The following is a 288,358-nucleotide window of genomic DNA, read 5'->3' on the forward strand; positions in this document are numbered from 1 at the left end:
TTGAAATAATGGTTATGGATCTTTCTTTACAGTCTTTTTTCTTGGTTTCGATGACTCTTTCATTTTTGTCAGTTTTTCTTTTTTCTACAATGGTATATTAGAAATATCGAATGGTAGCAAAAATATTTAATAAGTTGTTGACATGTTGTTACATTATTGTCCTTCACTCTTTCCCACACTTTACTCTTCTTTGTAATACTTATGTTCTATTTTTATTTTGTCAAACAGGTTACAAATCAAATTGCTTAGCCAAATTATTAAAGTACGATACACATGTCAATTTGATCTTATCATAGTGTTATAATATGCATAAATAGTAATTAGTTAGAAACTGATTCTTATTCTCCAATTCATTGTTTCAATTTCAATGCTTTCAAGCCTTTAAATCATTTTTTTGTTTTCCATCAAATATACTATTCTGTAACTCACAATATTTTTTGGATAAATATTTTTTTTAATGATTTGTTTATATTTTATTTTCTCCTGAATTAGGAAAGGCTAATATTTCGTATGAAGTATAATAGTATTGTGTTGATTATAATTTTTGATGAATGATCGAATATGAAGAAGCTATGTTTAGAATCGTATATGCATAAATCTCTATTTATTGCGTGATTTTGAGAAATGTGTAATTAGTTTTGCTCATCTTATACTAATAATAATAATTATTAGAGTTCACCTATAAAGTTTTGATCCTTACTTTACTCTCTTACTTTTTGTCCCAAATCTAATCTTATATATATTACGGAGTATATTATTATAACACAAAATGTGATATTTTAAATATATGTAACCTTTCCTTGGAATTATTTGGAATAGTTGTAAAGTTGCTCATATAAAAGTTCATGACCGTTTCTTTGCAAGATAAACATAGGGCCAAGTACTTTAAAATGCATCAAAACGACAATAAAAACAGTATCTTCATTCAAGCAATAAAGAGGCAAAATGCAATGTTTGTTGATGAAAAAAACCATTCATATTCTATAATCTTTAAGCCGGTCAAAGCAATGGTTAAATAATAAAGAGACAATTGAAGAATCACTAATTAAAAAGAGAATTGAAGAACCATTAATTAAACAGGCAATTGAAGAATCATTAGCAACTCAAACGAGAAAATTGAGAGTCATTGATTTTCTTTCTATAAAATCTCATTAAAATACCAATTCATATTGTCTTATTTGATACCAGGTTGTCCAAACCAACATTACCCATCCGTACAAAAGTCAGTTTTTTTGTTCTCTCTGTAATTTAGAGTATTTTATTGGAATTTCGTGTCTCCTTTTTTTTTTTTTTTTTTTTTCTGTTCATGTATTTATATTTAATAGTCTTAATTGGAGGTGCCAAATCAATTAATTAACTTGATAATTTAATTAATGATGTTATTGTAGGAGGTATGTATATGTTGATGCGATCCTAAAATGGATGTGCTTTGAACTTCGCGTAATTATTTTTGCATACCCATCAATAAGCAATATTTTTACGAGACTAGCATAATTATCCATATTGTACGAGTTTTAGGATTTTGACGGGAGTATTTATTTAAATTCTATATCTATATGTGTACTTACTATAAATGAAGTAATAAGAAGGTTATATTTTTGTAGAGAAAGAAAGGATAATGAACGAAAAGTAATCACGCTATATATTTCGAAGTTAGGAGGTTTTTAACTGCGTATGTCGTAGAAAATAAATTTCAATGCAATTTCTTCATATATGGAAGGTGACCATCTTTTAATGTTTTGTTTTATTGGTAGAAACTTGCACTCGTATTTTTAAATCCTTTGAAAACAAGGGACGACAATGAAACGCAAATTCATTTTCCAATACTTCTATAGCGTCAAGATTGTCCATAAGACCAGAAGTACCCGAAAATTCAATTTGACGGATTGTGTCCTCGCTTCAAAACAACCAAGCTATTCACATTTTGGTTTGCGTATCATCCAGAATCAAAAATTTGGAGTGTATTAAACTTTTGTTTTAAAATACCGCTCCCTCCGTAGTGTTCATTTTATTTACCTTTTTTTTAAATTATTTGTAAGTGGTTTTTTAATTAAAATTAAACAAATGATTGAGAGAGTGAGACTACTCCGTATAAGTTATTCACAAATTAAACACTTAAACACAGTCAATTATTAACGATCCCGTGATTTTCACGGGCTCCAAAACTAGTTAACTACATATATGGTGTACAGTGTACACTTCAGTGTTGAGGGTACTGAGGGAGTATGAAATACAGATACAAACTATTGTATTGTGAGAAATTCTTAGATACACCGGATGTACCATGTCATCGTACACCCTACCCAATGAGAATATTAGAATTGAATAAATTCTCCATAAATAATTGAACATAATCTTAATAAAATAAAAACAAAGACATCTCATTCGCTAGGGTATACGAGATTCTTGTACACCCGATGGACCTTAGAATTTTTTATTGTATATATTTGGGTTGGTTTGTTATCTAATAACAAGATTTATAAATGGTGTTCTCTAATAGGGTTGGGCATAAGTCCAAAACCGGACCGGTCTAGGCTGGAACCGGAATCGGCAAAACTCATGGACCGGGACCGGATTACAAAAATTCCGGTTCGGGACAGCAAAAATTTCGGTCCAAGGTCAGACCGGACCAGTTGGACCGAAATTACCCACATTTTCAATTTCCGGTCCAAAAATTTCGGTCTATTGGACCGAAATAAAAATACAATTTTAAGAAAAAAAATGCAAATAACAATAATTCTGGGCATTCCGGTCCGGACCGGAAAATACCTGTCCCGGACCGGAAGAAATCGGAATCTTGGAAATTGGTGGACCGGAAACCGGACCGGAATTTTTAATTTCGGTTCCGGTCCACTAGATTCCGGTCCGGACAGACTAGAATCAATTATTGTCCTTTCTATTTTAAGAATGAACTTAATGAGTCATTTGATCATCACACTAAATTTGGTACACCTGTCATTTATACCAAACCAAATGACAACAATTGATTGTGACGGAGGAGTAGTTACTAGTTAGTAGAGACAATAGAGTACGTTTTAAACGTGTTTCTTTTTAAAACTCGGACCTCTGATATGCGGGGTTTGTCGCACTCCCCCGATCAAACAAATAACTCAACTAATGTAGTAGGGTAGTCGAGGTCGAATCCACAGGGAGCATGGGTGATTACTAATTGTCTATATTCTTATGCTTAGCTAAGTCGGAAATATTTGGATGAGGTTTAAAACTAAACAACTAAACTAAATAAAATAAAATGCAAATTAATAAAAGATGATAAATGAGTAAGAGAGGATTAAAGTTGTAAATCAAATGAATAAAAGGCCTAGAACTCGGTTCTCCCACAACAATTCGTAATTCCACATACTAATTCCCTAAGCTAATCACTCGGGTAGACAAGTAAGGAGGAGATGGCTCTAATTCGCCTAAGACCCCCCTCTCGGGTTCGAAGTAGGACACTAGCACTACCCACCAACCCCCCTCTCGGGTTCGAAGGTCGGAATCCTTAACTCAACACCCAACAACCCCAAAAACGTGCACTTTTCCAAGGAGGTCAAGAAATCGGTCAAGGTCATTAAGCCCCCATTGTATTCCGGGTCATCCCACTCTCTCTCTCGAGGGTCGATTTCAAATGCTAGTCTAGAGGTACCCTCCCTTTAGGGGTGAACAAAAAGTGGTCCGGACCGGCAAACCGGACCGACCCGGACCGGCCGGTCCGGTCCGGTCCAGACCGGATACATACCGGTCCGGTCTCCGGGTCCCAAAAAATATGGTGACCGGTCTCCGGTCCGGTCCGGTCCGGTCCACATAAAAAAATAAAACTAAATTGCCTTATAAATTAGTACCGGTCCGGTCCAAACCCGGAAAAAACCAGACCTAAAGGGTTCCGGTCCGGTCCGGTCCGGGTCCCCTTTTAACCGGTCCGGTCCGCGGTCTTGGGATATATGGTTATCCGGTCCGCGGGTTCATCCGGTCCGGTCCGGTCCGGTCCGGTTTTGGACCGGTGAGCACCCCTACCTCCCTTAGTTCTCCCTTTCGGTCTCAACCAAGGTTAGCGATAAGACCAAATTCCGGGTACCCGATTTACAACCTAACCAACTCTCGTTGGTGGACAAGGGTTACAAGTCGACACTACCCAAAATCGATCCTTAAACCATGTAAATCCTCTAAACTACCCTCACCAATTTCCCCAAATAATTAGCCTTTATGTGAATCAATTAGTGAAATTACTCATGTTGGGTCAAACCGAGTCCTAGTAAAAGACTACTCACAAATCATGGTACCAAGAGAAATAAAGATAACAAAGATGGTTTCTTTATGCATAATCATGATGGAAGTGTAAATTCTATTACTAATCATGCAAATACCCAACTCAAATTACAAGGAAAGACAATTTAATTCAAAAGACAATGAAGATTAAACTTAAAGGCACAAGCTTTAACTCAATAAACATAAAGACTCAATCTTTAACATGAGAAATCAAAGATTCAATCTTGTAAACAACAATGGTGAGAAGAGAAAAGATGAACAAGAGAGAGAATAACAACAATGTAACATAAACAATTAAGATTAAACTTGAAAGAAAAACAAATGTAAACAAATGAAATTAGGAAGAGAAATTATACCCACTCAATAGCAAAGAAAGGAACTTGGATTGAAATATGGAAGGATTCTTCAATTCTCCAAATACAACCCAAAATTACTAATTGTAAACTAATGAAAAGGGAAGAACTTGAATGAACAAAAGAAGAATTAAACTTATAATTAAAGAAAGATAACAACTTTTTATTGAATGAAAATAAGAGAGGAAATATGAGGGTTTTACAATATTGAGAGAGAATAAGATGAACTAGTCTAATTCTAAGGTAGTCTAATGTGTGATATCTTATGAGTAAGTGTTGTGGTCTTTATATACCACTTCTACTAATCTACTAATTACTAGTAATAATAATAATAATAATAATAAAACAATAATCTAATAATAATAATAATATTAATCCTAATAATAATCCACCAAAAGCTAATGAAACGACCTGCCTTCATACACAAAATGCAGCATTCATTTCAATTATAACAAGGGGCAGATTTGTCTTTTCATATTTTCTTGTCTTCATCCGTACCAGTTGTATCAGCAGGGGTCAAGGACCGGGCAGCCGGCTGCCGGTGGACTCACCGGTAGCGAGACCATGGAGCAAAGGAGGAGAATTAAATGCTTGTTGTTGTGTGCCGGTTGACCGGTAGAGAGTGCAATTGGTTAATGCGAGATGAAGGTGTGGGTGCGTTGTGCCGGTAGGCCGGCTGCCGGTCCCTATACCGGCAGCGAGGCCTTCACAAAAAGGAGAACAAATTGGTGTGTTCTGCCGGTTGAGGAGTCGGCTGCCGGGGCACCGGCATGGAGCACAAAGCTTCTAATCAGCTCGGTTTCGAGCTCGAGTAACGAATTTGATGATGGTAAAGGGTAATGTCGCTGCATGCTGCTGGGATTATGATGCGTGGTGGTTAATGGCATGTAGATGAAACGTATGGTGATGTCGTGGTAATTGATGGAGGTTGAAGATGATAGTGATGCAGGGTTGAACTTGTGGTGGCGACGGAGCTTGAATGGTTGCTGGTTGAATTGGTGCGTGACCAAGGTGAGCATCAATGGTGATGACGCGCAGGTGGAGGGAGTTGCAGGTCGTTGATGATGGAGCAGAAGGAGGTCAATGGTGGACGAATGGTGTGAATGGGAAAATGAAGGAATGTTAATGGTGATGGATGAATGGGCATTGGTGTAGATAAATGAATATGATGTTGATGATGAATTTCTGGGTGGTGATGCGTGAATTGGTGTTGCAGGAAGGTCGATGATGAAATGGAGGTGATATGATGAATTTCTGGGTGGTGATGCGTGAATTGGTGTTCTTAATGATGTGGCGTCTATGTGTCAAAGAAAGAACCCATTTTATGTTTCACCATTGCTAATGCTCTAAGGAAAGTTGGTTTTTTTTGGGTAGAACACAAGTCCAACTTTGACTTTTCATTGTATACTTCACATTTTCATTCTTTGACTCGTCTAAATTCCGCCTTGATTTATTCTAAATCGAATCTCCTCTTTATTATTTCACCTTACCTACAAATTATTATAATAAAGTATCATTGATAATAATATATTTAATAAATATCCGACTAATTAATAAATAAAACTAAGACGGCTAATTATTATAAATTAGTAATTAAATGAGCTTATTAGATAATTAAGCACACAAAATCGAGTCAGAATTAGGTATAAATGCGGGGCAAAATGTAACCAAACTACGACTCATCAACCTCGTCACATAGGAACGTCTCTTTTTTTTTCCACCCCAAAAATTACGACAAAATCATCGGAATTGCCGATAAAACTGCTGATTTATTTATCAAATTAGGGTTAGACGAACGAACTCCTTTCCATCTCACTCCTCTTCACTCCTCAACAACTAATCGACCTCTCTAACCCTTAATCTTCCATTTCCTGATTCTTAATATTTTCGGGTGTTCCTGATTTTGTACAAAGTTTGGAACGAAATTCAAGCGAAAGTCATTTCCGATCATCATGAAGCTTCATAAAGAGGTACTCTGTATATTTTTCAATCTGCTTGTTCATCTTGTTCAATTCTCATCCCCTCTTGTTTATCATCTCATCTATCTTGACGCGTGCATTTTATATAGGCATTTTGTACTTCATTTGCACGCATTTCTTTGCATTTTGTGTAGTGTTTAGCTACAAATGTCTCCCGAATAGTCTACTTTGGTTTGCCTTGTATTATTTGCAGTTATGAACCGAAAAGGAGCATAATTAAGCCTAAAATATGGCCCTCTTTATCCATTTAGGAGATGAGTTGAGTCGGAGCTTGGAAACTACTAAATGTGATGTGCAAAGAAGTAAGATAGCTAGGCGAGCAAAGGGAGAACTTCAAATTACTAGTGCCTAATTTGAAGAGACATATCTCGAGTTCTACAACTGTTTTTCAGGTTATTCTAATTGGAGATGAAAGCCTGTCCCCTTAACTTTCCAACGCCACCGGAAACACCCTATTTGCCCAAGTAACGAAGAAATGGCAGCCATTTGAAGTTCAGTGCGCGAATCAGGAATTGTGCGCTGGAAAGTACTCGATCGAGTACAATCTTGTTTGATCGAGTCCTTTTTCAACTCGATCGAATTGATTATTTTTGATAATGTTCGATCGAGTACCTAAAGTCCTCGATCGAGAGGTTTTAGCTTGGTTTTGTTCGATCGAGTGATATAAAGTTGCTCGATCGAGTAGTTTGCTTTAATACACGGGTTAGTTACTCTGTGATTAGGTTTATGTTTGTAAAATATCGCTTCCCTATATAAAGGAAGTCGGGATTAGGTCATAAACACACTTTTTACATCTCATACACTCTTAAACACTGTTTTTCTCTCTTAATTGCTGCTACTTTGTTCTTACCTCTCTTTTTCCGGATCTTAACTTGTAATTCTCTCTCTTTACTCTCTTTAATTTGCAATGGTTATTATTTCTTCATCTCTTGTTCTTGCTTTATTTATATTTATGCGTAGCTAATTCTCCAGTGCTAGGATTAGGGGAGTCATGGTAGTGTAGCAATGATGCGATAGTTGGTTAGTGATTTATTGTAACAACTCGGATGATAAAACAAAAGAAAAATTTATAAAAAATAAATATCAGAGTACGATACTGATGAAAGGGTCAAGGTGGCGGAAACACCCGACCAATCCGGTTCGCTACTAAAATCCAAAACAACTAATACATTATTCAAAGGTTCTCAAAACATAAGGAAAAGTCCTTATTCATTATTCGGCTCGCCCCTCGATGCATCCCCAAAGACATCATCCAAACAGCGACGAGCATTCAACCCGAGAATGGGGGTCGACAATCAGTCGGGAGTAACTAGATGCTCTCCCAGTCATGTTTACAACAAATGAATATAATTAACAATCATTAACAATTGAAATGCAAAACTAGTAAACATGTGAGACCATCTATACTCATGAAGAATCGACACCAACTTATCATTAATCAACGATATACAAAGTTATAATCACAACGTAACAACATTGCTAACCATATAAAATCAATAATGAAAGAACCAAATAACCAACCACGAAGCGTATAACAACTGCCTCCACTTACCCAAGCATAGTGTATAGAACGAACGCCGTTAGAGCGTATAACAATCGCTCTAATCGTCGGAGCGTATAACAAGCGCCTCGAACGGACGGAGCGTATAACAACTGCCTCCATAGGTGTGGATCGTATAACAACTGTATCCACGGTACTATGTATAGCGTATATCAACTGCCTATATGCCTAAGACCTGGCCAGACTCTCGGTGCAATAACTGTACACCGAACGACACACGGGGACCAGAGCGTATAACAACTGCCTCTAGCCAATCCCGAACATAGACCTAAGACAAGTCCCACAAGGGTAGCGTTTTCTCATTCCGATCGGTATATAACTGATACCTCACGTCATCTATACAACTAGCCCATAAACCATGCACAGTATAACTGACCATACATACACGTGAATAACATCACTATCAAATCATAGGATAATATAGCTGACCATCCTACAATTATATGAACAAGAGTAATAAACGACATATACAAACATAGCGTTATATAATGAAACTGAACACCATATAACATGTGAAACAAGTATCAACCATTCAATGTTATGGTACTCTAGCTATAACTTTAACATTAATCATTCAATGTTATAGTAACCCTAACCATAACATGAACTCTGGCTGCGAGGTTATAGTAACCTCGACTATAACTTAAACATATGCGACTTGAAGTTATACTTACCTCAACTATAACCTTGACACGAAACTCAAAGTTATACTAGTTTCAACCATAACCTTGAGCCATAAATCTCAGGGTACGTTAGTTCCAGCTATAACTTTAACTCGTACTTCAATGTTATAGTAGTCTCAGCTATAACCTTAAATCATATTTCCAAGGTTATGCCTCAAACAACCATAACTTGAGTAACAACCCAAAGTTGTACTAACTTCAGCTATAACACTTGAATCATCATCAAGGTTATACTAGGTTTAGCTATAACTTTAGAAAGAACTATTGGCCGCCTATCCTGCCGCCACTAAGGTTTATTCGTAAACCTTAATTGCGCTCATGACACCCATAATTTAATGCATAAACAACATATGACATGTAATTAACGCATAAAAACATATACAAACATGTGAAACATATTTAATCATGATGACAAATAATCAAACATGTACCAATCATGTAAAACAATCATTAAATCATATTAATTACATCAATTGGCATAAACACAATTAAAAGAGAAACACCTAGTTACCTTATTAACGATTATTAATGATGCAAATTAATGAAAACCTCCAAGAAAGATACGACCATCAAATCCTTGTCTCCAACACGTGTCCACGTCCCAAAAAGCGATATAAAATAGAAGCACAGACCGAAACCCTTGAAAACGCCATTGTTCCGGGTGTAATTCCAGAGCAAGTATTGTTACCACCCGTGGCTTGTAGAATGATGTCTCGAGTTGGATTCCTCACGTCTCTATCGTTCCTCTCGGCCTCTCCTGCAACAATGAACGAACTGAGGGCTTGGCTTTGTGCCAAGCGTACTCACTCCGACGCTCAAGTCAGTGAATTTAGTGGGATAAGTTGTAATTACTCGGCTAAGGATATATTGTAGAGAGATAAGGAAGATATTACCAGATGAATAGTGATTCTTAGGTTCATTTATGGATCCTTTCCTCAATGAAGGTTGAGGAGTATTTATAGGCTTTCACCTTTTGTCACGTAGTGGCCAAGTGGCCAAGTGGCTAGCAGGTGGAAAGACCGTTCTACCCTCGGCCGATGGACCCATGTCAGGCCGGCCGAGGGTCTTGGATATGAGTACGCGGATATGTGCCCCGGCTGATCAGTTGCCAGGCCGAGACTTAGGTGACAGGCCGATGGGTTGCATCGGCTAAGCTGTCTGAGTCGTTGACTTGTTGTGGATATCCTTGACCTTGCTCAATATGTTGACTTGGTCAGCGGTGCAGAATATGCCCCATCAATTTGCCCCCAGCGTAGTCTATGCCGTGGTATGGGCTCCGATGTATGCTGAGCGTATATTCTGCGAAAGTAATTTCTGAAACTTTTCTGTATTGGCTTCTTCTATCTCGGCCTGGTTCTTATCAGGCCGTACCATATATATCCCCCCTCCGCATGGATGTGTAGAGGGCATCCGATGTGGAAAAGGAAGTAATTTTGGCCGAGACCGGGGTTGGGAGTGCGGTTGCTTTTGATTGCCCCAGTGCCGGTGCTCCATAGCATGGTTGATCGTGTGGCCGGCGGAGAGCAGATACCTAGGAATTTGTTGAGGAAGATGAATAGGCAGAGATATGAAAGGGCGTGTTGAAGACGCTTGATCACTGTTGCGTTGATTGACGTTTAACTGTTGCGACGATTGACATTCCGTGGTTGCATGTCCGACACGTGTCTACTTGCTGATTGGCTGACGCTTCATGGGCTGTTCTCTGATTGGTCCTTCTTTATGGGCTTTTTTCCTATAAATAGGGCAGTTGTTCCGTGAAATTGGCCACCAATTTCATTCTCCAAAATTTTCTTCTCTCTAAACTTCCAAGGCCTTCTTTGTCTTCTAATTTTCAGGGTTGCTACTCCGGCGAGTGTTTTTCTTCAAGGTAAACAAACAAATTTCCTTTCTTCTCTTGTTAAATAATCATTGCTATCATGTCTTCAGCTGACGCTGGGACTAGCGCTTCGGCGCTGGGGGGTTCCCCGTTGCGTCTTGATGGGGAGGGGATACTAGAGGCCATCCCGATAGGGTTTGGGGGTCCTAGGTCTCCCTCTCCCGTAGTTGATCCACCAATTTTGGAGGAGTGGGAGGATGAGGATGATGATGCTGATGATGATGAGAGGACTCCTTCTGATGGTGAGAGGACTCTTTCTGTTGTTGAGAGGCCGCCTATCCCGGATCATGGCGGGGCCTGCACAACTGGTCTTGATCGCGCCTGGACTAATAAATTCGCCAGCTGTTCCGGCGGGACTCTTTTCGAATGCCATTTCTCCTTCGGTGATGGGTACAAGATCGTTATCCCTGAGGAGGGTCAGGCGGTCTGTTGCCCTCCCCCTGGTCACATCGGCGTGTATATCAGGCATCTGGAGTATGGGCTCCGGTTTCCTCTGAATAAATACGTCATGGCCATCATCAAAGCTATGGACGTCGCTGTGGCCCAACTGCATCCGTTGGCCATGAGGACGATAGTTGGCTTTGTGTGGCTTTGTCTCTTTAGGGGGGAGATCCCAACAGTAAACTTGTTCCGCCGCCTTCACCATCTACGGCCTTCGATCGCCGGTAAAGTGGGGTGGTACAGCGTGCAGACGGAGCCAGGCGTTGTCTCCGTGTCCAAGCTTACTTCTTGTAAGGACTGGAAACGGCGGTGGGTGTACGTCCAAGTGCCTGAGGACTACCCATTGCCTCGGTCCTTCCAGAGCCTTGTTTACTTACGGTGTGAGAAACGGGAAGAATATGAGAAATGTATCTCCCGGGGTAAAGTTAAGATGGACGCTTCGATGGTCCCTCTTACTGCGGAGGAAGAACGAGCGATGCAGCTGTTTGATGCTGAGAAGGGATGGCTGCCCCCGACTCAGATTATCCTGCAGGATGAGCTGCTTTGCCGCGTCGGCCTCATACCGGCCCTCAATCAGGGTGAGTGGGGTCGGTGTGAGGCCCATCTTTGCCTGTTGTATTCCTGTTTTAGAGCTTTGTTTCGCTTCCTTTATGTAACTCTTGCTTGATTTCTTGCAGACCGGTTTGGCTGTGGTCCGTCCGAGAAGACCTTAAAGAGGTCGGGGCTTGATAAGGACGGGAAGGTTGTTCAACGGCATCCTACGGCTAACAAGCTTGATCGCAGATCGGCTCTCAACGAGTGATGGACAGAAGTGAAGGCTTTGGATCCGGAGGCGGCCGAGCACGGGTTCTCGGAGGCGTGCCGAAGAGAACGAAGAAGGCGGCGTCCAAAACGGCGGCGGCGTCGTGCCGGCCCCATCTTTGACTCCGGCGGTCCCGAAGGATCATTTGGATGTCGTCGATATCCTTTGGTGGGGTGGTGACCGTTGCTCAGTCCCCTCTCCTCGAAGAAGAGGAAAGTGCCACCGTCCGATTCCACCGTTCTTTGGGGAGAAGATCGCCCAACCGACCCTCCGACTAAGAGGGTCCAGACGGTACGGACCTAACTTGCGGTTCGAGACCTAGCGGTTCGTTGGACATTCCCGATGACCGACTTTCGATGTGTCGATGCGTGTTGACGTGGATGCTCTGTGTAAATTTTTTGTAGATCCGCCGTCGGCGGTGTCGTTCTCACCGAGCGGCGGCTCGAGAAGCGACCGAGAGGACGGGTGATAGAAATGTCACCGTTGACTCCTCGGTCCAGAAGATTTCTTCCGACGAGCTCGTGGCGGAGGGTGAGAGAATATATAAGAGGCTGGCGAAGTGGACCCGTCTAGCCGGCTCCCACATCATAGAGCAGGAAAAGAGCGTGGCCCAATCTGCGCTGTTGATCGCGAATCTCAAGCTTGATCTCTCCGCTTCAGGGGGGAAGCCGGGAAGGCTAAGCTGGACCTCTTTGCTGCCAAGAGGCGTGTGGAGGAAGTTGAGAAGCTGCTGGTGGCCGAGAGAGCCAAAGTTGAGGATGCTGATGCTGCCACCGCCAAGTTGATGGAGGAGCTAGACCGGTACAAGGGCGCTTATGACGCCGTGGTTGCCAAGAGGGACGAGTGGAAATATTTGTTTCATAACCAGGCGGAGGCGCTTAGGGATACGCGGGCTTCCCTTGCTCAAAAAGAGAAGGATATCGAAATGCTTCAAGATGATCTCCTCCCTAAATTGTGCGCCCAATACCGGGACCAGGCCGAGGAGGCGACCAGGGAGGCGATCAAAAAGCTCGTCCCCGACGGCTCCTTCCCATGGGACAAATTTGATCAGCTTTTGGATGAGATGGCTGAGGCTGCTGAAGCAGCGGCTGCAGAGAAGGCGGAGGCAGCGAAGGCGGCTCAGATAGCTGAGGCCAAGGCGGCCTACGATGCAAAGGTGAAGGAGGGTGAGAGGCTGAAGTCACTTGAAAATGTCGAGCCCTCTTCTGAGCCGGCCGCCGAAGATGCGCCCCGATGGAGGGCAAAGAACAGGCATAGGGAGACGGGCGGTCGTCACCAGACTCACCCGGCATCTCGGATAGCTTTAGCTGTTCGGGGGCCAACTATTGAGCCTTTCCTCCCTGCCACTTTTGGCGCTTCAAATGATATGTTTGTAACCTTTTGCTTTTCTTTCCCTTGTTTTGTTAGTAAAACTCTTGGTAGGTTGTGTTTAGGCTTATCCCTATGGGGACGGCCGTCGTCTGTACTTTCTCTGTAATTGTTTTCAAATAAAGTTCGTCTTATCGGCCTTTGGCTTGGCCAGGGCTTCGATCACAATTCCTCGTTTGTCTTTTTGCGTTATTAATTGAGTGCCTTCGTTTTTACCCTCGGCATGACCGAGGCAGTTTGAATGCATGTCCCAGCTGTGTTTAACGTCTTTAGCGTGTCGACCGGCGTGTTCCCCGTCGCTCTCGGTTTTGACCGAGGTAATCGGGGTTGCGGCGCGACAGCGTTCGTAACTGTGTAGGCATATTGATCGCTAGATTTGCATCTCAATTGCACTGAGTATAGGTCTCTTTTTTAGCGTATCGACCGACGTGTTCCCCGTCGCTCTCGGCTTTGACCGAGGTAATCGGGGTTGCGGCTTCGACAGCATTCGTAACTGTGTAGGCATATTGATCGCTAGATTTGCGTCTCAATTGCACTGAGTATACGTCTCTTTTTTAGCGTATCGACCGACGTGTTCCCCGTCGCTCTCGGCTTTAGCCGAGGTAATCGGGGTTGCGGCTTCGACATCGTTCGTAACTGTGTAGGCATATTGATCGCTAGATTTGCGTCTCAATTGCACTGAGTATACGTTTCTTTTAGCGTATCGACCGACGTGTTCCCCGTCGCTCTCGGCTTTGACCGAGGTAATCGGGGTTGCGGCTTCGACAAAGATTCGTGAATCGTGTAGGCATATTGATCGCTAGATTTGCGTCTCAATTGCACTGAGTATACGTTTCTTCTAGCGTATCGACCGACGTGTTCCCCGTCGCTCTCGGCTTTGACCGAGGTAATCGGGGTTGCGGCTTCGACAGCGTTCGTAACTGTGTAGGCATATTGATCGCTAGATTTGCGTCTCAATTGCACTGAGTATACGTTTCTTCTAGCGTATTGACCACGGAGGAGATAAATACTGACGGAAAATTTGGATGTTTCTTCACTAGATATAAACACGCGCCGGGGTGTCGACAATGGTTTTGGACACCTCCGCCGCTTATACAAAGTATTTCCTTAGGTTGTCAGTGTTCCAGTGGCTCATCAAAGGCACGCCCCCATCGTCACCGGTATGTACCCGGCCTCATCTCTTCAACTACTTTGTAGGGTCCCTCCCAGTTGGCCGTTAATTTTCCATGAATATTTCCTTTGTTGGTGGCGGCCGACTTTCTTAGGACCAGATCTCCTGTTTTTAAGTCCCTTTTGTGGACTCTTCGGTTGTAGGCTCTTTTCATCCGGTTTTGGTATACTGCCAAGTTGAGGCGTGCCGTATCTCGGCTTTCTTCGACCAGGTCTAGGGAGGCTCTTAGGCCTTCCTCGTTTTCAACTGGGTTAAAGGTAGCCGTTCTGAATGTTGGCACCGTCGCTTCGATTAGCGGGGATCGCCGGAGCCGTAGACTAAGTGGAAGGGGGTGTACCCCGTTGCTTCTTTCTCCGTGGTCCGAAGGGACCACAGGACACTGGGTAGTTCATCGGCCCACCTTCCCTTAAGGTCTTCGACTGTCTTTTTCAAACTGTTGAGGATGGTTTTGTTAGCCGCCTCCGCGTGCCCGTTGTTCTGTGGGTGACAGACGGAGGAGTATGCAAACTTGATGCCAAGCTCTTCTAGCCAGTTCATTATCAGGTCACTCCAAAACTCCCGGCCGTGGTCAAATACCATAACTTGGGGTAATCCGAAACGAGTTATAACATTTTCCCAGAATTACCTTTCGACGGCCGCTGTGGTTTTTGCCGGTACTGCTACAGCTTCAACCCATTTGGTGAAGTAGTCAACGGCGACGATCAAGAACTTCCTTCCTCCGGAGGCCGTTGGGAATGGCCCTAGCATATCCATCCCCCACTGTGCGAAAGGGAGGGGATTAAGCACCGGTTGTAGGTCCCGGGAAGGAGCGTGTATCACCGGATCATGCATTTGACAGTTCGTGCACTTCTTGGTTTTAGCCTTGGAATCCGCAAGCATGGTGGGCCAGAAGTAGTCGGCTCGGAGAGCTTTGTGGGCCAGTGTTCTTGCCCCCATGTGGTGACCACAGATGCCTTCGTGAATTTCTGTCAAAATTAGCTCTGCGTCGGCTGGGCCGACGCATTTCAAGAGTGGTCTTATTACGGACCTTCTGTATAATTCTCCTTCAAACAACAAGTACCTGGCGGCGATCCTCTTTATCTTGGCCGAGAGATTGCGGTCCTCCGGCAACTCATTTGCAAGTTTGTATTTCATTATGGGAGTCATCCACGTTGTCACGGCCTCTATGTTGCCCACCGTGCAGAGTGCGTCAGTGATGCTTTTAGCGGTCCTGATATCCACTAGCACGGTTGGTGATATTCTTGATGGTTGAAGCGGCAAGTTTTGAGAGAGCGTCGGCCGGTTGTTCTCAGATCTGGGAACGCATTGGATTTGGAAAGATTTCAATTTCGCTATGTCGGCCTTTACCCTTTCCAGGTACCTTACCATTCCGTCGTCCCGAGCCTCAAACTCCCCTCTGATTTGGTTAGTAACCAACAGTGAGTCTGTCTTCAACACAATGTGTTCGCTCCAGCTGACCCTAGCTAGCTCGACTCCGGTTATCACCGCCTCGTATTCGGATTCGTTGTTCGAGGCCGAGAAGGTGAATTTCAAGGCATACTCAAACTCGTCCCCGTTTGGGCTGATGATAAGGATGCCGGCTCCGAGTGTTCGTCGTGGAGGAGCCGTCGGTGTAAACCTCCCATACACTTGGGTTTGGCTCTTCTTGATATGTGCATTCGGCCGGGGAAATCTGCAAGTGCTTGCCCTTTTATCGAAGGCCTTGGTTTGTATTGAATGCCGAAGCCAGAGAGTTCCACCGCCCATTTGATAAGTCTACCGGATTGTTCGAATTTCTCCAAAGCTTTCTCCAATGGCTGATCGGTTAGGACCGTCACGGGGTGTGCGTCGAAGTAGGGTTTTAACTTCCTCGCGGCAACGACGACGGCGAAGGCTGCTTTTTCAATTAGTGGGTAATTTCTCTCGGCGGGCAACAACGTATGGCTGACAAAGTAGATTGGGTGTTGCTTTTTATCCTCTTCCCTGATGATCGCAGCACTGACCGTGGCCGAGGTAACTGCTATGTATAGGTATAGCGTTTCCCCCAGCACCGGCCTGGATAGAGTTGGGAGAGTCTGAAGATGAGCTTTCAGTTGTTTGAAAGCTGTGCTCTGTTCCTCCCCCCAGCTGAAGTCTTTGTTCCCCTTCAACACTTTGAAGAATGGGGTGCTTTTGTCGGCTGACCGAGAGATGAAACGGGCGAGAGCCGCCATTCTCCCGGTCAGCATCATAACCTCTTTTCGATTCCTTGGTTCCGGCAGGTCTAGGATTGCTCGGACTTTGTCCGGATTGGCATCTATGCCTCTGGCACTGACAAGTACACCTAGGAATTTACCTGCCCGGACACCGAAGTTGCATTTCATTGGGTTGAGCTTCATCTTGTATTTCCTTAGTGAACAAAATGTCTCGTGTAAATCGGCCAAATGCTCGCTGTCGGACTTGCTTTTTACAATAGCATCGTCGACGTAAGCCTCAATGTTTCGTCCTTTTTTATTTTGGAACACTTTGTCCACCAGCCTTGTGTACGTTGCTCCGGCGTTCTTCAAGCCAAACGACATCATTTTGTACATGTATGTGCCGTTAGCAGTGATAAATGCGCATTTAGGCATGTCTTCCTCGGCCATAAATACTTGGTGATACCCCGAGAAGGCGTCCAGCAGGCTCAGCATGGTGTAGCCTGTCGTGGCGCCAATTAAACTATCTATTCGAGGCAAGGGATAACAATCTTTGGGGCATGCTTTATTAAGGTTGGTAAAGTCTACACACATTCTCCATGCCCCCGATGACTTCTTCACCATTACAACATTGGCTAACCACTCAGGATAAGTACAAGGCATGATGAAACCCGTCGCTAGTAATTTATCTACTTCGGCTTTGATGGCCTCATCCTTCTCGGCCGAGGAGTTCCTTATTCTCTGTTTGACTGGGCGAGCGGTGGAGAGTACGTTCAGCTTGTGAACAATCACCTCCCGACTCACGCCTGGCATCTCGGCTGTTGAGTATGCGAAAACATCTTTATTCTTCCTCAGCAGGTCCAGGAGGTCGGCTCTGAATTTTGGTTCCAGGTTGACACCGACAGTTACGGTGCGGCCCGGATCAATCTCTACCTCCTCGGTCTCTGCTCCTTCGACCATGCCGATGGTCCGGTCGTTTCCGGATCTGGGGGTGTACTGTATCTGGAAGGATTTGAGTTCTGAAGCGCCAGCTCTCACCCTCTCTAGATACTTTATCGTCCCGTAGTCCTGGGCTTCGTACTCTCCTCTGATCTGGTTGGTCACTAAGAGTGAATCTGTCTTCACCATGATACGCTCTGCCCCGACGGTTTTAGCTAGCTCAACTCCGGTTATCACCGCCACGTACCTGGATTCATTGTTTGAGGCCAATGAGGTAAGCTTCAAGGCGTGCTCAAACACGTCTCCGTTTGGGCTGATAATAACGATGCCGGCCTTCGAGCTATTCGTCGTGGAGGGGCCGTTAGCGTAAACCTCCCATAAGCCGGGATCCTCCTCGTTCTTCGAGACGAGCTTATGCGCCTCCCCCCGGTCCGAGACATACACTAATGTTAGGGCCCGGATGGACATCACAGCGTCGGCTTCGCTCAAAGTGACCCGGCCTATGAGGGCGTTGTGGGCAGACGAGCCGTCAATAACCACGAACTCGGACATAACATTCCTGGCCGCACTTCCCTCGCCGAACATTACTGGCAGCTTGATTGATCCTAGGGGTACCAGCCGCCCCAGAAAAAGCGTACAACGGTTTGGTGTAGGGGCTCAAGTCTTGACCTTCGGACCGAGGTCGAGGAAACATTCTCGTACATAATGTTCGTGTAGGCGCCCGTGTCAATCAGGCATCTCTTCACCAAGTGGTTGGCTATGTCCAGGTGGACCACAAGTGGGTCCTTTGTGAGGGGCGATGACTCCCTCGTAGTCTTTCTTCCCAATGGTCATATCGGGGATGTTGGAAGCGGGGTTCTTGTTTTGGGCACAAAGTTGACTACCGATATGGTTCATTCAGGTGCCGTTTGTGCCCATGAGCGGACCCACCGTTCTCGTTGTCCCTGATGACGACATTGACTACTCCTACTCGCTCAGAAACGGATTTCTTATTTGTCCTGTCGGTATCTGTTTTTCGGCCCCCGGCTACGTATTTGCCGAGACTTCCCGCTCGGATTAGATCTTCAATGTCGTTTTTTAAATGCCGGCAGTCGTTTGTTAAGTGGCCGGTGTGGCCGTGGTACTCACAGTACTGGCTTGTGTCACCGTCACTTCTCACCCTAGGGGGCCTTTCCCACTTCTGACCTTCGTTTTTGCTCAGGGTGAAGACCTCGGCGGCAGATATGACCAGAGGGGTGTGATTATTGTACTGCTTCCGGTAGTACGGTGCCGAACTCCCCCCGGCGCCCGCCGAGTCCTATTTCCTGGCAGACTGGCCAGACCGTGACCTATTATTGTCACGACGCTCTTCATTCGGGTTGTTCTCCCGGTGGCTCTTGTTCTCTGAGTGGTCGGCCCCGCTGGGGCCTACCCAGATTTTGTGGTAGTCCTCCACTTTAATGGCTTGATCAGCCAATCTTCTGGCGGCATCAAAGGTCAGGCCGCCGCGTTTGATGAGCTCGTCTTTTAGGTCTCCCCTTGGGAGGCCTTTCATTAGCGCGAAGGCTGCCAGTTCGCTGTTCAGCTCGCGAATTTGCTGAACCTTGGCGTCGAACCTTTTCACATAGCTCCGGAGAGACTCGCCTCCCCCTCTGTCGATAGTCGGGAGGTCCGATGTCTCCACGGCTCTCCTCTTGTTGCGGGAATATGGGCTAGGAATGCGTCCTTTAGGTCGGCGTAATAAAGATATACCGACCCGTCGGGTAGCCCCTTGTACCAACTCTGTGCCATCCCATGCAGTGTCGTTGGGAAGATTCGGCACCAAACCTCATCAGGTTGCTCCCATACTGACATGTGAGACTCGTAAGCTTCGACGTGGTCAGTCGGGTCACCTTCCCCTTTGTATGCTATAGGTGGTAACTTCAGCTTAGTCGGCACCGGAGTATCTAGGACGTAGGCGCTGAGGGGTTGCCTGACCATATGTCGGACGACTCGCGGCGATCGGCTCCTCGCATTCCTAGTCCGGCTTCTCTCCTCGTAGCGAGAAGGACTTCTCCTCCGACTCTGGCGAGTCGGGCTTCTTCTCCAACTCTGACGAGTTGGGCTTCTCTCGCTCCTCCGGGGTGTGCCTCGTTCGTGCCGCGGCGACGCAGTCTTCTCACGAGTGCGAGAAGGACTTAGGTCCACCACGACCACTTTGGGCTCCCCCGGTGTCTTGACAGGGTCGGCTCCTCCTAATGCTCCGTTCAAGTTTCTTGGGGTCACATTTTGGGCCCTGGTCTCCTGGACGGTTTCCGCTGCTCTTGTCGGCGTGACAGTGTGAGCCGGCGTACTCCCAATTAGGTCCAGGAGCATCTTCAGTTTTGCTACGTCAACCACATGTCCCATGATGGTGACCTGGTCGGCAGGCAGCGGAGTGTCCGGCATTGTTGGCATCCCGTACTCTGGTTGAACCACTTGACCGGCGGAGGGTTGCACAACTCCAGATTTGTGGACGGTATCATCTTGGTAGAATTCGGTTTCGTCGGTCACGAATGCCTCTTGTTCTTTCGACATCTTCTTGGCTTTGGGGGTGGGTTTTTTGTGTGTATTTTTTTTTTTGTTTGGGAATGAATGTGACTAGCTTCTAGTGTCTTTCCTCACAGACGGCGCCAATTGTTCCGGGTGTAATTCCAGAGCAAGTATTGTTACCACACGTGGCTTGTAGAATGATGTCTCGAGTTGGATTCCTCACGTCTCTATCGTTCCTCTCGGCCTCTCCTGCAACAATGAACGAACTGAGGGCTTGGCTTTGTGCCAAGCGTACTCACTCCGACGCTCAAGTCAGTGAACTTAGTGGGATAAGTTGTAATTACTCGGCTAAGGATATATTGTAGAGAGATAAGGAAGATATTACCAGATGAATAGTGATTCTTAGGTTCATTTATGGATCCTTTCCTCAATGAAGGTTGAGGAGAATTTATAGGCTTTCACCTTTTGTCACGTAGTGGCCAAGTGGCCAAGTGGCTAGCAGGTGGAAAGACCGTTCTACCCTCGGCCGATGGACCCATGTCAGGCCGGCTGAGGGTCTTGGATATGAGTACGCGGATATGTGCCCCGGCTGATCAGTTGCCAGGCCGAGACCTAGGTGACAGGCCGATGGGTTGCATCGGCTAAGCTGTCTGAGTCGTTGACTTGTTGTGGATATCCTTGACCTTGCTCAATATGTTGACTTGGTCAGCGGTGCAGAATATGCCCCATCAGCCATGAAAGGCTATTCTTCTTCTTCACCCATTAAAATAAGAGACTTTAAAGGTAGGTCTAAAGGTCCATACAAATAATCCCAGAAAATTATTTGGAGAAGAATATGTTGTAGAGCAGTAAAGGTAAAAGCAAGGATTGTGGAAATATAATTTGTGTATGAGTTTGGAAGAAGAAAAGATATTGAACAATGAAGTCAAAGGGAGAAAAGAGAACAAAAGAGAGAAAACAATGAAAGAGGGGCCGCAAGCCTTACGTGAAAACAAAGTGAGGAGCTTGCTTGTTAGGTTTAGATTTTGTATTTATATAGGATTATAAGAGGGTTAACAAGTGGGCTTTGGATTCATAAGCTCGTACAATGGATTATCTGATTATAAATTCGATTGGACCATATTAAAACGCAAGGAGAGCTTATTATAGAAAAGAAATTATTAAATTAAAATAGTCAAATCGTGCTCGGACATTTTAACCCTTCCAAAAGTATATAAAAATGAGAAATAATAAAATAGAGAACGAAGACGATAAATATAAATATTTCCAAAATACATCCATACACTTCGAAATAATCAATTTAATAAAATACTTTTATGATAAAATATTATTATAAAATACGGGGTGTTACATTTATTGTGAGAATTGTTGCATTAACAATTTAATTATAATCGTTTGGTTGAATGCATGCAATTGAACTAGTTAATCTGGTTAAGTTCAATCCCAGATCGGAAGATTGGAATGAATAGACCTGTTATGGGCAATAGACTACACTAGTGAGGGCGGAAGCTAAGCTAGTTGTATTTTAGGGCGGATAGCGGACCGGAAGGACCTTTTCTTTACCCTTCTCACATTAGATCGACTGACCTACCTTTAGTTGACTTGTGCATCTATCATGATAACCCGACATCCTGGCATTTTTCTCTCTTTTTACTCTCTCTCGACCCTTACTTATAGTAGTCTAGTTAAAATTACTCAAAACCCCCATCTTGTGACCATAGACAGACTGAATTAACAAGTAGATAGTGACCGCCTCCCTGTGTAGATCGACTCTACTTACCGCTGACTTCTGTTAGTAGTACTTAGGTATTTATTTTTGGTACTTGACGACGGTATCAAATTTTGGCGCCGTTACCGGGGAGGCAACTATTTTATTTACTTGTTTCTTTTTGTCTGACTTTAGCCTCAAGGAATTTATTCCTTGAGGCAGTTGTTATCTTTTTCCTTGAGTGCTGTTTTGATAGGTCCTACCTAGACAATTTTAGGTAAAAGATCGTCAAAGGGAAGGCTTGAGTACCTTTGATCTTCCACCTATATTCCATCCTATGGCGCAACAAGTGGTTTATTGTGAGAGATGTGGTGCTGCGGGGCACAATGCTGTCATCTGTCTAGCGGAAAACGACCGTGTCAAAATTTGGCGCGACGAAGTCTATGCATTTAGGCAGCGTAGACAAGCTAGTCATTCTACTGCAATTGTGCCGCCACATCCACTTTATCAACGAGGCTATCAAAAGCCTCCATTTGTCTGGCCACCGCAACTACAAGCTAATCCTCCTCTTGATAAATAGAAAGAAGGGATTGCTGAATTGAAGGTGATGGGGCATATTCTGCACCGCTGACCAAGTCTGTTGGGGTTGGTGTCCTTAACAGTTAGTGCAAGGACTTATAAACCTCTAAAAGGATCAAAGGGCATACTTTGGTATTATTATCAGTTGATCCACGTTTATCAATAACGGTTGGCTTGCTAGATAAGTTTGACGTTATTGTCATACAGATGGCGGTGATCAACTGGTCCCTAAAAGTCACACCTATAGGATACGTTCGAGAGATGTGACGGTATGAAAATACTGTCATATAGATGCCAAAAATTGACTAACCAGTTAGTCCGAGTTATTTGACTAGTAATTAGTCAAATACGTGATGTTGAGATATTATATTTAATACGGATTAAATATCATGGGCTAAGGCGAATTAACCAGTTAATTCGTAAAATTAAATATACGTGATTTATATTTAATTAAATGTATATTAAAAATAATTATACAATACTGTTTTGTCGGACACGTATTAATATTTCAGCTAACCCGTATAATTAGCTGATGCCTTAATTTCCGATAACCGATAACAGTTTATAATATAAACCGCGTCATATACATTTTAAGCGAGACGGGTCGGATCATCGGATCACTAGTCAAATGAGGAGAAAGTGGAAAGCCCACTCCCTCCTCTCTTGACCCGCGGACCGAGGCAACAAAAGGAGAGGCTCCCTCTCCTTTTGACCTAGCGATTTTCATTTACAGAAAAACTAGGGTTTTGGAGATAGCTTCTCTCTGAAACCTGAGATCTCTCATCTCGACAAAACTCACATCAGTTCTCCCTATATTGCAAGGCAATCGGAGAACACTGTTCTAGCACAAGGGCATATCTCGGACAAAGTCTTGGGTGCAACGATTAGGAGGGAATCTGCTTAGATTTCTGATCTTTACGCCGCAATTAAAAGGACCCGAGGTTGATTTCTATACACTTATCGTTTCTATTGTTTTATCGTTTTATGACTATAAATTGCATGTAAATTTTACGTTATAGTCCTGCAATTTAAGGGGTAGTATACGGATATTAACCCACAAGTGGTATCAGAGCGAGGCCACGTGAATTTTTCATGTGTTTTTCATAAAACGATCTTGAAACGATTTTGTTTTGGCTAAAAATTTTGTCTCGGCAGCCTATTTTTCACTCGGCAGGAATTTTTTTTAGTTGCTGCGTTTTTTTTTTTTGCTGCTTTGGGAACCGTGTCTTGTTTACACGGTTGCTCTTGATGTTGATTTTGTCTCGAAAATCAGTTTTCACGAGGGTTTGGGATTTTTCAGAAATTTTTGTACTTGATCGAATAAAGTTTCAATCGATCGAGTGGTTTTTTCTGCTTGGTTTTGTTCGATCGAGTCCCTGATGTACTCGATCGACCCTGTCTTAAAACCTTTTTGCTCGATCGAGTCCCTGTTGTACTCGATCGACCCTTTTCTAAACCCTGCTGCTCGATCGAGTTGTCCTCGTACTCGATCGAGTAGCTTTGCTGATATAGGTACTCGATCGACCACCAGTTTAGTCGATCGAGCACCTCCTGATTAGCATACCCCTCCATCGACTTGCAGTTCAGTCGATCGAACCCTGTAGTTCCTCGATCGAGCACTTATGTCCCTGGATCGAGGGATTTCGTCTTTAACAGCTTTGAAAATTTGTTTCTTTTGATTTAAATTTTCCTTTGGCTTTAATATGTACTTTATCCGGATATAGTACACTCGCTTAATAGTGAATCGGTTCACTCACGTACCATATAGTTGTTTTAAAGTGTCTTTAAAATGACGGATTATAATAGATTAAAATTAAATGATAGAAGCGGTTTTATCACACGAATTTTAATCATTAAAAGGTGGTTTGGATAAATTTAACATAATTACAGAATTATGTCACGAATGAATTTGTTTTAGTTGATGCATTTTTATTTATCGTTTTGTTGAATGCCGTGAATGCCTTTTAATTACGTATTTAATTTTACAAGCGATTGTAACTTAGTGTGGCCTTAGTAGAACGTGTTACCGTAATGATGGAACACGGTCTTGGTTGTATTTTAAGATCTTGTATCTCCGTTTTGGATTTTTCACTTGTAATTACAGTTTTAATTAGAATGTAAATAGGTTTATATTTGTAATTTTAATTGTAATTTTTGAGAAGACCAAAGATGGAGACCGGATGCTCACTCCCGCTACTTGGATCAAGATGGAACATCAAGACAAGCTTTTCGGGTCCAACGGTGGATTCCAAAGTTGTATTATGTTCTTTTACTAGGATAGGCCACACTAGGACACTTTTTTTTTTTACGTTTTTGCATTCCTTTATTTTTTTTTTTTCGCAACGATAATATGCATCATATTCCGCCTAAAAACCAAACCACCTAATTTATTGCATGAAAACTGACACATATAGAGGTCACGAGTTAGTTTTCATTGACATTCTCATGTCACACGTTTTAAGCCATCATCTAAATTAATTCATTCACGACAGACGCTAGTTATTCGTTCACTTAAAAATGAATTATAATTTAGTTGATGGGATCTTCCTCGTATAAACAAAAATTGAGAACGGTCTTTATAGGTCAAACTCCAATGAGTCCCTTCTTCGTCGGTAGGCATACTATGACCCCTTCTACGTCGGGTAAGTTGGAACCGATTGACCTATTTTATCACAACACTATGGTCACTAAATGCGATCCTGTGACTATGGTGGACTATAGATAGGATTTACGGAAATCTATCGACCAAGAGTTCTTAGGGAAGAATTAGCTAAACAGTTGGCTTATCAATTTACTGAAATTGAGTCTTGGGATCACTTGTATCATTCTTGAGGAGATCAATTATGCAAGTGCGAGAGTCTACATGTTTAAAATGAATCTTAAAATAGACTTAAATCACCTCGATGAGTTGCTTATTTCGTTTTGTTTTTCTTTCTTTTTCGAGTGTAGATCACGTTTTAAAAGCGCTTAACAACAAATGGTGGTTCAAGTGATAACCCAATGCCAAGTGCCACATTGGACCGTGAGTCCCGGCTTCGGATCTTCATGAATCGGATGAATCGGTCTACTCGATCGAAGAATGATGGATCCAACCGCGGATCGGGAGGCAGATTACGGAATCGCCGCCGCCGACGGAAAGCTCAAATATCTACTTGAGCCCATGCCGCCACACCCAGTTCCCACGGCGGGAGCTAACGAGATCGCTACTTATAACGATTTCGTCATGGAAGCGGGTGCGATTAAAAACGTGCTCATTTTTGCAATGGAATCCAATTTGCATAAACGCTTCATAGCCCAAGGTGCAAACAAGATTTTCACCACGCTCACCAAGGAATTCTCGAAAGCACCGAGAATCGTGACCTATGAGCATACCACTCGTTTCTTTGATGCGAGACTCCAGAAGGGCCAACCGGTTAGCCCACACATTCTCAGCATGATTGAGAATGTCGAGAAGCGGAGACCTTTAATCGTAACATCAGCGAGAATATTGTTATCGACCGTATTCTTCACTCACTCCACGATGGTTATTCGCAATTCAGAGCGAATTACTATATGAATGATTTGAAGAAAACTCCCCATGAATCGCACTCCTCCTCGTACAGACCGAGAAGGACATGAAGTGCGGCGGGAGTTCGAAACAGGATGTCCTCGTTGTGTCAAACAAAGGGAAAGGTAAGGGCAAAGCTCCGGCAAACCTAACGAAGAGGTAAGGCGAAGTTCAAGAAGTCGGGTTCGGGGAAGAGTGGTCCTGGTGAGTCGAGTAACTCATCGGCATGACAAAGAGCAAGAGTGAAAACATGGAATGCCATCATTGCCACAAGACTGGGCATTGGAGACGCACATGTCCTGTTTATCATGAGGACTTAAAGGCAGGTTGTGTTAAACCTGTTGGTATGTCTTCTCTCTCTTCTACTTTTATTCATATGATTGAGATTAACCACGCAAGTTACGGAACTTGGGTACTTGATATTGGTTGTGGTTCTCATCTGTGTAATCATGTGCGGGGGCTCCGAAACATCGAACCCCTCGTAAAGGGTGAGGTGGACTGCGTGTCGGGAATGGAGCAAGAGTAGCTGCCATCTCCAAGGGGACATATGTGATCCAGCTTCCAAGCGGATTTGAGTTGTCATTATATGACTGCTATTATGTACCTAGTCTTTCCAAAAACATTATTTCAGTTTCTGCGCTTGATAAACTTGGTTTTTCATTTGTAATAGAGAATAATTCTTGCATTTTCTCATTACACGATATGATTTCTGGCAAGGCGTTTCCATGAACGGAATTTATGTTTTAGATCGACCTCGGAAATATTACACGTAATGAATAAAAGGTTAAAGGTTGGTGACAAAGATCAAACATATCTATGGCATCGCCGCATGGGACACATTAATGAGAAACGCGTAAAACAGCTCATCAAACATGGAGCTATCTCGGCCTTTGATTTTCAATCATTTGGCACGTGTGAATCATGTCTCATCGGTAAGATGACTCGGATTTCCTTCAAAGGTGTTGGAATGCGCGCTGCTGACCTATTAGGGCTCATACACACGAAAGTATGTGGTCCTATGTCAATCACCGCACGAGAAGGCTATAGATATTTCATCACTTTCACGGACGATTTGAGTAGATATGGCTATGTCTACTTAATGAAGCACAAAAGTGAATCCTTTGAGAAATTTAAGGAATACCAAAATAGGGTGCAGAACCTATTGGGTAGAAAGATAATAACACTGCGTTCGGATCGTGGTGGCGAGTATCTTTCTCACGAGTTTGATCAACACCTGAAGGACTGTGGGATTGCCCTACAGTTAACTCCACCTGGAACACCTCAGTTGAATGGTGTGTCCGAACGGAGAAATCGAACACTACTTGATATGGTTCGATCCATGATGAGTCACACGGTTTTACCCGATTCATTATGGGGTTATGCTCTTATGTCGGCCGCTCTAATACTGAATCAAGTCCGTCTAAAGCTGTTGACAAGACTCCATATGAACTATGGAAGGGAACGGTCCCTAACTTGTCCTTTATACGGGTTTGGGGCTGCGAGGCTTATGTCAAGTGGAGACCTGAAGATAAGCTCGGCCCGCGATCGGTCAAGACATACTTTATAGGTTATCCTAAAGGATCACGTGGTCATTACTTTTATTCGCCAACCGAACAACGCGTTTTTTGTTGCGGCTAGTGCGACATTCTTAGAGAAGGAATTTCTCGAGAATGCAAAGAGTGATAGAACCTTCGACGTGTCGGAGATTCCAGAACCAAACACCGAGCAACCATTGGAGGAACCGATTCCTTCAATCCCCCATTTGCGGTGAATATTCCTGAGGAACCTAGGAGGTCGGGTAGAGTCTCTATTCCTCCGGACAGATACATTGGTATGGTCGAGGAACATGACATAGATGACGTTCTACTCTTAACGAGTAGTGAACCCGCAACCTATAAAGGTGCCATGACGAGTTCTGACTCAAAGCTATGGCTTGAGGCCATGCAATCCGAGATGGACTCCATGTATGAGAACAACGTGTGGGATCTTGTTGACTTACCTGCTAAGGTTCGTCCCCTTCAATGCAAATGGCTTTACAAGATAAAGCATTTCGTGGAAGGTCGCAAGATATCTACAAAGCACGACTAGTTGCTAAAGGTTTCACCCAAGTGCCAGGTTTGCACTACGATGAGATTTTTGCACCCGTAGTTATCTTTGCGTTCCATTCGGATTATCTTAGCGATCGCCGCTTTTCATGACTATGAAATTTGGCAAATGGATGTGAAAACCGCCTTCTTAAACGGCTTTTTGGAGGAAGAGTTGTACATGGTACAACCCGAAGGTTTCATCGATCCAGCACATCCTAAGAAAGTGTGCAAGCTTAAGCGTTCCATTTATGGACTTAAGCAAGCATCAAGGAGTTGGAATCATCGCTTCGACCAAGTGATAAAAGAAAATGGATTTACTCGATCGGTCGAGGAACCATGTCTATATATCAAGTCGAGTGGGAGCAAGATTGTCTTCCTAATATTGTATGTTGACGACATACTCCTGATTGGGAATGACATACCTCTCTTAACTTCGGTGAAAGTATGGTTGAAAAACCATTTCCAGATGAAAGATCTGGGAGAGGCACAAAGAATTCTAGGCATCCGTATCTATCGAGATAGATCACGACGGATGTTATCTCTCAGTCAGGAGTCTTACATAGACAAAGTCCTAGAGAGATTCAGTATGACTAACTCCAAGAAGGGGTTCCTTCCTATGGCTCCAGGGGTGCATTTGAGCAAGTCTCAGGCACCAGAGACACCGGAAGAGAAAGAGCGCATGACACGGATTCCTTATGCTTCGGCAATAGGATCAATCATGTATGCCATGATATGCACACGTCCGGACGTGGCATATGCATTGAGTATGACAAGTCGATTCCAACAAAGAACCAGGTGAACCACATTGGTTGTTTGTCAAGAACATTCTTAAGTACCTCCGGAGGACTAAAGATTGGGCATTGACTTATGGAGGCTCTCAAACGCTATGCGCAACCGGTTACGCAGATGCTAGCTTCCAAACGGATCGTGATGACTCGAAATCTCAGTCAGGATTCGTTTTTACTCTTAATGGCGCAGATCAGTGGAAGAGTTCGAAACAAACTCATTACAGCAGATTCTACGACCGAGTCCGAGTACTATGCCGCGTCTGAAGCAACAAAGGAAGCGATATGGATGCGTCAATTCTTACATGGACTATCTGTAGTGCCTAGTTCGAATGACCCGATCACCATCTATTGCGACAATAGTGGTGCCATCTTCCAAGCTAAGGAGCCAAAGTCTAGCAACAAGTCTAGACATGTACAACGGAAAGCTCATCTAATCCGGGATTACGTGGAGCAAAAGATAGTAGTGATAGAAAAGATTGCTACAGATGATAACATAGCAGATCCTCTCACTAAAGCATTACGACAAGATAAGCATGAAGGGCACGTAAATTCCATGGGAATCAAACGTGTTCCTGAGTTGTAGTACTCTTTTATGGATCAGATTCATTCTCTTTTGTACTCTATACGACATCATCGTTTTGATATTTATACATATATTTTGTTTTTCATGTGGAATTGTACGACAATTTTGAACACCACAAAGTGAACTGAACAAACATCATATCTTGTTAGTCCTTAATTGCCCACATGAGTGATAACTCGGCAATTATTCGTGACGTTGGTTGATGGTGGGTTCAACGAGCCATAAGTCAACCGGTTGACCGACCAATCACAGAGGCGATTTATACGGATATTTCGTAGGACACAATTGTGACATCGACGTGGAGTCCTAAATGTTTTATAACATTCGTTGCCCGGTCGTGGATAGGACTTCCATGGTGATCCTAAGAGTCGATTCTTTGACTATCGATTGTCTCTTGAGACTACGGCAGATTTTGGGTGACTTTGGTTTCTTTCTCACGGTCATCCGTAACAGGGGGCCAAGTAGATTTTTTCGGGTCATTTCATGCGTGCTTAGATCGGAAGGAGTCGAGTTGAAGGAAATATTCAGCCTTTATCGGGTACTCGATATTTCTCAGGGCCACTCGAGGAGTCAGAATCGAAATGCATGGCCATGCTCGGATACGGATTCGTTTTATCGGTTAAGTTACTCTCTAGTCGGGGAAACCACTCTAGATACGGATCGATTGTAAAATACGACCTTTGTGGATCCAGATCTGCAAATTGTTTTACATTGAGTGGGAGAGATTTTAAATGAATATGAGAATCGGTTATCGCACCTACACTTGTTCGGACAAGTGGGAGTTTGTTGGAGCTTGTGTCCTCCGGTTAGTGCGGATAACGTCATTGCACATACACTTGTACGGACAAGTGGGAGCTTGTTGGGGTTGGTGTCCTTAACAATTAGTGCAAGGACTTATAAACCTCTAAAAGGATCAAAGGGCATACTTTGGTATTATTATCAGTTGATCCACGTTTATCAATAACGGTTGGCTTGCTAGATAAGTTTGACGTTATTGTCATACAGATGGCGGTGATCAACTGGTCCCTAAAAGTCACACCTATAGGATACGTTCGAGAGATGTGACGGTATGAAAATACTTGTCATATAGATGCCAAAAATTGACTAACCGGTTAGTCCGAGTTATTTGACTAGTAATTAGTCAAATACGTGATGTTGAGATATTATATTTAATACGGATTAAATATCATGGGCTAAGGCGAATTAACAAGTTAATTCGTAAAATTAAATATACGTGATTTATATTTAATTAAATGTATATTAAAAATAATTATACAAATCTTGTTTTGTCGGACACGTATTAATATTTCAGCTAACCCGTATAATTAGCTGATGCCTTAATTTCCGATAACCGATAATGATTTATAATATAAACCGCGTCATATACATTTTAAGCGAGACGGGTCGGATCATCGGATCACTAGTCAAATGAGGAGAAAGTGGAAAGCCCACTCCCTCCTCTCTTGACCCGCGGACCGAGGCAACAAAAGGAGAGGCTCCCTCTCCTTTTGACCTAGCGATTTTCATTTACAGAAAAACTAGGGTTTTGGAGATAGCTTCTCTCTGAAACCTGAGATCTCTCATCTCGACAAAACTCACATCAGTTCTCCCTATATTGCAAGGCAATCGGAGAACACTGTTCTAGCACAAGGGCATATCTCGGACAAAGTCTTGGGTGCAACGATTAGGAGGAGGGAATCGCTTAGATTTCTGATCTTTACGCCGCAATTAAAAGGACCCGAGGTTGATTTCTATACACTTATCGTTTCTATTGTTTTATCGTTTTATGACTATAAATTGCATGTAAATTTTACGTTATAGTCCTGCAATTTAAGGGGTAGTATACGGATATTAACCCACAAAGTCAACACAATGAGCAAGGTCAAAGATATCCACAGCAAAGTCAACGACTCAGACAACCTAGCCGATGCAGCCCATCGGCCGGTCAGCCTGGGTCTCGGCCTGACAATCCGCCAGCCGGGACACATACCCGCGTACTCACATCCAAGACCCGTCGGCCGGCCTGCCATAGGTCCATCGGCCGAGGGTAGAACGGTCTTTCCACCTGATAGCCACTTGGCCACTTGGCCACTACGTGACAAAAGGTGAAAGCCTATAAATACTCCTCAACCTTCTTTGAGGAAAGGATCCCACAACTTAACCTAAACACACTATTCATCTGGTAATATCTCCCTTATCTCTCTACAATACATATCTAGCCAAGTAACACAGCTTAACCCTTTAAGTTTACTGACTTGAGCGTCGGAGTGAGTACGCTTGGCACAAAGCCAAGCCCTCAGTTCGTTCATTGTTGCAGGAGAGGCCGAGAGGGACGATAGAAGCAAGAAGGGTTCAACTCAAGACATTATTCTACAAGCCACGGGTGGTAACGATACTTGCTCTGGAATTACACCCGGAACAATTGGCGCCGTCTGTGGGGATAAGACACTAGAAGCTAGTCACATTCATTCCCAAACAAAAAAAAAAAAAAAAAAAAACAAATCAACAAAAACCCACCCAAAAAGCTAAGAAAATGTCGAAACAACAAGACGCAGTCGTGACCGACGAAACCGCGTTCTACCAAGATGATGCTTTCAACAACTCTGGAGTCGTGCAGCCCTCCACCGGCGGAACAATCCAACCAGAGTTCGGGATGCCAATAATACCCGACACGCCGCTGCCAGCCAACCAGGTCACCATCATGGGACAGGTGGTTGACGTAGCGAAACTGAAAATGCTCCTGGACCTAATCAGTAATACGCCCGCTCACACTGTCACGCCGACAAGAGCGGCGGAAACTGTCCAGGAAACTAGGGCCCTAAACGTGACTCCAAGAAATTTGAACGGAGCACTAGGAGAAGTTGACCGAGCCAAGACGCCGGGGGAGCCCAAAGTGGGCGCGGTAGACCTAAGCCCTTCCCGCACTCGTGGGAGGACAGCGTCCCCGCCACACGAACGAGGCACACCCCGAAGGAGCCAGAGGAGTCCGACTCAGCAGAGTTGGAGAAGAAGTCCGAGTCGAAGAAGGAGCCCCTCCCGCTACGGGGGGAGGAGCCAGGTTAGGGATGCGAGGAGCCGATCGCCGCGCGTCGTTCGACACATGGTTAGGCAGCCCCTCAACGCCTACGTCCTAGAGGTCCCGGTGCCAACTAAGCTCAAGTTGCCACCTATTTCATACAAAGGAGATAGTGACCCATCCGACCACGCTGAGGCTTTCGAGTCTTACATGTCGGTATGGGAACAGCCTGATGAGGTCTGGTGCCGAATTTTCCCAACAACTTTGCATGGGATGGCTCAGAGCTGGTACAAAGGACTTCCCGACGGCTCGGTGTACTATTACGCCGACCTAAAGGGCGCTTTCCTAGCCCAGTACTCCTGCAATAAGAGAAGGGCCGTAGAGACATCTGACCTCCTGACTATCAGACAGGAGGGGGGCGAGTCTCTCCGGAGCTATGTGAAGAGGTTTGATGGAAAGGTCCAGCAGATTCGAGAAATTAATCCCGAGCTGGCGGCCTTCGCGCTAATGAAGGGCCTCCCAAGGGGAGCCTTAAAAAACGAGCTCATCAAGAGCGGAGGCCTGGGCTTGGACGCCGCCAGGAAGTTGGCCGACCAAGCCATCAAGGTGGAAGACTATCACAAGACCTGGGTAGACCCCAGCAAGCCGAGCACTCGAAAAAGAAGAGTCACAGCGGGACGATCGGGGACGAGGACGCCGCGACAACAACGGTTCGCGATCCGATGGAAGACGCCGTGAGAATAATAGATCCCGGTCGGACAGATCCGACCGGAAGCAAGACTCGGCGGGCGCCGGGTGGAATTCAGGAACGTACCACCAGAGGCGGTATAGTGAAAAAACCCCTCTCGTCGTATCAGCCGCCGAGGTCTTCACCCTGAGCAAAAACGAGGGCCAGAAGTGGGAGAGACCCCCCAAGCCAAAAAATGACGGTGACACGAGCCAGTACTGCGAATACCACGGCCACACCGGCCATTTAACCAACGACTGCCGCCATCTGAAGAATGCCATAGAGGAACTGATCCGCAAGGGAAGCCTCGGCAAGTACGTTGCAAAAGGCCAAAAGACTGACTCTGGCAGTTCGGATAGGAAGTCCGTCTTCGAGCGGATAGGAGTGATTCATGTTGTCATCGGGGGCAACGAGAACGGAGGGTCCGCTCATGGGCACAAACAACACCTAAACGAGCTATATCAGGCCATCAACTTTGTGCCCGACTCAGGGATCCCCTCTGCAAACATCCCCGATATGACTATTGGAAGAAAGGACTACGAAGGGGTCATCGCCCCTCACAGCGACCCGCTTGTGGTCAATTTGGACATATCCAACCACCTGGTCAAGAGGTGCCTGATTGACACAGGCGCATACACGAACATCATGTTTAGAGAGTGCTTTCTCGGCCTCGGCCTGAAGATCAAGGACTTAAGCCCCTGCACCAACCCCCTATACAGCTTCTCTGGGGCCGGCCTGGTGCCGCTGGGATCAATCAGACTCCCGGTGACGTTTGGCGAAAAGAACGCGGCTAAAAACGTCCTAGCCGAGTTCGTGGTCATCGACGGCTCGTCCGCCTACAACGTTCTCATAGGCCGAGTCACTCTGAGCGAGGCCGACGCAGTGATGTCCATCCGGGCCCTAACGCTGATGTATGTCTCGGACCGGGGGGAAGCGCATAAGCTCGTCTCCAAAAACGAGAAGGATGAGGTGGTCAACGTCCAGATAGCTGCCCGAGGATGCAACATGCAATCCCTCAAGGAGGCGAGGAAGTCCGAAAAAGGAAAAAGCCCTTCCTTACAGCAGGAGGGCGACCTCATGGATACAACTAGTGGCTAACTGGGGAGGTGTGCCTGTGATGAGCCGTTAGGGCATTGGTAATCTCGTAGAAATTTATGTAGCTGCGGAGGTGTCCAAAATAGCTGTGGACACCCCAACGCATGTTTTTACCTAATGAAAAACCATCCAAGCCTTCCATCAAAGCAAAATTTTCCCATCAGTTATCTATCGAGAAACAGGCGCCGGCTCACACTGTCATACCGACAAGAGCGGCAGTCTCCATCAAGAAATTAGCGCCGTCGCATCACCCCAGTAGTAGACGCCACGGCGATCACCTGAAGTGGTAGACGCCGTCGCATCACTCCAAGTGGTAGACGCCACGTAACACGCTATCGAGAAACAGGCGCCGGCTCACACTGTCATACCGACAAGAGCGGCAGTCTCCATCAAGAAATTAGCGCCGTCGCAGTCACCCCAAGTAGTAGACGCCACGGCAGTCACCTGAAGTGGTAGACGCCGTCGCAGTCACTCCAAGTGGTAGACGCCACGTAACACGCTATCGAGAAACAGGCGCCGGCTCACACTGTCATACCGACAAGAGCGGCAGTCTCCATCAAGAAATTAGCGCCGTCGCAGTCACCCCAAGTAGTAGACGCCACGGCAGCCACCAAGTGGTAGACGCGTCGCATTGATACCCAAGTGGTAGACGCCACGTAACACGCTATCGAGAAACAGGCGCCGGCTCACACTGTCATACCGACAAGAGCGGCAGTCTTCATCAAGAAATTAGCGCCGTCGCAGTCACCCCAAGTAGTAGACGCCACGGCAGTCACCTGAAGTGGTAGACGCCGTCGCAGTCACTCCAAGTGATAGACGCCACGTAACACGCTATCGAGAAACAGACGCCGGCTCACACTGTCATACCGACAAGAGCGGCAATCTCTATCAATAAACCAACGCCGGCTCCCACGGTCAATCCGACAAGAGCGGCGATCACCCTCGTAAGGCGGATACCGCGATAGTAACGGCCATCGCACACTCGCAAAACAATCGGTCTTGGAAGCGTTGAAACACAGTTGAGACACGCACTCTAAAACGGCCCCGGCCAAGCCGAGGCAGAAACAAAAGGGGCGCTCAATTAGGAATACAGGAGGACAACTATGACAAAGATGAGATAAAGACCTCGGCCAGGCCGAAGGCGAAAGAAACGAGCTATTATTAGAAGATAAGTTACAAGTAAGATTACAAGTAAAAAGAATACAGACGACGGCCGTCCCCACAGGGATAAGCCGAAACACAACCTACCAAAGTTGTACAAAAAAAGGGCAAAGCTACAATTATGCTCAATATACCAAGAGATAGCGGGGAGGAAGGGCTGAGTAATTGGCCCCCGAACAGCTGAAGCAGATCTGCTGTAAACTTGTTCTCATCAAGCAGCACATGGTAGTATGTGAGGAGCTGAAACAGATCTGCTGTAAACTTGCTCTCCTAATCCTGTTGCTGCCTGCCATCAGTATCGGTAGCCGCATCTTCTTCAGTAGGCAACCCAGCAGCTTTTCTAGCAGCCTCAGCCTTGGCCTCGGCAGCCTCAGCTGCCCTCATCCTTTCGGCTTCTTCCTTGGCCACCCTGGCCTTCTCAGCAAGGGCTGCTTTCTCCGCGGCCACCTCCCTCTCCATCTTCGCCTTCACCGCCTCCTTGGCCTTCTCCACCGCGGCTTTCTCTTTAGCCTCGAGCTTGTCATCAAGCAGCACGTCGAACCTACCCCACGGGAAAGAACCATCAAGAGGGAAAAGCTCCCCGATGACTTCCCTAGCAGCATCTTCGGCCAAATCCCGGAACTCGGCGCACAGTTTGGGGAGCATGACGGTTTGGAGCATCTCGATGTCCACCTCCTTTTGCTTGATGATGGCCTCTTTGTCCCGAACCACCTCCGCCTGAGCCTTAAACAGGCCCCTGGACTCGTTCCTCTGCTGGAGGTAGAAGTCGGCACGCCCCTGAACAAGGTCACATTTCCTCAGCAGCTTCGCAGCTTCGGCCGCCGCAGCCTCGGCCTTGGCTCTCTCAGCAAGGACCTCCTTTTCAGCGTCCTCCCTAAGTTTTCTCTCAGCCAAGAGTGCCTTCTCAGCCTCTCCCCTGAGCCTCTGCTCATTGAGAAGACCCAGCTTCGCCGACGCAGCCACCTGCTTAGTGGCGTTACGCTCATGAACAGCCCGAGCCACGGCCTTCTCTTGCTCCATGAGACGAGCACCGGTAACCACATTCCACCTCGCCAGCTCCCTAATTAGCTTCGTGCCCTCCTCTATAAGCTCGGAGACGGAAGCCCTCTGGGGTGAAAGGACGGTGGTGACAATTTGACCACTAGCCCGCGGCTGGGAGACGAAAGCCTTCTGGGATGAAGGGTTGACGGTGGCGCCTTGATCACCAACCTGCGCAGAGGACCCCACCGCCCCGCCGCCAACGTGAGCAATAGCCGATCGCGGGCCGGGTCTGCAGAAATTCAATTAAAACATCAGTATCAACATTGACTTATCAGAAACACCTAACGGCACGGCTAAATTTAAGCCACAAGCTAGATAGGTACCATGTTTGGCCTTTTTGACCGAAGGGGGCACTTCCTTGCCAGCGGTAGAAGCCGTCCTTTTCCTCTTACGGATAAGGGGAGATCCCTCTGCGTCAGAGTCCCCCTCATCGGGAATATCAACAATCTCCACCTTCTTAGGGGAGGGGATGGGAGTTGGAACCGGTGTCGACGCCGTTGCCGCGGAAGGCTTTGTTTTCCGCGTCCGACGCACTACGCCGCTAACAACCCTCGCCTGCGCCTCCTCCTTGCTCAAGACCTTCAGCCGTTGTTCCATAAGATCATTCGGCGACGTCCTGCGGTCATGGGCTAGAGCCTTGGGATGCAAGTTAGCAACGGTTTTATCTCTGTGCAGCCCCATTCTCCGAAGAAGATCCTCAGATAGGCCCGGTCCAAAGTGGTATGCAAAAGAAACAAAGCAAGAGTCAAGTAGAGGAAATAAATCGAAGTTCGAAAAGCAGGAACATTGAGAGCGGCGATGGGCCTCACACCGACCCCACTCACCCCGTGCTAGGGCCGGTATGAGGCCGACATAGCAAAGCGGCTCATCCTGAAGAATGATCTGCGTCGGAGGAATCCATCTCTTCGGCATCCCACTCCTGTCCACCTCAAAGAGCCTCATTGCCAGCCTCTCATCCTCCTTGAGATGGACCTTGCTGGCATCCATTTTCAGATGCTTCCGGGTGACCCATCTGTCATGCTCCGCCCTAGTCTCACACCTCAAATTAACTTGGTGCTTTGGAAGGAGGGGCAGCGGGTAGTCATCCGGCACTTTAACGTACACCCACCGACCTTGCCAGTCCTTGCAAGAAGAAAGTTTGTCAACAGAGACATAACCCTGCTCCGTCTGCACACTATACCATCCGACGCGGCCAGAAATTGATGGCTTAAGATGATGAAGTCGGCGGAATAAATTCACCGTCGGAGCCTCTCCCTTAAAGAGACAAAGCCAGACAAAACCGATTATGGTTCTCATAGCCAGCAGGTGCAGTTGGGCAACGGCAACGTTCATAGCTCTAATTATGGCCATAACGTACCCATTCAGCGGAAACCGGAGCCCGTACTCCAAATGCCGCATGTATACGCCGGTGTGGCCCGGTGGAGGACAACAGACGGATCGACCCTCCCGGGGATAACAATTTCGTATCCCCCCGAAGAAAAAATGGCCCTCGAAAAATTTTCTCGCGGAACAATCGGCAAGCTTATGGGACCAAGCACGATCAAGGCGAACCTTACAGGCATCGCCGTGATCCATGACGTACTGTCTCCCCTCATTAGGACGAGGCCTTTCCTCCTCCTCACCGAAATCATCACCAAAATCACCATAAGAATCATCATCCTCCCATTCCTCCAGAATTTGGGGATCGACTTCAGGAGAAGGGGACCTAGGGCCCCCCGACGCAGGTTTACTAGGTCCAGCATCAGCAGAAGACATGGTTCACAACAAATCACTAGCAAGAAAAATAAAAAGTTTGCTTGTTTACCTTAAAGAAAAACACTCGCCGGATCAAATACTCCGAAGATTAAGAAGACGAAGACAACCCTTGAAAGTTTGGAGAGATGAAGATTGTGGAGAAAATTTTCGAAAATAAAATGGAGGCCAAAATCACGGAATAACTGCCCTATTTATAGAGAAAAGCCCATGAAGAGGGACCAATCAGGGCACAGCCCATGAAGCGTCAACCAATCAGCGAACATACACGTGTCAAACATGCAACCGCAGGATGTCAATCGTTGCAACAGTTGAATGTCAATCAATGCAACAGTGACCAAGCGTCTTCAACACGCCTATTCACATCTCTTCGACTGTTCATCTTCCTCAACAAATTCCTAGGTATCTAGTCTCCGCCGGCCACCCGATCAACCAAGCTAGGAAGCACCGGCCGGGGGCAATCAAAATCAACCGGCACTCTCAGCCCTGGTCTCGGCCAGCGTCATATTCTTTTCCACATTGAATACCCTTTACGCATCCATGTGGAGGGGGGATATGATATATGGTACGGCCTAACAAGAGCCACGCCGATACAGAAGAATTTGCGAAATTTACTTAGTGCAGAATATATGCTCAGCATACATCGGAGCCCATACCACGGCATAGACTACGCTGGGGGCAAATTGATGGGGCATATTCTGCACCGCTGACCAAGTCAACACAATGAGCAAGGTCAAAGATATCCACAGCAAAGTCAACGACTCAGACAACCTAGCCGATGCAGCCCATCGGCCGGTCAGCCTGGGTCTCGGCCTGACAATCCGCCAGCCGGGACACATACCCGCGTACTCACATCCAAGACCCGTCGGCCGGCCTGCCATAGGTCCATCGGCCGAGGGTAGAACGGTCTTTCCACCTGATAGCCACTTGGCCACTTGGCCACTACGTGACAAAAGGTGAAAGCCTATAAATACTCCTCAACCTTCTTTGAGGAAAGGATCCCACAATTTAACCTAAACACACTATTCATCTGGTAATATCTCCCTTATCTCTCTACAATACATATCTAGCCAAGTAACACAGCTTAACCCTTTAAGTTTACTGACTTGAGCGTCGGAGTGAGTACGCTTGGCACAAAGCCAAGCCCTCAGTTCGTTCATTGTTGCAGGAGAGGCCGAGAGGGACGATAGAAGCAAGAAGGGTTCAACTCAAGACATTATTCTACAAGCCACGGGTGGTAACGATACTTGCTCTGGAATTACACCCGGAACAGAAGGCTATGGTGAAGGCACTTGTACTTCAAATGCAAGAAACCGAGAAATCTAGGGAAGCTCATCTACAGCTACTTAAATCTCAAGTAGCCCAATTAGCTGCCGAGTTGGATTCTAGAGACTCAGAGAAGGTATATGCTGTTTTTCCCGTCAGTAGTATTTCCCATGGAAGACTTGAGCTGCTTATTGATGATGAAGATTTGTACGACTCGGAAATTAAAGAGCACGAAGCATTTCTCAAGCACTTCACCAGGGTTCAGCATGAAACGCTCGATTGAACAACCCATCGTATTCGATCGAGTAAATTCTACGAGGAAGAATTCGATCGAGTAGAACAAACCACTCGATCGAATAGCTGTTATGAGGAAGACCTCGATCGAGCAGATCATGTTGTTCGATCGAGCAATATTCAAGAGGAAAGATTTCGATCGAGTATTATCTTTACTCGATCGACCACATTGGCCATGGAGCGTAATGATATGTCACTTTGGTCCGCCTTGGATGACAATATGGACGAAGACAATGGTTATGGTGAATCCCCCATCTTCAAAGCCGAGCTGGATGCCTTGAAGGCTGCGATTTACGGGATAGAACCCACGAAGGAGGGGAATGAGAAGACAGCTGAGTCACTGATTGCTCCTAGCACGGAAGAGGTAATACATTCTTTCATCAATGATTCCGACGTTGAGAGCAACCAGACTGAGGTAGTTAACGATAATTTCATTATTGTTGGTATTAATAATACATTATCTCATATGATTCATACAAGTTTAGTCAGTAAGGGTTGATTGGGTTTGTTATTTCCCTTGCCGTTTTTCCTTCATTCCTCGAAACAGCCTCTTGTGCGTACATTTTCACGGGACATTAGGGTGTCATGGGTGAAGGCCCTGTGGTGGAATTCATCTGAGAACTCCTCTTCGCTTATTTTACCTGTCTTTTTAGTTTTCCTTCCAGAATAACGGGCTGTGTTCAGGCCAACTTCTTGCATGTCCAAACACCTCCTGGGTCTGCAATTTATAGTGCTGAACATGGCAGCTTCAATTGCAGCCATCAAGGATTTTCTTTCTTCGCGTCTATCGGGTAGATTTGTTTACGTCCGTTGCCTTGTAGAAACTTCAATCTACTGCTGGTTGATTGTCTTATTATGTTTACGTATGTTTTCCCTGCTTCTTGTCGGTTGATATTTTGACTTGGGCTCTCACCTAGGTTGCACGAAAACGGACACGGACACGCGACACGGCACTTGAAAATTTTTAGGACACGGACACGGCAAAAAAAAAAATCAATATACATATTAAAATAAAGGGAATTTGAAGAACATTATAACCAACATCTAAACTTTGGTCATTTAAAGGCCACAAAATCGTAAAATGACAATCAAGATTCATGTCTGTTCCGGGTGTAATTCCAGAGCAGTTATATGTTACCACCCGTGCTTGTAGAATGACGTCTTTAGTTGAATCCTCCTTGCGGTCTCCTGAAACGATGAACAAACTGAGGGCTCGGATATGGACCGAGCGAACTCACTCCGACGCTCAAGTCAGTAACTTAGAGAGGTAAGTTGTTGTTACTTGGCAAAGTACGTATTGTAGAGAGATAAGGAAGATATTACCAGATGAATAGTGATTCTTAGGTTAAATTGTGGATCTCCTCCTCAATGAGAGTTGAGGAGTATTTATAGACTTTCACCTTTTGTCACGTAGTGGCCAAGTGGCTAGCAGGTGGAAAGACTGATCTACCCCTCGGCCGAGGGACCCATGACAGACCGGCGGGCTCTGTTGACTCACCGCCGAGGGGTCTTGGATATGAGTTCGTGGATGTGTGCCTCGGCTGGCTAGTTGTCCCCGCCGAGGCACAAGAGACAGGCCGACAGGTGGCGTCGGTTAGGCTGTCTAAGCCGTTGACTTGCTGTGGATATCTTTGACCTTGCTCAATATGCTGACTGGTCAGCGGGTGCAGAATATGCCCCATCAATGTCTTATACGTTAAAATTAACATGTCTTAATTAAAACTACAAATTTCCAAATTATAAACCCAAATTTAAATAAGCATTTAAGTCTTACAAAATAAAATAAAAAGTATCAAAGGTTTCAAATTACAAACCCAAATTCGAGTCTTACAATATTATTCGCCATAGTTATCAAACCGAATATTTTCCGCAAAATATATTAATATTAAAAGGCACCAGAAATAAGTTGGACAAACAATGCTCACCAAAAGCTAAAAAAAGGGAGTTCACGTATCATCCTTTGCACCATTATAATTATTCATTAAACTTCTTTCGGTAAGTCGGAATAACAACTCAGTTATTCGCTTATTTGGTGTGTCCATGAGATGTCAGGGGAAAATGGAAAAGTGAGATGTCGTGATAATTGATAAAGTGAGATGTTGATTTCAAAACTGCTTATCTGGTGTGTCCATCGGACACGGGCCGTGTCCAACCATGTTGGACCGTGTCCGACACGTTTTCTTTTAACATAAAAACCGGGGACACGGTTCAAGGTGTGTCCAGAACGTTTTCAGACGTGTCCTACGAGTGTCGGTGTCCGACACGGTGTCCGACACGGGAACGCTCAAAACTAGGCGTGTCCGTGCAACCTAGGCTCTCACAACCTATATTTACAGGTGCTAAGCATAATTTAGTTGTGCTTTTCTTTCCCTATTTAGTTATTTAAAACCTTTTCGCGGTCCTTTTGTCTTTACTCTTCTTTTAGATAGTCAGTTACGAGCGTTGAGAGGGAGGGGTTGAGTGGGAGTGTGGGATGGGAGGAGGGGGCGTCTTTTTATGGAGAAAAAGAGAGGTTGTGTTTGGCTTTGCTTAGTTTGAGAGGGAAAACTGGAGAGAGGGAGGGAGAAAGATTTATGTTCGGTTTTGTTCAGATTGAGAGGAAGGGACGGGGGAGAGAGGGTTGGTGGAAAGGAAGGAGAGGTCTGTGCCTTTTGTCAGTTTGAGAGGGAAAGATGGAGAGCTAGGTAATTTTGGTTGATGGCTTGTCGTATTTTGGGAGTAGTTGTAATGAACCACAATAAAACTACTATCAAGTGTCATTGTCAGCATGCTGTATCACTTTAGATCTGCATTATTATTTCTCTATAATACATGTCTTATATATGCATCATGTTATTTCGGTTACTTCATTGTTGAAATGCACGTTTAAGAGGTTCTTAGAGGCACATAACTAGGAGTTTAGGACATAACCACATGTGCATAGCTTGAAATTCTCTTCTCATGTAAATATAGATCTGAATTGGAAGCAAATAAATAACGCTTTTAGTGATGGAGTTTTGTGCTTTGAGTTTTGTCGCGTCGAAAAGACACAACTACGTCTTGCTTTACCGTTGAACCTTGAAACATTATTTCATGTTCTGTAAATAGAACAACTTCTATAGGTACTTCAATAGCCTTTTAGGTGGAAGCCCGACTTTGTTTTGCTTATTTAATTTTTTTTCCCCTCTAGAAGATGAGTAGTACATGTTTTTGTTATTTATGTTTCATACATACTTCATCGTGTAACTTTGACAAGTTGTGTTTTACCTTGTTGATGGTTTCAAATTATACCTCGCAAGTGCACGATTGTCGTTGTACACTATTGAGGGTCGATGTAATACCTCAAATATTTTAAAACTTATTTTAATACTATATATATATTTAAAAAAAAAAAATTGAAATTGGAACTTAATCGCTGGCCATCTGTTGGAAGCGGTTTCACTTTGGGAAAGGAGAGGAGATGGAAAAAAAAAAAATGAAAAACGCTTGGCTGTCTCCGGAAGGGACGGCGATAGCTCCCCTGCCTCTCTGCCTTATTATCTACCTTGATTCATCTTCTTAATCCGGTGGTCAAGCTGTTCGGTCATGGCTTTGTGTTGCCAATCTTCTTTTCGCCCAATTCCAATTAGTATTTCAAAGTTAAGGTAACACGATTCTACCGATCCTAATACTCTTATTATTGTTCGGGGTTGCTTGTTTATCTATTTGTTTGTATTCATCAACTTTGATGATCAAGGTGATTTTTTGTGGCAATTATTTGTAATAATTGTGATTATTAATTTTATCGCTAATTATAATATTTTATTTTCTATATTACTACAGTATGATATTGTTTGTGAGATGGGGTTTCCTATCGATTTATTTGTCCTTGGTTCGGAGAAGCGTATAAATTTATGGCTAGCTATTAAGTTAAAGTTGTGTGTTAGATGTGCTCCTAGATGTGCTGCACAGGGATAAGAAATCAAGGACTAGTAGAGTGAGCAAGTTGAGTTGATTAGTTAACGGTGTCCACAAACAATTTTGGTTATGTTGCTACGAGACAGAATTACGTTAATTTTGGTTATGTTGCTACGAGACAGAATTACGTTCAATTGTGTTATATGGTGTACTGGGAATGAGATTAGTTTACTCTATTATTTGGATATAAGTTGTGACATCAATCAGAGACCAAAAATCTCGAGTATTGTGTTTAAATTGTCCCTTCCTTTGCCTTTGACATGCGGTGAGTAGCTTAGAGTATTTACTCTAAGTGTTGAGCACGGTTCTTTGAACCTTTGACGATATTGAAATTGAGATTGAGATTGAGATTAGTATTGAGTTATGGAGCCGTTGTGCATATTATGTCTTACGGTCCATGTACAACCTTGGTGATTGAGTTCATTGTTATCAAGTTTTAGATTGATATTGAGAAGGAAGTATTGTCTTGCGGTTTATCCATTACTCCTTGTCCTTGGCTTAGAGTTAACCGATGAGAATACGATACCTGGTTACGTTAGAGTATTATATTATTAGTCGGAGTAGTAATGAGTTGAGCATGATGATATTGTTGACATTCGTTATCAAGTTAAAATGATAGTGGCACCTGTGATTAGTAGTAAATGAGAGCTTGTAAGGAAATAAGGATAACTTTGCTTTGATAATGATCTTTTGGCAAAGTCAGGTTATGATCATGTCAATATATATTTTCTTTGTGGCCTTATTACGACTTTGAGATCGATATCCATTTTCCTGTAGTATTGTATTTTATATTGTCGTTTCCTTTGACATTTACCCGAGGGAGAGTAGCTCGGAGTTTTACTCCGAGTATTGTGGTAATAGTTTATGATATGTATATATTTATATAATATTTTAGCTAAGAGTATATTTTTATTAATAAGTAGTACTCCCTCTGTCCCGGTCATTTGTTGTCCTTTTCCATTTTAGGGTGTCTCAGTCATTTGTTGTCCTTTCTATTTTAAGAATGAACTTGATGAGTAATTTGATCATTCTCATTCAATTTGTTCCACTTGTCATTTAGTTATTGGCTATCTCCTCTTTCCTTGGTCTTTGTGCCAAAACCAAAAGACAACAATTGACCGGGACGGAGGGAGTACTTGGTAATGGTTGGTGAGGATGGTCCCGAGATGGGTTGATTATAAATGAGTTTGATGGTTGGTATTAACTATTAATGAGTATTGTTTATCAGTTTTGTACAATGAATTATCAGTTTGTTGGGGATAGAGCAGCAAGTAGAGTTAAAGCCATTGATTTTAACTCAATGAATTTATATAGTGGAACTTACAGTATACAATGAAACTCTTGATTTCCTTGTCCTAGGGAAGTTTTTATATCAGTAAGAATCTTATTTGGCCTTGTAGCCGAGATGAGATAATAAATGGAGACTTAGATTTTGATTTTGGCATGGTAATATATTTACTTATCGTTTATTTTGACTCGTGGGGGAGTAGCTTGTAGTTTATACTCTGTGTTTATTTTTATTTACACATAGTAAGTACCCGAGTTAGATTAATTTTTGGAATAATTATTCTATTTTCTTTTTAATATGACTAACTCAACTTTATTTCGGAATTTTACATTTTATTTAGCGTATTCGCTAAAATTCTAAGCCATAAGATTAGAGAATTAAAGTTTGGCTCATAACCCGCAGTGGCGAGCCGGCATTTTAAATGCCCAGTGAAGATTATAGATTGGCTTATAACCCACAGTGGCGAGCCGGCATTTTAAATGCCCAGTGAAGATTATAGATTGGCTCATAACCCGCAGTGGCGAGCCGGCATTTTAAATGCCCAGTGAAGATAATCCAGTGAAGATAATGAAGTGAAGATTTTATTTAAAGTTTTTAAAAGTTTGTTTACATTTTGTATTATTTTATATTTAAAAGGATTTGTAATAAGAGATTTTATATATTAAAATTATAACATTTCTGTATTTTCGGCGAGTTTTATATATCAATTTTAGTTCTTAAATTTGCCGAAAAATGCAGGGGTGTTACAGTCGATCCCACAAGGAGTTGGTAGACTACTAATCGTTCTAATTCTTGTGCTTAGCTAAGTCAACAATAAGGGAGATGGGATTTTGACTAAACAACTAAACTAAATAAAATAAAATGCAACTAAACAAGAGAAGGAAAAATTAGCAAGAAAAGATTAAGTTCTAATCAAATGAGAAAAAGGCCTAGAACTCGGTTCTCCCACGACTATTCGTAATTTCACATGTCAATTCCCTTAGGCTAATCTTAAGGGGTAGAAATGTAAGGGGGAAATGGCTCTAATTCGCCTACTAACTCCCTCTCGAGCTCATAATAGGACACTAGCTATCCCAACTAACCCCCCTCTCGGGTTCGAAAGCCGGAATCCCAAGTTTAACACCCAACTACTCGAAAACACATGTAATTCTCAAGGTAGCCTAGTATCGACTAAGGTTATTAAGCCCCCATCATAATCCGGGTTATCCCACTCCTCCTCTCGGAGGTCAATTTCAAACACTAGCCTAGAGGTACCCTCCCTTGGTTCTCGGTAGTGTGCTCTGCATACAGGTAGCGAGGCCAATTGATTATTCTCTTCTTAACCCCAATTCAATTTGTGCTGATGTGCTCTGTCGGTGGACCGGCTGCCGGCCTACCGTTAGAACACAGTCTTCAGCTCCCTTCCTTTCTCTCTTGGCAATGTCTGGGGGTGTTCTGCCGGTGGCAAGACCGGCTGCCGGTGTGCCGGCAGAACATACCTTTCACCCTTTTTCAACCCCTTTACTTCTCATGCTTACACGAGTTAGCTCCTTCACTCGGCTTTCATTCCGTCTTCCCTTTTTCAAGGCTAATCCCCTACAAAAGAGTACAAGGAGTCATAATATCGAGGTACATGGAATAAAGGGCAAAACACGAGCGAGAGTGAGCTAAAAACGCGCTAAAGGAGGCAAAATGCATGAGAAACGGGAGGTGAAATGGCGTAAACTTACCACATATCACTTGTCGTTTTCACAAAATGTTTCTGTGAGGTATGGTTGGATGATTATCGTTCTTAATCTAGGTGTTCCAATAGATATCAAGAAAAGGAAAATTCCGTGTTTCCAATTCATGGTTGATATAAGACGGCAAAGAAAATAAGGTCATGGGATGGAGCTAAGTTTTCTCAAGCCACCAAGTTAATCTTGATTAACGTGGTTTTATTAGCAGCGTTTAATCACATCTTAACTGTTGTTCCAATTCCGAAAAAAATATGTGCGAAAATAGAATCTCTTATCCTTATGTTCTGGTGGCGGAATAACACTAAACAAAGATCTTTCCATTAGCTTCCGAGTTTTGTGCTTTGCTTACCAAGGAACCAAGGATGTGTAGGAATTAAAAGCATGTCGATTCTCAATCAAGCCTTATTGCTCAAATAGTTTTGGAGAATCTATTATAATTCCAAGTCTCTCCTCTCTAGAGTTTGTAAAACTCGATATATGGAGGATCTACCTATTCCGGGATCTCGAGTCATGTTGTCTCTGCCTATTCATCAAATATTAAATATGAGCCATAATAGATGCAGGATTTATTTGAATTCCTCGAATAATGATATCGTTGCGATGCTTCCATATAGCGTAAAATTAAAGAGGAAGTATTGTAGACCTCTCTGCTGATAGCGATCTTTGCGAAATCTTTTGAGTCACTTCACAGTGTCTAAATAAATGGTTTTGTGTTTCTTTCATCACACAACCAAAGGAGCAGGAAGAATTAATATTAAGGGCTCTGTTTGCTATGGATTGGGAAGTAGGAATGATTCCGTGCAAAAGTTTCCAAAAGAAAATTTGATTCAATTGCATCATACTATTACTAATATAAGAGCTTTGCTTAATAGTTCAGCTATTTGGTCTTTATGTATCATAACTTAGAGTATTGTTGTAACACCCCCTCATACCAAGGTATCTTACCAAGGACCTACCCTAGCATGAAAGGCTGTTACCATCTCGGTTGCCCGAGGTTGTATATCAAAATAAGCAATCCAAAACACATTTGTTAAAGTGCAACTCAGTTTAACGATTACAGGATTCAAAAACAAAACAAAGTACAACGGCGAAATGTCTAACAACTACAAAGAAATAAAAACTAAGTCTCTTGACGGCGGAGGCTAGACTCGAGTGATGACTCCCCATAACTGTCCCATAGCTAAAGAACTCCATCACCTGTCACAATCTGCTCACCATCCCCGAATGGATCACCACAGATTTACAAAACAACGGGGTCAGATACTGAATAATCAAAGTAAGATAAGTACACAAAAACCATCCAGCTGATCATCCTCCTCCTCCAGTTTCCCGAACTCACACAGTAACCGACTACACACCAAAGTGTGTAGCCCTGCCAGATTACCCATCGCAAGAGGTAATCCTCACCGCCAGTGGGGGACCGCAGCCAATCCCCACCTAAGCCCCGCTTATCAACAAGTGAAATCCCTGCTCCTTAATGTGCACATCCCCTTCCGTGACGGGTTCCACAGAAGGCGAACTAGGGTGTGAAGCCACTCCCGCAAGTGACTCCACCACAATCATCACCAACACCAACACTCCCACCAAGATCAATAGACAATCAATCGTACATAATACAATACAAATCCCAAATTAATTAAACAACAACTGAGTAGGGAAACCCTACCTTAGCACAACTGCAAAAGATACAACAAGGTAATCTAGAACGACTCCTCTACGAAGTCTCCACCTAACACAATCACATAAACAACAATCACCATATGCAAAAACCCCATTTTCCCAAATCCACAATTCAAGTCAAACCCTAAGATTAACCAAATAATTTAGGGAGAACAAGAACTTACCGACGATGGAACAAAAGATGAAAGACCTTGTCAACGATCACACATACTAGGGAGAGATTTGGAGAGGATTAGAGCGTCGTTGAGTGTAGGTTTTGTAAAAATGTAATTAGAAACTGGTTAAAGCGTGTTATATAATTCTAATCATCTCCAAATCAGACCGCGGAAAAACACTCGTCAGACCGGATACTCGATCGAGTATTCACATACTCGGCCGAGTATTCCTGAGCAGTGAGACACCCAGAATACTCAACAACCCTTACGCGGCCGAGTAGGCCATATTCGGCCGAGTACGGGTTTAGGAAATCCGTAGTATTACAATTGTATCTTGTTTATTTTATTCTATAATATTATATTGTCGTCAAAAAAAAATCTCATCAATTTTGGGCTAACTAGGGATTTTCGGTATAGTGTGGTTGGATGATTTATCAATTGAAGAATGATGAAGTTGGTCTTAAGGAATGTTGAATATAGTAATTTAGTTTGTTAGTATCTTAGGCATCGCTCTTGCTGTAACATTCAAAGCATAATGTCTTAGTTTTGTAGCATGTGATACTGTTTATCTTGTTCTCGAGTACTTGGAAGACAGACTCCTTTCCTGAAGCATAGAAGAAAATAAAGGCGAAGATGATGGTTAAGTTACAATTTGAGATTTCAGTTAGTCTTGTTGAAGACGGGTCGGAGCAAGTGACGGGTAATGCCACTCATAAAACGGATAGGGGGGACAAGGTGGGGGCACCCCTATGTGCTTCCCTTTCTCCTCTATTTGGGTCATTTGTGAGAGGAAATTGTATCCGTCACTTCAAAGTGACGGATACGTGCCGTCTTCAATGAGATTTTGTGTTGAGATTTATACAAAAGAGGCGAAGATGGAGGAAAAAACTGTTGTATTGGCCATGACTTTAGATTTATATTTAACTTGTGTTGTCCAATAAGTATTTTACAATACTATTTATTTATTTTTTTTACGCCCATGTCCTGTATGAGAAGTATAGTACTTACTATGTTTTATACAATTTTTTTGGCAAAATGAAAGACACTATTCAATTCTATTGCGATGTTTTCTAATAAGGTTGCATACACGATAGGGCGCAGAGCAACGACTAGTATTAAAAAACCACAAAAAACATTGCACGACATATCTAGCGACACTCGACACGGCAACAATTTGTGATTTATCAATCAACACTAATGGTCCCAAATCACAGTTTGTATGAATAAGACTTTTGTAACTTGATTATTCTATTTGACTTTGGTGTGCGAGTCACTCGATCATCGAGTTGATATATATATTTCTATCAAGGATAGATGCCCTAGTTCTTAATTTCTTACTACACATCTATTAACACAAAATAAGTTTTGCTGAAAACGGGTCGGAGCAAGTGACGGATAATGCCACTCACAAAACGGATAGGGGGAACAAGGTGGGGCACCCCCATGTGCTTCCCTCTCTCCTCTATTTGGATCATTTGTGAGGGAAAACACTACAAGAAAAAGCGCTCGTTACTTACTGGAAAATAGCGACCGACAAAAAAGCGGTCAGTAATAACCATCACCGACCGATATCAGTCGGTAAAAAAAATTGTGGTGGGTAAATTACCGACCGAACAAAATACAGACGCTAAATTGAAATATTCGGTAGATAAACAAACAATTACCGACCGCTTTATGCAATCAGTCGCTACCCAATCACATATTAAATGAGTATGAGACACAACTCCCTTTCCCCATTATATTCCTTCCAAAAATAATTAACACTCCCTTTCCTCTTCACTCATTCTATCGACACTACACCACACCACACCTTCCTACCGCCGACCCGCCGCCGACTCTAGTACGCCATCTCACTCTCTTCTAGTCATCTAATTCCTAATTTGATATAGGTCTGATTTTTACTTAATTTTTTGTTATAAGTTGTTTTAATAGGGTTTATTATTGTTATTTACATACAATTTTGTGTAGTAATTGATTTGTTAGTATGAATTGATTGAAAATTTAGAGTTGTTTAAGTTAGGGTTAGGGTTGGGTGAAATTGGGGGTTTTCTATTTTGATTGTTGGTTAGGGTGGATTAATTTCTGTTACATTAATGTTGTTTATAATTAACTCGGTAGCTAGTCTTTGATGACATCTTGAATTCAGGAGTTTTCTATTTTAATTGAAGGTAAATAAATGATTAGGATGAAGTAGTAGTATTTTGTTTTGGTTTTAATTTGTTTATTGATCCATGGAGGGTTTGATGTTGTTGCAGCGACTGTAAGTTGGAGATAGAGAAGAAAGTTGAGGAGAGACAAAAGCGAAAAGGCGAGGAGCGACTGGATGTGCTCTACTCAACATGGGCTATGGTAATTACTTGTCGTAAAATTTATGGGTTTAACCTTGACGGTTAATGACTATCCATTGCAGTAGCTTTCTTTGACAAGGGTTTAACCTTGAAAGTTAATTACTATGTTTCTGGGTCTATGATTTAGTTTGGATTATGCTATTAAAGTTTGAATCTTTGGGGTTTCATTTACAATTGTATGATTATTTCTACCCTTTATTTTAATGTTATTTGGTTTTGGGCTAGACTTTCCATCAAAAGATTGTTAGGAGAGTCTATTGTGATTGAAAATTCCGCTTCTTTCAGCTGCAGGGCTGGCCGGTGGTACAATTGATATTCACAGTTACAATGTGCTAACTTATACTCCAATGTTTTAGGTAAGCTAAGTACATCCTACTGAATCACCGCATATGATTTTTTGTTGGTAACCTTGCGACTTGCAGCATATCATGCTCTAGTTATGTTTGATTTGAATGAAACTCCAGTTTATAGTGTAAAACCCTTGAGTTTAATGCTGGAAGAGTTCTATTTTATAGAATATGAAAAGCACAATATTGGTGGATTAATAGTACTTGCAACATACAATTTCTATTATTGTCTTGCTGGGCAATATTGCCTTTGCTTTCTGATAGTCTTTCACTTGGGTTGTCATTTAATATATTCCAATGCTTAAACACTAGAACAGTAGTAAAGTTGTGTTTAAGGTGTGCCTTTTGAAGTTTGGTTTCAATTTAATGCTTGTTAGATTTTGTGAGCTGAGATGCTACTAAATTTTCCCTATTACTTCCCATTGCAGAGAAAGGTTGGGCAAGAGAACAAGAAATCTACAATGAACCAGTGATGAAGTTGAGGCATCGTCAAGTCAAATCAATGCTCGAGTTACATGCCTTAGAGTATATGCGACATATAGTCTAGAGCATTGTATAGGTGTATAATGTTTGATTTACGGATTTTAGAGTATTCTTTTTTAAGCATGTTCAATGGATTGTAAATGTATAGTATTTTGGAGTACTTATATTTAAATCATTTTTTCAGATGACGTTCAATTTAAAGGGTTCGTGATTTCAACCTCATTCTTGTGGGTTATAGATTTTGTGGCCTTGATAAGTGTACAATTGTATTTGCCAGAATAAGCATTAGAAGGGTAGAAAATAGCTTACAATTCTCCTGGTAATTACCGACTAAAAAACCAATTTACCGACCGAAAATTCGGTAGGTAAAATTAGTGACCGAAATATTTAATTACCTACCGAATATTTGGTAGGTAAAATTACCGACCGAAATATTTAATTACCAACCGAAAATTCGGTAGGTAAAATTATAAAATTTCCGACCGGAAAAATCAGTCGGTAATTAATTTTACCGACTATTATTACCGACCGAATTTCTTCGGTCGTTAAGTACCTAAACGCGGTCGGTAATTGATTTTACCGACCGATTTTTCTCCTCACCGACCATTTTTTTCGGACGGTATTTAGCAAATTTCTTGTAGTGAAATTGTATCCGTCACTCCAAAGTCACGGATACGTGCCGTCACAAATGAGATTTTGTGCACATCTATATATATGGTTTGAAACGATGTGAATACGTCACGTGTTTTATATGAACATAATAAATGTTGTATAAATCTCAGTAAAATATTAATTATAAAATTACGATAATTTGATTCTAAATTTAATAAAAAAAATTATTTTGATAAAAATTCTAAAATGTACAGTTACTGAGCAATCTTATATGGAGGTGGTAGAGGCTTTAAACATACTCCCTCCTATTCTACATAACCGTCCCATTGTGAAAATGGACAAGAATTAAGAAAGTGAGTTTAGACCACACAAAACGGACAATGGGACAGTTATGTGAATAGACGGAAATGGAATTGAATTTGGACCACACAACACTTACCAAAAATAGACAATGGGACAGTTACCCGACTAGACGGAAATGGACAATGGGACGATTATCTGGAATAGGAGGGAGTATGAGACAAGTTCTTGCATTGCCATTTTCAACATACAATCAAAACAATTGAATAAGTTGAGTTTGGACGATATATGTTTGATACATAAATATCACACGTTATACATAAAAATTTATAAATTATATTCACATCATTTTGAACAAATATTAACTAATTCGGGACATAATGTATCGTTAAATAATATAATTTGAGAACTCAATGCTAATCTTTGGGTTATTCAAGTATATTTTATTTTAATTAATATGATATTTGTAAAACATTGATCATGCATAATTAACTATCACTTATTAGTTTTAATTAAAATTGTATGTATTTTATTTTAAAACAATGAAAATTAACCTAAAATAAATAAATTTGAGAAAAATTAATTTATTTTTATTTGTATGTATGTAAAAATATTAAAGATCATATATGAATTATATTATTTTTCTTCAATTATAATAATAAAATGTTAAAACAGAATGCGCGAAACGTGAGATATTACCTAGTATTTATAATCCTGGGGTGAATAATTATCAAGTATAGGTAGATTTAGTGGAGTTTTATTGAGATGTCACCTTATCATAAAAGAAGCATAGAAAAAAAAAAAAAACAACATACAAATTTACATGGTTCATTCACATTGCAGAAGTAACACTATATTTAAATTACGGAGATTCTCATGTGAGATATGATCATAGTAACAGTTCGTCTCATTGAAGATGGTCACTATTCATCACAAGTTTCTCAGGTGAGGTTTATTGATAAGCCCCATATTGGAACCATAGCTTGAGCTCGGCTCGTGGTTCAAAATATGCTCAACCCTCAAGCAAGCTAACAATTACAAGTAGTAGACCCAAAATGTTTATAGCACGAGGCTTTCGCCTATCTGAATGTTGCAAATTTTGGAACTTTTACTCAATTAAATTTGAAAATATTTCGAGTTTACTTTATTACATCAAGTCAAGTTATCAGTAGCTTGTTTTCCTTTCAACCAAAAACCGAAACCCTTCTTATCCAATATATATCCTTAAAAAAAAGTCGATAATGAGCACATTATAATGTCATGGGAACTCTATGATGTCGTTAGCTCGTTATTACATGTACGTTGTGTTAAAATTTCTTACAATGTCAGAAACCTCAACTTAAAAATAAAGCACAATAACATGCATGTTCAATTGATTGAATAATATGATACATACCATGGTTTGTGGTGATATTGCAGATTAAACATTTGGAAAATTGGTATTTTATTGAGTAATTATAGGTACACTTCGATCATGGTTTCTACAACTTTCTATCTATTAAAAAACTTAATTACTTGTTTATTATGTCAAGGAGCATTGCACGTACGTGCTTCCTTTAGATGTGATAACCCTTGTCGAGGGTAAAGATTGAATTAGGGTTTTGGTGCAATAATGGCCCTCAATTTATTTGTGATTGTCTCAAAGAGTTAAGATCAAGATGAATAATCATTGCGCTTTGTTTCGAGTTTGTAGGTAGATCAACAAGGACAAAGTTAGGTCTAAACTTTACACATCCCCTACTAAGAGAATAAAAATTCTCTTAGTTTTCCCTCTAAAAAACATCTAACTAAATAAGGTAATAAATAAAATTTTCTTTCATTACATTATTATTTTTTCAATGAATATATTCTTATAAATAAACTCTATTGTTTTAATAAATTCATAATTATGACTTTTTTTATTAAAATAAAATAAAATTGATATTAAACTATAAAGTATAAGTTGCTAAATTTTTCAGTAATGCAATAATTATTACTGTAGAGAATAACTTGACACATGCTTACTATTAGCTTTGTGACAAAAAACACACTAAAAAAATTCACAACTTAAATAATTTTTTTTATTAGTTTTCCATTTCATTTTTTGTTTCATATCAAAATATAATTGAGTGAACTGATAAATATTAATGAGATGCAAATTTAAAAAGTATATAAATTCTCCTATATACTAAGATAATACAACTTCTCTAAAGTTTTCCCTCCAAAGTGTTCAAGTTTATGTATGGAAACAAATTAGATTTTCATTTATTAAACTAATTTTCTATTTAAAATAATCTATACATAAAAACTGTATCTCCTATTATTAACTTTTGTGACGAAAAAAGATTTTTTTTAAAAGATAATTTGATGTAATTAAAATATTTTCATAAAAAACATAATTCATGGAATTATTCAATTCTTTTGATTAATTTTAATATTAGTTATTTTTTATAAAAATTTGTGAGATATAAATTTAAAATCTATAACTAATACACTAAAAATTAAAAGGCCTATATTTACCGCGCATTTACGCGGGCTTTATACTAGTTAATCTTATTTATATTACTAATAATAGTTTTTTTTATAAAATAAAAAGGTAATTATATATTCCCTCTGTCCCGGTCATTTGTTGTCATTTTCTATATTGGGGTGTTTCAGTCAATTGTTATCCTTTCTATTTTAAAACTAGTTAAGATCCCGTGCTAAAGCACGGCATTTGTGAGGTTTAAATTAATTGAACTTGTAAAAATTAAATATTTTTACAATTATACTACGGGTATATTAAACGTGAATTATGGCAGTATTAAGCCTATTTTTAGTTGACATTTGATTTGATTGTAATATTTTATTCAGTGGATGCAATTTTTAATCAATAAATTAAAAGTCGCAATTTTAATGTGGGTACATCATATTTATCAATCAATTGAGCGGGAAAATTATGAGCAACTCTTATCTTTTAGTTTAGTGGGGATGAGTTAAAAATGTGGCAACAACTAAATCTAGTAAGAATATTATTTGGTATATTTTATTTAAGCTGAAAGATTTGTTATGCTACATAATTTGGTACTCCCTCCTATTCACTATATTCTTCCCTATTTCCTTATTCGGATTATTCGGGTTTTCTTCCCTATTTTCTTTTTTGGGTTGATTTGTGTGGTCCAAATTAAATTGCATGTGGGGTAGTGTGTTTTGTGTGTTCCAAATTTACTTTCTTATTTCTTGTGCAAAAAAGAAAGGGAAAGAATATAGTGAATAGAAGAGAGTATATTGCAATCTTATTTCACACATTAGTCTTGAAAGATACTTCTACTAAAAATTATATGTTCACTTGTTAGGCCCAATTTGTTTAGAATATTTCAATAGAATAATATAGCCAAATATAGGAGGTCCAATTCTTTACTAAAACTTTGAGAGGGAAAAATTCTAGAATTTCTTATTCTTTTAGTTAAAGGGAGATAAATTTGATGAGCAATTTGATCATTTACACTCAATTTGTTCCACTTGTCATTTAATAATTGGTCTATTCTTCTTTTCTTAGTGTTTGTACCAAAATCAAAGGATAATAATTGAATGAAACGAATGGAGTATGTATTTCAGCCTCTGTTCATTAGCTTGATCTCTGGGGAAAGGGGGTGGATAGAAAGGACAATATATATATGTAAAATTTCTTGTTTAGAACGCAAATTGGATATGAGGATTTAAAAATGGTAAGGAAAAATGAATTGTTAACAATTCACTCAAAATATCACCATGAGCCATAATAACTTGGGATGTGACTCATTTGTCGATTAAATTGTTATTCTGGGAAGTGGGAAGATGGCTCCAATCCAAGTAAAGAAGTTACATTATGTGAGTTTTTCATGTCAATAAAATAAGGCTATGTTCTTTCTAGCTTAATTTTAAATCACTTTAGGTCAACTTAACCACCTTTAAATACAGTTTAATTTAATTAATCAATCCAGTTTAATTTAATTCGCTAATCTTTACTCAAATTGTCTTTTAGTTGCGTTCAATTCCATCCATTTAAGTCTAACTCCATTTAGTCGAAAAGAGTTGGACATATTCCTTAATTATCTATTGGTTTTAAGACAAAATTTATAGTACACGGTGTGCTTAACGTATGTATTTCAATTTACATTATAGAACGTACATGATCATATTTCTTATTAACTTATGAATGAGACGCTCTCTTCTCTCCATGAGACGGATCAAGTGCAATACATGTGTGTAACTTATTTCAATCAAAACATAACTCGACAATTTTACAACACCTTAAGTAAAAGGAATCTTTTTATCCAACATATAAATGATCTTAAGAAGTAACTTTATGGCTTTGTTCTTAATTTTAGTTCAACGTATTTCATTATAAATTAGCTCTTATTTCCGCTTTATTCAATTAGACTAATCTCCATTTTATTCAGTTTAATTCCGCGAAGCTCTATTCAACTCTGCTCAGCTCAGTTCCTATTCCACTAAGACTCTGTTTGACAAAACTACCTGAAAAGATAGCTGAAACCTGAAAAGCTAACTGAAACCTGAAAATGTAACTGATAAGGTAGCTGAAAATTAGGAGCTGATAAGGTAACTAATTATATAAAAATGTGTTTGGCAAACTAACTGAAAAGTTAGCTGATTTTGGTAAAATGGCGTAAAAGGATATGAAAATTATTTAATATTATAGAATAAAGGGGTACAAAATGGAAAATAAGTCATTTTAGATACCTGATTTCTCTAATGCTACCTAAGGTAGCATTTCATTTCAGGTACCTTATTTAACCAAATAAGCTACTTCCTAAACAATTGCAAAAAAATCAGATAACTGAAATTTTGGTCAAATAAACTACCTGAAATATCGTGTCGAAGCCTAAAAACCATCCCAACATACAAGCAAACGAAGCAATTACTCTGACTTATTATATTCGACTGCCGAAGACCATTTAATCACCTCTTTATACGTGATTTTATTGTTCTCACCTCTTTCAAACTAGGGAATATACCTTTCGTGCAATAAAATACAAGCAAAAAAGGGATAAGGATAAAATTGAGTAGTTGGCTTATATATTGCGTCTTTTGCTAGACTTAATTCGTAAATGTAATCCAGCTGTAGAGCTGTAGTAATTCATGCATGTTTTGACAAGCATTGCTTCCACGAAAACGAAGTTTATTCAATTCAGTCTATCTCATTAAAGACGGTCATATTCCACGAAAACGAAGTTTACACTATCTATTTGCATTTTGTAAAAGAAATATTATCCGTCTTCAACTTGTGACAAATAGTGTCCGTCTTCCATGAGAATAAATCACGTTTTTCATTTTGATAGGTGTAGGTGCTTGAAATTCAATTTGGCTTTACTACACTATGGGAGCTCTATTAATTAAGTTGTCCCTACATGATTGATTATGGGAACTATTATCTTGGCCTTACAAGATTATGGGAGTTAATATATATTTTCCATTTGGTAGATTCAAATTATACCATTTGATCAAGCAGGTTGGATGTTTGCCTTTTTATGAGAGCACCCGTATAAAAAATTTACACTTATATCTAGCAATAATTTTTTAAAATCGATAATTAATATAGTTGTAGGACTCTCAAAACCGCTTAATGGCCATGTAAGGAAATAATTTTACATAACGGCCGTATAACTCTCAGAATCATAACATAGGTAATACATGTAAACATAAAATTACGTATATATAACTTAACAATGAGTTTTATAAAAGTTGAGACTTGAGAAAAAAAATCATCATTTCGCGACCTTCTTGCACACTACTCTTTCGTTTTGTATTACTCAATTTTTCGAGTAAAACAAACTCACGCCATGAAAACGTGGAGATTTAAATTTTATTTTCTAGTAACTTGTTTAAGGGAAGAAGAGTGTGGGATCTTAATTTGACGAATCGAAAACACTTTAATTGCCTTAAGTTTTGGAATTGTAAAATCCTTGAGTAATAATATAATTTCATTTCATATACTTTTGAAGTAGTAGAAAACAACCTATTGAAGACGTTTTGATTGGGTTAGTCGATTCTTATACTTGTTACTTTAACATCAATTTAGTTTCTTTGCTTGACATGACGCTAATCGTCGTCACAGTTTCGCGACCTCTCAAAAAGGAGAGGGACAAGATGGCAAGACCCACGCGCTTCTCACTCACCTCTAAATGAGTATTTTGTGAGAGAAAACGGTATCCGTCACAAGCTTGTGACGGATATCGCCCGTCTTCAATGAGATTTTGTGCTTTAACATAACTTGTTACTCATTAATATCATAATATTATTTTTTTATCTAAAATGTGTTGATTGGGGTTGGTGGATTCTTGGAAGGTTCGGAATTGGGATGATATAAATAAAGGACACTAATTATTGGAATATGGCTCCTAGTAAGTTAAAGAGCCAAATAACATCTCTCTTTTCCTAGTTAAGATTCATAGGACAACAACAATTAGTTAGTTGTATTGTAGACCTAAATACTAATCAAATAGTCTTTCTTCATCAAATATTCAATTTTGTCATAATTGTTCAACGTCTTTGCCCATTGTAAACCAAAATTTGGGTGTATTATACATTTTGGAATAATGTCACCCTTGTAGTCTAAATTCAACTTCAAAATTTAAGCTACCGTCTAAATTATAATAGCGTTTTAATAAATTAAAGAAGAAACATAAAGAGTATATATTTACCATTAATTCATTGTTTTTGTTCTATACGGAGTACGAAATATAGGCAAGTTACACACTTGCACTTTGATCCCAACCTATAAAAATTCTACATTTTGTAAAAATAATTAACAAGACTCGTAAATAATTATGTCACAATTAGTCGTATTGTAGACCTAAATACTAACCAAATAATAGTCTTTCTTCATCGATAATGTTGTGACTTGTGATTGTTCAACGTCCCTTTTGAACCAAAATTAGGGTGTATTACATCTTTCGAGCAATATTAATGTTACCCTTCAATATAAATTTCACTTCAATATAAAACTTGAATTGTTTTCCTGTATAAAACTCGGTCCATATATAACGTCTTGATAAAGAAGAAATATAAAGAGATTATATATATTCATCCAAATTTTATTGTTTTAAGTTTTACGCGGAGTACGAAATATATCAAGTTACACTTTAACCGTCCTATAAAAAGTCGATATTTTGTAAAAACGATTAAAATATAGACTCGTTATTCTATCACATATCTTTTCTTATATTAGGAATCATACACATTATATATTTATAACCTTTTTGCTTTTATCTTTTTTTAATATACCTTTTACTTTTAAAGATACTTTAATTTATATTTAAAAAAAAAACCATATCCATTAAATTTGATGACATCTATTACATCACGAAAAAAAAAGAATATATATCTGAATTGTGACTAATCCATTATATTTCTAAAACATACGAAGTTAAAATTTAAACATAACTGGTTTGAAATCATTTTTCCATTTTTATAACTGTCTCATATTCCATCATCTTTATCCCTTGACATATAATCGCTCGATTAAATACAAATTTTATTTACCTAAAATTAGGGGTGAGCAAAACCGGATTTCCGATACGGTTTTCAAAACCGTATCGGATATACGGTTTTTTAAATCTCCTTTTTTAGTATCCTTATCCGATCCGGTTTTTTCGTATATACGGAAACCGTATATCCGATTTTTCCGTATATCCAGAAACCGTATATCCGGTATCCGGTTTCAGCCTCATTTATGTAATTTAATATATAGTTTTTCTTTTCTATGTGTGTTTGTTGGTGTTTTTAGTAATATAAATGTGTTTTAAAAAGTAATAAGAGTAAATAACTTATAAAGTTTAATACTAATAATGTTTAATCACACTATCGTATTGGATATTTTGTGATTATGTTATATTTTAATATTTTATTCTAGAAAAAAGGCAACCGTAACGGATACCGTATATCCGGTTTCATATTTCGCCGATCCTTATACGATACGGTTTTTAAATAATCGTATCGGATATCCGGAAATTCGTATCAGATATCCGTATATTTAAATTCGTATAACGTATTGGATATGTATAATAAAATCGTATCGTATAATTTTGCTTAACCCTACCTAAAATGGAAAAACTACATTTATCCATGAAAAAAGTATAATTATACATAGTACAAACGAGATTACGAGACAGATGATTCAACCCGATCATATCCGATATCAACTTTTCGGGATAAGAATGAATGTGAAAGCCATATTAGAGCATCCACATTGAAGAGAATAGACCATCCTCTTAGCACCCTTTCTCATCTAAGAGGATGTCCTCTTCAATGTGGAAGCGTGGTTACATGTCCTTTTAGAAGGAGGAAGTGGAACACTTTTTCTATTTTTAGAGGATATGCAATCTTGACCCTTGTGCCCACTAGTCATCCAATATCTAGCATGTGGCATAAATTTATTTCTTTTTTATTTTTTGGGTATAAAAAATTTGGGAGAGTAGAGGTAAGAGGATTCTCTTTGATGGAGTTTTTTTAAGAAGATTAAAATGAAGAGGATGAAGATAGTGGAATATGAGTGAAATTGAGGTGTCAAAATTAGAGGAGGAAAGAGAAAAAATAAGAGGATAATATCATCCTCTTGGATGTGGATGCTCTTAGGAATGAAATAGGAAGTACAAGCGTACTACGATACGATCTCACATTTCACAATTTACAACATAGAATATTCCAATATGTCTATAAAAACGCCCCACCGTACTTTCTTTCTAAGATAATTACAACACAAAAAAGTACATTTTTTTTTTGTGAAAAATATAAAAAGATTCTTAAAAAAGATGCATGCGACGCCCCGACTTTGAGAATAATACTAGTATCAACCTCTCCTATAAACCACTCATTTAAATTCTATAATCTCGGTTTCAAGTTTTTCTGTTTTTTGTTATTTATATAATTTAAATAAATCTTTTATTTCTTATTCTAAATAGATTCCTTTATTATTCCTTTTTTTCATCTTTACAAATACTCCCTCTCATTTTCTTTGTAACAACCACATACTTATAAAAAAAAGTTGCTTTTGTTTTTGAGCACTTTTATAGCAAAAGTTTTGAGTTTTTTTGGTTTTGGAAGGTGTAAAAATGATGGATTTTAGAGAAAATATGCAAAAATGTCAAGAATATGTTCATGGTTTAGAAGAAGAAAAGAAAAAGATTCAAGTTTTTAAGCGTGAGCTTCCTCTTTGCTTGGAACTTGTTACTCAAGGTAATTAACCAATTCACAAATACTTGTTGTAGAACGGTTTTACATAAATATTAGCGTAAAACCGCCTCTTATGTTATATATCAGAAATTATTGGGTAAGGCAGCGTTACACAAGAATTTCTCATTTTTAGCTTGTGTAATGATCTTTTTGGTTTCTGGACCCGTTTTAATCTATATTAATGTAAAACCGCCTCACATGATATCCTTGTAAAAATAGTTATGAATTTGTTTGTCTATTTTGGTAATTAAAAGTCCGTTTTACAATAAGATACGGTAAACAAATTAATTGATTTTTCTTAGTTGATGAAATTCAATTTGGTTGGTATCATTTTTGTGGGTTTTGATTTTATAAAATGGGTAATCATTAATTTTTTTAATTTTGTACAGCAATTGAAGCATGTAGGCGACAATTATCAGGAACAAGTACAACAACAGAGTGTTTAAATGAGTTTTCTGAGCAAACAACTAGTAACGGTCCAATTTTGGAGGAGTTTATTCCTATGATCAAGAGTCATTCCGATGATGATGGTGATGAACATGAATGCGATAAACCTCAAACTGATATCATTAATCTAAATATTAGTACAAATGACAACATGATTGATAATTCCGGGAAGAAATCGGATTGGCTTCGATCTGTTCAATTGTGGAATCAAACCCTAGATACACCCACCAATCAAGAGGTTAGTCACCTAAAGTTTTCAATTTTTTTTTGAATTTTGATTAGTGTAGATTAATGGGTTTTTGATTATATAATGTGGGTTCTGCTTAATTTTGCAAACAGGACGGTTTTACACGGTTAGACGGTTTATTTATATAAAAATCACTTTTATATTGCTAGCAAGAAATGAATGATTTTTTTTAAGAAAAGGACTGTCTAAATCTGGGATTTGGGTTTTGCAAAAAGATTGAACTTTTGTGTTAAATTTGTGTGTATGTAGGATCAAGAGCCAAAGAAAGATGTAGTAGTAGAGGTGAAGAACAATAACGGTGGTGGTGCATTTCATCCCTTTATGAAAGAAAATAGAAATTGTAATGTTATCGGAAATATGAATGATAATAGTAATCTGAATGATAATGGTAATATTAAACCCACATCAATGCCAACTGCCTCGGCTTGCTCCAGTGCCGAGGCAGTTGAGGATATGACTGGGTCTGGGTCTGGATCCGGGTCTGAAAATGGGAAAAAGAAAGAAGAGAAAAATGGGCAATCAGAGAGGAAATCTAGGAGATGTTGGTCTCCTGAGTTGCATAGAAGGTTCTTGCATGCTCTTCAACAACTTGGAGGTGCACATGGTATGCTGATTTTGGTATTGTTATTACTCCCTCCGTCTCAGTCATTTGTTTACCTTTTTAAAGTTAAATAAATGACTGAGACGGAATTAGTATAACTTATCAATATGGAGTTAATTTTAATTGTGATTGTTAATGATTGGTTTTGTAGTTGCTACCCCAAAGCAAATTAGGGAATTAATGAAGGTGGATGGGCTTACCAATGATGAAGTTAAGAGCCATTTGCAGGTAAATAGTCATATGTGAAATACAAATTCTAGAAGTACACGGTTTTACACCGTGAGACGGTCCTTTTCTAGAAATAATCATTTATTTACTGCTGTCAATAAAAAGATACTGTCTTACAGACCGCCTTATTCTAAAATTATTGGCTTAAAATCGTATTCATGTTGCAGAAATATCGTCTACACACGAGAAGGCCAACTTCAACCGTCCAGAACCACGCAAACCCAGCAACTCCACAACCTCAATTTGTTGTTGTTGGAGGTATTTGGGTTCCTCCACAAGAATTTTCAATTCCTCAGACGACTAACAACATTTACACACCTGTAGCATCGACACCAAGACAACAACAGAAGCTATCTAGCCATTTACGTGGTGGCGAAAGGAGTAGGAGTCCGAGTGATGGATTTTGTGGTCGTTCTTCTAATTCTCATACAACTTCATCTTCTACTCATACAACAACAGCATCCCATGCATTCTAATTAGGATGTTTTTGGAACTTTTTGTTTTGTTTTGTTTCGTTTCTTTTATTAGAAACGTGTAGAGGAGATTTTGTAACACAGGTCCTCAGTAAAGGTTAGATAATACTCCATATACAGAACATGTATGCTAGTCTTTTTTGTACTATCTATATACAAAATGTATCGTTGGTTTGGAATAAAAGTTTTAGAACAGTTGATGGTAATGAGTTTCGATATTATTTTGTCACATTGATCATGTAGTCTTGATGGACATGATGGTTACAAAAAGGTGTAAAATGAAATGTTATGGACACAATGGTACTTCAATTGTTTTCAACTTTTCATACCACTAAATGACGTTGTCATTTTCCGTCTTATTAATGATTGAGTATGTGGCAATTTGCCATTGCGTGCTGTCACACTAAATTGAGTTGGGGGTAGGGATGGCAATGGAGCGGATTTGGATAGGATCCAGATCTATATTCGCCACACCAACGTTGGATCCATATCCAACCCATATCCAGTGGATCCAAGTTTTTCAGATCCATATTCAAATCTATTTTCAAATAAGTGGATCCATATCCAACCCATATCCGCGGGTCTGAAAAATTAGGATCCATATCCTACCCATCAGGGTCCGGATCCTCGGATCTGGATAAGGTCCAGGATCCGTTGTCATCTCTAACTTACAACTTGTGTACTATGTTTGTGTAATGTCAGTCAAAAAGTATATAATAATTTACTAGTGCCTAAAGGGTAAGGATAATGGGTGTACATACTTTACGGCCTTACCTAGTTACCTTTATGTTAGTAAAACAAAGAAACTGTTTATTTTATGGAAAAAAAAAAACGCAAGTAATTTCAAGTCACTTTATTTTACTCCATTTTCACACCTTTATACCTAATCAAAAAAAATGTATCCAAATAAAACTGCCAAAAAAAATCCAAATAAAATACTCGGTAAATAAATAAAAAACCAATCTTATCTATACCTCACACATTTTCGCTCTCTTACAAATTTCCTCACCAAAAACACTTTTTTTTTGGTTCTGTAGTAGTTGTTTCGTTTTCTTTGACATTAACAAAACATATATGGGAGTCGTGAATGACGATTTAAAACCAAGACTTCATTAAACATGTTTGGTGGAATAAGTCATTCTTAATTGAATAATTCAAATATCTACTTGAAAAAGAAAGTCATGTAGTTTTTCACTTTATACTCCGTATTAAATATAAACTCGCGCAATTTCTCAATACTTTCCTCACTTGTAGTCTTGTAGATGAGATAGAAATTAGAATATAGGTATTTTATTATGAATTGAGCAATTCAAGATTATTTCAGATAAGGGCGTATAGTGAAAATGTGCATGGGTCAAGCTAACGAAGAAAAGCCGTACTTTGTAGTTTGTACGGAGTAATACATACTCCCTCCATTCAACTCCACTTTGCATGCAGTGGCGGACCTGGGGGTGCGCACAGCACCGCACGTGCGCACCCTCAGTTTTTGATTTTTTTTTTTTTTTAAATAACGCATTTTAAAGTACTTGTAATAATTGCGCCTAATATATTTAAATGTTCTAGGCGTGGCACATTGGATAAAACTAACGGTTATGAATAGAAGGTCGCAGGCTCAAACCCCTGCCCTACCCTTTTTTCTGTCTTCATTTTGAGAATGCCAATTCCCTGCAATTTATACCTAATTTTAATGAATTTTCACTTTTGTATTACATTGCACTATTATAGTATATTTTAAGTTCTCTTCAATGAAATTAAGCTATTAAAAATTATTTAAATTTAATTCTTTATTGCCCATTTTTTTTACTTTAATCTCAACTTATATCCCCAATTACAAATTCCCTAATTGCAAAATTTGAAATTATAGAACCGTAATTCATAAAGTTTTACAAATTTCAAATAAATTGTATATATTGTGTTTCATTTTAGATTAATGATTATATAGGGTCATCTTAAAATCTATTAAGAAAGACACTAAGGTGTCATCATCTCTATTTTGAGAATGCCAATTCCCTGCAATTTATACCTAATTTTAATGAATTTTCACTTTTGTATTACATTGCACTATTATAGTATATTTTAAGTTCTTTTCAATGAAATTAAGCTATTAAAAATTATTTAAATTTAATTCTTTATTGCCCATTTTTTTTACTTTAATCTCAACTTATATCCCCAATTACAAATTCCCTAATTGCAAAATTTGAAATTATAGAACCGTAATTCATAAAGTTTTACAAATTTCAAATAAATTGTATATATTGTGTTTCATTTTAGATTAATGATTATATAGAGTCGTCTTAAAATCTATTAAGACAGACACTAAGGTGTCATCATCTCTATTTTGATGACATATATGATATTTTTTTTATATCCTTAAAGTGATTGTAGTTTAGATAACTAAATCAATATAAATTTTGATCAATTTGTTTTCGTGGTAGTTTGAATTTTTGAGAATGCCAATTCCCTGCAATTTATACCTAATTTTAATGAATTTTCACTTTTGTATTACATTGCACTATTATAGTATATTTTAAGTTCTCTTCAATGAAATTAAGCTATTAAAAATTATTTAAATTTAATTCTTTATTGCCCTTTTTTTTTTTACTTTAATCTCAACTTATATCCCCAATTACAAATTCCCTAATTGCAAAATTTGAAATTATAGAACCGTAATTCATAAAGTTTTACAAATTTCAAATAAATTGTATATATTGTGTTTCATTTTAGATTAATGATTATATAGAGTCGTCTTAAAATCTATTAAGAAAGACACTAAGGTGTCATCATCTCTATTTTGATGACATATATGATATTTTTTTTATATCCTTAAAGTGATTGTAGTTTAGATAACTAAATCAATATAAATTTTGATCAATTTGTTTTCGTGGTAGTTTGAATTTTTAATTTTTACGCATGATTCAATAATATTCATTCAAATTTCGTTAGATGTATTCCAATTTGATTGATCGACTCGCTGTAGTCGTTTTAGTTTTATCGACTATGTCGAAAAGTGCACCCCACATTTGACTGATCAATTCGCTATAGTCGTTTTAGTTTTTATCGACTCTGGCGAAAAGTGCACCCCTTAATTTTATCGACTATGTCGAAAAGTGCACCCCCACCAAATAAGTTCTGGGTCCGCCACTGTTTGCATGTTTCTATTTTGCACACTATTTACAAGCGAACATTCAACTTCAATTTTCTCTCGATACATAAGTTAAAATATATTCATGTGGGATCTTATTTGATTCGTCTTTAAGAGTACATTAAAATTATCTAACTTTTATAATTTTTGCAAATACGTAACTAAAAATATTTACCGCGTAAAAGTCGCGTTGACAAACGTGATAAAGCAAACATGTAAAGTGGAGTTGAATGGAGGGAGTAGCTATCTACTCCGCAGTAGTTCGTTACAAGTCTTACAAACTAGTCTAGATCTCGTGTATAAATGCACGGTATATATATAGTTTTTTTATAAATAAAATGCTTATAAAATACTTTCTTCAATTTTTTTTTTGTTCACCCCATTTCTTTTTACACATATTAAGAAAAATTATTAAAGAATGAAAAAGTAATAAAAGAGTTGTAAGTTGGGTGAAAAGAATTAATGAAAAAGTAATAAAAGAGATGTAAATGGAGGTGAAAAGAATCTCCCTTTACTAGTAAGAGAATAAAACTCTTAGTAGTTTTCCCGCCTAAACATATGCTAGAACTAGATATGGAAACAATAACAAAATTATATTTATTTATCTTTTACCTCCTTTACAAGAAATAATCATTGTCTCTAATTTATTATGCAATTATTTTCATAAATATTATTTCTTCATCAGTAAATTTGCTTCTTATGCAATCTTTACTTTAATTATTGTTCATCACTTACACTCTAAAATTACGTAAATTTGCTTCTTATATTATCTTTCATCAGTTACTCTCTAAATATGGTGTATTTTTTAAAGGATGTAACAATTTTTAAGTATTTTTTATTAGAAATAAAAAAATATTAGTTTAATTATTCGTAAATCATCTCTTTAAATGCGTGGTATACTATTTTCGTTATAAGGTTCATATGCGTTTTAATTAGATATTACATCACTTAATTGTATTTTAATGTCATAAATTAGTTTCATGCAATGATATAGCATTATAGAGTTATTTTTTTTAGGAAAGTAAAAATAGTTTAAAAAAAAATAACTTAACTTAAAGTGTCTCTTGATATCGTAAACTTTCATTTTCTACCTCTTAAAGATTATATTAGTATATTATAACATTAAACTGTAAGTACAGTTAATTTATGCAATTAACTTAATGAGAGAATGTCTCTTTATAAAACAAAACTAAAACAATATCGTGCTGTAGCACGGGATCTACACTAGTGATTAAAGAATGGAAAAAGATAGTCTAAATAAGGAAAGAAAAGAAATGAGGTGAAAATAGATAATTTGCCAAAAGAGGGAAATAGGGTGATAATAGGAAAATGGAGGGAGTAGTAATATTTTATTAATTATTCATATTTATTGTTATTATATTTTGCTTTTGTTGACAATTAAGCAAGATAATTGAATAATGTGCTTAAATGTATTTTAAACAAAATATTTTTTTATTCAAAAAACTAATGATTTCAATTTTTTAATTCTCTCAAATTTTTTACTTTGTCACGAATGTAATAATAGTGATTTACGGTCTTGTTTTATATGTAGTATGTGTCAAGTCATTCTCAAATAATAGTATCAGTTAAAGATTTATGGATCGTTTAGTTGCTACTTAGAAAACATAGGCATTGGAAAATCCCATAATTTAAAAAAAAACATGGAGTTGTTTGGCTCCCATAAATTTTGGAAAATGTAGGACTTAGAACTTCTCAGGAACTCTCAATGCCTACATGATGTGGAAGTTGCTTACCTACTCCCCCTTAGTCAATGGAAGTTCTTGTGGAATTAAGTTCCTGTGGAATTTAATATCTACATGAGCAACCAAACACTTTTCCGAAATTCACCCGAATTGGATGAGGGAACTTAATTCCCATGAATTGTATTTTCCTAGGAAAATTAAGCTCCTTGATCAATCAAACAACCCCTTAGTAATTTATGCTTTTATATAACTTTTATTTATATTTTAATTAAGAGGTTATATCTTAGAGTTAGGTGAAAATATAATTTGATGAAACGATTTATTTTAATTAAAAGATAAAAATTGAATGAAACAAAAATATAATTATTAGTGAATGCACATACCTGTAATTAGCTTCCTAATTTAAAAAGATACTTTTTGAAGAGAACAATGTGAGAATTTCTATTCTTTTAGTAGATAGGGGATTGACAAACTATTTCTTCCATTTCCGTAAAAAATTATCTATCTATTTGATTTTTATGTAAGAGAATTTCAAACAAAGATAACTACAAAAAATAGCGGACTTTGAGGAAAATGTCAAGGGAGGCCGAGAATCAAATTTGATATGTGTTACATATGAAATTGGTCTTTGAACGTGTCATCAGATGAGGTTTTGTGAAAACGGAAAGCTAATTTTTTGTATTTAGTCTATTAACAAGTTTAATATACTGGACGAGTCATATATAATACGTGTCATGTTATATGGGTCAGAGGCAGACCAAAGTTAGAATACGGGTCAAAATAATCTAACACCTTTTTTTAACATCTTTATTACAATAAAAATATATTTTTCGATTAAATCATATTTGATACCACTATTTTTTTTGAGAAAAGATCGTTATCATTAATAATAAGTCATACGACATCTACAACACATGCCAAGCTCAATCGGATACAAATCGATTACAACCATAGGAAATAAATTCTTGTTCAAAGAATGAAACACTGCAACAGAGTCTCTATCATCGATTCGCCGCAAAAGGCTTTCATCCATAAGAGGGTCTCCGAATCTTCCTTAACGAGTATCCATTATTTCTTCTGACATGATTGATTGTAGCCATGAATCGGACAAAATATGTAAAACCATATAACGATCTATAACAACGCTGATCTTCTGCTGATTTATTAAAAAACTGCAAACGAACCAGAAAACGAAAGCTCTCAAACTGAGAAAAGGACACCACCGATAGACGGGGACAGAGCCCTCAGAAAGAGAGACGAAACAAAAACGAAAGCGGAAATTAAACAAAAACATAAAGGAAACAAAGCGGAACACAGGAAAAAAACGGAAGCCACCGCCTCCCTTCCAACCACAACACCGCCAGATCCAAGCACCACCCTGCCACACCACCTCAACAAACTCGTCCGATAAGACCCGAACAGCCCACATACACCACGCAGACCGAGAGGAACGGGCAGACCCGTACGATCCAGAACCGGGTGTGAGTAAGAAAGGGGAGGAGAGTTAATCGGAAGAGAAGAGACGGGTCGCCGAAGAAAGGTCTTGAGAAACCCCATCCCCGGTGACATGGTAGGGGGTTGATGGGTGGCGGTGGGAGGGAGGAGGAGAACGGCGGCAACAAAGGGGGAGGATTTAGGGTTTTATTTTTTAGAGAGAAGGAGGATTTAGAGTAAGTTTGTTTTGAAACATCAATGTATATTATAATAACAAAGTTTCTTTTAAATAATTATTTTTTATATCATGTTTATGATTTAAAAAACCGCAACTTAGTAATAATTATTATTTATTATTCCATTTTTTATACATAGAAATTAACTATTTTCATAACAATATATACCACTAATTATTAATATTTTGGTGATATTTAACATACATTTATCATCATCTTAATTTCAATCCATTAGGTCGAGTATGTCAGGTTTGGCCCTGAAATAACGAGTCATTAAGAGTTATGGATCATTCGGATAATTTACGGAACTTAACTGTAAAATGGATCAAACGTTCGGATTTAAGGGTTGGGCCGGGTTAAATTTTAATAGTTTTAATTGTAATGCATGATTAATGCTTTTCACTATTTTTGTTATCTTAAGAACCTTTATTGGTTTAATTAACCGCCAAAATTAGTGGGTAAAAATATGATAAGCTAGGTTCAAAAGGATTGATAGAAATGCTTAAGATATTTTCTAAAGTATGAAGTTTAAAGTGGATAGAGAAAATATTAATTTTACAATAAATTTATAAGTCAACTTTTTAAATTCTTTTATATATACCGTGCAACTTTGCACGGGTTTAAGCTAGTACTAGTTTTAACCCGTGCAAAATTGCACGGGTATATTTTCAGGAAATTTGTATTAATATAATCAAATATTAATAAAATATACACGTTCATTTTCATACTAAATTTCTTTTATAATGATAATTCTTTCTAGTTTTACACGGTCTCTGATGTGCTATCTTAACGCCCATTATTTGCATTCACATATTAATTATTTTGATTAAAAATTCATTTTATAAATGTTTCTTAATAATAAAATATAAATATTCTAATATCAATCACAATTATTTACTATGATTTTCTAAATATTTTTCGTGGAAGTTTTATAACGTTGAACCTAAAAAGTGAACATAAATTCTTAAGAGAAACAGTTTTTTATTAATATTAGTGAGAGATAGTCTCTCAAAATAAGGAGGATTATTATTTGATCTTATAGAGTTTGGTGTATAACGTAGGTTTCCTCAAATTCAATGAAATCACAACATTTGCTAAATATGTGAAGAAAAGTTTGAAAACTACTGTACTTCTAATGAATAATTTTGGGTATATACATTCAATAAAGAGACAAAGAGTAGGTAGTATACACCAATGTTGTTAGGATTAAGATTCTACTTCGAATCGATAGAGTTGGTTATATCAGATAGGTAGAATCGAATAGCAGGATCTTATGATCCAACATACATATTACATATGGTAGGTTTTTACTTTTTTTATTTAGTAATAAAAGCACATATTCGTAAATCAAAATGCTTATTTGTTCATACTTAAACCATTTAATATTGATAATTAATAAATTTAGTATCATTATGAACGTGCTTCTACAACTTATGCGGAAATATGAGTTTCACTATGTCATTATATATATAAAAAAATTACTACAATAGAAGAATTGTAATTAGTTGAAAACATTCGTTGTTAAATTGATTGCCTTTCTTATTAAAAGAGTGAAAAATAATAGAGAAAGCAAGGTTTTAAAGTCACTGGACAAAGTTGGAAAAATGGGAAAAAATGCCAACAATGCATAATATTTTATCGACGATCTATATATAAGGTTATAACAACTCCCTTAACTTTTGTAGCATTATGGTAGTTCATCAAATTGGCCCCGAAAAATGCTACGTGTTACTCCATTATTCTCCCTCCGACTTAATAGGATGTTTACGTTTTCTTTTTCAAGGTCTTTATGTTCTACTTTTGGTCAATTTTTTCCCTTAACTTATTTTTGCAAATAGACAATTTATTTGTAATAATATAGAATTGTAGATTTGCAATTATACTCTACTATAATTGACCCAAAATAATGAGGAATAAAAGACAATTTTCATTTAAAAAAAAAACAAAATCTACTCAACTATTATAAATTATAGCGGCTTTACACTGTGAGACGGTCCGTTATTATTAAAACATTCATATAATCAATAATGAGTTATCTTTATATATAATAAGACCATCTAACAACGTGAGATCGTCTTATATATTCTATATTAATGATCTACATTAATTAACTCAAATTAACGGTACACACTCGGCTAAATAAATACTCCATCCCACAATCATAATTGTTTCACTCAACCCTAAACACTATGATTATCGTCAGCCTCCTCCATCTTCAACTCATCTTCTATATATCTCCCCACCTCCCTTATATTGGATTATTTTGTCTTCCTTTCTCACTTTCTTCATTTTATTTTTGTTATCATTGTTAATAAAATCTACTTGATGACTTGATGAACATTTTAATTTTTAGTTTTTTTTTTGTTTTCTTGGATATTGTTGATAAATAAATTATTGGATTTTGATAAATTTGGAAATTTAAATTTTTTTTCCTGGTAATAAATGAAGTTCTTGAAATATAATGTAGTCATTTCTAACGTCATTGTCAAACAAAAAATAAAAGTATGAAAGCAGTTGAATTTTAGAGAAAAAAATGCTTTTTGCAAGTGGGGAAGTTGTACATGATGACGTGGATCAATCTCATGGCTTTAAATGATCTTGTAATTATAAAGATAAAATTAAAAATAAAAAGGGGATTAATAATGGAGGTGGTAGGAGTCGAACCTTGGTCTCTCTTGTGAAATTTGATTGCCTTGCAAATCGAACCACTGAACCACATGAATTGCCATGCATGACCAAGTCACTGTACAATAGAATATAAGAAGATAACCCTTTTTTTAATTACCCCGTGAATATGTAATATAAGTTAAATTACATGAGGTATTATAAAATTCTTGTTTACTCTCTAATGAAAGAAAATGTAAGTAAACAAAGTTAATTTCTTTTCAAATGCTTTTTCGCGAACATTTTTTTAACAAACATCGAGTATTTAATAAGAGACTGTCTTTTTTTATTACTTCTCTCAATTCTCCGCCTTCATTATTTATCAATGATTCGTTTAATCGATCAACAAAGAGTTCACAAAGTTATTAAGAACTACATGCCATCTATCTTTTAATAATTAGCTAAGAAGAAATAGAGATTTTGTTGAAGGATCACATCATAAGCATAATGTATGATAGTCAAGGCATCATGATTCGTTGTGCCTCTAAATCTGACCTCCTATATTCCTAAAGGGTAACAATAATTTTCTTCCTAGGTCAAACTTTCTAGGGGCAAATTAAATAGCCAAATTCCAATTTATTCTGATTTTCCATATATAGTCGTAGACTACATTTTCCCAAAAGGGACATAACAAAAAGAAGCATGCCTTGCCGATACTAATATGGCTTTACCCTAATTTTAGATATTTTTAATAAAATAATTTGTCTATGTACAAAAATAGCTACTCTGTATTAGAATATGTCTTACTATATCCATAAAAATATAAAATTAGTGAATTAATTGGTTAGTCTACTACTCCCTCCGTTCCAGTGAGATGTTTACACTTCCTTTATTTTGTGAGGGGAAAATAAAGAAAGTGTAAACATATCACTGGAACGGAGGGAGTACATGGTATTTAGAAACTAATTTCATCCAATATGTTGTTTACCAATTAAACGTATGAATCTACTATTTTGATTGTTTTGTAAACTACGCATCCAATAACATATATAGGGGCTCGATTTGTGTGTGTGTAATTGAGGCAATAGGCCGTACAATTTATAAGGGAAGCAGGAGGATTTGAACTGTGACATATTATCACGATATCTTCATCTTATCCATTAGGCTAAGACCTCTTCGATATATATTACTAAATTTATGGTGTTACCTGTCTTTTCACCTAATAACACCATTTTTACCACTTTAAAATTGTTAATCGTAATATTAGTAAATTTGTCATCGTTTGCTTTTATAATCGATCTATTCCTCACTTTTTCAGAATAATAAGGCATTAATCCAATTTTGATATTTTTCTTAAAGAAAATAAAAACAATTGTTTAATGATATTTGATACAAGTTAAAGAAAAAGTTTTATTTTAACGTTTTCTTAGAAACACATGTTTAAAAAATTTAATGATAAAATAACATAAATTTTTGTTTAAGACGGACATTTGTTTTAGAAAAAAAAGGGGTTAAGGCCTTGTTCTTTTGGACTTAAAGTCACTTAATTTAAGTTCACTTCAGATCCTATAAGTTTAGTTCAGTTCAGATCCTATAAGTTCAGTTCAGTTCAGATCCTATAAGTTTAGTTCAGTTCAGATCCTATAAGTTCGATTCGATTCGAGATCCTATAAGTTGATTCGATTCGAGATCTTATAAGTTCGATTCGAGATCCTATAAGTTGATTGATTGATTCAAATCCTATAAGTTCGATTCGGTTTAGATTCTATAAGTTGATTCGATTCGAGATCCTATAAGTTGATTCGATTCGAGATCGAGATCCTATAAGTTCAGTTCAGTTCAGATCAGATTAGTTTCAGTCCAAAAGAACAGAGCCCAAGTATACTAAATACCAAAAAAAAAAAAAAAAAAGTAGCAAAGTGCTACGAAATGACACGCTCGTATCTCATACTTCGGGGGTGTTTGGTAAACGGCATATTGACCAATTTTTAGCATATTTAAGGATTTTAGCATGTTTGACCAATCAATATGCTAATTTTAATGTTGGTAAACAACATAATTAAAACAGCATATTTGGGGTTAATATGCTGTTTTACAATATGTTGTTCTGTCAGTTATCAAACATTATTTCATATCTGAGTTATGATGTCCTAAAACTGACCGACGATAAAAATAAAAGTGAAATAAAAAAAATAAAAATAAAAAACTCAAATGAAACGAGTACGTACCGTTTCGAAAGGGACCCTGGAACATATATGTCAACATCGATGTGCAGCAGTAGATCCTGCTAATCTGCCATAGGAATATCCATCGAACAAACACAGTAGTACTCCGTATTTGTTTAATTAATGTTAAAAATGTGCATTACGGGTATTATTAAAGTTAAATTAAGAATATTAAAATGATGAGTACGGAGTATATTATAATATTGCATAATTATTTACATTATCTCCTTGATTAGAAAATATAATAAGACTGGTAATAAAATATTACGAGTTTGTGGAATCTGACCGTGGCCGAGATTCCGCTGTTTGCTTAGTCAGCCCTAGCACTTGTAAACATGGAATTACAAGTCGTGTGGTGGGACATTGGACCCGTGATGTTCTGCTGCGTTTTTTTAGTGCGCTGTCCTATTATTAGACTGCTTCCCATGTTAGCTAGCTAAAGCCTAGAGACCGGGTAAAATCACACATTCTCATTCTCATTATATAATTATAGACGAATAGTGTTCTTCTCACGAATAAAAGTGGATAGTGCAAGTGGTTGGGAAATGGATACCCTCACTTGCCCTTCCTCTTTCATTTTGTAAGAGAGTCACTATCCGTCTATATCTATAAACGAATAATGGCCGTCTATAATGAGACAGACTGGGGTAAAATACTACTCCATATCCCAGTTATTTGTTGTCCTATTTCATTTTGAATGTCACAGTCAGTTGTTATTTTTTCTATTTTAAGAATAAATTTGATGACCAATTTAATCATTCACACCTAATTAGGTCCACTTGTCATTTATTTATTGATTATCTTCTCTTCATTGGTCTTTGTGCCAAACAAAGGATAATAATTGACCGGGACAGAAGGAGTATTGTCAATATGCAATTTAATCATTCACACCTAATTAGGTCCACTTGTCATTTATTTATTGATTATCTTCTCTTCATTGGTCTTTGTGCCAAACAAAGGATAATAATTGACCGGGACAGAAGGAGTATTGTCAATATGTAACCAATAATTCGTACCCAAAAAGAAAAAAGTATAGGAACGATCAAATGTAAACTAAGTTACATTTAGTTATGTTCGGCTTAATTCTACCCAAATTAAGTCTAATTTTGACTCGATTTAGTTTAGTTCATCGGCTTAATTCTGCCCAAATTAAGCTATCTTATTCTTGCAAGTCAAGATTGTCAATATAAACTTCAGTTGAATTAAATAATGAAAATATCTATAGACCATACTTGAAAGAAGTAGGATATCCAAAAAATCAATATATATATAAGTGGCCTTTGGAACACCATGAAGGTCATACATTTCTCTCAAGTATATGCGCCTCTTTATAACCCTAAAAGACGAGGTAGTATTCCTAAGTTTAAAGGGTCAAACAAAGCTACAGTAGTGTATATGCTTCGTTGGGGTGTGTGTGTTGTGACTTGTGTTTCAATGAAGAATCTAAGAGAATATCCCCCAACAATCTAACCTACTCCTACTACCCTACTAAACATAAGTACAATCACCCAACTCACCCATAATTAATACTTTGTCTTAATGAAATTAATAGTAATAACTTTATGATATTATACTCTTATTTCTAGGTCAGAAATCACGATTCTTTCCTCATTTGCCCAAGTGTTTTTCCGTATTTGTCTAGTAGAGTACTGTGTCTGAATTGCCCTTTGGGCTAGGATCAATTAAGCTTAAGATCACCACAAGAAAAAAGGCCGACGTCCAGATCACGTACCTTAATTAATTGGTTAAATCATAAGGAGCAGTAGTTATGCTAGAACTAGTTAAGATTTGATCCAATATAACCTAAGTAATTGGAGAATCGAAATCAAACTCGGTCTATCCAATCCATATTTTGGCTTGGATGTAGTTTTTATAAGAGAAGGAGAAACGATATTATGGAATATCAGTTGGTCTTGCTTTAAACGGGCTATTTTGGTCTGAAGTAATGAGATGAGATTTTGTAACCATTTTACAGCCAAATGTGACTGTTATTGAAAAATAAGTTATCATAAGTTTTTATAACATTGGCGGTATCATTGTAATTACATTTAACTATAAAACGGTCACATATGCCCGTCTAAAGTTTCAGACCAAAAGTGGCCGTCTAAAATAAGAATTTGCGATGGAATATACTAAGTATCCTTGATAGTTTTTATTGTACTCCCAAGATAGATGCACATTTAGATTGATAAGTTAATAATGTTGTCATTAAATTAACTATCAACCTGACAATTATGGTAGAGTAATACTCCGTATAATAAGATGACCTTTAGTTGATTAATTAGTTTGATGATCATTTATATGCATGTAATTAAGAAATTGGTTGTTGTCTTGGCATTATTGATCATAAAGTCTGAAATATTGTTAATTTGTTACAGTATCAATGAAAATATGCATGGACACATGCTGGTGGGTCGGGAATAATGATTCATATAATCACTAATAAACATGATCGTGTGAATTTAGTTGTTGTCTTGTTGAGACATGATATGAAATGGCAAAACCTAGAAAATACTGACGTTGAGTTCTAAAGGGGTTTGGAGTAAGATTTGTGAAGGTTAACATATATTTATGTGAAGGTTAACAGTTTTTTTGTTTACTCTAATCATCGAAAGAGGATAAACTACCTTTACATTATTTTTAGACAATAAAATTCATATGATTAAGAAATATGATTGGCAGGTTAAATCGCATATCTATCAAAGATAAATCAATTGGCCTAAACTAATGCAGTAGAGGAAGTCAGGATTGTATCCACGGGGAGACAATTTGTGTTGTATTTGCTAAATCTAAGTCTGTCTAAGTCAAAAATTGGGGGGTTTGATTATTTTGTTAATAACTAAAATAGCAAGCAAAGAGAAACAAAGCATAGAAAACGGAGTTCAAATAATAAGAGAAAAGGCTAGGATGTTGGGTCATGATAGGATGTCGCAACCTAATCAAAGATAAATTCCCTAGACACAAATGAATGTAGTAATAGAGGTCGAACACAAGGAGACGGGAGTTGCTAAACAAGTTGTCATGGAGTGAATTCTATCAAAGTCGGTTATCGATTAATTGTTTGGTTTGCTAATGAAAGAAATCAATAATAAAGAAAGAGCTTAGGGAAGTCGGGTCACACTTGCAAATTATGTAAATGCTCAAGTTAAACATAGGAGGTTATAAAATCGTTAATTGTTTAGGTCTTATGACAACCACCTTTTGGCCTTATTGTCAACCATAGAACGGGTCTTAACGAGCTCTCGCTATGGCTAGGTTGGTCAATTAAAACATGCTTAGTCTAATTCATTTTCGTGACACTCGACTTATAAAAGTGAATTAACAAATTTAATCTAAGATAGTGGCCAACAATCAAAGACTAACAAAACAATGCAAGCATGTTAAAGGAACAATGAATTGATATTAAAACATCCTAATTCAACAATTGCAAATATTACTCATGCATGTTACCCTTAATCCCTAGACTAGTGAATTACTCATGCATAATGAGAACTAATCTAATGACAAATGATATAGTAAAGATGAACATACTAACTAGTAATGTAAATGCCAAATGAAACAAAACAATACTAGAAATAATATTATCTTAACAATTAGAAATGAGCTTGGAAATGAAGAATAAGATAAAACAAATGGAAAGCTTGAAATGCAAATTGTATTATAACTTGAAATGCTTGAATGAAATTGTTTATAACATAAAGGAAATGCTAAAGGGAAATCTAATACAAACTACACCAAGAACTAAAATAAGAGTATGAAAGTGGTGTACAAGGTTTGTTTGAGATCCCAGATCAATACCCTTTATATAGGACCAATGAGAGAAACGTAAACAATTAATGGGGAGGTAACTCCGATCGGGGACACCCTACCCAATCGGGGTCGTGGTGTACTTAGTCGTTTCTCTTAATTTCGTCTTAATTTGCAGAGGGAATCCAATGTAGGCTATTAGCTCGTCTTTAATTCTCCGGTTGAATGCTCATATGGAATCCAAAATGGCATCATAACCTCCTTACTCTCAACTTCTTTATGGGCTTCATTTTATTCATCTTTGTCCATCGACCCATTTGGATATCTTCATGCTCGGGTTTCTTATTTCTTCCCAAAATGCCCCTATGCTTCCTGAAACACCTTTGCATGGTCAAGACTTGCTCTTATTAGCCTCGTGAACTTGGCTGAATGCTAATTTGACGGGAAAAAGCTACCGAGTGCTTTATTTCCTATAAAATGCATTGAATACAAGCAAAACCACCTCGAACACGGAATTAACTCACAAACACATTAATAGAAGTGTAATAATCAAATAAACTGAGCTAAAATAGAGGTTAAACTATATATAACATGGACTTATCAGGTCACCACGGTCAACAACGATCAGGGGTAAGGTCAACCGCTAGTATAAATATGGTCTGTGGGGTAATGAAAAGTTCCTTTCGGCCCACTATTCGCCCTAGAGTACTAATTTAGCGTTCGCTCTAATCAGGATGGTCTATTGTTTGTAGCAGGTCTAACTTCTTCCAATCTCTCGATCTAGGTTGGAATTTCCCAAGTCGTATAAGCAATTGCGTGCACTCAGTTAATTAAACGGTATTTAGATGCTACAATTAACAACACGGATTTATATTAATGTCAAACTTAATAATCTAATTATGATCGCCTTATAACCATGGCTTCCCTAAATCCTAGCATAGGAAAATTAGCTACGCACGCTCAAACTAACGATGATAATCACGATTTTATCAATAACTAGATTAGACATGATGGAAGTATTGGAATAATAATTAAACATAAGATAAAAGAAGAACAAGGAAGAGCAAAAGAAATAAGAAAAATAAATAATTGAAAAACGAAGGTTAATTGAATTACCGAATGAAAAGGGAAGGATTACAAGTTTCAGATCCAAAATTCCGAACAAAAGAAACATCTAAAACGTTTTTTGCAATATGAAAGATGTCTAATATGTTTTACAACTTATTCTTAAATACTAAAAGTCTAAAATTATCCATCAAGAAACAAAGTGGGCCGAAATTATGAAGCAGATTTCGGCCAAACTGGAGATAAGTCGATCGACCAAGCATAACAGTCGATCGACTTTTCTTCGTCGCGCAGTTCCTCCAATGCGCACTGAACTTCAAATGGCCTCCATTTTTTCATTACTTGGATAAATTGGGCGTTTTCGGTGGCGTTGGAAAGCTAAGAGGATAAGTTTTCACCTCTAATTGGAATCACTTGATTATCAGTTGTAGAACTCGAGTTATGACTCTTCAATGTAGGCACTAGTAATGTGAAGCTCATATATCACTCCAAACTAACACCAATTACCAAGGGAGGGTCTAATTCAACCCTTAACCTCTTCAAATGTTCGATAAGTCCTTAGCGGTAGGAAGTCCGATCTATAGCTCTTCCAAATCTTCATGTGCTAGAGAATCGGCTCAAGAAGCGCAACAAAGTGTCATTTCCTGCAAAACCAATACGAATACACCGAAGTAGCAAATGTGGAGAATTTGACACTAAAATAGCTGCGAAGAGCATCTAATGTGCATAGAAATGCATGCAAAAAGATGAAATAAATGCATATAAATTAGTTCAAACTATATTCCATGCATCAGTGATATATAATTCGGGTCCATTTGGCCTGACTTATTATATTCTATGCATATATATATTCTAACCAAACCAAAAACGATACACTAATTGTTAAGTAAGATGATCTCTTAATTAATCTCTTATCAAAGACCTGCTCATTGTGTTTCTCAAAATAGATCAAACTATTTTTATTCCCAAGTTAAACCCAACTTTAAATAATATTTTCTCAAACTAATTAAGCTTGGTAACTGATAACCTGATGAACAAGTTACTGTTTTTTACTTGACATGTCATCTTTGACCATACATCATTAGTTATTTATTTTACGCTCATACGGAGTATAATGCAATTTTAAATGTGAAAATAGATACTTTCTTATTAAACAAATGAAAATTTAATGTAAAAAACTCAAAATTTGCACTGTATAATATTTGAGTTTGCTCTTCACTTTATTTAGAGTAATAAAAAAAGCTGATGGGGCATATTCTGCACCCGCTGACCGAGTCAACACATTGAGCAAGGTCAAAGATATCCACAAGCAAGTCAACGACTTAGACAACCTAACCGACGCAGCCTGTCGGCCTGTCTCTTGGGTCTCGGCTGGGACAACTGGCCAGCCGGGGCACATATCCGCGTACTCATATCCAAGACCCTCGGCGGCGAGTCACAGGCCCCCGGCCTGACACGGGTCCCTCGGCCGAGGGTAGATCAGTCTTTCCACCTGCTAGCCACTTGGCCACTTGGCCACTACGTGACAAAAGGTGAAAGTCTATAAATACTCCTCAACTCTCATTGAGGAAAGGATCCACAATTTAACCTAAGAATCACTATTCATCTGGTAATATCTTCCTTATCTCTCTACAAAATATACTTCGCCAAGTAACAACAACTTATCTCTTTAAGTCCACTGACTTGAGCGTCGGAGTGAGTACGCTCGGCCAAAGCCGAGCCCTCAGTTTGTTCATTGTTTCAGGAGACCGAAAGGAGGATTCAATCAAGGACGTCATTCTACAAGCACGGGTGGTAACAAGTAACTGCTCTGGAATTACACCCGGAACAATTGGCGCCGTCTGTGGGGAGCAAGATACTAGAAGCTAGAAGCTAGACACATTCATTCCCAAACAAAAAAAAACACAAAACAAAAACCCACCCAAAAAGCTAAGAAGATGTCGAAACAACAAGAAGTATTCGTGACCGACGAAACCGGTCTCGCCAAGATGATACCGTCCACAATTGCGGGGTAGCGCAGCCCTCCACCGGCCGATTAATTCAACCGGAGTACGGGATGCCAATAATACCAGTTTCACGCCATTCGCCGACCAAGTCACCATCATGGGACATGTGGTTGATGCGGCTAAAGCGAAGCTACTCCTGGACCTAATAGGTAGCACGCCGGCTCACACTGTCACTCCGACAAGAGCGGCGGCACCGTCCGGGAGACCGGGGCCCGAGAATGTGACTCGAGAGACTTGAACGGTGCTTTGGAAGAAGCGGCCTGTCAAGACGCCGGGGAGCCCAGAGTGCTAGTGGTAGACCTGAGTCCTTCCCGCACTCGCGGGAGGACGGCGTCGCCGCAGCACCGACGAGGCATGCCCCAAAGGAGTGAAAGAAGTCCGACTCACCAGAGTCGGAGAAGAAGCCCGACTCACCAGAGTCGGAGAAGAAGCCCTTCCCGCCACGGGGAGAGGAGCCGGACTAGGGATGCGAGAAGCCGATCGCCGCGTGTCGTTCGACACGTGGTCAGACAGCCCCTCAACCCCTATGTCTTAGAGACCCCGGTGCCGACTAAGCTAAAGTTGCCACCCATATCATACAAAGGAGAAGGCGACCCAACCGACCACACTGAGGCTTTCGAGTCTTACATGTCGGTTTGGGAGCAACCTGATGAGGTTTGGTGCCGAGTGTTCCCGACGACACTGCATGGGATGGCACAAAGCTGGTACAAGGGGCTGCCCAATGGGTCGATATACTGTTATGACGACCTAAGGGACATATTTTTAGCCCAGTATTCTTGCAATAAGAGGAGGGCCGTCGAGACATCGGTTCTCCTGACTATCAAACAGGAGGGAGGCGAGTCTCTCCGAAGTTATGTGAAGAGGTTCGACGCCAAGGTTCAGCAAATTTGTGAGCTGAACAGCGAACTGGCGGCCTTCGCACTGATGAAAGGCCTCCCGAGATGAGACTTAAAAAATGAGCTCATCAAGTGCGGCGGCCTGAACCTAGACTCCGCCAGGAAAATGGCCGACCAGGCCATAAAGGTGGAGGACTACCACAAAACCTGGGTAGGCCCCAGTGAGGCCGGGCACTCAGAGAGAAAGAGCCGCCGGGAGGACAACCCGGACGAAGGACGCCGTGACAATAATAGGTCACGGTCTGACAGATCTGCCAGGAAACAGAACTCGGCGGGCGCCGGGGGGAGTTCAGGACCATACTACCAAAAACGGTTCAATGGCCACACCCCCTTGGTCGTATCTGCCGCCGAGGTCTTCGCCCTGAGCAAGAACGAGGGTCAGAAGTGGGAAAGGCCCCCCAGGCCGAGGAGGGACGGTGACACGAGCCAGTACTGTGAGTACCATGGCCACACCGGCCACTTAACTGACAACTGCCGATATCTGAAGAATGCCATCGAAGAGCTGATCCGGAAGGGGAGCCTCGGCAAATATGTTGCCAAAGGCCAAAAGACTGATGCCGGCGGCTCAAATAAGAAATCCGTCTTTGAACGGATAGGAGTAATCCATGTTGTCATCGGGGGCAACGAGAACGGTGGGTCCGCTCATGGGCACAAACGGCACTCGAACGAGCCGTATCGGGCCATCAACTTTGTGCCCAAAACGGCGATCCCCGCTTCCAACATCCCCGACATGACTATTGGAAAGAAGGACTACGAGGGAGTCATCGCCCCTCACAGCGACCCACTTGTAGTCCACTTGGACATATCCAACCACCAGGTCAAGAGGTGCCTGATTTACACAGGCGCCTACACGAACATCATGTTCAGGGAGTGCTTTGTCAACCTCGGTCTGAAGGTTGAAGACTTGAGCCCCTGCACCAATCCGTTGTACAGTTTTTCCGGGGCCGGCCTGGTACCCCGGGGTCGATCGGGACCGCCGGTGATGTTCGGCGAGGGGGATGCGGCTAAGAATGTCCTAGCTGAGTTCGTGGTCATTGACGGCTCGTCCGCCTACAACGTTCTCATAGTCCGAGTCACTCTGAGCGAGGCCGATGCAGTAATGTCCATCCGAGCCCTGACACGATGTATGTCTCGGACCGGGGGGAAGCGCATAAACTCGTCTCAAAGAACGAGAAGGACGAGGTGGTCAACGTCCAGATATCTGCCAGAGGGTGCAACATGCAATCCCTCAAAGTGGCAAAGAAGTCAGAGAAGGGGAAGAGCCCATCCTTGCGGCGGGAGGGCGACCTCATGGATGCTGTCGGCATGGTCGAAGGAGCCGAGACCGAAGAAGTGAAAATTGACCCGGGGACGCACCGTAATCGTCGGTGTCAACCTGGAGCCAAAATTCGGGGCCGCTCTCCTAGACCTGCTGAGGAAGAACAAAGACGTCTTTGCCTACTCAGCGGCCGAGATGCCAGGCGTGAGCAGGGAGGTAATTGTTCACAAGCTGAACGTACTCCCCACCGCTCGCCCTGTAAAGAAAAGGATGAGGAACTCCTCAGCCGAGAAGGATGAGGCCATCAAAGCCGAGGTAGATAAATTACTAGCGGCGGGCTTTATCATGCCTTGTACTTATCCTGAGTGGTTAGCTAATGTTGTAATGGTGATGAAGTCATCGGGGGCGTGGAGGATGTGTGTAGATTTTACCAATCTTAATAAAGCGTGCCCCAAAGATTGCTATCCCTTGCCTCGAATAGATAGTTTAATCGACGCGACGGCAGGCTACACTATCTTTGAGCCTGCCGGACGCCTTCTCGTGGTATCATCGGTATTCATGGCCGAGGAAGACATGCCTAAATGCGCATTCATCTTGCTAACGGCACATACATGTATAAAATGATGCCGTTTGGTTTGAAGAACGCCGGCGCAACTTACACAAGACTAGTGGACAAAGTGTTCCAAAATCAAAAGGGCGAAACATTGAGGCTTACGTCGACGATGCTATTGTAAAAAGCAAGTCTGACAGCGAGCACTTGGCCGATTTACACGAGACATTTTGTTCACTAAGGAAATACAAGATGAAGCTCAACCCAATGAAATGCAACTTCGGTGTCCGGGCAGGTAAGTTCCTCGGCGTACTTGTCAGCGCCAGGGGAATTGATGCCAATCCGAGGAAAAAGTCCAAGCAATTTGGACTGCCGGAGCCGAGGAATAGAAAAGAGGTTATGATGTTGGACAGGGAGGATGTCGGCTTTAGCCCGTTTTATCTCTCGGTCGGCCGACAAGAGCACCCCATTCTTCAAAGTGTTGAAGGGGAATAAGGACTTGGGGGGGGAGGAGCAGAGACACGACTTTCAAGCAACTAAAAGCTCATCTTCGACTCTCCCAACCCCGTCGGGCCGATCTTTGGGGAGACGCTATACTTGTACATAGCGATTACCTCGGCCACGGTCGTCCGTGATCATCGAGAGAAGAAGACAAACAAGCAACACCCAATCTACTTTGTCACCAAACATTGTTGCCCGCCGAAAGAAATTACCCGCCGATTGAAAAAGCGCCTTTCTTTGTCGTCGTTGCCGCAAGGAAACTGAAACCCTACTTCGACGCACATCCCGTGACGGTCTTAACCGACCAACCATTGGAGAAAGCATTGGAAAAATTTGAACAGTCCGGCAGGCTCATCAAATGGGCAGTAGAGCTATCCGGCTTCGGCATTCAGTACAAGCCGATGCCCTCGATAAAGGGACAGGCACTGGCAGATTTCCTGGCCGAGTGCACATATCAAGAAGAGCAAAACCCCGGAGTATGGGAGGTATACACCGACGGGTCTTCCACGGCGAACAGCTCAGGAGCCGGCATACTTATCATCAGCCCAAACGGAGACGAGTTTGAGTACGCCTTGAAATTTACCTTCTCGGCCTCAAACAACGAATCCGAATACGAGGCGGTGATAACCGGAGTCGAGCTAGCTAGGGCTTCCGGGAATGGTAAGATACCTGGAAAGGGTAAAAGCGGACACCTCAAAGTTGAAATCTTTTCAGATACAATGCATTCCCAGGTCTGAGAACAACCGAGCCGACGCTCTCTCAAAGCTTGCCAGTTCAACCATCAAGAATGTCAGCCGAACCGTGCTGGTGGACATCAGGAATGGTAAGAGCATCACTGAGGCCGTCGGCATGGTGGGTAACATGGGGACCGAGACGACGTGGATGACTCCGATAATGAAATACAAATTGATAAATGAATTACCGGAGGACCGCAGTCTCTCGCAGAAGATAAAGAGGATCGAAGCAAGGTACTTGGTGTTTGAAGGGGAATTGTACAGAAGGTCTGTGATAAGGCCACTCTTGAAATGTGTCGGCCCAGCCGACGCGGAGCTAATACTGACAGAAATTCACGAAGGCATCTGCAGCCATCACATGGGGGCAAGAACACTAGCCCACAAAGCTCTCCGAGCCGGCTACTTCTGGCCCACCACGCTTACGGATTCCAGAGCCAAAACCAAAAAGTGCAACAACTGTCAAATGCATGCTCCGGTGATACATGCTCCATCCCGAGACCTACAGCCGGTACTTAGTCCCTTTCCTTTTGCTCAGTGGGGGATGGATCTACTAGGGCCATTTCCAACGGCATCCGGCGGAAGAAAGTTCTTGATTGTCGCCGTTGACTACTTCACCAAATGGGTTGAAGCTGTAGCAGTACCTGCGAATACGACGGCGGCCCTAAGAAAGGTAATCTGGGAAAATGTCATAACTCGTTTTGGATTACCCCAAGTCATGGTATTCGACCACGGCCGAGAGTTTTGGAGTGATAATAATGAGTCGGTTTGGAGGAGCTTGGTATCAAATTTGCATACTCCTCCGTCCGCCACCCACAGAAGCAACGGACAAAGCGGCGGAGGCGACCAATAAAACAATCCTCAACGGTTTGAAAAAGACAGTTGAAGACCTAAAGGGAAGATGGGCCGATGAACTACCCGGCGTCCTGTGGTCCCTGCGAACCACGGAGAAAGAAGCAACGGGGTACAGTCCATTTCACTTAGTCTACGGGTCCGAAGCAGTCCTGCCAATTGAAGCAACGGTGTCGACATTCAGAACGGCCACCTTTAACCCGGTTGAAAATGAGGAAGGTTTAAGAACCTCCCTAGACCTGGTCGAAGAAAGCCGAGATACAGCACGCCTCAACTTGGCAGTATACCAAAACCGAATGAGAAGAGCTTACAACCGGAGAGTTCACAAAAGGGATTTGAAAGTAGGGGATCTAGTCCTAAGAAAGTCGGCCGCCACCAACAAAGGGAACATTCATGGTAAATTGACGGCCAACTGGGAGGGTCCTTACAAAGTGGTTGAAGAAATGAGGCCGGGTACATACCGGCTGACAGATATGGAGGGCGTGCCTATGATGAGCCATTGGAACACTGACAATCTCAGGAAATACTTTGTGTAGCGGCGGAGGTGTCCAAAACAGTTGTTGGCACCCCAACGCATGTTTATATCTAATGAAGAATCACCCAATTTTTCCATCAAAGTGTTTATCCACACCATAGTCGTATCGAGGTAGACGCCACGGCCCAAGCCGGGCAGTCACCCCAAGAAGTAGACGCCACGGCAGTCACTACCAGCGCAGTTGATACTCGCGAAAGCGACCAACATGCCTTAGGAACGTATAAGTACAGTTGAGACGCAATTCTAGCCGCCTCGGCCAACCGAAGGCCTGGCAGAGGAAGCGATCAATATGTCTACAGATACGAACGCTGTCGAGCCGTAACCTCTAGCCGCCTCGGCCAACCGAAGGCCTGGCAGGGGACACAACGGTCGATACGCTAACATATTTACAACGGCGGTTGGAAACGCAAATCGGACGCCTCGGCCAGACCGAGAGTGAAAGAGGAAGCGACCAACATGCTAACATGTTTAAAGAAAAAGACGTTAAACACAGTTGAGATACGCACTCTAACTGCCTCGGCCAGGCCGAAGGTAAAAACGAAAAAGCGCTCAATTAATAACGCAAGAAGACAAGTGAGGAATTGTGATCAAAGCCCCGGCCAAAGCCGAAGGCCAATAAACAAGCTTTATTAAAAAAGATTACAAGTAAGGAGAATACAGACGACGGCCGTCCCCATAGGGATAAGCCAAAACACAACCTACCAAAGTTTCACAAAATACAAGGAAAAGAAAAGCAAAAGGTTACAGACATGTCAGTTGAAGCGCCAAAAGATGGCAGGGAGGAAAGGCTTAATAATTGGCCCCCGAACAGCTGAAGCTATCCGAGATGCCGGGTGAGCCTGGTGATGACCGCTCGTCTCCCTATGCCTGTTGCTGCTTGCCATCAGCAACGTTAGCAGCATCGTCTTTGGTGGGCGACCCAGAGGCTGTCTTGGCAGTCTCAGCTTTCTTGGCAGCCTCAGCCTCAGCTTTCTTGGCAGCCTCGGCCTCGGCGGCCTCAATTTGCCTTCATCCTCTCAGCTTCCTCCTTGGCCGCCTTAGCCTTCTCAGCAAGGGCCGCCTTCTCCGCGGCCTCCTCCTCCTCCTTCTTCACCCTGAACTCCTCCTTGGCCTTCTCCTCCGCGGCCTTCTCCTTAGCTTCGAGCTTGTCATCAAACAGTTCCTCAAATTTGTCCCACGGAAATGAGCCATCAAGAGGAAAGAGCTCCCCAATCACTTCCCTGGCGGCTTCCTCGGCCAGGTCCCGGTATTGGGCGCACATGTTAGGGAGGATCTCGCGTTGCAGCGTCTCAATGTCCAACTCCCTCTGGTCGATGATAGCATCCTTATTCCGGACCACCTTCCCCCCGGGCACGAAACCGGACCTCCATTCTTCCCTCGCTTAGCATTAAAGTCGCGACCTTCGAAGGTGGTCACGCGCCTCCAGCAGCTTAGCGGCTTCGGCCGCCGCGGCCTCGCCCTCGGCCTTGGCTCTCGGCGCCGAGGATCGCATTTTCGGCGTCCTCCCTAAGTTTCCTCTCAAGACGGACGCCTCTTGACCTCGGCCTTGGCCCTCTCGGCCTCCTTGTTCGCTGCGTCGAGTTCAAGCCTCGAGCCGCTCGAGTGGGGGCGGCTTCAAAGCAATGGCCTTCTCTTGCTCCACAATAAGAGCACCGCCGTATCGGCCCACTTCGACAAAGAACTTTGGCCAAACTTAGGCCCTCCGACTTAATCTGTAAGGGGGTAGGCTTCGGGAGGGAGGTGACGATGGAGTCATTATTACCACCGCCTGCTTGTGATTGCTTCTCGGGACGCCGTTCAACATTGTGTCCAGGTGAGCACGGCGCGGTTGATCTACAAAAAATTCAATCAAAAGCACACGGCACTCACAACCTCGGTCTCGGCCAGCGCTACTTTCTTTTCCACATCGATGTCCATTAAACATCCATGTGGAGGGGGATATGGTACGGCCTAAGCGGAACCAAGCCGAAGAAGAAAGAAGCGGGGCGGGAAAATTTTTCCTTACGCGAGAATACGCTCAACACTCATCGAAGGTCCATACCACGGCATAGACTACGCGGGGGGCAAATTGATGGGGCATATTTCGCACCCGACCGACCGAGTCAACACATTGAGCAAGGTCAAAGATATCCACAAGCAAGTCAACGACTTAAATGACCCTAACAACGCGACTGTCGGCTGTCTCTTGGGTCTCATTTGGGACAAGCGGCGGCCGGGGCACATATCCGCGTACTCATATCCAAGACCCCTCGGCGGCGAGTCAACAGGGCCCGCCGGCCTGACACGGGTCCCTCGGCCGAGGGTAGATCAGTCTTTCCACCTGCTAGCCACTTGGCCACTTGGCCACTACGTGACAAAAGGTGAAAGTCTATAAATACTCCTCAACTCTCATTGAGGAAATGATCCACAATTTAACCTAAGAATCACTATTCATCTGGTAATATCTTCCTTATCTCTCTACAAAATATATTTCGCCAAGTAACAACAACTTATCTCTTTAAGTCCACTGACTTGAGCGTCGGAGTGAGTACGCTCGGCCAAAGCCGAGCCCTCAGTTTGTTCATTGTTTCAGGAGACCGAAAGGAGGATTCAATCAAGGACGTCATTCTACAAGCACGGGTGGTAACAAGTAACTGCTCTGGAATTACACCCGGAACAAAAGCATTGAACTTTAGAAGTTAAATTGGATAGTGAAGGAAAAATTCTAAACTTCAATTGTTTGTGATTTTATTTGTGTCCTTGGAAAAAATATATTGTTAGAAACAAAAAATTACTCAAATAATACAGATTAAATGAATTTATCTTAATTTTGTGTACAAAAAGAGAAAGGAATAATACAAATCACGATTTTATGACATACAAATTACATACATAATTCATATTCTTGTTATACACCAATATTTTAGATAATAGTCTTAGGTATATAAATTTTGTTTAAATGTACAAATGTAATACATTATATTACTTTCAAATCATATTTAATTTCCTTTTATAATAAGAAAATCATTTTCCTTTTTTATAATAAATTGGAGGTAAATTATAGAAATAAACTAAATTTGTATAACTTTACATAATTGTACGAAACATGCAAAAATTTAAAAGTGTTTAATAGAAAAAGGGATAGATGAATCACATAGATAAAAATTAAACAAAGTCACCAAATTAAGTGTAAAACATACAAAAATAAAATATCTGAAATATGATTGCTGATAAACAATTAATCGTTGTTGTTGAGGGAACAATTGAAACAAGTTATTATTGGCCTGCCATTGTTACTAATTACCTTGAGAAGATTATCAAGTAAGTCATATTTTGCTTACAATTTGATTAGGTTCATCATTTTATTATTTAAAAATTCCTATTACAACCATTGTAGATACTAATAATTTACAACGAAAGTTTAAAATCATCCAAACCTACGCATACCTTTTTTTTCTTTTTTTTTTTTTAAGTGATAGTGCAGAATTGCAATGATTGTAAGCAAGATTTACTGATTATTTAGCAATTTTACTTCTTAATGTGAATGAAAGAAATTATTGATTGTTGTTGTCATTTAAATTTCAAATTTTAGACAAAGTGATTTGACAATTGTCACATCATAGTAATCTATAGTGAAAAATCATATACTTTTCATGACTTCTAAACAATTGTACTCGTTTTGTAATTTGATGTCTACAAACGCTTTTGCTCCGGTGTTTGGTGTATAAATGATACTTTCATTGTCCTGGTCATTTACTCATTTTGTACTAGATAACCTTTTTGCACAATTAAGTATCTATGAATTCCCTAAATCAATTCCTTTTTTATATTGTCTATGTCATATTATGTGTAGGGTTGTTCAAAAATCCGGCTGAATTGGTAAACTGGATCGAACAGACCAGTCCAATCTAGTCTCGGCTCTTGAAAACAGAGGATGTTCGATCTCCGGGTTAAACCGGTATGGTCCGATTCCAGACCATTGAACAACTCTAATAATGTGTAATTGAGCTACTTTAAGTATTCCGTATTAGGTGATTAATAATTGTACCTTTATTCATCTAATCCCTTTTAAAATTTTAAACTAAATTACACTTTTTTTAAAGCCACTTATAATTAATAGTAACATACATAGTGTTATTTAAATTTATTTTTTTGTGTGCATTTTATTTTTGTTGATGATTTGTAAGTATTAGTGATTCTAATAATGTTTTATATTTCAGGGGGTTTTGTGGCGAAGAGGTACAACAGGTAATTTTCAAAACAACAATATTAGACAATCATTTGAAAATATTATATACTTTTCAGATTACATGCATATATTTTAGGCCTATCTGCACCTGTTAGCAGTTTAGCACTTTAACTCCATTTTAAGTACAAGAGTGTTAGAATTTCTCCAATTGTGCAAAGTTTGGGCCACCCTCCTTAAGGGTTAGTTGAGTATTAGGTGGGCCAATTGGGATCACCTTTAGCTTGCCCCGACCCTAACCCAACCAGGCTAGTGATTACTCATAATAATCATACTATATTTTTTGTTTCGACTTTTATTGTACTCTGTACGTTGTGGATTACACTGATTATGTTTCTTCCGAAATGTGTAGTCTTGTGATACAAATGAGGACAAATCTAGTTTTGAAGTCGCAATTGTTATATACAACTCACTTGGATCATACGGTACATTCTCTCAATAAGATTTTTATGTATTATTTGTCTTTTTGTATTAACATCACCATTTTATATTACTTGAATACTTAGATCATCTCCCATAACATTTTTGTAATTTGATTGTAAATAATTGCTTTGAAATTGCTTAATTTCTTGTGATTTGGAATGTCAATACCTTTATTTTTACTTGGAATATCAATAACTATTCACTAATCGTGTGTCTACATACAAGAAGAAATGAACTTATATGGACTAATATTGAAGTTGTTTTGTTAACCTATAATGGTTTAGCTTCTTGACACGAGTCTTTTACTTTGATTTTTTTGAAAAGAATATATTAATCTAGTCATCAATTCTTTCACAAAAGAGCTATTATACGAGTTTACATTTCGTAATAATAATCTTTAGTCATGTAATTTGAGAGATATTGAAGAGATTGTACTGAGTTTTGTCTTGAAAAGGGAATATGATATACAAAGGAGAAGTAGAGAAAAAATTATTCAATTATGTTAATTATAATTCACACATAAAATATAGAAATTAGATAAACAGTTGTAGGTATGTAGTCATGTATGCATTTATCATGACAAAGCCATATAATTTTCATATTTTCATCATAGTATAGTAGTTATTTTAACTTTTATTATCATGTATATATTATAATCATGTAACATGAACAGCTCCAGTATTTCAACGAGTTCCTTGGACTCAACATATGGATAAAATTATGAGTTCGTTGTATACATTGAAATTCAACGAAGGTGGACTTGATGATGCTCCTGCAGGAGATGCTCTAGCCGAAGCCTTGAGGGTTTGTATATTTGCCAACTTCTTTATTTAGTCAAATTAATTATGTTCTTCTTTTGTGGATGAAGTACCTCGTTGAATTTTTATTATAGTACGCTATATAACAAATATGGTGATTATATCCCATTGTTTAAAACTTTAATTATACATTTTTGATCCATGCCAATGAGAATAAAGCAAATTTCATCGTTTACTTCTTAAAAGAACACCCAATGACATACTGATTAATCACTATTGTGGATGATAACCAACCTTATTTGCAGCTAATAAAGAATTAAAGATATAGCTGGAGAGGAAATGGAGGGCAAAGAGTAAAGGTTATAACAAAATTCAATTAGAATTGTTAGGTCAACTTAGCTTAATTAAGTCTTAATTTAATTATTTACATGAATATACGACTTTGACACCTGGTAAGTTGTTACCTATAACCTAAAATTCTACTATTCTCAAATCAAGACTAACTCTAGGCACAATAAACTAAAAAATAATACATGCCAAATCACCACACATCTCTATACGCTCCTCGTTGCTCTCCTAGGAAATCCAATTACCCATTTCCCAACTTTTGCTCCGTTTTGAGCTAACTTGTACTTACCTACATAATCGTATCTGTACAACATATTTGGGCAGCTCTAACCTCATTACTCTAAACGCTTTTATTACACTGTTTTGTTTTGAGAGTGCATAATTAAAATAATAGGCGTATCAAGTATACACAATGCTCTCACAAAATTAAGTTATTCTCTTTCTCTCAATTATTTGTTTGTTCTTTTTAGTCATTATATAAGAATATTTTAGTTTAAGGTAATTAAAGACAAAAATTGGGACAAAAAGAGTACAAAATAAAGAGTACCAAATAAATTTATTTTCGAGTGACATTATGATTTAGACCCTGATTTTCTCGTATTCCTTGTGATTTGTTCCTCGATCCTTTGTCTTCACCAAAATGGGTTTCTTTCAAAAGCCTCACCTTCCAAAACCATGGGGTTTAATTCAATTGAACTCTCAAATCAATTTTTTTACTGTTCAGTAATGTAATTTAAAATCAAATTTGTTACTGTTCTATGTTTTAGAGGGCAATTAACATCAATAATCACCCAATGTTTACCGATTCCTCAACTGGGTAATCCTCATTTCCATTATTCAATGCTTTTGTCTTCATACTCCCTCCGTCGCAATCATTTATTTAACTTTTTTTATTCTTTGCGAGGGACCTTTTACTCAAAAGGTAAACAAATGATTAAGACGGGACTGAGGGAGTATTTTTTAAGTATCTTTTATGTGCATGTTTTTATTTTCGCATTTTGCTGATACATGAATTATTATGTTGATCATATACTATTGAATTCATCTGTGTATCCTGATTTATATAAGACCGCCTTATACAACAATTGTGTTAAACGGGTCTCTTAGTTAATACAAATAAAGACTCGTTTACAAACTTATTGTGTAAGACCGCCTTAGAGAAGAATTTGTAGAATGTTGTTAATTAACTGTATAAGGGGTGTTGTTGATCAACAGATAACAGATGCTGCTGTTCAGTTGGTTACTGGGTTTTATTCGAAGTGTTTAATTGTTTTTTTCCCCATAAAGATTGGATCTTTTACTCTGTTCATTCTGAAACTAAATTTGATGATAACTTAAAAGTAAGAGTTGTTATTATGAAATTAGGTTACTTGTCACGGTTGAAGTAACGGTTGTGGAGTATCTGTATCAGGATATTGCAGATGTAATGTAACTGGTTGTGGTGCATGCGGCGATAATTGGTTTAGTTGGATATAATTGGTAGTGTAGAAAGAAGTGTGTTAGTGTCTGTTGAATTAACTCTACCATGTTCTGGTTCATGCTGCAGTTATACGATATTCCTCAAAATGGGTACCACACTGGCGGGAATCTGGATGGCAAACGGCATTGTGTTCTAGTTGCTTCTGGCAACCCCTATCCTTATGATAGATGGTTTATAAAACCTAATATTGATGGTTGTGGAAATACTTACTCGTGTTTTAGTGATGAGACAGTTGCTCGGTGGTTTGCTCAGGTATGAAGTTGCTTTGCTGCCCGTCTTGTTAATAAAAAAAATGAAAAGTGGGTTTTATGTCTATTTGACCTACTTATTTCCTTGTGCAGTGTTCTGTTTCCCTCTCAGTGATCTGTACAAGAAACATACCCAAAATAAGAACACTTTATCAATTGGTAAGCTGGTCTTTGCTTTTCAACCCGTTAAAACTATATTTTGACGTTTATAACTATATGTTTGACAACTACTCATCCGTCATATATTTGTAACCCTGAATTCTGAACTGCCGTGTTGGTTGCACAAAATATTTATGAATTAGCGATCACAGTACAATATTAGTGGGAAAAGATTTATAATATAATCACGAGCTTCTGGAGAGAGAGAGATGTGTTGTGCTTTTATTCTGGTGTGAGCTTCAAACGGAAGAATCGTCAAAATGAACTTAACTTGGCTTTTACCCTCTGGAAGTAAATGGCCTTGTGGAAACTCATAAGGATTGTGAAGAGTTAAGTCTGAACTTATAAGATCCGTTGAAGGTCCAGACCTTTTTGTTGGAGTTGGCTCTTGGGATTGTTAGATACTATTGTCAATCCTCAACTACCTCGACCTGAAAAGGCTGAATCTGCCTTTTGTTGGCAGTTGGAGTGAAACTAGATCACATACAATATGTATTATTTGCTGCAGTACAGCTGATTCCTTTTTCCGTCTGAATTAGGTTGATTAGTAGCCTCGTAGACATGCAGTGTTTCATAGGTCAGTTATGTACATTTTGTCTGGGTTTGTATAGGAGCAAAGAGAAATTATGGCATCCGAGAGGGCAGTGGGGACTATGGAGTGAATAAATCGATGCGCATGATGAAGTTTAATTTTTCTTTTGTCATATAGATTATTTATTTATTTCTTTTACTTCTGAAGTAGCAGACAGCCTCTTATGAGCAGCTTACGGGGCAATGACTTATTGACTGGATTTCTCTTCAAAGTAGTTTATACTCATGTTCTCTTTGATTTAGTGCTTGTTAGTCTGAACTCTGAAGCAATAACTATGTGAATTCAGGCAAAACGCAACCCTAATGCAGAAGATCCACTTGTTCAAGTATATCATTCTGATTTTGTTGTGCTCATATCAGAGGATTTCAAAGAGGCTCTGACTGCTCTCGGCGCAATAATTCTCGCACCATGTCATAATGCTTTAAGTCCAATTAGCTCAGCACCATGTCAGAATTCTCCCAACCCAACAAGCCCAACATGCACAGCTCCACATCAAAATACATTGGATCCATCAAGCCCAAAACAACATCAGAATGATTTGGTTCCAACAATCCCAGCTCTAAATCAGGATTTGGATCCAACTAGCCCAGCACCAAATCAGTACGCTACGATTCAAACAAGTCAAGTACCAAATCAGGCGGATTTTGATCCAACAAACCCGGCACCATCACAGGATGCTCTGAACCCGCCAATCGCGGTGCTATCTCAGGAGGTTTTGTATTCATCAGGCCCAGTACCACCTCAAGAAGCTGTTACACCTTTACACCCAGAAGTGGCATCAACTTCTAACCAACCAGGTGGCGTTTCTTAATCTCATTTGGGAAGTCTCAGTTCTTGTTCAGTTATGACTGTAACTCTTGATGTTGTGTTGTTTAGTTTATAGCCATAGAATTTCCTTGCTTATTTGTTATTTTTCTTAAGAAACCGCTCATGTTTCTTATGCATACATGACATAATACCTTACATGCTAGATTATTTCCATTTAGTACAATAATTGTCTTCTTCTTTGAAAATTTTTTCTGTGATTTTTCATTTTTCCTTATGTATTGTATCTTTTTCGAAATGGAGCTTTGGTTCTTCATTCAATTTTCGAGATAGTTGCAGTGATGGACTACCACTCTTCTGAAATATAGAATATACAGTAATATTTTACAACCTTACAACTAGGATCAGGTAATTAAACTATTAGAGAAATGCAATAGGCTTCGACTTTTAGGAATAGCGATAACCTTGGATTTATCACTAAGTATTTGAATGAACAAGTGTATGCGTTGATTTTGACTGGCTCTGAGATAGTTTTAGTTGGTATTGTTTTAGTAGGCAAGATTTACTTAAATGTTGGAAACATACTCCAATGTGGACAAATGGATAATGCATTTATTCATCATTGTAGACCCTCCCTTGCCAAGTAGAGAAATCGTTACAATATTCTGTTAAACAGCTAATGACATCTACCTCCTCTGACCAAACATATCCGAGCAAGTGAGCAACTAGCCCACTTGAGCACAATAGGCATCTTCCCATTGCCACCAAAAAGAGCTGCTAATGTCCCCAGACCCTCCCCCAGCGGACAAACCTCTCAGTAACCACCATTAGCCTCCAGACCATTGCTTCTATTAAGTATACTCGCAAGAGCTGAGTCTGATATATTCTCTCCCAAAATCTGCCTAACGTCTATGGAGAACTATTACCTTTCAAAAATTCACCTTGCATGGCTCCCATGCCTGTTTTCTCTTGAATCTCGCTATATTTTCCCTGAACATTGGCTGAAAAGCGTAAGGACAGAAGTTTTATCACCCTCTTTTCTTTAATAATTGTAAATTGGAAATATACAGGGAACACTTAACCTGTTAAGCAGACTAAATCTAAGGCGTTAGCCGACCAAATTCATAGGAAACTTAACGAATGAAAAAGATAATACGCGTAATGAATGTAGGTATTAAAAACCATCATTTCCTTTTTCACTCAGACATAAGCTGGTATGATTTTCTGACACACTATTCTTGAAGGAATGTAATGTTAGCTTTTTGTAATGTTTCATGGTAAAGTTGCTGTTTTCTAGCAGGTAAAGTTAAGAAAACCCGAGTATATACATAGTAACTAGGTAGATTGTATGAAGGGACAGATACTTTACAACCCCACTTAAGTAAACTTATGTAGGTTTTAATAGGCTACCATCAGCTAGCTCGCGTTAGCTTAACTATTTGCAACTGCTTTCTTAGCATGGAAAATAGTGTTTTGGTGATAACGTGGTAACTGAAGGAGACAAACATGTCCGGACTCTAAATCTTGTAGTCCCCAGTTAACAGCGTTGTAAACTCATTATCAATTATTGCCTTTTAGGCAATTTAATTAAAGCTCATATTTTTACCATAGTATACACGAATCGCTTTGGAGGTTATCTTTCCATATTTTCTATAATAAATATATTTGTCGAAGAGTCTTGTTTTTGCGCTGTAAAATATTAAGCTCTTGTAATCCATGTGATTCAACTATACGAGTGTCATCATTGTTGATGGATCACAGCTTGGTCTATAAATAAATGTACCGCTTTCCGTGTCAACTTCTTAAGATTATGGTTAAGCTGTGGAAAAGTATTATTCGTGTTCGCCACCAAACGTTTTTATTTATCTGTCATTTCACTATGTAATAGCATGACATGGATTACAAACTTGTAAACTCTGTTATTTATATGGGCCAGTTTAGCTTATAGAAATGGTTTCTTGTGTGATCTGAAGCGTATGTAGGACTATAGGTAAAATTAGCATGCTTCACAAGCTTCAAGCATGTAATGTCCCATAGGTTAAGAAGTCATCTCTTTAATTAGCAAATAGGAATGAGATACAACCACCTGTTTATTTGGTCTTTATAGGCTTGTTCAAGTGGCTTGGTAAAATTTTCTTTTCGAAGTACGCCTTTCCTCTCTAAGGCGAGTATTGAAAGCCATTTGGAAACCGAAACACCTATTAAGGTTTGGGCCTTTTGTTGGACTATGGTGCGTGAGAGAGTTAATATATATGCTACTGCGATGGAGAATTAATGTAGCTTGCCAAGTATTTGTGTTGTGTATTGGAAATGTAGTGAGGTTGGCTCTCATTTGTGCTTAGAATATGATATCGCATACTCCCTTTTGTGGAGATTGATGAGTCACGGTAGGTGTTGTGGACTTCGGAAATCTGTTTCGTGAGGTGAAGTAGAAAGATGGGAAGTTGCTATGGAATTATGCTTTTCTTGTGGTGTTTTGGTGTGTGTGAAAGAGCTAAATTATTTTATGTTTGCCAGGATTGACCATTGTGTTGACACTAGGGTATGATTATATGTCGGGTTTCCTTATGGGCTGAGGTAACGGTGCTTTATAAAAATTTCTAGTTACAAAAATGATAAGAATCTTGTTGGTGGGACGTGTACGGTAACTAGATTTATCGCGGTGTCTAAAACATCGGTGAAGCTATTGCAACCATGCAATTCATTATTCATAATAGGTAAAAAAATAACATGCAATGCCCTAGTGATATCACGCGAACCCCCTCAACAATGATCATCAATGCCATCCTTTTCAGGCCTACCCTTCACCTGCATTTCTTAGTTTTGATGGTGTAGTCAGTAGTGAGAGTTTTAGCAGTGCCGTTTAGTTTTGAGTCTTTAGACTCTGATGCACAACCAAGTTAGGATTTAATTATGCCCTTGGTATATTATGTTCAATCTCGTGGTGGGAAATATCTGAGAACATATAAGGACTCTAGGGCTCCATTTATACTTACAAGAAAAACTAATAGTTAAGGTGGCGTATGGTCGGTCCAAGTTTTGGGTGCCATATTAGGCAGGGTTTCTACTACGTTTAAGAGTAGTAGTGGTTCATCTTCCTGTCCTGGCAACAGACTAGTAGTGGTTGGGCACTTGAAGTTGAGTTATCGGATCAATTTTATGCTGCAATCTGCTAGATGTGTAGTAACTAGTAAGTAGTAACTGTAACTGTAAATGTAAATGAAACATCCGATAAAATATTTCTACTCAAATGATATAACCCCTTGCATTCTAATACTCCGCATATTATTTAAAAATACACACACCGTTTTAAATGTATTTTTTTTTACTTCATGTCAACATTTGATCTCTTTATAGTTTATCTTATCGTCATGTTAACTAGTGTTTTAGGATATTTCTATGCATGTACTCAGTTTGTTCAGTAAAAAAAAAAACTTATTTTAATTGAAGTAGCAGCTACCAAGTGTAGATTTTATTCTGTAGTTTTCCTTATATAATTTACAGAAGTAATGACAAAATGAATAGGTGCTTTATGTGATTAGATATTGTTGAATGCCGTTCATTGGAAGTTGGAAGTTGGACTTTTGGAACTAATTATCACCCCTGTATGTTTTATGGATCCTTGTTTGAATAAAAAATATTTAGATCTTCAGGATTCTGGCATGTCTAGGCTGAGCTAACCCCATCTCAACGATGTATCGTAGGGTTACCCTTGTGGCTGAAAATGTGGTTTTAAATTAATCATATTGCTCTTAAAATTATGTGGTATGCCATTGCGCTATTGAATCGCCGCAACTGAATTGTTCATATAGGTGGTCCTGATTTCAGTAACTACCACGTTCTTCTGCATCATATTGCTTTAGTAAAGTGGTACGCGTTTCTATGATGCACAGGTTTTTGGTTTGTTGTTTTGTGGTCTATGTGCAAGATTTTGTGTCAAGTTTGTAGGCTTGTATACTTTTACTTAAATTGGAAATCCAATATAATACTGTCTGCACTTTGTTATTCTCTGATCTGCAATTTTTTGAGAATTATGAGTCTGTTCTGCACCTTGTGATCCTTATGTGGTTAGGATTGTTTCTCTTATACAAATTTTGGGTTCTGAACGAACATAGTCCTGTGATTTACCATGTAAAAAATTCTTGACGGGGGAGGAGTATTGACTATTTTTTCTTTGCTCATTTATTCAGCTTTCGGTAATGTTAGTCTCGTTATATTCTATCCAAAAATTTAAATCTCTGTTAGAACATCATGTTGAACTTTCTTTCTTTTGGATAAGTGAGCCACGAGAGAGACTATTTCAACCGCTGTTGTCATAAGTCGATTATTTCTTTTTGCGTAGCTTAGTTTCTTTTCTGGTGTCTTACTTGTCTATCAGTTAAGAGACTTCACTAGGGCTGCAATAAAAGTGATGCTGGATATTTTAAGGAGTATTTTATCCAAACGGAATATGGTCCTTGCTTCTAATTTTTTTGCTTCAGTATGTCCTCTTAGTTGCCTTTTTATTCACAGTGGAATATACTGGTTATTTCCAGATTTGAAAGTTTAAACCTAGAGGTGCTTTGTTTCTCGTTTGAGTGACACAACCAATTATTTCGTTCAAGTTGTTTTGAGGCTGGGTTAACCTGTTGCTTGTGGGCGTAGTGATAATGCTTTAGTTTATAGTAGTATTTGAAGTTACGAAAAGAGTAGAAAAGAAAACAAAACGAGTGAAGTTACACTTTATTTGAGATTTGATCACGACACAGTATTTAAATGCTTAATTTTAGAAATCCATTATGTTATGACTGCATGTGCCCTTTATTGTTATGTTAAAATCAATGTTGCACAATGATTCTCATCATATTCACTCTAAATTCTACTTTCCCTTTTATTGTGCTCTTTATATTGAATGTTTTCTGCACCTGTACAGTTGCAGTTAGTTATACTGATTAGTTACTGAGTTATTTTTATCTTTCACGGAGCCATAAACTCGTTATTCTTTCGGTTATGGATTTTGAAAGAATAAACAACTTAAATGGATGAACTCTTTTCTACTGCTAAGTAGCAATATTTGGATGCAGCGTTCAACGCAATGTCCATTCTGGGTCACCAAGAAAAATCTCTTTATTGTTAGCACCAGGGTAGGCCTCGTGCATCTGACCCCTATATTTGTGGGAGTCCTTGCGACACTGGGAAATATTGCTGTTGTAGTTCGTGAATAAGATTATACAAATTTTCTGTCATGATATTTTTTCTCAGCGTGTTGTCCCTGTCAAATTACCCTTCTGTAGGGCATTATCTTATGATTGCATACATTCTATATGTGTTCAAGTTTCATTTTTCAGTTTTTATTTTCATTGTTTGTTCTTAACACTACTAATACTGTTCCCTCAAAAAAAAAAAAACTACTGTTTTGTTACCTTCTCTTTCTTTCTGAATACTTTTTTCATCTCAAAGTAACTATTTTTCTCAGCATTGTCGCCAAATTATTTTGAAACTACGGATTTATTGTTATGTTGCTGTTGTTACGGCTGTATTCTGAATCATCTTGTTCTATTTACAGAATGTATTCCTACAAGCAAAACATTGCATGAATCTGTTGGAGATATATCTATCCAGAGACTTCATAATGTAAGAATTCATCAATGCTTTTTCGCTACCATTTATATCATCCCTATTTGACTTTGATGGCCAACCGATGTTTACTACTACCGTTGTTTCTTTATAATATACAGTTTCACAACCTATAAAAGTAATAATGTTAAAATAGTCTTTTTGATGAATGGATTGCGATATATATTTAAACTGTACTTAACAAATATTTGAAGAAATTAATAGTCAGAGTTGAGGTCATCCACCAATGTCAAACGAGGACTATATATGGGATTCTTTAATGTACCTATTTGCCAACCAAATTTCCACTCTCTATGTTCCTGTTATCCCGAAGTAGTTTCTTCTGTGCCGGTTAAGCTGTCAACAATGTGATTTTGTAATTTTCAGGAGCCGTCATGTCTAAAACCTCATACGTTGTCCTTTCTCAAAGCTGATACTGTGAATAAATTAAGCTTACAGACAATCTCACTGCCTGCGTTATCTGTGAACCTATTTTGCGACATCGAAGATATTCAGTGGTCCGATAACGACGTTGTAGAGTCGATGCTTGAGACCATTTTTAAGTATGATATTTGTTTCTCTGAGTCCCCGGAAATTACTTTAACAGCAGTTCCAGACTTTGCTAGTGGCAGTATGGGTCCTGGATCTGGGACGGTTACAGACACATCTCAATTTGTTAAGAACCAGAACGAATCTTTCATGGTTTCCGCCTTAATTGAAGACCAAATCCCAATAACAAGTGAACTTCAGCCATCTAGTCTTCTCCTTGATACTATATCTAGTATGGAACGAGCACCAGCTTCCCAAATTGAGGATATTTTGGTAGCAAAACTACAAAATACTGTGTTGAATAAATCTCAGGTTGTTAACAACTCAAATGAATGTCCAAAGTCTGGTTTAACTACAGGTACGTGTCGATCTGTCGAGAATTTGAATGTATATTCAAGAAGTGTAGCCTACACCAAAGGCAAATTTCAGGTAGCAGCTCAACATCAGCCTTTTGGGATACCACAATCACCTTATAGCATTTTGGGACAAGAAACGTCTTCTCATAAGGACAATTCGCTAGCCAACCTGGATAAGACTTGGCTGAATATGCCCCCAAAAATCGCAGATGACGTAATCCGCAGCAGTTTGAATCCCAGGTTTGGGACAACCACTAGCGCGTCTAAACTTATCAAGAAGCGGAAACAACGCTCGAAGGTTACAACTTCTATAAAAGGCAATATTCCATCAACAACCCAAAAGCAGTTTTCTAGCCATCTCCCAGAAACCACTCCTAACATTTTAGGACAAGTGACATCTCATGAGGACAATTTGGGAGCAAACCTGCCTAGCTCTCTGCTGAATATACCTCCTAAGTCTCTAGTGCATCTTGCCGGCAGCAGTTTGAGCTTGAACCTGGATGAGACTTTACCGAAAGTGCCTTCTAAGTTTAAAGTAGTGGAGCTGCCCAATGGTTCGAGCTATTTTTCACTTTCAGTTATAATGACACAGTCGCTGAAGGTTTCTTCATCTTTAGCAAACGCAGAATATGTTAAATTGTGGGAGGTATGTGTTTTTTAGGTTTCGATTCTAGTTAAATTTATCTATTTTGTAGGCTATGAGTCTATTACTGTTTTTGGAGTCTTCTTTTAGTGACAAATTGCCCTATGCCAAGAAAGCTGTACTAGGCCACAAGGCCAGTTAATGACCGTGCGCACTATTTCTTGTACAATTAAGGATGACAAAAAAAAAAAAAAAAAAAATCAAGGAAATTAATAAACGTGTAGATGTTTAATTTCTACAACTCAACTGTTAATGCTGCAGGGGGACTTCTGTGGCAAAAAATGTGGGAAGGCAGCTTTAATCTCTAGAGTGGAGGTAAGTTTCAGTCTTCGAGTCTCTTAACAGAGTTTTGACCTATTTATGTGTTAATACTGTTTCTTTCTTTGCTGGATTCTGGTTATAAAAACTTTGAATGCGCTTATACCAAATTCTCTGTAACAGGCATTCAAGATGACGGCATCAGCGTCTGTGATGTAAGTGCTACAAAATATGTTCAGAAACTATCAAGCATTACCAACATTACCCCAGTGTCAAGGGCTCCTATGGTAGGGTTAGACGGGGTCGGATGTATGCGGCCTTACCTTTGTTTTAAGTTTTAGCACACACAGAGGCTGTTCAGGTCCGGATGACCCAAAATGAAATTTGCTTGGGGAATAGCATCCAATGACTACACTTCACTAGTAAAAGAAGCATAACTAGTTTGTGAGTTATTTTGCTTTATCCGATCATAACTGGAGGCAAAGGTTTATGAATCTTTGGCTCCCTCTTGAAACAACAGTTTTCTTTTAAATGAAGTTATGAAAATAATAGAGCATTATTTTCCGGTGTTCTACATATTGCTGTTTTAAGCATCGCTGAGAAGACAAATGGCACTTGGGTCAAACATAGTGTTTTGACGTGCCTTTTATGTGTGGCTGTTTATCTGAGACTGCAATTGTTGATCTTCGAGGTCATATGATGGACAATTATTTAAGTCTAATTTTTTTGGATGAATAGTGTGGTTCTTTATCTTCGAGGTCACATAGAAGACGGTCATATTAGTAATGTTGGACGGAAATGGGGTATTTTCTTAGATTATATTGCTACTAATGTGCCTGAATATGCAATAATGCAACTTTGTTATATCGGATGATTGAAATTTGGGAAAATCCATTAATTCTTTCCTTTTAGATGTGGTGTCAGAAGACTCTTAGGACTTCAATAATAATGCTCTCTCCTTTTCTCTAGACTTTTTCAGAAATTCCTCTGCTTTTTCGTTAAGACTATGCTTTCTGTTACGAAGTGGAATAGAGAAATACTCTCTTCTTCTCTTTCAATTCATTACATTTCCAAATGGAACAAGTCTTAAGAAATGGGAAACTGGGAAGGGTATTTCTGTCAAATGGATGGGAATGTAAGTGAGCAAGTCTATGGACAGTTGACCCCACAGACTCTTGAGAAGGTATGTTTGTCTTCATAGTTGAAATTTTAAAAATGACTGAAAGTGGAAATGCATTGAATTGGTTTGAATGACCTGAAAAGGAAAATGCAGTAAATTCAAATGAATGGACGCCGGACGAAGTATGCAATTTTTAGTATTTGTAGTTTGTTAGTCTGTTCTACTAAATCATTCAATATGCATGGAACTACGACTAGATGTATCTTTCGTAGCTCTAGCTATATTGGATATTTTTATTGAATGCCAACCTGATGAAATGAACAAATAAATATATTTGTAAAATTATCTGCGGCTACTCCAGACACTAAGCTGTTTGACTCTCCGCAGGCTAGCTGAAGATTGGCCAAACTCCATTCGAGTCGCTGGCTTGATGCCTTTGGAGAAAATGAAGCATGAGTAATGTCTTCCTCCATGTACACTTTTATATGTTACCAGACCCTTTTGATCTACTCTCATCTCTGGGTTTTATAACTTGGAATTTATCTGGTTGTCGCCTAACTTCATTTTGAATACGTCAATCCAGATTTGATGTTTCCAGAGCAGTTCTGCTGGTTTTCAGGGTGCTAACATCTCGTTCTTTACTAAAACTGCTAAAAGAGAAAGGAATTGTAAGTCATAATATCGCGTCGGTGTAACCGTATGTGTTCAGACTTCTTTTGAGAAATTTATGACAAATATAGTATTTTCTGTTGGTCTTTGGCTCATAATATTGTCCATGGGTTTCTAAGTTTGCATGTAGCAAAATATGCATATTTTTTTTAATATAAATAGAAGTTTACATCTCCAGCAAAACAATGTCTCTAGGGTAGCCAGTTCTGCTTTGAGCTCGTCTTAACCAAGTAAAAAATGTTTCTACCATTAACGTCTCTTGTGGTTTTTTTGGGGTGTGATTTGACGATTTGGTGTCTTTCCAATGCTCATGTTCTTATTCCTATCCACCCGCTTGTGCAGGGGCTAATTGTTGATCTACCGAGTCAGACGCTTATACTGTCTGTCTCTGACGATGTCACACGCCTGCTAGGTTTGATTTCCCCTAAGGCAAGTCTTCTACATTCTAGCAATGTCACTAGTACATTTTTTTTAGAATGTGAAACCACCTGTTTAGGTCCTTTTACAAGTTTTTATGTTCATATAAACGGCGTTTTCAGTTGGAAACTGGATTGGAGTTAATTAAATTGTTTCTCTGGTGGATTATAATTTATCTTTGATATCCGGTTTAATTCCACAAATAAACTCTCTCTCCCTTACGAGGAGGAGAGAGAATCCATTTCCTTAGCCGAAACGAGATTTCCTTACTCATTAGTTGGAAGGAGGCTAAACTATGTTCAGGTTGCCCTGGATCATTTTTGCTTGTTAACGTCACGTCCGCAAAAGGTGGTGTTATTTCTAACTACTCTGGATCATTTTCCTATTGATGTTCCTGTATGTTCAGGTTGCCCCAAAGGCCCGAACTCAAACGCGACGTCGGATAAAACACTGATTGCAATTTGCAACAGAGCAGAACCAGTTTTGATCCCTCCAGTTGCTGAAGTGAGTTATTCGCTACAATCGGTCTCTTGTCAACTAATTTGGGAATGACACAAGTACTCATTTCACTATTAATTGTAGCTCTGTTGCTGCGACGGAAACTATATATGTCGAGGGTTTTGAGCATACAGGTTCAGGGACTGTTAACCTAGGCCTCATCACTCGGGCTTTTTATGGTTTAGCCGCAACAACCTATATTAGGCTGCGATATAATACCAAAAAACGTCGGTGGCATCTTTATAGTTTGAACATTCAGCCATTCAGGTACTGAATCCTGAAACTCAGAGAGAATATCGGAATGATTGAGATGCGAGATTGAGAGAATTCAAGACAGATGATGCAAAATTTTGTATCAAATGCCGGAATGATTAATAGTAATTGTACAAAGTTATTCATAGTGATCGTGGTCTGTGACAAGTTTAATTGGTAACAAAGTGGATTTTTGTTTCGAAATAAATATATTTATAAAAATAGTGTCGGAGAAGACTAATTTATCGAAATATTAGTTCATCTAGGTTCGGGATTTCAAAAACTTGGTTCAGAACAAATGACATAGAGCAAATCTAAATTATAACCGCTCTAACCATCTCAAAATCAAGCCGCAATATGATCACTCGACAATAACCCAATCCGACTTGTTTAACCCGTTTATCTTTTAGCAGGTCATTTTTAACTCACTTAACTCATTTAACTCAATAAACGGGTTATTTGTGTTGTTTGTTTGGATTATTGATTATTGATTCACCTCTAATATATTATGACACTTTTAAATAAACAGTTTATTCGTGTCGGGTCTGTGTCAACCCAATTATTTAGATGGGTCATAAAGTCTTAACCCTAACCCACTAATTTCATGTCGGGTTCGTATCGTGTTTTCGCATTGTGTCAATAATTGCCACCTCTATAAGACGAAAGTACCCATTTCAATTTATAGTTTCTTTTTGTTTTTTTACAACTTTAACCTCTTTTAACTATAGAACAATAATTAGTCTCATTGTAGACTGATATATCCGTCTTAAAGATGTATACGGGTCAAATATATCACCACTTTCATAATAAGACAACCTCCACCATCCCATTTGTTGTTTGTCTTAGTATGAAAGGTGGTGACATATTTGACCCGTCTACAACTTTGGACGGAAAGTGTTCGTCTAAATTGAAATTTTGAGATAGAACAAACAAGTCGTCTTACTTGTGACAGACATATACATCACAAGTTTGCGATCGGTCAAATACTATCCATGTGGCTAGATAAGACAAAAGAGATTGTTACTCTCTAAACACTTTGCTTTTGTCTTATCTACCATACATGAGTAGTACTTTGACCCATCACAATTTACAAGTTTACGATAGATATACTTGTCACAAATACCTTCGTCTCAAGGAAAAGTGGAAGACTACTCCACTTATATCTCCATCCACAAATGGAAAAAGAAGAAAGACAAAAACATTGACAGTAGGACATCTGACACGTGAGAGGTTTGATGAGTAAAGAGTAAAGAGTGTCACTTCCAAAATAATTTGAAAACAAAAACAAACTGTTACTCCAACTGTCCCACTCAACTCTCCTCTGCAATTTGCCAATTAATAACCACCATTTCTTCTCACTTTTTATTATGTTTTCCCTTTGATCATCATCATTATATTCATTAACAAAATCCAATAAATAAATAAATGCTTATATTTCACCATGAATAATAATACTAATAATACAAATAATACTAATATTAATAATGATATTCAAATTAATTCATCTCCTTCTTCCTATAATTCTGCTTCCATTTCTCCTGCACCCCAGGTTTTTAATTTTAATTTTATTGTTTTGGGCAATTTTAATTTGGGCTGTTTATGTTTATGATTAATTTAGGAGTATGAATGGTTTTGATTTTTGGGTTTTAGAAGTTGGTAACTGTTTTTTGCCTGGTTGACACAAATTCTTGTTTAAAACGGACATATCCGTTTTAAAAGGGTTATCTTGTTACTGTTATTGGGGATTTGGGGTTGCTTATTTGTTGATTATTTATTGGTACTAACTTTATTGTAGTGAAATTTTTAAGGTTTATCTTGTTACTGTTATTGGGGTTGCTTTTTGTGATTCAAAGTGTATATTCCTTTTCATTGTTTGCCTTGTTCTTTTAGTATTGTCATTTTCTCTTGTGAAAATTTCATTTCATTATTTGTTTCATTATTTGGTATACTAAGGCTAAAAAGTCTAGTGGCGGAGTCAGGATTTGCAGTTAGGGTCAAAAATTTTATGGGGCGAGTTATTGATGATTAAGGTACACTAGGAAAAAAAATCGAAAATTTTAACTAAAAATATTAGGTTAAGAGGGGGACTGCTCCTGCTAGTTCCCGTTAGATCCACCACTGGTGGCTATGACCCTTGCCTATTCATGTTATTGAGTTTTTGGTTGTAGTGTGATGGTCAAGGTATGTCAAGTTGGCAATTTTATGTGTTTTTGTTTAGGATAATGGTAATATTTAGATCAAAATTACATGATTTACTTTTGAGTATTTTGTGTGGCTTGGATTTGGAGGGTTTGTAATTATTGATATCTAGGCCAATGGAAACCCTAATAATCCGTGGTTTTGATGATCGATGTTAGTCGACCCCAAATCATATTGGGACTAAGGCCTTGTTGTCGTCGTTGGTTTTGTGGATGGCAATGTGCTCCATTAGATCAAAATGAGAGTTTTTCCATTTCTTTTGGTATCTATGTGTTGTATACTTGCAGTTATGATGTTTGAAAAATTCATTACATTTGATATGAGCTTCTATTTGATGTAGGACGTTGATCCTAGTGGAAGAAACACTAACCGTACCTACGCATTGTCATTTGAGCAATCAAGACATTGGCAAGATGTGTTCTGGTTAGCAGTTTTCATTGTGCATTTGGGAGGATTAGGACTTCTTTTGGTTGTTCTTGGTCTCAATAGGTTTATGAAAAATGACAGACTAAATATTGATAAATTTACATTTATATTTCTGGAAAACAATCATGGACGGACCGAGTACTACTGGCCTTTGTACGCAGTTGCTGGTGGCGCTGGTACATTTCTTGGGTGGATGTGGTTGTTATTGCTTGGTTCTCAGGCTAACCATATGATGAAAATATCAGTCCACATTTTAACCACTTATCTTGCTGTCGTCAGTATCTTTTGTTTTTGGGCGAAGCAGTACTTTTGGGGATCAGCATTTGCTGTTGGCGCATTTATGCAGTTTTTGTATGTCATCTCAGTCATAGACAGGTATTCAGAATGTTCATTCAAAATATTTTGCTCTTTCTGAAATTATATGTGCTCATTAGCTGATCACTAAAGTCAAATGAAGACAATAAATTTGGGATGAAGGTAGCAGTAAACTAGTATATCTGCTTCACTGAGTGGTGTATCGTGTTTACGTCTCCCCTCATTTGCTGTCACACACCTGCCTCCCTTGAGCATTCCTTCGCTTGCTTAAAATTTGACTTCGCTTAAAATTTAGCTTACTTTCATCATAGTATACCCCTTTTGTTGTTATTTTCTTAACCTTAGCTAGTAAATTGACTAAATTACAGTCTTGCTTGGATTCAGTCATCACCTTTACCCACTTTTCTTTTTATTTATGAGGATGTTTGCCATTCATTTCTAAGCATACTAAACAAAGGCGAATTTTTTAGCTATGGTTATTATAGCTTCATATGATCTAGATGATGTGTGACAGTGAGAGGTTGTTCAATGGTAATCGGGATAAGACAAATTCATTTATATGTCAAGATTTGCATGAGTGGATTTCATATGATCTTGTGGAAATACAGTGCATAACTCATTATGAGTAAAATAATTGCTTTCTGGTGAAAGTGGTTATGTTATCCTCTTTCGTCACTATTGAACTAAGTTCTTGATGATAACACGTGAATGACGTGATGCAGCTCTATTTAGGGCTCTAGCAGAATGGGTGGGTTATCTGACTACCATTACATGTGTATAGTCATATACTTGAAAAAGTAGGGTTCTTGACAGAATTATAGGCTGGAAAATATCAAATCTTCCAACTTAAAGAAAATGATAGCTGCGTGGTGCTTCACTTGAAGGGTATCTTTTTTTAAAATTTTCCTGGCCGTTTCTTTGAAAATCATTTTGAAGTTGCCCGAGGTTCCCAAGTGTCCATACCTTTGTTTGATTGTCGAGTATTTGACATGGAGACACCAGGTAGCATGAATGGGAAGTAGAAATGTAGAATAGATCTTAGGTGCCAAACATTATTGAGTGGCTGCACAGTTCATCTTTCACGCTGCATATAATCAGCTTACTATATGTCGAGGCAAAACTTTGATAGTTTGATCATTGCTCACCTTTTTGTGCATACATACTTTCTTCTGAACAATTTATTTTCGTTTCAACCGTGAAATAGTGAGTAGAATATCATGGCCTAGCAATGTTTTCCTGCAGATTACCATTCACGATGCTAGTGCTCCAGAAAGCTGTAAAAATGACATGGAGCCTTCCTAAAGTTATGAGCATAACATGTATATTTATTCTGGTCATGCTTTTATGGATGGCATTGTGGTCTTTTGGAGCTGCTGGCGTTGTGGCTTCCAGCATGGGTGATGGTGGACGGTGGTGGCTTCTTGTGGTGAGCGGGCAAGTTTGCTCTCTGTTTAATTGGCGGTATAATGATAGTGATCAGTCCTGATTACTGTTATTTGTTACCAGCATTTTCAACGGTATGTGATGTTATTCCTCTGCCCGATTGTGCAGGTGCTTTCTGTAAGCTTATTCTGGACAGGTGCTGTTTTTTGTAACACTGTTCATGTAATAGTATCGGGGATTGTTTTTCTTGTTCTTGTCCATGGTGGTCAAGGAACAGCATCCATGCCCCCCAACTCCTTAATGAAGTCTTTACGCTATGCTGTTACGACTTCGTTTGGCAGTATATGCTACGGGTCACTCTTTACAGCCGCTATTCGTACTCTCAGATGGGAGGTATTTCTTCTATTACCACTTGTAACTAACAGTATTTACGAAATTTTTTTGGTTCCTTGGGCTATTTCCACCTTTTTTTGTGCGGGTTGACTAATTTATTTTCACATTGGTGCCATGAGGTTTCACTAATTTCGTTTTGGTGACATGAGCTATTACTCATTTAGATCATCAAAGTTGGTTAATCGGTCATATCCTGTCACAGAAGCGGAATTAGTGAAACCTCAGAAAACCAAAGTGGAATAGCTGAATCTTGGGACATTACAGCTGATACTTTTTAATATTTATTTCATTGGATGCCACATTTGGATTGATTGTATTTTTATAATATGAACAGATACGGGGATGTCGTTCAAAGATTGGCAATAATGAGTGCTTGATTTGCTTTATTGATTTTCTATTTCATCTTGTGGAAACCCTTGTTAGGTTCTTCAACAAGTATGCCTATGTACAGGTTTGTTTATGCTTTACACTTTTGTTTCTCTCATTTTCCCTTCCCAAGAACTTCTAATGATGCTTATGAGTCGTACACGCCCTCCCAAAAAATTCGGCAGCAATAAAACGTTACCAATGCTGAAAAAAGTTGACACTCAGTGTTTTAGGTGTTCGGTGTCATTCGAGCCGAAGGAAAAGTACCGATCTAAACTCGATGTTTAAAAACTAGCTTCTGTTTTAAAAACTCGTTATAAATAAATAGAAACCAAAGCAATTATCAATTTGTTGCAGACCCAAAATCAACTCAATTCAGTTAATTAATTGGTTTTTGTTTTAAGTTTTAACCAGAAAATATAGTTTTAAAGGAAAGACATATGGGTAATGTTGACCTCTCCTTGACTCGCCATATGTGTGAGCTTCCGAGGCATTGGCATAGTATTGTTATTGGTTCAGTTATCATATACCTTAAAGGACTGTTTGGTATATTATCCGTCCAATCATAAAAAAATCTTTTTGTTCTCTAACACAACGGTAAGGCTGATGGGAACATTAAGTCACTTCGACAGCTGTTAGTTTTGGATGCCGTTGATCTACGCATCACTCATCAGAACCCCTTATGTCATTTGCTTATCTATCTCACCACTGTTCGCTTGCTTCCGTAAATGAAGGTTTTTTTTGTGATATCTGCATCGTAAACTTCTACTTAACAGATTGCAGTCTCTGGCAAAAGCTTTAATCATTCTGCGAGAGACGCCTGGGAATTGTTCCAGTCAACCGGGGTAGAAGCTCTTGTTGCATATGATTGTTCCGGAGCTGTCCTGTTGATGGGAACTCTTTTAGGAGGCCTCATTACTGGAACGGGTGTGGGTGTCTGGACATGGATCAGGTCAAGTGACAGAGTTTTAATGGTCGGCTCCACCTCCATGCTGATGGGCATGATTTTGGTAAATAATCTTATCTATATCTGATGTAGGTCCAAGACTCCGGTTATGGGCCCTCATTTTTGTTCTTTTGGGACATGCAATCATGCATCATATTGGTAGGGCACCAAGCATATAACCACCAGACAACCGACAACCTTTATTTTTTTGCTATCATTATTTGCCTCTTTTCTCCTCTTTTTAATGACGTAAATATGTCGTGACTTGATCAGTAGAATAAAAGAGCAATACTGAGTAGTAAACAAAGTTATTGTCTGTCTGTTACGACATAAGATAATTGTGCAGTAAACGTTGCAGATATTGGCTCGATTGCTTGAAAATTTGAAATATAGTCACAAAAGTTTAGAAATTTTTTTTTAAGTTGGTCGAGATTTTGGAACAATGCTAAAACCTTCACGAACATGATGCTTCTAGCGTTTGCAAATGTCACTTAGCTTAGCTTGTGTCATAACCAGGGATCGTCAGCATCAGAGTATTTCTTGTCTGCGTCACTGATGGCTGACGGCTTTGTTTGTCCGTCCATAGGTTGGGTTGGCAATGGTGGTGGTGGAAGGTGCAGTTACAGCATTGTACATATGTTTTGCTTTGGACCCCCTACTCGTTCATCGCTGGGATCCTGATTTCTTTAACCACATGTCGGAAATGCTTCATCAGCGCCTCCAACACAGGAGTGCACGGGGTCGACAAGTTTTGACTCGAACTACTTTAGACTTGCATTTGCCAAATTAGTTGCCTGCCTAACTGTTAGATGTTAATGCCATGTAATTTTAAGTTAACTGTGTATAAAAACAGCTCTAGAAGGAATAAAGAACGATTTGCTTAATTGCTTTTGGACTCAATTGTTTGTACTATCCATATGATATTATATCTTGGAAAGATGTATGAATGGGAAATGAGTCAATGACCTTACTTGAACATCATTTTTTCTATCGGATAGTACCTCTGTATCCCTAAGAATCTTAAGAAGTGATGTATGAAAATGGAATTACATATTGAATTTAATTAAACTTTTATTACTTCATCTGTATAATTTTTCACCCCATTTATCGAATATATACGAGGGATATTTTATTAAAATGAGGTGAAAATATATGTGTGAAGGTAGTGCTTTTTATAGTGCTTACTCCCTCTGCTACAGACGTCACAGTGAATAGCAAACACTTGTTTCATTTCAGGAGGGAAAAGTAAAATAAATGTAAAATATTAATGATTGAGATGGCGGAGAGACTAGTATGATTTTTCACAAATTCTTGTTTAAGATAAAATTATTGGTCTTAATTTTGAGTTGGGTTAAGTATGTTAAATAAAATAAAAGTAAAATTCTTATGGAAAATAATATATTTGTCTTATCTATACAAGTTAGATACTTTATGATCCGTTTAAATCTTATGACAAATATACCAATCTTATGAGACTAATTGATGCTTTTAAGATAATCTACTAATTAAACTTTTTTTTCAAAATAAATAGATTATAAGGAAAAATTATGAATTATCACCTAATATGTTCCATTTTTTACAAATTACCACCTAATATATTCAACTTTACAAATAACCACCTACTTTTCATATATATCCACACCATTTTCATCTATTCTATATTCTTGTGACGGTTTTGCGTAATTATCGACTTGATTTCATTTTAACGACTTCCAATTATTTAAATGACCAAAACACCCTTACTAATTAGATATACTTATTCACTTTCTCACTCAATTCCCAATTACATACACTCATATGACTAGAAATCAATTTAGGGATTCCTTCATTTATCCCCTTTTCTTCATCTTTATCACCCGAACCTAGATTTCCGGGTGAAATACTCTTTCATCACCATTAATCCTCTTTTTGTATTATTCTGGGCTACTGGTAGTTTGCATCGACATTTCTGGATTTTGCAGTCATTATTCGTGCATCCGAAACTGCTTCTTCTACCTCCTCGGCTACCTTACCGCATGGTTCTGCTTGCTCAGATGGTTCAAGATTGTTGTCTCAATGGTGATGAAAGAGTACAATTCAAGCTAGGGTTCATTTAATTTCCTAATTTTCTGGGCAATTGCACCACTATGAAATAAGTCATTAAGCAAGCAGCTTATTAGTTGTCCAAGCATGTAAAAATTGGTTTCACTAATCTAACCTCATTTCAAAGTGAGTGACCATTTCTGTTTTTCTAAAAGCAATCAAAAAATGATTTTGCTTAATTTTTACAGGATACAAGTTAATGCCGTTTTAATCCAACTTTATCCATCAAAATGCCACCAAATGTCCAATAGCACCACAAATCAACGTAATAATCGAGTCAAAAGATAGATTATGATGACGATTCAAGATAACGTTTTTTGGGTAAGTTTGGGGTTTTGTTTCAATTGGGTTAATGTGAGTGAGTGAGTGTGTGACACCCCGCGATAAAGCGGAAAATATAACTAGTAAATTGATGCGGAAATTAGTGAGATTTTAAAAACTTTTAAATTACTAGAAAAGATTAGCACGCGGGTGCCACTAACGAAATGAAACAAATACAACAATAGACAATTTTAGGTTATTACAACCCAAGTCTAGAAAGCGGGGAAAAGATATCCCACGAATAAACATATAAGGGGTTTCTAAACTAGAAACTAAGGTCCAAGGGTTTAGTTCTCGCTAGCCCACACGTCTTCTCCATGTAAGCATCTTCACCACCTGTCATTCATGTAAACATGAACGCCACAGTCAGTGGGGAGTAACTCAAGGTTCTCCCAGCCACAATATGTCGAAATGCAAGTAAACAACCACTAGACCTGGATCGAACCATATCAAGTAGTGTTCGATTTCTCCGTTCGGACACACCATTCAGCTGAGGTGTTCCAGGTGGAGTTAAGTGTAGGGCAATCCCACAGTCCTTTAGGTGTTGATCAAACTCGTGAGAAAGATACTCGCCACCACGATCCGAACGCAGTGTTTTAATCTTTCTACCCAATAGGTTCTGCACCCTATTCTGGTATTCTTTGAATTTCTCAAAGGATTCACTTTTGTGCTTCATTAAGTAGACATATCCATATCTACTTAAATCGTCCGTGAAAGTGATGAAATACCTATAGCCTTCTCGTACGGTGATTGACATAGGTCCACATACATCCGTGTGTATGAGTCCTAATAGGTCAGCAGCGCGCATTCCAACACCTTTGAAGGAAATCCGAGTCATCTTACCGATGAGACATGATTCACACGTGCCAAATGATTGAAAATCAAAGGCCGAGATAGCTCCATTTTTGATGAATTTGTTTTACGCGTTTCTCATTAATGTGTCCCATACGGCGATTGCCATAGATACGTTTGATCTTTGTCACCAACCTTTAACTTTTTATTCATTACGTGTAATATTTATTTGTCCGATCTAAAACATAAATTCCATTCATGGAGACTGCCTTGCCATAAATCATATTGTGTAATGAGAAAATGCAAGAATTATTCTCTATTACAAATGAAAAACCAAGTTTGTCAAGTGCGAAACGAAATAATGTTTTTCGAAAGACTAGGTACATAATAGCAGTCATATAATGACAACTCAAATCCGCTAGGAAGCTGGATCACATATGTCCCCTTCGAGACGGCAGCCACTCGTGCTCCATTCCCGACACGCAGGTCCACCTCACCCTTTACGAGGGGTTCGATGTTTCGGAGCCCCTGCACATGATTACACAGATGAGAACCACAACCAGTATCTAGTACCCAAGTTCCGTAACTTGCGTGGTTAATTTCAATCATATGAATAAAAGTAGAAGAGGAAGAAAACATACCAACAGGTTTAACACGACCTGCCTTTATGTCCTCATGGTATACGGGACATGTACGCCTCCAATGCCCAGTCTTGTGGCAATGGTGACACTCCATGTTACCATCCTTGCTCTTTGTCGCGCCTGATGAGTTACTCGACTCACCAGGACCACTCTTACCTGAACCCGACTTCTTAAACTTCGGTTTACCTACTGCTAGGTTTGCCTGAGCTTTGCCCTTACCCTTTCCTTTGTTTGTCACAACGAGAACATCTTGTTTCATGCTCCCACTGAACTTCATGTCCTTCTCGGTCCGTCGAGAAGGGAGTGCGAGTTCATGGGGAGTTTTCTTCAAATCATTCATATAGTAATTCGCTCTAAAGAGCGCAAAACCATCGTGGAGTGAATGAATCATGCGGTCGATCACAATGTTCTCGCTGATCTTACAATTAAAGGTCTCCAACTTCTCGACATTCTCAATCATCTTTGAGAATGTGTGGGCTAACTGGTTGGCCCTCTTTCGGAGTCTCGCATCAAAGAAGCGAGTGGTATGCTCATAGGTCACGATTCTCGGTGCTTTGGAGAATTCCTTGGTGAGCGTGGTGAAAATCTTGTTCGCACCATGGGCTATGAAGCGTTTCTGCAAATTGGGTTCCATTGCAAAAATGAGCACGTTTTTAATCGCACCCGCTTCCATACATAAATCATTAAACTTGGTGATTTCAGACTCTAGCCGTGGGACTGGGTTTGCCGGGATGGGCTCTAATAGATATTTGAGCTTTCCGTCGCAGCCGCAAGCATTCCGTAATGCCGCCTCCCAATCCGCGAAGTTTGATCCATCATTCTTGATCGAGTGGGTGATTCATCGATTCATGAAGATCCGAAGCCAGGACTCACGGTCCAATGTGGCACTTGGCATTGGGTTATCAGTAGAACCAGCCATTTGTTATTAGCAGTTTAAAAGTTCGTGTTCTACACTGAAAAAGAAAGAAAAACAAAAACGAAATAAGCAACTCATCGAGGTGATTTAGGTCTATTTAAAAATTCATTTTAACGTGTAGACTCTTGCACTTGCATAATTGATCTCCCTTAAGAATGATACAAGTGATCCCAAGACTCAATTTCTGTAAATTGATAAGCCAACTGTTTAGCTAATTCTTCCGTAAGAACTCTTGGTCGATAGATTTCCGTAAATCCTATCTATAGTCCACCATGATCACAGGATCGTACGAGTGACCATAGTGTTGAGATAAAATAGGTCAATCGGTTCCAACTTACCCGACGTAGAAGGGGTCATATTATGCCTACCGACGAAGAAGGGACTCATTGGAGTTTGACCTATAAAGACCGTTCTCAATTTTTGTTTATACGAGGAAGATCCCATCAACTAAATTATAATTCATATTAAGTGAACGAATAACTAGCGTCTGCGTGAATGAATTAATTTGGGTGATGGCTTAAAAAAACGTGTGACATGAGAATGTCAAAGAAAACTAACTCGTGACCTCTATATGTGTCAGTTTTCATGCAATTATTAGGTGGTTTGGTTTTTAGGCGGAATATGATGCATATTATCGTTGCGAAAAATAAATAAAAGAATGCAATACGTAAATAAAAAATTCCTAGTGTGGCCTATCTTAATAAAAAGAACATAAAACAACTTTGGAATCCACCGTTGGACCCGAGAAGCTTGTCTTGATGTTCCATCTTGATCCATGTAGCGGGAGTGAGCATCCGGTCTCCATCTTTGGTCTTCTCAAAAATTACAATTAAAATTACAAAATATAAACCTATTTACATTCTAATTAAAAACTGTAATTACAAGTGAAAAATCCAAAACGGAGATACGAGATCTCAAAATACAACCAAGACCGTGTTCCATCATTACGGTAACACGTTCTACTAAGGCCACACTAAGTTACAACCGTTTGTAAAATAAATAAATACGTAATATAAAGCATTCACGGCATTCAAAACAGCGATAAAAGAAAATGCATCAACTAAAAACAAATTTATTCGTGACATAATTCCGTAATTATGTTAAATTTATCCAAACCACCTTTTAATGATTAAAATTCATGTGATAAAACCGCTTCTATCAATTTAATTTTAATCAAATACAATCCGTTACTTTAAATACGCTTTTAAAATAACTTAATGGTACGTGTGTGAACCGTTTCACAATCATAGCGAGTGTACAATATCCGTATAATGTACATTTTATGGCCAAAAGAGAATTTTTAGACAAAAAGAGTAAAATTCAAAGCTGCCAAAACAAAATCCCTCGATCCAGGGACAAAAGTGCTCGATCGAGGAAAAAAAGGGCTCGATCGATGAATCGCTAGTCGATCGAGAGGTATGCTAATCAGGAAGTACTCGATCGACAGAACTGGTGGTCGATCGAGGACTTTTATCAGCAATACTGCTCGATCGAGTACGATGACTTCTCGATCGAGCATTGGGGTTTTAAAAGTGGTCGATCGAGTACAGCAAGGACTCGATCGAGTAACAACAAGACAGAAAAACCTCTCGATCGATTGAAAACTTGGTCGATCGAGAACAAAAGTTTCTGGAAAACAGAAAACCCTCGTGAAAACAGTTTTGTCGAAACAAAACAATTTCAATTTTGATCAAAAACGCATAAAATCAATTTTATAATTTGACAAAACTTGACATATTATTATAATCTCCGTATAAAATAACAATATGTAAAAGAACAAGACGGAAAAAGTGAATCAACCGTGTAAAACATGTCACGGTTTCAACAAAAACGCAAACATCCGTGTATACAAGGCACGGATTTCGAGACAAAAGCAACTGTTTCAAAACCGTTTTATGAAAAACACATAGAAAAATTTACGTGGCCTCGCTCTGATACCACTTGTAGGGTTATATCCGTATAAGACCCTTTAAATTTAAGGATTATAACGTAAATTTAATATGCGATTATCGTCATAAAACATAAATACAATGAAACGTTAAAGATTAAGTAATCAACCTCGGGTCCTTTGTAGTGCGGCGTAAAGAACAGAAATCAACAGAGATTTCCTCCTAATTGTTGCACCCAAGATTGTCCGAGAAATGCCCTTGTGCTAGAATTAATCCTCTAATTGCCTTGCAATATTGAGAGGATGGTTTTGTGAGTTTTCGTTGGATGAGAGATCCGAATTTCGAGAGGCACTTTTCTCGAAACCCCAAAACTTTTCAAATGAATGATTAGGTTAGGAGGGGGGAGAAGCTCTCCCTTTTGTTCTCCTAATCTCGGCCAAACCGAGAGCCCTAATGGGAAATGGGCTTCCACTTCCTCTTAATTTTAGCTCGTGGTCCGGTTCGTCAAATGCTAAAATGTATATGACGCGGTTTTTATAAATCGTCATCGGTTATCGGCTATTAAAACATCAACTAATAACACGGGTTAGTTGAAGTATTAATACATGTCCGACAAAGACGATATTGTATAATTTATTCAATATACATTAATTAAATATAACCGTTTATATTTAATTTACGAATTAACTGTTTAATTCGCCTTAGCCCATTTTATTTAATCCGTATTAAATATAATATCTCAACATCACATTTTGACTAATTACTAGTCAAATGACTCGGACTAACTGGTTAGTCAAAATTGGCATCTACATGATTGTATTTTCATCTCATCACGTCTCTCAAACGTATCCTATAGGTGTGACTTTTAGGGACCAGTTGATCACCGCCATCTGTATGACAATAACGTCAAACTTATCTAGCAAGCCAACCGTTATTGATGAACGTGGATCAACTGATAATAATACTAAAAGTATGCCCTTTGATCCTTTTAGAGATTTATAAGTCCTTGCACTAACTGTTAAGGACACCAACCCCAACAGCTTGTTCTATGTAAGCATGCTTGTAGAGGTATATATTGAATTTGAGGAGGTAATGGTGAATTTGAGGTGCATGAATGTGGCACAAGGTTTCCTGTAAATATCTTAATTGGTACATGTTTGTGTGGAGAATGACAAATCACAGGAATTCCATGTAAGCATGCTTGTAGAGCTATATATGATAACAGGGAAGAACCGGTCCATTATTTGCATGGTTATTATACTGGTCAATGCTATAGACTGACTTATGTAGATCATATGCATCTATTACCAGATAAGGACCATTGGCCAAAATTTCAATTTCCTGAAATTTTACCACCAATCCAAGAGCGTTAAATAGAAAGACCAACAAGACAAAGGAAAAGAAAGCCTAAAGATCCAAAGAAAAGGAAAGCTAAGACAGCAACTACCATTACTTGTTCCATTTGCAGGACATCTGGTCATAATGCAAGGTCATGTCAAGGAGGTCCCACAGCTGCTAGTGAAGGTAATGAAGGTGTTGCTCCAACAAGTGGTGCTTCATCAAGCCATCCTTACTTTGGTATGTTATAATTAGTGACTATGTTTTAGTTTTAAGTTTATATTTTGAATTTCAGTTCATCTTTTAGGAGGTAAATCAGTCCATATTTTGTTAAGATGATGAATGGATGTATATTTTGGGGGCATATTCTGATGGGTAATTTTTTGCCAAGTCAATTGCTTGTTTGGGCTGAAATAAGTAAGATGTTAGAAAAACATTGAACAATCATGGTGTAAACTCAAGTGCTTATGAAGAAGCAATATTTTGATATATAAATAATCACTTCTAACTAGTACACGTTGTTGCTCCTACATTCTCTTTGTTTGTTATCTTTTAGTACAACAAATAATAAAAACATGTACATGATTAAAGCAACTTTGATACTAAAGTTAAGAAATTTTGACATCTCTTGAATTATCTTATCTTGCTCCTTCATGTTTGTCTTCATATCTTGTACTATCTTCTCCAACGGTTGGTTTAATACTTGTTCAACTTCATCCGTTGCCCTAAAATGGTTTGTTGCTTCGCTTTTAACTTAACACTATTTGAACCATCCACAAGAATCACATTTATGGTATAACTTGAATGAGTTTGCTGCAGTAGGTCCAAAAGTTCTTATTTGAGATCTTATATTGCATCTTGGACAGATTTTGTTTTCCACTTGAATTCCATTATTTGAAGATATGCTTGTATGAGACATAATATAATTGTTTGTTTTGGTGAATTTAGTGTGTTTATTTGGTGATAAGCTTGTATAGAATGCTGCAAACTGCTCTAATTTTATACAAAGATTCCAACTGCTAGTTTAGTAAGATAATTGTTGATTTTTTTAACAAACAGGGCGCCATATGCAATACAATATACTTCAGAGGTACCATATGCAAAACAATTGTCATGTCAGACAGAATTACCAACCAACTTTCACACGTCAATATTATTTAGAGAAAAAGGATTACGCATCTGAGGTAGTACCTCAGACCTTGTAATTTTTGAGCATATACATATTTTTTCTGAGCATATTACCATTTATAAATATAGTTTTTGAGCAATATTATATTTTTTTAGTGTAATGTTTTAGTAAATGTGCTCACAAACTTTATACTAAAGCAGAACTCAAAAACTTTAAAATTAAACTCAGAAAATAAACAATAAGAGGTACTACCTCAGATGTATAGTCTATGAACTGCATTATTTATCATCATTTATACTCCCTCTTATTCAATATAAACTTCCCTGGTATTTTCGCATGTGAATTCATGATAATTACGATTAAAAAACACGATTTGAAGAGATTTGAGCATGTTACCGATGCTGACATTCTCAATTCCATTAGCAGAGAACTCGTAAAATTCGAATAGAGAAATTATTAAATTGGGTGGGAAGAGTCTTGTGGCTTTGAAGAAATCAAAAGTCACTCAAACAAATCTAATTAGGATACTAGCATGCATGTAGATTTATAATTTAGAAGTAGTAAGGGGGTGTTACAGCTATGTTGAGAGGTCGAGCCTTAGAGCTCTTAGTAATTTTATAGCTTATTGATGAGTGGTCATTTGGCCTCATTTTCCTCCTTCTTCCCTATACATTTTGTCCTAAATTTAGACGGTTTTGACCTCTTTAGCTTGCAATTTTGTAGCTTTAGCCCCGCACTACGAGTATATATCTTTTCATGCAGGTTTGGGACCCGAGAGGACTAAAGAAGCTAGCTAAGAACATCATGGGACAAGTATGGGAAAGAAGATTGAAGATAGGCGAAAATGAGCTCCCAGCCGGTCGGCCGGCAGCCGGTCAGCCGGCTGACAGTCGGTCCAGAGCCGGCAGCCGGTTGACCGGCTCATCATACCTGGCAACTCAAATTTTGGCTCAAAGTTACAGTGGGTTTTGTGCCGGTCCAGGACCGGCGGCCGGCCGGCTCAGACTCCCCTCCCCGCATTTCTACTTCCTTGTAATTTTTAACCTAAATGTTTGTAAAACTATAAATACCCTCTCCTAATTCATTTTAGACACATAACCCTAGATCTGAAACTTTCCTTTAATTTATGCAATCTTTCCTTAATCAAAGCACTAATCTTTCCTTAATCAATATTAATTACTTAGTAAAATTAGCTTAGTAGTAGTTATTACCAATTGTTTACATTTGGTTATTGGGTTGTAATTGAGAGATATTCTACTTCTACAAGTCAATTTATGTAACAATTCTTTCGTCTCTGTTTTTTATTTCGTATGGTAAATCAACCTAGTCTTCTTTCATCAATTAGTTGGGTTGCGGCTAATATGCTAGTGTAGTTAATGCTTCTTTGCGTTTGTACAACAATACACTTCATGTTATGAATAAAGGTAAATATATAATAGTAATATGCATAGAGAAAGAGAGTAGAGGGAAAAAATGTTGTATTGATCTTGATGCTTTGTACATGCTATTTATAGTTACACTTTGTTGTAACGTAGGAGTATATAATATTGATAACGTATAGAATATTAAATGCGTAACGGACATCCATAAATAATATATATGTTATAACACTCCCCCTTGGATGTACGTTAATCAAAACTGTATATGGTCTTCTAATACGTATATGATGCTGACTCATTAAAAACCTTACCAGGAAAACCCAGTGAGATAAAACCATGGTTAAGAGAAAAAGAGTGCAGCGCGTATTTTACTCTCCCTCATGATTACATCCTTGAATTTTGCTGACTTGATCAATGTTGTGATAAAAAGATTGTCTTTGAAATCCATATTTGATAAGCTTGGTATCTTCAACCAATAGGAATCACTGATCATTTCAATCGTCACACTTCTTCAAAGCTCTAATGGTGATTTATATCGAGTCTTGAATTTTTACTTCAAATAATATGTTGACTCTTATAGTTGGATATAATTTCGACCATTCTCGTTAATAAGCACAGCTTTAATGGCTTACACTAAATGTCATATCAGCATCAATATAACCATGCATAAAGTGTATTCATGGACTTAATATGCTACCTCGTTAAAAACCTTGCTAGGAAAAACCCAATGGGACAAAAAAACTAGTCGAAGGGAAAAAGAGTGTAACAGTCATCAATTAGTTTGTTCTCTTCTTGAGAATCAACTTGATCATTGAATACATCATCTGAAATTTTCAGTGATTTTCTTTGCTAAATCATCTGATTTTATAGATCGATATTTTGAATATAAATATTTATTATATTATTCTTTCGATCATTATGGTACTTCTGGACCATAGAATTATTTTACATACTTAGCAAAAAGTATATAATCACGTAAATTCTCATAAATTCTCAAACTTCAAGTTGAGATAATATTTACTTAATTCACATAAACTCTTCAAGAGCTTTGATGTTAAATCGCAATTAGTGCGTATAGGTTCATATATTTAATCTTAATTACTGCGGAAACTCAATTGATCAACCACACTATCAATTGATATAATTATAATAGGCTCCTTCACGGAGTTCTTAATTATGTGAGTATATGTCTCCACTTATACATTCATCCTTGTAGGAGAAAAGATATCAACCATGTGCATGCATATGATGTCTACCTAGGTTCTAAATTACTCGTTCTATGATAATGCAATAATGTAAAAATATGAAGATAATATGCAAATGATGAATTTACTTTCTATATGCACATGATGATGACGACTCAATAATGTAAATTGTACAATATTCTTTTCAATATTCATGATATGAATGGACTTCAGGTCCAAGATAGATTTCGAGTCTATGTTCATGTTCATGGATGGACTTCAGCTCCAAGATAGACTTCAGGTCTATGAGCTCATTTCTGATCATCGATTGTGTCGACAATTGTAATGGATTTTCATTTTCAAATACAAGATCCTCATTATATGGTCCATTAAATTTCGCGCGGAAAATGTATCAGTTCATAAATGTATCAATATAATTTCTTTATTTCTCGATACTATTAGTACTGTTCAATGATATCTGAATATCAATGTTTGTGGTACCATTATATTTTCTGTATGGGTCATCTATTATCATTCAGATATCTTTGTCACTTCAGGGACATTCAAGTTTCATTACCCTTCAGGAGTACCAACTGTATATGCTTGTCATTTTTCTTTTGAAACTTTTAATATCTGAACCGAATATGACTGTCACGGTACACTTTATTTGTGATTATGTACAATGTGGCAAGAATCTCAATGTTCATTACATATACTCTCAATGACCAATCTATAATTTGATATGCTTCAGATTGAGTCAAATCTCTTTATAGTCAAATCAAAGATTTCAATGTATAAAACGTATCACCTTAAGATAAGGTAATCAAGCTGGTATGTATGTATCAAAATACATCATCATAACCACATGAATATAAATCATCAATAATTATTTTCTGAACCTCTATTTGATATATTTCATTTTGAAAATGAATCATTGAAGTTCAGCTTCAATTGGGGATCAACGGTATTGTTTGTTTTTACCAGCTTTTCATATCAATCTCCCCCTAAGGTGGTAAAAACTATCCATTCTAGATAGATTTAAGGGGCAATAAACATTCATATCCAATGTAGAACACATTTCATATCATCATTTATATAGTTTAATCAGCTAGTTCTCCTTAGGAGAACAAAACATGGTGAATTTAATGTTAAACACTTGGTTTTTTATGTGCTGAAATTAATATGCCGCAAAGAGACCGCTTCATCCATATGAAAATCAAACGTGCTTCATAAATAGCAGATGTGGACTTCCGGCCACTGAAATTTTATTTTCTTTTGTGGACTTCTGGCCACTTCTACAATATCAATAATAGATGATTTTATCAATAAGATCTCCAATATTAAAATCATACTCAATCTCATTTGTGCGTCTTGCTATTCACTTAATTTAACAACAAAATGAGAGAGTTTTCAGCACGTTATTATCCTTTTTTCAAGATAAACTTCTGGTTTATCAAAACGGGTACATTGAGAACCCAGAGACCTTAATTGTCACATTTTTTAAGAATAGTTTATATCAAATTTACATTTGCCCATAATAAATGGCGTTTTTTCATTTGGCTGTGTATCGATAATTTGACATTTACACGCCACATTGTTAGTTGACTATATTCATCATGCTAATCTTCTGCTTAGCTATATTTGTACCATATAAATTCAAATTAGTTTTATTTTCCATCTGGCCAAATAAACGATGTGACATAAGACACAAAATGATGTCTTATATATATATTTAAGCAAGAATTATCAATAATATTCTTTCAGGGAATTGAACTATATTATTACACTATGTGTAAGTATTTTATAGTAAATATATCATATGACCAATAAGCATAATTGTCTGCATATACATTGTTGACTTCTAAAGTTCTTATCAAATCTTTTCAATGCACTTTATAGTATCATAAATTTGTGCAAACTGGTCATTTTCATTCTCATATGCTTAGATATATAGCATTATCATTTAGATGATCATAATTCATATGTATCAATTTAGAAATCAAATCTTCCCTTCAGGGGTGGTGGATATTTAGTAACTTTCAAATCGGTTGCAGTGTGCCAGTGTCAACCCATTGACTTTATTTAATCCGCTAAATACATATAGTGGACATATTCTCACATTCATTCAAGAACTGTAATATATCTTTACCATCATATTTCTCGTAGATGAGATAATTTTTATTTTAAAATACACATATCAAACCCGATGATATTCATGTTCAAGTGCTCGGCCACAATAGGTGACATTCCATATTCGCTTCAGCGAAAATGTTAAAACAATTAGATGAGATTAATATATTTCTCTTATATTTTGTGATTTGAAAGAGTTTAATACTTCGTTCACTTTCTTGAATTTTCATTATTTTAAAATGTGTGCTCATAGGCAACACTTCATATGCTCTTCTGGAGACTTTCATTATTTGTACCAATCATGTATTTACTCAATCAATGTATCATAATATCACCCGAATAACATTTAGTGTAATACATTATTTCATAATTAGTGGCCAATAATTAATCATAATCTTCATGTATACTGCCAATATAAGTATTTTTATTTCTCATGGTATTATCAAGAACATATCATAAATTTGGTCAAATAATCTTATAAAATCATGTACATGGAAATTATTCATATGTGAAATGTACACAATACTCAGAAAATAATCAAATCACTGAATGTATATTAGATTTGTTCGTTTACTTATTGTGTGATTTTATAGAGTTGTACATATTCAGTTGTGGTATATCACCGCAATAAATCAATGAATTCCTTCAATTTTAAATATCCAAATTCCAATAAGCACAATCTGAATATGTATCTTTATATCATCTCAAATATCATATGGTAAAACAACAACATAAATATCTTTTTCAAGCCAAAGTATTATAATCAACATATCTGATTCATTCAAATATAATCAGATCACATTTCATATTTAAGATGGTCTTATGCATGTATACTTCAAGTATATATTTCATTAGAATAATTATATATCATATTTCACTTGATGCATATAATCCAAGGCATACATTGAATATCATCGCCAAATCATGCAATTAAATTTCTCAATTATGTTATTTAACATAATTGGAATAGTTATAATCTATAATTCATAACAAACGTTCAATTTGTTGATTCTATACGTATGTTTCACTTTTTCATTAAAGAAGAGTAGTCTCAAATCTTTAATTCTTTATTTAAATATTCTCAAAAATACATATTAAAATGTAAGTGTGCATAATTTTTGAAAACTTTAACATCATCATTTAAGTCTCACTACTCAATGTTATAATATTTTGAACATAAGTTACAATTAAAACAATGGTTATATAATTACATGAACTTACACAATAAATATAAGTTTCCTTTTACCATTGAGTGTGATAACGTAATTATTATCCATGTAAAAAGTTGACGATTGTGAAACTTAATATAATTCAATTACATGCCAGATTTAAAGTATTTCATATACCTTTTACATAGAGGTAATAATGCATGTAAAACTCAAATTTATGTACTAAATAGAGTTCAATAATGGTATTTAATCAGACTTAAAGGCATCATATCATAGATATATGTCTAATTACCCAAACAATTATCAAGGAGTATTTTTTTAATTACATCGAGCTATCAACATATAAATGTTATGTGTATGAACAACTTGAATTTTTTTTTCATGACAACAAAATCAAGATGGTTAGCTAATATGTTAAAATATCATATGAATCCATTAATTTTATTCAACATCATGTTCCATTATTTACCAATACTTATCGATTAAAATGATAAACATATTTGTCATGATATATTATTGTAATGCAAAATACTACAGGTAAACAACAATGATACTCTTAAAATAACTAACCTTAAAACATGTCGAAATAGTCATGTATTTATTAAATTAGAACTAAGATGAATTTATTGCATTAAAAGTTACTTATGAACATTATCATACTAGTTTTAATCCCGTGCAAAAATTGCACGGTGTTACTTATTAAACAATTGTTATTATTAAATTATGAATGAAGAAAATGTAGAAATATTGAATTTCAAATATACAAAATTATAAGTAAGAATATCAATCGACAATATTGAATATAGTAAAGACAATAACATTAACACAGTCGTTATTATATGAGATGGTTTTACACGGTGAGACGATTTCGTTGTATATAAAAACAACTTACTTATTAGTATTAGACAGTGGCGGACCCAGGGGTGCGCACCCTTAATTGTGGGTTTTTTTTATAAAAGCAGTGAAAATCAAGTACCTATATTATTTCCGCCTATTATGTACCATTAATGTCAAGTCGCTCAGTTGGTAGTGCAATTGTCACTTAGGCGTGAGGTTGCGTGTTCAATCCCTCTCAGCCTCCATTCCCCCTCCCTTTGTTCCCATGTTTTTTATTTGGTGTAAATCGCTGACTACAACTTTCCTTTGTTTTTTTTTCGAGAAAATTCGATTTCTTTTTTAATTTGGTGTAAATCCTCAATCTTCAAACTCTAACTTCTAAATTCCCTCTACCCATTTTTTTAAAATTAATTTAGATTGTTAGTTTCAAATTCTCTTTTATTGATTTGTATTATGAATTTTTTTTAACTTTTGTTTTGATTGTTTGTGAATTTTCATTGTGAATTATGTATTATATAATATATAATATTACGTTTCATTTTTTAGATTAATAAAAGTAGAAAAATACAATAACTTAAAAGTTTTATTTTTAATCCATAAAAAAAACACACATAAAAACCCTCAATAGGTAGTACTCACAAGCTAGAGATAAAAAATACACCATTTTCATTAATTTAAAAAACTCAATAGTTTAAAAGACGATTTTTAACTTTTAGGATGATTTCAAATCCTTATCATTGGTAAAAAAAAAATTTGGCAAGATGTTTACTATGTAATGACAATGATGCAGTTGAATCATTTTTTGATGTTGTCCGAAGTTTTTCGTTTTTTCAAGTGTGCACTCCCATTCTTAAACTCCTGGGTCCGCCACTGGTATTAGATAAATAGTTTATTTGTAGAAATAAACCGTCTCACAGGGTGATCCGTCTTACTCTATAATTCGTGTCAATCTAAATAGGCTGAATAACAAACTGTTGGCTCAAAATCTAAATATGATTAAAATAGGCTTAAACAACCTAAAACTAACCCATTAAAATCCCATTACATATTGCCAAAGCCCCCACCTTCACCTAATAGTAGTAAATCAGTAATGCTAACCTAACATACTTCACACGCCTCTTTCTCCCTCGCTCTCTCTCATCAAACACACTGTCACCAGTCACCGTCATTATATCACTTCCTCAAACTCATTCTCTCACTTCTGTCTCAACTTTATCTCTCGTAAATCTCATAGATTCATAGTCCCTATAATTTCTCTCTATAATCCTCATTCTTTAAACAATATATCATCTCCTTACTCGATAATGTTTACCTAATTGTCAATCTCTCTCACTATCAGCTATGTTGGTTTCATTTTTTGTTCATGTTTCTGTGATTTGTTTCTATTCAATTTCTCATAGATCTGATGGTTATTTTTCTAAAAGTTGATTTTTTATTTTTTTTTATAAATTATCAAATTATTGGTGAATATCATAGATCTAATGAGTATTATTTTTTTAAATAAAATTACTCAATATAAGTAAGTATGTGTTTTTAAATAATATTCTTTTTACTTTATTTCGTTGCCTATATTATGTTTAAATTATTATTTTTCATTTATTTAAAACTTATTTTCGTTAATTTTAAAAAATCCCATATTTTGAATGTAATCTTCCCCTTTTTTGAAGTTTCTTTATTTTATTTTTTTTGACAAAACAATAGAGTATTTCTAAGAACGGAAATCAAATCTATTAAATTTAAATGACTTGGATATTTTCTGAAGAATATTTATCAATTAAATTCCTAAATCTTATTTTTTATATAAGTTTTTTATGGTTTAATGGCATATTTTTCCTATACTGAATTACAGGATTTTTAAAGAGAATTTTTTGAAATAAATTGTTAAATTTAGTTTTCGGATTTTTTTGAAGATTTTAAAACAATTTTTTCAAAAAAACATAAGTAATTTTTAGATGTTAAATATTTGTTATCACTTTCTTGAGATCATTTAAAAGAATTTGATTATATTAATTCAAATTAGATTAGCTTAGATTATACGGAGTATTAATACATTGATTTTATTATAAAAATAACGTGCAAAATAAACTCAAAATCGTTTTCTTCGGAGTAATTTTTCAGATTTGAATTGGGTGGAGGAGATGAGAGGAGAGAGGGTAATTAAATGGTGTATAGAACATGGTGGGTCCTATATTGGCCAAATTACTAAAAATTTTCAGCCAATGAGAAGCCTTAAAAGAACCTAGCTTTTATACTAGGTAGATTACTTTGTAAAATTATTGAAAAATAAGGAAACAATACGTAATAAAAAAAAAAGTTACGTATGATCACAAGCCTCAATATTAAAAAAAAAAAGAGTTAGCGTGACTTACGAAGATATATAGCATAGTTTATAGGATTAAGAATATCACGGATTTGAAACCAAATTTCTGATTCTGAACATAATATCAACTCAAACCTATCGTGCATCAATTAACTTGTGATATGGTTAGAAGCTCGTGCTGATAACGTGTTATGAATAAAGGTAAATATATAATAGTAATATGCATAGAGAAAGAGAGTAGAGGGAAGAAATGTTGTATTGATCTTGATGCTTTGTACATGCTATTTATAGTTACACTTTGTTGTAACGTAGGAGTATATAATATTGATAATGTATAGAATGTTAAATGCGTAACGGACATCCATAAATAATATATATGTTATAACACTTCAGAAATTATTAGTTTTGTGTTACTCCCTCCACATTTTAATGTTCTTCCCATTTATCCATTATATGTGAGTAGTATTATAATGAAATGGGAAGAACATATAAATGTGGAGGGAGTATTTTTTTTTATTTTTTTTTACGATTTATTCCGACTTTATTAGTTTTGCGTTTTTGATTTTGAGTTTCAACTGAGAAATCCGGCTGTCAAACTTAATTTTCTAGAGGTTATTTGACCGCATTTTAAAGTGATATTGCCGCATTTTAGCTAGAATCCTTTTTATGTTTTCGTCTTGTTGATTTTCAATCTTTTGTGATATATGTTGGTTTATGTAGATTCAAAGTATATATCGACCAATGTGACTATTGAGTGAAACAATGTGTTTATTGAGCAGGGGTGGGGTGGGGTGGGGGTGAGTTTATGTTAACCACTTTGACTCTAGTTTGACCAAAACAATAACATAACCACATTCGTCAAGTGTGGTGGACCTCGTGGAGAGGGTATAACCTTATTATTTTCGTGAAATACTCTAGGTTCCATCACTATATCATGTCCACCTCTCCCTTTATTCTTTTTATACACCGTTTTTAATGAAGGTATGGCTGGCGTAAACCATGAACTGTTTGAAGTGTTGGTTGCCAACAATAAACGTCTTTCTCAAGCGACAAGAAACCTCAATTCTCTTAAGGAAATAAAAGTTATGAAGGCCAGTGAAGCGGGGCAGAAGGCTTACATATCTGATAAGCAAAGTATAGATCTCTCGTTAGGTATGACCCCAGTAGATACTAAAATCTACCGTGAAACTCAGGAACAAGTGACACGTTATCAAGGCCTAGAAACCAGATTGTTGAACACTATGCGGTGATGTCATAATGTGTTTAGGGTTACCTCTCTAGACCATTATTTGATGCTGGACAGGATCGCGCCGTCAGTTTGGTGAATAATAAACATGCTCGCTCTACTTCTTTATTCGTGCTTATTGATGAGCCTGTACCTGTGCTTCATGCTGCCCATGGTGATGTACCTCCGGCAGTCGTCCAACCTCCTGCTGCTGATGTGCCAATTGACCAGGTATTCCTAACATTCCTCGCTTCTGCATGGTTCTCCTGCTGCTCAGCCCACCCCGGCTGTCACTGCACTACAACAAATTGTCACTTGCGCCACGAATTATGCCACGGGAATTTATAATTCTTGGCTAAATTCTGCTTAGCCGCGGGAAAAATTTATTCATTATTTTGGAAAAAAAATTATGCTACGGGATAACTTTTCTTGTGACAAAAAGTCACTTGCGCCACAAATTAGGCTACACCCGTGACAAATAATCATTTTAGCCACGAGCTATGTCACACCCGTGGCGAAGTTTTGTTTAGCCACAAAATGTCTCGTGGCAAAAACAATTTTTAGCCACGAACAAACAAACACCCGTGGCGAGTATCTTTTCCGACTTAAATTAAGATATTTTCATGTTAAGGCAAACCTAAAAATTGCTTAATTATAAAAAATACAAAATCTGGATGAAATTTAATCAAATATAAATAATATGAAAATACATTTAATTATAAACTTTTGGAAACACTTTGGTTAATTTAATTTATATTTTTTATTGTTTTATTTACTTTATAAGAAATTTTAAAATTTAATAAACTTATATGTAAGCAAAGAAAAGTTTATCGTCTAAATTTTTTGATTTTTTTTTTACAAATGACAATTATGTTAGGTTCTTAAAAACATTGATAATTTAAGAAATTTGTTTTAATATATAATTTTGTTTAATAAAGTCGTGAACTTCTTTCAATTTCTTTTACTTTTTAAATTAAAACTTTATAATCTTGAATAACAATCTTAAATGATCGTATCACATTTAAAGACATAGCATATCAAATTAAATAAATAAGTTATTTACCATATATCTTAGAGAAATCTAAAATTAATATATTGTCAAACCGTTCTATTAAAAATTAGATTTTGAACTTTTTTTGTAAGATATTTATAGAAACATTTGAGTTTGATATAAAATTTAACTTGTTGAGAAAAAAAATTTGGGAAATGTTTTTAGGAGTGAAACAGAAACAAAAATTAGATTAAAAAATTGATTAAATAAAATAAGTGCGCTAAAAAATGGAAGTAAAAAAAAATGAGCTCCCACAAATCAATTAAAAAAAATATATTGGAAAAATTATCAATATAAAAATTCAATATGGTGACTTTTTTTCATTCAAAATGAGCGCATAACAGGGAAAATATAGAAATTATAATAATTTAAAGTCACATGAGAAAATAATGTGAAATGTTTGAGAAAAGAAACGATAAATTATAACAAAGAGAAATCAATTTAGGAAAATAAACGATTCTGTTGTACGACAGTCTTTTTCGTGTTTTTTTGGGTAAAAAGTGACTACTTTTTGGTTAATAGTAATCCCTTTGGGGGGAAAAGACCATTAGTTATAAAAAGCGGTCATTATTTTACAAAAAAAATGGTCACATTTTTCATATCGCAAGTACGACGGTTGATAACTACGTTATCGCCCTTTCCTTCGTGTCAAAAATCCTTGCTTTAGTCCTAATTTTGGTGCATTTAATTGATAATTACTCGAGTTTATGATTAATTTGCCTAAATGAGTCTCACCGGATTATTTGCTAAGCTTTTTGTAGTGTTGCACGCTTCCACATGCAAAACCGAACAACATTAGGTAGCCAAGGATCAAGATTAGCCTTGTCGGTGTATCTCCTTCCCCTAGCCAGTGTATTGTGATCAGGCGCGGTGCAACTCAAGGGTAGCCGGTGTATCTCATTTAGCCTTGTTGGTGTATCTCCTTCCCCTAGCCTGTGCATTGTGATCAGGAGCAGTGTAATTTTGGTCACCCGGTGTAACTTTGTGAGCGGGCGGTGTAACTTTCCTTCAGCCGGTGTAACTAAGGGGCGGGCGATGTATCGATACACCGGCTGGGAATAGTAACCGGGCTGTTTTTGAGAATTGTTTGTATTTTGATGTTTTTAAGCCCATGATATATATAGAAAATGGGTAACCTTGTAAGAACAACTTTCATAACACTTGTTTTTGGATCAAAAATTGGGTAGGTAGAGAAAATTGGGAAGAACATTGGATCTCACTTGTTCTTAGATTTTTGAGAAGAAATCAATTCAATCAAGTTATTTCCTTTCTTCTTTGTTGGTATATCTCCCTTTCTCATATTTATTTCCTTGTTTTAGTTGTTAATTTCATGTTTCCTTAGTTTATGCTTCCCTTGTTTTTGAATATTTACCTTACTTGTGGTTAAAGTTACTTTCTTTTTGCTTAATTCCACTTAGTTAAGGCTTAATTGGTTTAATATCATCTTCTTTGTTGTCAATTGCATGCTTAATAGTAGAAATCCTTATCTCATAATGCTTATTGTTAAAGTCACCACCTTTAGTAGTTTCCTTGTTAAAATAACCATGAATAGTGAGTAGTCTTTTACTAGGACTCGGTTTGACCCGACATGAGTAATTTCACTAATTGATTCTCATAAAGGCTAATTGTTGGGGGAAATTGGTGAGGGTAGTTTAGAGGAATGACATGGTTTATGGATTAATTTTGGGTAGTGTCGATTTGTAACCCTTGTTCTCCAACGAGAGTTGGTTAGGTTGTAAATTGGATACCCGGAAATTGGTCTTATCACTAACCTAGGTTGAGACCGAAAGGGAGAACCAAGGGAGGGTACCTCTAGGCTAGCGTTTGAAATCGAACTCCGAGAGGAGGAGTGGGATGACCCGGAATTAGAGGCGGCAAACAATGACACGACACGAAAACACGACACGAACCCGACACGAAGTTAATGGGTTTGGATTGAGCTTTAATGACCCATTTATGTAAGTGGGTCGACACGAACACGACACGAGATTTAATTGGGTCGGGTTTGGGTTGAGCTCTCTATACACGAACCCGACACGAATGACCTATTTATTAAATTAATCATAATTTTTCTTGATTTTCCATCGCATAAATATACTTACACTTTTCAAATATAGACAAAACACGAAAACACGACACGAACCTGACACGAAATTAACGGGTTAGGGTTGAGGCTTGATGACCCATTTATGTAAGTGGGTCGACACAAACACGGCACGAAATTTAATTGGGTCGGGTTTGGGTTGAAGGGTTCGTGACCCGTTTACATGTGACACGAACACGAACACGACACGACCCGATCTGTTTGTCAGGTCTACATTCGAGTCGAGCAATCACTAATCGTTAACTTAGTTAATCTCGTTTCGTCAAACATGTAAGTCTGAGGGTGTAGATCCCATCTTTTATTATTGTATTTTATTTTTGTACTAATCATTGTAAGATTTACGTCGAAAGCATGTTTAAAATCGATTTATAAAACCTTTTGTTCAAACCTTTTTACGGATTAACGGGAGACAGATGTCGAGAAGAAACGCAGCAACTGTTGCGCCTCTTCGATTTACGTCGAAAGCATGTAGTTCCTGCTTTTCTTCTTCTTCCTTCGTCTTCTGTCAATCCGTCTACTTTCTTTCGTCTTTTCTTATTTTCTCCTTTATTCCATTCGTATACTAATTTTAATACATAGTTCATTAATAATTTATCACTTTTCCCGACTTAGATCCCAAATAATCAATATTTGCGGGTTTTCGTCATTAAATCAAACCCGGATTTTAGAGGCTCGATTTATTCATATCAAGTTTCTGGAATTCGACTTTTGGTACATGTTCTTCATCTGTTTATTACACCGTCTCCATCTTTAAATTAACCTAATTCGTTTTAACCAACAATAACTTGCTTGAGTTGTAATTAATTCATAATTAGTTTTGTATTTAGTCTTTAATTTGTTCCAATTAATTCGAGTCCGTCCTTTTTATTGCTTTTATGACAAATTCATATGTAAATAATCCGTTAAACCACTTTCACTTGAGTCGAATATCAATAATCGAACATTAATTCACCAACGAACATTAACGATATGCAGTTCCGGCTTCACAGCCAGAACTCACCTCAGGAACAGACGCAGTGACCATTGCGCCTCTTCCAAGGGACGCAGCTCTGCTGCGCCTGTTCCGGGTTGAGTTCTGTCTCTGAACTTCCGCTGTTGCTTTGACCTAATTAGCTTACGTATTAATCTACTATTACTTGTATTATCACCGCTAATCTGTTCTTTAGTTTATTTTATCTTTTCTTTTCTCAAAACATCCGTTTTAAATGTATTTTCGACGTAGATCAATCAAACCATTGTAATTATTGTAATTTTCAATTATTGTATTTTCTCGTATTCTTTATTTTCGTTTGTTTCTATGTTTTCACATGTAAATCAACCTTAAATCCTTACTTCGACATATTGTATGCTAAATTACATGTTTCACCGACTCAGTTAATTCTCACATGCTAGGATTAATCTATTTGGATGTTGCATTGCATGCATATAACCGATAACATATCAAGTATAGATAACTTCCCTAATCATTAGTAGAGGCCGCTATCGAGGCAGGCGAGATTAGGTGTTCGATCAAAAGAGCTTCCTAATACGTACCCTCACCCCTTACTCCAGATTTCTGTGAACATCCGTGTTCATTGGCATCCACGAGAGTCATTCTAGACATAGAATGCTAAGGGTAACGAGTTCTTGGTGTTTATGTCATTACTTTGTGTCTTGACATGACACGAGGTATTCGAACGGTTCCAATTTCCCATAAAAATTGGTGGCGACTCCACAAATGCAAGCGCTTGTTTTCCCAAGCGACCCCGTGGGCCCGCGTCCACAACTTTACGTAAACAAAATCACAAATATATAACATCAAGTCCCATATTCACATGTTTCTAGAAATTATAAAATCACTTCCATCATAAAACATGTTTAATCATAAATCATATTATCATACAACGATTATTCATCTTTTTCCACCAATTCATCCATCATACCACATATTTATCCACCATATGCGTTCAACATATTCACCCAACACATCCATTCAACTTATTCACCCAACATATTCATCCAATATATTCACCCAACATATGCATAAGAACAATAGTAAACACATAGCGATCCCCATGACACCCCTTAGTGACCGGTTCAAAGTTGTAGGGCGAGTTCGCGACTTTAGGATGTCTCCCAAGTCTTTGCATTAGCTCCTAACAACTCCTACCCGGGTTCATTTTATTTTGACTCTCTAGATTCATTAGTTACAGGTTCCAAAATCGTCGCTCTGATACCACTTTGTAACACCCTCATACTGCAAGTGCCTTACCAGGACCACTTAAAGCATGAGAATGCTACCATCTCGGTTACCCGAAGCAATGATAATCAAATGGACAATAACGAAACGTACTTTAACTGTAATAAAGTTTAAGTGATACAACTCAAATCCAAAACTGATAAAGAAATACAAATGTTCTCAAATCCAAACAACCAAAAGCAACTTGATCAAGACACAACGGAAGACTCTACTACACGTGATGACTCCATCCCAGCTATCCCTCGCATAAGCCATCATACATGCTCAACAACTGCTCACCACCCCCGAATGGATCACCACAATTTTTAAAACAATTAAACGGGGTCAGTACTGATTACATAAAACAACAGCTGCAATGAAACAGTATTACAAACAACTCAAACAGCATAACTCAATCACCACAACTCCACCTCATCTCCACACATCTGACTACACACTCAAGTGTGTAGCCCTGCCAGAGTACCAATCGCAACAAGTACTCCTCGCCGCCAGTGGGGGACCGCAGCCGTTCCCACCTAAGCCCCACTCATCTCCGTCGAGCGATAAACCCATGTTCATTAATGTGCACATCCCTTCTGTGGTGGGTTTCATAGAAGGCGAATGAAGGGCGTGAAGCTACTCCTGCAAGTGACTCCACTCAGCCAGGGACGCACCCCGAAGATCACAGACAGTTATACAACAATCACCTTATACAAACAACAATTACCAAAACCAATGCCAATACGATAAAGGAATCAACAACAACTACAACAATCACCAACAATGCTATGTAACCAATACTGAGTAGAGAAACCCTACTTGGAATGCAAACACCACAGACGATCTAGCAGCTAATCAGAATTTCTCCTCAACGAAACCTCCTCCTATAACACGTATACATACACTTACTACCACATTCATGCAAATCACCAAAAACCCCAACATTACCCAATTAGGGTTTAACCAAACTTAACGAAATATTATGAAAATTATATAAAAAGCTTACCCTCGACACAATGATCACAACGGCGTAACGAACGACGCAATCCGACACTCCTAGCCTTGAGATTTGTTAACAATGCGAATGACACGAACCACGTAACTTCTCTTTTTATCAAAAAGGTTTTTAGAAAGCTTAACAGTGATTAAGAATAGTGACGGCCACCCTTTTATATTAATCTCGCATCATTAACAAAACCCGGCTAATTAACCCGTAAAACACACTTACTCGATCGAGTAAGTGACTTACTCGATCGAGTGCCACACGTACTCGATCGAGTACCCATCAGGCAGACTACTGTTTCGTATAAAAAACATACTTACTCGACAGAGTAAGTCCACTCGATAGAGTACCCATAAACATAGAAAACCGTAGTATTACATCCGGACCCTATTTCAAACTTACAATGCGTATGTGTACACGGGCCAGATTACAAATATCCTGAGCAATCCCGTGCAATTTACACAATAAGTTTAAGTATACGGGCCTTGATTAATAGTCAACACGTGTAAAACAATCCCATGCAATTTGCACAGATTCATTTTGTCATATGCGACATTACTTTTATATTTTACACGGGAGTAATGTCTCCCATTTTAATTTTGTTAATATAATCTAAACTTTAAACGTGTTAAAATGACTAAGGTTTAATATACGAATTTGTCAATCATTTAAATTGAAATTCTTAAACATGACTTTATACAAAACTCAATCAACATTTTAACATTATTTTTGACAGCAAATTTGAAACTATATACGTGCAAATTGCACGGGTTTAAAACTAGTCTACTTCCATTCAACTCCACTCTAACATTTTACCTTTTCACGTTTGTCAATACGTGTTTTACGCGTTAAATATCGTTATCTACGTATTTCCAAAAATTATAAAAGTTAGTTATTTTTAATGTACTCGTAAAGACGAATCAAACAATATAATGTACCAACTTTTATAATTTTTGCAAATACGTAGATAACGATATTTAGCGCGTAAAACACTTGTGAATAGTGTACAAAAATAAAATTGGTAGAGTGGAGTTGAATGGAGGAAGTAGATAACAATTGATTGAGACGGAGTTGTAGGCACTGAAAATTTATTAAAGTGCCGAATAAATATAAGAAATTAATAAACTTGAGTTAATACTAAATTTTAGCTCGATTTAATTAATTTGCCCCAATTAAGGCTCTATTTGGTAAAGCTAACTGATAAGGTAGCTGAAAAGTAAGGGCTGATAAGGTAACTGATGATATAAAAATATGTTTGACAAACTAGCTGAAAAGGTAACTGGTTTTGATAAAATGACGCAAAGGGATATGATAATTATTAAAAATTATATATTAAAGAGGTAAAAATTAGAAGATAGGTCATTTCAGGTACCTGAAATCTCAAATGCATTTCATTTCAGGTAGCTTATTTGGTCAAATAAGCTATTTACCAAACACTTGCAAAAAAAACCAGGTAGCTGAAATTTTGGTCAAATAAACTATTTTGGTCAAATAAGCTACCTGAAATGTCTTACCAAACAGAGCCTAAATGAAATACGGGTCGATTCGGACTACAAAATGGGTTATCCGAATTATTAAACTCAAAAGATGATCAAATTGGGCCAAGTTCACTAATAAACCCATAAATGGGTCTGTGATTATGTGAATGTCAAAGTCCACCAAGGAGAATTGAAACTCTATAAATAGAATCACTCCCATTCATTTCAAAGTAGGAGAAATCATAATCAGAAATTTCATAGAGAAGATGACAGACCCTCTGCAAGCAGTCAACAAGCACACCAAAAACTGTGTCGCCTGCCCAAGAAATTCAAGTTCAAGCTACAACATTCAAGAGAGAACAAGTCGCGGTGACCCTCTCAAGAATACAAATCGACACCTCCTACAGAGTGCATACAACCTCTACATGTGTCATTCAAATACAACGTTCACGCCTCTACTACAGACAGCGTTTATGTAATCTACAAAGACATTTAGAATCAGAGGATACATTAGAGATTGTACACATAAACTTTCTGATATTAATAAAAATTCAGCTATTTCTTATTTTGTATTACATTTATTTTGCGATACAAAATTTAAATAAATATAAATCATTGGTTTTTGCCATGAAATGTTGGGTTTATGTACCGAATATCGATGTCTTATAGAGTCATAGATAGGCCTGTTTCTTTTGGATTTGAAACTTATCCGATCTCGAATCGAATCGAACTTATAGGATCGAATCGAATCGAATCGAACTTATAGGATCGAATCGAACTTATTGGATCTCGAATCGAATCGAACTTATAGGATTCGAATCGAATCGAACTTATAGAATCATCGAATCGAATCGAACTTATAGGATTCGAATCGAACTTAAATTAAGTGAGGTATAGGATCTCGAATCGAACTTATAGGATTCGAATCGAATCAACTTATAGGATTCGAACTAAACTTATAAGATCTCGAATCGAATCGAACTTATAGGATTCGAATCGAATCGAACTTATAGAATCGAATCGAACTTATAGGATCGAATCGAATCGAACTTATAGGATCTGAAGTGAACTTATATTAAGTGACTTTAAGTCCAAAAGAACAGGGCCATAGACTCCTTTTGTCCCTCCATAGTTGCAGCAAGTCTCCCTTATAACGTGTATATCCGTCACAAGCTTGCGACGGGTCAAATACTACTCACATGGGTAGATAAGACAAAAGAGAATATTATTCCCTAGAAAATTTGCTCTTGTCTTATCTCTCCATGTGGGTTGTATTTGACCCGTCGCAAACTTGGACGGATATTCCCGTCACAAATGAAAATTTGTGCCGACGGCCTTTTTCTAATGTGAGAGAGTCCAATTTGCAGTTGTCTTGTGTCAATGACTCCCGACTCCTCCTGACTTTTGATTTGACTTTGCATATAAATTGAGATGATCCAACTTCAATTTAAGCACTTGTTTTCATGTTCTGTTCTTGTCTGCAGTTTTATTTGAAAATTTCTGTATGCAACCTTTTGCGTCCGATAACTTTTTTTTTGTCGAAAGATCAGGCTGCATTGTCCGATAACCTCCTTACATATGTTTAACAAACGTGAAGATGACCTTTAATAAATCAATCTTTTTTTCTATGTTTTCTTGATTAAAATGGTTGTGTCCTTCAATGTAAAACACTCTTTCTTCCCAGTTGCCAAAAAATAAAAAATTTGTTGCGTCCTTCCACTATTTTTTTTTTGCTTTCTCAATGTAGTACAGGCGCAAAAGGCATGTAGGTTGCCGAGGAGGAGGGTGGTGGTGCAGGTGGTAGGGGAGATTGTTGTGGAGTGGGTGGATTTATACAGTACGTTGTCCTCGTGTTTTTTTTCCTCCATGCAATACATAGTACGAGTATATACGACTGTATCATATGAGCATGGGTGGTGTCGACGTCAGTCACATATTGTGGTGGATGACGATTTCGATGGCATATGGCGGTGGCTAGCGGCAGTGGTTAACGGTGGTAGAATAGGGGTAGAATTGTCGTACTGCGAAAATCAGATGTCATACTGCGAAAATCAGCACTCATAAATAACCGCCCGTGAAAATGGAAAATCAAAGCAATGGAACAAGGAACACAACCAATTAACACACTACAGAAATTGCAGTGCCTTGAAATCCAATTGCCAGCAGTAGACTAGTAGTGTTCAGACTGCTGTATCGCCAGCAAGGCGGCAAACATGTCAAAATGACCTACAGTAAAAATGTCAACTACTCGAAAGATTTGCAACAAAAAAAACTCTTTATTAAGAAAACACTTCGTACATAGATCGTGTCTTGGTATCAAAATTCATTTACAACATTAATCTACTCTTCAAAAACTTCCTAGAGAACACTATACATATATACCGTATCACCATATCTAAAAAGGTATACTCACCAAATTGGGACGCAACCCTTAAAAAAGATTGTTACTAAAATAAATCTTTTATGGGGGTTTGAGCAAATATCTCACAGTTTTACAACTTGGTAAATGTTTTATAGACATTTTGGGTTAAAGAGCAATTTTCCTGTTTGCCATCTCTGTTTCAGTCCGAATGGCCGAGAAGTCGTTTGCTTCCCTCTTAGCAACACCGATATATCAATTACTCCACCATTCTTTAATATGTGCACATTTCTTCATAAATAAGATGCTTGTTCAAACACCCATGCTATGCTAATTGAAGAAATAACGGGACTCCAGAACGTCTCTCAAGTCAAAGTCTCCGCGTTCAGGGAGAGGAGGAAACTCTAAATTTGGAAAAGATGTCTGAAAGCTCTCTAACAACTGCACAACACAATGTATTATACAGTAAGGGCTCAGCATAACATTGAATTGAAAAGGCTTCATCTTATAGCAAAGTCGAACCGACTACAATTGCTGACTCTGGCAATCTAGTTCCCAAACAAACTTCATGCACAGTAAGAGAATTGCAAACAAGGTAACAAAACAGCGTAAACAACTCTTCTGTTTAATAAGGCAACACAGACACCTATCACTTACAAAACCATATTTTGGATGGTTTCTCTGTAAGTTCTACACAAATGTTCATGGGAAGGATGGGAGCCTCGTAAACTATGGCTGATTAGACAAAACAATAAAGAATTTAATTAAAGATGCGTTCAAACACAATAGACTTACGTTCTCCAAGATAGGTTGTTCATAGAGCTCTACAAACTTCTCCCTTAATATCCTGTTCATTTCATCCACATCACATGCATGTGTCCAGTATGAATCATGAACCCCTAAAATAGAACAATAACACAAAAGTCAGACAAACATGAATCACCAATATGGGTGAAAGTAGAGACTAAGAACTAACCTGCAAAAGTTAAGCCTAAACGCTTGCAGGCAATAGCAGTCATCATCATGTGTGAACCGTCGAGAGAGTGGACAAAATTTGGAGGGAAAGCAGTTCTTTGCCGTCTTACCATGATCTAAAACCATACAAACCATGTCAGACACTAAAAGACATACGTTACACATACCAAAAAAAAAAAAAATTGCACTACAGCAGGCGCCAAGGCACAATGCAAGCATGGTATTAGATAATCTAAACCATTTAACAAGAACCTGATAATTTTTTAGGCGGTATCGATAACATTTATAGTACAACAGCCGAAATCTGGTCGTGACGACCGAGCTGAGATAAAGTCTCAAAAGCAGATTTAATACCAAGCTTGCAAGTACTAATAGAAGTTTAATTGAAATCGTTCAAATGAAATAATACACTACCTTGTCAGTTTCATGCCGAAGTGTCAAAAATTGTAGAGAAGTCTTGACCTGTATCCACATAACATTTCGTAAAGTCAAAACATCATATTCAACGACAAATTCCCAGAGCTAGCATGAATAATCCACAAAAACCAAGAAGTCATGAGCGTAGATGTTTACACAACGTGTTCCGAAATTACGGTAAGGTTGAACAACAGGAAGCCCAATCGGGGTTGTCCATTGCACAGGCTGGTTTTCTGATGCAATTATCTGTTCGACATTCAAAATGGGATAGTTAGTATCCTTACCTATTGAGTGAATTAAACTAAATATCAGCACAATGTAGCAAGTTGGTTAAGAACTGTCTTTGTAAAAGAAACACACGTACGTCACCCACTCTATAAGTAATTACGAAGGCAACACAAGTTAATTACAAGTTTACAACTAGTAGGGCAAGATCACATACCTTTGCACAGTCACCAAGCCAACTCATGATGCTTCGTGCTGCTTCAAACATTTCACCTAGTGCAGTCATAGTGATCTGTTCACAAGGCAAATTCAAAAAGCGGAAAAACCTTAGAAAAAAAAGACAGGCAATTGATGTGATTTTAGACAGTTAATCCACAAGTTCAATTTTTTACACAAATGATAAGCAGATAACTGCACCACAAATTTCCACTTGAATCTCTTTTATTATCCTTCCAACGTTCAGAATTATTTTTCTTTCAGACTTTTTCTATACACTTACATTTTAGTTTTTTTTTTAAAACAAATTATAATTGACTCTTACATTTTAACTTATTAACACCTTGTTGATTTTTTGATTGTCCACTTTTTAATGTCTTTTCCTCTTCAACAGCTAACACTTCATTTATTTAGACGATCTGCTTTCATCAGTTTCTTAAACTTGTTGTCACTATCACCCCCTACCTCTTTTTTTTTTTTAGGTTAAACCCATGGTAAAAACCAAAAAAAAAAAGTGTTTCAACGGGAGAAAAGCTTTACCTTAACATACGTTTTAAACTCTTGACATTAACAAGGATATGTTTTAAGAGGTGATTGGCAAATCATTGCTCCACATTTCCACCATCTCAAGCCGGTAGAAATTAGGTTCTATCATAGGTTCATAACTAACATTAACAAGTTACACTACGTTCTCCAAAATGCACAAGAATAATTTTGATGAATCAACACCACTAATTCATCACTCTATTTTTGACTTCAAATTCAACAATGGAAGTGCCAGACAAACACTTAACAGTAGCATAAACCACCTCTTATTCACTTACTTTAGCAGCATAACATGCTGCAGCAAACATCTCGCTATCATCTTTAATTACATCACGTTCCTTTAGTCTTTTCTTTATTTGGTCACGAGCACCAGTGTAGGTCACACCATATACTGATGTCATTACAGTTTGCTTCACCAGCTTCCTGTCCACCTAAGTTTATGCATCAAAAGTAAAAAAAAGTTTAGTCCAGATGCTTAGCTATGGAACCAGATAAATTAAAGTGAAAGCAATGTGTTGTACACTCCTATATATAGGATGAACATCAAGAGCAACCAGAACGTGATTAATAACATGAATATTCTTAATTCGTCTGTAAAAAAACACACAGTGAAACAACGCTAGCCCATTGTTTGAATACATATTATGGAAGAAAGGGAAGTGGAGGAGAGGAAAGGGGGGGGAGGGAGGGGGGGGGGGGGGGGGGAAGAATGGCCCAATGTCATTTTCTTTCCAAACTTTCCTATTTTAAAAGGATTATAATCTGCTTAATAGATCCCGATTTCCGTCCCCCTCCATGTCTCTCAGACAACTTGCTATCCAAACAAGAGAATATGGTCCCCTCCTTCACCCAATAATATGTTCCCCTGCTTCACCCTCCAAGTCGAGGGTAGGTCTTATTCATACCTTCTCTTTAATAAACTTATTCAAAATAAATATGGAGTACTTGTCGAGTTTTTTTAATAAAAATAAACAAAGCACTCAATATTCTTCATAGGATTTGAACTTGTGCCTCCCAGGCTAATTATGTAGTTTAATCAATTACACCACCAGGACCAGAAACACCGTTTTGATTTTATCCATTCTATCAACATGCTTGAAAACAAAAAAAGTTTCTGAGACATAATATAGACAGGATACTCTCCCTTCAAATCCAGGTGCTCTATAAATTCAAAACTCCTCCCACAAATATATGAGACTGAGAACTTGGCTTTTGACGGACAAAGTATCTGATATTAAGAAGTAACACAATGTTTACCGTGGCAACACTTATTTTTACGCCTACCATAATTGAAGAGGATACAGGAAACAAACAAAAGGCCCATGCATAGTAAAATTTAACTTCTTGAGGTGAGGTTGGTTGGAGTTTCTACTTGAATAAAGTGATTCATAATCATAGTATACATGGAAATCCGCAAGACGCATCATATTAGCTTGTGGTGTCACTCATGATCGCTAATTGCAGTAGCATTCTATAATGTGGTAGCATGGACAATGGCATAATTTGCTGCAGCTTGTTTTTATTGGACATAGGAGACCAGTGGTTCAAGTATGAACATGGCAGCTATACATCATCAGCCTAGGATCAGCATATTAGCCAATATGCCATGTATCAACCAACTGCCGGCCAACATATGCAAAGGTCCTTTCATGAACAACTAAGTAATATGCAAATGTCCTCTGCACAGCAGAAACATCGGCACAGTACACTGGAAAACCTTTAAATTATAGGCCAATATGTGGCACACCGACCAAACTTTATATCAAGCACGAGTGGTCTGACAAAAGAGCAACTTGCAGCATAATCTACAAGCAAAAACAATAAATGTCATGTACAGGACTACAAATAATTAGCTACCTGATCAAGCAATAGCTTAGCACGAGGTGCATTTGGTTCAATAGAAGGATCTTTTTCTGCATCTCTACTCATAATTTCTAGAACTCTGCATTTAAATATAGTTAACACAATCAGCCAAATGACATTACACTGTATTCTGAAGAGATGCTTGTTTCCTTCAGATTTCATTTACGAGCTAAGCCCAGTGAACTTAACACACATAAACCTATGTGTCTGACAATCGACAAGCAACCATGGGAATGACACTTTTACAGTTGGAAACACTTGGAAACAAATTATGTTTACTGCTGCGTAAAAGAGACGAGTCCTACACTTGGAAACACATCTATTCAAGTCCGAGAAACATAGCACACTGCAAATCACAGAGGATCATTCCTCAAAACGAAGGCGGGGGGGAATCACATGCTATCAAAAAAGGAAAGCAATCGCTCAACCATCAACTTCTGAAAAACAAACAGCATAAAGACTCCCTCCCTACTTTAATGCTTTCTTAACACCACTGAATCGACTCGCCAAACTTTTATGGCCTACAGTGCACGCGGGGCAGGATGCTATTTCTATCACTTTCCTTTATTCGATTAACTGTTTGAAGTAAAAATTTTCACTTTTACATTGAGGAAAGGGTTATTACTTCATAAAAATCTCCGTCAAATTTAGTAAAAGTTGTGGTCTGTGGCTTACCTTTTTGCAATATTAGAATACACATCAGCTGGTTTATCCCCCGCAACAAGATTTACAGCCTTAGCTCCCAGCTGAAAAACCAAACAATCAGCACTAAATCAGGAACATAATATCACTGGAATATGAATGATAAGCATAACCCAATTCCCCATAGGCACAAAAGAAGAAATAAATGAGATTGCATATTTTATTCAAGAGCAGCAAAATTAAATATAATGGATGTCAAAACAAGTCTACTGGGAATACTCAGGCTGTCAGGCATAGCACACAAATTTGTTTGGTCCTCAGATTATTACTCCTGATAATGATGAATTAAACTGAATAAACAGGTTATTTTTGCTACCATCAACATGTAGAGCACTTTATAGAAAACCAGGGGGGAGGCAAAGGTGATTTATTTAATTCTATACAAATTCAAGCATTCGGACTTTGAATATGCTAGATATCACAACTTTTAGGATCCGGATCTCACTAGAAAGTTAAAATAGATTATGTAACCTCTAACAATTAGGACTCCGTACATTAACAAATACTCCCTCCTATTCACCATTTTCTTCCCTATTTCCTTATTCGGATTATTCGGATTTTCTTCCCTATTTCCTTTTTTAGGTTGATTTGTGTGGTCCAAATTAAATTACATGTGGGGTAGTGTGTTTTGTGTGGTCTAAAATTGGTTTCTTATTCCTTGTGCAAAAAGGAAAGGGGAAGAATATAGTGAATAAGAGGGAGTAATTAAAAGTACAGGTAATAGGCAAATACAGACGAAGATTGTTACCTTGTCCCTGCCAAGGGCAGCATAATGTTGTAAACCATTACAAGAACCATCCTGTAGATTTGGAACATAAAAAACAGTCAAGAGACAAACTACCCAAGATGTAATAACAAATACATGATAAAGTACACATGCATCTTAATTGATATTACCAAACATAGGATGTATCTTTATCTTTATGTATACACAGACATTTGCAAAATGGAAAAGTTATTACATTACACTGGACTAAAGGAAACATATACCAAGAAAAACATAGAGCACGTCATCAAAGGACAATGTCTAGGTATGAGCACAAACAAACAAACTAGAATCAAAGGCACTCAAACTCTTGACAAAAAATAAATCAAGGTTGACATAGTGATGGAGAACCGGAGATCATAGTTGCAAAATGCAGACTGATTAAATGAAAATAATAAAAGGCAGAAGACTCTTAAATATCTTTAAAAGAAGCATTTTTCAATAATCTATAGCATGCTTGAATATATAATACACATTTACCCACAAATACAATGATTCAACTGCGAGGCTGATTGTTACTTCACAAATTAAGAAGTGCACACAGTTTAGTGGGTCATTTTGCTTGATTACACATATTCTAACACTTAAGAATAGCAAAAGCAATATAATACACATAAAAACATCTTTTCAAAGTTAATGTAACCAACAGATAGCATGCAACAATCAGAAACCATAAATGATCGAGTGCTTCCCTTTCTACTAGTAAGGACTTTCTTTTAAAGGGACCATCATATTACTCTGACGCGTGTTACATCGCATCACAACACAGGATACTTGTCGAGAGGACACACTAACAAATGACAAGGAGCGATTGAGGTTTTCAGATTGGGTTTCAAAGGTGTCAACTAAGAATATGAAAAAGAAGAATAAAGAATTGTACCCAAAAAAAAAAGAATAAAGAGAAGAGAGAAACGTGAGAGAGGCTAAGTGCCATATAAAATAGAGAGATAAAATTTCTGTTCCCTTTTTGGTTAATTATGAAAAGGACCATTCGACACGGCAAAATCATTGTCACATGCGACTCACGTAGGCAAGTTTGAGTGGCATATGAGCAAGCACAAGCTGGCAGGCTATGTTACTTCGACTTTTATAACTCCCTCGCGTAACCGTGTTCGACACTCGGACACGCTTAAAATATACATCTTTTTCATCAAAATAGCAGAGTCCGACACTTCTAAACAAGTCTGAGCAGCATAGTGGCAGGAGACTGTCAGTTAATACCAAGCGCATCAATTAACCACCACGAAAATTCCACCACCAAATACCATTTACCACTACTGAAACCGATCCACCACCACTTGAAAAACTATCCACCGCCATTAAACACCATACACCACCACTGCAAAGTAGGCAACGCCACCTAGATCCAATATTTTAAAGCAAGTGGGTTGGTACATGTTTCTATGTGCGCATACCGTTACTGTTGCCAGAGGAGAAATGGTCAAAAGGTATACAGCAAGGAAACTTAGCCCCTTTCAGTTATCTTATTTAAATTTCAAACATATACTAAATTCTGTGTTGGATAAGTGGATAACCCTATGATTTCTTTAATCCCATGGTGTCTTTCAATGAATACCAGGTCTTATCAAAATAACCCATAACCTCTTGTTTACAATAATGCAACACAATACTAGTATTTCTATTTCCTGCAAAATGTTATGAAGGCAATACATGACAGAAGATGATTCAATTTGGCATTGGTACCTGGTGCACAGACATATATGAAACATAATCCTCCGGGGATGAGCTTCGTAATGCTTCTGTGAGATTCATACATGCAGCCAAACACTGAAAAGGATCCTCAGCTTGTAGCCACCAGCGCCCTCCTTCCAATGGTCTATCGGCAGAATCAAATATAGCTTCCAGATGATTTTCAGTAAATGCAATGCGGTCCTCATAGGACAGCTTATCAACACCACCACCATACAAATTTGCCATATGAATTTTTAGCCAGCGAAGTCCAGATGCTCGAAGAGGACGTCCCTCTGCGAACTCCAAGATTCCACGGCATAAATCAGAACCAAGATGGTTCAAATGAGGATGCATGGGGTATGCACGACCACGGAAATCCAGGTTGTGTGGATAATAAAATCCTTCCTCATCCTTCAACTTTCTACCCACCTACACCGAAGGATATAAGCATCACCACATGATTAATTTATTCATGAAAAATTCTCACCCACTAAAACTAGCACAGAAGAAAGCGTTCTTACAGCTAACTTGAGCTCCACATCACAACGTTGAGAATGCCTTTCCGCGTTCTCTTTCTTAACATCTTTTACTTTCCACTTCCATTTTCTAATTTCAGAGGCATCATCCGTATCTGGCTCTACAGGTATTGGAATCTGTAACAGAAAAACCGAAACCATAAGATAACTTGAAGCCTTTGTTGTAGAGAAGTGAACTTCTTGTCATATATACCCACATCTTCACGATCAACCAAGTCAGCCAGGCCGCCTCCACTATCCCATATCCTGTCTATGATACTAAGGACCTTTTTGTTGATCCTCCATTTGGTATTGCCAAGTGTATTGAGAGCCTAGTGACATTGCACAGGAACGTAAGAGGCTGAGGAAAGAACCGCTAACCAAAATTTACAATCAAGCAAAGAATTGATAAACTTCAAACCTCAAACACAGCATCTAACTGGCCCTTTGGAACTCTTTTAAGTGCAACTCTCTGCTGTCTCGCACCATGAGTTCGCATAATGTACGAAGGAAGGAACAAATATGCACCTTTGTCATACCTATCAAAACAGAAGGTTTTCCAATGCAAGAATTTCACGAGATGAAGACAAGCAAGATATGGCTTTATCATGCATCAAACCAGTTAACTAAAAAACATATCTTTGAGTGATGTTAGCTTCCCTGTCTTCCAAAGATAAGAAGAAAAAACATAGCCATATGTTCATGCACATGCGACATGATTGACATGTGGTTCATAGTCTCAAAGCAAGTTGGGGGTAACTGCTATATGGATTCTATGTGATCCTGTTGTCACATAGAATCAAAGGAAGTGGCTGAGTAAATGAACACACAACAATGAATTGATCGACCCCCTATATTAATCAGGTTGAACAAAAAACGCTCCATCACCGAGAGCAATGCAGTAAAGGTTAATCCAACTCAAAGAACCAGTGAAGATCATAATTGTAGAAAGTTTAAAAAGACATACCCTCTCCAGTCCAGTGGAGGGACCACCATTGGCATGTATGGAATCACCGTGTGTCTGGCCTGAATATGAACAGCAGAAAAAGTATTAGGTGTTCCTAGAGCTCAATAACAAAAACAAGAAATTGATTTTGTCTATGACAGGACAGAACCTATGGAGACATCATCCAAAGCATAATATAGTAGGAGTATATATTAATGGTATGCCACCAGATAGGTAAAAGAATATACTTACAGATTTTTCTAAACCTTTCCGCACCAGAGGATCACATCGAATAACTCCATATCGCCTGCTTCCTTTTCTGTATAAACGGGTAGGTTTTATGGAGTATATATTTTAACTAGGTAAGAGTAACCTACTACAGGAAATGAGAAACGTGGTCTTACTTGTCATCTTTAGAAAAAGATTTTTGGGTGCGTATGAATGCAGGACGAATATCAGGGGGATCATCAGATGACTGATCTACCGGAGGTTGTATATACGCTGTTTCCATCAATAGTTGAATTAGTCTTGCGCCAACCTACAACATTATAGCACATTGAAGCAGCATCGCCAATTAGAGAATACAACAAGAAGAAGATTACCCCAGTGCTCCCGCAAATTGCAGAGTAGGGAGTTTGGATGTACTGTGCTTAAACTAAAAGAGCTCACACCTTTACTTGATTCTCCTGACCCCAAGGTTTTGAGTCATCATGTCCCTTCACAATACGTTGAATCTGATGAACCTTTTGCTTCTTCATCAGATGTGTCACTTTTACCCCAAGTCGCAGTTGCTCTTTTGTTGGAGCGTCCTCGACATTACTGATTGTTGCGGGTTTTTGTTTTGATTTCTCCAAAAATCTGCAAACTTTAGCCTGAGAGAAAGACACAGTGGTTTAATTGACTTATCTTCCATAAGAAATACACACTAGTTTGTTTGAGTGCTTGACTTAACACCCACTAACATGGCTACGATAACTGAGAAGTCTATTAAAGAAGCAACAAAGAGTGGCACGCATATAGAAGGAACTATGGAGATAAAAGTAATGCCCTCAAAGTTCAATCCATCACATTCAACATAACAGAGAAATCAAGGAATGGCAAAACCACTTTATAAGGAAGTTTCATAAGTCAACACCAAAAAGCATTATTGCCATGGTAAGGACAGGCTAGAATTTAGTAGATAAACTCCATATTTGCATTTCGAGGCAACTAGAAACAACCAGCCAAGATATTCTACCAGCCTTACTCTTCAACCAAAGTTTATGCATTAAAGACAATAACGGGGAATATAAATATCCAGTATTCTCGGGAACATAAATCGTACGAAAAATTATAAAAATACAAGGCAGCAAAAGCATCAAACGCAAAAATACCTCTTGCTCAATCGCTTCACCAATTTGAATTGATGCTTGCACAACAGTGGCACCCCCATGGCCATCACCCATCATCAACAAACCCATCAGCTTATGCATTGTGATAACTGCCATCATATCAGCAGGCAACTCATCAAAATAAGCTGCATAAGCCCCATGATTCTTCCCAATCTTACACAAGTCCTGCTCCGCACTGATTGCATCCCTCAGTGGCTCAAACCACCCTAAAAGCAGTGACTTAATATATGGTAAGTTAGGGGCAAGCTTTTGCTCACACATTTCAGCCAGAAGCTCCTGGTACTCCCGTGCTGCATCAGTCCATGCCTCTGTTTCAACCTTCACCTGCCGCCTCCTAAGGGCATTGTACTTATTACGAGACATCCCAGCAATCAAATTAGTCTTCCTAGGCGGCAAACATTGCCCCTTATTCGTGTGGTGTTTGCCCATTTCAACAACCAATTCACGGACTTCTCCATCTTCCTCAGAAGATGTTGAAACAATTGCTTCAGCAGCAGCACTGCCGTAATGACGCATTAGTTGGTTACAAGCTCTTGAGAGACCTAAAGGGTTCCTATAAATCTTGTAATTATAACTACCCATCTCGACATTTTGTAACGATACCTCACCATTTCTTCCAATACCCGGGCATTTATACCCACGAGCAATCAAGCTCTTACCATAAAGATGCCTAACTTTATTGGAATCTTCTGATAATTCCTTCAAAATTTGAAGGCTTGAAGAGGATTTTATCTCTCTTGAGGTTGTCATTTTCTTCAAGATGTCAAATTTCGCAGCTTTTCTCCACATGGTTTTATTTAAGTGTCTGCAATCCTCACTGCAAATGTGGTGACTGTAAAAGAATGAAGCTTTCAATGAAGACATGGGATCAAAGCAAAACGAAGCAAAGCCATACATTTACTAATTCAACATCACACGCAATGTTACGCGAAAAAGACGAGGATAAACACAATAATTCAACTGAACTGATCACTCAAACTCCTTCGAAGATTTTTCTCTGTACACCAGTGGTGGAGCTAGGGGGGTCGCCCCGGCGGTTGAGTTTTTCAAAGTTTTTAGTTAAACTTTTCGAATTTTTTTCGGGTCCCCCCTAAATTTTTCGCCCCCTAAGCTCAAATCCTGGCTCCGTAACCACTTCAATAAACCCAATCTCACAAACTTGGTAGCAACAATCCTAAATTCAGCGAACCGACTATTCGACTAAATACAACATCAATAAACCCTAGATTATAACCTATTTTCAGCTCACTCGGGCCAAATCATTTGTTTACCTTTAATTAAAACACCGCTCATAAAGAATAAAGAAAATAAACAAATGATCGAGACAAAGCGAGTCATTAATTAAGTTATAGTAATTAAAGCATCATCTCTATTTTAATTCATACACATTGATACTAGAACCAAATCGAAAAAGAGGGGAAATTCATACCTGATTCAAAAACTATTGCGAGCAAAATGAATAGGAATCGTATTAGCCCTAAAATTATAGGGAAGCTACAGATCAATTGTTTACGTATTGATTTATGCAAATTTGAGGAATTAAAATTGATATTTTTGGTAAAAAAAATGGCGTTGATGGAGTGAGCAGGGAGGCTACCGTTGGCCTTAAATCCTAAACCCTGCTTAAACCTAACCTTCTTTTGTTTTGGGTTCGGAAAGCTTAGCTCAAACACATACCCGATCCGCAAACTCGAAACGATCCGGCCCAACTCGTTGAATAAGGAATGTTATACTCCCTTCGCGTAAGGGCGTGTTTGGATGTAGGGATTTGGAGTCTTGGAGGAAAAGAAAAGAGAGGGAGGTTAGGGATTCAAAATCCCGGTGCTTGGATGGTAAATAAGGATAGAGAGAATTGAGGATAAGTGATTTCAAAGAATTTATTTTACCTCCTTTAATGAAAATCAAAATCTCACAAGATTGGAAAACATTAGGAGGAAAATTGTAACCAAACAGCACCGCCCCATCCCGCATCCCCTTCCCTTTCCCTCATTCCCCTTCCCTTCCTTCTCTTCGATGGGTTAGGGCCTAGGGGAGTTGGAGACAGAGGATACTATTGCCTTACTCAAGCAGATTCAGAAATTATTCGTGTCTAAGAATGCCGGGACACGTGCCGCTACTCACATTTTTACTAGACTTAACATTACTATTGCTAAAGGAGTGGGAGTCCAGCTGCCTGCGAATTTTTTGTAAGCTTGTTTAAATCACAATAAAAGTTGCATTTAAAAAAAAAAAAAAAAAAAGTGGATGTGTGGTACAGGTGAGTAGCCAAAAAAATGCTAAATATACACACTAAATGCACACTTCGATAGGTCTCAGGTTCAAATCCCCCCTCCCCTTTATTGTAATGCGACAAAGTGCGCTTCGATTAACAAAAAAAACAATGGTGAAAACTGGAAGGTATTTTAGAGATGGAGTATATATGAGGGCGTGATCCCAAATAACTGGGCGACTCTTAAAATTTTGGTTTCAAAATTGACATGGTTTTAGGTTTGAGTCCTGCAATGGCATTTTAATGCAATATAGTTCACCTGTCGACTGCACTGTTAGGGTAACCGGTGAAATGCTGGAGGGGCACAATGACCAATCTCAAGGTCACGACACAACTAAATAACATTAGATATCAACGACAATTTAAGCACGAAATGGCAGGAAAATGATACAATTGTTACGGCACAGCCAAGTCTGACTAGGGAGTACATTCAAGGATTTTCTACAATGAAATTAGTCTCCATCATACTGGTCAGTTCAAGTTACAGCCCTAAAACAGAACATTACCTAGTTCATCTGAATGCTATATAACACTAAAACACATCCCTGCCGTCATTACTCCAATACATGCATGTAACAAAGGAAAGCAAGGTGAAATATTCCTTTACTTTTGGCATGCCAAGCTAACCATCACAAATTTAGTTACGACACCATTGCGTTATCAATCGATTGGAGAGCTTGAATTGCAAAAAAACGAACATCGACATCAGGGTCCTCACTTAGCTCGGCTAAACAAGGGCGAATAGTTTTCTCTGCCACCTGCATTTCAATATGAGCCCGTTCAATTTGTGAATTCTACATAAAAATAGGTATGGGTCGCGCCCACATGGGTCTTATGAAGCAGACCAACTCTTCTATATATCTTTAACAAATTCAAATGTCTATGAAGGACGTGCAAATAATGGACCAATAATTCTGCTGTAATTTTTGATAAGTAGGAAGTAATATTAATTAAGGGGCACCAAGGGAGTGGCGACTGACAGCCGTGTACAAAAAGATATCATAGAGATTAGAGGTGACGCCCATCTATAAAAAGACACCATGAGAACGAGCCCATATACAAAAAGACACCCTAGAAGTGATGCCCATATACAAAAAGACACCCTCACAATGTGACACCCGGATACAAAATGAGATAGAAAATTATCATCTCAAGCGATTGTGGGTCGATCTGGGTGAAGCATATGGCTCCACATATATAATCCTTCAAAAAATGATATTGAACTCTGGAAATGAAGAGGCCACATTATGAAAAATACGATGGTTTCGTTCAATCCAAGAGCAAAGAATATTTGGTGGTTGCACTTGGATTGAACGCAACCATTGTATTTTTTTATGATGTAACTATACTTACAGACTGATCGACGATAGGTGCAATTGACTGCAACACCTTTGCCACGTTGAACCTTATGTTGGGAACCCTGAAGCAATGTCACGGATTTGTTAAGATAAGAAAACAGGTCATGAAATTAGGGAATTCAATATATGAAGCTATTAACTCGTAAGGTGCTACGCTAACGCTTAAAAAAAACAAAAACAAATCTAGTATGGTGCTACCTGTCCTTTGAGGCAGTAATGACAACCGGCAATAGTTTTGAGCATGTAATTTCTGAACCCAAAACAGGAGCAAGTAATGAAATTGCATTCACAATGGTCATTCGGTAGAGATAGTGTGGATTATTCATCATCTCCAAAACCTGTCATATTGTGTGAACAAAATAAATTCTCAGTCTTGGAAATGTCTCGAACTGAAGAAAGATACTAAAGGCTAATCTTTTAACAAGTATGGAGTAACATGAAACCTCAAGAAAATTTGATGAGGAAATAATAAAAAAAGGAAACCTCAATGAAATATAGTGACCACGACATAGTAACATGAAACCTCAAGAAAATTTGATGAGAAAATAAGAAAAAAAGGAAACCTCGATTAAAGAGAAATCATGAATTAATGATATTAGACCCATTTGCCAATGGTTTAAGGCCCTGCCGCCATGAAAATATCTCTCACAATCTAAACAATTTTGTTAATGTTGAGCAATTGTCTAGAGAATCAACTATTCCTAGTAGAAACTGGAAAAAATAGCAATACTTGACAAAAGAAAAAGCTAACGACTGACACAAAGCAAGTTGATAGAACATCAATTACTAATTCGCTTTCACTTTCGAGAGAGGGATGCCGTGTTTCTCAATCATGTTACTTGATCTTAAATTATCTTCAAAAAGACTAATCGTTCAAAAAGGCATGATACTTAATCCCACAAGGGCTATAAGCTATATGTTACTTCGACACTTCATATAAGCTCACTTATCCGTGTCTGACACTCGGCCCTTAGACATTGGTATGACACTCTGACACTTCATTTTAGACCAAAAACATGTCAATTTTTCATAAAATAACTCCGACACTTGGGTATGCACCCGTGTCTGGCCTTTGGAACCAAGTCAGAGTAACATAGGGCCTATATAGCAAAGTATCCAATCGACAGCAGTAAATCAAACGTCATAATGCATATGGAGGGTTTAATATAAAGTAATAAACTTTATCTAAATGTAGCACGAATTACGTGCTAAACTTTTGCTCTCTTTTACAGTAGCTGGAAAGAAATAAACTCAAGGGTAAAGATCATAAAGCCAACCTGTGGAACTATGTGCTGCATGGCCCACTCAGGACCAAATTCCTCTGCAAGCCGCTTCACATTATTAGCAGCAGCTTCACGAATGGAGTGTACCTACATAAAATACCCTAGTTCTATCAATGCTTGGTTACCCTGCCGGCGTAGGAGCCCTACACACACGACTTCAGAGATTCACATAATATAAATCTCAGTATCGCCTTTTATATGTCATTCTCATTGTTTGAAGTGGCAGTTGACTTACAACCGAACAAAAAAGGTTGAAGATTTTAAAAACTTGTCGAAATATGCCAACAGAGTTGTTGTATATAAAAACACGGGAAATAAAGAAGTTTATACTTTGCGCCAGTCTGCGGCTAACAGAAGGGTACGGAAGCGCATGAACATGCAAAGATTTTCAGGCTTTGATAATGGAAGGAACCTACTGAAAGGCATTGCTAACCTTATCCTGTAACCACTGCATGCACAGTGCACCAAGTTTATCGTCAAAAAAACCAACTCCTAGTTGGCTTCCAAGTAATGGGATGTACTCTATTATTGCAAGACGAACTCTCCAATGTCTATCCTCAGCAAGCTCCACAATGGCAGGCAAGAGTGATTGAGAAAGCAGGTCAATGCCAATAACCTGCAACAACATGGTTGAGAAATATAAATAGACTACATCACAATGTGTCACTTATGACCACTTTAAAGAGCAAATGAGTCATTTTGCCATAAATCCGTCTAAATAAGAAGATAGAAGGAATCCTTCTCAAACAAGATGGTATCCTTTAGGCTTCACTATCACTTAAAAGACCATGTCTTCGGTATCACAGATATTTCACTCTTAGAGCCAATATGTTCTGTGAAACAACCAAGTCAAGTGGCAAATCTGACAACAGTTGCCAAGTTTCAACTTTCAAGTGTCCCAAGCCCATGTTTCTCATGCCAAAGATCAAAGCCCTTGGTTGAGCACTTGAGCATGATACCAGACAGCTTGGAGCATTAATTGGATAGTTGGACTAACTTCCACAACAAATTGTACAGTACAATGTAAAATTCACAGGAAAAGGAGGTCAAATCAGCAGAGGATCAGTGAGCAAAAGGTCACAAAACAATAAATGAACAATGTAGAGGCCTCACACTTCATAAGTTCTCATTTTAATTAAAAATACAGAAAGCAGATAAATTTCGCAAAAAGCTAAGCAAATTAATTAATGTAAACTAAGAGTCTTCGTGAACATCATTATTAATTGACACTCGGGAAAGAAAGACGGGGACTACAATACAGCTCACCAGCAAGGTTGCCTAATTTAGTATGAATACAATATACATAACATCAGATTTGTGACACGCTCTTAATAGAATGTCTGGTAAGCTCAAACCTCTTCAGTTTACCCCCGTGTGTTCAGCGAATTCAGTAACCCAATTCCCTCATAATAAATGTCATGTCATCTTACATATTTCAGAAGTCCCCTCTCCCAAAGTACATGCCATTTTTAGTCGCAACTACTACATATCCCTTCCTCTTTACACCCAGTCCAAAACAAGGAAAGTGAAGCAGCACCTAGTAAAAAGTTGATAAATAACTGTGAATTTTGAAGAAATCATCCATAAGACTATAAAAGTGGAAATATACTTCCAATCAATATTCCTGGAAGAAACTAATTACAATTCAGTACGCACAATCTGCAATCAGCAGTACAGAAAAGCAAGAACTCACAAAAAGAGACTACAATGACGGAGTATCGAAAGGACACAATGACAAACCTCATTAACTTGATCAAGTTTACTGATTATGTTAAGACGAACATCGGGGAACTCGTCTTTAAGGAGGGAAAGGAAAATTGGGAGGAGTTGCTCGATCGTAGCATCCTGCACGAAAGACGAAGAAGTCTCATTCGGGAGTTGGAAGGAAAAAAAATCTACACAAACTAGCAAACTTATCATATTGAGCTAAATGGCAAAGAAGCAAATAGCATCATCACAGTAAGCCCTCGCCCTCGTAGAATATCCCTGCAATATCATTTATATTGTCCCCAATTGAATTTGGTGACCTATGTCACCGATATTTCTCGTAATGAAAAAATATTCAACTTCTTAAAAGAAAATTATGAAAATCATTATTCTGATAAATAAAATATGACAAAGTTATATTGTACATCTACATATATTCGAAATTTTTATGGTCAAGCTAACATCGGTTGACCACTAATTCAAATGGGGACAATGAATTTCGGATGGAGGTAGTATCGCTAGAAGTCCTTGTATATCAACAAAAGACATCTAGTCTGATGTGTTCTTAGATTGGGAGTTTGGGACACATTCAGTAATTATATGCAACTATCACTCGCTCACACATAAATTTTCATGGTGACAAACTTGAACACACAATTCCCTTTTTGTTTTTACCTTGCCTAAAACAGGGGCCATTCCCATGATCACAGACGCTAAAGCGGAGCGAACATGCTGAGAAGAATCTGATGATAAATCCTGCACAGTGCCAGTTAAGCCGTAACTGAGTAGATGTTTATGCACTGAGTACTAACAAATAACTTTTGAAAGAAGACAAGAAAGAATTTTCAAAAGAAAGTTTAAGCTAACAAAATTACCTTCACGCATGGCAGAATATGCTGGATTGCCAGCTCTGGACTCAAAATTCGAGAAAACTTGGTAACTTTCCCGGCAGCTGCGATACGTACTTCAGCTTCGTTATCTCTAAGTAATCGCACATATGCAGGGACAAGATCCGCCCTAAAATAGAAGGAAGTAAAATGCAAGATAAAGAACTCATATAAATGATAAGAGAACAAACGATCTAGAAGGCAGATACAAATTATTAGACTTGTCACTCCTATATATATTTGGCAAAATACACCAGAGCAACTTGAATCAAGCAATTACCTGGTAGGCTCAGGGCCAACAGCCTCACAAAGCTCATACAACTGATTGGCAACCATATATCGGACACGCCAAGACTTGTCCTGCTCACACACCACAAGACCACAAAGCAGAAAATCTGTGTTAACCTTAACTTCCTAGGACAAATCAAAGAATCCAAACATCTGAAGAATCACCAACAGAGCACACATGTCATTTGAAGATGATTTTCAAATTAGAAACAGTACAAGTACTGACATAGGTTTATACCCATGAGGTAAGGAATACACTAAACTGTCCTTATTTGGAAAAAGTTGAACGAAGAACTACAGCATGTACATGTGTCAGTCAATACCGGTAAGTGCATCTACTGTAACTTGTACACAATCCTTACATTGCAGCATACGTAAGTTAATAAATTTTGCATAAATCTACACTACTTATCTTAATATACACTACTCTTCTAAATACTGAAGTCTGAATGCAACAATATACAATCCTTGAACAGATATCGAGGGTCAAATATTCATAGTCTTCTACATGAAGTGTGAGAACAGCATAAATGATAAAACAGATATGGAGGCATACCCTGTCCCACTACAGGCAGGAGTTTTTACAAGTACAAACACCTTCACAATGCACAGTCTGGTTTATCACACGTACAAAAGTATGCCTTTCCAACCACACTACTACAAAAAGCATTGACAATCCGGTTGGTTATGTACCAAAGGTTACAGGCTGAACAGGGTCCTAGCTGGTTCACTATGATGTTATAGTGAATAACATAACTAAAGATGAGTCTCTTGAGTCTTGACCGTTGGAACATATGGAATCAAAAAAGTCACTTAAGTCTAAGAAGAAAGACGGTACTGCGAATTCCAGCTATTTTGTTGTGAGGGTTCTTCCATAAACATCATCGCTGTGATGCAAAATACTACAGGCAAATACTCACTGTAGACAGTGAGATCTCTTGAATAGTTGAATGTGACAATATAGTGCAAATTAGAGCGTACTTCAGAAAGAAGTGTGACTCATAACACCATATCAAAATGCAAGAAAAAGAACCATGGTATATAAACAAAGAATCTCAAAAGTTACTAGTAAAGGTTCCCTCTAAAACCTTTTTCATGAGGGAAAGAAGAGTATGTTACAACTCAGAAACGGCCAAGTAAGATAATAAACAAAGTACAAGCACAGCTAAGGCACGGCCAACACACTTGAACGATATTAGTAGCAGAAACAAACAGAGATTTACTCACCTGAGAGAAATTAACGATAACAGGAAGCACATGTGCAACACAATCCTGCGGCTCCAACAGTTTCCCAAGGGCGGCACAACCCTCAACAGCTAATAACCTCACAGAGTCCTGATCTAGAAATAAAATAAACTTAAAAGGATAAATAAGACTCACATACTTGGTAAACAAAACAACACGCATGCAAGCACACGCGCGCGGGCACACACACACACGCTCATGCAAGAAAGGAGAGTTTGATACTCTTATTATTCTTCCTCTTAATAGAACTTTCATAGACTTGCGACAAGTTTCAAAACATCTAGAAAAATGTACACTCTTTTTTTACACATACCAATCGCAACACCAGCTCTTGAGCCTAAGAACAGGAAAAAAAAATTATGCTAAGGGATGTCCAATATAATTTTGATTTTTTTTTTTTTCAAAATTCTGATTCATGGGCACTCTTCCTAAAGTCCAACTAAAGTATGAAGATATAAATGCAGTTTCTTGATGGGATATACTACTGACTTTTGCAATCTTTTTGTCAGCAATGCTCCTCAAATTTAGAAGCAAGGATCTGCTAATGTAATGCTCTAATAAGGTTATTAACTGTTGACGATTGTGCGGCTAGATAATATCATAAAATAAATGAATACAGGGTCAGCTAGTTTCACAAAAACTCAGTATGTCATTAATAAGAATTGTAAAAAAGAGGACGTAATCAATCCTCTCCTGCCAAATATCATCCAGCAATTTCAGTTTCTCAGCGCTTGATTTCTCAACATTATGTATGTTCTTTATTGTTTACCCTGAATCACTAAAGCTAGAACTCTTCCAATCGCCTCTTGGTTAATCTCTTCACCATAACAACCATTGTACCAAAAAGACTCCTTAATCCAAGCGAAAAAACTTCAAGACGAGAAACTCATTCAACAAAATCCAGCCCCATTGAGAGATTCATTATGAGATTCTTAATGAAATTACAATCACCCACTACTTATATCATCCAACAGTCGGAAAATACTATAACATTAATCTCAACATTTTTTGCAGAGGAAATGTTCAAATTTGGCCCATTGATATAGTCATCCTTCCATACAAATGAAAACAAAGGACGTCACAGAGAAGGTTCATTGCATCGAGAGAAAGTGAAAAAATAAAAGGAACTGAAGCAAAAAGTAAAGATGTATACCATCTTGAGTTAAGTCCTCAAACATCGACATCACATCGGTCTTTAGATGACTAGGCTCAACAGTTGCAGCAAACTTCCCCAAATTCGAGGCAGCAGATCTTCTAACCATTGGCATGTCATCTTGACACAACTGACGATAGATTGATCGTAACTCTGACTTAAGTGCATCTGGCGCACTTGGATAAGCGATGTGGAAAATGCCACAAGCAGATACTCGAGCAGTAAACCATTCTCCTGCTGCTAGTCTCTGCAAGAAAAGAACATCTGTAAGAAAGGAATACATTGAACATATAACAACTGGAGAAAAGAAAAATGATTCATTCACAACTCCAACATACGTGTGCATTAAGGATGCATGCTTTACAAGGAAAAAAATCTGCCAGATTGGAATTTTATACGTAACGTTCTAACCCATAGGTGTCCGGTTTGATTTTTCATGTATCCCTAGTGTAGGGCACATTACCTCCCCCTCCACTTGGAGATTAACCTATAAAATACTACGAAAAGAGAGAGCAATCTTTTTTCCGCTTTTCTACAGGTGAGATGGATAGGTCCTGTTTGAGTAGGATTCCATCCCAATCATGGCGCAATAACGGAATAAATTATCCACTTTGCCAAGAAAATTGACAAAAGTCGGTGGTGCATAAAATTGGTCATTGTTATACCAACATGATTTAGGTAAGCATAGGTAAACCGTAAACGTCTTCATCTGAGCCCTTAACATAATAGTTAAATATCAAAATACCAAGTACATTGGAAGGAACTCGCAACAGTATAAACATTGACAAAGAAAGAGAAAAGCCACACCTTCACAAGAGGAATGAAATGATCTACCAAATCACTCTCCTTCATTTGTGATCCAATCCTACACAACGACTCGACTGCTTTATCCCTTACACAAGTTTCTTCAACGGTGCAAAGGGTTTCAAGAGGCGGAAGCAAAACATGGGCATGTTCAACACCCCCAACATATGGAATAAACAAGCCCAACTCCTCCGCCATAGCAAGAAGAACCTCATCATCATCATCATTGTTCTCACTCAAAAACGGAATCAACTCCTTTCTCGTTCGCTCCTCTCCAAGAGCACGAGCAATCGTCGACAATCTTCTAATAGAATTTAGCCTTAATTGTATATCATCATTTTTTAGCTCATCTATCAACACAGCTATCGGATACAATGGCTCCTCCATCATAACCCAAGTACGTCAAACGATCTTCAAACAAAACACCAACACATAACAATTATCAACCAACCATTCAAAAACCCTTATCCACTAAACACCAAATCTCAAATCTAAACTACAAAATAATTACTCCCTCCGTCTTAATTATTTGTTTGCCGCTGATTAAAATACCCTCGCAAAGAATATAAAAAACGTAAACAAATGATCGAGACGGAGAGAAACCTCATTTAAGCTAATATCTCATCTAGGCATCACAATTCATAAATTCCAAATATCTCATTAAATGTAACAAATAATTATCCCTAAAACAAACTACCAACAGACCATTCAAACTAATTATTATGAATTACAAACAAATATACTCCGAATAATTCAAAATTCAATTAAAAACATTCTTATAAAATAAAATTACCAAGCAAATTCAATAAATATTCATAGGGCGCAGCTAATTCATGCAATACATTATTGAAAATGAAATGAAAGATCAATCAAAAGAAAAAAAAAAACCAAAAAAAAAGGAAAATTAATCAATTGCGAAGATAAAATGGTCCACTTACAGTAATTTTTTTGATGAAATAAAGGTGAAATTGTTTTTCCAAATGGTTTGCATAAACAGAAAATAAAATAAGGGGGTAAAGAAGAGAGATGGACGGAGACCGGGTTTATTGTGATTGTGACCCGAACTAGTGATTAAAATTTAAAACAACTAATCTTAGGTTCTGTTTGGCAAAACTAGCTGAAAAGGTACCTAAAATCTAAAAAGGTACCTGAAATCTGAAAATGTACCTGAAACCTGATAAGGAAGCTGATTTTTATTAAAAGTGTTAGGAAACTAGCTGAAAAGGTAGCTGATATTTGATCAAATGATATAAAAGGGCAATGGTTATTATCATTGGCGTTAGACCTGGCAAAAGCAACCCAATCCGATTGACCCGTCCCAAAAATGTTGACCCGAGATTCGAAGTGACCCGAACTACATCACCCGAGTGTGAGCCGAAAACCCAAATTGACCCGACCTGATCCGAATATGACCCGAGCTTTCTTGACCTGAAAAAGACCTGATCCGAAACCATCAAATCCGAAAATGACCTGACAAAATATAACTTTAATTGAACCAAAAAGACTTGAAATGATATTTCTTTATTATTCATTGACCCGAAAATGACCCGACCAGAAACAACCCGACCCGCTTGACTCGAAGCAGACCCGACCAACAAACCCGAAACAGATCTGAAACCCGAAATGACCCGTCCCGACCCGAATTAACTCGAAATCAATGAGAGACCCAAACTTACCCGACTCGAATTGACCCGACCCGAACCCGTCTTGTTGACCTGTTTTGCCAGGTCTAAGGTGTTGATAGTAATAAAGTCGTACTGTAGTTTTTTCAATGTAGTTGCGCAAGTCTCCAACATGTTTCAAAGAGAGTGGGAACAATAATTAATATATCACGATTAGGTAAAAGAAAAAAAAATTCAAACAATATACTCCGTATCATTGAAAAATGTATTCTACGAATACAAAATTAGTTCTCTATTAAACTCATACAAAAAAATCGATTTTTTTCGGTGAAGTGTATTGAAGAATTTTATTTAACTGTTGTTTGTGTTATTTGGGAGAAAGTATTGAATGAGATTTTAGTTGACAACATTAAAAATCAAGGGTAAAATCGGTAGACAAAAAAGAATCAGGTACCTGATTTCTCAAATGCTATATGAGGTAGCATTTCATTTCAGGTATTTTTTTTGGTCAAAAAAGGTAGTTGCCAAAATCTAAAAAAAAACAAAGTACATGATTTTTTTGACAAAAAACTACTTGAGGCAAATCAGATACCTGAAGTGTACTGTCAAACGGAGTCTTAGGGTAAGATTATTAGTAATATTAAAACAAAACTTTGGTAAGTTTTAAGACAACATTTATTCAAGACTACCAATAATCTACCTTAGTCTTAACAAAGTCTTAAGTTGAGTCTTGAAAATTCAATACTCAACTTAAGACTTTTGGTGAGTCTTGACCCCATTTTAAAGGGGGATATTCCCCGTCTATAATGAGAATTTGTGATTTTATAAATGTCATGTTTATAATTTATATATTTAATTGATTATAGGGTGTTTGGATTACTTTTTTCAAAGTATAAAATGGACACATTTAAATCGCTAAATTCTGACGTACCTCTTATTATTAATATGTCTTGTACTCTAGATGGATAACTCACTTCTTAAGCATCATACTATCATTTAAACTGTATTGTTTAATGATCGTGTTTACATTATGTCGCCAATCACCCGTCTTGTTTGTTGGCTCGAATCATCTATAATTATCAGAGTTGAACTGAATTGTTTATCTTTAATATTTTTATTTACTAGTAAATTGATAGTTGTATTTAGTATTTAGTATTTCATATTTAATAATTTTAGTAATAAAAATGTGATTGTTATCAATTGTTGTAATATTATTTACTTTAACCAATTGTTGTAATTTGTTGTAATTATATTTAATTTTGCCAATTGTTATAATTAAAATTTTGACTATATATTATTTGTATTGCATAATTTCATAATCGTATTATTTACGTACAATTTTTTTTGTTTATAAAAACTAAGGTGAGCAAAGAATAAACAACATAAATCACAAAGAAATTAATTGAGATATGAAGTAATGGGGTCCACCATCATTGCGTTTTTGGAAAAAAAAAAATTAAAAATAGACTTGTGTATGATGAGGTGGATGCATGATGATGCTTTAAATGTTTTGGTATTTATAAAGATAAGATTGAAATTTAATTATAAAAATTACTATTAATAGTGTTTAGTATTAAGAGGTAGAAAAGAGAAGGTTTAACACTTTAATACTTGTCGTTTTTATAGAAAAATAATATTTTATGTAATTTTTTTTCATAACAAATCTATATATATATTTAAATTTCAGCTATCAAAATTTTATACTTTTGATAATATTCATCGTCAAAATTTGTGAAGTTGGGGTCCCGAAAAGAGAATGTAACCTTTGGTTTTGAACTTTGAATGAGGGGGAGTAAATGAAATTAAACAGTATGGCCCAATTGTAGATATTACATAATGAAACCCAATTAGAGAGTAATTTTCATTTAGGCGGAAAAATTTGGAGATCTCTTATTCTTTAGTATAAGGGGAATTTTGGAAAGAATCTCGCTAATTTTAATATTAGAGAATAATATTTGAAATGGAAATGGAATATATTCATATAACATATTCTACCTTTTTTTTTCCTTTTCCATTAAATCAAAATTAGAAGATTATTTTGTAGTTACTCTAATATGCTGACAAGTCAACTAAGATTAAAACTTGAAAATATGAGATGTCATGTCAGCAGAATTGGCTAACATTAAAGAAATATATAATGATATGATTATGTGAATTATATTACTATGTCATAGCAAATTATTTACAAGGGTTGTTCTCATTAATTAATAGTAGATTCTTTGGAGAATCAAATTTAGAGACCTAATGACCAAAGAAGTGTTTTTACGGGTGTGACAAAATCAAGTGACAATGTACCTTGGATGTTATTTGTGCTCAATAAGAATACCGTCTTTATGCCTATATTCTTTGTGTATACATAAATTACCGTTTTATGTAACTTTTACCATTCAGAAAGGTGGTGGTCGCGTGCGGCGGCGGCGGAGGAAGTCACAACTCCGTCGGTGGTGAGAGTGAATTGGGAGAGAAAATAGGAAGATTAAGTGAACGAGGAATAAATGAAAGGGGTAAAAGAGTAATTTGTATCCATAAAAGAGTAATCTGTGTCCATGATAATGAATTCAACTAGTAGTAACTAGTGTAGATTCCGCGTAAATTAGCGGTAAATATAAGCCTTTTAATTTTTAGTGTATTAGTTACAGATTTTAGGTTTATATCTCACAAATTAATCAAAAGAATTGAATAATTACATGAATTGTGTTTTTTATGAAACTATTTTAGCTACATCAAATTATTTTTAAAAAAAATCTTTTTTCGTCACGAAGTTAATAATAGGAAATATAGTTTTTATGTATAGATTATTTTAAATGGAAAATTAGTTTAATAAATGAAAATCTAATTTGTTCCATGTATAAGTTTGAGCACTTTAGAAGGAAAACTTTAGAGAAGTTGTATTCTCTTAATTAGTATATAGGAGGAATTATACTTTTTAATTTGCACTTCATGAATATTTATCAGTTCACTCAATTGTATTTTGATATGAAACAAAAAAATTGTAATGGAAAACTAATAAAAAAAATTATTTAAGTTTTTTTTGTTAGTCTCACGAAGCGCGCACATAGTCGCATTACAATAAAGAGAGAGGTGATTCAAACTTGAGACCTATTTTCCACAATACCTCCGTCTTAACCACTAGACTAAGACATCTTCGGTAAAAACAATTATTATTTAAGTTGTGAATATTTTTTAGTGAATGTTTTTTGTCACGAAGCTAATAGTAAGGATGTATCAAGTTATTCTCTACAGTAATAATTATTGCATTATTGAAAAATTTAGCAACTTATACTTTATAGTTTAATATCAATTTTATTTTATTTTAATGAAAAAATCATAATTATGAATTTATTTTAAAAGTTAGAGTTTATTTATAAGAATATACTCATTGAAAAGATAATAATGTAATGAAAGAAAATTTTATTTATTACCTTATTTAGCTAGATAATTTTTGGAGAGAAAACTAAGAGAATTTTTATTCTCTTAGTAGTAATGGGATTATTACACATTTAATATAAAAATACTTCTAATCATATCATCATATCATATCATCATGTATTATATTAAAGCAACAACCAGCTGCCTCTTTGATTGCCACGTGGCATAACCATGGTAAAGGCGTTGTATTAAAATATTATATTATATTATTAATTTGTTTATAGAATCATTTAAGAAAATCCACTATTGAATTTGTGTAATTAAAGTAATAAATAAATATGTTTACCTATCTAGCCCACAAAAAATGCTACATTATTTTGATCTCTTTTTTTTATTAGTAAACAAAAGACGTAATATTGATTATTGATTCTTTCTAATTTGTTAAAAAATATTTTTTTTAATACAAAGATCTTATTAGAGGAAGTTTAGAATAATTATTAGCAATTAAATATTGCCATAACCGAAATATCGCATTATTATAGAGCAAAACTATGACATCTTAACTTTTTAAAACTCAAATCCCATGGTAACAAAGGCAAATTTGATACTCTGATATACTGATTGCCATATTTTTAAAAAGAAATTGTCATATTTTTAAGAAATATTAGATGGAAGATTCTTTAAAATCCATAACTCATCCATATGCTTTTCTTATTTGAGATACTCAAATCAAACCAAGTCTTACCCAAGTCAATAAAACAAGTAACAAATTATAACTTCCTGCTATATAGTGGTATAATTCTCACCTAAAATCTCGGTAAAATAAAAAACAAATCACTTCAAGGTTTCTAAATGTAAAGTATAGAATATAGTTTTGTATCGGTAATTATAAAAGTTACAGAGGAAGACTATATATATACAATAGCTAGACAATAGGCTCCTAATCTTTGCCATGAATAACAAGATACACAAGGCTAGCTAATTATATGCTAAATAAAATCACTAATTGATATATTCTAAAGATACAATTATATGGTGGATGCTTGATTGACGAAAGATATTGTCTTATCTTTAACATTCCTCCGGAAGATGGACGGTCTCTGACGAAGTCCAATCTTGGAAGAGAGGTCGAGAAACTTGCTCCTTTACAAAGTGAAAGGAGAGGGCGAGATGTTTCATCCTTGAGTGAAGGATGGGGTTGGCGGAGTACTGTGTGGCAATGAGATTATCACAGTAAATGGTTGGAGGTCGAATAATGGAAATGCCGAGTTAGTAAGAATAGAACGAAGCCACAAGATTCGCCAGTAGTGTCAGCGATAGCACGGAACTCGGCTTCAGTCGATGATCGAGAGAGAGCTCGTTGTTTCTTAGAGGCCCACGAGATGGGATTGCATCCAAGATAGACGAGATAACTAGTGGTCGACACAAGATCATTAGGGTCACCTCCTAAATCTGCGTTGCAAAAGACATAAAGATATAAAGAGGAGGATTTCTGAAGATGAATACCATAATGCATAGTGCCTTGTAAGTAGCGCAATAGGCATTTTAGAGCTGCCCAATGGTCGGTTGTTGGATGAGAAAGAAAATGAGCAAGTTTGTTGACGGAAAAGGAAATGTCAGGACGAGTGAGGGATAGATATTGCAGGCTGCCAACAAGTGCGCGATATTCTGTTTCGTTGTCAATTACTTTATCGAGATGTTTTTTGAGAGGTGGATAGGGAAGCATAGGCGTGAGAATGGGTTTGCAGTCATGCATATTGAATTTGTGTAGGAGGTCGGAAACATACTTGGTTTGGTTTAAGTGTAAACTAGTGAGTTTTGGAGTGACTTCAATACCAAGAAAATAAGATAAGAGGCCAAGGTCTTTAAGGGAGAATTTCGTGGAGATAGTGGAGATAAATTGGGTAATGTGAGTGTGGTTGGGTCCGGTGATAATAATGCCGTCAACATACACAAGAAGTAAAGGGTGATGTTGATCGTGTGAAGTAAGAACAAGGAAGGGTCATAGAGGGAGTTGCGGAAGCCGTAAGTGATGAGATATGTACATAATTCAGTGTACCAGGCTCAAGGAGCTTGTTTAAGACCGTAGATGGCCTTGCTAAGATGACACACGTAGTCGGATTTTTCCGGGTCAACAAAAGCGGGTGGCTGATCCATGAAGATTTGTCGGTCAAATATCCTTGTAAGAAAGCGTTGTTGACGTCAATAAGAATAATTATAATAGTTGGGCCTCAACCATCAACTTAAGGTTTTGGTTGAGACCCAACTATTATAATTATTCTTATTACGCTCCTTCACTCAAATGCCCATTGGGCTTGAAGAGTGGTTAGTTGTACACCGACTCCCCCGTAACGTGTGATGAAATTCCACTTCGAGAGTTTTTGAGGAGTTTTGAGGTTGTCAGAATTCGAACCTGTGACCTTTTGTCATACTGGCTTTGATACCATGTAAAGTATAGAATAGAGTTTTGTATTGATAATTATAAAAGTTACAGAGGAAGACTATATATACAATAGCTAGACAATAGGCTCTTGATCTTTGCCATGAATAACAAGATACACAAGGCTAATTATATGCTAAATAAAATCACTAATTGATATATTCTAAAGATACAATTATATGGTGGATGCATGATTGACGAAAGATATGGTCTTATCTTTAACACTAAGTTGGTAAACATACATAATAACATAAATAATACCCACATTTCTAATCCAGTTCATCACTTCATTACTAATATAAGTCATTCCAAAATATGTTTTTTTTTACAAACGAAGAATTTAGATAATTTTTGTAACTTATTTATTGTATTACTACACTACTACGTACTAATATCATATTACGATGATAAATTTTTTTATTTTAATTTGTAACTAATAATGGATGTTGTTTGATAATTATTAGGTCATTCGGGTTCAGCTTGAATCGGTAAATTTCAGTGGGGTCCTATTGGATTTGTTACTCATATAGGGTCGAACTCAGTCATTTAAGTTTTTTCAATGTAGTTTATATGTGTTGCTGTCTGGTTATTTCAGATTTTCAGATATGACTTACTTATGATCGAGTCATCTCAAGTATGGGTAGTCATTTTCGTGTCAATGATGAAAACGGGTTCATTTTACTATGTATTTGAAAAAATAATTAAATGGGGATAAGGTGGTCATGGTGCAAAAATTTCAGGTCGTGACTGGGTTGAGTTGGATCATACATGTTTTAGGTCACTTATAAGCTGTATAATTTATATTCCAGTACCAAGATTGTTGAGTGTTCGGGTACACTATTATTGTACTTTATAATATATCATACTGAAAAAAAAAAACTATATGGTGATAAATAAAATAACACATGCCATTGTTTTACTCAATAATATATTGAAATATTAGAAATTTAACATCATATATTTCTGTACAAATGAGAATCAATTAAACATATACGCATTATACAAATTATTGTATTAAGTATTATGATGCTTCTTTTTAGAATAAAATGTTCGATTGAATGAAATAAAATTCTACTAGTGATCAGAAATATATTATTAAGTACGTAGACTTGAATAGAGTGGTTGTGGATGGTCGTTGAAGTGCCGAGGTAGGGTGGTCGAATAAGTGGCATGTCGCATGGGGTGGGGTGGGTGAGGGGTACTACGCGTGGCGGCGGATTCAGGGGGAGGGTAGATGTTACGGAGGGTATAAGACGGTGGCTATGAAGAGGGAGGGGATGGGGGGAGTTTGGCTAGTGGGTTGAGGTGTGGGGGGCATAGGAGATGGTCGTCGCTGGGAGGGGGCGAGGAGGGATGCTCAGGGTTAAGATGGGTGATGGTTAAGTTTTTTTCCTTTTCTTATTTGATCATTTGTGTATAACAAACGAGAGGGGTAAAGTCGAAAAAAGTGTGCAGGATTTGCTAATATGCGTAGCAAATAGCAAGTCTTTTCATAAAATAAAATGAAAACAATTATATTAAAATAATTTATTAAATTTTAAAATGCGATTTTCGAAGACAACCCGTGCGGGCACGGGTTCAAAAGCTAGTAACATGTTTTAAAGATTGACCCATCGGGTCAGGTTATTACCTTTAAACTAACAGATCATAAAGTAAGGGTTATAAACTTATAATCGTTTCAGGTTATGAGTTAAGATTTACAAGTCTTGCCCCGAAAATGTGAGTTGAATTGGTTAGGGTCAGGTTTACGATTGAGTGGCTTAACCTAACGTGTAATGTGAAAGGAACAAATTTTGAAATGATTGTTGATATAATATTCAATAGTTATTATATAAAACCGTTTCACACAAGTATTACGGTAAACCAAATAATATTTTACTTAAACAACTTCCACCAATATCACTTTTCATAATAAGGGCATTAAAGTCTTTGTAATACGGCTTTACAATATTTTATTGCAAAAGCGTTACAAAAGACTTGGTATATAATATCTTGTTTGGCTCGATCGAGTGGCTTTTACTCGATCGAGTCACAAGACTACTCGATCGAGTTGTAATGCCCGTCCTTTTAGGGACCCATTGACCGACGTTGACTGACCTTAGACGCCTACCTTGATCTTCGGAAACCTTACGAGTGATGACTTGTGACGATGTGAGTCTTTGAGTGCGTGTTACTCGATCTAGCTGAGGCTACTCGATCGAGTAGCTTTGGAACTCGATCGAGTAACGGGGTTTCAGCGGGGAATTATAAATCGTATAGTCGTGAAACCCAAATCCTTTCTCCTTTCTGCTTGAACCTAAATGTCATCATTCCACTTCTCCTCCGCCATAGTTCCTCTCATTGAGGCCTTTTAGAGTTGTTACACTATAGGGATAGGATTCTTGAGTCGGGTAGCGGTCTTAACGTCGGATTGCTTTGTATAGGTATGTTGTCATCATCATCATCGTCTCCTTTGATTTCAGTTATGGTTGTGGTGTTAGTAATAGATGGTTATGATGGTTGTTATAGGCGGTTTTGATGGTTGATTGTTATCTTGTCATCGGGCGCGGAATCGATGCGGTTTGCTAAAGGTAGGTTCGCCTACTTAGTGCTGTTGGTTGTCTAGAGTGTCTATTGTTGTTGTATAGTTGGTTTAGTATCTCTGTTGATGATTGGTTGATTAACATTGTTCTGGAATAGGAGTTGGTGAGTGTTGATTGTTCAACTGGTTGTGATTGTTTGTCTGTGGTTCTCGAGGTGCATCCTAGGCTGAGTGGAGTCACTTGCGGGAGTGGCTTCACGCCCTTGATTCGCCTTTTGTGGAATCCGCCACAGAATGGATGTGCACATTAAGGAACATGAGTTATCGCTCGGATAAATGAGCGAGGCTTAGGTGGGAACGACTGCGGTCCCCTACTGGCAGGACTGGATCTTCGGGCAGTCAGAGGTGTGTGGTTAGTTGGAGGAGGAAGTGTGTATGTATTGCTGTAATTGAGTTGTGTTTTTTTTTTATACTTGTTACCTCAGTTTCTGACCTTGTGTGGTTTTGGTTGTGTTGTCTTTGTGTTGTGTCTACCGTGATCCACTATGGTGAACAATCAGTCTTAACAGGTTGATGTATGGAGCTTAGCTGGGTGCTTGGAAGGACGAGTCTATCGTGAGTCTTGACAGAGATAGTTTCACCTAGTTAGAAGTTATCACGAGTTGTATCTTTTGTATCTTTCGTTTGGTTTAAATCACTTGTAATATATTATAATCGTTCTATTATCGATATTTGATTATTACTGTCCTCGGGCAACCGAGATGGTAACGCCCTTATCTGCTAAGGAAGGTCTTGTTAAGGCTCATTGGTAGATGGGGGTGTTACAGAGTAGCTTACACTAGATCGAGTTCCCAACTCCCAAAGGTCACTAAGTTCCAAGTCCATTTGTATGAAAGGTTCCAAGAGGTCTAACATGTGTCTAAGGTCAGTCAACAGGTCCCTAACATGGCGGGTATTACATTGTTTACACCGCATAATGCAGTATGTGTTTCCTTTGAGCTGGAGCATTTATTTCGAACTAACTCGGCCCATACCCTATGGATCATTTTATGATTGTGAAATCACAACATGGGCTTGCCCACTACCTAGAGTTGGTTTCAAATATACCTGGCAAAATAAAACTGAACTCAAAAAACCGATCGAAAACATCTGAATTGCTAACATATCGAACACTAGATATGGAGTTAGCTTGAATAGTACCCGTAATCCGATTCAATCCGAATCGAAACGAAATCAATAATAATCGAATGATACCTGAAATCTGAATATATCTTAACCAATAAGAATTGAACTGATTGACCCGAATTAAAACTATTTATTTTCTCATAAATACACTCATGTTTTAGGTATTTTTCATTAATTCTGTATCTATCAATGATATTATGACTTATTACATCCAAATTGAAAAGTATAAGGTATATTTAAATTTTATTTTATTTTTACCGTCAACTTAAGAAAATTATGACCTGAATCTCAACTGAACTGAATATAATACTACGGTTTTCTATACCGCTGGGTACTCTATCGAGTAAGGCTTACTCTGTCAAGTAAGTGAGTTTGTGCGTGTAGAACAGTGGACTGCTGATGGGTACTCGATCGAGTAGGTGTCACTCGATCGAGTAGGGAGCACTCGATCGAGTAACTGACTTACTCGATCGAGTAAGTCGGTTTTACGGGTTAGTTTGTCGGATTTTTTTAGCAATGCGAGAAAGATATATAAACATCTTTCGTCAGTTTCTTTTTCACTTTTACCTTTTTCTAAACTTCACAAAACTTAAACAAGTTACGTTACTTTCTCTTTCGCATTGCTACCAAATCCTAAGGGCTAGAGTCGTTGGATCGTTGTGTTCTTTACGCCGTTGAGACCGTCGTATTGTGGGTAACATCCTTGTACAATTTTTATGTCGTTTCGTTGTCTTTGGTTGAAACCCTAATTGGGTATTTTGGGGGATTTTGGGAGTATTGTGATTGTTAGATAGTAATGATATGATTGTGTGATTATAGGAGGTGATTTCGTAGAAGAGCGGTTTTGAATAGCTGATTGTGACGGTCTTAGTGATTGTTTTTTCCACGCAGGGTTTCCCTACTCAGTACTCGGTTATTGATTACATTGTGTTTGATGGTGGATTGTTGTTGGTTGTTTACTGTTGTTGATCTTTATCGTATTGGTAATTGTTGTGTAGTTGGTTGAATGTTGTTTGTCCGTGGTTCGCGAGGCGCGTCCTCGGCTGAGTGGAGTCACTTGTTGGAGTGACTTCACTTCCTTGATTCGCCCCTTGTGGTTCCCGTCACAAGGAGTATGTGTGTAATACTCCGTATTTATGAGTCTTCGGGTACTCTATCGAGTAGGCCTTACTCTGTCGAGTAAGGGTAAGTTGCGTTTTAAAATAGTTTCTGACCTGTTGGGTACTCGATCGAGTAACTAGGATACTCGATCGAGTAAGGGGGTACTCGATCGAGTACCTTGAGTACTCGATCGAGTAGCCGGTTTACGGGGAGTTTTTATCGGGTTTTGTTAATTATGCGATTAAGATATATAACCTTCGTCGTCTTTATACTAAACACTTTTGCAAAACCTAATTTACTGTTAAAGAGAGAAAAGCAAGTACGTTCATCATCTTAATCGCATTGTTAGCAAATCCCGGAGTTTGGAAGGTCGGTTTTCATCGTTTGATATACCGTTGAGATCCTTGCGTCGAGGGTAAGATCTATGTACCCTTTTTGTTGTCTTTCCTTTGATTTGGTTAAACCCTAATATAGGGATTTGGGGGTTTTTGAGTAGTATGTGATTTGGTAGCATTTGTATGTTGTATGATAGGAGGAGGTTTCGTAGAGGAAGCTTTTTGATACGGTTTGTAGAGACCGTCGATAGTGTGCTTTCCGGGTAGGATTTCCTACTCGGTATTAGTACCATAATGGGATGATTGTTGATGTGTTGAGATTGATTGTTTGATATAGTAATTGTATTGTGTGAGTTGTGATTGTGATTGTGATTGTTGTCTATGGTCCTCGAGGCGTGTCCTCGGGTGAGTGGGGTCACTTGCGGGAGTGGCTTCACGCCCTAGTTTCGCCTTTCGTGGAACCCGCCACGGAAGGGAATGTGCACATTAATGGACGGGGTTATCGCTCATTATGAGGAGCGGGGATTTGGTGGGTACGGTGCGGTCCCCAGCTGGGGGGATCAGTCCAGTGGACGATCGGTGATTGAGATTGTTGGAATTGGTGTGGTTGTGTATGTGTTAAGTCATCTGTTTATCTTGTTGTTGATATATATTGAGTTGTGTGATTAGTCTTGACCCTGGTTTGTTGTTTTGTAAACTGCGGTGATCCATTCGGGGATGGTGAGCAGATATTGAGCGAGTATGAGAGATGAGCATCGGGATATTTGGGATTGCCACGATATGATGATAGAAGTCTTCATTTGTAGCTTAGTAGTTTCTTTACATTTCGATTAGAACGAAGAAATGATCGGTTTGAGAACATGTATTTGTACTTTTGGTTTTGGTTTCGAGATTGTAACCTTTCACTAAGTACTTCTATTTAAACGTAGTTTATTTATTGTTTATTTGATTATCATTGCCTCGGGTAACCGAGATGGTAATATCTTCATACCTGAGTGGTCCTGGTAAGGCACTTGGAGTATGGGGGTGTTACAATGTGCACATTAAAGAACTTGAGTTTTCGCTTGGAGTTGATGAGCGGGGATTTAGTGAGAACGGCTGCGGTCCCCCACTGGCGGTGTGGAATATCTGTTGCAATGGATATTCTGGCAGGACTACACACTATAGTGTGTAGTCAGGTGTGTGGAGATGTGACGAAGTTGGGTGATTTGTATATTGTTATATTGCTTATCTTGTATTGTGTAATCCGTAACTGACCCCGTTAATTGTTTTAAAAACTGTGATAATCCATTCAGGGATGGTGGGCAGTGATTGAGCATGTATGAGATGGATTGCGCGATGGTGAGCAGGTATGAGATTGATTGCGCGAGGGATAGCTGAGATGTAGTCAACACGTGTCACTAGAGTCTTCCGCTGTGTCTTGAACTTATATTTCTTTTTAGTTGGTTTGATATTTTGGAACAGATGTATTTCATTTTACAGTTTCGATATTTTGGTTATGTAATCACTTAAACTCATTTATTTAAGTATGTTCTTTTATGGTCAATTTGATATACATTGCCTAAGGTACCGAGATGGCAGTACTTACATGGATTAGGTGGTCTTGGTAATGCAACTTGGTATATGGGGGTGTTACCGTGTTACACTGAAATTGACCCGACCCGAACTATATTCGATTCGAAATAGCATAAACCGATTAAAGCGGTTAACAGAAATGAACCCGATCGAAATTGAACTGAAATTGAAATTAAGGTAAGTTGATTTAAATAGAACCGATGAACCTTGTCCAAAACTAAACCGGATGACCCATTTGCCAGGTTTACACTTTAAAACAAGGTTCAATCCTAAACTCAGCAGCTAGTCAAGTTTGATCTCTCAAACGTGCCGAACCAATTGTTACGCTTAACTCAACAAGATATGGGAGGCGTTGCTTGGCCTCGAGTTGTCCCTTTTGATGTTTCTAGTTGTTGTTAGTTTAGAGTAGTAGTGCGTGTTTTGTTTCCTATTTTTCCTTTGTGTCGGCTTGTTTTTTTGGGTTAGTCCCGCTTCTTTATACCAAAAAAAAATAAGGTTCAATCCTAAATCAGTTGGCAATAAGAAGAGCTTCTTTCATGTAGAAACCCAGATGCAAGTAATGAACTACCATACATGTACTCTCTTTGTTTCACAAAAATATTTTCATTTGACTCATTAGGAGGCAAAGTTGTGTAACTTTAACCACAAATATATTAAAAATTTTAAAAAAATAATAATTAAAATATGAAACAAAATATTTATGTTTGAATTATTTGGACTTTGAATTTAGAAACAAAAATCCTTAACTGTAATTAAAAATGAGGTTTAAACTTTGAATTTAGAAATAAAATGAGGTTTAAACATAAATTTTAAAAGTTGTCACGTGTAATACAGTAATTAAAAAAGAGGTTTAAACTATGTTATACTCGTCTTTCCTTTTGAGATAATTATGGTTACACTAACTTTTCGATTATAAGCACATGAGTATCGCCCTCAAGATAAGTTTCATCAACACATCAAAACTCACGATTGCCAGTGAAGCTAAAAATATCGAGTATTAATGTACATAATGTCGCTCAAAGTGCTAGAGGGAATTTGGACATAACTCTAACTTGATACGATTAGGTTTTTCTTAGAACACGAGTATCCTTGTACGAAAATCTTAACATCGGTCATGTCAATATGTCATCATCAATTGTTGAAGAGCTACACATAACTTGTGGTAACTCTTTACAGCTACCCTTTCAAAATTCTCATCAACATGATACTGCACCAAAACAACACAATGAAAAAATGTACGTCAAATAGTCCACAAAACAAAAACATACTCTTCGAGTCCGGTCATTTATTTACCTATGATTTTGGCATCAAGAACAAGGAAAGAGAAGAGGGTCAATTATTAGATAACAACTGAACTAAATTGAGTATTAGGATCAAACTGCCCATCAAAGACATTCTTAAAATAGAACCGTAAACAATTGACTTAGACACCCAAAATTAAATAGATAAATAGATGACCGGGACATAGAGCACAAATACTATCCTACAACCAGTTGTATAATAGCATTGTACAACCGCCTCAAAGTTGTTGAGCTCTTACACAAAATTGTTGAGCTATTTTACGAAGTTATTGAGTTTAATAATTATTCTGTTAAGCTCAATAACTTTGTACCACAGCTCGAAAATTTTGTTAATAAAGCTCGACAAGTTTGTAACAAAGCTCAACAACATTGAATAAGTTGTATATACAACCAGTTGTATAATACATTAACTGGACATAGAGAGTAGATGGAATTGAAATGATAAAATAGTTCAAATATGTTTATATAAATGAAGGGAGTATGTACCTTAAACGAGATTAAGGAAGACTTGATGGTATCAAATTTATCTTTCAAAGTAAGAATTACTCGAGGTAAGCCTTTTTCAAGTATTAATGCAACTAGCTCTGTAACTGCGATAATTTTATCTAGGCATTCATGGTTACATTGAGCTTCCACATATTTGATAATCTCATCCAAAATGAGACCTAAAAACTTTGTATTCCACCTCAGAAGAGTGACACACGGCGACAAACAATGGTTCCGAGCATCAATCTGATTTTCACCAAGCTGCACAAACACAATAGAATCTCTACTTAATCGACACACCAGAAATCAAGAAATCATTTCCAAGCGACCCTTTGATCGTAAATGGGTTGTTAGAACATTACTAAATGACTCAATGGCTTATATCAATGAGAAAACGTTGTTTGGAAATCTCGTCTTGAACGAGTTTTGAATTTGTCGAATGCTAGAATTTTCTGTGTTTACAGGAACCGTACGTAATTGATTTCGAAGCTTTTTGGGGGAGCTGGAAAGGCTGTAAACCCCCGGAACATTTTGCCTTGCGACGGATTTTCCGTCGCAAGTGTTGACTTTTGGTTTGACCTTGACAGCCACGTGGCTTCTATGAACAGTAACTTGTGACTGAAATTCCGTCGCATATATTGACCTTAGGTTTTACCTGACAACAGGGTGTTTGGCCCCATGTACAGTGCATTGCGACGGAAATTCCGTCGCAGGTTAACATTTTATGACGGAAGCTTGCAACGTCTTTGTCCGTCGCAGGATTTAATTTGCTACGGAAATTCCGTTGCAGGATTTTATTTTGCGACGATTATTTGCGACAGTCAAATTACGTCGCAAGTCCGTCGCAAATTCTATATTTGCGAAATTCTATATATATCGGTATTTGCGCCGTCGCTATGGAACATTTTTTGTAGTGAGCTCTCATTTGTTCACATAAAAAAATAGGTAGAAAGCAGACTTACATGCATGACCTGGATCATGTAGTCGAAGGCGAAATTGCTGAGGTTGGCAACAAATTCAGAAGAACTTTTCTCCAGTTGTGTGTCAAGTACAGCAACAAGTCTTAGCAGAACATATTGGGTACGATGATTATTAGAAGCCGAAATCTGTAATGAAAAAGGTTTTCAAAAAAACATTCATACATACTCTAGTAATCCAAATAGCGTACGTTACGTTGTAGAAACATTCAACTTACAAATCGTGATAATTCTGCTGCGTCGTATCTTAGTTTTGGAAGAATAATATCCATATATTTGGTATCTGATTTGTCCAGAAGCGCGGTAATTGAATTACCTTAATAATCTGCAAATCAATCAATTAAAACATTGATTTTACTTAGTTAACAACAACTATAACAACCAAGTGTAAGTGGTTTTCAAGAAGCCATACTACATCACCTTCATTTTCGGACACCAAGAGAGAAAAGAAGAGGAATAGGCCATTAGCTTGTTCGTGTTGTCCGCTCCTGTAGTATACGTCTAATGCGCTCACAATCTCCGGCAAACACTTCATACTATGACCTACAACATTATTAGCTTTCTACTTAGTGTTGAATGTTGCAAATCTAAAACCCTAACATTAAAAACCATACATACACCTTAATCTTCATATAAGCTAAATCATAGCCCATATAAAGAGTAAAAAAGGTAAGCAAATAATTGGAATTATTGAACTCTTGAGTAGTTAAAATGTTTTTTTTTATGACGAGGGGGTTGAGCCCCCGGGCTCATGCATTCCTGCACCACCACATAGACCATGTAAGCCACCCCTTCAGGGGTTACAAGTGGTAAAGTGATTATCGCCCCAACGGGTAGTCAAACCAGGACCTCTCAACTTCTGCATGCATTTCTACAAGTTTCAAAGTTTAACCCGGCTAGCACTGGACTAACACTACTTGATTTATTCCATTTTACTCTAATTAACTTAAATCATTAGTCTATTTAGAATACTTACGCACACAATCGCGAGCCATGGCCTTCAACAAATGCTCATCTAGCACAGGAATGTATTGCAGGAGCATCAAACATTGGTCTTGCATTTCTTTGGGTATACGGTAAAACAAGCTATCACAGTTATACGGACCTGAAATAAAATAAAATAAAATAAAATAATAAAAAAAAAAAACAATGTTAAAAGTACATTTAATTACCACAAAAATTAAACCGGAAGGCAAATGCAATAAGAGAGCATGAACAATGATTTACCTTGATCGGATTCAGAAAAGAGGCAGCAAAAGGGCTGAAGTAGTAGTGATTTATCTACACCCTTAAACTTTATAGTAGTAGACGCCTCCAAAAGAGTACGCAAGACATCCTGCACCAAAGTATGTAAACATTTCAGAGCACAAATGAATATGAATTACTCATATTTTGTTTTTATTTCGTAAAATATAAAATATACCTGAGAAGCGCATTTGTTTTCATGGCCAACAAGTGGTAGCATTTTACACAGTTCCTCTATCCATTCTGTCACACACTTATCAAATAATTCAATGTTTTCATCTTCATCATCAATAATACTTCCCTGCATCATCTCTTCAACAGCAGTAACGCAAGCTGACTTAAATTTAGACTCCGCACGAGATAGCTTGAATCCCACTGTGAATGCCTACATAACTCAAGCGTTAAACCTTGAAGCTTGCAGAAATGCAGGAGTTGAGAGGTCCCAGGTTCGACTACAGCAGCCCCCGAAGGGGTGGCTTACATGGTCCATGTAGTGATGCGGGAATGCATGGGACCGGAGGGCTCAACCCCCTCGTCATCAAAAAAAAAAAACTCAAGCGTTAAAGAGCGAGCCAAGGGAAAAACAGGCTCGAGTGGTTTATTAAATATCTTCAGTTGGGTAAGCAAATTAACCTGAATCAAATTGGCTTGTGAATGACTTTCCAGCTCTGGTAGCAGCTCCGGTACATAAGGAGGGAAAAAGGCTAAAACCTCTTCCACATTACTTTCCGTAATCTGTCAATAATAATTAAAATGGATATGAATCGAAAAAATTAAATCAAAAACCAATGTGCGTAAATAATTAGCGCTTACCTTATGCAGTGCATAGCTTATGAATGAAATAAACTTCTCAGAATCTGACAATGTTGGTAATCGGAAAAAGATCCTCGTCACCTCTATGTCCATGTCAAAATGTTTCCAATCCTAAATATGATGAAATAAACTAGATGTTTAATTATAAGTTATTTTCAAGGGATAGTATTAGCGGAGTCATCATTGAAAAGAAAAAGAAAAAACGTTCATAGTTAGCATACCCCTATATTAGAATGTTGTTGATTCCAACCACGTGGAAAAATCTCTAGAACATTCTTCAGTACCTCCAGAGATTTTTTATCAAAGAAAATCTCACAAGTTTCACCAACATCAGGCATACAAGGCATCGAACTCAAGCAGGCATTCATACTTTGAAATATACGTAGCAAACGTACTTGGGAACACGGTTGCTCATACACATCCTTCTTCATCATATCTTCTAAACTTTCTAAAATCTGTTAAAAGGAGACAAATTACTACTCTCATAGAATTAAACAAATTGCTAGAAGCACAACCATGCACACATCTATTATATTAAAACGCTTTTTTTTTATTTATTTTTTATTTTTTTTTGCATGCATTCCCGCACCACCACATGGACCATGTAAGTCAACCCCTCCGTGGGTTGTAGATCACTTGTAGTAGCCAAGTGATCATCGCCCTTCTGCACTTCTGCAAGCTTCAAACTTTAACCCGGCTACCACTGAACTAACACCACTTGGTTTAAAAAAAATGCTTAAATTTGCTTCTATAATACTCTTATCAAATTTGAAGTTTTTGTATCATCGAATGGTACTAACTCATTTGTTCTCGAATAGATAGTACTCCAATTATCTAATTTATCACTATTTTATTTAACAAGATTTATAAAGGCAACTATTCTAGGACAATACAAAAGAAAATGAGGATAATATTGTTGTATAAAGAAACTATATTAGTATGATGTCATCATAGTCCAGCGAGCTTAGAAAACCGTAATTTTTGAGTGAGACAGTCCGACAATATAAGTCAAATAGAAGTAGTACGACGATTTCTTACCTTTCTTACGAAAAGATAGAAGCTAGAGGGGACTTGACGTAGAATCATATCAGTAACTTTCTTTCCAGTTAAATGAATGTCCATCTCAGAATGTGCAAGAGCTTCCACAACACTTGGGACGATTAATGTCGGAATATAATTCTCAAAGTTTGCACAACGCTGCATTATATATATGTGCAAACACACAACACAAAACAATTGATCAATTAGTACCTGATCGACTCGATCGTTTAGCATAAATTGAATTAAACTTGTTATTACCTTAACCTTCACCAATGCCTCGTACGCTGCCTCCCTAACACCGTTGTTGGTGTCAGTAATGCCATGGCAGAGCTTCTCAAATATATCGTTTTCGTTGTTTTTAAATTTGTTCGATACACGACGTACAACGCGTATATGATCCTGAATCCCTTCAAAGGCACCTTGACAATAAAATTAGAAAATTTACATTAACATTGGATTAAACAACTACTCGACTTTGTTTTCTACAAGTTTGCGTACTCAAGTGTAAGTATACCTTTCCGGACAAGAGGGTCGTCACGAATAGTTTGTTCGAGCAGAGTTTTCAGTTTTACATTAGTTTGGATCCTGTAGCTGCGAATACCACGCCTCATCTCCTCAGCTGTTCTGCCGTTTAAAAAAAAAAAGAAAAAAAAACAAAATCATAAAGATGAATTGCGCTTGAAACCGCGGTATACCAAAGAGTAGAGGTTGTGAATAACGTACGATTGAATGCGAATCCTTTGAATGGCCGGCGTCCTATTCTTCCCTTTCACCATTATCAGAAGGAAGAATTGTCTGCAAAGTAATAATTAGGATTGGAATTGTCTCCTTTCATCTTTTTAACCTTATATATAAAGAATAACTAAGGTCTAAACTTCTAGGTTTAATGATGCCTTGGATTGAGGGTAAAGGGGGAATTTTGAATTTTTTGGTTAATTAGCGTTATTAAGTAAAGTAATTAGGTAATTAGCGTTGAGTTGAAACTATTTACGTTTATGGTGTCCACGTCATCACTATTTTTTTTTTCTCGCAGATTTTCTACAAAGCCGCTAATCTTCTTAGCGGCTTTACTTCTTTTTTTACTGGACATCCATTTTCCACAATCCAGTGTACTGGACTCAAAAATTGGAAAAATAACAGGTAAAGCCGTTAAGGATTATAGCGGCTTTGTCAACTTTAAAAAAAAAAAAAAACGGAACACATGAAACCGCTAAGAAGTATAGCGGCTTTGCTGGTTATATAAAAAAAAAACACGGGAATCTTCATTCATCCTATTGTACAAAAAAATCTCCAATTACTCTCTTCAAACCCGGAACCCTAGTTGTGCGAAAAACCCAATTTCTCACCCAAAATCCACCAAATTTCTTTCAATCAATTCATCTCCATCAACCTAATTCATCCTATATTCATCTAAAGGTAATAATTCAACCCTAATTTACTAATTTCGTGCATACTTAAGTAATTCTTCCCCCAATTTACTAATTATTTTGTGCTTAGTTTTATAATTGTTTTTAGCTTAGTTTGTTACTTTGATAGTTCAAATTAGTAGCTTGGTTGATATAGTTTGTATTTAGTTTGATTATTTACAATGGAGATAAATAATTATCCATTGACTTGTTGGTGGAATGGTGAAGTAGAGGTAAATGGTGAAAATATTAGTTATAAGGGTGGTTGTGAAAACTTTGTTATTGTTAATAGTACTATTAGTCGAGAAAAAGGAACATACATCGGATGTACTACATCCAATTTTTTTGTTTTTTGAGCATATATGTATTTTTTTTGAGCTTATTACCTCAAACTTTATTTATTTTTGAGCATGTGTATTTTTTTTAGCATAATAAAGTTTATAAGTTAGATTTTAATATTTTTTCCGTCAAAACTCAAATTTAACTAAACTTATATGTAATGTTTTTGAGTTTTATTCTAATTTTTTAGAACTTAATGTTTAAGTGAATAAGCTCAGAAACTTCATATTAAAACTCAGAAACTTTAAAACAAAACTCAAAAACTTTATTATAATGCTCAGAAACTATAGAATTGGAGGTAATACATCAGATATATAATCCTCTTACTGCTATTAGTCTTAATGAGCTCAAGAGTGAAATATATGAGTCTTTAGAGGTAGATAAAACAAAATATGAGATTAATATCAAAATGAAATTCCCAAGTGTAAGAGGTTATAAAGTAGTATCCTTGAGTAATGATCGTAGTTTGAAAGCTATGTGGGCAAGTGTGTGTCAATCGAAAGCGGAATCGCTGGATTTGTTTTTTGAGTTGATGCCTCTTGAAATAACTCAAACTACTACACAACCCTCTAATTTGTCATTCACAAATATGCTTAGTCAAGTTGAGGATCCAAATTGGTTTTTGTCTTTGTCATCTAATAATGTTGATGAAGCGCCCATTGATGCTAATATTTTTGGAGATGAAATTGAAAATGTGATTGAAGAGGAGGATGCAATGTTGTTGTTGAGTGATGATGATGATATGATATAATAGACCTTGTTTCTCAACCATGTACTAACACCCAATTCATCAACGTTCATGCTTTAGATGTTGATTATGAAAATAGTTGGTATAAGTCAAGTGTGGCTCCATTTAAGAATGGAGAGGAATTTATTGTTGGGCAAGAATTTGCAAGCAAAGAGATTTTGCGACAAGTTGTCACATCCTACAATGTTCTTAGAAACCAAGTTTATAAAATTACTGAATCAAGACCTCACACCGTGACTTATAAGTGTACTAGACAACCCTTAGCTTGTAGTTGGTATTTGAGAGCGAGTAAAAAAAAAACATTTCCATGGTTGTTTTCACAATTGTGTCATACAAAGGTCCACATGAAGCGTCATGTGTGGTTCGGAAACCATCTCTTGATCATCCAAATTTAAGGGGAGAGTTTATTAGCAATGCTATTAAGCATCTTGTGAAAGAAGATTGGGGGGCTAAGGTGAGTTTGTTAAGGGCATTCATAACAAAGGAATTCAACTTCAAGATTTCTTATTGGAAGACTTGGGTGGCTAAACAAAGAGCATTGGCGGAACTTTATGGAGACTGGAAGGAGTCTTATGCTTTTCTTCCTCGTTACCTAGATGCTTTAAAAGAGGCAAATCCGAAAACCGCTGTCCATTTTGTCAATAAGCCAACTAATGATCCCAACATCCAAGTACTTGATAAAGTGTTTTGGTCTTTTGGACCCTCAATCAAAGGCTTCCCTCATTGTAGGCCAATTATTACCATAGATGGCACTCATCTATATGGCAAATATCAAGGGGTTATGTTGATTGCAATGGGAGTTGATGCAAATGACCAACTCTTTCCATTAGCTTTTGCCATTGTTGAGAAGGAGGACTATGAGAATTGGAGTTGGTTTTTGGCTTGCATAAGACATTATGTGACACGGCGTAGAGGTCTTTGTGTCTTGTCCGACAGTCATCCGGGTATCTTAAAATCAATGAATGCAGTGAGGAGTGGTTGGGAAGAGCCATATGCTTTTCTTAGGTATTGTATTCGACATCATGCATCCAACATTAACACGATGTTCAAAAATTCAGATTTGAAATCAGCATTCACCGACACCGCTATGCAACACCAAATTAGAAAATTTGACTTAGGTATGGAGAAAATTGGTATGATCAATGCAAATGCTAGAGCTTTGTTAGAGAGCATCCCTCCAAGTAAGTGGTGTTTTGCTCATGATGGTGGTAAAAGATATGGTTTGAATACCACAAATATGTGTGAATGTTTCAATGATGTTCTAAAGGGGTAAGATTTCTCCTAATTCAAGCCCTTGTAAAAGCCACTTTTGCACGAGTTAACAAATATTTCGTTGATAGAAGAAAAATGACAAGGGATAGATTGTTAGGTGGTTTTAAATGGTCGGATAAGGTAACTAAGACACTTGATGAAATTGAAGAAATTGCCGCCCATCATGAAGTTAGTTTGTATGAACTTTAGTTGGTTTAGTTTGTATGAACTTTAGTTGGTTTAGTTTGTATGAATTTTAGTTGGTTTAGTTTGTATGAACTTTAGTTGGTTTAGTTTGTATGAATTTTAGTTGGTTTATTTTGTATGAACTTTAGTTGGTTTAGTTTGTTATCAATGACATGAATTGCATTTCCGGATTTCAATCCCGTGTTTGGAGTGTATGTTTGGGCATTGTGTATATCATGTTGAAAGTTTGTGCAGGTGTGAATGTATGTGTGATGGTGTGAAGGACTAGGCATTGGGGGTTTGTTTGTGCAGGTGTGAATGTAGGTGTGTAGGTGTGAATCTATGTGTGAAAGTGCCTTTTTTTTCAAACCCGCAAGTGAAGCCGCTAATAACCTCAGCGGCTTAGGGGTTTTTTTTTTCTTAGTGCAAATTACACAAAGCCGCTAAGAATCTCAGCGGCTTTGCTTGTATTTTTTGCATTTCTTAACTCCAGTAGCTACTGGATTGTGCAAGTTTTTTTTTCCAAATCCACATGCATAGCCGCTAATAACTTCAGCGGCTTAGGGGTTTGCTTTTTTTTTGTGCAAATTACACAAAGCCGCTAAGAACCTCAGCGGCTTTGTCTGTATTTTTTGCATTTCTTGAGTCCAGTAGCTACTGGATTGTGCAAGCTATTTTTTTCCAAATCCACATACAAAGCCGCTATATTTCTTAGCGGTTTCTTGTGTTCCATTTTTTTTTTAAAATATTGACAAAGCCGCTATAATCCTTAGCGGCTTTACTTGTTCTTTTTGCAATTTTTGAGTCCAGTACACTGGATTATGGAAAATGAATGTCTAGTAAAAAAAGAAGGAAAGCCGCTAAGAAGATTAGCGGCTTTGTTGAAAATCTGCGGAAAAAAAAAATAGTGATGACGTGGACACCATAAACGTAAATAGTTTCAATTCAACACTAATTACCTAATTAATTTGCTTAATAACGCTAATTAACCAAAAAATTCGGGAATTTTATGAAAACCTCTTAAAATACCCAACATGCTCTAATCCGCTCATTTTAAATGTTTATTTTATAGCATAGATATCATTTACTCAATTGCAAACATATTTTCTTTACAAAATTTAACTGCTTAAAAATTAGATTTTCAGTAGTTTGAGTATTTTACGGAGTATTTACTAAGTTTAGGGGTACCGGTGATATTTTTGAAAAAAATACAAGGGTACCACGTAGAAAAACCCAATTTAAAATAAAACAAAGCCCGTCGACCGAAACTGAATTGAAACCCGGTTTCAAATATTTGGTGATTTGAGTTCTTTTCAATTTGGTTATGCGATTGGATTTTTAGGATGCGAAATGTAGCTAAAATTAATTTAGAAAAGAATGTAATTGAAATCAAGGGTTACTAATTTTTCAAAAATAATTGAAAATATATTAAGTAGTCTGAAAATCAACGACCATATTCATTTGTGAATCATTAATGGTGTGTTGGGAATCTAAAATTGAAATTGAATTACGTAATTGAGATATTTTAAACGTTTAGGAACCCTTGAGATTTGTAGGTTAGTTTGACTCTAATTTAACACAAGGCCGGATAAGAGAATAGTTATTTCACACGCCCTTGCTATTATATGGTGCGCACTAAATTTTGACAGATTCGTGTTTGTTATCTAAAAAAAAAAAAAGCAGCAAAAGTTATGTATTAGCACCGGGTTTGGATAACTGATTGTAAAATGCGAGAAAATAAAAGTCAAACTTGCGTGAGACAATTACTAAAGATGCAGATTCGTGTACTAGATGAAGAAAATACCACTTTATAAACCTTCACATTTGAAAACAAGAGTTAGCTCAAGTAGTAAGAACTCTTTTATCTCAACCATGAAGTTGGGGGTTCGATTCTCACCTGCTACATAATACGCTCATTTGAACCCAAAAAAATAAACCTTCACATTTCGAAACTACTTGAATTACAACATCCATCTCTAAATACAATACAAAAAGTCTCTTACAAGTTACAACGCAATTTTAACCAAAAATATTCTAAAACAACAAACATACAAGAGTATTAGAGATGACATTGTTTTCACAGTTGATGTTATTCAGCTATTATTTCTGCTATAAAACACTTCACAAATCAAAATCTGTACTTCCCATTTATTTCTGTAGCAAAATTTTCTTGTTCAATAAGGTTCAGTTCAACACCGGTTTCTTCCCCAAAACATTGGAAGACCCCGGAAAATGGCATGTGCCATTTGTATATGATGTGAGATATATATATATATATATATCTATAACCACAAAACCTTGTATGAGACAGTTTTACGTGTGAGATCAACCCATCCGTCTCACATTTGAGACCGTCTCATACTAAACTCTTTGTATATTATACACTAAAGTCTTCAACATGAACTTAGCTTGAACTATATTAGAATGAATGAAAGAACAAAAGACTTCAACTTCTGAACTGAAGACACATGATCAACTTTTTCCAACATCCAGTCTCATCCTCATCATTTTCGCCCGGTTTATTTGGTTCTTTGAAACAAGCTTTTTCGCTAAGCTCCTCAAAGGCAACAACCAAGTTCCCGAGCCTGGCGACAAACTCTACTAAAAGGGATGCAAAAGTTGCTAATGACAAGGAACTTGCACTCTCAAGTGTTTGAGCTTCCTTCTCATTTACGGTCATGTCTGGTAGAATAGAAAGACGGGAAGGCCAGTGAGTCCTACCTGCCATGCTGTCGGTGGAAAACATCCCTTGCATTGACGGTCCAGCACCCATCATCATAGAATTGGGTCCCATTGCCACAGAGCCTAGACGTGAGTTCATGAAATCGGTTGTTGATTGCATATGCATATTCTCAGGGTCGATACTTAGAACCGCTTCACTGAGTGAATTTATGACAAGTTGACTCCCTCCAGTGTCCTTCATTTGAGCAACAATCTCGGGATCTTCAAATTCTTTAGGCCGTTTTCCTTCTTCCCAACTTTCGAAATTGACCAGAAGATAAGACTTTTGGTCTATCTTGATTTGTAACTCTTCGGCCGCAATATGAACTTCTTCAAGTATATCTCCAGGGGTTAGTTTCTCCATTTTCTCAACTTTAGTGCCAATCTCGCGAAGCACTTTAGCTCCGGCTATACCAACCCTGCGAAGTTCATTCGCAAAAACATATCGTTTATCTGCGGGTGCCTGCGTAATGTGTACATCAGTATGACTCAGCCAGAATTACAGAGTAATTAAAGTTAAAATGAAAAGTCCTATATTGACCTGACCACAGATAATTTCAATATTCCCGTTATCAATTTATGATTTGAAAAATCATTGGAACGCCATACTATTCAGAGAAGAAGAAACTAAGTCATTTCAATTATGTTACCAGTGAAAAACGCACTAAATATCGATAAAGCCTTCCTAAAAATTCACATGCTTCTACGCTTACTCGGTTAAAAAGAAGCTGGAAGATGCAGCCAATCTTACAGGGAGAGGAAAACGACACAAAAAATTATCAAGCGCATAAAAAAATACCTGTATTTCCGAAAGCATGCATCCATGCATTGCCATAACCATGAAAGCACAATGTCTCAAAGCACCACTGACTTTAACATAGGATTGCCAAGGGTAATTAAATGATCGGTAAGGACCATGAGGAGGCTCCCATGTAGCGAAATCCAACTAAAACACAGAACATTTCTATTAAGCAAAATCGTAAGAAAAATTAAGATGAAAAAAAAAATTGACAAGGGGCCACAAAAGCAAAATACCAGAGATTCCTCTTGGTTAGTGGATTGGAGAGCTGCTCTATAACCACCATATGTAGGATCATCGTAAGCTTGGTACGTAAGAATTTTGGAGGGGATTTTATCATATGCCACGCACTGCAAGTAGCCGTTGACACAGCCTACAGATAAAAAAAACTTGGAATTCCAGGGGAAAAAATCGACAAGAAAAATGACAAGCAGCGGGAAAAAAAAAATGAAGTCGAACCCTACCTTCCAACGAAGTAGCAACTCCCTTGAAATTTTTCACAACCAGCTTGTGAAGATCCTCACCGGCCCATATAGGGTAAATGCATAGGTTTACAATCGAAGCAATAGCAGCTCCAATTGCAATAAGCAATAAGCGGAAAAATGCTGTCCGGAAAAAGTTGGATGTTTTGCTTCCGGTCACCATCACTATGCAAAATGTCAACAGGAATACCCGGAAACCATATTCATATGCTTTCAATTTCGGGTACAGTTTGACATAAGTTGCACAAAAACCTGAACATTAATGCATAGGGACAGCATTCTTAGAACTTATTTATCCAAAAACAGTCATGGCAGACTTAAAGATATTTGTTTATGTTGGCCCCTTGGAAAGTTGTAGCTCGTTATTAAACCAAAGTTGGGCAAAACGCTAAAAATAAGTAAATTAAATTACGGTGGTCCTGTCAATGGAAACAACCGAACAAAACTTCAAGAGGACTCTACAACTGATAATCATAAGAGTGAGCATTAGAACAGTAATGCTCACCTGCAATAAAAAGACTCGAAACAATGAAAAGTCCTTGGAGCTCTCCAGCCTGAACTGATAGTTCAGCTATTCCTAATGCCAATCCTCCAGCAGAAAGTGTTCCCAAAGCTCGATTAAAACCTTTACTAAGCGAGGCTCCTATGAAACACAAACAATTCCAAAGTCAAACGAAGGACATGATTCCGCAACCAACACAGTCAAAAGAATCTTATGAACAGCAAAACTAAATTGGTCAAAAATTCATGAATAAAACGACATCTTTTAATTAAAACCTTGCTAGCCAATTCATATTCTCCACCTTTCTTCCTGCACTGGTAAAAATATTTTAAAACACGCCTCCATTTTTCAATTACCCGAGCACAAATTCCTCACATTGAATACAAAACATTAAAACACCAATAACACATTTTATATGAGTTGCTCCTACAGCAAGAACAGTTATGATGTCATACACAGCGGACATGATCACATAAACCGGTAGGTATATAACCGACATGAAATCTGGTATAACCCCCAGCCTAGACAGAACGGGCAAGGGGTTGTCCCGACCAAAGTAATCTAACTGTTTAACAAATTAGGTAAAACAAATTCAACTGTTTTTTTTTTCGCATTTTGCGGTGTGCGTTCACCCATGTACGGTTCTAAAGGAAGATTCATGTCAGCCGACCCCAAATCATTTTGGGATTAGAGGGCTCTGATGTTGTTGTTGTTGTAAACTCTAACTGTAAACCAGACAAGTAACAATAGGCCAACAGCAAGTTGAACAGTCCAAGGCTTAAGCAACAAAACTTCAACTTTACACTTTCCATCTTTCTCCAAAAATAAAAATCCTTTCTTTAAACATACTTCACATACTCCATTACTTAACATTATCCATAACAAAAAAAAAAAAATATTCTAACAAAAAGATCACTTTTTTAATAATCAATATAAATTGGGTAATGCTAAATAAATGGGTTGTATTTAAGCATTAAATATCTTCTAACTTGGGTATTAATTTAGGAATTAAAAACTAAATTACACATTAACCAATACAATCAATGTATATATTAAGAATTTATTTTCTCTTTTGGTTTCTTAAATACAACCCACTGAGTTGTATTTATCATTACCGATATAAATTTCGAACAAACAAAACAAAATAACAAGCAGTTGGTCTTCCGTAAAACGGTTAATACAACAAAATATCATCAAAACCAAGACAATCAACATTCTAATATAAAAGGACCGTCTCACCAGATAAGACCGTCTTACATTAATAATTAAAGGAATGGGGTAAAAAGCAAGTGAAGCAAAAGAACATACCAACACTATACTCGAAACAAACGACAACGGTCAAAATAGCCCAAACAGCATACTGATTAATATCTTCAAAAGGCTTCCTAAGAAAAATAAGCAAAGAAACCAAAGCTAAACAAACACCCATTTTCACTGAAAAGAACACTTTTCTCGGGTCGGATCTTCCCATCTCAACCAAATTCTCAAAAAACACTTTCACCCCATTACACAATCCCAATAACCCATCACAGATCCATCTATAACATCCTCTTTTACTTTGATCATTTCCGCTTCGCCAGCGGAAACAACAACAACAGGTCGTGTCGTGTTCGTGTTCGTGTTCCGGTTTGAGGTCCTCGTCTGAACCTGCAAACCCTAGTTCTGAGTACCCTTTACGAGATAGTAGTTTTTCCTTGCTTCTTTCTATGAAACTGTGTCTTAATGATCCAAATTTTGCTGCCATTGATGTATTTTTATTGTATTTTTGATTGAAATTGGTGGGTTAGTGTAGGAATTTAGGGAAAATTGGAGTGTTCATTGAATTGAAGAAATTGGGATTTTAATTTGGGATTTGAAGGAAGAGAGGAAGTGATGAAGACGTGAAGTGGGATCTGAGAAGGGAGAAGAAGAGTTGATGAGTTGGAAGTTTGTTGGATTAAAGGAGGGAAATTGGACGGCTCTACCCAATTTTCAAGTGTGATCATTGACAATTTGAGTATTTGTAAAGTTCTTAATTAACTATGGTCTACCATGTCATAATCACTTGAGTTATATCTGTTCTTAATTAATTATGGTCTTATGATTAAAACGGTTAAGACGGCGTTTGTTTCGTGGATGGGTATGAGTTTGGAATCAGGAATCATACCTAGATGGTATGGGGTTGGAACTTAATTACTCATACCATGCGTTTGTTTCAATTCTGAGCGGTATGAGTTTGGAGTTCAATTAAAAGTTAAAATAAGTAAAATAAAATATTTTAAATCGAAAATTTTAGTATTATAAAATCATGAAAATAAAAATTTAATCAAAAAAGTATTTAGATGATTTGATTTATATTATGCTATAATTTTTATTTCACATTTTTGCTTATTTTAATTTCATTCCCGTGGGTATCAATCTCATACCCACTCCCTTCTTGGGTATGAGAAACCAATACCTCATGGGTTTGAGGTATGGGTATGAAACCCTTACATTTGCAAACCAAACACATAGTATGGGTTTAGATCATTCTAAACCAATACCTCATACCTTTTACAAGTCAACCAAACACCTCCTAAATCCTCCACAGACGGGATGGGTTTGATTTTAGTTTTTACGGAAAATGCACGTGTCTTTGAGGTTTGACATTTTGCCCGAAATATCCAATTTTTTTATCCGAAAAAACTTAAAAGGCCATAACTCGTGCCTACGAATTCAGAAAGTGATAATTTTTTTTTTTCAAATCGATCATTTTTTGGAGAACTATTTGAAAAAAAAAATTATCGTATTTGGATTCCGCGGCTAGGATTTATTGTATGTCAAATTTTTTTTGACCGAACAAACTTTGAGTGACCATATCTCTTGGTCACGAATTCCAAACGCGACAATTTTTTTTTTCAAGTCGTAGTTCTCGGAAAGATGATCAATTTGAAAAAAAAAATCGTCACTTTCTGAGCTCGTAACCACGAGTTATGGTCTCTTTAAAATTTTCGGATTAAAAAATTGGGTATTTTGGGCAAAAAGGCAAACTTCAAGGGCACCGCGTGCATTTTTCGTAGTTTTTATAAGTTCAGTTTAGGTCGATTCAGTTTAGATTAGTTTAGTTCATATATGTTCAGTTCATTCAAGTCTAGTTTAATTTTGTATTACTTGTTCCGTTTAGATAAGTTCAATTTAATTTAGTTCAGGTCCATTCAGTTCCGATCAATTCAATAATTCAGTTAGCTTCAGTCCAAAAAAACAAGATCGTCCTTGTAAAAATTGGTGTTTAAGACGAGGTATACATGTCTTAAGTTTAAAACGAGCAAATAGATAAAAAAGACAAAAGCAGAATGCCGAGGGATTATCAAAAAATCTTATTTATCCAAGTGGTTCTTATTTGAGTCGTTTTTATTTTAAGATAGATATGTCCGTCTTAAGAAAGACTAACGGTAATCTTAATCATTCTACCTTTGGCTCACTTGTCCTATTTAAACTGTTTAAAAAGATGTGGTAATCTATTAGGGAGTAATTGATAACAATAATTGATTTTTGCACTAAAACTTGGGAGAGACGGTCTTTCAATAAGTTATTGAGAGACCAAGTTTTCATACCCTTGTATTTATATTTCGTGACCCTTTTGTTGTTGATCGTGACATAGTAATTTCGTACCTATTTACATAATAAAAGTACCTATTTTATTTTTAATCAAGATTTATACCTTTTGTATTGACCGTAGTACCACTTTTTCTTAAAATTGTAAAATAACCTCTCAATAAATTTATTTTTGTTATTGATTACAAGTATTCTCTAATGAGTAATGGTTCAAATAGGCTTCATAAATACGATAATAACTAAATCACTCATACATTTATTGTTTTTCCTTATATAAAGTCATAAAAATGAACTACCCTAGTTTCTTATGGAGGACAATAAATCAATAATGGCAAATCTCGTTTGTTACTCAATTAGCATTGATCATTAGTGTCAAATAATTGATCCAAATGCTCTGAATGAAGAGTAATGATAATTAATATGATCATGTGTATTAAGTATACACGCTATTGAATTTCTTTCATAACAAATCACATGATTTGAATTTTACGATATACCTCATAATTTACAATTAACTTTTAATTATATATTTTTTTAAATTAATAGTTAACCACTATCTATATTTAGACAAAGAGTTTATAGTCACCCTCGTGTTACTAGTTAAAGCGACAATGTACGTATTTATTGAACTTGTAGATGTATATACAGAAATAAAAACACATACTGGTTTGATCTCAAAATATTTATTTCATAATGAATTAAAAATCTTTTTTAATAAACATCAACGATTCTTTTCGTATGTGTACAACTAGGATACACAATAATTCATGTAAATAGTTCTATTTCAATGAATTGTTTGTTTCAATTTTTTTGTTGTAAAAGGTCAAAAAAAACATGTTCTACACTTTTAATGTGAAGTTACTATCAAACGTTTTAATAATTGACGGACCTTGTAAGTGACGTACTATGGGAAAACACAAAATTATTACATGAACACGTGAATTTGGATGCATGTGAGTTTTTAAAGAGGATATCAAATACTTCCTCCATTCAACTCCACTCTACCACTTTGCTTTTTCACGTTCGTCAACGCGTGTTTTACGCGCTAAATATCGTTAGCTACGTATTTACAAAAATTATAAAAATTAGATATTTTTAATGTACTCGTAAAGACGAATCAAACAAGATCTCACATGAATATATTTTCATTTATGTATTGAGAGAAAATCGAGATTGAATGTGCATTTGTGAATAGTGTAGAAAATAGAAATAGGTAGAGTGGAGTTGAATGGAGGAAGTAGTTTGATCTATCTTCTTTTGTTTATTTTGGTACGAGTAGTAAAGAACTAAACATCATGTCCCTTGAAAGTTAGACAACACCACAGCTACTCTTAACAAGGCATTATTACAAAATCTCATTGAAGACGGCACGTATCCGTCACTTTGGAGTGACGGATATCATTTCCTCTCACAAATGACCCAAATAGAGGAGATAAGGAAGCACATGGGGTACCCCCACCTTGTCCCCCCTATCCGTTTTGTGAGTGACATTACCCGTCACTCGCTCCAACCCGTCTTCAGCAAGACTAACAGAGAAATTATATAATCTTAGTATTTTCATTTCCTTTTACCTTTTATCTTATCATTCTCAAGGCATTATACCTTATTGCCTTTTATCTTATCTAACTACTTAATCAATTTATGATTAAGACAATAAAAAGTACACAAATCTCATCTCATTTCAGATGGTCATTTTTATCTGAAGCCTTCAGACGGCCGATATGTGACCATTTAAAAACGGTCTGACCATAAAATGATCACATGTGACCCGTTTGAAGGCTTTAGACGAAAATGACCGTCTGAAATGAAACCTACGGAAAGTATGGCTTCTCGTTAAAAGTCAGTCTTCCATAATAAAGATGAGACGTGCTTGGTCTTTACCTACCAAGTGGTGCAAATGAAAGGCCAGAAGTGTATATAGCCACATCTCTTACATTACAAGTTATTACTACTACAAGTCTACAACCATATCAGACAGATTTCTCGTGTCTCTCTACTACAACTCCCACATTTGACATTATTGCCAATCAAGAGTCCAAAATCCCCCTTGGCTTTCATTTTGTAGTTAATGCACAAGTGTGTTTCTTATTTTCAACCGATATTCAAGCTACGTCACTTCCGACATCACTTGGATCACGTTCCCATGTCCGACACTTGGAGTGTTCACGATACGAACACAACACTTCATTTTGGATCAAAAATTGAAAACTTCGTGTAAAGTAACTGTATCAGTGTCGTGTCTGACATTTACGCTCAAGTCGTGGAGTAACATAGTCTTCAAGGCGACAAGGACAGTCAGCTAGAGAGCCTTAACTTACTTGGACTCGAGGACTAACAGGTACACATATACTGAACTCACCATAATTCAAATCTTGACACTCGGGACTTCGTCCTGATATGAGGCATAATTAGTCGAAAATCATACAGTTCTATATACCATACTACTTATTACAGATAATTGACAATGCCATCCTCTACATTAGGTATGGATTCCATACCTATATAGTTGTACTTATTATTGTTTCGGTAAGTTGCGTTGATGGATGAAATTTCATTCTACAAGAAGAGCAAACATTTAATGAACCCTCAGCTTGCTTTCTTACAACCATGCTAGTATAGCAAGCTTGGCTCCTTGGAAACGGAAATCATCCTCTGATACATACAGATATCGGAAACCAGGTAATAACTAAAGGTTGCACCAAACCCTTTCAAGATAAAACTCAACAATTGGAACAGAAAACTATCTTATTGTTGATCAATTAGGCTTGTTCATCCACCGTGTACAACTCTTCATCTCTTTTAAGAAAAATAAGATAAGCAACCAAGCCAATAACTGGTACGAACCTAAGGTTGTTCACAGCAGGGACTTTACTTTCCTCGACATTTACTAAATTATCACCGATTAGCCAGGGTTGGAAGATGGTGTAAAGAACAATATCCCAGATAAAAGCATAAGCCGATCTCTCAGATCCAATATAACTCAACAAGAACTCCCATCTCTGACTTACACTCCCGAAATCACCTTCCCCTCTTCCGTATAATCCCCATAATATCGATATAAGACACACGAGGCCACCAGTCAAACCAACTATATACGCACCTCGGGTCATCACAGTCCCAAGTTGAGAAAGCTTTCTCGGATAGTCATTCCCATTAGATTTGTTAAGTCTGATTGCCATGTAGGGTATCAAGAACGCTGCAAAAGGAGCATATTAGAGATTTCTTATGTCTGATTGCCATGTATGTAGGATTGTAGGGTTACTAGGGTATCTATAATGCAGCAAACCGAGCATATTAGAGAGTTACTCTCCCTTAGCACGAGTATAGTATGCAATGGCCTCACATCTGAGATCAACCCAAAACTTTTTAAGTATTTCTCACTTAATCATAAGAGTTAATGAGTTCTCAACTTCTCACATGTAAAACCGTCTCATACAAGTTTATGAGAGACTTCAATCATCTTTGGTAAGAAAGCATCATCCAAAGTGACGAACCAAGCAATAAGAAGACAATATAAATGTACATTTAAGTAATGTATACATTAAGACAATTAAGTTATTTATTACTACATCACTAGATATTTGTGGGGAAAAACTAGCCCCATTGATTCGGGAAATGGCTAGGCAAGGAAGCACAACCATGGTAACAAACTGGTCACCAAAGGTGGTCAACATGAATACTCTCTACGTTCCGGTCATTTGTTTATCCTTGGTTTTGGCACAAAGACCAAGAAAAGAGGAGTGGACCAAATTGAGTGTAGAGGATAAAGTTACCCATCAAAGACATTCCTAAAATAAAAAGGTAAATAAAAGGTAAACAATTGACTGAGACATCCCAAATGGAATAGCTAAACAATTGACCGGGACGAAGGGAGTAAATCTTAGTAAAAAAAATTGTGATGTCAAATAATGACTATTAACCAAGCCATGAATCCATCTTCCATGGAGACAACCACCTTCCAATTGAGAAGTTGCTCCCAACTTATTTGTATGATATGCACCTTTCTATTGACTAAGAAGAAAGTGATTCCGGAACACTCGTCATCTTTATCGTACACCTAGATACTCCCTCCGTCCCAGTCATTTGTTGTCCTTTGGTTTTGGCACAAAGACCAAGGAAAGAGGAGAGGGCCAATAGCTAAATGACAAGTGGAACAAATTGAGTGTGAATGATCAAATTACTCATCAAGTTCATTCTTAAAATAGAAAGGACAACAAATGACTAAGACACCCAAAAATGGAAAAGGACAACAAATGACCGGGACAGAGGGAGTACAATATAATACTCCCAGTCTCCCACACTCTTAGACACTTTGTACTCATCTCTTTTCATTCTCACAATATTTACCTGCAGCTGGTATTAAAACTCCAAACTTTGTAGATTGGAGTACCAAGTAATTTCTCTCCCTATCTCGTCTCTTTCTCAATTATCATCTCTCTCTTCTAGTCTTCTACCAAGTTTCAAAACATAGTTTCATACCGCATACTCTAAATAATCAGAGGAACTTACTGTTCGTAAGAAACAATTGAATGCCCCACAAGACATCCAGAGAGCCCTTGTATCTGTCATTCTTCAGATCAGTGAACAGCAGAGGCGCAAACATGAGGGTCCATCCCATAACAAAGTTGAAAAGACCTTCAAACATCTATAGACGTATAAATTTCATAACATCAGCTCAATCAGTTAGCATAACAGATAACTGAATGAAAAACGTCAGTCACACAACTTACTGGGTGAAGAACTGGAGCTTCTAGTACATGGATACCAACTACTCTGTCAGAATGACAAAAGGTGTTCAGTGCTAGTGTTTTGCATAATTAAGTTAGTCGAAGATGTCTCTGTGATAAATCAATAGCTAGGTTACTTCCGACTCTCCATATCACCACATGTATCCCTGTCAGACTGTCACACTCGATACTCCAACATGGCCATGATACTTGGACAGGTGATTTTGGACCAAGAAGAAAAATACTACCCCGTATCATAATAGCTGAGACACTTGAACAATTGACAAACACACGTGTCGAATTTTTTTGATTTGAGTTTACACAACATAGATCAACGTCTAAACACATGTCAAGGCCAACAGGGTAAAGATGCAGAAAAGCTGAGCAAGGCCAAGCTCGGAAAAAGAAATTAAAGAAGTCATATTTGTCGAACATTGAGTTTTTGGTAAGCTTAAAAAGTCTCAAGCTCAACAATTAACATTCAAACTCAAATCAATGTCCATTTTTCAAATTCAACTAGCTAGATCTCAAGCCTGGCTCATGTCCGAACATAGCGAGCACTAGCAGAAACCGGCTCCCCACATCATCACCCCTACCCACGACAACTAAGAGGATCACATAACATAGGTCAGGGTCATTTCTATCAATCTAGCAGCAAGTTCAAATGAGCTACACCGGTGAAACAGTCAAATTATCGAAAACAGACAAACAAACAAACAAACAAACAAAAGCGGCTTGAGAAGAAAGCTGCATACCAGCATTCATCAACGGTAAAACAAAGAAGAAATTCAGGGAAAGTCCCAGTAGAGAGTTGATAGTTTCCGAACTGATAGCCCACACAGGATCACCCTGTTATATGTATCAACAATTTGTCATAAATAGTTACACTACTCGAAACTCGAAACCAATCACAAACTGTTGTCCATTTAGATTCAACTACATTGGAAACTGAACTAAATTTCGGCAGTTGTATATATTGGCACATAATCTCTTCGTCTCAGTTAATTGTTTAGCATTTTTATTATAAGTGATACGTATTTTAATTAAAGGTAAACAAATACTGGCTCCGCTAGAAATTGTAAGAAGAGATAAGTAGCGAACCGGAGCGTAAGGAAGGAGGAAAAGCCAGATGATATATACGCCTTCCAAACTCCACAACGCAATTTGCGGCACTTTTTTAACAAGATCAAATTCATCTTCATTTTCTTCATTAAATTGTTGAGGATTACGGTTCGGATTATTCGACGAGGGAGTTCGAGTGGCATTGGTAAGGCGAGTTCGTTGGCGGCGAACTGTGAGCGAATTGCAGGAAGAATGGCAATGGCGGTTGATAGAGAATGATGACAGAGGAAGAGATGATTGCCGCCATTGTTGCGGCACATGATTAGATGGAAGAGCTAGGGTTTGAAATGGAGTAATTGCCGCCATTGTTGTGTAATTCTTCAACTTCGGGAATTTCTGGGTAATGTGTTATGTCATATGTGTTCCTGTGTTTGTTAGGATTGTGGTCGTAAGATTGTGGCTTTCATTGTAAACTACGTGGTACTATATCAACCATTAGTTATCTTTTCAAGTGTTGATGGACCATTGTAGTAGATCAACATGACAGTTGTCCATGGACACTTCTTAACTTGAACCCGGCTTGTCTAATCCGTAGTAAACGAGCTATGTCTAAGGGGTGTTAATGAGACGAGATAGCTCGCCTACTTGAGTTCGGCTCAGTCAAAGCTCGGCTCGAGAGCTTAACGAATAAAGTCGAGCAAAGGCTGGCTCGACTCAAAAATCTCGCGAGCGGCTCGAACTTGTGTGGTTATGCCTCGTCATAAAGGAGACTTGCTGAACTAACCTAGAGAGCCTAACTTACTTGGACTCGAGGACTAACGGGTGCAGATAGTGAACTAACCTAGAGAGCCTAACTTACTTGGACTCGAGGACTAACGGGTACAGATACTGAACTCACCATAATTCAAATCTTGACACTCGGAACATCGTCCTGATATGAGGCATAATTAGATGAAAATCATACAGTTCTATATATACTATAACAGATAATTGACAATGCCATCCTCTACATTAGGTATGGATTCCATACCTATATAGTTGTACTTATTATTGTTTCGGTAAATTGCGTCGATGGATGAAACTTCATTCTACAAGAAGAGCAAACAATTAATGAAAACCCTCAGCTTGCTTTCTTACACCCATGCTAGTATATTACTATCTTAATGAATAGCAAGCTTAGCTCCTTGGAAACGGAAATCACCCTCAGATACATACAGATATCGGAAACCAGGTACTAACTAAAGGTTGCACCAAACCCTTTCAAGATAAAACTCGAACAATTGGAATCGAAAACTATCTTATTGTTGATCAATTAGGCTTGTTCATCCACCGTGTACAACTCTTCATCTCTTTTAAGAAAAATAAGATAAGCAACCGAGCCAAAAACTGGTACGAACCTAAGGTAGTTCACAGCAGGGACTTTACTTTCCTCGACATTTACTAAATTATCACCGATTAGCCAGGGTTGGAAGATGGTGTAAAGAACAATATCCCAGATAAAAGCATAAGCCAATCTCTCAGATCCAAGATAACTCAACAAGAACTCCCATCTCTGACTTACACTCGCGAAATCACCTTCCCCTCTTCCGTATAATCCCCATAATATCGATATAAGACACACGAGGCCACCAGTCAAACCAACTATATACGCACCTCGGGTCATCACAGTCCCAAGTTGAGAAAGCTTTCTCGGATAGTCATTCCCATTAGATTTGTTAAGTCTGATTGCCATGTAGGGTATCAAGAATGCTGCAAAAAAGAGCATCAGAGATTTGTTATGTCTGATTGCCATGTACAGTATCAAGAATGCAGCAAACGAAGCATATTAGAGTTAACTTAGCACGAGTCTTGTATGCTACGGCCTCACATCTGAGATCAACCCAAAACCTTAAGTATTTCTCACTTAATCATAAGAGTTAATGAGTTCTCACATGTACAACCGTCTCATGGAAGTTTTTGAGACTCTTGAATCGTCTTTCGGTAGAAAGCATCATGCAAAGTGATGGAACAAACAATAAGAAGGCAATATAATTGTACATTAAGTTCGTATATTACTACACTACTAGATTATCTGTGGGAGAAAACTAGCCCCATTGATTCGGTAAATGGCTAGGCAAGGAAGCACAACCAATGTAACAAACTGGTCACCAAACTACCAAAGGCGGTCAACATGAATAAATATTAGCAAAAGAAAATTGTGATGTCAAATAATGACTATAACTTGGCCATAAATCCGTCTTCCATGGAGACAACCACCTTCCAATTGAGAAGTTGCTCCAACTTATTTGTATGATATACACCTTTCTATTGAGCGGGATGAAAGTGATTTCAGAACACTTGTCATCTTTATTGTATACCTAGATCCGATATAATTATATATAATACTCCCAGTCTTCCACAGTGCCACTGTCCTACTCACTCTCTACACTTTGTACTCATCTCTTTTCATTCTCACAATAATTACCCGCAACTGGTATTAAAACTCCAAACTTCGTATATTGGACTACCAAGTAATTTCTCTCCCTTTCTCGTCTCTTTCTCAATTATCATCTCTCTCTCTCTCTCTCTCTTCTAGCCATCTACCAAGTTTCAATACATAGTTTCATACCGCATACTCTAAATAACCAGAGGAACTTACTGTTCGTAAGAAACATTTGAAAGCCCCACAAGACATCCAGAGAGCCCTTGTATCTGTCATTCTTCAGATCAGTGAACAGCAGAGGCGCAAACATGAGGGTCCATCCAATAACGAAGTTGAAAAGACCTTCAGACATCTATAGACGTATAAATTTCATAACGTCAGCTCAAGCAGTTAGCAGAACAGATAACTGAAAGAAAAACTTCAGTTACACTACTTACTGGATGAAGAACTGGAGCTTCTAGTACATGGATACCAACTACTCTGTCAGAATGACAAAATGTGTTCAGTGCTAGTGTGTTTTAAATAATTAAGTTAGTCGAAGATGTCTCCATGATAAAGCAATACCTAGGTTAGTTCCGACTCTTGACATCACCACGTATAACCCTTTCAGTCTCTCACACTCGATACTTAGACAGGTGATTTTGGACCAAGAAGAAAAATACTATCATAATAGCTGAGACAGACACATGGGGACTATTGACAAACACGTGTCATATTTTTCTGATTCAGTTTAGATAACATAGATCAACGTCTAAACACGAACAGCTCAAAGTACAGGGTAAAGATGCACAAAAGCTGAGGAAGGCCAAATAAGGAAGTCATTTTGTCAAACATAATGAGTTATAGGTAAGCTTAAAATATCTCCAGCTCACAATTAACATTCAAACTCAAACTGATGTTCATTTTTTTCAAATTCCACTAAAGCACGAGCCATTAGCGAGCACTACCAAAAGCCAGCTCAACACATCACCAGTCACTACCCTTACCCACAACAAGTAAGAGGATCACACAGCTTTACCAGGAAATGAGAAGCAATATATTCCAATTAGCACTAGCAAAAGCCATTTTCCATATTTTCAATGGAGCCAAAGACTCATTACTCTTTGGTTATGGATTATAATGGAATAAATCAAAATGGCTCACTAAAGTGGCTGCACTTCTTTCTTTTGTGAAGTAGCGGTCCTTCAATGCAGTTCTCGACGCAATTTTCATCTTGGGTCATTCGGAAACAGCCTCTTTGTGTTGCTAGCACAAGGGTAAGGCTGCGTACATCCGACCCCACTACCCCGCAATTTGCGGGAGCCATTGAGGCACTGGGGTAATGTTGTTGTTGTAGCACTAGCAAAAGCCAGCTCAACCCATCAAACACCCCACCATTTGCTACTTCAAAATCCCACCAATGAAACAGTCGTATTATCGAAAACAGACAGACAAACAAAAGCGGCTTGAGAAGAAAGCTGCATACCAGCATTCATCAACGGCAAAACAAAGAAGAAATTCAGGGAAAGTCCCAGTAGAGAGTTGATAGTTTCCGAACTGATAGCCCACACAGGATCACCCTGTCATTTGTACCAATAAATCATCATAAACACTACTCGAAACTCGAAACCAATCACAAACTGTTGTCCATTTATATTCAACTACATTGGAAACTGAAATAAATTTCGCCAGTTGTATATATTGGCACATAATCTCTTCGTCTCAGTCAATTGTTTAGCATTTTTATTTTAAGTGATACGTATTTTAATTAAAGGTAAACAAATACTGGCTCCGCTACTAATTATAAGGAGAGATAAGTAGCGAACCGGAGCGTAAGGAAGGAGGAAAAGCCAGAAAATATATACGCCTTCCATACTCCACAACGCAATTTGCGCCACTTTTTTAACAAGATCAAATTCGCCTTCGTTCTCATCATTAAATTGTTGAGGATTACGGTTCGGATTATTCGACGAAGGAGTTCGAGTGGCATTGGTAGTGAGGAGAGTTCGTTGGCGGCGAACTGTGAGCGAATTGCAGGAAGAATGGTAATGGCGGTTGATAGGAGAAGATAACGGAGGAAGAGATGATTGCCGCCATTGTTGCGGCACGTGATTAGATTGAAGAGCTAGGGTTTGAAATGGAGTAATTGCCGCCATTGTTGTGTTCTTCAAATTGAGGAAATTCTGGGTAATGTGCTGTGTGAGACTCTGTGTGTTCCTGAGTTTGTTAGGATTGTGGTCGTAAGATTGTGGGTTTCAAATTCGTCTACAAATTGCACTACGTGGTACTAAATCAACCATTAATTATCTTTTCGAGTTAAGAAGTGTCGATGGACAATTGTAGTAAATCAACACCACAATTGTCCATCCATACTTCTTAACTTGAACCCGGCTTGTCTAATCCGTAATAAACGAGCTATGAACAATGCTTAGAATGAGAGAGGGAGACATGAGAGTTTAACTTTTAACGTACCGGAAAAAATGGTTATAATTACGTTATGTTAGCAATTAAGTCGCCCTATTTTCTTTCTCGTTTGAAATACATGCCTATTAGAATACGAGTTAGGTTAACCAAATGGGTTTGGACGTTTGGTGTAGTGGTTGTTCACTTTATCCCTTAACCATGAGATTAGGGGTTCGATCCCTGCCTATAGGAATGAAGCAAACTCTTTGACCAGCCGTTTTCCTCTTAGTGAGAGCACCCGCGGCGAGGGGATTATACACAGTTGTCGACAATGGACACCCCGGTTTACACCAAAAAAAAAATACGAGTTAGATTAGTGCTAACAAAGTTACTTATATTGTTATCATAACTCAAACCCGTCATTTTGTCTCATATTATTCTTCCCCATCTCTTTAGAAGATCCCCAGAAGGCGGTTCTCTACTGGTCCACCGCCTCACCTTTCCTACCACAGTTACTCTTTCCTCTCTGCCATATCGCCGGAGATTGGGTCGACCCTTTCCCCTAGGCCTATCTCCGGCGATCCATCACCTTTCTTCCAATTAACCTTCTGAATTTTATTCAACCATTTTTTCTGTTCCTCTTATTGGGCTACCCATCAATCCTTGCTTGACGGCCTTTGTTTGTGGTAGTTTTTTTTATCTCGTGGTTCAACCATCATCAGCAAATTCCTTCGTCTCTTTTTCTATTCCCAGCGCCAAATGCCAATGGCCTTGCATACACTCATACATTACACGGGCGGTATGTTATGATGATGGCAAGTCTAGTGCGCACGCTAAATAGTAGTGATGGTGGCCACAATGGTATAGGTGGAAGACCCAGAGGTAGAAAGTCAAATGATGGTTAGAGGTAGAAGGGTATACTGCAGGTTGTTTATGGTTGACTACACACAATGGGCAATTGGTGGCGGAACAGGCAATAGTTAGGAAACATGATAGGTAGCGGTTGTGCAAGCTGGGGTGGTAACTGGTAGCTATGTTAGATCAATTTGCTGGAGTGTGGGTAAGGTAATGTTGGTTTTTTAAACTTTTACAAGTCTTAGGCCACTTTCGCAAAAAGAAAAATACCGTTGGAGCAAGATTTGTCTTCCAGTCATTTGCTCTGTTGTGTGTATTTGAAAAAGATTGGGATAGTGCTGTAACAAGTACGATCTACTAATGAAGTTATTCTGCATTACACAATCTTTTAGGCCAGCAGTACATTACATAATTAGTGACAGATTGCGAAGCTGCAGTACAACCTTAGTCAGGCAAACATTCCTCGAACATCTTCCGACCTTTCTCCTAAAACAGCTTCTTCCAAAAATTACTAACAGTAACAAAGTGCCCAGGAAAACTCTCGTTTCCAGTTCGTGGCAATGTAGAGTCAATTCCAAATAAGCCAGAATTAGTTTTGCATCATGAATTAGAAACCAACTGTTCATACGGCTAGAAATGTACATGATTTACCAAGTCCATTAGTAGTCCAAACAAAATAACAGCATCGAATTGTCTGGAATTCAAAAACCAAAGAAATCATTTTACTTACTAATCCTTCAAGTATCTACAAAAAAAGTAGCTTGTAAGCTAGTAGCCAATATCACCAATGTTACATTCGGGCTTTTTGTATACCAATCCGATGAGACATCAAGGTAGGGGTCTAAAATTAAACCCCTCGAATGAAGCCGTCTACATTATAACGAAGAAAATTTCACAAATGTTGAATCTTACCTGCTAGTGCTAGACCAACTACATTCCAAACTCCTCCCTAATTGTTAAAAAGCTCAATCGCGGTGATTTTCACTGGTAACATCACTTTCAAGTGGAGTTGTCATTCCAACATAAATTTCAACTTCACTTTCACAGATGTTCATTGCAAAACAAACCAAACTTTCGGATGTAGGCTTACCAAGCTTCACATATCAAACCACAGTAACAAAAACTTTACATGGCCTGCTCGTCTTGAGCATACTTAACAGCATATAAACGTAGAATATAGCCACGATTTCGTCAAAAGACGAGAACTTATCTCTCAAAGCGAAAAAAGAATGCACACAACATGATAGACACTGATTCGCGGTAGCAATAAATATAACTTGGGAGTAACCACAGAAAGACAAGGCTGACAACCTGTTAGCTTATTCCACATGAAACAGATAACTCCCAAGGAACACGGAACTGTTGTTTAAAAATCTAAACCAGAAACAATGCTGTCAAGAGACGACTAATTCCCTTCTGTTGTCTCAGACAACTGCTGAACAGTGCCCACTTGCCATAGAAATATGTGAATTTCAGTCGGCACAAATTCTCATTGAAGACGGACACTATCCGTCACAAGCTGAAGACGGATAGTGTCCCTCTCACAAAATGCAAATGGATAGTGCAAGTGGGGGTGAAATGGATACCCCCACTTGCCCTCCCACTTGCATTTTGTGAGAGGGCCACTATCCGTCTTCAGCTTGTGACGGATAGTGACCGCCTTCAATGAGACGGGAGATCAGTCTATGTTAAATTTAATGTATGAAGGAATAGAGTAAATATAATTTTATCGACTTCTGCAATCAATTGGTGAAATAATATCTAAACCAAAAAAAATCATAGTTTACATCTTACACAAAAGCAGTACAGGACTTTGGAGACTGACGGATTCGGTAAAACGACGGATAGAATGGCACGGGCCGCAAGTTATACGTGTCCTAACATATGATAAACCTGGAAGAATCTAGAGTATCGTATACAAGTATACAACATCACAAAAGCAATAAAAATGTTATACACTAAATACAGAGATACCATGAGTCCAAGTCTTTGGTTAAAGATGCGGCAGTTATAGGTCAACCACCAAATTTGACCCAAACATATGCCGGTGCCAAGTTCAACACTGGAAGAAGTTTGTTAGTTCTGCTAAGGTATAAATAACAGAAGTTTTTTTTTTTTTGAAGGAAATAATAACAGAAGTTATCATTATACAATATAGAGTTTTTGGTCAAACACTACCTAATATTTACCTCGTTTTCATAAATATACTACCTAAAGTTTTTAATTTTGCGAGAAATTGCCTATTATTTTTTAACTTTTGTCAAACACTACCAAATTGAAATTTTCGAACAAATTAGACAAAATTCTAACTCAAAAACATTATTTCTGGCAATGTACACACACTTTTTACTATACTTAACCACCACCAATTGTTTTGATTAGCTACTAACTCATTTACTTCAATTTTTCTACTACAATTATGACTAGTTTGGCCGACATTGTGGCTAATTTGGACGAAATTATGACTAATTCGATTGGCATTTTGACTTATTTTTCAGAATTATAATTAAGTTGGCAAAAACAATGTCAAACTTTGATCATTAATTTCAATTTGGTAGTGTTTGACAAAAGTTAAAACATATTAGGTAGTTTCTCGAAAAATTTAAAATGTTACAACATAATAGATAGTCCTACGCCTTTGTCTTCCCATAAGACTTAAGAAATTTTCAAATGGACATTGGTATGTTACAAACATCGCTATAGTTTCACTTTTAGGCAATTCCCGTATCACACAAAAGACTCAAGGATATAGGATAACATCCGTAACTCACTTACAAAAGTAGAGATAGAGAATTGTATATAAACAAGAATTTTTTTTTCACTTTTTTTGAAATAATGCACATTAGAAGTCTCATAAAATGATGTGGAACAACTTAACTATTAAAATGGGTTTTGACCAGTCACGCCAATTTGCATGGCTAATTTCTCAAAGGATACACACCAGATAGGATGGCGTGTGAGCTTGAGAGCATGTCTACTATAGTTTCTTTTTTTTCCTTTTGTAGTTTTGTTAGTGTGTCTCTTGTGAACATAGCACGCGAAGTAGCACTTCTATTCCTTACCTCGCTTTGATAAATAAGTTTTTCCCAACACCATTATTCTAAATTCTTTTTTTCCCATATAGGTTGTATGATTTCTGCCAACTAAGACTTGCATCTCAAGTATATTTCCAGTTTCATTTTCAAAAGTAAAATATAATTCAGATTTTTCTTTCAAATATACAAGTCATTGTTAATGTGTCCATGTACCCACATTACTATTCTAGGACAAGATTCATGGTGAGTGTAACTTGGATATATACAAGTTTCCGACACCTATAAGAAGTCTGCGTACACATCACATTCCACAAGTCCAAAGAAAACAAAAACAAAAAAATGAAAACAAGACAGTACCTTTACAGATCTCAGAGAACCCAAACTAAATTCTTCAGTGAAAAATGCGGAAGCATTTACAAAGAGTCGTACCATCAAGGCTGGAAGTATCCTATGGAAAGACAGTAAACACACAACTTGTTTAATATTTTCAACCATACTTGGCAAAAATATTTACCTAATCTATATAGACAGGAAACATAATCCCGTAAAAAAACTCACTGCTAGTACTCATGAGAAAGCTGCACGAACAGTCTCCAGGAACAACGCCTCCAGATTAATCAACCATGGATCAGATATAAAAAATTCATTAGAAAAACAGAAATGTAAGGACAGAGGGTTTGGGAGGAGAGGGGAGGGGGGGGGGGAATCATCACAACCAACCCATAAAAACACGAACAAACAAATGGAAGGTTGATATATGAATGAAACCAGACGTTCTATATTGAGGGTAGGATCATGTATCCTACATAACACTTCAAATAGTATGCTGATTTTCGATGCTAACTATACAGAAGGTGTCGTCGCAAGGAAGTTTCATGACCACATTACTTAGACTAACAAGGGTACCAAAATAATGATCCTCTAAAGTCTAAACAACAAAGGTACCTTCTCCAGAGTGCCCTCTACGAAAATATACATTGGAGGATTGCCTCCCCAAAAGAACTGGAGATGTCCTGAATGAAAAACAAGATTAGGAATGCTAGGACACAGTTAAAAACCAATTAAATACATATATACTTATAATTGTAAGGGAAGTGCGTGAAAATAAATTGGCAGCAGATACATCAGCACAATGTAATTCCAGCTAAATAAGGCAAAGAGCATAAAAAAAAAAAACTCTTCAATGAAGAGGAAAAATAATTCATCTGCCATCAAAGAATAGCTCTTGTGATCAATTAGGATTTCATTAGAAAGGTGAAGGGTGTGTATAAGGCAGAGACCCAGATATAAATACAGAAAAGTTTATTCAACTCAGAACACGAGCAGAAATGTAATATAAGTTTCCATGGCCACACTGAATGATTACAATGAAATAAACTGCCTTTGGCAAGTTGTCTTACAATAGAAATGAACAATTTCCACTGAGAAATGCTGGTAAGTGTCCCGGAATTACCAGCCTCCTGATCCCACCAACCTGAATGACGCCAGAAGCCGCCTTCGTTTCATTCAAGCCCGCAGTATTCCAGAAAAGATAGAAAGATAAATGCCCAATGATTAGAATCCGATATAAATAAAGGCTGCAAATTACAATAGGTAGTAACAGCATTTCTGGAGTCAGAAAATCAGCATCTGTGTTCACTTGCCAGTGATAAAAGGGTGACTCAATGCTTGTGAGACTGTTAGCCTTTTGTCTGGATCTAAAACAAAAATTTTGTCCAGCAAATCTTTGAAGTTGGCCAACATTTTGGGATCTTCACCCTGAGAGCCCATGATGATACTGCCAATATCTTTTGGCTTAATGTTAAAAATCAGCTTTCTGATAGCCTGCAAGAGAAGGACAATTGAAAAAAAACAATGTTAATGGGCAATAATTCTACACAGTATAAAATAAACTTCGTAATTCAAAGCTACAGAGATGACTAAAATCACTAGATTCACCTTTTTAGTCACAGGATCCTCTTCTGTGGCAAGAAAGTTAAAATCTTGGTCAAAATGAGGCTCAACAAATGCTCCCTACAAAAAATAGAGGCTGTAAGCAAGACAAAGAGTAGAGCCCAAAGAAAGTATTTTTAATGACAGCAGGCCTGTTTCTTGAAAGAAAAAACTACAAAGTCCAGTGCAAAAAAAAAAAGGTCACAAAAAAAATGAGTTGGTTAATACCTTCCGAAGCATCTTTTTCGGGAAAGGACCCTTCAACTCCATATGAAGACGAAGCATATCATTGTTTGTTGCGCCTGGGAAAAGAACTTTCCCTGTGTAGATCTCATACAAGCAACAACCAACTGACCAAATATCCATGGGATGATCATAAGGTAAACCAAGAACTGCAAATATAACAATGCCAATGCCAAATCATTAATCAAAAAATTTGAATGATGAACAAAGTCGAAAGTAAACTCAAAATTCAGTATTCACATAAAATGCAATGCAAAAACGCTTACTTATCTCAGGGGCTCGATAAAAACGGCTCACAAGGTATGGAGTTATTTCATTTTTTCCAGCAAACATTGCATTCCCGAAATCGCACAACTTAAGCACAGTCTTGGCTTCATTCACCTGAATATCACATTGAGAATAGAAGGTGAAACATGGAAATCAATAGTTAGGCAAATTCGATCAAATTAATAGAATTAATCTTACCAGCATATTATCAGGCTTTATATCGCTGTGAAGTACTCCACAATTCCTCAAATGCTTCAAGGCGATAAATAGTTGTTTAGCATATGTTCTCACAGCAGAAAGATTAAGGCCAATGTTACGACCAAACTTCTTCAGAACCTCGCGTAGATTCATATGAAGAGATTCAAAAACTATACAAAGATGATCACGGTACATGAAATTTGAAAAATAACGAACACAGTGTCGCTTGTCTTCGGGATCCGCACCAACTAGCTTCTTCAAGATCACCAACTCCTCCGTTCCTGCTTTTAACCTGCGTAGAAATATCAACCCAAGCAATTAATTTCAGAGGTATCAAGTAGAACCGCACATTTGTATAAGAGAAATAACAGTCATAATGATGAAACAGTGACATAAAAGAAAAAAAAGCACAAATGGGGCCAACTGACATTGTTTCATTATTACGTATGATTTTGATAGCAACTTCCTCTGGATCACCGCTTCCAGCCTTCAGATCTTTCGCACGCACCACAGTTGAGAATACACCTTTGCCATGTGCTGCAGTTACTTCGTAGCGGCTATCTAGTACTTCTCCAAACCGAAAACCTAAAAGAGACAAATAAAAAATCAAACACTGCCAGCAGAAGAGCAGGCATATATTTAGTATGGAGATGCTAGTACACATTGCTGGGATGACAAGCGATAAAACAATCAGTGGTAGCAACATGCAGAGGCATCTGCGCATAACAGTTCAAGCTTTTTTCTTTAATTAAGGAAACTATACCAAGCTGTAAAGTTTCTATTGAAGACGGCTACAGATAATACCATTACATAATTACTACAGTACTACACCCAATGCTTTAAAGAGGCTTTAGCTCAAAGCGAGGTAAGGAGTCAGATGAAGCAGCATTCTCAAGTGACCCATAAAAGGTTTTGCTAGCCATTTTAAGTTCATACATTATATACCAAAGCAATAAAAATAATACTCTGCATAATGGCCCTGTCGGGAATAGAGGGCTAGAAATAACATATGATCATTATATGCCCAATGGAGGATCTATATTCGAGCTAAAACAAAACAACACATGATAATGTACCACAACTCAAGAAAGAAGCAAAATCATTCTCTCTTTTACCAATACACTATAATGTGTAGAAGTAGTAAAAATTATGTTCAATATATTATATGTAAAAAAGAGGATTGGGAAAAGTTTAGAACTTACTATAATATCCCTCTGGATCATCCCAGTTATCATGTAACCCACTTCGTTGAATAGGTAGGCCATCCCCTTTACCCTGTACAAAGTAAAGATCAGTCAAACAAAACTTATAATACATAAATAATAAACAGTTACCATTTGCCATAAAAGAAGCCAGGAAAAAAAAAATACTCCCTCCTAGTCGCTCATTTCTTCCCCCTTCCATTTTGCACAAGAAATAAGGAAATGATTTTGGACCATACAAAACATTCTACCCACATGCAAATGAATTTGGACCACACAACTTTCCAAAGAAGAAAGAAGGAAGAGAATCTGACTACCATGAAAATGGAAAGAGGGAAGAAATGAGCGACTAGGAGGAAGTATAAAAAATAAAAAATCTTCTGATGTTTCTTTGCAAAACAACTCCCATTGTGAAGGAAAACATCTTATTAGTTCCAACTTTGAGGTAACAAAAGAATCAAAATCCAATGGTCAAAGAATTTTACGCTCACCACCGTGATTCTGCTGCGTTTTTACTAACAAAAAAACAGAACTCGTGAACAATAATAAAGCATATTAATCCAACAACATACCATCTTACGAATTCCTCCTGGCGAATCTCCAAATATATCATCACAGAACATATCATCTGATCGTTCACTCTGCATTATTTCAACAAAGCAAGTAAGCTCAAATTGAGAAAGTTGAACATACAAATGATCAGGTGCAAAGCTTATGTGACTACACATTCATCAGAACTAGACAAGTTGTATCAGATGTGACTTCAGTAACCATTGGCCTTCAAGGCCCAAGGAATGAAAAGAAACACTCAGTTTCGCTGTTAAGTGAGCCTTTTAGACTTTAGTATGCATATACACGAAGGAAGAAAGAAAATAAACGATTAGATCTAAACAGGAAGTGAACAAAGAAAGAGAAAACTTCAATACTTCTGAGAATTCTGACATTTTAAAAAAGAAAAACGGAATCCAAATCACACACCACTGACACCAGAATAAATACTTATCAACCAAAAGTCCAGAACAGGACGTAACTTCCGGCCTTGAGGTACACTATTGGTCATCATGATTCTTATATGAACTGAAATTGTGGAGACAAAATTCAAGTTCATAATTTAAAGACGTGTAGATACCTTTGGAAGACCTTCACCAAGTCCAGCGGCACTAGTATTTGATTCTACGGCTACAGTTCCATTTCTGATAGGTGATTTGCCGACGTTATACAATTTGTCAACCCCAAAGGGCACCTCACTATGCTTTTGAGAGGGCTGTTCTTTCAGCTGTTCATCTGATTCAGCTACAAATAAGGCATAAATTAGACCCCTTCAGAAGAAAAAAGTAAAAAAAAGATGAAAACTACTCATTCATAACATGAAAACTATCACCACGTGTCATGCCGTCTGGCTTGCCCGAACGAACAAAGACAATACGTGAGGTTGGCAACATTCGATACAGTTGATATGAGAATATCACATGTACAGTCCAACTCGCAGACAAGAAAGGGTCAAAATTAAAGTGGGAGCCGGGGGAAGATAATTAACCAGTCAGTCACCTTCCTATACAATTGAATATGACCAAAAATCATCTAGATAATAAGTTTTCCTTCATTTAATTAAGCTACCCAACGACAAAAACTCACAGCTTTTTCAAAAATCCTTGCAAAGATCAAGAACACTGAACAAACCTTTAGCATCCTGAGGTTGTTGCTGCAATTGTTTTTCCTTATATTTTTGGAGAATTGCTTCTCTCCGCCTTCTGCTCTCTTCCTTAATTCTATCCACGTCATCCTCTTCTTGTTCAGCAAGTATCAAGTCAACTCTTTCCTCGTATCCTTTTTGATCATCCTCTTCAGCCCTACAATCACAACAACCACCATACTATAACAATCAGCAAATTCATAAACACAAAAAGAACACTTCAAGCAGTTTTTTATAACCCATTCACTCAAGTAAAAAATATTTAAAATGCAAACCTTTTTGCATCTTCATTTTCTCTAACAGAAACATCTCTGGAAGCTCGATCTTTCTCAGACTCATATTTCCGGTTTCTATCCTTCATATATTCTGGTTCATCGTAACCACGGCGTCTATCTCGGTCACCATGCCCATTAGCCTGATCTTCATATTTGTGATACCTCCTATTTCTATCAGATCCCTCATCATGTCTATCTCTTCCTCGATAACTGTCCCGTGCCCTGTCCGCCTCCATTTGCCTATCCCTTGCTCTCTCTGGATTCCTATCCCTAAGTGAAGAAGTACTTGCGTCTCTCCTCCTTTCCCTTTCATAATCCCTATCCCTGCTTCTACCACGATCTTTTTCTCTTCTGTGTTCTCTATCCCTTTCACTTTCTCTATCCCAGTCCACACCACTCTTCCAATCTTTAGCTTTGTTCTTGTCCCTGTCAGATTCCCTTTCTCGATCTCTACCCCGTCTATCCCTTTCATGTTCAAAGTCCCTGTCAGTTTTTGCTCTATCTGGTTCCTGCTCCCTCGCCCTCATTTTATCCCTGTATGTCATCTCGTCTCTCCGTCTATCCAAATAATCACCATTTTCATGCATGCTAGATCTATGACGGCTGGAACTTCTCTCTCTTCTTTTGTCGCTAGCTCTTTCACCGCGGTCCAGCCTGTAGTCATCCTTTTCCTCATTGTGGTTGTCATAAACCTTGCCATTTTCATAAATTCCTTCATCTCTTTCATGATGATGTCGTGATCTAGAACGCCTCTCATGCACAATGCTACGAGAACGCTCCCTTTCTTTCACACGGTCAACAGACTCTGACCTGCTTCTCACCCTCTTTTCCACATGGTGTCTACCATCAGAAGGTGAGCGGTGATCATCTTTAGTCTTCTGAGAATAAGAAATTCTTCTACGTTCACGTTCATCTGCATCCTCTTCCATTAATTGATCCTTAATTTCGCTTCTATGTTTATCTTTGTGTTTTTCACTACTTTTCAACGGAGACTTGCTTCTCCCATGAGACCTACCACCATTTGCAATGCTCACAGACTCTGGTGACTCATTAAGACTACCATGAATTCTATGATTCTTACTATCACCACTACGATCACCAGTCAACTTCAAAACCTTACCAGATTTCCCATCATCATCCATGGGAGAACTCTCCACGTCAGCAACAACTCTCTGCATCAAAGACATCAAACAAACCTAAGAAGAACACATACACAGCAGAAAAAAGAACGGTAAAGAAACAGAAAAGTAAACAAATAATTGTGTCACCCTAATGAAAAAGGAAAAACATATACATTAACATAGAACTAAGTCTTACAACTTAACACCGCACTGAAAGTTATGTCGCTCTGGACTCATGAATCATTCAAAGCAAAGCACACCCTCTTTTTTACGAAGTTGTAGCTCCCTATGACGGCCCCCTAGCCAATGCACACACTATAAAAGCTATATCACCAAAATTCCGGATTTGGTCAGCTGAATACATAAAACAGAGACATGTTATCAACTTTCTCCTCTTAACCTCTCCCCAACCTTCTCCTACCACACGACGATAAAATCATGTATATTTTCCCTCCTATATTTGACATCAAGCGGCCAAAAATGATACTCTCTCCGTCCCAATCATTTGTAAACCTTTGATTAAAATACTCCTCATAATGAATTAAACAAATGATTGGGACAAAGCGAGTACAAATTTATCACGTTAACCGATGGGAGGAGAAAGTCGGAGAAGTTTAAAAGGAGAAAAGTCGATAGCATTACTCAAATACAACATAAATAAATCAAAAGCGTCAAGACTCACCAAATTCATCAATTTACTTCGTCTCGCTTGAACAAGTAGTTCAAGAATACTAAAATTTATAAGGTACGACATAATTGAAACCCTAGAAAACTAAATTGAAATCGAAACGAAGTAAAAAGAGTAATTAGATCAGAACAGACCATATCTCGATCATCCAATTCACCAGATTCAAGATCAGATGCAACCTTATTATCAACAACATCATTAGCAGCAAAAACCCCTAATTCCTCAACAATTTCACCTTCCTCCATATCATAATCACCGGATTTCGCAACAATTCCAGTATCCTCTTTAATATCCAGTTCAATTTCATCCTTTTTATCTTCCTCGTGCTTCGAACGATGGTGGCGATGTCGGCGGTGGTGACGGCGATGATGGCGGTGCTTATGACGCTTCGATTTTTCTGGCGTTTCGTCGTCGGATTGAGAGCGGTTGTGTTTGCGATGAGAGTCGAGTGAATCGTCCGCCATTGATGGAGAGGTTTGTAAGGTATCGAAGATTTTCGTCGGAAAATTAGGGCTTGGAAGTGAATGATTTGGTGAGGTTCGATAATTTGGGGAAAAAATATCTGGTTTTAGAAAGAAGGAATATCAATACGATATATGATGGTTAAAACTTGGAAAGTTGGATAATGATATACTCCGTGTTAACTTGTACAGTATTTTTTCGACTAGATTGATGACGGCCCATTATATTTTTCTATATTGACCAACACCTTATAGAGTTGTGTGATTGTGTTCATTGGGATGAATTTTACTCTTTTGTGAACATAAATGATCATTATATCTTTTTTTATTTAAATTCTTCAGTTACTTCTTTGTTCTATTCAATTATTTCTCCCAAATTTCTCATTCTTAATACCACCATCCAAACACGACCACCGTCAGCCACCAAGCACCACCCTCAGCGTCACTTCCCTTGTATCATCGGCCGGTCTTGACGACCTCCTCATATCGGCCATTACATGATCTCACAGTTCAAGCCCCACCACCCCCTCCCATGTGCATACCGCCGGCCAGACCCCCTGACCTGTCGTCGTCCATCTTACTCCTAGACTCACCAGTTGTGATACTCCGTATTTTAGTTGGAGTACTCGGTCGAGTGTTTGTTACTCGGCCGAGTGCGCTTGACCGAGTAAACCGGTTCAGCGAGTTGGACGGTTTATGTTATGTTTTGGCCAAAGAGTTTTTGTTTGTAACAGTTAAGCCTTTTCTAAAATCATTTTAACATCTCTAAAACTATTTCTAAACCTATAGAGAGAGATAGGAAGAGGAATTGTCGAGTCTTTCATTTGATTGAAGATTTCTCAACGATTTCAACCTAATTCGATTTCCCTGTTTGTAAGTCGATCTCATTCAATTATTTACACAGTTTTAACGTCGTCTTCTTCGAAAAGTTTGAGAATAGAGTCATGTTTATTTGAAGTCTAGTTTATGCATATCAAATCTCGTAGTCAAATTCCTTATGGTTTGTCCTAGGTGATTTATTTATGAACATATTGCTGAAAAGTCCGCGAATCTGTTTTGGTTGTGGAAAATGATTTGAAACCCTAATTTATATGTCGATTCAGTTTTGGGGCTTTTTCATACATCATATTTGTAGAGTCTAGATGACAATAGGATTTGGAATTTCTGAAAAATAATGATTTAAACTCGTTTTATGAATCAATACTTTTTATGCGACGGATTCTGTCAGCTTTTGAAAATCAGTCTGAAAACCCTTGATAAGTTTGGAATTTGAGAAAACTTCGTTAGATATAATTTGTAGCTAAGACTCATGGGGTTCCAATACAATTGGCCTTTCATCAATTAGATTTTTCTGGAATTAGTTATGCATTTTATACCGAGTCTGTCATGTGCTGGAAAATCAGGAAAAGTCGTGTTTGTTATTTAAGTTGATATTCCTATTAAGTTATGATGAGTCTAGGTTATGTGCATGATGAATTGATTGAGTAGGTGGTAATTATACATAATTATGCTATGTAGGTGATGGATATATGAAGGATCATGATTGATTGCTTGTGTGTGCTTGGATTGCGAAAAGGTAGGGTTTCTCCTACTCAGTACTGTTAATTTATTGAGATTGCATATGTTCATAATTGTTGTTATCTGCTGATCGTCGGAGGATGGGTGTTGTGGAGACGGTGTTGGTGTGGTTGTGTTGTGACGGTTGTGGTGTTGTGGCAGCTGTGATGCGGTGTGTGTGATTGTGGTGGAGTCACTTGCGGGAGTGGCTTCACACCCTAGTTCGCCCTCCGTGGAACCCGTCACGGGAGGGGATGTGCACATTAAGGGACATGGATTGTTAGTCGCTCGTTGATGAGCTGGACTAGGTGGGGATGGGCTGCTGATATCGTCCTATTTAAGGACGATTTAGCTCCGTATTATTCTCTTAATTTAACTCGATTTTGTGCGTTTCGTTGTTTATAGCTTATTTAAATTAGTAATTTACAATAATTAGCCGTCTTAGTTGTATTTAATAATTAGTCGTATTTTTATAATATTAGTATTTGATAGTTCAATTTTATTTATCGCAAATTAATATATTTATTTATTTGTTAATTAGCAATTATTAGTTTTATTATAATGATGGTGAATAAATGTTATTTTATTGGAATTTAATATTGGTCTTTACCGTTTTAATTTTGTAGGTAGTGATTAAGAAATAAAGACGGAAATCGAGTGCTAAACAAATAAAGACGGGTTTTGCATTGATCAAACGTGAGAAGTCAATTTTGACAAAGTCAAAGGGTTGACTTTTGGCAAACTACTCCTCCCTCCTTCATTCATCTCGTGCTCATCATCACCATTACCATTCCTCTTCACCTCCATAATCACTCCCCTGCACGACCAAAATCCACCCGACATCACCATTTTACCATTTCACTCTCACCATTAACAACCCCCTTCACCTGCTTCCCCATTACACTACCTCAACCAACAACAGCCGCATCAACAATCAACACGACTGCTCCTTCGTCATCCTCACACCTCCATTTCTCCTCCATTCTCCATTTTCACTCACCATCACCATTAACAACCACCTCCAACACCCCTCTGCATCAACCCGACACCATGGCTCCCCATTCCATCATCACCTCCATTATCAATTCCGAACTCGGAATTAAAACCCGAGTTGAGATCATCATCAACCCACCTGTAACACCATGGCAGCACGACAACTCCACCTGCCCCCTCATTACTTAACCACCATTTTCAATCACCTGCACACATTAAGAACCCACCATCGTCATTCATTTATCAACACCAATTTCATCCCCTGCACATCGTAATTCATACATTCATCACCATTTCACCAACTTCCCCTGCCATCAACACCATTCATCATCATCAACATCATCCTCGCCATACAACTCGCCCACCATCAGCCACCATCAAATCAGCAGCAAAAACCCAGAAATCCGCCTCACCTCTGAACCGCCATTAATGGACATCATCGCCAATTTCATTACCTGCCCTTGCTACTCCATCATCACATCGCCATGAACCTTCAATTTCCTCCATTAACAATCCACCATCATCATTCACCACCTTCGCCATTTCAGCATCAACAAACCCGACACCGGAGCTCGCCATACACAACCACCATGCTCCAGCAATCAAATTCGTGCATCTTTGGACTCGGGATCGAAAACCAAGCTAATTTGAAGTTTGGGGTCCTGTGCCGGTTCACTGGCAGCCGACTCAACCCACCGGTAGCACGCACACCCATTTTTCCTCCTTTTTTGTGAAGGTATCGCTACCGGCATAGCAACCGGCAGCCGACGAACCGACATAACGCACCAAATCAAAATCTCGCATCAACTTTTGTCTATTCTACCGGTGCCCCGACAGTTGGCCTACCGGCATAACGCACATCGCATTAATTCTGCCCCTTGCTTCATAAGGCCTCACTACCAGTACCTAGCCCGGCGGTCGGTCGACCGGCAAATGTCCCCTGCTGATTGTTCAATCCGTCTTTTACCCTTTTTCCTTTTGTTTTGTTTTAAGAGTCATGGAGTCGTGTCTTTTTTATTAGGGAGGTGGGTTATTATTATTATTATTATTATTATTATTATTATTATTATTATTATTATTATTATTATTATTATTATTATTATTATTATTATTATTATTATTATTATTATTATTATTATTATTATTATTATTATTAGTCTAGTATAAAAAGACATTACACCACCTTACCTTATCATTAGACATTTGAGATTAGAATTAGAACCTTAGAAATTAGATTAAAGAATTAGACTAGCTTAGTTCATCTTTCTCTCTAAATATTGTAGAACCCTAATATTTCCTCTCTCATTTTCATTCAATAAAGAGTTGTAATCTTTCCTTAATTATTAGTTTAGTTCTTCCTTTGTTTATGCAAGTTCTTCATTTCTCATTAGTATACAATTAGTCATTTGGGTTGTATTTGGGTGACAAGAAGAAATTCATTCTTCGATTATTGTCCAAGCTTGTTACTTTCAACTTAGTTGGTACAATTTCATCTCTTATTTACATCTTATTTTCATTTGTTTACATTTCTTATGTTGTTTAATTGTTATTCATCCAAAGTATTAGTCTTTATAATGTTTGCAATGTTTACTTGTTTATTGTTGCAATCTGTTGTTAATTTCTCACCCATGAACATGAGTGAGTAGTCTTATCTAAGGTCATGGGGGAACTTGGGTGATTAAAAAGGGGTAAAATTGGGTTCTTAACATTTGAAATTGGGTAATTAATTGGTCTCACTCTTGTGCATATGAAGTGCTCGATGAAATGTTTGAACGAAAGTTTGAGTCTTTTATTGGCATGTTTAACTTATCTTGGTGCATTATGCTATTGGATGGTTTTAGAAGTGTTTAAATGAGTTGCTTAAATGAAAGTTGGAGCCTTTCTTAGACATATTTGATCCATCTTGGTGCCTATGCTATTGGATAGTCTGTATGCATGTTTGAGATGAGTTTGTCTCAACTAAGTTATACTTGTTTGTAAACCCCTACTCTCATGCCTATGAAATGTTTGATGGATTGCTTAAATGAGAGTTTGAGTCTTTCATTATCATGTTTAGTCTATCCTAGGTCGAAAGACAATGGAAGGCCTATATGGCATGGTCGAGACGAGTTTTTCATACTAGGTAAATGCTTGTTGGTTAGCTCTAATTGACTACGAAATTAGGATCATTCATAGGCCTTTATCATTACCCATTTCTCGTTGACAACCTTATCTTCCCCGACTTACCCATAGACCTTAGATTTCATTCATTTGATTAGAAGCAATTTCATTTAGCTTGATTTTATATCTTATTTGCATCCTAGTTTATAATCAATCAACTTTATTTTTATTAGGCTAAATTGGGACTTAAACGGACTAAGTATACACCCCCGCCATCTTTGTGTTCGACACCCTAATTATACTACTTAATTTGGGTTCTTTATAAATTGTTTTTGATTGGGAAATGACGACAAATCCCTTACATCAGCTGCGGTCACCCACTGGCGGCGAGGATTACCTGTTGTGATGGGTAATCTGGCAGGGCTACACACTTCGGTGTGTAGTCGGTTACTATGTGCGATCGGGAGACCGGGAATGGAGGATGATCAGCCGGTTACATTGTTTGTTTGTCTTACATTGATTGAACGGTACTGACCCCGTTGTTGTTTTGTAAAACCTGCGGTGATCCATTCGGGGATGGTGAGCAGATTGTGACAGGTAATGCTGATGTTTAGCTATGAGACAGTCATGGGGAGTCATCACTCGAGTCTAGCTTTCCGCCGTCAAGAGACTTAGCTTGCATTCTTTGTAGTTGTTAGACCTTTCATAGTTATTGTTCCGGGTATAATTCCAGAGCAGGTGTTTGTTACCACTCGTAGCTAGTAGAATGATGTCCTTGCTTGAATCCTCCTTGCGGTCTCCTGAAACGATGAACAAACTGAGGGCTCGGCTTTGGCCGAGCGTACTCACTCCGACGCTCAAGTCAGTAAACTTAGAGAGAAGTTGTTGTAACTTGGCTAAGAGTGTATTGTAGAGAGATAAGCAAGATATTACCAGATGAATAGTGGTTATTAGGTCAATTTGTGGATCTCCTCCTCAATGAAGATTGAGGAGTATTTATAGGCTTTCACCTTTTGTCACGTAGTGGCCAAGTGGCTATCAGGTGAAAAGACCGTTATACCCTCGGCCGATGGACCTGTGGCAGGCTCGCCGAGGGTCTTGGATATGAGTACGCGGATTTGTGTCCCGGTGGCTAGTTTGTCGGCCGAGACCGGTGTGACAGGCCGATGGGCTCCATCGGCAAAGGCTATCTAAGTCGTTGACTTTCTTTGTGAATACCCTTGAATAAGCTCAATGTGTTGACTTGGTCGGTCGGTGCGAGAATATGCCCCATCAATTTGCCCCAGCGTAGTCTATGCCGTGGTATGGGCTTCGATGTATGTGAACGTATATTCTGCGCAAGTATTTTTGCAAAATTTTTGGTATCGGCTTCTTCTGAAGCATCGGCGTGGTTCTTGTTAGGTCGTACCATATATCCCCCCTCCACATGGATGCGTAAAGGGTATCCGATGTGGGAAATAATATGATGTTGGCCGAGACAGGGTGAGGCTAGGTCACTTTTGATTGCCCCCGGCCGGTGCTTCCTGGCATGGTCGATCATGTGGCGGCGGAGAGCGAGTGCCTAGGAATTTGTTGAGGGAGATGAACAGGCGAAGAGATGTGAATGGTCGTGTTGAATACGCTTGGTAATCGTAGCATTGATTGACATTCAAATTGTTGCGTCGATTGACATTCAATTGTTGCATGTCCGACACGTGTCCGCTTGCGATTGGTTGACGCTTCATGGGTGTGCCCCGATTGGTCCTTCTTCATGGGCTTTTCCTATAAATAGGGTATTTACTCCGTGATTTTGGCCATTAATTTCATTTCTTCAAATTTTCAAAAATTCTCCCAAAATCTTCCTCTCTTTAAACTTTCAAGGGCTTTCTATTCTTTCAATCTTCGGTCTTCGATCCGGCGAGTGTATTTCTTCAAGGTAATCAAACAAATTTTCTTTTATTTCGTTTGTAGTTTGTTGTGAACATGTCTTCTGCGATCTTTGGACCTAGTAAACCCGCGTCGGGGGCCCTAGGTCTCCTTCTCTGAAGTTGATCCTCAAATTCTTGAGGAATGGGAGGACTACGATTCCTATGGCGATTTTGGTGATGATTTCGGTGATGAAGAGGAAAGGCCTCGTCCTAACGAAGGGAGCGCGTATGTTATGGATCACGGCGACGCTGTAAGGTCCGTTCGACCGTGCTTGGACTCATAAGCTCGCCTTGATTGTTCGGGCGAGAAATTTTTCGAGGGCCATTTTTTTGGTAGGGGATACAAAATTGTTATCCCCGAGGAGGGTCAGGCCGTCTGTTGCCCTCCACCGGGCCACACCGGCGTGTATATGCGGCATTTGGAGTATGGGCTCCGGTTTCCGTTGAATGAGCACGTTATGGCCATTATTAGAGCCATGAACGTTGCCGTTGCACAACTGCACCCGTTGGCTATGAGGACCATAATCGGCTTTGTGCAGCTCTGTCTCTTCAAGGGAGAGGCCCCAACGGTGAATTTATTCCGCCGGCTTCACCATCTCAAACCATTTTTTCGGCGCGTCGGATGGTACGGTGTGGAGATGGAGCGGGTTATGTCTCTGTCAACAAACTTTCTTCTTGCAAGGATTGGCAAGGCCGGTGGGTGTACGTTAAGGTGCCGGATGACTATCCGCTGCCTGCTTTTTCCAAAGACCGAGTTAACTTGCGGTGTGAGACTCAAAGCGGAGCACGATAGATGGGTTTCCGGAAGAAGCTCAAAATGGATGCTAGCGTGTCTATCTCCGGGACGATGAGAAGGCGGCAATGAGGCTCTTTGAGGTGGACAAGAGTGGGGTGCCGAAAAGATGGATTCCTCCGACGCAGATCATCCTTCAGGATGAGCCGCTCTGCCATGTCGGCCTCATACCGGCCCTAGCACGGGGTGAGTGGGGTCGGTGTGAGGCCCATCGCCGCTCTTAATGCTCTTGCTCTTGAATTCGGTTTATTTCCTCTAAACTCTTTCTTTGTTTCTTTCGCAGACCACTTTGGAAAGGGCTTGTCTGAGGATCTTCTCCAGAGAATGGGGCTGCACAAAGATGGGGATCGTTGCCAACTTGCATCCCAAGGCTCAAACCCACGACCGTAGGAGGTCGCCGGGTGATCTTATGGAGCGGCGGGTGAGGGGCTTGAGCGTGGAGGAGGCTCGGCGAAGGTTATCGGCGGCGTTGTTCGTCGGACGCGGAAAAACTTGAGTGTCTTCGGCGGCGAGGGCGTCGACGTTGGCTCCAACTCCCACCCCTCCAACTCCCACCCCCCCTTCTAAAAAGGTGGAGGTTGTTGATATTCCTTCTGAGGGGGACTCCGATGCGGAGGAATCTCCCCTCATCCGAAAGAGGAAGGAGGCGACCTCTACCGTTGGCAAGGAAGTGCCTCCTCCGGCCAAGAAGGCGAAACACGGTACCTATTCATTCCGTGGCCTAAATTTAGCCGAGTCATTGGGTGCTCCTGGTGACAAAGCTTACGACATGTCGATATACGTTGATACCGCGTCTTTATTAAATTTTTGTAGGCCGGCCGCGCGGCTTCTGCTCTCGTTGGGCGGCGGGTGGAGAGGACCTGCGCGCGAGTTGGTGATCAAGGCGTCACCGTCAACCCTTCATCCTGAAGGCTTCCTCCTCCCGGCCCGCGGGTTGGGGGTCAAATTGTTACCACCGTCCCTTCAACCCCGGAAGGCTTTGTCTCCCGAGCTTATAGAGGAAGGCACGAAGCTAATTAGGGAGCTTGCAAGGTGGAACGTGGTTACTTTGCTCGTCTCACGGAGCGGGAGAGAAGGCCGTGGCTCGAGCTGTTCATGAGCGTAATGCCGCTAAGCAGGTGGCTGCGTTGGCAAAGCTAGGTCTCCTCAATGAGCGGAAGCTTAGGGGAGATCTTGAGAAGGCGCTCTTGGCCGAAAGAAAACTCGGGGAGGACGCCGAAAAAGAGGTCCTTCGAGAAAGCCAAGGCCGAGGCTGCGGCGGCCGAGGCTGCGGCGGCCGAGGCGCGAAGTTCTTTGGAGAAGTGTAACCACGTTCAGGGCGGCGTGCCGACCTCTATCTCCAGCAGAGGAACGAATCCGATGGCCTGTTTAAGGCCCAGGCGGAGGTGGTTCGGGGCAAAGAGGCCATCATCAAGCAGAAGGAGGCGGACATTGAGATGCTCCAAACTGTCATGCTCCCCAATGCGTGCGCCGAATTAGGGACTTGGCCGAAGGAGCTGCTAGGGAAGTGATCGAGGAGCTTTTCCCTCTTGATGGTTCCTTTCCATGGGATAGATATGACAAGCTGCTTGATGAGAAGCTCGAGGCTAAAGAGAACGCCATGGTGGAGAAGGCCAAGGAGGCGGTGATGGCAAAGATTGAGAAGGAGGCGGCCGCGGAGAAAGCAGCTCTTGCTGAGAGGGCTAAGGCGGCTAAGGAGGAAGCGAGAGAATGAGGGCGGCGATGACGCCGAGGCCAAAGCCGAGGCGCTAGGAAAGCCTGGTCTTTGGGTTGCCTATTGAAGAAGATGCGGCTACCGCTATCGATGGTAAGCGAGCACCGGCGAGAGGTTGCTTGATGAGAACAAGTTTCTGCAGATCTGCTTGACTCCTCACACACCATCATGTCTTTGCTTGATGAGAACAAGTTTCTGACAGATCTACTTCATTGTTCGGGGGCCGATCATTAAGCCCTTCCTCCCCGCCATCTTTTGGTGCTTCAAATGACATAATTGTAGCTTTTGCTTTTCTCTTTGTATTTTGTATCCTTTGGTAGGCTGTTATCTTCATTCTTTTCGCCTGCAAACTGTTATTATAAATAAGAGTTCGTTTCTTTTGCCTTCGGCATGGCCGAGGTCTTTTCTCGTTTTTGTCTGAGTTGCCCTTTTATGTTATTAGTTGAGCGTCTCTTCTTGTTTGAACCTTGGCTTGGCCGAGGCAGTTTTAGAGTGTGCATCTCAACTGTTTTTAACGCTTTTAAGGCATTTTGATTTGTTTATCAAGCTGGCTGGCCGCGATCATGATATGTCGCTTTTTGATGGAGACTGCCGCTCTTGTCGGTACGACAGTAAGAGTCGGCGTCTGGATAGCGTGTTACGCGGCGTCTACCACTTTGAGTGACTGCCGAAGCGTCTACAATTTGGGGTGACTGCCACAGCACTACATTTCTTCATGGGGAACACCGCTCTTGTCTATGACAGTGTGAGCTGGCGTCCGGATAGCGTGTTACGCGGCGTCTACCACTTTAAGTGACTGCCGAAGCGTCTACTATTTGGGGTGATGCCCACAGCGCTACATTTCTTCATAACGATTTGCCGCTCTTGTCGAATCGACAGATGAGACGGCGTCGGCTTCATTAACGACTGCCGCTCTTGTCGAATGGACAGTATGAGACGGCGTCGGCTTCATTAACGACTGCCGCTCTTGTCGAATCGACAGTATGAGACGGCGTCGGCTTCATTAACGACTGCCGCTCTTGTCGAATCGACAGTATGAGACGGCGTCGGCTTCATTAACGACTGCCGCTCTTGTCGAATCGACAGTATGAGACGGCGTCGGCTTCATTAACGACTGCCGCTCTTGTCGAATCGACAGTATGAGACGGCGTCGGCTTCATTAACGACTGCCGCTCTTGTCGAATCGACAGTATGAGACGGCGTCGGCTTCATTAACGGCCGCTCTTGTCGAATCGACAGTATGAGACGGCGTCGGCTTATTAACGGCGCGCGCTCTTGTCGAATCGACAGTATGAGACGGCGTCGGCTTCATTAACGACTGCCGCTCTTGTCGAATCGACAGTATGAGACGGCGTCGGCTTCATTAACGACTGCCGCTCTTGTCGAATCGACAGTATGAGACGGCGTCGGCTTCATTAACGACTGCCGCTCTTGTCGAATCGATGAGTATGAGACGGCGTCGGCTTCATTAACGACTGCCGCTCTTGTCGAATCGACAGTATGAGACGGCGTCGGCTTCATTAACGACTGCCGCTCTTGTCGAATCGACAGTATGAGACGGCGTCGGCTTCTTTATTCCATTCAGTGATTTGTGGGAAAAAATGGACATCTTCATGGGAGACTTGGTCGATTTTACATTTGATATTAACATGCGTCGGGATGCCCACAGCTGTTTTGGGCACCTCCGGCACTATACAAGGTCTATCAGTTTCCTAATGCCTTATCTAGAGGCGCTGTTCCCCCGTCAGCCGTCGGTCGCATCCATAAGGTCGCCCTTCGGTTGTGAGGATGAGCTTTTCCCTTTCACCGACTGCTTCGCCACTTTGAGGGATTGCATGTTGCATCCTCTGGCGGATATCTGGATGTTGACCACCTCGTCCTTCTCGTCTTTGGAGACGAGCTTATGCGCTTTCCCCCGGTCCGAGACATACATTAGTGTCAGGGCTCGGATGGAGATCACTGCGTCGGCATCGCTCAGAGTAACTCGGCTTATTAGGACGTTGTAGGCGGATGAGCCGTTGATGACGACGAACTCGGCTAGGACATTCTTGGCCGCATTCCCCTCGCCGAACATCACCGGTAGTTTGATTGAACCCAGGGGTACCAGGCCAGCCCCGGAGAAGCTGTATAGTGGATGGGTGCAGGGGCTCAAGTCCTTGATTCTCGTGCCGAGGTGTGGAAGCACTCCCGAACATGATGTTCGTGTAGGCGCGCTGTGTCTATCGGACATCTCTTCACTAGGTGGTTGGATATGTCCAAGTTGACTACGAGTGGGTCATTTGTGAGGGGCGATGACTCCTCGTAGTCCTTCCCTCCAATAGTCATATCGGGAATCTTTGGGGCGGTAGTCGCGCGTTGGGCACAAAGTTGATGGCACGATACGGCTCGTTCAGTGCCGTTTGTGCCCATGAGCCGAACCACCGTTCTCGTTACCTCCGATTACTACATTGATAACTCCTATCCGTTGGAAAACGGATGTCTTATCTGGCCGCCGGCGTCGGTCTTCGGCCTTTGGCCACATACATCCGAGCTCCCCTTCCGAATTAGCTCTTCAATGGCATTCTTGAGATGCCGATTTGTCGATGAGGTGGCGGCGCAACCGTGGTACTCGCGATCTTGGTTTGAGTCACCGTCTCCTTTCGGCTTGGGAGGCCGTTCCCACTTCCTCGGCCCTCGTTTCGCTCGGGCGAAGACCTTGGCGGCCGATGCGACCGGAGGGGTTTTGTCATGGTAATGCCTTTGGTAAAACATTCCCGAACTCCCCTCGGCGCCCGTCGGGCCCCATTTCTTGGCGGATCTATCGACCGTGACTGTTATTGTCACGGCGTTTATCATCGGATCGTGACATGTTATTGTCACGGCGCCTCTCATCCGGACTATCATCCCGGCGGCTTTTCCTCTCTGAGGGCTCGGCCTCGCCGGGGCCTACCAGTCTTGTGGTAATCTTCCACCTTGATGGCCTGGTCGGCCATCTTCCTCGCAGCGTCTAGGCCCAGGCCCCCGTGCTTGATGAGCTCGTCTTTTAAGTTTTCCTTTGGGAGGCCCTTCATCGGTCGAAAGCGCCGATTCGGGATTGATTTCCCGAATCTGCTTGGACCTTGCCGTCGAACCTCTTCATATAGCTTCGTAGAGACTCGTCCTCCTTTCGTTTGATAGTTAGGAGGTCCGACGTCTCTACGACCGTCCTTTGTTGCAAGAGTCTTGGGCTAAGAAAGCGTCCTTTAGGTCGGCGAAACAAGATACCGAACCGTCGGGAAGCCCCTTGTACCGGATTTTGAGCCATCCCATGCGAGTCGTTGGGAAAACTCGGCACCAGACCTCATGGCTGCTCCCATACCGACATGTAAGACTCGAAAGCCTCGGCGTGGTCGGTTGGGTCATTTGTCTCCTTTGTATGTGAACGCCGCAACTTGACTTGGTTGGTACGGCGGTGTCTAGGACATAATCACCGAGGGGCTGTTTGACCACGTGTCGGATGACACGCGGCGACCGACTCCTCGCGTTCTTAGTCCGGCTTCTCTCCTCGTAGCGGGAAGGACTTCTTCTCCGGCTCGGGCTTCTTCTCCGGCTCTCCGAGTCGGGCCACTAGTTCCCCGGGGTGTGCCTCGTCGGTGTTGCGGCGGCGATGTCCTCTCCCGAGTATGAGAAGGACTTACGTTTACCACGACCACTTTGGGCTCCTCCGGCGTCTTGGTAGGGTCTGCTTCTCCCGGTGCTCCGTTCGGGTTTCTTGGAGTCACGTTCGGGCCTGGTCTCTGGGACGGCTTCCGCCGCTCGTGTCGGCGTGCCTATGTGAGTGGTGTACTCCCATTAGGTCCAGGAGTGTCTTCGGTTTTCTACGTCAACCAACCTGTCCCATGATGGTGACTGGTTGGCGGGGCGGTGTGTCCGTATTATCGGCATTAAATTCGGTTGGACTACTCCGTAGGTGGAGGGTTGTACTACTCCAGAATGATGAAATGTATCATCCTGGTAGAATGTGGCTTCGTCGGTTGCGACTATCTCTTGTTGTTTCGACATCTTAGCTTTTTGGGTGGGTTTTTTGTGTTTTTGTTTTTGTTGTTTGGGAATGAATGTGACTAGCTTCTAGTTTGCCTTCCCCACAGACGGCGCCAATTGTTCCGGGTATAATTCCAGAGCAGGTGTTTGTTACCACTCGTAGCTAGTAGAATGATGTCCTTGCTTGAATCCTCCTTGCGGTCTCCTGAAACGATGAACAAACTGAGGGCTCGGCTTTGGCCGAGCGTACTCACTTCGACGCTCAAGTCAGTAAACTTAGAGAGAAGTTGTTGTAACTTGGCTAAGAGTGTATTGTAGAGAGATAAACAAGATATTACCAGATGAATAGTGGTTATTAGGTCAATTTGTGGATCTCCTCCTCAATGAAGATTGAGGAGTATTTATAGGCTTTCACCTTTTGTCACGTAGTGGCCAAGTGGCTATCAGGTGAAAAGACCGTTATACCCTCGGCCGATGGACTGTGGCGGGCTCGCCGAGGGTCTTGGATATGAGTACGCGGATTTGTGTCCCGGCTGGCTAGTTGTCTGGCCGAGACCCAGGTGACAGGCCGATGGGCTCCATCGGCAAGACTGTCTAAGTCGTTGACTTTGCTGTGAATACCCTTGAATAAGCTCAATGTGTTGACTTGGTCAGCGGTGCAGAATATGCCCCATCAGTTATATTTTGGTTTGATTTTGGAAACATGTAATCACTAACTCTTTATACTTTAATAAAGGTTGTTTGGAATTGGTAACTTTGATATACTAACCTCGGAAAACCGAGATGGTAACTATCTTTCATACTAGAGTAGTCCTTGGTAAGGTACCTTGGTATGAGGGGGTGTTACAAAGTGGTATCAGAGCCGAAAATTCTGGCACCTAAAACTAATCAACCCAATGAACTTAGAGAGTCTAAATAAAATGAACCCGGGGAGAGTTGCTTGGAGCTACCGCAAAGACTTAGGAGACGTCCCGGAGTCGCACTATGGCCCTCACAAACTCAAGCCGGTCATGGGGGGAATTGTGTTGTGTGTTTATTTGATTCATGCGTGTGGTGTCGAAATTGAATGCTCGGAACATGTGGTAGAAGGTGTCACTACAAGAAAAACTAAAACAGGCGACCGAAATTTGGCGACTGATATTGGTAGCCGCCAAATTGGCGACTGATTCACAAATTAGCGACTGAAATCAGTCGCTAATTTGGCGACTGATTTTTTTAAAAGGGGAATCTAATTTGGCGACCGATAATCAGATTTGGCGACTGATTAAAAGTAGTCGCCAAATTGGCGACTAAATTTCAGTCGCCAAATGGCTTTTCGGTCGCCAAATTTTTTTATAGAAAAACGGAACTCCTCTCTCCTGCTTTACTCTTTCGAAACAAAAAAAAAAAAAAAAAAAAAAAGAGAGGAAGCAGCGGGCGATTAAGGCGACGACAACAACCACACAACCACACCACCACTTCCACCACCGTGACCACCGTTCTCATTGCCTCCATCACTCTCTTTAATTAGGTTAGTTTTTTTTTGTTTAATTTCAGTTTAATTAGTTTAATTTGTTAGATTAGTTTGTAGTTAGTTTGATTAATTTGTGGTTAGTTTGTTAGATTTATTTGTAGTTAGTATGTTAGATTAATTTGTAGTTAGATTTAGTTTAATTTGTGTTTGAATTAAAAGGGAATGATTAAGGGGGTTTGTGTTTAGGTTTAGGGTTATGGGTGGGGGTTTGGTCGGCCGTGGGTGGCGGTGGGGGGAAGGGTGGCGGTGGTCCGTGGGTGGCGGTGGTCCGTGGGTGGCGGTGGGGGAAGGGTGCGGTGGGCCTTGGTGAAACCGTCTCATTATTATTATTATTAGTATTAGTATTAGTATTATTATTAGTATTAGTATTATTATTATTATTATTGTTATTATTATTATTATTATTATTATTATTATTATTATTATTATTATTATTATTATTATTATTATTATTATTATTATTATTATTATTATTATTATTATTATTATTATTATTATTATTATTATTATTATTACTAATTAAACCGTCTTATTATTATTAATATTAAGCTAAGTAAAACCGTCTTTTGCATTAATGGAATTAGCTAAGTGGAACCGTCTTTTGGATTAAGAGAAATTATCTATTAGCTAAGTAGAACCTTCTTTAGGACTTGATTTTGATAAATTTAGTTTGATAATTCATGTTATTGATGAATTGAGGTAGAATAACCTTGTTATTTTTGTTTTTCTTTTCTCTTTTCGGGGGTTGTCCTGTGTTGCTAGGCACCACCGCACGTCGTGTAGCTGTTGCTTCTTGTTTTCTTTTCATTTTTGCTTTTACTTGATTAGGTAACCTCCTCTTACCGGTTACTTTTTAAATTTACTAATTTTAGTTCAAATTATGTTACGGACTTTAGGATAGAAGCCTTTATTATGTGGTTGAATTGGGCTATTGATTGACTTAATTAATTTAGTACTTGATTGTGTTGTTGTTTGATTTGATGTTGACTTAGTACCCGTTCAAGAATTACTCATTAGGAGTAATTCTTGAATAGTCCCCATTTTGGGACTGTCTTTGTACGTTTCAAGTCATTTAGGTAGTAAACACGTACTTGTGATTTATTAATGAGGAATGAGTTTGGTGGCGATCCCTTTAATGTTCTCCGAATACATGTATATGTGTATTTGGAGGCGAAGGGAATTTTGCCTTAATTTTTTCCTCATTAATAAATTACAAGTGTGTTTGCTAGTGACTTGAAACGTACATTGACGGGTTTAGGTTGGAGTGATAAGGACCCCATTCGAAGATGGATTACTTATTGACAATATTTATATATTGTTTTCATATGTTTATTGTATAATGTGGAGTATAATGTTTAAATTTTGTATGTAATATTATTGTTATTTTTTAAAAATGTTTAAATTACTTTGGGGTCTTCTTTAGATTAAAATGAAGAGATTGGAACGTTCATGGATGTATGAAGGAAGATTAGACCATTCCAATAAGAAAAGACGTCCTACCGCTAGATTTATAAAGGGTGTTAGCGAGTTTATTGAATTTGCTAAACAACAAGATGAATATGACTTGGTAGACAAAAAACTTAGGTGCCCTTGTGCCAAATGCAAAAAACTGAAATACCGACTTGACATTGTAGTAGAAGAACATCTCATTATAAACGGGTTTAAGCCAAATTATTACAATTGGATTTCACATGGAGAAGCATATTCTCCAATTCATGAACAAACTCACACCCAACAAATACAAAATGATGAGAACCCATATAGAGAGATGGTTGTTGATGCTATGGATTCCACTATTTTTAATAGTGATGACCATACAACTATTTCAGAAGAACAACCGCCACACCCACAAGCAAAAGCCTTTCTTGACATGTTAAAAGCCTCAGAAAAACCCTTGTATGAAGGAAGAAGAATGACATTGTTACAAGCCGCTTCTAGGCTAATTACCTTGAAATGTGAGTTCAATATGCCATTTGTTGTTGTTGATGGCATTGCCTCGTTCCTTGAGGAATCTTTCCCCGATGATAATATCATGACCGAAATTTCTATACTACCAAAAAAGTAGTTAAAGGTCTTGATTACCGCATGAAAAGATTGATGCATGTCCTGAAGGATGTATGCTATTTTGGAAAGATGATGCTTTGCTTGACAAATGTAAAGATTGTGGGGCGGATAGATATGAGACAAGTGAAGGAGATACTGATTTTGGTGTTGAAAAAAGGAAACGGTAGTAAGAGGGCCAAAAAGAGTAAGAAACCAATAGCATGTAACCAATTGTTTTACTTTCCTCTCGCACCAAGACTTCAAAGAATCTATGCCACCAAAAACATTGCCGAACAAATGAGATGGCACAAAGAAAACACACGTGCTCCGGGGAAGATGAGTCATCCTAGTGATGGGGAAGAATGGAAACGATTTGATCAGATGTATCCTGATTTTGCCAAGGAACCCCGCAATGTACGACTTGGCTTGTGTACGGATGGATTTGATCCTTTCGGTAATTTTGGGAGGAAGTATTCTTGTTGGCCCGTTATGGTCACACCATACAATTTACCACCTTGGTTATGTATGAAAAGACCATTTATCTTCTTGTCACTTATTGTTCCCGGACCAAAAAGCCCGAAACGTAATTTGGATGTTTATTTACAACCATTGGTGGAGGAGTTGAAATATTTGTGGGAAGTTGGGGTGGAAACTTATGATGTGTCTAAAAAACAAAATTTACAACTTAAAGCTTCCCTTTTGTGGACAATAAATGATTTTCCCGCCTATGGTATGCTATCTGGATGGTCTACACAAGGACAAAAAGCATGTCCTTGTTGCATGGAGGAAAGTAAAGCATTTTGACTTCCCAATAGCAAGAAAATAAGCTGGTTTGATTGTCATAGATGCTTCTTACGAGAGGGAAATCCACATAGGAAGAACAAGAAAGCTTTCACAAAAGGTAAAGAGGTGCTTGATGCCCCTCCGAAACGAGTGTCTGGGGATGAGATATGGAAGACGGTATGTGATTTACCATCCCCTATTGATGGTACCGAGGAAGAATTTAAAGAATTGAAAAAGCAGAAAAACGGTTGGTTTAAAAGAAGCATTCTTTGGGACCTTCCTTATTGGAAGACAATGTTGATAAGACATAATTTGGATGTAATGCACATAGAAAAGAATTTCTTTGAGCAACTAATTGACATGATCATGGATGTAGAAGGTGAAAAATGTGATAGCATTGCTTCTAGAAAAGATTTGCAGAAATTTTGTCATCGTCCCAAATTACACATTCGCGGCGACGGGTCTAAGCCAACATCCATTTTCACTCTCGACAAAGCTAAGAGAAAAGTATTGTGTGAGTGGTTACAAAATTTGAAGTTTCCTGATGGGTATGCATCAGATTTTAGTCGATGTGTTGATCTTAAGAAGCTGAAGTTGCAAGGCTTGAAAAGTCATGATTGTCATGTATTCATGGAGCGATTATTACCCGTTGCTTTGAAACACCTCGTGCCGACAAACGTTTGGAATGCAGTTGTTGAGATTAGTCAATTCTTCCGAGATTTATGTGCCTCTTCAATATGTGTTGATGACATGATTCGTCTAGAAGAGCAAATACCACAGATATTGTGTAAGCTTGAAATGATCTTTCCTCCTGCATTTTTAACTCCATGGAGCATCTACCGGTTCATTTGCCATATGAAGCCAAAGTTGGGGGACCCGTCCAATATAGGTGGATGTATCCATTTGAAAGGTAATTAAGATAATCTAGCTACTTTTAAATTAAAATTAATAATAATAACTAATCTAGCTATTATATGTTAACTTTATTATTAATAAAATTCATCATTAACTTTTATAGGTTTCTTAATCATTTGAAGACAAAAATTGGTAATAAAGCTAGGGTGGAAGGTTCTATATGCAATGCTTATTTAACGGAAGAGATTGCAAACTTTTGTTCTCTTTACTTTGAAAAACATATAGAAACCAAAGCAAAAAACTTGAATGTTGAGAAACCGGATGAAGTAGACGGAAGTTTACCCGAATTTTTTCAAACTCAAGATGATGAAGGGTGTTCATCAAAGGGGCAAACAAGATATTTGGATGATAAGGAGTATAATCGTGCCCACCTTTACGTGCTATCTAATTGTGACCTCTTGGAGCCATACGAAACACAGTTTGTTAATGATTTCATTCAGAGGAATCCTAATATAAGTAAGGATGATGTTTGGGACAAACATGAGGACCAATTTTCATCATGGTTTCAGAAACATGTAATTGAGTTGAATATTCAAGATGATTTGATAAGAAGTTTGGCTTTTGGTCCTTCAAAAATGGTAAGAACGTGGAATCGATACTCGGTTAATGGGTTTAATTTTCAAACATTCAACCACGGTAAAGGTAAGGCTAGGTGCAATTAGGGGGGTTACTATTTCTTCTCTTGATGACAACGAATAGTATGGTATAGTTGAAGATATCTTTGAAATTAGTTATAGTGGACGTGACCGAGCTTATAAAACTGTCTTATTCAAGGTTGATTTGGAAGGATAATTCTGGTTTGGAATGAGAGTACATGAACAATACAAGCTTGTAGAAGTGAATCGTACTAGAACATACTCTAAGTATGATCCATTTATACTTGCACATCAGGCTCATCAAGTGTATTTTGCTACTTATCCAAGCACAACAAATGATAGAAATCAAAATGCGTGGTGTGCAATCTTTAAGACAAAGGCACGGTCACAAGTTGATACAACTTTTTTCCAAGAAGAAAACGTTTCAAATGAAACGCTTTTGTCTCCACCCGATGAAATCAACTATGAGCATGAGAATAAAGATGGTGAAGACATGGAAGAGGAAGAATATTATGATGTGGAAGAGAGACTGCCGGGGGAGGATGAAGCGGAGGAGGAGGAGGAGGAGAGAAGGGAAGAAGAGGAGGAGAGGAGGGGGGAAGATGACGTGAGGAGGAGAAGGGAGGAGGAGAAAAGGAGGAAGGACGAGGGGTTTGGAGATGAAGATGATTATGATGATGACGATGATGAGGATGCGGAAGAGGATGAGGATGATGATTAAATTGGTATATTTTTGTATTTCTCAAGAGTAAATTATTAAAATTTAGAAGTCTGTATAATTTTCATTTATCATTATTTGTGTTAATTTTTATTTGTATTCGCGAGATGGCCGGGAGCGGTCGAGGTAGGAAGCGTGGAGGCGGCTCGGAGGAGGAGGACAATCGCGTCCGGAGCGAGGAGGAGGAGTTTGTGCGGGAGGATCCGATGCGCATGACATGACGGTGATGGTGAGGAGAGGCGACGCTACCGACGAGCGGCACGGGTGCCGATACGGTACACGCCGGATCATCGGATGATTCTTGAGCCGACGGGATTATGGTAAGTTTTATTCTTTATTAGTCTACTATTTTTTTTTTTTTTTTTTTTTTTTTTTTTAATTTTACATGTTCAAAATAAATGCAGGTTTATGGACGATTGCGTGATACGAGGTGTCACGAAAAGCACGAAGACTAATTTCGTGGGTCCAATTCCTACATCGTGGACACAAGCTTCTCATGCACATAGAGAGGCGTGGTTCAATAACTTTCGGGTATATATTTTCCGTAATTCTTTGTTTTAGAAACCAAATAATTAATTTTGATAAATTTTTTACGGTTTTTTCCCATGGTACCCTCGAACTTTGACAGATTACACATGGTACCCCTCCTTTTAACTTTCTACATATGGTACCCTTGTATTTACATTTTTCTTTCCCAGAATGCCCCTAGTCAAACTTCCGTCATCACTCCGTTAGTTTTTTTACTAATGACCTTTTTTGTAGTATTTAATTCACTAATTAGACATAAATCACAAACACACTTCTTTTGTCTCTTTCGCAAACTCAATCAAAAATTTCCATACTTCAATCTAATAGCCACTTAATCCACCATGAAAATCCATGCTACTCCTCCGTTTCCGTCTCCATCCAACGCGGCCTCGAAATCAAGCCACCAAGACTCGTGCCCATCAACAAGCACCAGCAATCAACAACTTCGCCACCACCGCATCACTATCAATCACCATTACCGTCAATTACCAACCACCTCCTTCTAATTCCAGATCCCGACCACCATCAACGACCAATTCAACCATTCACCTCAATTCATCATCTGCTCCACGCACCTCCGTCTACAACAATGAGCAGCCCAGAAATGAACCCAGATCGAGTCGCCATGACTCGATTGCCGCATCAAAACCCGAGTTGAATTTGCAGTCGATGCTTTTAAGGAAAGAGGAAGACGAAATCAAGAAAGAAATCAGAGCTGAAAAAAATTTCACCAAAAAAAATAGAAAGGCGACGACATCACCAACCGCCATTTCTCCACCAGCCCCACCGTCAACCACCTTCCCCCTTCCAACCACCAACAATATAACGCGGCTGCGGCTGCTGCTGTTGCGAATGCTAATGTGATGGGGGGTTATAATATGGGGAACATGATGGTAGGACCGTCTCACCGAGAACGCGCGCACTTGATTGATGGAAGCGCAGCAGATGGTCGTGGCAATGAAAGAGGAGCAAGAGATGATGAGGAACTGGGAGCAGCAGCAACAGCTTATGAGATTTAACAGCGGTGGCAGTGGCGGGTTTTGTGGAACGTATGAGGTGGGAGGTGGGGTTGTGGTTACAGCAGCTGTTAATGTTGATAGTCTTGGTGGTGGGTTTAAACAGATGGGGTCGCCTTCGTTGGCATTAGGTGGTGGTGGTGCATTTGATCAGGGTGGGTGAAAGAGGAGGATGTTTGGGGTGATTTTGAAGATGATGATGATAAGGGTGGTTTGGGGATTTAGTTATTAAAATTAGTTTATTGTATACATTAAGGAGTTATGTGTTATTAGTGTATTAAATAACCAAAAAAAGGGGTCATTAATCAAAAAAACTAACGGAGTGATGATAGAAGTTTGGCTAGGGGCATTCTGGGAAAGAAAAACGTAATTACAGGGGTACCATATGTAGAAAGTTAAAAGGAGGGGTACCATGTGTAATCTGCCAAAGTTCGAGGATACCATGGGAAAAAACCGAATTTTTTAAGAACCAAGGTTATACTTTTATTTTATACTAATATGAAATTTTGTCGCTTTTTTTTTGTAGTTATCATTTGCTTGGTCACCGTCTCAAGAACAGAATGTCCGTATCAGGTACAATGACGTCGGTACTCGACGATATCGGGACGTGATTTGGAAGGTAGTTAGGCGCCCAAAGGAACCAGATCACATGAAAGGTATTTAATTAATTTGTTTTGTTATTTGTATTAATTAGCTTATACTCTCTTATATTATAAATAATATCAGTAACTTATTAGTTATGATTTCATATGTGTAATTGCAGGTGACAAGTATGAAGGCTTAATAAAGCATACCAAAAGTGAAGCTTTTCAGAAGAAGTCTAAGCAAGCATCCCTCAACAAAAGAGGAGGAAAGGAAGACGCCGTGAACGAGCCTACTCATTACGCGGGTTCACGATCGTTCTGGAATCGTATGTTGGGTGTAAGTACTTTGTCTATTATTTTACACTTTTTTTTTGTTTTCAATGCAACATGTTTATTTTATGTTAGATTTTTTGTTGATTTTATAACATGTATGTTTTTTTTCATTCAGAGAGGAAAGAAGAAGTCACGGCCGACAGGTGCGACGGAGTCGGAATCTGTTTCGGACACGCATTCGAGTTGACGGAAAAGGGGTTAGAACTTGGACTAAGCCAAAAGACAAGCAATTATATGTAAGTTTTCCGTAACACTTAATTTTTGTTAGTTTATTCTCTTTTAAAATGTCGTATATAAGGTGGTTACCATATTAACTTACTACCATTTGTTTAATATTGTAGGAAGCATTTGAACGAGAAAAAGCCGCCAATCCGTAAAGACCAGGACAATGACATATGGTATGAGTTGGTGGATGGCTTCAAGAAAGGGCACATGTATGGTACCGGAAGTTCAACACCGGCTTTCTATGAGAAAACGCGTAGAAGATCGACTTCAACAATTCCCAAAGAACACGTATAAACCGGAATTATTAGTCAACTTCAAAGTCAAATAAGAGAGCGTGATGAACGTGATGCCAAACGTGATGAAGAACTTGCCAAACGTGATGAAGAATTCCGGCAAATGAAGGAAAGAATGGAAATGTTTGAGAATTGGTGGCAAGGTTGTAACCCCGGACCTAGATCCAACTACGATCCAAATGATCCGCATGGTCCACATGGGGGAGTGGAGCCGGTGTTGGCTTCCAAGTAAGATGATTTTAGCATGTAAGTTTGTAAAACTTGAACACTTTAGACTTGAACATTTAGAATAGCTTAGCTTGTAAAACTTTCATTTTCAATATATGAAATGAAGTTTGAGAAATTGGGAGGTGTTGGGTTGAAATGTATGGTGTTGTGTGTGTTGAAATGGGATGTATGGTGTTGTGGAACATCGGTTTGTATGCAGGTTGTAAATATTTGGCTAGCAATGAAAACGAAAAAAACCACCAAAACATACAAGTAGCTTTGGCGATCGAATTGGGATTTAGCGATCGCAATTGATCGCCAATTTGGCGATCGATTTCAAGGTAGTCGCCAAATTGGCGATCAATTATAAATCGCTAAATCCCAATTCGCCGCCAAATTACATCATCCTAAATCGCACGTCACCCAAAAAAGGCGATCGAATTGGCATTTTGGCGATCGCTATTGATCGCCAATTTGGCGACTACCTTTAATCAGTCGCCAATTTGGCGACTACCCTATCAGTCGCCATTTTTGGTATTTGGCGACTGATTAGGCAGTCGCCAAATTTGGCGACCGACTTTAGTCGCCAAAGCTAGAAAAGGCGACTAAGGTCCGCGACTGACGTTTGGCGACTGATTTCAGTCGCCAAATTGATCAGTCGCCAAAATCAGTCGCCTGTTTTAATTCTTTTTGTAGTGTGTAATGTGTGAAAATCTGTGAAGAACATTGTGAAAGTGGTAGAAAGGTATGATGAAATTGATGTGTGAAATCAGTTGAAACGGTTTTGGCATGAAAAGTATTGGCATGTTACGTGTTTACTATGTGGCTTTCAGATTTATGACGTAATATGCTTAACCTTGGGTAGCGATGCATAGTATATCGAATTGCATGCTTAAGTATGCTATCGTAAGTTTATGTTGTGTTTAATGCACGTGTGGATATGATGAAAGTTCACCTATGTGCTGATTTTTAGAAGTATTGAGTTGTTATTGTTTACTTTATTCATGTTCAAGTTGTTGTGTGTAGAAAATTTGATTTGTATGAAGAAAGATTACGGAAGGGTTGTCTTAAAACTGTTATAAGTCGAGTTCTAGAAATGATATTACTGTAATTCTAAGTTAAGGTGATAGTTTGTCTTCTTATGATTCTAACGATAGGTCACACGCCCAAAATGACCAAGTAACGAGTGAGATATGACTGTTTTACGAAAATTGGACGTTGCTGGGAACTGTGCTGATACTCGATCGAGTAGTCCCTACTCGGCCGAGTATCTTTCATACTCCACCGAGTATCCCATACTCGGCCGATAAATCTTTCTGTGATAATCCTGTTCAGCTTCTGGGGTCGTGAACTCGGCCGAGTAGTCTCACTACTCGGCCGAGTGTCCTGTACTCGGTAGAGTACGTCATATACTCGACCGAGTTTGTTTTATGTGACCGAATCTTATGACCAATTGTACTACGCGATGTTAAGTTTTTTTTTACTTTGTGTTTGATAAATGCTTGGTTAAGCACATGGAGAAGACAAGTACAGTAGCATAAAGAATTGCAAGGAATAAAGATTGAAAGATGGTTTATTTCTCAGATTCTGCCTCTTAATTGTTTTTGGCTGTTATTGTATACATGGTTAAAATTTGTTAACTAAATTTTTTATATGTGTTAGTCTCGTGTGTTAGCTTTCAATTTCCGCTGGTCTCATGCCTATACGAGTTACGGATTAAGAGAAATAAATATTTTAGTAAACAGTGGTCAGAATGTTACTGCACAGTGCTAATTTCAACCAACCAATTTACCATATCATTATATATGTTCCATATCTCTAAGATTGTAAGCTTACGTAGCAAGGTAGTCATTCGTTGTATAAATACTCGTCTATTGTAACATATTGATTATCAATGCAATATTCATTTACATCCAATTCTTTACAAATTCAAGGTAATTGATTTTCATAATTTTTTTTGTTATATTATCAAATAAAAGGTCAGTTGTGAAGTTATAATTTTCACTTGTCAAAATAAAAATCCATATTGTACAAAAATACAACATATGAGATTGAATGAAGATTAGTTTTCAATTTTAAAGTCAACGTTATCAGCTTGAAAACATAAAAACTCAAGTTCAAATGATCAGTTGTCAAAAATTTGAATCATAAATTTCATCCTATTATCCTGTGCTTATATGATCAAACTATGTGAGGATAAAAAGAGAGCTCACATAATATAAATGTCACATACATATGAGATCCATATCTAAATAATTTAAGAGAAAGGAAAATGATATAGCGACACCGGGTGTTACTCAAATTGAGCGACACCCGGGGTATTATTGTAATTTAATTATGTATTTTGCTTCCCTCCATCAAAATTCAAATTTCAAACTAATTATTGGTAAAGGGTAATTTTAGAATTTAACATTAATTAATTGATTTAACATTAATGAAAATAACAAATTTAAAAAAGATTGAGATTCTTGCGATTGTGTTCTAACTACAAGCTATATTGTTGGAGCTATATCTGTAATTCTTTTATTAATGATTCGAAACCTATATACTCGAATACTTCACATAATTGTCGTATCGTTTTCGATAAGCGATACGACATGACATTTCGATACTTAATAATAGACCAAAAAAATGAAAAATTTGCAGGAAATAGCCGTATCCGATACATTAGTATCGTGTCGTGTTCGATACATACAGTACCCGTCTACCCTAATCAAAATAACATAATCCTTACCTTACGCATAATTTGTGGGTAATTTTGAATTAAAATCGTTACGACTAAATAGTGCACCTGATATATAAGTTAATCATTATAGAATGACTCTAGATTGAATAATTTATTGGGGTCATTTCGAATGTGATACGCTTTTGCCTTTCGGGTTCAAGTATCTCGTATGTTTCGAATATGCCGTTACATCGTTGTACTACAATGTCAAATACCCACTGCCGTTTAATACTCTTGTGGTGAAGCAAGCATGGCGACAGTTATTAAACTACACAAATTGTGTACACTAACCTTCTTAATTGCTACGGTGTGATGGAAGAAATCCTTTTTTTTTTCAGTTAATCTGTATGATTTGATGGTGAAGATAAAGATATGTTTGTTATAATATATATTGATGTATAATATTGGATACATATTTTATTTTATTAATATAATAGATTGTAAATGACTGTTTTATCCCTATAAAATTGGCGCAAAAACGAAAACTATTTTTTTAGTTTTTATTTTTTCAATTTTTTTTATTAGGGTGTTACTGAAACCAGTAACACCCGGTGTCGCCCTAGCACTCCCCTAAGAGAAATGTCTAACATATAAAAGCCAAGGAGTTACTCCCTCAATTATCAATTAGTTTTAGGGTGAAATTTCCTTAAACTTATAAACTGAACTATCTCTTTCGTACGTATGGTACGATCCATGTCCGGTAATGTAATCTCATGATAGTATCAGAGTCCATGGTTATGTGAGTGTGAGATAAAAGAGAGCTCACCTAATATAAATGTGATTGTCTAATATATAAGCCAAGGAGTTACTATTTTTATTGCTAATTGGTTTTGTGATGTAACATCCTTAAACTTATAGACTGGACTCTGTCTTTCGTATGTATGGGTGCGGCCCCATACCCGATAATTTAATCTTATCACACTCCAGTCCTACTTGTCGACGATCGACGCCACCGTGGATGTCGACATTTTGTCTTCGTTTTATGTAAATTGAATGGAGAAAGGAGATAGAGTTGGGCACATGCAAATTAGACAGAGAAGGGACGTTAAAGGTGGGGTCTGTGGTCACAATTCACAAAGGTGGTGGCGGGTAGCCGAATGTGGACAACGACGATGGAGAAGACGGTGTTGACGTTTGTTTTTATGGATGAAAGTTATGAAAGTTTTGATTTTCTTATTGCGTTTATAAGTTGACTCTTTTTATTGGGTTAATATTTTTTTATTGAACTCTTTCTATAATATAAAACGACCCTATAAAAAAATCGTTAAATGCATCATAAATTATTTAGACAATGAGAAAAAAAGCCCATAAATTGAAGGTCCTTGCTAACATTAGAGCATTGGACCAAATGATAAAGTATAAAATATCTCAAGAATAGTAGGACCATTGAACCAATGGTCAATGGACCATCACCCATCAATCCACCACATGGAAGATTTCATTTTATGTCACATGATCAAAAAAACCCACCCATTATCATACACCTCATCATACTCATAACCGCTCTCCCATTTACACTTAAAACGGATATATCCATCTTAAAAAAGACCGACGTTATCGTACACCTCTTCACACCTCCATCTGCCTTTAAATCCAAAGCACAACACTCCTTCACTCACTCCCTTCACTTCTTTCAGTAAAAAACATGTCTTCATTACTCTTTCCAATAAAACCTTCTCCAATATTATCTTCATTTAAATTATTATTATTATGTGTGTTAATTTTAATTACTTTTAGTAATTTAAATGGAATTTCAGCAACAAATTCACCTAATTTACCCTCTTCTAAAAATTCTTCAAGTGTTCCTACTAAAATTGGTAATGGTTATCGTTTGGTTTCCATTGAAGAAACTTCTGATGGTGGATTTTTAGCTTATTTGCAAGTTAAAAAGAAAAATAATATTTATGGGAATGATATTCCTTCTTTGCGCCTCTTTGTCAAGTAAGTCTTTTGTTTTTCTTTTGCTTGCATTTTTGACCATATGTATGTCGGAACATAACCAGGATTTATAGTTAGAGGCGGAAAATTCTAATAAATGAGGACTAATATTGTAGTAAGATAGAATTAGAGATATATTTAAAATCACAAATATTGACAAATTATAAAAAATTAGGGAGGCGAGTGTCCCTGCTAGCCCCAGACCAGCAGATCTTTAATTAGCAGTCCCACCATTTATGTTTTTTTTTTTTCTTTGGTAGGTGTGTCACTAGTACAATGTGAGTAAGGAGTGTCTAATTACTCTTTTAATATCAGTTGTTTGTTTACATTTGATTAAAATACTGTGTGTAATTACCCGTTTGCTCAACTACCAATATTAAACGTGTACTCCGTCTTAATGACAATGTTTGGACCTAATTCTCCAACATAACATTAAAAAAAATTGGTTATACAATGTATTTTGCTATAAACTTGACAGAGAGGGTTACCTTCTTGTCATCTCACCCGACTTAACTTTATACGGTCCATTTTTCTTAAGATCATTGCTTTTGGTCTGAAATAAGACGGGTAACATGTCATCATTTATTTTTTGATAACATGTTACCATTATTGTTCACATCATTTTCAGGGTAAAAAATGACACCTTTAGTCATAATATTTTGTGAATTAATTGGTTACATTTTCTTAAAAAATGACAACATTTTATCCGTCTGACAAATAAAACCAAAAGTGTCAGTCTGAAACAAGAATTTGTGAACTTTATAATAAAGCGGATTCAAGTCGGATGGAACATAAACAAAATTGCTATATCACGCCCCCTGTTTTACTTGTTACGCCCCCTGCTTTTTCATTTATTCCTATTTTACCCTTGGAGTATGTAACTAATTAAAGTAAAAAAATATTTCTCGTTTTTTAGTTTATGATTTTCGGAGACGGGTTTTACAAAATTATAATCGGAGACGTTTTTTAAATTATTGTTTTATAATTATTTGATTTTGGTAATATTTTTTACAATAACTAATAATTATATTATAGTAAATGATTTTTGTTGAACTTTTCATTTTTGATTTAATTATCGCTTTGCCGTAACTGAGTTTGGGGCAATTTTTAGAGTAATTAATTTAATATGTATCCGGTCTTAAAAAGACGTATTTTCCACCAACTATTGCATTTACTTAAAATTTCACTATTCAAAAAAAAAAAAAAAAGTGGCCTTGTCTTGTGAATTACAAGACGCGGCCATGGTGGTGTCATGTGAATTACAAAAACGGTCTTGTGCAAGCCGTGTCGTGTGGTTTACACGACATAACCATGGGTGTGTCATGTGGTTTACATGACAGATCCATGGCCATGTCTTGTAAGCCACATGACAGTGCCATGGCCGTGTCTTGTAATTCACACGACATGTCCTTGGCCATGTCTTGTAATCCACATGACGGGTCCTTGACTGTGTCTTGTAAGTTACATGACGAGGCCAATTTTCGTATTTTTTTAAATCGTGTTATGTGTGCCGCTAAATTTTATTTTATTTTTTAAATCTTGTAATCATTATTCTTGAAACGATATAATTTTTTCATTCATTCATTCTAGACGATTTTTTGTAACAATTTAATATCGTCTTGAATGAAGGAGTACGATTTAATTTTATTTAATTTTATAAAAAACCGTCTCAAAAAATCATAAAATAAAAAACTAGAAATATTTTACATAACTAAATACGTAGTTTAAGGGCAAAATAGGAATAAATGAAAAAATAGGGGGCGTAACAAGTAAAACAGGGGGCGTGATATAGCAAATCTCAACATAAATGTAAACAAGTATAGGTTACAACAACTCACGATTCATGATTTATGAGTCATGACTTTATCAATAAATCCAACTTATATGAAGTTGTACATGACAAATTTAAGAAAATCATTCATCAAAATCATACGTGCCATATTCAGTGGTGGAGCTAGGGACTAATAAGGGGAGTCCCCTCGAATAAGGCAATAATGGAAATTTAAGATCCTGTTAAAATTTCCGATTCTTTTACTAGTTTTCCTAATTTCATAAGTAATTTGCACGCTTAGCAACAAATAATGACTCCGCCACTAGCCACTAGTAAGAGCAAGTCCAATGGTAAACTAGTTTCAACTAGCTTACAATTGCCACATCACATTTTAAGCTAGTTTATTTTTGAGCTACTAATTCATTTCAATGGTTTAGCCAAAAGTTTAACTAGCTTGACTCATATGTTAATTAAGCAAACTAATTTCTATTGGTTGAATTTTGTGGTAGGGTCATTTAAGCTACTAGCTTAATGAAGCTAATTCTTGGTTTTAAGCTACCATATATGTCTTGTCCAATGGTTTAGCCAACGCTTACAATTTTAAAAAATTGCAAAGTGAAAACAGTCCTGCCCAAACCATGGACTGGACTTCTAAGGGCGGCGTCTCCTCGAATAAGGCAATAATGGAAACATGAGATTTATGTTAAAATTTCTGATTCTTTTCCTAATTTTCCTTATTTAGTAAGTAATTCGTCTCCTTAACGACAATAATGGAAATATGAGATATTTTGTTAAAATTTCCGATTCTTTTCCTAATTTTCCTTATTTCATAACTAATTCGCACCCTTAACCGCAAATAATGACTCTGCCACTAGCCACTAGCCACTAGAGACTAGTAAGGGTCGTCCCCTCGAATAAGGCAATAATGGAAACATGAGATCCGATTCTTTTCCTAGTTTTCCTTATTTCATAACTAATTCGTCCCTTAACGACAAATAATGACTCCGCCACTAGCCACTAACCACATTGGGCATTAGATCAATTCATCTAATAATAGTAATTATATTGATTTATAATTAATTATGAATGAACATTGGACTGACAAATCAATTAATCTAAATTTAATTGCAGGCATGAAACAGCTGAAAGATTGAGAGTACAAATAACAGATGCAGATAAACCAAGATGGGAAGTACCCTATGAATTATTACCAAGAGAAAAAGCACCTCCATTAAAACAACCAATTTCAAAATCAAGAAAACTCCCAATTTCCGTCTCAAAAATCTCCGGAAATGAACTCATATTCAGTTACACAGCCGACCCGTTTACCTTTTCGGTTAAACGAAAGTCCGATGGACAAACCCTTTTCGATACAACATCAACCGGATCCGACCCGTTTAGTAGTTTGGTATTTAAGGACCAATATCTTGAAATATCAACTAAGTTACCTAAGGATGCATCATTATATGGTCTAGGTGAAAATACACAACCACATGGGATTAAATTATATCCAAATGACCCTTATACCCTTTATACGATGGACGTATCGGCTATTAATCTTAATACGGATTTATACGGGTCGCATCCGGTTTATATGGATTTAAGGAATGTGGGTGGGGTACCCTATGCTCATGGTGTGTTGTTGTTGAATAGTAATGGGATGGATGTTTTTTACCGTGGGAATTCACTGACTTATAAGGTTATTGGTGGTGTTTTTGATTTTTACTTCTTTGTGGGTCCCTCACCTCTTGATGTTGTTAATCAGTATACTAGCTTGATTGGTCGTCCTGCTCCTATGCCTTACTGGGCTTTTGGTAATTCTCTCATCTCTTTCTTTAACTTTTAAATACTCTTTCCGTCTCAGTCATTTGTTTAACTTTTGTATCCATTCTGATGATTAGGGAGACTAATGTTTGTCCCAGGGTTTAAAAATCGGAAATTGTAAGTTATTTCGTATAAGTTAGTTTGAGACGATCTCTTATTAACGTAAAGTTGTGCAATGTATTTTTATGATGCAAATGGTGAGTATATTCTCTGTTTGTCCCAGGGTTTAAAAATGTGTCAATTGTCATGGTTAAGAGAATGATGGCATGTTCTGCTAATAATGAACTTATTATATTTCTTAATAGTATCTAGATATTCCATATGATTTAATATGATTCCAGTACACAGACACTGACTGTCTTGATTTGAGCCCAATTTCTCTCCATTTCTTAAAAAGAAATGGAGAGGCAAGTTCCTATTAATGGTCCGGATCACATCTTGACAATATCTAACGGTTCTCAATTTACGCATAAAAGTAAATGAAAAATGGGATTGAAAGGAGTAATTATTATTAAAATAGATTGTGAGAGGAAATGGAGAGAAAGGAAATGGAGAGGATCCAAATCCTCTTGATTTGGGACAACGGCCGTGTCTTACTGCGTTATCTTTGGTACGATGGTCGGATTTTTGTATGCTTGTGTAGTTGTGTCAATGTTTTGTGGAGAATAACTTTGGGTAACTTCAAGATTTTATATTGCCAATGTTGGCACGGTTATGTACAATTTACATTATTAAATCATTTTAAATGTTGTTTTTACCCTCATAAACTTTTGTTGAACACCACTTTTTTTTGAGAGAAAGTATAACACAGCTTTTTAGAAAGGGTGTATGAATGGAAGGAAGAAAAAAATAGAGCAACCTAGAAAGGAAAGGAGAAAAAGTGGAATGGAAAAGAGGGAATACTATGCATATACTCCTAATGTTTTTGACTGTTTTCACTTAATGTAATACTGCGGTACTTTCTTTGACACTTTGACCTGTAATATCTGTCAAAATATAGGAAAAGAGGGAATAATGCGCATATTCATAGTAAAAATTGTATTGACGGTCTCTTATCAAGTTATTATTAAGTTTGGTTTGCAGCTACACTTCATGACCGCTTTGTAAATGCATATACTCCTTATCGACTGTATTTATGAGGCAGTTATAGTGGGACATTGCCGCGATGCATGATTATGGAAACATACTGAAACCGATATTTCACACCAAATACTCTTTTCGTGATGAGAAAAAAAGAGTTGTTGCTTCTTCCTCCTCAAAGTACTAGCCTAATCACTTTTTAAAATTTGGGATAATTCGGAGATTATTGTCGGGTTAGATGATCAATTAATAATTGCTGAAAATATGTGTTAGTCAATTTTCATTATGGTAGGTAGGGTAAGGTTCCTTTAATTGAGCATATGCATATGATTGAGATTTAGGTACACTTGTTTAGCAAAAGGGTCATGCACAGCACTCATGCCAATATAATAGAAAAAATGAGTTAGTTTTTTGTATATTAGGAATCTTTTGTTCTTTTGTGATTGAACTAATTAATAATGCCACCTACATCCTTTTGTGATATCAGAATTAAACAATAGTTACATCTTTTGCTTTTTTGCAGTATTTTAAGATGGAAATTGCTAGTTTAGAACATGCTACACTTGGAAGACTGTTTTTGATCCCCTCCTTACTTAACTAGTTGTTTACGTTTTTATCCTTTCTAAACAGTATTTTGATGAAACGTAAACAACTAGTTGAATGGAATGAAGTATTATGGATTAACTTAGGGATCGTTTGGTTACCCACTAAACAACACAGGAATTTAAATTCATGTGAATTGCAAAATTGACATATTCTTTGGTTGTCCCAATTTGAATTGGGAGTTCCCATGAATTACAATTCCACCATTAATGGAGGAAGTGGCTTACCTAGAGCTCCCTAGGTAAGTGAGAATGCCTACCTGAATTGCATTTTCTACATGACAACCAAACAATATTTTCTAATTCAAGTGAATTCTAAAATCACTTGTTTTATGACTTCCTAGGCAATACGAATTCCTACAGTCATAGAAATGAGTATGCTGATCTTGGTTTTGTGTGTTGCACTTGGTGCCATGGCAATCAATCAAAAATCGGCCGTTTTACCATAATGTCGCTAGTACTGACATAAATACGACACATTTAGTCATTAACCTTTGAAAGCGATCTCGGTGTGGCTTCCTGTCAATATATATTGAGATATTCCGATATTATCGTATCAAGTTGAGATAATATGCGGATATTATCGTATCAAGTTGAGATAATATGCGGATATTATCGTATATTTGAAGAATATTTAGTATATAATATATGTGCTAACTTAGTCAAAACTATACAAAGACCTCGTTAATATATAGTACAAGATGTAAAAGAAGTTGCTATACGTAAGCCTATAAACAAGGTAACCGTATATCTAATTGACTAAGTTAGCACATACGGAGTATATTATACACTAAATATTCTTCAAATATACGATAATATCCGCATATTATCTCAACTTGATACGATAATATCGGAATATCTCAATATATATTGACCGGAAGCTACACCGTGATTGATGCCTCCATATCTAAATTTTGATTGATAAAGTGAGCACCTTTTTCTTAGAAATCCATGCTTATGACTTTTCCACCTTTTGTAACAGTGAGATGAATTAGCTTATGTTTTAGTTTAGTAAACAAGGATCTTTAATCGGCTACACAAATTCTTATTTGTGACGCCTTATAAGCTTATGACGTCTTACCACGGTTAAAATAATGTTAAAAAGGTAGGTGTTTGTGAGATGTCACAAGTCACTTTTCGTCACAAGCAAGAATAGCTGAATCGACCATTGCACAACGTATATAGTAGGGAACTTAGAAACAGACTTCTGACATAGAAAGCAAAGTGGACCTTCAAAGTAGATAAGTATTTTTTTGAAGTGCTAAACTGATCACAAACTCCATATAATCTCTACTTTTTTGGCCCACTTTTGATTTTTTCATGAATACTTGGATCCTATGTTTGCATTTTGCACAAATGTGTGGTGTCAATCTGTCATATATAGTCCTACACTCCTACCTATAGTGCACACTTCCAAATTGTGTTCTGTCATTTTCTTTTGCACTTGGATATTTGACGGTTTATGATAGCCGACCCCAGATCATTCTAATGCGTTATTGGCCGTCTGGCCATGTTGTGTTAATGTGTTGTGCTGTGTTATGTGGAGTGACATGTTTTGGCTAATTCTGTTCTCGTGGTTCCTTACTGTGGTTCGACTCATACGAAACAAAGTAAAATTGTCGATTTATTTGGAAAAACCTGAATGACTTTTCTAGCTATAGTCTCTACTGTGGTGGATGTTTAAAGGAAAGAAAACTAACACTAGTATGTTTGTCAGGTTTTCACCAATGCAGATGGGGTTACCATAATCTCTCAGTCGTCGAGGATGTAGTCGAGAACTACAAAAAGGCAGAAATACCATTGGATGTCATTTGGACTGATGACGATCACATGGACGGTAAAAAGGACTTCACCCTGAATCCTACAAATTTCCCTCGCCCACAGCTGCTGGCTTTCTTGGACAAGATACATGCTCGAGGGATGAAGTATGTGGTCATCGTTGACCCTGGCATTTCAGTCAACGCTAGTTACGGTGTACACCAAAGAGGCATGGCTAACGACGTTTTCATAAAGTATGAAGGGAAGCCCTACCTAGCTCAGGTTTGGCCTGGTGCAGTCAACTTCCCTGATTTCCTCAATCCCAAAACCGTCTCCTGGTGGGTGGATGAAATCAAACGGTTCCATGAACTCTTCCCAATTGATGGCCTATGGATTGACATGAATGAGGTCTCAAATTTTTGTTCAGGGCTATGCACGATTCCCGAGGGGAAGATATGTCCAACTGGCACGGGTCCTGGTTGGATTTGCTGTTTGGACTGTAAGAACATTACAAAAACACGGTGGGACGAGCCGCCTTACAAGATTAATGCTACTGGAACATCTGCCCCTATTGGGTTCAAAACTATTGCCACTAGTGCTGTTCATTACAATGGTGTCTTGGAATATGATGCTCACAGTTTGTACGGTTTCTCGCAAACTATTGCCACTCATAAAGGCCTTCAAGCACTTGAAGGTAAGAGGCCCTTTATATTAACTCGTTCGACTTACGTGGGGTCTGGACAGTATGCTGCTCATTGGACTGGTGATAATCAGGGGACTTGGAATGATCTAAGGTATTCAATTTCGACCATGTTAAATTTCGGTATATTTGGAGTTCCAATGGTTGGTTCCGACATTTGTGGATTTTACCCTCAACCTACTGAAGAACTTTGCAACCGTTGGATCGAGTTGGGTGCTTTTTACCCGTTTTCTCGAGACCATGCTAACTATTATTCACCTCGACAAGAACTTTATGTCTGGGATTCGGTTGCTAAGTCTGGTCGAAATGCCCTAGCCATGAGGTATAAGCTCCTTCCGTATCTTTACACCTTAAGCTACGAGGCACATTCTACTGGTGCGCCCATTGCACGACCTCTATTCTTCACGTTCACCAACTACACTGATTGTTACGGGTTAAGCACACAGTTCTTGCTCGGAAGTGGTCTCATGGTCTCACCGGTTCTAGAGCAGGGTGCTACGACTGTCAAGGCGTTATTTCCTCCTGGTTCATGGTACAGTGTGTTCGATATGTCTCAGACCGTTGTTTCTACTTCTGGAAAGTACGTCACACTTGACGCGCCATTGAACGTAGTCAACGTCCATTTATATCAAAACATGATTGTTCCGATGCAAGAAGGCGGTTTGACCACTAAAGAAGCGAGAGCAACACCATATCATCTCGTGGTGACCTTTCCAGCTGGGGCCATCCAAGGAGAAGCCAAAGGAAATCTCTTCGTAGACGATGACGAGCTCCCAGAAATGAAACTCGGAGGTGGGTCTTCAACCTATGTCGACTTCTACGCGACTGTTGATCATAACATGGTCAAACTTTGGTCAGAAGTACAAGATGGCAAGTTTGCCTTAGACAAAGGATGGGCTATTGGGAAGGTAACCGTGATGGGTTTGGGTGGAACTCCTACCAGAGTCGACATAAAACTCGATGGAATTGAACCAACAGGTGTTTCAGACGTGTTTTCAAACGCGTCGGAGCAAATTTACAGTGAAGATTCCGATATAGACGGGGAAATGAAGAGTGTGATGGTACAAATCAGTGGACTTTCTCTGCCAATTGGGAAGAATTTTGCAATGTCCTGGAAAATGGGCATGTAAGTCGTGTTTTAGGTTCGAGTTTTAGGAATGCGATCTCATAATAGAGTTGCATAATACGGATTTATGGTGTAATTTGAGATTATTGTCAGTCATGGGATGGTGAAATTGTAGCGTTTTGTTCGATTACTGGCGCAGGCAGTCTGACACAAGTTATGTGCAATGAATAATGAAATCCCCATTTCTCAAGTCCGTCCTCTAACAGTCCGTCTCATTGAAGACGGTCACTATCCCTCACAAGTTGAAGACGGATAGTGGTCCTCTCACAAAATGCAAGTGGGAGGACAAGTGGGGGTATCTATTTTCCCCCCACTTGCACTATCCATTGGCATTTTGTGAGAGAGAGACTATCCGTCTTCAGCTTGTGACGGATAGTGTCCGTCTTCAATGAGAATTTGTGGTCCTCTAAATGAACGCAAATTATATTATACCACAATCTTTTTTTTTTTTTTTTTTTTGACAGCGGTAAAGAGAGGTTTCCTAAGTAGTCATAGCCTTGCAAGCAAGGTCATGAGCATAAACATTGAACGACCTAGGGATATATAACTAAAAGATAAGCAATAAAAAAAGAGCAAAGTGAATGAATGTCTTTAAAGATTCCTATCACCAGATGATGTGAACGTTCAATCTTGCAAAATGACAAATGAGAAGAAGACAGTCCGAAGATACTTCCAAGTGCCAGAATCCACTCCGCTTCGCCCACAGAAGAACTTCCTTAATCCCGATTGCCTCCGCCTGTAAAGCCAATTCAGCCTTAATCGCTTTGCTGTTGGTGTAGAACCTGTTCCCAGACCCTGTTAGAGCTACCCAGCCAATGCTAGCCAAAGCAATAGATTTCCATCCCGCATCAACCACAATCGTATGGTGGAAGAGTGCGTAACGATATACAAATAATCATTTTCACAAAATGATCACTTTTTCTCAGTCGTATCATCCAACAGTCATACGACTCGTACCGGATAATTACTCATGAATGAAGCATGTTATTGTCCCTCGTTATTTGTCAGAGGATATGTAGTTATGTACTGCCTAGAGCCGATTATGGGCTATATTGTTCATCGGGCCTACCGTCCTTATTGTTGTCCGGCTTGATTGCTTGAACCACTGGTAATGGTCTAATGGGTTAGGTGGAACTCAACCTCATCGACAATTTACTTCGTACCATCCACATTTTCTCAATTTTTTTGATTTCGCCGTTCTCATGTACAAAAAACAAATTCAACTACCCATTGGCCATTAATTCACCAAATTACGAATTTATACAAAATCTACAAACTTATAAATTAAACGTATATCTTGATGATCAGTAAGTACTTGTACTGGTTGTATAGAATCACAAAAACTGTAGAGAGACGGTCTCTCAATAGTTATTGAGAGACCTCTCACATGATGGGGTGAGGGACCCACCCCATCATACAACCAGTACAAGTACCCGAGTGTATAATAGATTAATAGTATTTCTGCATTGATGATGATTCAAAGCTTAATAATAACTTTAGAAAAATGAAAGTTTAGGTCCATGCAAAGATTTCTCACGCGCGGAATATTGGGTTGACACACCCCAGAATAACCCATTTATTCGTATTTTAAGTGCGCTCAAAATACGAATAAATAAGGATCAAGTGGAGGATTTACATGGGCACATCCAAGCAAGGCACAATCCAACACGACACGCCATAAACCGTGCATGGGCTGTCATTCCATTTTACAGGCACGACACTACACAAAGCCCAGATTCCCATGTTGGGCTTTGCCATTTTCTTCTCCTAACAAGCTTTGGCCTGGCACTGCCCACTTCCGTGGAGACTAAATTTGTAGTAAAAAATTTAAAATAAGATTGAAATTGGTTTTAAAAATCACAAATTTTCATTGAAGACATGACATATCCGTCACAAGCTGAAGACGGATACCATTTTACCTCACAAAGTACCCACTTTTTCTCTCTCTGCAACACTATTCATGTGGTCCTCTTTTGTTGGGAAATTAGCGTCAATCTCCCACGCGCAACGGAAGCAACCAATCGACAAGTAAACCGTAAAAGTAAATAAATGTAAGCAATAATAAGATGAGACGGTATTTTAGGGTCAAACCCAGGGCAAAACCTTCCAAACCGGAAGTAAAACCCACTAGCCAAAACGACTAGAATCCACTATAATAATATAGTACCAGTACAACGTAACCGTCCCGAATTAATACCAATTCGAAACCCACAATAATATAAGATAACGATCTCTAGCCCTCCAGTAATATTAGTCAATGCCACTAATATAACCCCTAGAGTAACCTCCTAAATTATTGTATTATAACACCCGTTATACTGCCTCTCACCCTCAAACCCCGACTTGCTCTTTACCAAGCTAAGTCACCTTGTTTGATTACATTTTGTGAGATATATTTTCCAAAGGAATTGCATCCTTTATATAGTCATGTGATAGTGACGTTATAATTTCCTATCATAAATCACTTCACGTTACCAACACATGAATTAACACAATTCATATGTTTTTCACGCAATGTTAAACAAATGAATTAACATTCATTTAACATCACATAAATACAAGTTGTTACATGTTCATTGTAACACTTCTAATTAAAACTTTTTTGTGTAACTTGTGTTGGATTTAATTTACCCAACATCTTTCTCCACTAACCCATTTTGTTACCATTTTATCTCACAAAATATTCGTCACAAATGGTAACCCGTCACAAGGGAGACCAATTGTTTAAAAATAAAAGTCGGAAGAATAAAATAATATTAAAAATTAACTGATTCCAGTAATCCACCGGCATGACATAAAAATGAGAGTAAAAGGTGGAAAAATTTGACCTACAGTCCATATTAAATGCATTTTGACTGGTTGGAGGGACAATCGAAGTGGAAAAAGACACTCACCTAACTGTGCACCAATCTCTAGGGTCAGAAACCTTTAATGCTGTACTGGGTACTGTACATTTGGACATAGACACAGACACACTCACGAGGTAATATTGCCCATCAAAATTTAATTTAATAATCAAAATATTTTACCTTTTTTTTTTTTCGTCTCGGTTATTTATATATTTTTTTAATTACTCCCTCCATTTTTTAATATATGACGTTTTACATTTACGAGGTAAGCCTTTAACTTTAATATTTAGAGAAATATATCTGTTCAAAAATTATAAAAATGTTACCATTAAGTTCCTTACGAAATGCTCTTTCATATGAGTATACATATCATATTATTTAGTTTTATATTTTAAGAGATATTGAAAAGAGAAGTGAGTGTCTCGAAATGTGAGAAAGTCATATATAAAAAAACAGAGGAAGTATAAGAAATAAATAATTACAACAGTCAGAACATCAAATACCATCGTCGTATATGAAATACTCCTTGTCTAAGAGATCAATGTAACTGGGATATACTAGTATGTTATTCGATATTTAAATGTGTATACCAAGTAAAATGTAGCGGCTACTAGGGCAGAGCAAAAAATCCGATTATTCAAACTGATCTGATATCCGATCCGAATCTGATCCGAATGTTTGGATATCTGATCCGAAAGTTAAGTTTGGTTTGGATATCTGATCCGAAATATTTGGTTTTGGTTTGGATATGGATATTAGAATTAAAACATTTGGATATCCGATCCGATCCGAAACTATAGTTTTCTAGTATAATTTCGAGAAAATAAAATTTTATTTGATACAACAACTTAATTAATGTTTAAAATATTAGAGAAATATCTAGGTGGTACTTAAATTTTATGTTTAAGAACATTGGAATAAGAATACTAAAGAAAATCATCATGTAAGACTATGAATATAATCGTGTTTCAAACTTAATTTTAAAGTAAATTCTAAAGTATGGATATCCGATGGATATCCACATCCGATCCGATTATTTTGGATACCCGAACATTGGATATCCGAAACATTTGTTTTGGATATTGAATATCTAACTTCAGGATTTTTAATATGGATATCCGATCCGAACTAGCACTTTGGATCAAATACCCGATCCGTACTCTGCCCTAGCGGCTACTAGGCTGCATCATCACATACGACCTCAGTTATGATGTAACTATATAACATGTATCGGTTACTCGATTACATCATCAAATAAGACCTTTACGGTCTAACCATAAACATGTAGTGGCTAGTCGGTTACATCCTACATATTTATCTATCGACATCATTGACATCGTTTAACGATCAAACACCTTATTTATCTATCGACATCATTACGAGATAAACAAAGAACGAGATTCACATATTATTATGGTCTACGGAGTAGTATACATCATAAAACGGTTTTATAGAAGACTAGATATACGACGTAAATTTATGTAGTCACGAGTTTTCCAATGTAAACAGAAGATTTTTAACAACTTGTTCATATCTCAATGTACAATCGCTGTAACATGTTGGTTCTTTATTTGTATGTTTCTATCTGTCTCTAAACTCTCCACCCTTTTTTTGACATTTTGTTTCACCCCATAAAACACACTGATAATAAATCTTTGTCACTTTATGCACACACATTTACAACCATACAATTCTAATCCTTTTTAACCTACATTTTCATCTGCTATCCCATAAGACTACCGTAATTATTGTGTAAGACGATTTTATACCGTAAAACAGTCGTATTACGTAAAAAGGAAACTAACATTAAATGAGTGGTATTTTCTTATAAAAGCAGACCTTTTTATGTGTGAGATTGTCTTACTTTGTAATTTGTGTAAGACGATATTAACTTAGATAAAAAAACGCGCTATTTCATACGAATATCACCTGTCTCAAACAATAAAATGACAATAACATTTTATCAAGGAAACATATTTTATGGTAAAATTAGAACATTTTCTTAGTCGTAATTTCAGACGGATACCAGCTGTCTGAAACGAGATTTTTGCCTATGTCATTTCTTTTGACTATATATATTTTCACATAAGTTGTATCTAATCCCTTCTCTTTCACCCTCTCTCCTCTCACCCTCTTGTTATTTTCAGAGGTTTATCAAAAACTTAAGGTTTTTGAGGAGGAAAAGTTAGTAACTTTGAGGGTGATTTATGTCTACTAAGTTAATAGCAGTGATTAATTGTGTTCTTTCAGTTAAAAACTGGGATTTTTATTACTTAATCACATTATTATTAACAAAAATTACTCTATCTTTCTGCTGTTCATTTCAGCAGAGAAAAAGTTTGAATCTTTCTCCTGTTTCAATGCATTTGAGGCCAAAAAGGTATGATGGGTTCTCTTATTTTTACCCTAATTTCATTACCCATGTTTTAGATTTTTGAGATTTTGATGTTTTTGTTTTAGGGTTTATGTTAAATTAGGGGTTTTTGATTGAGGGTTTATTTTGTTGCAGGAATTGTTCTGGAGTTGAAACATTTGGGGGTTTTCATATAAAGAGGTTCATTAATTTTGCTATAAATTTTCCCAATTTAATTTGAAAATTAGAGTTCTTTTTTGGGTTTTTGGTGAGGGTTTAGTAATTTTAATTTATTTTCTTCAACAAATTATCTGAACAATTAAAATGTATTCAAATAGTAAGAATCCAATGTTGACTCAAAACCCTTTTTACCAAAAGCCAAAATCTGTGGCAACAAAAACTTTGAGAAAGGTTAGAGTAATTTGTTATGACCCTGATTTGACTGATTCTTCATCTGATGATGAAGAACTGAGTTGTTCGACGAAAGAGAGACCGAAAAAGAGAGTTATTCAGGAGATTAATTTGCCATTGAGGGCAAATGGTACCGGGGATAATCAGCACAATGTGGTTGCTGAGACTGAGAGTTCTTGTCAAGGGAGTAATAATGGAAGTAAAAACCTTGAGAAAAAGAGGAAGGTTTTAGGGAATGTGTCGAAAAAACCGACTGGGGGTAAGCCTAGGGGTGTTAGGCAGAGGAAATGGGGGAAATGGGCAGCTGAGATTCGACACCCGATTCAAGGTGTTAGGATTTGGTTGGGTACTTATAATACTGCTGAGGAAGCTTCTGAGGCTTATGAGCTTAAAAAGATGGAATTTGAAGCTCTAACTGCTGAGAAAAGCCAGAATGCTTATTGTTCTTCTGAGGATTCTGAGGGTGTCTTGTCTCGGAACTCTCCTGCTTCTGTGCTTGAGATTGATACTACTTCTAACTCACAAATGAATGTCAGTATCGAAAACAATGTGTTTAATCATGATTTAGGAAAGAATCAAGCTGAAAAATCTAATGTTGAGGATTCTGAGGTAAAGGAATGTGATGTTATGCCTGTATTGAGCTCGATTGTGGAGGAATTCCAATGTGAAGTTGATCAAGGCCTTGACTTGCAAATGGATCTTGGTTCATCATTCGTTCTGAACGATTTTGGTGAACTATTTGATGATTTTACTGCCTTCGACGATCTTCTAGTTAGTCACAGTTTTGATGGGCTTGAACGTACTGATCTTCCTGATTTCGACTTTGAGCTTGGGAACGAGGAGCTTGCTTGGATTGACGAACCTATCAATTTTAGCAACATGCTGCCCTCAAGTTTTGTAGCTAGTAATTAGCCGAGTATTAGTGTTTTAGGCTTATGTACAACTGTACAAGGAGAGTGAGTACTGAGTAGTAAGTTTTGAACTAGGCAGATCTTAAGATGCTGTCGTTTTGTTTTGTTTGCGCGAGTTTAAATTTTCTTAATTATCGTCTGAGATATGTTTCCTGCGGAATTAGCTTGATGTAAAACTGTAAAACGGTGAAAATTACTATGGATTTTTCCCGTGCTTTTAAAGCAGTCCATTGATTATTCACCTTTTGTTTATGAAAAATGTTTCGAGTTTGATCATGAATGTGAGAATGTTTCGAGTATGGAACCAGACAGGGTCCCGAGTCTTGACTCCTATGCAGGGCAAATTAACGATTACAGAAGACGTGTTCACCGTACCCATGTTTTAATTTCGCTGTAAAATCGGTGGATGTCGATTTGAAATCGAAACTGTTAGTGAATGAGAATAAGTTGAAAAGGGAGCATTAATTGTCTGGTGTTTTGAATCAATGTAAAGTCATATTCAAAGGGATTTTGAAAGTAGGTTTGAAAGTGTAATATATTCCTATAATCTTATCGCATATGATTCGAGATGTAAATGTTGTTTTCATAATAATTATTGGATACCATTCCTTCTGATACGATTAGACATGAGTAGAGAGGGTGTCTCATGTGTGGCTGCCTGCAATGCTGTGTGACAGTGTGATGGGGAGACTGGAAATTGCTTGTTAATTTCAATTTTGTAATGAGACCGGGACAATATTATTCCGTCATCTACCGAGTGTGGTCTTTTTGAAGCGTCCTCAAAAACGTTATATTTACTTTATTCCTCTGATACTTCTATTCATGTTTTCTCGAGTATATCCGATAAATTGAAATATACCTTACACAAGTTATTTATTTATTTTTTAATTTTTTATGCCGAATTTAATGAGTAGGACTCACATGTAAATCAGTTGATGCTTGAAAGGATCTGGATTAAAAGTGACAAAAAGTGTGGGTTGACATTGCAAATAAAATTCTTTCAACAATACTCCCATCATAGAAGAATCTCTAAATGGCCAACACTCTCTAATTGCAAAGACAGTGTGCTTAAAGAAGCACAAATTCTTATGTTTGTGGAGACTCACACCCGACTTAAATAATATTAAAAAGGAAAGGGTTGTGAGACGTCGCAAGCTGGTAAATGTCACAGGTAGACAAGCTGAGTTAAAGAAGGCCCTTCTCTTGGAAGCTTTTGATGCAATCATCAAACATTTCAGGGATGCTTTTGAATCCAGGGAACCCTAATTGCATTACCTTGCTAGTGTCCAAGTCATGCTTGCTTTGATCTCTATTTTCCTTGATTGGCCTAAATTACACATACGGAAGTCGATTAATATCACCTTTCACATTTCACAAATCGCTAAATAAATACAACTATTCTATGTTAAGGGTATTTTAATAAAGGTAAATAAATGAATGAGACGAAGGTAATATAACCATCATACATGCTTTCATATGGGTACATTGGATATTTGGCTTTAAGCATGTCGATAATCTCAGACCAATTTGCTACCGCGCTTGAGCAAATTAATCTGCCTTCCGCTTTGGTTTCCTCCATTGCTAATATATGAACAGCAACTACATCATCTATGTGAACAAATCGAACGTATCTGTCCTGAAATCCTCCATGTACACCTTCAAAAAGGACGTTTTATTAATCAACGAATCGCACAAGCAAGAAAATATACAAGTTCATTAGATTGGCATTGAGAGACTACATTAGTATAGTCCTACCTAACACGATTCTTAGTCTTAACCACTAGATCAAAACATCCCTCATACCTTAAGGTCACTTTAACTGCCTGAATCCCGACATGATACATTCCAAATTTTGGCGAATCACATAAACCAACCTAAGTACCTAACCCGAGGGATGATTAAAAGAAACCAAACCTTTGATAAGATCAAGTAAAAATTTGAGGGTGCTAGATGGTTGATGATTGAGCAAGGGACCGATCACAAAAGAAGGATGCACAACCACGAGATCAAGCCCATTTTCTTGGGCTGTTTTCCATGCCATCTCCTCTGCTACGGTCTTTGCATATGCGTACCACATCTGTAATAAGTATACTCTACTATTCATAAAACTTTTCGATACAATCAACTGTGAATTAGATAGACGCAAATCAATAACCTTACAACTACAACAACAACAACAACATTACCCCAGTGCCTCAATGGCTCCCGCAAATTGCGGGGTAAGGGGGGGTCGGATGTACGCAGCCTTACCCTTGTGTTAGCAACACAAAGAGGCTGTTTCCGAATGACCCAAGATGAAAATTGCGTCGAGAACTGCATCGAAGGACCGCCACTTCACAAAAGAAAGAAGCGCAGCCACTTTAGTGAGCCATTTTGATTTATTCCATTATAATCCATAACCAAAGAGTAATCAATAACCTTACAACTAAATTCATAAAATATACGATGGGTTGATCTCAAGTTGCGAGACTTCCTCGTACAAGACTAATGTCTGAAAATAATTACATTTACAACTACAACCAAATTAAGAAGCAGAAGGTCTTATTTTAATAAAACTTCTCGACACAATTAATGAAAAACTTAAGGAAAGTTAGAGAACGACATCTGATCTCTCATATTTCTCTTATGATTATGCATATGAGAGGTTATATTGAAACTCAGTACCACCCAATGACGCCTTATCATTGTCCAAAACTTAAATGCACAGCGCGTTTCAAATGAGTCCTCTAATTTGCTCTAAGACCGACCAAAAATTACTCGAAATGGTTCTTTAACATGATCCAATTTGGCTCGATTTTAGGCCTTGCACTATTTTAAAGAAAAAAAACATATTACTCCGTACGTGATTGAATAATGTGTATATAAAAGAGTAACATTTATATTTCGTAGTAGCTTACATTGTTACGCTTGCAATAGTCCAAGTCACTCCAATGAGATTCATTGCAAAGAGAGATTTGAAGGGCATCATCTCGTTGATTAATAGCATAACAAGAAGAAGTCAACACAATCCTCGTCAATGTCGTTGACTTTAAGCAAGAATTGAGCACATTTGTTGTGCCTTTCACGATCGGATCAATTATCAAAGCCTACATATAATACCATATGCATCCTCTTAAGTTACCAAATGGGTTATTAGCAAGCATCAACAAAATCAATTTAAAGACACACAAAAACCCAAATACGACCATTATAAATATTTGACATCAGATTTTCTGTTATAAAAACACAACATTAAGGCCCTGTTCTTTTCGATTAAAAAAAGATTAAGTAATGTGACTAATTAATTAATCTAATAATACATGAGTGTCAAGGATACTTGTGAATGTACGACATGAATTACTAATTTGTTTTTGGTTTAATGGAAGGTTACAATGGCGATTTTGGTGTTGACGGCCAATGACAGGGACGGAAACTTGTTGAATTTAGAAATAAATATATATATATATATCTTTTTTTTTTCTCACAAGTTTGTAGAGATTAAACTATATGATTATCGTAAAGCATGTATTTGAATTTTAAAATAAGATCAATAAATCTAAATTTTATAATTCAGCTTAGTCTTAATAGCAAATGTGTCTGGATTAATCAAGCAAGCCAGACTCAACCTTATGACACTTAAATTGTATTATGTATACTCCATCTCCATCAAATATTAAGTGCCTAAACTCTATATAAACACAAATTAGTTTTTATACTCAGTAGTACTTTGTATAACGGTATGAGATGCAAAAGTTACAGCAACTCATTAACCTTACAATCAAATACTCCGCGAATAAAATATAAGACGGGGTTGAGCTCACGTTACGAGCTGATATTTCCTCCTACAAAACTAATGGTCTTTGCGAAAAAATACATTTTACCAAACGAATCAAAGTGAAATTAAGAAGCAAAAAGTCGAGGTTACTTACTTGGACGTCGTCGTTTTGACGAGGGGATAAAACAGGAGACGCAACATGGAAAACTCCATAAGCTCCTTGGACAGCCTCATCAAAACTTCCGTCAACTGTGAGATTTGCTTCAAATAGCCTTAATCTCTCCTTAGCACCTTCCATATTCCTTAGAAACCCCACTTTTGTTTCATCCTCTGCCATAAAGAGTAAATTACGACTCTACGTATAGAACTGTCTTATTCTATAATTTACGATAGCCTTTAAAATACATGTTTTGTTTAAATTGAAATGTTTGTAATAGATAATGAAATGTGGCGAATATTTAAAAATGGAAAAGAAATTACCTGGATCACGGACGGTAGCTCGGACAAAGTGGCCATGGTGAAGTAGAGTCTTTATCAAGTGAGAGGCTATTAACCCAGTGCCTCCTGTTACACAGTATTTTCTCATCTCTCTTCTCTAATCACTTAATTAAGGGATGTAATTAAGAGCATATATAATAGAACTTTCTAACTATGTGCAGGGGCGGTCCTGAGCTCGTACATACAGTTCACAGAACCGAGGCCTATGTTGGTGAAGGGCCCGTCTCATGTTAAAAAAACACAGAGAATAGCATCATGTAGGAATAAATGAATAATGAATGCAGCAATTAGCATATAGCTGTCCGGTTTTTAAAATAGGGTCGTAACGACCATGACAACTACTTTGATTACTCCGTATTATAATAAGGTATGACATCCTATACGAATAAATGAAATAATGAATAATGAATGTAGCAATTAGCACATGGCTGTGCGGTTTTAAAATTAGGGTCGTAACTTGTAACGACCGAGATAGCTACTTGGATTACTCCGTATTATAGTAAGGGATGACAATAGAGAGGTTTCGGACAAGATATTGTTTGATCCGATTTGGATTTAATAGCATTGAAGGTGAATTTAATATAATTACAACACGTTGAGGTGCAAAATATCCCTTATTCATGAAGGACAACATAATCAACACAAGAACATCTTCCGTCGACAAAGAAAAATAATTGTTTTTGATTACATGCCTTTATTCCATGAAACAATTCTAAATTTGAGGGACAAAAGAACCTTAACTTAGTGGGCTGTTTCATCACCTTTCACACAAGAACATCTTCCGTCGACAAAAAAAAAATTGTTTTTTCTGGTATTAAGACCTTACCTTTTTAAATGATGTTTTTGTTAAAAAAAACAAATGATATTTACTACACTTTACAAAACTATACCTAACATTCTCTTTTTCCAGAAGTACTAAAGCTCTGTATTCATTTGTTAACAACTACAAAATGCTACGGAGTATTTACTGTCCAAAAATTTGATACTCTTTCTCGAGGTGAAGGTCGCAAATGGGCTAGCTAGTTCATATGAATGTTGACAAACACTGAAATTTTGCAAAGCAATGACCATACTACAACATAACACACACAAAAAAAATATGGATAGGCTAACCGCTAACCTGAGTTGAATCATTTTATAAAAATGTAAGAAAATGATATACAGATCATTGTCATTTCACAAATACTACAATAAGTATTATTTGAGGCTAGTTGATTTCACCAGAAATTCCACACAGAAAAAAGAAAAAAGAAAAAAGAAAAAAAAAAGAGGAACCAACCATGGGCATACTTACAGAAACCCTTTCTCTTGAAAGCTTTTGATGCAATCATCGAACATTTGAGGAATGGTTTTGAAACCAGGAAATCCGAGCTCCATTATCTTCCTGCAGTCCATGCTATGTGGGTTGTTGTTTCCTTCTAGGTTACTTGGCCTATATAAACAACATCAACCATGTCACTAATGTAAGGAAGATATCATAACTCATAAGGTATGTTCAAAAGATAGGGCAATCAGCAGCTATGTCATTTAAGTTCAAACTCACTTCTCTTCAAAAGGGTACATCGGATACTTAGCCTTGAGCATCTTGATGATATCTGACCACTCGGCAACTGAACCCGAGCAAACTAATCGCCCTGATGCTTTTGTTTCCTCCATGGCTAAAATGTGAGCGGCAATGACATCATCAATGTGAACAAATCCCCATGTAGTTCTCGGGTACTCTCCTCGAGCACCTAATTAAAAATAAAAAATATAAAATCCATCAAACTTTAGCCTCCTCACAAAAAATGTAAAACAAGGTTTATTCATTTACGCCGTATCTCATTTCACTAAGATAACATCTCTAGCACATTCAAATAAAGAGCAGAATTACACCTTTTGTAATTGACAGTATAACATCGAGAGTGCTGGTTGGCTGTGGAGATAGCAACTGACCAACAACAAAAGATGGATTGACAACAACTAGATCAAGGCCATTGTTTTTAGCTACCTCCCATGCTGCCTTCTCCGCCATTGTCTTCGCATATGCATACCACAGCTGCATTTTGATTTTCGAAGCATTGGACATATTATTAGAGACAAAAATTCAGAAGCACAAAATTCAGTGATAAGCGCAAGAATTTAGATTACATTATAGCGCTTGCAGTAGTCTGTATCACTCCAATGAGACTCATTTAGAGGAGACACTTGTTGGACATCATCACGGCACCGAATGGCAGAGCACGATGAAGTGAGTACTACCCTCTTCACGCTTCCTCCCTTTATGCACGAATTTAGTACATTTAGGGTCCCTTTTATAGCTGAGTTGATTAGGAGTTCCTACCAAACAAAGAAATTGTTACACATTAGAAAACATAGTTTGTGCACTATTTAAGGCAATCTATTGGACATTATTTGGGTGTGTTAAGGGCTCCCTGCCTACAGTGACACAAGATTGGCAAATGTAAGCAATCCATTGACTATTACTCCCTCCTTCTCAATCATTTGTTACCGTTTTTATTCTTTGTGAAGGTATTTTAATCAAAGGTAAACAGATGATTGAGACGACGGGAGTACTGCAGAATATACGAAACACATGTAACCTAGTGAGACATCTTGCTTGATTCCATCATATTCAAAAATCAAAGAATAGTGAGTTGTTTTATGCCAAGGGAAATGGAAAACAAACTTGTTTCAGTTAAACTGTTGGTGGCTTATTTCTTACGAAGTACTACATCATTACACCATCATCCCAATTCTCATACGGAGTAGTACTCAAACTACTCACGCCTATAGGCGGTAGCCTCATATTCCCAAAAAGGCATGAAGGACATCTTGCCTACAACACTAAAGCTGTTTCTAGTTTAAATTAGTGCGCAACTACAAAGCTGTAAGACGGTAACTGTAAGAGCGGTTCATTATTTCTCGTAAAACTAGCGAAGCGTAAATATTTTTATAGCTCGGAATAAAGGAAAATAACTTTGACAGTTCAATACGACAATGATTCATGTTATCCAGCATTACCTGATTCAGGGAATAAGACACCCTAAAATGGAATAGGACAACAAATGACCGGGACGGAGGGAGTATAACAATTATATAAGGCAATATTAGTGAACATACATACATGAACATCATCATTAGAGCGACGCATGAAGACAGGAGAAGCAATGTGGAAAACTCCATCAACACCATTAATGGCAGCATCAAAACTTGATTCCACCATTAAATCAGCTTTAAAAAGCTTAAGCCTTTCCTTTGCTCCTTCCATTTCCAGTAAAAATCCCACCTTTTCCACATTTTCTGGGTACCCATATCATCAAATTTCATGTCATTTGTGTAATCAATCAAATTGGTCAATTGAAAGGTCAAAAGAGTCACAGGTTATTCTAGCTTTTATTCAATTGGGTTGATATTGATACGAGGCGAATTTTGAAAAACGTAAACAATCAAATGAAACGGAGGAAGTATAAAATTACCAGGGTCTCTGACAGTAGCACAGACAGTGTGGCCTTGCTGAAGTAAGTTCGTGATTAAGTATGATGCTATGAAGCCAGTTCCACCAGTTACACAGTATTCCACCATTTTTGCTCTCTCTTTAATCACTAGTAGTATCTCTCTTTGATTAAGCACATACGGACATTAGACCGGTCAAAACTCGACCCGACCCGAAAACCCGACCCGCCCGACCCATTTTTAGGGTTACAGACCCGGTTTTTTGACCTGCGCCCCGTTTGACCCAAATCCGAAATGACCCGTTATTTTAGGGTCGAGATTCGACCTGAACGGCTCGACCCGTTGGATCAAAGGTAAATCAAGAATTTTACTTCCTCTGTCCCGGTCATTTGTTATCTATTTGTTCCAAAATAATCTGAATTCGTAACTGTGTCGGTTCCAACGAACCTCATATGATCTACGAAGAGATAAACAACTACAAGATCAAACATCAACTTCATGAAGGACAACATAATCAACAAGCCCACAATTTGCTTTTGATTACATGCCTTTATTCCATGAAACAATTTTAAATTTGAGGGACAAAAGAACCTTAACTTAGTGGGCTGTTTCATCACCTTTCACACAAGAACATCTTCCGTCGACAAAAAAAACATTGTTTTTTCTGGTATTAAGACCTTACCTTTTGTTAAAAAAACACATGATATTTACTACACTTTACAAAACTATACCTAACATTCTCTTTTTTCCAGAAGTACTAAAGCTCTGTATTCCTTGTTAACAACTACAAAATGCTACAAAGTATTTACTGTCCAAATATTTGATACTCTTTCTTGAGGTGAAGTCGCAAATGGGCTAGCTAGTTCATATGAATGTTGACAAACACTGAAGTTTTGCAAAGCAATGACCATACTACAGCATAACAACAACAACAACATCAGAGCCTTAATCCCAAAATGATTTGGGGTCGGCTGACATGAATCATCTTTTCGAACCGTCTATGGGTGAACGCACGCCTCAAAATGAGAATAAAAAAAGGGAAGATGAAAAACAAAAAGGAAGAACGAAAATGTAATGGAAAGTCAAGGTGAACTTAGGGGTTTTAAAATCGAATTCCGTCTTTCTTTTATAAAAAACTTAAAATTTAAATCGAGAGAAAAGATTAAAACGATTTTTAAAAACCGAAATAGAGTTAAGGATCCGGAATGAACTAGGTAAAATCTATTTGAAAGTGGTTGGTGAAAAAGTGTAATAAAGGGAAGAAAAATAAATAAATTAATTTCTTTAAATTAAATAAAAAAACACTAAATCTGTCAAAAAACATCAAATACTAAAAATCCACATGTATCATTTCCCTCCATTGTGCCCTCTCCGTCACCATACTCTCCTCAAGCCCCAGAACTCTCATATCGTGCTCTATCACTCTCAACCATGTCTGTCTCGGTCTTCCTCTGCCTCTAGGTACCCTTTCTGTTCTCCAAGTCTCCAGCCTCCTAACTGGTGCGTCCATAGGTCTCCTTCTCACATGGCCAAACCATCTTAGTCGGTTTTCCATCATCTTGTCCTCTATTGGCGCCACTTTTACCTTTTCCCTAATCACCTCGTTCCTTAACCGATCTTTCCTTGTATGTCCGCACATCCACCTCAACATGCGCATCTCCGCCACACTCATCTTTTGAATGTGACAATGCTTCACGGCCCAACACTCGGAGCCGTAAAGTAGGGCAGGCCTAATTGCCGTGCGATAAAATTTTCCCTTTAATCTTTGGGGCATATCTTTATCGCATAGAAACCCAGAAGCACTCTTCCATTTCAACCACCCTGCTTTAATACTACAGCATAACACACACAAAAAAAAAATATGGATAGGCTAACCGCTAACCTGAGTTGAATCATTTTATGAAAATGTAAGAAAATGATATACAGATCATTGTCATTTCACAAATACTACAATAAGTATTATTTGAGGCTAGTTGATTTCACCAGAAATTCCACACAGAAAAAAGAAAAAAGAAAAAAGAAAAAAAAAAGAGGAACCAACCATGGGCATACTTACAGAAACCCTTTCTCTTGAAAGCTTCTGATGCAATCGTCGAACATTTGAGGAATGGTTTTGAAACCAGGAAATCCGAGCTCCATTATCTTCCTGCAGTCCATGCTATGTGGGTTGTTGTTTCCTTCTAAGTTACTTGGCCTATATAAACAACATCAACCACGTCACTAATGTAAGGAAGATATCATAACTCATAAGGTATGTTCAAAAGATAGGGCAATCAGCAGCTATGTCATTTAAGTTCAAACTCACCTATCTTCAAAAGGGTACATTGGATACTTAGCCTTGAGCATCTTGATGATATCTGACCACTCGGCAACTGAACCCGAGCAAACTAATCGCCCTGATGCTTTTGTTTCCTCCATGGCTAAAATGTGAGCGGCAATCACATCATCAATGTGAACAAATCCCCAAGTTGTTCTCGGGTACTCTCCTCGAGCACCTAATTAAAAAAAAATTCCATCAAACTTTTGCTTCCTCACAAAAATTGTAAAACAAGGTTTATTCATTTACGCCGTATCTCATTTCACTAAGATAACATCTCTAGCACATTCAAATAAAGAGCAGAATTACACCTTTTGTAATTGACAGTATAACATCGAGAGTGCTGGTTGGCTGTGGAGATAGCAACGGACCAACAACAAAAGATGGATTGACAACAACTAGATCAAGGCCATTGTTTTTAGCTACTTCCCATGCTGCCTTCTCCGCCATTGTCTTCGCATATGCATACCACAGCTGCATTTTGATTTTCGAAGCATTGGACATATTATTAGAGACAAAAATTCAGAAGCACAAAATTCAGTGATAAGCGCAAGAATTTAGATTACATTATAGCGCTTGCAGTAGTCTGTATCACTCCAATGAGACTCATTTAGAGGAGACACTTGTTGGACATCATCACGGCAGCGAATGGCAGAGCACGATGAAGTGAGTACTACCCTCTTCACGCTTCGTCCCTTTATGCACGAATTTAGTACATTTAAGGTCCCTTTTATAGCTGAGTTGATTAGGCGTTCCTACCAAACAAAGAAACTGTTACACATTAGAAAACATAGTTTGTGCACTATTTAAGGCAATCTATTGCACATTATTTGGGTGTGTTAAGGTGTCCCTGCCTACAGTGAGGCAAGAATGGCAAATGTAAGCAATCCATTGAATATTACTCCCTCCTTCTCAATCATTTGTTACCGTTTTTATTCTTTGTGAAGGGTATTTTAATCAAAGGTAAACAAATGATTGGGACGACGGGAGTACTTTGAGAATATACGAAACACATGTAACCTAGTGAGACATCTTGCTTGATTCCATCATATTCGAAAATGAAAGAATAGTGAGTTGTTTTATGCCAAGGGAAATGAAAACCAACTTGTTTCAGTTAAACTGTTGGTGGCTTATTTCTTACGAAGTACTACATCATTACACCATCATCTCAATTCTCATACGGAGTAGTACTCAAACTACTCATGCCTATAGGCAGTAGCCTCATATTCCCAAAAAGTCATGGACATCTTGCCTACAATACTAAAGCTGTTTCTAGTTTAAATTAGTGCGCAACTACAAAGCTGTAAGACGGTAACTGTAAGAGCGGTTCATTATTTCTCGTAAAACTAGCGAAGCGTAAATATTTTTATAGCTCGGAATAAAGGAAAGTAACTTTGACAGTTCAATAACCTGATTCAGGGAGTAAGAAAGTTGTAGGCTTGTAGCTACTTAATTAGGCAATCTACATGATTTATTACCCTTTCCGTCTCACTCATTTGTTTACCTTTTATATTCATTGTGAGGTGTATTTTAACTAAAGGTAAACAAATTATTAGGACGGAGTAGATTATAACAATTACTCCCTTCGTCCCGGTCAATTGTTGTCATTTGGTTTTGGCACAAAGACCAAGGAAAGAGGGGACCAATTATAAGATGACAAGTGGACCAAATTGAAAGTGAATGACCAAATTGCTCATCAGATGCAATCCTAAAATAGAAAGGACAACAATTGACTTGAGACACCCTAAAATGGAATAGGACAACAAATGACCGGGACGGAGGGAGTATAACAATTATATAAGGCAATATTAGTGAACATACATACATGAACATCATCATTAGAGCGACGCATGAAGACAGGAGAAGCAATGTGGAAAACTCCATCAACACCATTAATGGCAGCATCAAAACTTGCTTCCACCATTAAATCAGCTTTAAACAGCTTAAGCCTTTCCTTTGCACCTTCCATTTCCAGTAAAAATCCCAACTTTTCCACATTTTCTGGGTACCCATTTCATCAAATTTCATGTCATTTGTGTAATCAATCAAATTGGTCAATTCAAAAGTCAAAAGGGTCAGAATTTCAATCAGGAATGTAAACAGGTAATTCTAGCTTATATTCAATTGGGTTCATAACAATACGAGGCGAATTTTGAAAAACGTAAACAATCAAATGAAACGGAGGAAGTATAAAAATACCAGGATCTCTGACAGTAGCACGAACAGTGTGGCCTTGCTGAAGTAAGTGCTTGATTAAGTATGATGCTATGAACCCAGTTCCACCAGTTACACAGTATTCCACCATTTTTGCTCTCTCTTTAATCACTAGTATCTCTCTTTGATTAAGTACATACGCTTACTATTGTTGTCAGAATCCCGATTCGATCCTACGATTTTACGATTCAAAAATGCTTGACCGATCTTGGATCCTACGATTCTATCATGTTTGTAGAATCTTACAATCCTATTCATTTGAATTTTCTAGAGTTAGGATCATAATACGATTCTACGATCTTACGATCCTACGATCCGATTACCTAGTAAACATGTTAAATATATTTTCAGATAATGATATTGTAAAATCCAAATTTCATGTAATTTGTAGAAATATGTTCATCAAATGATACTAAACTCATTAATTATCAATATTTTGTGTATAAATAAGTGCTTTGATCTTTAATTATATATTTTTACCAAATAAAAAACTATATTTAGTGAATTTGTAAAATCTTATGATTCTACCATCTGATTCTACCGATTCGATCCTAACTTCCCCATCAATTCAACTAGAATCCCGATCCTAACAACATTGACGCTTACCATCTAGGTAGTATTGACGCCGACACGACCACCACCAAACAGACCGTGTACACAATCTCTTATGAAATATAGGGCACGAGATACGTTTTTTAAATTTAATACAATAAAATATTCCGTATAGGAGTATAATTTTTTTTTGAGGGTCCATATAACCTATAATTATAAAAGTACAATTGTATTTTTGTAAATATATTTTATATTTTATTTTAAATAAAAATACGAAGTTAATCATTCATATACTTTTAATGTTATTCTAATTTGTTTTTATTTAAACTGAACTATTTGTATTTTTATATACCGGTAATAAGGAGTTTTACCATTAACTTATTGTTCTGTATTGATATTACTAGTTGAAAAGCATGTGCGATGCACAGAGCTCCCAATAGGATTATATGTAAAAATATATACTAAAGTTGATAAAAAAAAAGTTCAACTATGTTGAATCATTGATGAAAAAAAATCGTGGTTGATTTAGTTGATCACCGATAAATTATTAGTGTTTTTAGCATAAAAGCTTTGTATAATATCAAGGGACATCGTTATAGTATGTTGTTAGTTTTTTCATCGTTATCGGCACAACTGGTTTTTAATTACAAAAAAGGATATCAATGTTATGTAAAACAACAGGTGTCAAGATTATATATATTTAGTATGTTCAGAGAAAATGTTTTTTGTTCCGGGTGTAATTCCAGAGCAGATATTTGATACCACTCGTAGCTAGTAGAATGATGTCCTTGCTTGAATCCTCCTTGCGGTCTCCTGAGACGATGAACAAACTGAGGGCTCGGCTTTGGCCGAGCGTACTCACTCCGACGCTCAAGTCAGTAAACTTAGAGAGAAGTTGTTGTAACTTGGCTAAGAGTGTATTGTAGAGAGATAAGGAAGATATTACCAGGTGAATAGTGGTTATTAGGTCAATTTGTGGATCCTTTCCTCAATGAAGGTTGAGGAGTATTTATAGGCATTCACCTTTTGTCACGTAGTGGCCAAGTGGCCATGTGGCTATCAGGTGGAAAGACCGTTGTACCCTCGGCCGATGGACCTGTGGCAGGCTCGCCGAGGGTCTTGGATATGAGTACGCGGATATGTGCCCCGGCTGGCTAGTTGTCGGCCGAGACCCAAGTGACAGCCGATGGGCTCGTCGGCTAGGCTGTCGAGTCGTTGACTTTCTTTGTGGATACCCTTGACCTTTGCTCAATATGTTGACTTGGTCAGCGGTGCAGAATATGCCCCATCAATTTGCCCCCAGCGTAGTCTATGCCGTGGTATGGGCTCCGATGTATGTTGAGCGTATATTCTGCGTAAGTATTTTTGAAAAATTTCTGGTATTGGCTTCTTCTGGTGCATCGGCGTGGTTCTTGTTAGGCCGTGCCATATCCCCCCTCCACATGGATGCGTAAAGGGTATCCGATGTGGGAAATAATGTGTTGGCGGCCGAGACCAGGGTGGGAGTCTTAGGTTATTTTTGGTTGCCCCGGCCGGTGCTTCCCGGCTTGGTTGATCATGTGGCGGCGGATAGCAGTACCTAGGAATTTGCTGGGGGAGATGAATAGGCGAAGAGATGTGAATGGGCGTGTTGAATACGCTTGGTAACTGTAGCGTTGATTGACATTTAACTGTTGCAACGATTGACATTCCGTGGTTGCATGTCTGACGCGTGTCTGTTTGCTGATTGGTTGACGCTTCATGGGCTGTGCCCTGATTGGCCCTTCTTCATGGGCTTTTCCCTATAAATAGGGCAGTTCTTCCGTGATTTTGGCCATTACTTTCATTTCTTCAAATTTTCTAAAATTTTCTCCAAGATCTTCATCTCTCTAAACTTTCAAGGGTTTCCATTTCCTCTAATCTTCAGAGTTTTTGATCCGGCGAGTGTATTTCTTCAAGGTAATCAAACAAATCTTCTTTATTTCGTTAGTAATTGTTGCGAACATGTCTTGTTGATCTTTGGACCCGATAAACCCGCGTCGGGGGCCCTAGGTCTCCTTCTCTCGAAATTGATCCTCAAATTCTTGAGGAATGGGAGGACTCTGATTCCTATGGTGATTTTGGTGATGATTTTGGTGATGAGGTGGAAAGGCCTCGTCCTAATGAAGGGAGGCAGTACGTCCTGGATCACGGCGACGCTTGTAAGGTCCATCCTGACCGTGCTTGGACTCATAAGCTCGCCAGTTGTTCAGGCGACAAATTTTTCGAGGGCCATTTTTTCTTTGGTAGGGGATACAAAATTGTTATCCCCGAGGAGGGTCAGGCCGTCTGTTGCCCTCCAGGCCATCGGCGCGTGTATATGCGCATTTGGAGTATGGGCTCCGGTTTTCATTGAATGGGTACGTTATGGCCATTATTAGAGCCATGAACGTTGCCGTTGCACAACTACACCCGTTGGCTATGAGGACCATAATTGGCTTTGTCTGGCTCTGTCTCTTCAAGGGAGAGGCCCCAACGGTGAATTTATTCCGCCGGCTTCATTGTCTCAAACCATTCTCTCGGCGCGTTGGATGGTACAAGTGTGCGAAAGAGTCGGGTTATGTCTCGTCGACAAACCTCCTTCTTGCAAGGATCGGCAAGGCGGTGGGTGTACGTTAAAGTGCCGGATGACTATCCGCTTCCATGCTCCTTTCAAAGACCGAGTTAACTTGCGGTGTGAGACTCGGGCGGAGCATGATAGATGGGTTTCCCGGAAGAAGCTCAAAATGGATGCCAGCAGCGTCTATCTCAAGGAGGATGAGAGGGCGGCACCGAGGCTCTTTGAGGTGGACAAGAGTGGGGTGCCGAAAAGATGGATTCCCCGACGCAGATCATCCTTCGGGATGAGCCGCTCTGCCATGTCGGCCTCATACCGGCCCTAGCACAGGGTGAGTGGGGTCGGTGTGAGGCCCACCGCCGTTTTTAACGCTCTTGTTCCTCGAACTTCGATTTATTTCCCCTACCTTAAATCTTGCTTTGTTTCTTTTGCAGATCACTTTGGAAAGGACTTGTCTGAGGATCTTCTCCGGAGAATGGGGCTGCACAAAGATGGGACCGTTGCTAACTTACATCCCAAGGCTCTAGCCCATGACCGCAGGAAGTCGCCGAGTGACCTTTTGGAACAAAGGGTGAAAGGCCTGAGTGTGGAGGAGGCTCAAGCGAGGGTCATTAGCGGTGTAGTGCGTCGGACGCGGAAGACGGCATCGACCCCGGTTCAACCTCCTATCCCCTCCCCTAAGAAGGTGGAGATTGTTGATATTCCCGATGGGGGACTCCGATGCGGAGGATCTCCCCTCATTCGTAAGAGGAAAAAGACAGCCTCTACCGCCGGCGAGGAGGTGCCTCCTCCGGCCAAGAAGGCCAAGCATGGTACCTATCTATCCCGTGGCTTAAAATCTAGCCAGGCTTTCTGATATGTCGATACACGTTGATACTGATGTCTTTATTAAATTTTTGCAGACCAACCGCAGTCGGGTTTTGCCGTCGTTGGGCAGCAGGTGGAGGGGTCCTCTGCGCAGGTTGGTGATCAAGGCGTCACCGTCAACCCTTCATCCCAGAAGGCCTCCTCCTCCCAGCCGCAGGCTGGTGGTCAAATTGTTACTACTGTCCCTTCATCCCAGAAGGCTTCCGTCTCCCAGCTTATAGAGGAAGGCACGAAGCTAATCAGGGAGTTGGCAAGGTGGAACGTGGCTACCGGTGCTCGTCTTAAGGAGCAGGAGAAGACCGTGGCTCGCGTTGTTCATGAGCGCAATGTCACTAAGCGGGTGGCTGTGTCGGCGAAGCTGGATCTCCTTAATGAGCGGAAGCTTAGGGGAGATGCTGAGAAGGCGCTCTTGGCTGAGAGAAAGCTCGGGGAGGACGCTGAAAAGGAGGTCCTCTTTGAGAGAGCCAAGAGCGAGGCTGCGGCGGCCGAAGCCGCGAGTTCTTTGGTGAAGTGCAACCTTGTTCAGGGGCAGGCCGACCTCTATCTCCAGCAGAAGAACGAGTTCAGGGGCTTGTTTAAGGCCCAGGCGGAGGTGGTCCGGAGCAAAGAGGCCATTATCAAGCAAAAGGAGGAGGACCTTGAGATGCTCCAAACCGTCATGCTCCCCAACCGTGCGCTCGAATTAGGGACTTGGCCGAAGGAGCGCTAGGGAAACAATCGGGGAGCTTTTCCTCTTGATGGTTCCTTCCCGTGGGGCAAATATGACGAGCTGCTTGAGGACAAGCTTGAGGCCAAGGAGAAGGAGGCGGTGGAGAAGGCCAAGGAGGCGGCGAGGGCGAAGATGGAGAAGGAGGCGGCCGCGGAGAGAGCAGCTCTTGCGGAGAAGGCTAAAGCGGCCAAAGAGGAAGCCGAGAGAATGAGGGCAGCTGATGATGCCGAGGCCAAGGCGGAGGCTGCCAGAAAAGCTGTTGGGTTGCCTGTTGAAGAAGATGCGGCCACCGCTGCCGTTGGTGAGCAGCGACAGACATAGGAAGGCGGGCGGTTGTCACCAGGCTCACCCGGCGTCTCTGATAGCTTCAGCTCCTCACTAATACCATGGGCTGCTTGATGAGAACAAGTTTACAGCAGATCTGCTTCAGCTCCTCATACACTACCATGTGTTGCTTGATGAGAACAAGTTTACAGCAGATCTGCTTCAGCTCCTCATACACTACCATGTGTTGCTTGATGAGAACAAGTTTACAGCAGATCTGTTTCGGCTGTTCGGGAGCCAATTACTTAGGCCTTCCTCCCTGCCCTCTTTTGGTGCTTCAAATGACGCTTGTAATTTTTGCTTTTCTTTCCTTGTATTTTGTACAACTTTGGTAGGTTGTGTTTTGCCTTTCCCCGATGGGGACGGCCGTCGTTTGCATTCTTTTTGCCTGTAAACTGTTATTATTAATAAGAGTTCATTCCTTTTGCCTTCGGTATGGCCGAGGTTTTTACCTCCTTTTTGTTTGTCTGAGTTGTCCCCTCACGTTTTTAATTGAGTCTCTTTTATTTCCGCCTTGGCTTGGCCGAGGCAGTTTAGAGTGTGTATCTCAACTGTTGACGCTTTTAAGGCATTTTGATTTGTTTATCAATCATGCTAGCCGCGACTGTCGCGGCATCTGCTTTCTGATGGGGACCGCCGCTCTTGTCGATACGACAGTATGAGTCGGCGTCCGGATAGCGTGTTACGCGGCGTCTACCACTTTAAGTGACTGCCGAAGCGTCTACTATTTGGGGTGACTGCCACAACGCTACATTTCTTCATGGGGACCACCGCTCTTGTCTATGACAGTGTGAGCTGGCGTCTGGATAGCGTGTTACGCGGCGTCTACCACTTTAAGTGACTGCCGAAGCGTCTACTATTTGGGGTGACTGCCACAGCGCTACATTTCTTCACAACGACTGCCGCTCTTGTCCAATCGACAGTATGAGACGGCGTCGGTTTCTTCACAACGACTGCCGCTCTTGTCGAATCGACAGTATGAGACGGCGTCGGTTTCTTCACAACGATCGCCGCTCTTGTCAATCGACAGTATGAGACGGCGTCGGTTTCTTCACAACGATCGCGCTCTTGTCGAATCGACAGTATGAGACGGCGTCGGTTTCTTCAACGAACGCCGCTCTTGTCGAATCGGCAGTATGAGACGGCGTCGGTTTCTTCAACGGCTGCCGCTCTTGTCGAATCGCAGTATGAGATGGCGTCGGTTTCTTCTAACGATCTGCCGCTCTTGTCGAATCGACGGTATGAGACGGCGTCGGTTTCTTCACAACGATTGCCGCTCTTGTCGAATCGACAGTATGAGACGGCGTCGGTTTCTTCACAACGACTGCCGCTCTTGTCGAATCGACAGTATGAGACGGCGTCGGTTTCTTCACAACGACTGCCGCTCTTGTCGAATCGACAGTATGAGACGGCGTCGGTTTCTTCACAACGACTGCCGCTCTTGTCGAATCGACAGTATGAGACGGCGTCGGTTTCTTCACAACGACTGCCGCTCTTGTCCAATCGACAGTATGAGACGGCGTCGGTTTCTTCCTTCACACTAGTGACTTATGGGGAAAATGGACATCTTTATGGAAGACTTGGTTGACTTTACATTAGATATAAACATGCGTCGGGGTGCCCACAACTGTTTTGGACACCTCCGCCGCCATACAAAGTCTACCAGTTTCCTAACGCCTCACTAGAGGCACTCCTCCCCCGTCAGCCGTCGGTCGCATCCATGAGGTCCCCCCTCTCCGACTGCTTCGCCACTTTGAGGGATTGCATGTTGCATCCTCTGGCAGATATCTGGACGTTGACCACCTCGTCCTTCTCGTCTTTGGAGACGAGCTTATGCACTTCCCCCCGGTCCGAGACGTACACCAGTGTGAGGGCCCGGATGGACATTACTGCGTCGGCATCGCTTAGAGTGACTCGGCCTATGAGGACGTTGTAGGCGGACGAGCCGTCAATGACTACGAACTCGGCTAAGACATTCTTAGCCGCATTCCCCTCACCGAACATCACCGGTAATCTGATTGAACCCAGGGGTACCAGGCCGGCCCCCGGAGAAGTCGCATGCGGTGGATTGGTACGGGGGCTCAAGTCCTTCACTCTTAGGCCGAGGCTAAGGAAGCACTCCCTGAACATGATGTTTGTGTAGGCGCTGTGTCAATCGTCGGGCACCTCTTCACCAGGTGGTTGGATATGTCCAAGTTGACTACGAGTGGGTCATTTGTGAGGGGCGATGACTCCCTCGTAGTCCCTCCTCCCGATAGTCATATCGGGAATGTCGGGGGCGGTTGCCGTGTTGGGCACAAAGTTGATGGCCTGATACAGCTCGTTTAGGTGCCGTTTGTGCCCATGAGCTGACCCGCCGTTCTCGTTTCCCCCGATGACCACATTGATCACTCCTATCCGTTGAAAAACGGATTTCTTGTCGAGCCGCCGTGGCGTCGGTCTTGGCCTTTGGCCACATACTTGTCGAGGCTTCCTTCCGGATTAGCTCTTCGATGGCATTCTTGAGATGCCGGCGAGTTGTCGGTGAGGTGGCGGTGCTACCGTGGTACTCGCGATCGCTCGAGTCACCGTCTCCTTTTGGCTTGGGAGGCCGTTCCCTTCGGCCCTCGCCACGCTCGGGCGAAGACTGGGTGGCCGATGCGACCGGAGGGGTTTTGTCATGGTAATGCCTTTGGTAAAACATCCCGAACTCCCCCCGGCGCCTGTCGAGTCCTGTTTCTTGGCGGATCTATCAGGCCGTGACCTGTTATTGTCACGGCGTTTCTCATCGGATCGTGACCTGTTATTGTCACGGCGTCTCTCATCCGGGCTGTCATCCCGGCGACTTTTCTTCTCTGAGGGCTCGGCCTCGCTGGGGCCTACCCAGGTTGTGTGGTAATCTTCCACCTTGATGGCCTGGTCGGCCAACTTCCTCGCGGCGTCTAGGCCCAGGCCCCCGTGCTTGATGAGCTCGTCTTTTAAGCTTCCCTTCGGGAGGCCCTTCATCAGTGCGAAAGCCGCCAATTCGGGGTTGATCTCCCGAATCTGCTGTACCCTGCCGTCGAACCTTTTCACATAGCTTCGTAGAGACTCGCCCTCTTCCTGTTTGATAGTTAGGAGGTCCGATGTCTCCACGGCCTTCCTCTTATTGCAAGAGTACTGGGCCAGGAAGCTAAGGCGTCCTCTAGGTCGGCAAAGCAGTATACCGAACCGTCGGGAAGCCCCTTGTACCAACTCTGAGCCATCCCATGCAGAGTCGTCGGGAAAACCCGGCACCAGACCTCATCGGGCTGCTCCCATACCGACATGTAAGACTCAAAGGCCTCGACGTGGTCGGTTGGGTCGCTGTCTCCTTTGTACGTGAACGCCGGCAACTTCAGCTTAGGTGGCACGGCGATGTCAAGGACATAATCACTGAGGGGCTGCTTGACCACGTGTCGGATGATACGTGGCGACCGACTCCTTGCATTCCTAGTCCGGCTTCTCTCCTCGTAGCGGGAAGGGCTCCTTCTCCGGCTCGGGCTTCTTCTCCGACTCTCCTGAGTCGGGCTTCGCTGGTTCCCCCGGGGTGTGCCTCGTCGGTGCTGCGGCGGTGATGTCCTCTCCCGAGTGCGAGAAGGACTTACGTTTACCACGACCACCCTGGGCTCCTCCGGCGTCTTGATAGGGCCTGCCTCCTCCAGTGCTCCGTTCAAGTTTCTTGGAGTCACGTTCTGGGTCCTGGTTTCCTGGACGGCTTCCGCCGCTTGTGTCGGCGTGCCTGTGTGAGCTGGTGTACTCCCGATTAGGTCCAGGAGTGTCTTCAATTTTGCCACGTCAACCACCTGTCCCATGATGGTGATCTGGTTGATGGGCGGCGGTGTGTCCGGTATTATCGGCATTCCGAATTCCGGTTGGATTACTCCGCCGGTGGAGGGCTGCACGACTCCAGAATTGTGAAAGGTATCATCTTGGTGGAATGTGGTTTCGTCATTCTCGAATACCTCTTGTTGTTTTGACATCTTCGTAGCTTTTGGGTGGGTTTTTGTGTTTTTGTTTTTGTTGTTTGGGAATAAATGTGACTAGCTTCTAGTGTTTCTCTCCCCACAGACGGCGCCAATTGTTCCGGGTGTAATTCCAGAGCAGATATTTGATACCACTCGTAGCTAGTAGAATGATGTCCTTGCTTGAATCCTCCTTGCGGTCTCCTGAGACGATGAACAAACTGAGGGCTCGGCTTTGGCCGAGCGTACTCACTCCGACGCTCAAGTCAATAAACTTAGAGAGAAGTTGTTGTAACTTGGCTAAGAGTGTATTGTAGAGAGATAAGGAAGATATTACCAGGTGAATAGTGGTTATTAGGTCAATTTGTGGATCATTTCCTCAATGAAGGTTGAGGAGTATTTATAGGCATTCACCTTTTGTCACGTAGTGGCCAAGTGGCCATGTGGCTATCAGGTGGAAAGACCGTTGTACCCTCGGCCGATGGACCTGTGGCAGGCTCGCCGAGGGTCTTGGATATGAGTACGCGGATATGTGCCCCGGCTGGCTAGTTGTCAGGCCGAGACCCAAGTGACAGGCCGATGGGCTCTGTCGGCTAGACTGTCTGAGTCGTTGACTTTGCTGTGGATACCCTTGACCTTTGCTCAATATGTTGACTTGGTCAGCGGTGCAGAATATGCCCCATCATTTTTAATTAAAAAAAGTTCTTTAATGGGGCCATAATTAATTTACTATCTCTACAATTTATTGTTTTTTGGGAAATTTTGGTTCTTCTTTTCAAACCTAGTTTGTTCATTTAAGAACAACTTTATTTTGCAATGGGACAAACTTTTTTTAAAAGTTCATACTCCGTATTTACAAACTCAAGACAAAAAACCTCCCATTGCAATTGCTCTAACCATCTAGGTAGTATTGAAACATATGCGAACGCGGACACGACCACGAAACAGACCCCGTACACGATATCATATAAAATGTAGGGCACGGAACATGTTTTTTAATTTTAATAAAATATACTCCATATATCCTATAATTATAAAAGTACAATTGTATTTTTGTAATTATATTTTAAATAAAAATACGAAATTAAACATTCATTTACCTTTAATCCTTAATGTTATGCTAATTTATTTTTATTTAACTTAACTATTTGTATTTTTATATACTGGTAATAAGGAGTTTTTACCATTAACTTAATGTTCTGTATTGATATTATTAATATAAGAAAAAGAACATTTAAATTGATGTCATTAATAAAAGGAAATTGACAACTTAATAAATAACATATTTTACGCTTACCATCTAGGCAGTATTGTAACATTTACGAACGCGGATACAACCACAGAACAGTGTAACACCCCACGGTAATTGAAGAGGTCCAGTGATAGGCTTAAATAACTAGTGCTTAAAGGGATTGGAAGTACTACTCATATCAACAAAGTGCACTTTCTTTTATGGTCATCCATGCGAAAAAACTCCAAAGTTAAGCGTGCTTGACTGGGAGTAGTCTTAGGATGGGTGACCTACTGGGAAGGTTTCTGGGATGCGCATGAGTGAGGACAAAATGCGCTATAAAGGACACATGTTGATCTGTGGGCCATGTACACAGCCTGGTGAGCTATCATAAGTAACCGCTCCCGACCCGGTTTGGGCCGGGGTGTTACAACAGACACGTGCACGTTATCTTATGAAATGTAGGATTTAACACTAAAACTCGGGAGAGACCGTCTTTCAATAAGTTATTGAGAGACCAGTCTTCCGTACCATTTTATTTGTATTTCGTGACCCTTTTGTTGTTGATCATGACATAATAATTTCGTACCTAATTACATAATAAATGTACCCATTTTATCTTTAAACATGATTTATACCTATTTTATTACCTTTAGTACAACTTTTTCTTAAAATTATGAAATGATCTCTTAATAAAAGTTATTGAATAACCGTCTCTCAAAAGACTTACTTAGGATTTAAAATACACAAAAAGTTTTCTGTTTATCTGTTTCTAAAAATTACAACCAATCAATACATATATATAAAGCAGAAACTTTTCGAGCGATATTAGAGAGTCCAACTTTTGTAGAAATCCTAACAATAGTAGATTTCGAAAAAAGTTAAATAAATAATTATCCTAATCAAAGTAGATTTCTTTGTATTTAAAGCAAATTTTAATAAAATTATCCTAACATAATTCGTAGATCAAATATATTTTAATAAAATTTTCCTAATATAAGTAGATTAAAATGATCAAATAGATAATAGAAATTCATAATAGTTCAAGTTATCGCATTTATTTCCCCCCACTTATGGTCTCATACATTTTTAGTTTGTATTCTCGCATCAAAATTCAAGAAGCTGGCGGATAAAAGATGAATTTATTTATTAAATTATTATGTTAAGATGATGTGGTGTAATCTTACGTAATTACATGAAGTATAAATTACGATTTCATCAAAATGTAATCACTAAATAATCATTTAAGTGTGTATAGAAATCATAGACATAAATGCCTCCATATACATTCAAGTTATCAATACATAAAACATTTCACTAATCTATACTCCCTCCCATCCACTCTTTTCTTCCCTATTTCCTAAAACGGATTATTCACGTTTTTTTCCCCTTTCCTTTTTGAGAAAGTTTTTATTAATATTATACTCTTACCTCTCTCCACTCATCAAACCCCACTATATACTTTATTAATATTTAATTCTAATTATTCCTACCTCTTTCCAATAATCAAACCCCACTCATCTTCTTTATTAATATTTAATCCTAATTATTCATACCTCTCTCCAATTACCAAACCTCACTCATATCTTTATCAATATTATACTCTCACCCTTAATCTCCGTGCCCACTTCAAATGGGAAGAAAAGAGTGGATGGGAGGGAGTATATGTTACTATTTTTGTTTAACTAATTTACTTTCTATAAGAATGTGGAGATCATGGTGGAATGAAACCGAGAAAAACTGAAGTAGAATTTGGTGGTTTAAACAACTCAAAGCTTTTGTGTAACAATGGAACAACTCATAGTGTTATTCATATGATGAATTGATGATCGGTTTTAGACTCACGCATTAGTAGTATCACTTAATTTCATCTACTAAAAAAATTCATATATACTACTAGCATATATCCAAGTAATCTAACCATTACGAAATAGTAGGTTCTATACACTCAAAATATACTATGTAACTAATTATATGATATATTAATGTCAATACACATTATTCATATACTATATCTCAGATTTCATTATAAAAATTAACTGAAACCTAAAAAACGAGCTTAAAAGATAACTGAAAATTCAGAACCGATCAATTAACCGATTAAATAAAAACTGTTTTTAAAACTAACCGAAAGATAGTTTTTTTTGATAATATGGTATAAAAGGACATAGTTAAGTACTCCATATTTAATATTCTAAATTGAAGTATTAAAAAAAAACAGGTAGCTTATTTCTCACATGCTTCGCTTATTTTGGTAAATAATTTATCCACCAAATACTTACAACAAAAAAGATAAATGAAATTTTGGTCAAATAAATTTAAGCTAATTTTTTTTCGAAACAGAGCCAAAATATGAGATTTTAATTTCATGATCTCTTGACCTTCTTAATATCAAATTAATTTCTTTTTGATAATTTTTTTGGCCAATGTTTACTTACTTTTGAACCTATTGTTAGGAGTTAATTTCATGTTCCATTAGCAAGGAGACATTATAACACAAAGTACGTATATATCATAATCATGAGAAATAGAATAAATTGGTTCAAAATAAATAGCGTTCCATATAAGAAAATTGTAAACTGTACAATAAGAAAAAACAAATTTGATCAAAAGAAAAATCTATCACAATTATCCAATTATATCTCTTTTGCCTTGGATGCAACGAATATAAATAAAGTTTCAGACTCAAATTGAATTTTAAATCAGGCCAACCATGGGTGTTATGTAGACATGGGTAAATAAAATATCAGAAATAATATTTGAAAACTATAGAATAAGCGAGAATATAACATTTATATGGCACGAACTATTTTAAACAAGTTGATGTATGGTTTTGAAATTTTTCACTTGTGACAACTAAGGGCATGTAACTTTTCTAATTAATATGGGTATGAGAAAGCCTACATTTGTCATGTCCCCTCGCCCGTATGACATCTTTGCTTTTAGGAGTCGCTTTTTTTTTTCCTATTATTCGAGACTTGGTAGAGTATTTTAGTCCCGTTAGACATTGGAAGCAAAATTCATTGTTTTTTTGGAATTTCACACTAAATGTACGTCATCCTCTTCGCAATGATCCTACGTATTGCTTTTGCAGAGTCGTCAATACATTAGTTTGGCCATGATTTTTGACATATTAATGGTCAAAGTTATAAACGACGTTTGACTCTTGAGAAGCAATGGGAAAAATGTTTATTAAGAAGGGAAGGGAGTATACATGATGAATTTTTTAACATAACTCATAATGGTATATTCTACCAAGTGTGGTATGTCGGTTATGTTGTTGAGGAACATCAACTCCGTAAGAGGATTATCTAAAGAGACATCGTCTTATTATCAAACGCATTGGGAAATTCGAAATAGAAAGGAAGATAATTACGGGTTCAAAAAAAACAAAAGGTATTGAACCGAGCATAGGAATGACTTCCTCGGATATAAAGATTCCTTTCGTTCCGGAGACAATATACATTGAGGCTATGCTACGCTAGACAGTAAACAAGAGTCAGAGACAATCATTTAATCATGTTGGAATTTATGTGCTGAAACCAGTTTTTAGTAATGACCGCATTTACGTAGAAGCGTCAAGAACAACGCCATCCAAGGCATTAAGGTCCTCATCGTGAAAGAGACCAAATGTATCAAGGCCAAACGTAGGACATTAGTTACAAAGAAGTTTTCACAAATTTATCAAATTATGTGTCGTATTATATATTTTGCATGAAACTTTTAAGGACAAGTAGTCTTAATTGTAAATAGTCAAATACTATTTCTATTAAAAATCGATAACGCGCTAGATTATAAGAATAATAACTCTACAATCCAATTATATCTGTGAATGTTACAACTGATATAGTCAATACCAAATGCCAACATTTTTGTTGCGTTTTTGTAAGGGGAACGGATGATTAGTCACTCCTCATCTAAATCAACTCTCGAAATTTTGTTTGCTCTCATTTTCAGCATAGTTTGACTTTTTGTTAAATTTAATAGTTTTCTATTACCGGCTCATGGTAACGTAAACCAACGTTTCAGCGTTGCCAAAAAAATACTAACTTGGTAATTCAACGATTTTAAATGATATCATAAAACTAATAAATGATGTTGCCCCCGTGCATTGTATGCAATAGAATTACAAATATTTTTTATTGTTGTTTAGAAACTAATAATTCTATTGGAATTCAATTTGGATTTGAGGTTGCGAGAAGTTTATAAGGAGCAAATACACATAATTGTAAATCAATACATATATATAAAGCAGAAACTTTTTGAACGATATTAGAGAGTCCAACTTTTTTAGAAATCCTAACAGAGTAGACTTTGAAAAAAATTAAATAAATAAAATTATTCTAATATAAGTAGATTTCTTAGTATTTAAAACAAATTTTAATAAAATTATCCTAATATAAGTAGATTAAAGTTATCAAATTTATACAGCCACCTATGGGCTCATACATTTTTAGTTTGTATTCTCGCATCAAAATTCTAGAAGCTAGCGGATAAAAGATGAATTTATACCGCCAGCATATATCCAAGTAATCTAACCATTACGAAATAGTAGGTGTTACATACTCAAAATACACTATATAACTAATTATATGGTATGTTTATGCCATACACATTATTCATATATACTATATCTCATATTTCATTATAAAAATTAACCGAAACCTAAAAAACGAGCTTAAAAGATAACTGAAAATTCGGAACCGATCAGTTAACCGATTAAATAAAAATTGCTTTTTAAACTAACCGAAAGATAGCTTTTTTGAAAATATGGCATAAAAAGACATAGTAAGTACTTCATATTTAATATTATAAATTGAAGTATTAAAAAAAAACGGTAGCTTATTTCTCATATGCTTCACTTATTTTGGTAAATAATTTATCCACCAAATACTTACAACAGAAAAGATAAATGAAATTTTGATCAGATAAATTTAAGCTTATTTTTTTCGAAACAGAGCCTAAATATGAGATTTTAATTTCATGATCTCTTGACCTTCATAATATTAAATTAA

General features: G+C 38.2%; 16 protein-coding genes and 2 long non-coding RNA genes across 29 annotated transcripts; 8 read left to right on the forward strand and 10 right to left on the reverse strand.

The window, feature by feature from the left end:
• The first annotated feature begins 42,700 nt into the window (after positions 1-42,700).
• Positions 42,701-45,640, forward strand: LOC141643937 (uncharacterized). Its single transcript, XR_012543804.1, has 2 exons — positions 42,701-43,346; positions 45,350-45,640. It is a non-coding gene; the product is annotated as an uncharacterized LOC141643937 (long non-coding RNA).
• A 4,564-nt stretch (positions 45,641-50,204) lies between these two features.
• Positions 50,205-51,861, forward strand: LOC141631850 (uncharacterized). Of its 2 annotated transcripts, none has more exons than XR_012537712.1 (4): positions 50,205-50,389; positions 50,756-50,849; positions 51,134-51,204; positions 51,624-51,861. It is a non-coding gene; the product is annotated as an uncharacterized LOC141631850 (long non-coding RNA). The 2 variants fall into 2 exon arrangements; XR_012537711.1 differs by having other exon boundaries at positions 50,236-50,340.
• A 9,508-nt stretch (positions 51,862-61,369) lies between these two features.
• On the forward strand, positions 61,370-63,984 carry LOC141643938 (transcription factor HHO2). Its single transcript, XM_074453337.1, has 5 exons — positions 61,370-61,785; positions 62,172-62,467; positions 62,726-63,080; positions 63,229-63,305; positions 63,473-63,984. Exons 1-5 carry the CDS (start codon positions 61,662-61,664, stop codon positions 63,779-63,781), a joined length of 1,161 nt encoding a protein of 386 aa, XP_074309438.1. The 5' UTR covers positions 61,370-61,661; the 3' UTR covers positions 63,782-63,984.
• Positions 63,985-74,713: 10,729 nt separating this feature from the next.
• LOC141631854 (uncharacterized) lies at positions 74,714-184,299 on the reverse strand. Its single transcript, XM_074444477.1, has 16 exons — positions 184,194-184,299; positions 183,985-184,094; positions 183,729-183,889; positions 183,468-183,626; positions 182,651-182,884; positions 182,430-182,540; positions 182,250-182,351; positions 181,795-182,001; positions 181,599-181,707; positions 181,348-181,476; positions 180,792-180,914; positions 180,590-180,696; positions 180,357-180,500; positions 179,395-179,655; positions 178,614-178,814; positions 74,714-74,781 (listed from the first exon to the last, which is right to left on the reverse strand). The coding sequence occupies exons 1-12, from the start codon at positions 184,244-184,246 to the stop codon at positions 180,689-180,691; spliced, it is 1,506 nt and encodes a 501-aa protein (XP_074300578.1). The 5' UTR covers positions 184,247-184,299; the 3' UTR covers positions 74,714-74,781; positions 178,614-178,814; positions 179,395-179,655; positions 180,357-180,500; positions 180,590-180,688.
• Positions 92,632-106,551, forward strand: LOC141641808 (uncharacterized). The gene is made up of 15 exons (XM_074450455.1): positions 92,632-92,715; positions 94,233-94,264; positions 94,383-94,440; positions 94,564-94,749; positions 94,839-94,904; positions 95,783-96,293; positions 101,807-101,874; positions 102,244-103,407; positions 103,666-103,719; positions 103,846-103,877; positions 105,170-105,238; positions 105,366-105,450; positions 105,794-105,880; positions 106,275-106,372; positions 106,451-106,551. Exons 1-14 carry the CDS (start codon positions 92,632-92,634, stop codon positions 106,320-106,322), a joined length of 2,544 nt encoding a protein of 847 aa, XP_074306556.1. The 3' UTR covers positions 106,323-106,372; positions 106,451-106,551.
• On the forward strand, positions 107,877-113,709 carry LOC141643939 (uncharacterized). 3 transcript variants are annotated; one of them, XM_074453339.1, is made up of 7 exons: positions 107,877-108,167; positions 109,158-109,618; positions 110,801-110,984; positions 111,110-111,334; positions 111,669-111,785; positions 112,477-112,710; positions 113,233-113,709. In XM_074453339.1, the coding sequence occupies exons 1-7, from the start codon at positions 108,060-108,062 to the stop codon at positions 113,434-113,436; spliced, it is 1,533 nt and encodes a 510-aa protein (XP_074309440.1). In that variant the 5' UTR covers positions 107,877-108,059; the 3' UTR covers positions 113,437-113,709. The 3 variants fall into 3 exon arrangements, with proteins under 3 accessions (XP_074309440.1, XP_074309442.1, XP_074309441.1); XM_074453341.1 differs by lacking the exon at positions 107,877-108,167 and adding an exon at positions 108,627-108,648; XM_074453340.1 differs by lacking the exon at positions 107,877-108,167 and adding an exon at positions 108,723-108,799.
• On the reverse strand, positions 142,109-154,319 carry LOC141643940 (DNA-directed RNA polymerase 1B, mitochondrial-like). 2 transcript variants are annotated; one of them, XM_074453342.1, is made up of 20 exons: positions 153,895-154,319; positions 152,448-153,297; positions 151,746-151,946; positions 151,479-151,612; positions 151,327-151,393; positions 151,096-151,154; positions 150,550-150,667; positions 150,347-150,460; positions 150,135-150,266; positions 149,626-150,042; positions 147,904-147,954; positions 147,129-147,199; positions 146,448-146,532; positions 144,869-145,021; positions 144,046-144,120; positions 143,760-143,849; positions 143,601-143,648; positions 143,188-143,302; positions 143,007-143,110; positions 142,109-142,652 (listed from the first exon to the last, which is right to left on the reverse strand). In XM_074453342.1, the coding sequence occupies exons 2-20, from the start codon at positions 153,252-153,254 to the stop codon at positions 142,542-142,544; spliced, it is 2,952 nt and encodes a 983-aa protein (XP_074309443.1). In that variant the 5' UTR covers positions 153,255-153,297; positions 153,895-154,319; the 3' UTR covers positions 142,109-142,541. The 2 variants fall into 2 exon arrangements, with proteins under 2 accessions (XP_074309443.1, XP_074309444.1); XM_074453343.1 differs by having other exon boundaries at positions 152,448-153,282; positions 153,895-154,044.
• Positions 155,074-164,525, reverse strand: LOC141643941 (uncharacterized). 2 transcript variants are annotated; one of them, XM_074453345.1, is made up of 13 exons: positions 164,398-164,525; positions 163,463-163,870; positions 162,656-162,902; positions 161,485-161,597; positions 160,250-160,329; positions 159,958-160,099; positions 159,758-159,838; positions 159,116-159,220; positions 157,809-157,991; positions 157,370-157,462; positions 156,291-156,430; positions 156,088-156,154; positions 155,074-155,492 (listed from the first exon to the last, which is right to left on the reverse strand). In XM_074453345.1, exons 2-13 carry the CDS (start codon positions 163,847-163,849, stop codon positions 155,376-155,378), a joined length of 1,755 nt encoding a protein of 584 aa, XP_074309446.1. In that variant the 5' UTR covers positions 163,850-163,870; positions 164,398-164,525; the 3' UTR covers positions 155,074-155,375. The 2 variants fall into 2 exon arrangements, with proteins under 2 accessions (XP_074309446.1, XP_074309445.1); XM_074453344.1 differs by lacking the exon at positions 164,398-164,525 and adding an exon at positions 164,253-164,346.
• A 1,971-nt stretch (positions 184,300-186,270) lies between the features above and the next one.
• LOC141641809 (uncharacterized) lies at positions 186,271-187,236 on the forward strand. Its single transcript, XM_074450456.1, has one exon. The coding sequence runs from the start codon at positions 186,271-186,273 to the stop codon at positions 187,234-187,236; it is 966 nt and encodes a 321-aa protein (XP_074306557.1).
• A 2,284-nt stretch (positions 187,237-189,520) lies between these two features.
• On the reverse strand, positions 189,521-193,950 carry LOC141643942 (aluminum-activated malate transporter 4-like). The gene is made up of 6 exons (XM_074453346.1): positions 193,213-193,950; positions 191,908-192,045; positions 191,385-191,654; positions 191,157-191,293; positions 190,921-191,067; positions 189,521-190,584 (listed from the first exon to the last, which is right to left on the reverse strand). Exons 1-6 carry the CDS (start codon positions 193,646-193,648, stop codon positions 189,847-189,849), a joined length of 1,866 nt encoding a protein of 621 aa, XP_074309447.1. The 5' UTR covers positions 193,649-193,950; the 3' UTR covers positions 189,521-189,846.
• Positions 193,951-197,849: 3,899 nt separating this feature from the next.
• Positions 197,850-201,747, reverse strand: LOC141643944 (uncharacterized). Its single transcript, XM_074453348.1, has 5 exons — positions 201,306-201,747; positions 200,960-201,053; positions 200,208-200,245; positions 199,987-200,122; positions 197,850-198,673 (listed from the first exon to the last, which is right to left on the reverse strand). Exons 1-5 carry the CDS (start codon positions 201,630-201,632, stop codon positions 198,237-198,239), a joined length of 1,032 nt encoding a protein of 343 aa, XP_074309449.1. The 5' UTR covers positions 201,633-201,747; the 3' UTR covers positions 197,850-198,236.
• A 447-nt stretch (positions 201,748-202,194) lies between these two features.
• LOC141643943 (uncharacterized) lies at positions 202,195-205,918 on the reverse strand. Its single transcript, XM_074453347.1, has 5 exons — positions 205,494-205,918; positions 205,154-205,247; positions 204,126-204,163; positions 203,905-204,040; positions 202,195-203,015 (listed from the first exon to the last, which is right to left on the reverse strand). The coding sequence occupies exons 1-5, from the start codon at positions 205,821-205,823 to the stop codon at positions 202,579-202,581; spliced, it is 1,035 nt and encodes a 344-aa protein (XP_074309448.1). The 5' UTR covers positions 205,824-205,918; the 3' UTR covers positions 202,195-202,578.
• Positions 205,919-209,908: 3,990 nt separating this feature from the next.
• LOC141643945 (uncharacterized) lies at positions 209,909-218,199 on the reverse strand. 6 transcript variants are annotated; one of them, XR_012543806.1, is made up of 14 exons: positions 217,714-218,199; positions 215,771-216,942; positions 215,483-215,652; positions 214,932-215,086; positions 214,375-214,443; positions 213,803-213,875; positions 213,029-213,185; positions 212,601-212,892; positions 212,402-212,516; positions 212,121-212,284; positions 211,899-211,973; positions 211,361-211,784; positions 210,519-210,973; positions 209,909-210,408 (listed from the first exon to the last, which is right to left on the reverse strand). XR_012543806.1 is itself a non-coding variant. In XM_074453350.1 (12 exons), exons 1-12 carry the CDS (start codon positions 218,041-218,043, stop codon positions 211,596-211,598), a joined length of 2,961 nt encoding a protein of 986 aa, XP_074309451.1. In that variant the 5' UTR covers positions 218,044-218,199; the 3' UTR covers positions 211,186-211,595. The 6 variants fall into 6 exon arrangements, 3 of the variants coding, with proteins under 3 accessions (XP_074309451.1, XP_074309450.1, XP_074309452.1); XR_012543805.1 differs by having other exon boundaries at positions 214,932-215,095; XR_012543807.1 differs by lacking the exon at positions 217,714-218,199 and adding an exon at positions 217,088-217,194 and having other exon boundaries at positions 214,932-215,095.
• Positions 218,200-245,050: 26,851 nt separating this feature from the next.
• On the forward strand, positions 245,051-254,571 carry LOC141643947 (alpha-xylosidase 1). Its single transcript, XM_074453352.1, has 3 exons — positions 245,051-245,523; positions 248,423-249,105; positions 252,515-254,571. Exons 1-3 carry the CDS (start codon positions 245,228-245,230, stop codon positions 254,383-254,385), a joined length of 2,850 nt encoding a protein of 949 aa, XP_074309453.1. The 5' UTR covers positions 245,051-245,227; the 3' UTR covers positions 254,386-254,571.
• Positions 254,572-259,331: 4,760 nt separating this feature from the next.
• Positions 259,332-261,181, forward strand: LOC141643948 (ethylene-responsive transcription factor ERF118-like). The gene is made up of 2 exons (XM_074453354.1): positions 259,332-259,610; positions 259,740-261,181. Exon 2 carries the CDS (start codon positions 259,908-259,910, stop codon positions 260,904-260,906), a length of 999 nt encoding a protein of 332 aa, XP_074309455.1. The 5' UTR covers positions 259,332-259,610; positions 259,740-259,907; the 3' UTR covers positions 260,907-261,181.
• A 680-nt stretch (positions 261,182-261,861) lies between these two features.
• On the reverse strand, positions 261,862-265,903 carry LOC141643953 (tetraketide alpha-pyrone reductase 2-like). Its single transcript, XM_074453360.1, has 6 exons — positions 265,140-265,903; positions 264,814-264,989; positions 263,803-263,991; positions 262,820-262,982; positions 262,372-262,561; positions 261,862-262,232 (listed from the first exon to the last, which is right to left on the reverse strand). Exons 1-6 carry the CDS (start codon positions 265,243-265,245, stop codon positions 262,091-262,093), a joined length of 966 nt encoding a protein of 321 aa, XP_074309461.1. The 5' UTR covers positions 265,246-265,903; the 3' UTR covers positions 261,862-262,090.
• LOC141643952 (tetraketide alpha-pyrone reductase 2-like) lies at positions 265,140-270,632 on the reverse strand. Of its 2 annotated transcripts, XM_074453359.1 has the most exons (7): positions 268,616-270,632; positions 268,264-268,439; positions 267,288-267,476; positions 267,033-267,195; positions 266,701-266,890; positions 266,437-266,589; positions 265,140-265,223 (listed from the first exon to the last, which is right to left on the reverse strand). In XM_074453359.1, the coding sequence occupies exons 1-6, from the start codon at positions 268,719-268,721 to the stop codon at positions 266,448-266,450; spliced, it is 966 nt and encodes a 321-aa protein (XP_074309460.1). In that variant the 5' UTR covers positions 268,722-270,632; the 3' UTR covers positions 265,140-265,223; positions 266,437-266,447. The 2 variants fall into 2 exon arrangements, with proteins under 2 accessions (XP_074309460.1, XP_074309459.1); XM_074453358.1 differs by lacking the exon at positions 265,140-265,223 and having other exon boundaries at positions 266,272-266,589.
• Positions 270,633-270,644: 12 nt separating this feature from the next.
• On the reverse strand, positions 270,645-273,431 carry LOC141643954 (tetraketide alpha-pyrone reductase 2-like). Its single transcript, XM_074453361.1, has 6 exons — positions 273,109-273,431; positions 272,735-272,910; positions 271,476-271,664; positions 271,221-271,383; positions 270,898-271,087; positions 270,645-270,786 (listed from the first exon to the last, which is right to left on the reverse strand). The coding sequence occupies exons 1-6, from the start codon at positions 273,212-273,214 to the stop codon at positions 270,645-270,647; spliced, it is 966 nt and encodes a 321-aa protein (XP_074309462.1). The 5' UTR covers positions 273,215-273,431.
• Positions 273,432-288,358: the final 14,927 nt, after the last annotated feature.

The sequence above is a fragment of the Silene latifolia genome, chromosome 2 (genome assembly GCF_048544455.1).
Source record: "Silene latifolia isolate original U9 population chromosome 2, ASM4854445v1, whole genome shotgun sequence".
In the NCBI taxonomy this organism is placed as follows: domain Eukaryota; kingdom Viridiplantae; phylum Streptophyta; class Magnoliopsida; order Caryophyllales; family Caryophyllaceae; genus Silene; species Silene latifolia.

What these genes read in the sequence shown, in the direction of transcription:
- LOC141643938 (XM_074453337.1), top strand. Translation starts at nt 61,662, where the DNA reads ATGATGGATTTTAGAGAAAATATGCAAAAATGTCAAGAATATGTTCAT. An exon ending in ATACACCCACCAATCAAGAG is followed by an intron (nt 62,468 to 62,725) that starts GTTAGTCACCTA and finishes GTGTGTATGTAG; the next exon opens with GATCAAGAGCCAAAGAAAGA. An exon ending in ACAACTTGGAGGTGCACATG is followed by an intron (nt 63,081 to 63,228) that starts GTATGCTGATTT and finishes TTGGTTTTGTAG; the next exon opens with TTGCTACCCCAAAGCAAATT.
- LOC141641808 (XM_074450455.1), top strand. Translation starts at nt 92,632, where the DNA reads ATGAGTTCGTTGTATACATTGAAATTCAACGAAGGTGGACTTGATGAT. An exon ending in GCTGTTCAGTTGGTTACTGG is followed by an intron (nt 94,265 to 94,382) that starts GTTTTATTCGAA and finishes TTATGAAATTAG; the next exon opens with GTTACTTGTCACGGTTGAAG. An exon ending in TAAGAACACTTTATCAATTG is followed by an intron (nt 94,905 to 95,782) that starts GTAAGCTGGTCT and finishes ATGTGAATTCAG; the next exon opens with GCAAAACGCAACCCTAATGC.
- LOC141643939 (XM_074453339.1), top strand. Translation starts at nt 108,060, where the DNA reads ATGAATAATAATACTAATAATACAAATAATACTAATATTAATAATGAT. An exon ending in GTCATCTCAGTCATAGACAG is followed by an intron (nt 109,619 to 110,800) that starts GTATTCAGAATG and finishes GTTTTCCTGCAG; the next exon opens with ATTACCATTCACGATGCTAG. An exon ending in TTCGTACTCTCAGATGGGAG is followed by an intron (nt 111,335 to 111,668) that starts GTATTTCTTCTA and finishes TAATATGAACAG; the next exon opens with ATACGGGGATGTCGTTCAAA.
- LOC141643940 (XM_074453342.1), bottom strand. Translation starts at nt 153,254, where the DNA reads ATGTGGAGAAAAGCTGCGAAATTTGACATCTTGAAGAAAATGACAACC. An exon ending in AGTTAGATGCTGTGTTTGAG is followed by an intron (nt 150,461 to 150,549) that starts GTTTGAAGTTTA and finishes CAATGTCACTAG; the next exon opens with GCTCTCAATACACTTGGCAA. An exon ending in ACTTGGTTGATCGTGAAGAT is followed by an intron (nt 150,267 to 150,346) that starts GTGGGTATATAT and finishes TTTCTGTTACAG; the next exon opens with ATTCCAATACCTGTAGAGCC.
- LOC141643941 (XM_074453345.1), bottom strand. Translation starts at nt 163,849, where the DNA reads ATGATGGAGGAGCCATTGTATCCGATAGCTGTGTTGATAGATGAGCTA. An exon ending in ATATTCTGCCATGCGTGAAG is followed by an intron (nt 159,839 to 159,957) that starts GTAATTTTGTTA and finishes GGCACTGTGCAG; the next exon opens with GATTTATCATCAGATTCTTC. An exon ending in TGGCCCCTGTTTTAGGCAAG is followed by an intron (nt 159,221 to 159,757) that starts GTAAAAACAAAA and finishes TCTTTCGTGCAG; the next exon opens with GATGCTACGATCGAGCAACT.
- LOC141631854 (XM_074444477.1), bottom strand. Translation starts at nt 184,246, where the DNA reads ATGGTGAAAGGGAAGAATAGGACGCCGGCCATTCAAAGGATTCGCATT. An exon ending in CAAAGGATTCGCATTCAATC is followed by an intron (nt 184,095 to 184,193) that starts GTACGTTATTCA and finishes TTTAAACGGCAG; the next exon opens with AACAGCTGAGGAGATGAGGC. An exon ending in CTTTTCTGAATCCGATCAAG is followed by an intron (nt 181,477 to 181,598) that starts GTAAATCATTGT and finishes ATTTTATTTCAG; the next exon opens with GTCCGTATAACTGTGATAGC.
- LOC141641809 (XM_074450456.1), top strand. Translation starts at nt 186,271, where the DNA reads ATGGTTGTTTTCACAATTGTGTCATACAAAGGTCCACATGAAGCGTCA.
- LOC141643942 (XM_074453346.1), bottom strand. Translation starts at nt 193,648, where the DNA reads ATGGCAGCAAAATTTGGATCATTAAGACACAGTTTCATAGAAAGAAGC. An exon ending in TTGTTTCGAGTATAGTGTTG is followed by an intron (nt 192,046 to 193,212) that starts GTATGTTCTTTT and finishes TGTGTTTCATAG; the next exon opens with GAGCCTCGCTTAGTAAAGGT. An exon ending in AGTTGCTACTTCGTTGGAAG is followed by an intron (nt 191,294 to 191,384) that starts GTAGGGTTCGAC and finishes TTTTATCTGTAG; the next exon opens with GCTGTGTCAACGGCTACTTG.
- LOC141643944 (XM_074453348.1), bottom strand. Translation starts at nt 201,632, where the DNA reads ATGGCGGCAATTACTCCATTTCAAACCCTAGCTCTTCCATCTAATCAT. An exon ending in TCCTCCTTCCTTACGCTCCG is followed by an intron (nt 201,054 to 201,305) that starts GTTCGCTACTTA and finishes TACATATAACAG; the next exon opens with GGTGATCCTGTGTGGGCTAT. An exon ending in AAGCTCCAGTTCTTCACCCA is followed by an intron (nt 200,123 to 200,207) that starts GTAAGTTGTGTG and finishes ATACGTCTATAG; the next exon opens with ATGTTTGAAGGTCTTTTCAA.
- LOC141643943 (XM_074453347.1), bottom strand. Translation starts at nt 205,823, where the DNA reads ATGGCGGCAATTACTCCATTTCAAACCCTAGCTCTTCAATCTAATCAC. An exon ending in TCCTCCTTCCTTACGCTCCG is followed by an intron (nt 205,248 to 205,493) that starts GTTCGCTACTTA and finishes TACAAATGACAG; the next exon opens with GGTGATCCTGTGTGGGCTAT. An exon ending in TCAAATGTTTCTTACGAACA is followed by an intron (nt 203,016 to 203,904) that starts GTAAGTTCCTCT and finishes TCTTTTTTGCAG; the next exon opens with CATTCTTGATACCCTACATG.
- LOC141643945 (XM_074453349.1), bottom strand. Translation starts at nt 218,043, where the DNA reads ATGGCGGACGATTCACTCGACTCTCATCGCAAACACAACCGCTCTCAA. An exon ending in CAGGAGGAATTCGTAAGATG is followed by an intron (nt 213,876 to 214,374) that starts GTATGTTGTTGG and finishes TACTTTGTACAG; the next exon opens with GGTAAAGGGGATGGCCTACC. An exon ending in ATACGTAATAATGAAACAAT is followed by an intron (nt 212,893 to 213,028) that starts GTCAGTTGGCCC and finishes ATTTCTACGCAG; the next exon opens with GTTAAAAGCAGGAACGGAGG.
- LOC141643947 (XM_074453352.1), top strand. Translation starts at nt 245,228, where the DNA reads ATGTCTTCATTACTCTTTCCAATAAAACCTTCTCCAATATTATCTTCA. An exon ending in TCTTTGCGCCTCTTTGTCAA is followed by an intron (nt 245,524 to 248,422) that starts GTAAGTCTTTTG and finishes ATTTAATTGCAG; the next exon opens with GCATGAAACAGCTGAAAGAT. An exon ending in TATGCCTTACTGGGCTTTTG is followed by an intron (nt 249,106 to 252,514) that starts GTAATTCTCTCA and finishes TATGTTTGTCAG; the next exon opens with GTTTTCACCAATGCAGATGG.
- LOC141643948 (XM_074453354.1), top strand. Translation starts at nt 259,908, where the DNA reads ATGTATTCAAATAGTAAGAATCCAATGTTGACTCAAAACCCTTTTTAC.
- LOC141643953 (XM_074453360.1), bottom strand. Translation starts at nt 265,245, where the DNA reads ATGAGAAAATACTGTGTAACAGGAGGCACTGGGTTAATAGCCTCTCAC. An exon ending in AGCTACCGTCCGTGATCCAG is followed by an intron (nt 264,990 to 265,139) that starts GTAATTTCTTTT and finishes TCTTTATGGCAG; the next exon opens with AGGATGAAACAAAAGTGGGG. An exon ending in TTTACTTGATCTTATCAAAG is followed by an intron (nt 262,562 to 262,819) that starts GTTTGGTTTCTT and finishes TCCTTTTTGAAG; the next exon opens with GTGTACATGGAGGATTTCAG.
- LOC141643952 (XM_074453359.1), bottom strand. Translation starts at nt 268,721, where the DNA reads ATGGTGGAATACTGTGTAACTGGTGGAACTGGCTTCATAGCATCATAC. An exon ending in TGCTACTGTCAGAGACCCTG is followed by an intron (nt 268,440 to 268,615) that starts GTAATTTTATAC and finishes ATGGGTACCCAG; the next exon opens with AAAATGTGGAAAAGGTGGGA. An exon ending in TATACTGTCAATTACAAAAG is followed by an intron (nt 266,891 to 267,032) that starts GTGTAATTCTGC and finishes ATTTTTAATTAG; the next exon opens with GTGCTCGAGGAGAGTACCCG.
- LOC141643954 (XM_074453361.1), bottom strand. Translation starts at nt 273,214, where the DNA reads ATGGTGGAATACTGTGTAACTGGTGGAACTGGGTTCATAGCATCATAC. An exon ending in GCTCTAATGATGATGTTCAT is followed by an intron (nt 271,665 to 272,734) that starts GTATGTATGTTC and finishes TTTGTTTGGTAG; the next exon opens with GAACGCCTAATCAACTCAGC. An exon ending in ACTACTGCAAGCGCTATAAT is followed by an intron (nt 271,384 to 271,475) that starts GTAATCTAAATT and finishes ATCAAAATGCAG; the next exon opens with CTGTGGTATGCATATGCGAA.